General features: G+C 47.0%; 2 protein-coding genes and 1 non-coding gene across 3 annotated transcripts; 2 read left to right on the top strand and 1 right to left on the bottom strand.

Moving 5' to 3' along the window:
- The first annotated feature begins 46,812 nt into the window (after nucleotides 1-46,812).
- On the top strand, nucleotides 46,813-160,284 carry UNC5A (unc-5 netrin receptor A). Its single transcript, XM_056854561.1, has 15 exons — nucleotides 46,813-46,916; nucleotides 141,833-142,054; nucleotides 144,594-144,737; nucleotides 145,654-145,757; nucleotides 146,211-146,391; nucleotides 147,985-148,149; nucleotides 149,612-149,800; nucleotides 151,306-151,605; nucleotides 152,034-152,121; nucleotides 154,161-154,329; nucleotides 155,692-155,925; nucleotides 156,907-157,056; nucleotides 157,412-157,576; nucleotides 159,065-159,243; nucleotides 159,830-160,284. The coding sequence occupies exons 1-15, from the start codon at nucleotides 46,814-46,816 to the stop codon at nucleotides 159,993-159,995; spliced, it is 2,559 nt and encodes an 852-aa protein (XP_056710539.1). The 5' UTR covers nucleotide 46,813; the 3' UTR covers nucleotides 159,996-160,284.
- On the top strand, nucleotides 55,527-55,601 carry TRNAS-GGA (transfer RNA serine (anticodon GGA)). The gene has a single exon. It is a non-coding gene; the product is annotated as a tRNA-Ser (tRNA).
- Nucleotides 160,285-162,051: 1,767 nt separating the features above from the next.
- On the bottom strand, nucleotides 162,052-199,780 carry HK3 (hexokinase 3). The gene is made up of 18 exons (XM_056847427.1): nucleotides 199,246-199,780; nucleotides 196,395-196,534; nucleotides 190,614-190,622; nucleotides 185,705-185,824; nucleotides 185,209-185,307; nucleotides 184,346-184,445; nucleotides 182,853-183,036; nucleotides 178,971-179,126; nucleotides 170,736-170,969; nucleotides 169,556-169,857; nucleotides 168,197-168,345; nucleotides 167,576-167,695; nucleotides 167,037-167,132; nucleotides 165,813-165,912; nucleotides 164,965-165,148; nucleotides 164,696-164,851; nucleotides 163,864-164,097; nucleotides 162,052-162,196 (listed from the first exon to the last, which is right to left on the bottom strand). Exons 1-18 carry the CDS (start codon nucleotides 199,778-199,780, stop codon nucleotides 162,052-162,054), a joined length of 3,063 nt encoding a protein of 1,020 aa, XP_056703405.1.
- Between the last annotated feature and the right edge of the window lie 78,636 nt (nucleotides 199,781-278,416).

Below are 278,416 nucleotides of genomic sequence, written 5' to 3'. Positions count from 1 at the left end.
AGCGCAACGCTCATACCAGGAGAGGTGGTCCCAAAGATTTGAAGGTCCTAGACTGTAAAAGGCTCTAAAGGTCAAAACCAGGACCTTGAACCCGATCCAATACTCCAGCTGGAGCCAGTGCAATTGATGGTGCTCTGGCGTAATATGTTCCCACAGCTGGGTCCCCATAAGTAGTCTCATCATGGCATTTTGCCTCTGTAGAGCGAGTTACAGTAATCCAGCCTAAAGGTGACTGTTGTATGGATCACTGTGGCCAGATCAGGGCTGGACAGATAAGAGAGATAAGATAACCGCCTAGCCCAGCAGAGATGGAAAAAAGGCTGCCTTGAGCACGGCTCTGACCTGAGCCTCTATCATGAAGGAGGCATCAAGGATCACACCCAGGATTTGTACTGGTGTTCTCTCACATCTTTGTCTTTCTTTTATACCCATATCCTGCCAGATTATTGTTGATTCTTGATGACTTGAGCTTGAAGTTGTTTTTATGGTGCTGTTACTGAATGGTGATTTGATGACTGCTTAATTAGGATAGTTTTATTGCTCGTGGGGCTAGAGTACTGTTTTATTGTGGCATTGGGTTTTGAATCTGTTTTTACTTTGTTATTGTTAGCCACCTCCAGCAAATCTCTTTAAAGGCAGCATCTCTCTCTTCTAAATAAATAAATGTCACCTGGTGATGGGCATGCACCTGTGAACCAGCCATTAGTTTGCACTTTATCACTCAGTTCCTTGTACCCATTATTTGCTTTCCTGGGAGCCCCTAACTGCAAATAAAGGGGTATCTGTTATACTTATTCCTGGCATCTTCTGGCTCCACCCAGACCAATTGTACCGAGGTGGTATTTTCTTGCCAATTCCCCTGGCCCTGCCTCCAGCCCCAATCACCCAACCTCAATAAACTGAGGAGCAGGAGAAAAAAATGGAGTTCATAGGGACACTCTAAAAGAAGAAGAGTTGTTTTTATACCCCGCTTTTCTTGACCTTTAAGGAGTCTCAAAGAGGCTTACAATCACCTTCCCTTCCCCTCCCCACAACAGACACCTTGTGGGGTAGGTGGGGCTGAGAGAGTTCTGAGAGAAACTATGATTAGCCCAAGGTCACCCAGCAGGTGTCACGTGGAAGAGTAGAGAATCAAAGGGGGTTCTTCACTTTAGAATCCGCTGCTCTTAATCACTACACCATGCTGGCTTTCCCCTAGTCTCTATGGTCTTTACCATAGAATATAGAGTAAATTCTTAGAGCATCTCCTGGAAGCAACATTGTATCGTCCGCCAACTCCACCATTCCCAAGAACCACCGGCCCTCCAAGTCTAGGTTTACCTAGGGTTCTTCAGGAATTACAACTGATCTCCAGACTACAGAAATGAGTTTCCTGGAGGAAATGGCAGCTTTGGAGGGCGGACGCTATGGCTCCACATCCCTAATGAGCTCCCTCCTCAGACACCACCCCTAAATCTCCAGGAAATTATCAAGCCAGAGTTGGCAACCCTGTTGAGACCCCGATCACATTTCTGCATGCTCCACAGCACAGAAAGGTTCTACTCCAACTCCGTGTCTTTTTTTTACTGGGTAAGTTTTCTATTGGCAACAAGAAGCATTCGAATCCACCCCCTGCCATAAGTGGCGCAGGCCACCTTATAACCATAGCAACTGACCTCCAAAATTCTCCTGCCTGTGTAGATAGGGTCACCAACCTCTGGGCGGTGGCTGGAGATCTCCTGCTATTACAACTTGTTTCCAGCTGATAGAGATCAGTTCCCTTGGAGAAAATGGCCACTTTGGCACTTGGACTTGATGGCATTGAGGTCCCTCCCCTCTCCAAACCCCGCCCTCCTCAGGCCCCGCCCCCAAAATCACCAGGTATTTCCCAACCTGGAATTTGGCAACTACTTCTGCACATGCCAAATAATGCACTTTCAATCCGGTTTCAATGCACTTTGAAGCTGGATTTTACTGTGCGGAATACCAAAATCAACTTGAAAACTGTTGCTAAAGTGCACTGAAAGTGCATTGAAAGTGCATTATCCAGCATGTGCGGAAGTGCCCCCTATGTGTAGAGCAGGCAGGGCTATGGCGAGCTCGTTGCGAACTTGGAAACAAATGCCATTGCACTCAGTGGGCCTTACTTGTTGGTAAACTTGCTTCGGGAAGTCACAGGCTGAAGCCAGCATTCCAGCAAGTATGTTGGGTTGCCAACCTCCAAGTACTAGCTGGAGATCTCCTGCTATTACAACTGATCTCCAGCTGATAGAGATCAGTTCCCCTGGAGAAAATGGCCGCTTTGGCAATTGGACTCTATGGCATTGAAGTCCCTCCCCTCCCCAAACCCCGCCCTCCTCTGGCTCCACCCCACAAACCTCCCGCTGATGGCGAAGAGGGACCTAGCTGTGCGAGCTGTGATGGGCCGCTCTTCTCAGCCACTCTGGCCCCTCGAGGGGAGGGGAGGCTGTTTGGGCTAATTGGCTGGGAATCTGTTTGCCTCTGCACTCGACATCTCTCTTTTCTTTCTCCCCCTTCTCTGTGTCTCCGAAGCCACCTGGAGCCGGGCCCACATTTCCCCTTCCCTAAAGCAGGCCTCCTTCGCGGTTAGGGGTAGAGGCGGGCGGAGGAGCTTGAAACCACCGCCAGCAAAAGCAAAGCAAGCAATTGAATTTAGCGGTGGCTCCCCAAGAAGAGATAAACAAACGAGAAAGAACTCTGAGCCGGTGCGGCATGAAGCAAACTGCACAATGAGCCCGTACAAATGCTGACATCGCCCCGCCTGGCACCCAGCCACTTGCTGAGAAACTGTCCCAAACGGCAGAGGAGTAAATAGAGAGGGGGAGGAAGAGGGGCGGAGAGGGGTGAGGCGGATCTGGCCCATCACCTCGCGCCAGCCAGCCACGACCTCCTTTTGGAAGACCAGTGGAAACTGGGACAGATTATATGTTCATCTGGGGCAACTGCAGCTGGGGGGGGGGGATCTCTGCACCCAGTTTCGTGCCAAGCACCCTTTTGGCCAACTTGTTACGCCTTCCGTAGGCCCGAATTTTCTTTGTATTTAGACAGTGGATTTGGCGGGTGTGGGTCTGCGTGTCAAATCGTCAGGATCTGTGCCTGGATCGATGCTTTTTCGCCACAGACCGGTTCTGTGATGACTCAGCTACAAGTTGCCTTGGCAAATGCAGGTGGGGGCAGTTTCAAGTGAAAGGAGGGGTCTGGGCCCCTGCCCTTCCACCAGCCACTGCTTTCCCCTCTGCAGTCCCTCCCCTCTCCCTTTCTCCCAGCGGCACTTATTTCTGGTTTCAGACCCTGGATACGCGGAAAGTATATTGGGGGGGGGGAGTGATTGTATTCAGAATTCCCCACCACCTCCACATGCTTCTTATTCTTTTGAAATCACAGCCCAGCCTGATGTTTTACAGTTATTCAGTAGAAACCCAAGATCTGAGACGGCTCTCTGCCATTCAAGGTGTATCTCAGTGGTGGTTTTCACTGTGCAGTTCATGACCATAGATTCGAGCTGTGATTAGATACACTGGTTTTGCGGCTTCTGCATGTAAAAATCATGAGGATGCTGCAGCTGTCTGGCTCTCTCACAAAATCCTGCCACTTAAAAGTATGTGAGGACGGCAGGTTGCTGCGACATCAGGCAGGAGCCTTCCTTAATGGATCCTAGCTGTGTGGCAGGTGCACTGCGGGGGCAGGATGATAGTTTGCCCTGCTCTGGGTAGAAGGAACTTGGACTCCGGTGGTTGAACCTTCAAGAACTGAACCCAAAACAAGTCTAAAATGAAAAGATTAGCAAAACATGCCACTAGATGATTGCCTAACCAGCTGGGTATGTAGGGGGAAAGAATAAAAGTCGTATCTACAAGGATCTTTCTGATTTTTACACGGGGAGCCCAAAAATCCAGCACACCCATGCTTACTGAATGCACCCTGTGACTCCATTCTCAATGTGGCTGCTCATTGCAAGGGAGAACTAACAATGGTCAGATTTTGTTTCAGAGACTCTTGTCTACTATGGCTGAAGAGCTGATAAACTGGGTTTCTTTGGAACACCATAACTCCAGTTGCTGGCAGGCAAGACAACACCCAGGTGGGAGTTTCTGCAGGATCTGGCTCCAAGAGGCCGGTTAACAACAGAGGTTAATTTGGCCATCCAGGTTTAGTAAACATAGCTGGGGTGTGAAATCACTTCCTGCCTTCCCTAGACCTCATTTGGTGAGCACGCAGATTTAACTAACCATTAGTTCTCTCTTGCTCAGCATCTCCCCAACACCAACACCTCTTTACCCTTTCAGCTTTTGGAATGCTTGTGCTAGCCACATGGGCCCAACAGCTGTCAGATCCCGCACGAAATTTCAGGCCTGATTGATTTAAATAACAGGGGAAAAAATCCCTACCATGTTGACCAAATGACACAGCATCGATCGAGATGGAGGGAAAGTGGCCATCAATCACCATGCTGCGTGCCCATCCTGGGGGAGGGGTGCAGAAGGAGCAGCTCTTCCCCTCCTAAATGATAAAAAGACTAAACCACGGCAGGGAAAGGACAACGTTGTGCTACCTGTATCACAGAGGACATGCTGGATAGGACTGTGACCCTCCCTAGATTTAAATATAGAATTACCCCAGTCACGCACAAAGTGGGAGAGCAATTTGGAAACTAAAAGGGGGGAACAGATGAGGAATATCACCACAGCTTCTCACTGCAGCTGGATGCTTTCATCCTAAACCAAGCTGGAATGGCTGAGAGAAAAGTACTTGGGGAGAGAAACTTCAGGGTGGTAATCTGGGGGTAGGGTGGGGTTTCACATTCCTCATGAGTGTGCTCCTTTTGCATTTGATTAGGGCAGTTCAGCACTGCAACACAGGGAACTGCCCCAACACATCTAGTTTGACCTTTTCCCAAGGGCTTTTTGGCAGTCAAGTATATCTCAGCCCCTCCTCCCATCCTTCTCTTATACCTACAGTTTCTGAGTGTGTGCAGCCTCTGTTTGCATGGAAACCAATGCATGCAGCTTCCCTTATACTGAAATACACGTGAAGGCTTATGACTCCATTCCTTAAAACTAGCTGAATTCTTGCCTTGCTGTTTTGGGCTGTCGGACCTTGGCTGGAGCACTAGATTAAGGGAAAGGGACCGGCCTCACGCCAAATTGGTAGCACTGTGAATACAACTTTGATGAAGGGAATTCAGAGAGCTAGTTGCGATTCTCTGGATGCACTACAGCAGGGGTGGGGAACCTTTTTCCTGCCAAGGGCCATTTGCACATTTATAACGTCATTTGGGGCCATACCAGGTGTAGATCTCCTGGTGGGGGGGAAGAGGCTAGGGTTGCCAGGTCTTCGGCCACCACCTGGAGGTTGGCAACCCCATGCCGAGAAGGGGCCTGGAGGGCTCCCCCGGTTCTCTCCCCCCGTTCTCTCCCCTCCCCCGCAGGCAAAAGTGCAGCCAGCAGTGGGCCCAAGCAAATGAGGCGCCAGGAAGGCGCAGCCCGCAGTCGATCGGCAAGGGAGGAAGACAGGAAAACAGAGAAAGAGGAAAAGGGAGAGAGGGAGAAAGAAATGGAAAGGGGGAGAAAGAAAAGGACTGAGGGAGACAGACAAAGAGACAGAAAGAGAGGGAAAGAGAAAAGCCTTCCCCCCCCACACACACACACCCTCCGGCCCCACATGACCTGGCCCTGACTTCATGCCCTCCCCGCCCCAGAGTCCACAAAAGGCCCCCTGAAGCCCGATCTGCTCCTGCGTGCATGCTCTGCCACCGGGAGCTGCGGGCCTCTTCCCCCCCCCCTCTCGCTGCTCAACAGCCGACAGACAGCAAGAGGGGCTTACAGTGTGCCCCTGCGTTCCTGCACGCTGCGGCTATAGGGGGCAACCTTGGGGGAAGTGTCCATCCCCCTCCTCTCGCCAACTGACAGCCATCAGTCGGTGAGAGGAGGTCCAAAGGGCGCCATAGCAACCCTGCAAGCCGTGGCCTCAGGAACACCCTCAGGGAGGGCCGCCCTATGCTGCGCCTCCACGGCGGGGCCCCAGAGCTCCCGAGGGCCACAAAAAATGTCCTTGGGGGCCGCATACGGCCCCCGGGCCTGAGGTTCCCCATCCCTGCACTACAGGCAAGGGCCATTTCAGCTCACAGTCTTGTCTTCTTTGGGCTGCAGAGTGCAACCCTTGACTACAGTTTTCCCCACTGCACTCTCCAAGATCAGCTGCTGCCCTACACTTCCTTCTCCTTTGAGCATGTCCTTTTCCACCCTATCTCTCACGGCAAACTGAAGGTATTTCTGGCCCTCTGCCAGCAGCTGGCTTGTTTACCAGCATGACAACAGTAAATTAGTGTCCTTAACCAGCATTGCGTGTCTCCTGGCAGAGCCAACGGTGTGTACAGAGGGCAGAACGACTGGGCCCCACTGAGTGGCTGCCACAGTATTTGCTGCGTATTTTAATAGACGCTTTCCACCCCCAGCATTAAACGTATTTAATCTGCTCTTGCAAATGGCTAATTTTGAAAATCCTCTTATCAGCATTAGCTCCTCAGCACTGGTATTTATTTACTGTTCATTTTCATAATCGTTTTTTTTTTTAACACTCCTGTGACTGAGTTCTCTATTCAAATGGCTGGCTCCATTTCAGAGAATCCTGGCGGAGGAGAGAGGTGGGATAAGGAGGACAGGCTGATGGGGGGAAGGGGATGTCATCTCAGAGGCACAGAAAAAAAGGACAATGGACATGGAGAAGATACCTGTTTCTTTTGTCTTGGAACAAGCAGACAATCCAGTGTCTAATGACAATGCCGAATGGACTTAGACTGAATTGTCCACTGTGTAAACAGAAGAGTGAAAATACAACATGTTGTTGTTATATAGATTCCATCCTAAATTCTTTCAAATCCCCTGCATCTGTTTTCACACTTTTGTGTTTCATGACATTAAAGGATTAGAATGTATGGGCTTTGATTTATGTCTCTTCCAGCACTGAGGCTTCTGTGTCTGTGCCTATAGGAAAATGGCACGTCTTTAGTTGGTTCTCCACGGTGATTTCACACTTTCCCTGCAAGATAACTGTTCTACTCCTAATCTTGACTAAAGTTCAAGACAACCTTTTACAATCCAATGCTTGTTTATGGGAAGGGTCTCACAATCTGTGCCTTTTACTTTGGTCAGTTTTATCTAGAGCGTTCTCCTGACCGCTGTGATAGAGTAGAACAGGGGGGTCCCCAATGTGGTGCCCCATGCGTGCTGTGGCGCCCACGGACACCTTTCCTGACATCCACCAAGTGTTTTAGAAAGTGGGTGGGGCCAGGTGGGGTGTTTGCCCAGCAAATCTTCTGTTTGGCCATTGGAGATTTGATCGGCTGTACAGATTTTTAAATACATTGCTTTGGCAGCAGCTGCCACCATTGCACAAGGATCTTCACTGTGGGACTAAAGGTAAGCTGCAGTGGCCGTTGTGTGGCTGGCTCTGCCTCCTATAGCAGCCATTTTGTGGTTGTGCCCACCACGCTGTGTCAGAATTCCAAAGGTGCCCACAGGCTCAAAAAGGTTGAGGATCACTGTAATAGAATAACTTCCCCATGTCTATACTCTGTAGGTGGTTTTAGCTGGGTACTTGTGTTAGTACGTAGTAGCAGAACAAAATTCAAGACCAACAAAATTTCCCAGGGTATAAGCTCTCATGAGTCAAAGCTCTCTTTGGCAGATACTCTGTAGAAGAATGGGAAAGTTCTCCCCATTTTGCCTTTCTGCCACTACTTTTCCTTTACTGGGTGGACAAAGGAGTTATTGCTGCATGTAGGGGGTGACTAATATACACTAAAGTGATTTTGTGATTGCTTCCCATGTCTCCATCTCAGCTACTTTACACCCTCTTATTTGGGTTTTGAATTCTGAGTGGGACCCACCCATATATAACCCAGCCTAGTCTTGTGTTTCCATCCTTGATAGACAACCCTGGCTTGCTGAAGCTCTTTAGGTCCCCATCCCATTGTTTTTGTTAACAGAGAGAAATCTCTGCCCCATCAGCCTTCCTGACTGGCAGCCAGGAGTTACCCTTACTGAGACATGAGAGTCCATCCTGGGCCTGGCTTTTCTCTCCTGTCTTGCCGCAATTCTGGTATTCTGTCTGTGGAATTCAAATGAATGGCAGCACCCATTATTTATTAACTCTCACCCCATGCAGTCTCCTCTCTACTCCTCCCCGGAGTTAAAATAATGTACATGTTGGGTCTTCTGTTCCACACTGACTCCACTTGAAAGGATCACGTCTTCCCCTTGAGCAGCAGAGTTTGGTTTGAAATATTAACACACAAGAATCCTGGCAGGGGCAGATCACAGGCTGGTCAGTGGCAAAGCAAAGGCAGGCAAGACTTTGTAGAGGGGGGGGGGAAGGCACGTTCCTTAAGCACTCCCCTCTCTTTTGTCTTTCACATGCGTGCTCCCCCAAGTAGCACATGTTCGTTAATAATGAACATTGAAGTGGGAAGTATAGGCAGGTGGCTTGGGGAGCTAATTCCTCATACAGAGTGAGGGAGCCTTTTTCTTTCAGGAAAAGCACCTCGACCTTTGCACATCACTCTATTTTCCACTGTAGGATAACAAGTTGCATTTTTTTAAGCCCTTAAATGCTAGTTTTCAGAGAAGAGGAATGATGATCCCCCCAGCTGTGGATCTGGGATACCATTAACTTAAAGAGTAGGAGACAGATCTGACCCATAATCTATCAGAAATGTCTTCTGCACAAACTCCATTCAGCCCTATAGTTATGTTCGTGCAATTCCCATTGATTTCAGAGAGGCTAGTGCAGCCAGGAGAATTTTCCCAAAGGATGGTGTGTTGATTGGTGTGTATATATTTGAGAAACTGGTGGCGAAGGGAGGTGGCATTTGGGTTTTCTGCTCCAAGCCGCTAGAATATATCCTGGCCAGTCCTGCTAATGTAAAGCTATATCCTTTGTTATTACTCTAGGGCTTTATAACCCTACAGAATTCAAGGTATTTGATTTCTGAATACCTTTAAGCGCACACAGATTATTGCTTCCAAGAAAGCAGCGCCCCAAGTGCACAACTTTCTCCAATTCCACATTATCTTTCAAAAATGCACAGCTATTAGACATGTCTATAGTAAAGCCAAGTAGAGGCTTATTTAACAAGGTCTTTGATAAAGATTCAAACAGCAGCAAGTAGAAGGATTGGAAACAGATGGTTACAGAGAAAAGAAAAAAAACCCATAAAATGCATTTCAGAGCTTGTGGTTATTAACAAGATTCTTTCCTGACTAATAAGGTATGTCTCACCCAAATGGTCAACCCATACAGAGCTTATCCAGCCAAGTGAGCTGGAATTTCATTTTCTTGAGACAGTCATACTGGCAGTGTTCCCTCCATAATAAGTAAAAAATGCATATTTCTCAATCCACCAGCATGCAATTTCAGATATATGCAGTCTGATGCTGTTCATGTTTACTCGGAATTAAGTCCCACTGAGCTCAATGGAGCTTACTTTTAGATAAGTGTGTGCAGAATCGCAGCCTTTGTCTTGTTATGTAGGCAGAGAGTATTGGGTTCAAGCCAGATACACTCCCGCCCACACATTACCATCACCACCAGAGGCTTTCTTTCAAGTTCTTGCCCAGAACTCCTTTATGTTTTGTAACAGGAGAAGGTGTACCCTCTATTTACATAGTAACCCAAAGCAAGATTGTGTGCGTGTAAAGTGCCGTCAAGCAGACTTATGACGACCCTGGTGGGGTTTTCAAGGCAAGAAACATTCAGAGGTGGTTTGCCATTGCCTACGTGGACTGAGAGAGTTCGGAGAGAACTGTGACTGGCCCCAGGTCACCCAGCAAGCTTCAAGTGGAGGAGTGGGGAATCAAAACTGGTTCTCCAGATTAGAGTCTGCCCCTCTTAACCACTACACCACGTTGGCTCTAAAGCCAAGATACAACCTAGGAAACCTCAGAGGACAACCAAGGTGGACAGGAAGGGCAGATCCCTGTCCCCCAAAAATATAATAGTATTGTCGAAGGCTTTCACGGTCAGAGTTCATTGGTTCTTGTAGGTTATCTGGGCTGTGTAACCATGGTCTTGGAATTTTCTTTCCTGACGTTTCGCCAGCAACTGTGGCAGGCATCTTCAGAGTAGTAACACTGTCCACACTGTCCTTCAGTGTTACTACTCTGAAGATGCCTGCCACAGTTGCTGGCAAAACGTCAGGAAAGAAAATTCCAAGACCACGGTTACACAGCCCGGATAACCTACAAGAACCAATATAATAGTATTGCTTCACCCACATGGAGTATAGCCTCCCCTCCTTGACTGGTACCATTGACTGATTTGTAACAGAAGACATAATGTCTCTCTCGGAACACTTCAGGTGACCTTTCTCAGTTGCAGCTGTTTCAGAACACACCACTTTACACTTGACTCAGCTCTTAAAATATTACCATATCATCCCTGTCAAGTGTCATTGCGAGAAACTGCACATTTTCTTACGGCATATTTGTTTGTCTATCACATTTCATCCTGCACCTTCCTCTCAGGAACTCAGAGGCAACTCAGCATTCCCGAGTCTTCATTTCTCAATTTTGACCACGTAACAACCCTATGAGGTAAATTAGGTTAGGAAAATACACTTGGCCCACAGACACCCAGTGAACTTCATGATAAAGTAGGAATGTGAGCCCAGACCCCTGCTAGTCCTAGTCGAACACTCTAACCACTACACAATGCTGACTGTCAGAAGAAAGACTGTCACTTTGGGTGTGAGAAATCCTGGGTTCAATTCCCACACAAGTCTATTTTCTAAGGATAAACCTTTAAAAAGAAGTTCTGTAGTTTAATGTTAGTACATAGTTCATAAAGTCTCCGATTTACACCCCAGCATCTCAAAAATTGCAGAATTGGGAAGTTCTCTTCCTGAGCTGCTGCCAATCAGAGTTGGCAACATCAGACTTGTTCAGTATGAGGCAGCTTTTTGCATTCACATCTGACTCCACTTGCAAAAATCTCTGTGTTTAAACTACTGTAGTCTTTCGGTGCTTGGAAACCAAATCTTACCAAATGCAGCCCGCCCTTCAGTGAAGGGCATTTTATAGGGGCACTGTGGCGCCCCATGCAGTTAATACAGTTAATACAGCCAGCATGGCAGCAACCTTCAGCTGAAAAGATCCAGCCCCAGCTTCCATATCATGAAGGTGAATTAGGTGTCTGGAGCCGGGCAAGGGAACAAAGACTTATTCTCTCCCACACATCCTCAGGTGTCCCACCTGCCTGCTTGCAAGACCTGCCACCACCCATGCTCACAGCCGCCTGCACCACCCACCACCCTTTCCCCGGTGGCACCGGGAAGTATGGGCAGCTGGGAGTACAGGTGGTAGAGTGCTCGCAAGTGAATGGGGTATGTTGATGTCAGCTCCAAGAAGAGTCAATGGGCCTCCTGCTGCAGCTAGGGTCCCTTGCTTCTGACCTGGCCCTTTATTTTATTTATTTATTGTTGTTTAGTCACATCTAACGAATGGCGACTCTGGTGGAGTTTTCAAGGCAAGAGACATTCAGAGGTGGCTTGCCATTGCCTTCCTCTGTGTCACGACCCCAGTATTCCTTGGAGATCTCCCATCCAAATACTTGCCAGGGTCGATCCTGCTTAGCTTCCGAGATCTGACGAGATCAGGCTAGCCCAGGGCTGCCTAAGGGAAAAGGAAGGGTGCTACACTCAGGAAGAGAAGAGAGTGATGAAACAACCAGGCAACATATTTTAGCAGGCAGAGGTTTGTAAACTGTCCATTAGGGCCAGGGATGGGTGTCACGGGAGAGTGGTCTTGGCCCAGTGGGAGACAGGAGAGACAGCTCACAGTAGAGAGTATGGAAGAAGTGAGGAAACCCCACAAGTATTGGTTCTTCCTTAAGTGGTAGAGAAAGTCGGCATATAAAAACCAACTCTTCTTCTTCTCTCCTCCTGCCATGTGCAGTCCAATTTGCACATGATTCTGAGATGTAAGAATATATTTAAATTTACCATGCGGGGGCATGTGGGACTAGTGATATGAGAGGCTTATTTCGCTCATTGCCATTTACCCAGAAGACTAGTAATTTTGCCTTTGCATTGATCCCCATGTGACACAAAACTGAATCATCCTTAAACTTCAGTGCTTCTTCAAATAAATTAACAGACATATGAGGTGACATATGGGACATATATGTTTTTGTACTTAGTACATTTATGAATACACTCTGGGTAAACACGAATATTTATTGTGTTTCTCTTGAGGTTTGTTGCATCATGGGGAATGGGTTTATTCAAGGTCAGGGCAGAAACCTATATACCTTCTTCTTTGGATGCAGAGCTACCAGGCCTGAAAGCACTCTTGAACTAGGGGACAGCTTTGCAGCCCCCAGCGGCCATAAAGCGCTCCAGAACATTAGTAGCGGGGTATGTTGAGATAACCTCTGTGGTGATCTCAATCTACTGATGTCCTCAGCTTTCAGAAAGGAGACACGGGTGGTAAGGCGCAGGCCTGGTGAAGCCCAGGGACATGCTTGACATTTATGTGGCACCGAGCATGGCTTTGATTTGGGAATGTGAACTCTGCCCTATCGCTGTGCTGGGCAAATTAACCATCCACGACCGGATCCAGAGAACTGTTTAGCCGGAGGCGGCGGAAGAGGGTGACGTTATATCTGGGCTAGCCCTGCCGGGTTCTTTCCTCTAATTTAGGCAAGGAGTTTTTCGCGCAGCCAGCAGGGGGTGATCCGACTGGGCAGGTGGGAAGGTGGAACCTAGGGTTGCCAACCTCCAGGTAGTTACAATAAGTGAAAACAACTGTGCCAGAATTAACGAAGTTAAAGAAAATGGCAGCACGGAGGCTCAAAAATACAACACCACACTGGAGAATCACAAGTATCAATATATAATAATACCAGGCATTAATTCATGCCAAACCAAAAAGTATAAGCATCTTACAACCATAATAATATACACACATCTCAAATAGACCGAACAAATATTGCTGAATCGGGCGGGATACACCCGTCCCAGAGAATCAAATAGTCCCAAAATAATAAGGTCCAAAGGTACAAGGAAGAACAAAGGAGAACATGCTTATACTTTTTGGTTTGGCATGAATTAATGCCTGGTATTATTATATATTGATTCTTGTGATTCTCCAGTGTGGCGTTGTATTTTTGAGCCTCCGTGCTGCCAACCTCCAGGTAGTAGCTGGGGATCTCCAGCCGATAGAGATCAGTTCCCCTGGAGAACGTGGCAAACTGGACTCTATGACATTGGGCTCTATGGCACTGAAGTCCCCCCCCCCAAAAAAAAAAACTCCGCCCCAAAAACCTCCCGCCAGTGGCGAAGAGGGACCTGGCAACCCTAGTCGAACCCCCAAAGAGAATTTCCTCGTTTGACTAATCCCATAGGGAGGAGCGAGGAGCCCAGGCGGCGGCGGCGGCGGCGTATCCGCGGCGCCTTTTGGGCAAGAGCAGCTGGCCCTCGCCTCTGCTCGCCCGTCCGCTTGCCCTCCTGCTGCTCGCCAGCGGCCTCTGTGCACGCATCGTGCATTGTTTATTCGCCCGCGCCGTTCTCCGCTTGTAACTCAATTGGGCAGCCTGCAGTCGTTTGGTTAATACAATGGCGTTTAATCATCTCCCCACTTCCTTAAACACCACGAATGAGTGAAGGAGCGGGCGAGCGGGCGGGCAGGAGGCGCGGGGCTGAGCAATCCATTATACATGAGCTTAGATACCTAGTTCAATATTTGATGGGGGTTTATCAAAACCTTGCCGCTCCCGTCGTCCCTTTCCCGACGGCCGCTGCCGCTGCGAGGGGGCCCTGGAGGCCACCCGAGGGAGGGTACAGAGAGCGCCGCGAAGCCAAGGGACGGTCATGGGAGAGGGGCGGCCCAGCGGTGGGGAAGGGGCCTGTTTGCCGTTGCAGACCACGGGGATCGCTTCCCAGGCAAGGGCGGGGGAGCCCCGTCTCGGCGTCTGTGCTGCGGTTGCCAGCTTCCCGGGGGGGCCTGGGGTTCTGGACTCATAGCTAAACTCCAGACTACACAGATGAGTTTCCCTGGAGCAAATAGCAGTTTCGGCGGGTGGAGTCTATGGTAGTACATCTCGGCTGAGCTCCCTCCCCTCTCCATACTCCACCTTTCCCCGGCTCTGGCCCAAAGCCTCCAGGAATTTCCCAACCCAGAGTTGGCAACCCTAGGACACAGAACTTGTGTGATGGGGCTTCCTGGCTAGAATCCAAGGTGGGACTTTTTAACTTTCCACGTTGGTGCAAAGTGCTTTGAATCAAACAAGTTCCTTTCCCCTGAAATGCCAGAGTTGGCCGGGAAGGGAAAATACTAGGAAATGGAACGTTACTTCGCCTGGCAGCATGGGGTTGCCAACCTCCAGGTACTAGCTGGAGATCTCCTTCTATTACAACTGATCTCCAGCCGATAGAGATCAGTTCACCTGGAGAAAATGGCTGCTTTGGCAATTGGACTCTGTGGCATTGAAGTCCCTTCCCTCCCCAGACCCAACTCTCCTCAGGCTCCACCCCAAAAACCTCCTGCTGGTGATGAAGAGGGATCTGGCAACCCTATGGCAGCAGTCTCTGTACGCCCCCCCCCCCCCCCCGCACGTGCTATGGACTATCATAAATACAAAGCAAACCAAAGAGCCCATTTAGTTCAGCAGGCAATCAGCAAAATCCTCTGTATGTCTACTCAGAAGAAATTCACACTATGCTCAATGGTACTTGCTGCCAGATAAGTGTGCAAAGATGGCCCCCAAAGAGTGGGGCTTGAGACCCGAGCTCCAGTCCCAACTCTGCCACAGACTCTCCATGTAAGAATGGATAAGTTACTATTCATTTTTCCACTTACAAAATGGGAATAATATAAAGGCCTACATCCATAAGGTCTGTCTAACACTTTGCAAATTGGAGGTTCTGCATGCCTGATTATTAATAAAGGATGAACTAGTCAAAGAAAAGGCCAGAAGGAAAGGGCAGTACAAGATGTGCTAAGAAAAAAAGTAACCTTCCAGGTAGAAGGAATCAAAGGCAAACATTGCACTAGATTTAAATCTTCACGGTAGTCTGTAGGCTAAACCCACATTGGCCTTTCTAAATATTCAGCTGCCAATTTGAAATCTCAGTAGCTGTTCTTCATTAGGGTTACCAGTTCAGAGAATGGGTTCTGGGGTAACCAATGTACTCAGCCCCCCCCCCCCCGTTAGTTGAGAGGGCCTGTAGTGGAATAGTTGTCTGGGACTTCCAGAATAGCGTGTTTATCGTTTAAAATCCTCTGTAGCTGAGAACATAATAGTTGCCCCCTCATCACAGGACAGGAGAGAAATGGCCATGTCTAAAAGGTAAAGGTCCCCTGTGCAAGCACCGGGTCATTCCTGACCCATGGGGTGACGTCACATCCCGACGTTTGCTAGGCAGATTTTGTTTACGGGGTGGTTTGTCAGTGCCTTCCCCAGTCATCTTCCCTTTACCCCCAGCAAGCTGGGTACTCATTTTACCAACCTCGGAAGGATGGAAGGCTGAGTCAACCTTGAGCCGCCTACCTGAAACCAACTTCCGTTGGGCTTGAACTCAGGTCGTGAGCAGAACTTGGACTACAGTACTGCAACTTACCACACTGCACCACGGGGCTCTTCTACTAGGAGGAGCAGAATGTTTATGGAAGAGTTCAGATTTCAGGATGGGCATGGTTTGGTCCCTATGGAGCACCTGGAAAGTCTGAGCCTCCTTGACTCCTCAATGCAGCAGATGTAACTGATGAACACAGCTTGTGTGGGGGGCGTCTTCTTCCCAGTTCTTAGATTTTATTGCTCCAAGTGCTGATGTCTTCCTGTCTTTTTTGTGAGTGAAGAGTGGCTGAGATGTATGGCTCCCCATCATATGGATCAGCTGAGGCCTCCCTCTCGTTTCCATTCATTTGATTCATTGTGTCCTTTCAGTATCAAACCCCATGGCTAACTTATCAATGTTACAAGACCATCCCCCTGTGTTTGCATCTCTAAAGGGCAACAGTGGGTGCAAAGCCAGCATTACACTTAAAGCCCCATTTATGACTGCTGGTGAACCACTGGCAACCTGTTTCAAGATGTGCAGATGTATGCTGGCTGAGGACAGAGGTGACATCCCTCTTGGCCATTCTAATTGAATGGTTTTTGGAATGCGCCTGTGACCTTTTGGCAGGTTTGCAGCCTCTTTCCAGAAATAGGCAGAGTGGAGGGGATTACAGTTTACATTCCAGATTCTGTGAACCAATCCAGAGTGTGAGTGAAATGGGACTGGTATTTCCTCACTTTGCCCAGAGTTTTTAGAATGGAATTAGAAGATGCCCAAAATGCAGATCGATAAACAGCACTGTTTTGTGTTAAAGGGGATGGGGAAACCGTGCTAAGAAAAATCTGAAATTTTCCTCTTGAACCCACAGACACAATGGCATGTATTTGCTTATTTGAGATATTTTGTTCTGCTTCTGCTAGAGTTGAGAGCAGGCAAAGAGCCAAGCAGGCCATTGAAGATTTTCCCCCACCGACTGCTGGAAATCCTGTTCAGGCTTTGCCAGATGGTGGCTAAGTCAAAGGCCCAGGAACTCTGATGCTGCAGTCATTGCTTTGCCCACTGACTACTGGATTGCTGCTATCAGGAAGAACTGGGATCCTTGGAATCCCGATTGGTGGGATCTGCTAGAGGTGACACATGGCCAAGAAGAGAGGACACCGCTGCCACGCGGGCAAGGAAGAGGGGCTTGCTAGCCAAACAAAGATACTGAGTATCTCATCAAACCAAGACATCTCAGTCCGTGCTCATTTCTCATGCAAGTCATTTAACAGGCGGCTAATCCCCGTCCAATCTCCCCCGCCCGGCACAATCCAATTTAATTTAGAGAAAAATCACACAAAGGCTGTAACATCCAGCTTATCCCTTGAAATGCAATCACTCTGTAGAAAAGAATTAATTTTTAATTCCATCTTAATTACTCGGAGTAATAATCCATTTACACAGACCAACGCGGTCAGCCACATGCATTCCATCGCTCCGGAGGGCCAGAGCCACGTGACAAATGCCCTTGTCAGCTGACTGGCTGAACTAATCAATCAGAGGCGATTATTATGCCAGGAGCCCTGAGAGAGTCTGGAGCCATCGATTTGTCCCTTCAGAATGTGAGGTTGTGTCTTTCCCACTGCCTACATTTAATTAGTCATTATTTTGGCACTAAGCAGCATCACTAAGCTGCCTTTGCTGTACAGCCTCAGCCTTGTACGAATCGGCCGGTTGCTTTTGGCAGGAACTAGGATCAGGGCAGAACTGAGACTGCTTGTCTGCGATGGATCTCTGCCTTTGCCGTTCTGTTTTGCTCAGAATCTCTGTTAACGATTCTCAGTTCCCTGCCATCCCAGCCTCCTACTTCTGTGACATGGGACACTTAGAATCATAGAGTTGGAAGGGACCACCAGGGTCATCTAGTCCAACCCCCTGCACAATGCAGGAAATTCATAACTACCTCCCCCCCACACCCCCAGAGACCCCTACTCCATGCCCAAAAGATGGCCAAGATGCCCTCCCTCTCATCATCTGTTTAAGGTCATAGAATCAGCATTGCTGACAGATGGCCATCTAGCCTCTGCTTAAAAACCTCCAGGGAAGGAGAGCTTACCACCTCCCAAGGAAGCCTGTTGCACTGAGGAACCATTTTAACTTTTAAAAATTCTTCCTAATGTCCAGATGGAAACTCTTTTGATTTAATTTCAACCCGTTGGTTCTGGTCCAACCTTCTGGGGCAACCGAAAACAACTCTGCACCATCCTCTATACGACAGCCCTTCAAGTACTTGAAGATGGTTATCATATCACCCCTCAGTCTTCTCCTCTTCAGACTAAACATACCCAGCTCCTTCAAACTTTCCTCATAGGACTTGGTCTCCAGACCCCTCACCATCTTTGTTGCCCTCCTCTGGACACTTGGATCCCTCTGGCTTTCTGCAGACTGATTGATCATGTTCCGGCTTAGTAAATTGGGCAGTTGAGGGGGTGATATTTAGCCCTGAATTTGAGCTGGGTCTTGCTGGAGCAAATATAAGGATGGACTGGGAAGCTGAGTTAAGAAGCCCTGGGGTGCTAGAGAGGCCATTTGGTGGGGACCCAGGCCGTTGGCAAGCCTATTGTTGTTATCATCACCATGGCCCGGGTCCCAGCTGAACAGCCCCGCCAATACTGCAGGGGCCCCTTGGCTCAGCTTGCTTTTGCCCTGTCTCTCCTTTATTCTATACAGTTCCATAGAAGAGAGGAAACATGTAGGATGAATCATACCCTGGCCCTGCACCCCCCATGCATGCTTGTAAGTACTAGTGAGGATGTCTCTGCAGTTTTCCTTTTCTCCCTCCTTGTCCTGGTTTGAACTTCTGTATATTGTTAGTATCTTGGAACAATGACCAAGGATAAGGGGTTAAACCATCAACACGGTGGCACCCTAAGATACTGTGAGATAAATCCCATTGGCATGGATGGGATTTCTTCTGGAACAACATGTTTTAAGATCAGTGTGAAAGAGGGTAGAAGGAAACTCCTACTGACACAAAATCATCCAGTATGAAACTACTCAGTGAAAATGCCAGCCCAGTCCAGCCCTGTGCATTGGTTTCCCAAAACAATCTTTCTCCTTTCAAAAGAATAATCATAATAATGGTTGTTGTTGAAATTATTATTGTTACTATTAGTATTACTACTACTACTTATTATTATTATTCCTGCCTTTGATCTCCCATCCTTCAGTTTTCCCTTATAAGAGTCTTGTGAGACAGGTTAAGCTGAGATAAAATGATTGGCCCAAGTTCATCCAATTAGTTTCATGTCAAGCAAAGATGTGAATGTAGGTCTCCCTGGATGTGGTCCACCACTCTGAGCATTACATTGGCTGTCAATGCATGTGAAGCTCTGTTTCCCCAAGCGGTGAGGAGTCCAGGGACAATGCTGCAAGGTTTAGTTTCTGCAAGATGAAAGAACATTGGATAGTCATGGTGCCTTTGTGATATCTGTTTTATTTACAATAATACAAACAGAGCATAGCAGAAGCAAACTGACTCTTAAAGGAGGCAGCACAACTACTGAATTTGCATCAGGTTCCCAAAGCAACTTCCTGGATCACAACCTTTTCTGCACAAATGGTTTACAGTGTTTCATGTCGTCAAAATCTACTCTCTCTCTCTCTTTTTTTAAATTTCCACACAGTTTTTCCTCCGTTTGGTTTTGGAAACATTTCCCATCATTTCTCCTCCGTTGTTCTCCCAAGCACTTTTACTGCAATGTTTTTTCTCTGTTTTCGAGCCAGCTGTCCTCAAGTGTGCGAACATCTTAAAACGGTCTTTATTCTTCTGCCCCACCAAACACCCTTCCCTTGTTCACGTCCCACTGTTTTGCTAGTCTCACCTCCCTTCCCTCCACCCTTCCCCCCCAATTTTTTTTTTGAAATTGAGATTAGCAATATAACGCTGGATTGCATGGATGCTAAAGTAACCCTCTTTGCAACCCCCAAGGCCTTACTGGTAGATCACCTCTCACCGAGACCCTCAAGCCTGCCCCATCTCCTTTCCATTTCTCTGCTTGCTCTAAGGATATTGGAAATTGCAAAGGGCTGTTTTCAAAAGCACGTGTATGTCTCCCTGGCCTTGGAATGTGGGATTCCTGGTTAGTAATGCAATTCACAAATGGGACGGAGCGAAATTAATGGGACTGCATTGTCAAGTGTGTGATAGTTCTATAATTCAATAATTTGATGGTGCTTGAGTGCAAAGAAAACTGGATGGGCACACTGGGCCTCTAGTTGTTTTGGGGTGTATGTGCAGATGTGCCTAATGGTGGGTTGTGCTTTGGTATATGGTATCCATTTTGAGTACAAACTATTCTAAATTCAAAATGGCAGATGAGGCACATGTGCGTAAGAGAAGCGACCTTCCCAGAATGTTCCCAGAATCGCCTCGTGGGCACCCAGGGGCCAATCGCAGTGGGTTACAATGCTCTCGAATAATGGGAACGGGTTTCTGCGGCAGGACTTCGAACACAGAGGGTTTTACCACTTCTCAAATCATAATAGTTTTTCTTGTTCAATGTTAGTGTGCATCAGCGCTAGATGGCATGCGCAAAAACACACCAAAAATTAGGGGCAAGTGGTAATCATCTGTGACACCACGAATGATGTGACATCCCCCCACCAGAAAACATCACTTTTTGGGAAAAGTGTGGACAGGATAAAACTGATTTAGGAAAACAAAACAATGTTGCAAAAGGAGGTGTACAGACAAAAATTGTGGAGTGCAATTCCAAGCCTCACAGATCGACCACGTGGAAAATCTGGGGTAAACGATGCGTATGGAAAAGGCCCACCACAGCATCTTCCCTAGGCTGCTTTCAGCCCAGCTAAATTTGCCTCTCTCTCACCTTCCCCCCTCTTTTTCTCTCAAACACACACAACTATAAGTGGCCTTCTTTTCACGCACACCTCCTGCAGCACTCTATTCTTAGGTCCCACCCTGCAGGTAAATTGCTTATGCAGGAAAACATCTCCAATCATTTGCTCCCATTGAGGAAACATCAGCCAATCATCCCTGACTAATAACAAGCAATCAGCTTAACAAAGGATGATCACCTAGTGGCCATAACAGCAGTCGTCCAGGTACCTGTCTGTTGCTGGGAATGTCTCTTCCCGGTGAATAAATTGCCAGGCGCTTGCTAAGGCCCCAGCGATTACCATGTGCAGCCAGGAGCGGAGCCGATAAGGGCCATGAAGTTGTCACCTTTGGTGGCAGAACAAGCATGTTCTCCTCATCCCCCTCCATTCTGCTGCACAGAACCTGACCTTCTCGCACATCTCACAGATAAGGTGAATAAATTCTGTTTGGGCACAGACAAGCCCTGCTAGACAGGTACAGATTGGGGGGGGGGGCACAAGAGAGGCTTGGGTGGGTTAATTGGACAAGTGAAATGATAACAGGAAAGGCTCCGAGGAACAGTTTACAGCCTGGCCGCACCGCTCTCTGTTCCAAGACCCACAGCTTTGCTTCGCCACCCTGGAAGCATCCAAAGTTTTTTGAGATAGGGACTGTAGAAAAGGTTTACCTTTTCTCTGGAGCAAAGGTTAGGAGTAAATTCTGCATTAGTGTTATGATGATATTATCCCTGATCTTATATCAGCACCCTCATAACTACAAATGTCCGGGGGGAGCTTTGCTATGGGAATAAAAGTTGTTTCTACAAAGTGGGAGATGTGCTTTCTAGTGGTACAGAGGATGAGTGCACACACTTCAAAGAGAAATAGATGTAAACAATAATAAAAGGTTCTCGAAATGGCAGAGCATTACTGCAGGGCAGAGATAATCTTGCACTGTTTTTTTTTACCTTTTATAAAGGGCCACAAGAGTGCTTGTGGTACAGAAGACAAGGACTTGCCCTTTAAATAACCCTTTAAAAACAGTACTAGGTACGTGGGGGAGGGGGAGATGTGTTCCTCCCCCAGTGACCTTGAAGGCTGTGTCCAGTAGGTGCCTCCCATCAGTTACGCACAAGCTTTACAGTCTCGTATTCGATGCCATTGCCTGCACTTTGGAGGAGATGCTCCGCTTTTTCAAGGCACAAAATTTAGCAAAACAAGCTTGACTGTGATTGAAGGGCAGCAGAAAAACAACAACAACAGCCGCGTACTGCCAACTACGAAAGGAAGAAAAGGCTTTCACTGCTCTAGAAAGTTATCCTTCTGTGCTCCATTGAATGAAGACAACACATTGCAAAGTGTGGTGGGAGAATACATATGTGCTGCATTCTGGAGCATTTGCTTTCAGGGCCTAGACTGTGTATTCAAGCTACTTTCACCGCGCTAAGAATGTTTTCCTGTTGTCTATGCTACTTGTGACCCTGGAGTGCTGTGATTGCAACTCCCGATGTGTTATTTGGTGTACGAAGCAGCTGGGGGGGGGGGGAGAATAAGTGTTTCCCCTCTACCAATCAAAAATGTCTTCTCCTGTAGGCAAAATGGGCACCTGCTCCTTTCCCTAATACAGTTTAAAACAGTCTGGGAAGCATTTCCAGTTAGACGTACGACATGGGGGAAAGTTTCTTTTTTTAAATAAAAAAAACACCCTCTCCCAGCCCCACAGCCCCACCACATTTCCTCCTCCCCATGAAAATCACAGAATTCCAGCATCACCGCCGGTAATGAGAGTGTTCACCCCTATTTCCCTGAGTGGTAGGAAAAGACAGAGCAGCTTTCCCAAGGTCATTTTCCGCGTGATAAAACAGTGCTGGATATTTGTGTTTTTAAAACATCTCTATTCCTTTACAAGCTAAACTGGTGGGAAGTAAATATGCACAGTGACAGGCAATGCCACCTCCTAAGTGGTCCACTCTCCACACTCCCCAAACCCTAGACAGCTAGAAACCTCTCCGCACTCTTTCCCAGCCACCTCCAAACCCCCTTTATCTGGCCAAATTCACAACTGTTTCTTTTTGCCTTAATCCTGCAGGGAGGCCACCACTCTTCCGTCTGAGCTCCAACTAGCCTGAGGAGATCCACTAATATTAAAGGTTCCTGAGCCGGACTGAAGAGGTGGCATAGAAATCTCCTAAACAAATAAATCATGAATAACTTATCATAGATATGTTTTTGTTGCTTGTGTGGGAAAGCGGCACGGTAAAGTCTTTCATGCCCTGTCAACAAGTAGGCTAGGCAACAGCCTAGAAAGAGAAGGCTTTCTCTCCCTGGCATAACTGAACCGCATGACCCATAACAATATTGTCTATACAGGCCCTAAGTGACAGAGCCTTGAGTATTGACTACCATAATGTTCATAATGAGAATAAACTAACTGACTGTGGCAGGAGTTCAACAAGGACTCCCAAAGAAGCCACCAATTACACTTTATGGCTGCAGTGGGGACGGGGAGGAGAAGTTAGTAATGTTAGAGGAGAGGGAACTAGAAAGACTGCTGAACTGATGTGGTGGGGCTAGAGGTAGCTGCCAGAACTGGCGAATACGGGTTTTCATGTGTTAGGACACTAGATGATATGCTTGAATCCTGTTTGTTTCTGAGTAACAAGCAGAGAAGCAAAGGTAGATGACTACAGTGAACAGTACTGTATGTTTACCTGCCACTCTGCTCCATAGTTTCATGGTCATGTTCATTCCAGATGGGCAGCTGTGCTCATTTGTAGCAGCAAAATAAAACAGGAGTCCAGTGCCACTTTAAAGGATTAGTAGGGTTGCCAACCTCCAGGTACTAGCTGGAGATCTGCTATTACAACTGATCTCCAGCCGATAGAGATCAGTTCACCTGGAGAAAATGGCCGCTTTGGCATTGGACTCTATGGCATTGCAGTCCCTCCCCAAACCCTGCCCTCCTCAGGTTCCATCCCGAAAATCTCCTGCTGGTGGCGAAGAGGGACCTGGCAACCCTAAGGATTAGGGTTATTCCCATTTATGCTGGGATACATTTTGTAAATCTTTAAGGTGCTGCCAGACCCCTATTTTATTGTGGACACATTCAATGACCGAATAAACTGGAACCCTGCCATGGAGCTGTGCCATCTCAGGTCCACCTGGTTCTTGGTGCAGAGAAGGCAGCCTCCAGATCTTCCGCTACAGGGGATGCATCTCCAAGCTGCTAATCTTTGTCAAGGAAGTCTCATGGCAAGAAAAGGAGCAGAGAAAGGAATCCAACTGCTGTCTAATGAGGATGAACAAAATGCCAGCAGTGCGCCAGGAACAGCATAAAAATAGTATTTTTGTCCCAAAGGAACTTATGATCTAACACGAGCCCAAGAACAGATGATGGGTCCCCCCAACCACGTCTATTTGTTGCTCCTGGAGGAATGACAAATATCTCCTGTTTGTGCCCCTTTCCCTCTAGGCATGTGAAAAGTCAGAAGTGGGAAGGGGAGATTTCTTGCTTTGCTACACTGGCATTACTCTAACACTTTCTGAATCCAGGGAAACACAACAGGGTTGCTGCCAAGTTTTCCAGCCTATGGCAGCCAGTCTGCCACGCCACAGAGTCTGCCTGTGCTTGAGACTCTTGTTCACGCCTATTTCTTGCATTGCTGGGCCTTTGAAGAAGCTTACACCATAATTGATTTGTTAGTCTTTACAAAGCGCTGACAGATTTTGTTGTCTTTCTTGGGATGAATTTGCTGGGACAATCAAAGTCTTGTGTGCTGTTGCCACCAAAGTCAATAAGGAGGAGCAGAGCTGAGGGGTGGGGACTGAGACAGAATTTTAAAAATGGAAAGGGAAATGGGGATCAGAGAGATGAGGGTGTAAAGAAGAGCAAAAGAGCACTATGGGACAGCAGAGAGGAAAAGAGGTGATGGAGGACAGAGTGGTATATAGGGTAAAGGAAAGGGGGCAGCTGAGAGATGGAAGTGCAGAAAGACTTGTGGAGCGGAGAAAATATCTCTGGAGATGCTACCAGGAGATCACCATTGGATGCAGAGAGAAAACAGTAGGAGTTCTTAATGCGGAGCCACTGGGTGAAGTGCAAAAGGAAAAGAAGTTAACAGAGAATCTGGAGTTAGCATGAATACACAGGTTGAGTGATGTGAGTTGCACACCCCACAGAGGAAAGGGGAGTCCAGGGACAGTCAGTGATAAAAAAAACATGTAATTACAGTGGCAAAACCCTTGAAGGGCTTGGCTGCCTTGTTCAGTACAGCAGAAACCGAGAAAATCCAAGGGGAAGACGCTGCCTGGAGACATACCTCTACAGAGCAGAGGAGAGGATCTGGCTTCTGAAGTAGAATGGAAGTTTGTGTGTGTGTGTGTGTGTACGTGTGTATGTGTGTGTGTGTGAGCACGTGTTGAGGATTCTCACTGGAATTCTCAGGCTTCTAATTTGTTTGTGGATATCCCAAAATCTCAAAGCTGACTTTTAAACTCTGCTTTTGAGTGGATTTTCCATTTGGTAGACCCTTCTCTTCTGAGAGACTTGCATATCAGCAGATAAAATTTCGTTGACTTGGAGTAAAAAATGAAAATGTGGTTTGAAGAGATTCACACATCAACGTCCTCTGCATTCAAACACAAACGTTCCCAGAACGTACAATTGTTCAGTAGATAGAGCTTTACCCGACTATGAAGAGATGCCTCTGAGTTATCAATGCCATTTGCCCAGTTATCTAACATTCTGGCTTTGGGTGAAGTGAATTCTGTTAGAGAGATGTACATAATTTGCTGATATATACAAATGTGCTTGCATTAGATTTTTTAGCTTGCTTGGTTTGCACCGAATTAGTCAATGTATAGCCATAATTGAAGTCAGGGTCCATCATTGCCTGTTCAAGTTGCATAAAGATAAAGAAGAGGCTCAGCAGCAGAACTTCAACTTCTGTGGATGAAGAGTAGACCTGAAAGAGGGCTTTGAAAAAGACAGAAGAAGGCTTTCCTTTTGAACATCCATGGCTTGGTAACATTCTGGTCTCCCACAACTGTGCATAAATCTGCGTCATTCTTAGTCTTCAGCATTTAAACTAGGACAGGATGCTAGCGAGAATGCATTTTTAATATTTCCTTATATACCTGAATTTATGTCTGTTTTCCCTGAATAAATCTTTTTTTTCCTCATGGAAGATTATCCATTTCGCCCTTGGAAATTCAGAAACTCTGTCCTAAATCAACGGCATCCTTGCACTCCTTGGTTCTTTGTTATTTAAATAATAGAGTTTGAGAGGTTAGATTGTGAGAGTTATCTGTGTTAAATGAAAAAGAGGTGCTTAGCTATTAAATGTGCTCATCTCCACTTTTGCTCTTTCAGAACTTGGGAGACTAATAACGTGCTGAAGTAGGGGCCGAGACACAGAATGAGGGACCGGCCCTCCCGAGATGGATCAGCCTTATACGGAAACTGCTAAGAGGACCAAGGTTGAGAGGTGGGGTACAAATGTTTTCAGTAATGAAACAAATCGACTCCTAGTATGTATTTAATTTCCTTTCCACTTTAATTAGTTAATACTACATCAAGAAAGGTTAGGAGCCCGCATTTAGCAAGGACAGAAAGGTGCGCAACATTCAATATCCTCGTTTTAGAAAGTAAGGATTTTTCTCTTCCCATCACAGCTGCGGAAAAGACTCCAAATATTTCTCCCCCAACAACCTGGCATTGGGTCTGAGCACTTGTAGGCCATGCCACTAAGAGAATAACATCCAATCTCTTGACAAGGGCAGTGGCCCCAGGTGGCCAGAGTGAAGCACGAGGAGAATGACTCCTCTTTTGGCCCTTATGAAAGCCAGCAACACACAACGATGTTGTGCTGAGGGGGCCCTGGTTATATACTGAGCCGCGGCAGATACTACAGCCAACGTCCTCTGCGGCTCTTCAGTAAGAGGGAGAGCCAGGGAAATTGAAAGTGATCTCCCCAATCTGTATTAATTAGAGTCTATTAACTCATCAGAGCGCGCACAGTCGGCTACACGGGCCGCTTCCCCCAAGAAGGGAGCTGCCACCACCATGTCTTGGCAGAGAGGGGAGCCGAGACAGGAGAAGAGCTCTTGCTCCTGCGCTTAGGACACGATCTCGCACACAGATACACAAACACACACACACCAGGGCATGAGGCACCCATGTGGCTGGGATGGGGTGGGACAGGCAGTTCCCGCCACATGGGTACGGGGAGAATGAAAGACAGAAACAACTAAAGGAGAGCATGAGGGAGAGAACAGGAAAGAAATACAAGAGTTGTGTGGTCAGCATCTTTGTCCTTCAAATATGACCTAGACAAGGGCATTCCTGGGGAATGATGCATGATGAGAGGTGGCAAAAGTATAACTAATCTGCCTCTGAAACAGCAGATACAAGACCTGTATGCATGACTCCTCCATGTGTACCCTGAATGCAGAGAAGGAGAGTGGGCACAAGGGCATTGCCCACCCCTGCCTCCTCATGTAGGGTTGCTGGGTCCCTCTTTGCCAGCGGAGGGAGGTTTTTGGGGTAGAGCCTGAGGAGGGCAGGGTTTGGGGAGGGACTTCAATGCCACAGAGTCCAATGGCCAAAGTGGCGATTTTCTCCGGGTGAACTGATCTCTATCCGCTGGAGATCAATTGTAATAGCAGGAGATCTCCAGCTAGTACCTAGAATCATAGAATTGGAAGGGACCACCAGGGTCATCTGGTCCAACCCCCTGCACAATGCAGGAAATTCACAACTACCTCCCCCCCACACACACACACCCAGTGACCCCTACTCCATGCCCAGAAGATGGCCAAGTTGCCCTCCCTCTCATGATCTGCCTAAGGTCATAGAATCAGCACTGCTGACAGATGGCCATCAAGCCTCTGCTTAAAAACCTCCAGGGAAGGAATGCTTACCACCTCCAGAGGAAGCCTGTTCCACTGAGGAACCACTCTAATGGTTAGAAAATTCTTCCTAATGTCTAGATGGAAGGTTGGCAACCCTGGAGGTTGGCAACCCTACTCCTCATGATTGCCGGCTTGTGAGCACAGCATCTACACATGGAGGCAATGACCATGCATATCCTCTCTCCCACTGATAGGGGAATTCTGTTTTCTGAATATTGCTAGCCTTGGGCGGGGAGTGTGCTTCTGTTGGCACCGTTCTCATGAGGTGGCGATCACATGGAGATGGGGGGCAAGGCATGTTCAGGGCATGTTCAGGCTACCTGTGGAGGGGTCAAGTGTGCAGGGCAACAAAGGCAACGTCACGAGCAGCAGCGCACTGCATGTGGAATGCCCTTCCCTTTAAGGCTCACCCAGCACCTACACTGCCATCTTTTAGGTTTTGAGGCAAAAAAGTTTCTTTCTATCCAGACTTTTAACTAAGATTACTCCCCTCCCCCCAGTAATCTGCTTTTAGCCCGAGACCTGTCTGAGATTCATTTTAAGCTGCTCAATGTTTTATGTTCTTATACTGTGGCTGGGTTTTTAATGCTGGGTTTTAATTAATAACTTATGGTGTTTTATGTTTCAATTATGTTTCATTTTGTAAATGACTTCGGGCAGGTTCCCTGGAGAGGCGGTATTGAAATTTTCTAAATAAATAAAAAATATGCATGAATAAGGCAAGTGGCTCTCGCAGGAAAAACACCGCCCTCGAGTCTTGCCCTGAGGAGGCAATTTTTGTGTGATGGAGGCATGAGAACAGCAACAGCAGGAGGAGGGGCTTAAAGGAAACCTTCACACCCTGGGGGAAGAACCAGGTTAATTTAGGTCCCAGCTGTACTCCTCTAGGAAGAGCTGAGCTGTTCCTGTTAAATTCATCATCCTACACACCTCTTTTTTTTCTTAAGTGCAAAGGGCCCTCCTAGTGCAGTGGGAAGTAACTGAGGTGCCCTGTTCTGCCGCAAAGGGACAGTTGAAACATTGCTTCTAATCTTTCAAGCGGGTGCAGAGGAGAGTGGCAAGGATGATTGGGGCCTGGAGACCAAGCCCTATGAGGAAGTCTGAGGGAGTTGGGAATATTTAGTCTGGAGAAGAGGAGGTTGAGGGGGGACATGATTCCTCTCTTTAAGTATTTGAAGGGCTGTCACTTAGAGGAGGGCAGGGAACTGTTCCTGTTGGCAGCAGAGGAGAGGACTCGCAAGAATGGGTTTAAATTGCGAGCGGAAAGGTCCCAGCTGGATATTAGGGGGAAAACATTTACAGAATGAGTTGTTCGACAGTCGAACCAGCTACTAGGGAGGTGGTGAGCTCCCCCTCACTGGCAGTCTTTAAGCAGTGGCTGGTCAAGCACTTGTCAGGGATGCTCTAGATTGATCCTGCATTAAGCAGGGGGTTGGGCTAGATGGCCTGTATGGCCCCTTCCAACTCTATGATTCTATGATCCACTCCTGCTTTGCCGCTTTCCATCCAAGTGTTTATTCCCTTGCCTTTTCCAGCTTCCTGAAAGCCTTAGTGAAAAGTACCCCCCCCCAGTTTCTTCCCCCTCCCCCGTCCTTTCCTATTCTTCCACATGTGGAAGCATCTTGCAAAGAAGAAAACACAAGCCTTCTTCAGCAACTTGGGCTCTTTCCCCTCCTCCAGGTACAATGGCTCTTGAGAGTCGCTCACTCAGAATAGAAGCATCCCTGACTGCCTGGCTACACCCTTTACAAGTAATATTAGGGAGAAAGTAGGGAAGGATGGAGAGTGAACAATCCGCAGTTAGTTCACCCCTTCTTTGCAAGAAGAATTTATATTTATTTACATATTTATACCCCACTTTCCTCCCCAAAGCAGCTTACATCATTCTCCTTTCCTTTATTTTATCCTCACAACACTCCTGCTAGGGAGAAAAGTGCAAGAGTCTAGTAGCACCTTAAAAACAAAATTTCTGGCAGGGTATGAGCTTATGAGATATCTGAAGAAGTGAGCTGTGACTCACGAAAGCTCATACCTTGCCAGAAATTTTTGTCAGTCTTTAAGGTGCTGCTGGACTCTTGCTCTTTTTTACTGCTACAGAAAGACTGACAGGGCTAACCCATCGTGATCTATCTGCTAGGTAGTCTAGACTGAGAGAGACAGAGCGACTGGTCCAGTCACTCACCAAGCTTCCATGGCAGAGTAAGGTTTTGAACCTGAATCTCCCAGATCCTACTGACACTCCCAGATCCTACTGACTACACCACACTGGTTTTATGGGAAGCAGAGCAAGAGGCTATTTGGGAATCCACAAAGAGGAAGAAGGGACTGAACAATTCTACAATTCATGACAACTGGCTTGTCCACAAATGGAATATCCCCCCCCCCCAAAAAAGGCAATAGAACTATTTTCTATTAGTAAAGAAATACTCAACTCAAATACTCCCATGGCTTTTGTATTTGATGCTGATGGTTAGTTCCGCACCAATGTGAAGGCTTGCAAGCACCATTCAAAATTGATAATGAAGAATGTCATAACTGCCTGTCAAGTCAGACCAAAGAACCATCTAGCCGAGTGAGCGAGAGGGCCACCTGATGCGCCGGGGAAAGTGGCAAGGACAGCATATTTGTCATCATCATCTGGCTCTGAACAGGAAACATCTGTTTTGAAAAGCACGATCTCTAATAGCCATTGCTTGGCCCCTGAATTTGTCTAGTCCTCTTAAAGCCTGTTCAATATGTGGCCATCGTCACCATATCCTGTGGGCACAAAGTTAATTTTGCACCGCACAAAGAAGTGTTTTCTTTGGTTTCTCAAAAAAAAGAGATGTCATGCCTATTTTGTGTCTCTGATTCCACTGGACCGACACAGCAACAACTGACTACAATGAGCAAAAACCAGATGGGGAATGAAAGCAGCAGCCAAAGCCTTTGGCCCAGAGCTGGCATCTATTTAAAGCCTCAAGTCCCTTTCCCAAACCCACCCTGTGCTTTGGATAGGACTCATCCCTCACCCAGCTGTGTTGGGCCACCAAAACTGTGCTGCTCTCCAGGAGCTGAGCACAAAGGACTGGTAAAGAAGCTGTCAGCCTGTGGTGGTGTCTGGTAGTTAGGATTGCCAACCTCCAGGTACTAGCTGGAGATCTCCAGCTATTACAACTAATCTCCAGCCGATAGAGATCAGTTCACCTAAGGAAAATGGCCACTTTGGCATTTGGACTCTGGCATTGAAGTCCCTCCCCTCCCCAAACCCCGCCCTCCTCGGGATCCACCCCAAAAACCTCCTGCTGGTGGCGAAGAGGGACTTGGCAACCCAACTAATAGTGGAGAGCAGGCCCACCGCCCCGTTTGAGGGAGTGGATGAGCGTAAGGGCTCCGTTTTCTTGGTCAGACACGATGCCATCAGAAGAAAGCCTTGCTTTACTCTCTGTGAGCTGGCTTGCTGCCCAAGCCTGCCCTCTTGTTTTCCTTGAACGCTTTCAAATGGCTGCCCTTGTCTCCTGGGCCAGGGTCAGAGGAGAAAGCAGAGTGCCAGCTCCATATCAGGGGGCTAGATGCCGGATTCTCACAATGGTAATCCAGCTTGGCATGAGGAACCTCTCCCCAGAGGGACACCCACATGAAACTGGCGCTATTGTGGCACGTCTTTCAAAGAGGAACAATCATCAGCTTAGAGCCTAGCAGGACTGGGGATGGAAAGCTTGGGTTTTAAGAGTTGCCAAAGCAACAAGGACGGGCCAGACCGAACATGAAGCGCTGTCAAGGAACGCCTCACGTGTTGGCTGGGCTTTTGCTACCCCTGCCCTCGTAGGATCAGAGAGAGTGACCTGGGTTTAGTTCTGTGAGTGCTGCTGCTCACTGAGCATGAATATTGTGGGGGAGGGAGGTTAAACAAAGGGGAAACACGCATTCAGAATGCATTCAAATTTCCCCATAGAAATCTTTCTGGGTGAAAGTGCACAAGATTCAATTTGCAATGGTGTAATGGCAATTTATGGAAGGAAACTTGAAAATCTAGATCAGGGGTCCCCAACAGGCTGCCCGCCAACACCTTTTCTGGTGCCCACCAAGTGTTTTTTAGGAAGTGGGTGGGGCTAGCTTGCTTTTGCTCAGCAAGGCTTCTGATTGACTATTGGAAATTTGATGGGCTGTGCAAATTTTTTTTTAATGTTGCTTTGGCAGCAGCTGCCATCACAGCACAAGGATCTGCACTGTGTTACTGAAGTTCAGTCGCAGCAGACATTTTGTGGCTGGCTCCACCTCCTAGGGCTGCCCACCTCCAGGTACTAGCTGGAGATCTCCTGCTATTACAACTGATCTCCAGCCAATAGAGATCAGTTCACCTGGAGAAAATGGCCGCTTTGGCAATCGGACTCTATGGCATTGAAGTCCCTCCCATCCCCAAACCCCGTCCTCCTCAGGCTCCGCCCTAAAAAAATCTCCTGCCAGTGGAGAAGAGGGACCTGGCCTACCGCCTCCTGTGGCAGCCTTTTTGTGGAAGCCATTTTGTTGATGCGCCCACCTTGCCACATCTGAATTCCAAATACGCCCGCAGGCTGAAAAAGGTTGGGGGCCCCGATTTAGATTTTGTGTCACAAATTGTCCAGTTTCATGACACACAGAACAGTTTTGCACCCAAAACTCAGGGTTCTGTGAGAGTTGCGATCATTTGCAAGTGCTCAAAATTGAATCAAACACTTGCAAATGAGGGGGATCAGCTGCATTTTGAATCCCTGCAATGTTTTGTTTTAAGCACTAATAAAAGCCACATGCTTCTGAGGGGTAGGCAAGACTCTGCTCTTAGTGCCCCTCCCCTCATCCCAGCGTGGGGAGGCCAGCTTTATACTAAACTGGGTGTATTTTTCCTGGCATCCAATTGGCAGCACCAGAAGCCAGAACTGGAGACCATCCTGATCAGGGAAAAGATAGAATAATAACAGAGTGGGGAACAGATGGAGCGCGTGAGAGCTGGCCGCTTTGGCAAAGGAGAGAGATACCATGGTGCTCTGCCCTGAGATAGCCCCACTTTGCGGTTTATGTGCCTGTGTTGGGGGGAGGTATGTGCGCAGTGCCTCGGATGTTTGCATGCAAAATATGCACTTTGGGCATGTGTGTGCAAAAGCTTTGATGAGTGTATCTGCATGCGAAGCCTGCTTCCGTTTGTCCTTTTATGTCCGCATTTGATGTGTATGCATTTGCGAGGAAATCTGTCCCTTGCCGTGTTCCCTGGTGCCCCCTTGTGGAGGAAGAAAGCCATGGGATTGGGTTTGCCCTCTTCGGCACTTGTGTGCAGCTGGAGCCTAGTGTGGCTTGATCATTGCCGTGTGACAACTTGGGGTCCCCCCTGGATGACACTCTTGCTCAGTGCTGTTAGTACTGTATACGCGTCAAGTGCAGGCCAGGCTGTTCTGTTTTGGCTGCCACCTGTGAGCTCTTGTCCGGGAGCTCAGATGGTGAACAGCTGCATGCTTCCCTCGCCGCCTTTTTCTCCATCCAGTGGCCTTTGATGGTGCTATCTCAAAGGCCAGGCTCAGCTGCGCTTAGTAGGACCAGGCCCCGAGGCCAGCTGCCTCCTCCTGTGCACGTTCTGTGCGGGAAGATAGGGACGGGGTCATTCTGCACATTGCCCAGCCTCTTCTGTCTCAGCAGCCTCTCACGCCAAGTGTTCGAAAAACTTCCTTGAGCAGGGGCTGGAGAGACATCAGTAGGGTTGCCAGGTCCCTCTTCGCCACCGGCGGGAGGTTTTGGGGGCGGAGCCTGAGGAGAGTGGAGTTTGGGGAGGGACTTCAATGTCATAGAGTCCAATTGCCAAAGCGGCCATTTTTCTCCAGGTGAACTGATCTCTTATCAGCTGGAGATCAGTTGTAACAGCAGGTTATCTCCAGCTAGTACCTGGAGGTTGGCAACCCTAACATCAAAGCCAGGATGATGGGGATGGTGTCTTGCAACAAATAGGCAAGGGAAGGGACTCAGGATTTGTGAGCAAACCAAAAAGGGATCTCTGCTGCTGGTTTGCTGGTGGAGGAAGAAAACAAATGGGCCAGAAAAAGGCCAAGTCTCCCACGCATGAGGAAAATTGCACTTTGCAAAGGGGCAATTGCCTCTAGGTTCTGAACACAGAATCTGCTGCATCGCTGCTCCCCCCCCACACACACACACACTTTGCTGCGGCTCTAACCAACTACAGAACGATGACCCAGCATGCAATGCAGCCAGGAAAGAAAGCTGTGTGCCAAAAGCTGCCCATACACGGGGCGTTTTGAAGCCTTCGGCCAGGACTGTAATTTACGATGGAGAAACAGCAGCGTAGAGACAGGCAGCTTCAATGGTTGTAGACCAGTCTGTCTGAGCAAGGGGTTCAGAGCTGGTTCAGCGGCTTCTACCCGGCTGACTCTGGGGTCATTCCTGCCACTCTCCCTGCCGAAAAGTTGCACTCTTCCCTGTGTGAGATCACAGTTGTCTCCATAGTAACCTGCAGTGAGCTCATGTGCAGGGGCTGTGACTTCAGCAGGAACAGATGGAGGTAAGAGTAGCAAAACATCCTGTTTTTATGCAAATGCTGTTACTAATACTTTTAAAAAAATGGAGGGTGGCTTATGCCAAGAGAGGCTTTTTTCTCTCCTCTGTGTGCATATTGTGTGTGGCACAGGGGCTGCCACCCATATGGGGGAGGACTGTAAACTGCTCATCTTCCTCCTTGCAAAACAATTTCTGGGCAACAACAATCCCATCAGGTTGAAGCCTAGCAGGACTTCCTTGGCGGGACTGAGACCCGCAAGTCATATTGTGACCAGGAGCCCTTCGTTGCATCTTTTTGGTGGCAGTATTTTTGACAAGCGTGGACCTCTGCTGTATACCTCCCCCCCCCCCCCCGCCACTTTGGTCTTTAACTTGGTACAGGTTTCGTTCACATTCCAGTCTCACAGGTGCTGCTGATCAGATCATTTCAGGAGAGTTTAATAAGCTCCTGTTTATTAAAATCAGATACAAAATCTGTTGCTGACCTGATGTCAGAGATCCTATCCAGGTCTCTCAGAGGCAGCTTAGCTTCCCGGCGGTGCACATTTAATTGCCCTCTTTCGAGCAGTGTTGCATGTCATTTATTTAAAGAAGGTGTTGGGATTTGATTGCGATTTGAGTTTGTCTGTTAGTTGAGGCTGTTATGTTTTCATGTAGCTGGGAGAACGGTACGGGAGACCCAGCCGCTCATGGTGCCACTAGTAAAGGCAGAGAGAGAGAGAGAGAGAGAGCAAGAGATTGATTGATTGATTGATTGATTGATTCTAGGATTCCCTTGGGGCTAGAGATTGTGAGGAGATCTGACCTGGTCAGAGGAACATGAGGAAAGCCCACCCAAATGCAGAATGTATCACTGCTTTTGGAGTGCCCTCATCTAAAGCTGAAGTGGAATTTCACACACAATTGAAAAACAGGCAATTTTCAGAAGTGGACCTTGAGATTTTGAGGTGATGGTTTTAATATGCAAATTCAAAATTACAGAATTTGAGTGAGAGGTTTCTTTGTTTCCATTCTGGACTGAATATGGGAGGCCCTAATAGATCACAACCAAGAAGAGCTTGATGCTTTTTTAGAAAGAAGGAGGGTTAGAAACATTACAAATCTATGCTTTCTGGGAGCATTTGGTATTTTAAAGCAGAATAACTGGGTGTTTCCATTGCCAACGCTATCACAATAGACAAACTAAGCCTCTCAGAAATTTAAAAAAAAAAAATCAAATGTCAGCTTTTGACATTAAATTTTTTAAAAAATTATAATTTGATTTGGAACTATGGAAAATAGCTACAAATCCCCCCTGTGGTTTATTTCAGCTCTATCTTCTATTGAACTAAAGCATTGGGGAGAAGATAAATGGCTCTAACCACTCCTGGTTTTGTTACCCCATCCTGGTGATGAATAACGAGCAGCAAATCTTTCTCAACCCTCAGAGTCTGATAGGACCTGACTGTACAACTCATTCGCTGTGGCCGCAAGTTGCCAGAAATTTTGTTTCCAATGTACTCTCACTAACCCAGGCATGCTTAACAGCACAGACTTACAATGCCCCCAGGTGCCTGACACTTTCCTCCCCTCCCCTCCCCACAACATGAAGGGTTTGGGGGTCCTCCCATTGCAACATTAAGGAGCTAAGAGTTCATGCCCAACCCCCATAGTGATTGGACTAAATAAGACTTCCTCTCAACTGATGCATAATAAAGAGATGTCCAGACTGTTTGGTTTCACCCTAAATCTCTGGACAAGAATCAAGTGGTTAGGTGAAGGGGTGATAATAGGGTTGCCAGCTCCAGGTTGGGAAAGACCTGAAGATTTGGGGACGGAGCCTGAGGAGGGTGGGGTTTGGGAAGGGGAGGGGCTTCAATGCCATAGACTCCAATTGCCAAAGCGGCCATTTTCTCCAGGGAAACTGATCTTTATCGGCTGGAGATCTGTTGTAATAGCAGAAGATCTCCAGCTACTACCTGGAGGTTGGCCACCTTAGGTAATAGTGGGTTTCGCCCTGCGGAAGAGACAAGAGGAATTGTACAGGTAAAGCTGGTGAGGAGGAGCTGGAAAGTCCGAGTGTAACAACAAGTCACGGAAAGAAAACAAGGGCCTTTTTCATTTGAAATTAGGGTTGCCAGCCTCCAGGTGGGACCTGGAGATTCCCCCCCCCGAATTACAGCTCATTTCCAGACTATAGAGATCAGATCCCTTGGAGAGAATCAATGCTTTAGAGGGGGGGACTCTGTGGCATTGTACCCCACTGAAGTCCCTGTCCTCTCTAGGCTCCACCCCCAAATCTTCAGTAATTTTCCAACCCAGAGTCGGTAACCCCATTTGAAATAGTTGCTGTGCAGGAACCTTTAAAGCAAAAGAGGAATTCCATCTCCTCCCTTCAGAGAACTACTGTATTTTAAATCAAATATAGGCCACAACTGGATTCAGCTTGCTCTGCAATTATTCCACTTTTACTAAATCTTAATCAGTTGTTTCCTCCATCAGCATTGAACTATTTACATGTATGCCCCACTCTGCTTCCAGGGAAGTAAACTTGGCTCTAATTCCCCCCTCTCCCCCTTAAACTCACAATGGCCCTGTGAAGTACGCTAGAGTGAGAGATGGCAACTGGGCCAAGACCAGTCAATGAGCTTCATGGCTGAGCACAATTTGAACCTGGGTCTCCTCAGCCTACACTCGATAGTTTATCTGCTACTGCACTGTGATAGTAATTGGATGTGAAATGTGGAGCCATTACCAACCGGGAAGCTGAAATAAGACAATAAACTTTAGAGAGGTTTGGCACTATTGATCCTTTTCTAATTCTTCTTAAGTACTTTGCAAGGCTCTGGGTTGGAGGCAGACACAGATGTGGTTCCCCAGGCAGTGAAGGCCAGGCTGGTAAAGGCCTTGTGTGTTTAAAAAGTAAAATAAAAAGAGCATATGGCAGGGGGAGAGTAAATAAACAGAAACAGTGACTCACGAAGATCTGATCAGTAAACAACTTTTCACAAGCGCACAAGTGGTCAAGGCTGGCCTCCTTCTCTGATCACATTGCTCAGTTTTACCGCGTTAAGTAGGGTTGCCAGGTCCCTCTTCACCACTGGCGGGAGGTTTTTGGGGTGGAGCCTGAGGAGGGTGGAGTTTGGGGAGGGGAGGGACTTCAATGTCATAGAGTCCAATTGCCAAAGTGGCTATTTTCTCCAGGTGAGCTGATCTCTATCGGCTGGAGATCAGATGTAATAGCAGGAGATCTCTAGCTAGTACCTGGAGGTTGGCAACCCTAGCGTTAAGCCATACCACAAGTTATACCACACTAAGGAGCCTGCTTATGGGTCAAAGTAGCTGGGACTGGGGTTCAATGGCTACTAACCGTGGTGACTCAAGGGAACCTTCATATTCAGAGACAGAAAACCTCTGAGTACAACTACTGCTGAAAGTTAAAAGAGAAAGTGCCAAAGCAGGACTACAGCTGAACATCAAGAAAACAAAAGTAATGACTACAGGAGAATTACACAATTTAAGGTTGACAATGAGGAAATTGAAATTGTTCAAGACTTTCTATTCCTTGGCTCCACCATCAACCAAAACGGAGACTGCAGCCAAGAAATCAGAAGGAGATTGAGACTGGGCAGGGCAGCCATGAAGGAGCTAGAAAATATTTTGAAGTGTAAGGATGTGTCACTGGTCACCAAGACTAGATTAATTCATGCCATCGTATTCCCTATTACTATGTATGGGTGTGAAAGCTGGACAGTGAAGAAAGCTGATAGGAAGAAAATAGATTCCTTTGAAATGTGATGTTGGAGGAGAGTGTTACGGATTCCGTGGACTGCCAAAAAAACAAATCAGTGGGTTATAGATCAAATCAAGCCTGAACTGACCCTAGAAGCTAAAATGACTAAACTGAGGCTATCGTATTTTGGTCACGTCATGAGATGACAAGAGTCAATGGAAAAGACAGTCATGCTAGGAAAAGTTGAGGGCAGCAGGAAAAGAGGAAGACCCAACAAGAGATGGATTGACTCAATAAAGGAAGCCACAGCCTTCAATTTGCAAGATCTGAGCAAGGCTGTCAAAGATAGGACATTTTGGAGGACTTTCATTCATAGGGTCACCATGAGTCGGAAGCGACTTGACGGCACTTAACACACACACACTAGCTCCAGGAAGTAACATCAGGGGAAGGCCTCAGCCTCTATGCCCTGTTGTTGGCCCTCCAGACTAACTGGTTGGCCACTGTGTGAGACAGGATCCTGGACTAGGCGGACCGCTGGTCTGATCCAGCAGGGCTCATCTTATGTTCTTATTCTGCTTATGTTTTTCTTATGTCAGCTTCTTATGGAAGTGGTAATTTCTTCGTGTTGGTTTTGGGGAGCAGCAGTGCTCACCTGTTCCTGGAGTTACCAAACAAGCATATAACATAGTCTAACCCATAATCCTCAGGAGAAAGATCCAAAATTTTGTGCTGGAGATTAAGGGAACCTGTATCTAAGCACGTTAAGAGGGTAAAGGAAGGCTGCAGCTGGCCCATCTTTTCTCACCCACTTCAGATCTTGAAGTCATCAGAGCATCTTGCTAATTGTTCATTTCCTGGATTTACTGATGAAATTAGCTCTACAGAGCACAAAGGCACATGACAAGAAATAGACCCCCATCCCATCCCAGGTCTGCCTTTCCTTGCCTGTTCCTCATCTGCCCAAACCCCTTTTTCCTTGTCGTTGACCTCACCAGGTACATATTAAACTGGTATACAATTCTTTTGCATCTTTCTGTACTGCCAGCACACCTCTCCACCTAGACTAGTCCAGAGTTTCCCAAACTTTTTGAGTCATGGAGTACTTTTCAGGAGAGAAATTGGTCACGGAGCACTAATTTTCACCTAGCACCTCTATACTAAACGAAATGACAGTAGTGTTTTCCTTTCCAGTCTCTTCACGGAGCACTAAGAGATGTTTCGCAGAGCACCAAGTGCTCCTTGGAGCACAGTTTGGGAACCTCTACTCTAGATACTAGGGCATGATCAGACAAGAACACACTTGTAGACCTTTTGCTTGAAGAAGACAGTGCTAGAGCAGAATAGGGATATCAGTTTTAGTTGAAGAATGCAACTAGTTTGCTACGGGGTGGGGGAGGTCTCATAAAACCCTCCAGGGCAAGGGTTTTCAAACTGAGCTCCAGGAAACCTTGGGCTTTGTTAAAAGCTATCTAAGGGCTCCTCAATGAGACTGGTAATGGTCAGGTCTGCCAAAAAGGGGGACATAGAGGACAACGTTTTAGGGGCTCTCATCACTTGGGCGACACATGGAGCTGGCTAAGTTACAGGTCTTGTTGTCATATGATATCTGATTGGGTCTGGTTGGGGGGGACACAGGAACTACCTGTCTGGAGGCTAAAGGAGGTTCCCATTATCTTTGGTGGATACGCTGAGAGCTTTCCTCCCCCATGGATCTTCCTCTGCAGTATTTGTGGGCATAACCAAATGATACATTGCAAATTCTGTGTTAGGAGCTCCCAGAGTTTTCAAAATCTCTCACGTGGGGTACAGGGCCCTGATATTGATTGGGACCATGACACAAGTGAAGGTGGATTGCCAACCTCCAGGTACTAGCTGGAGATCTCTTGCTATTACAACTGATCTCCAGCCGATACAGATCAATTCCCCTGGAGAAAATGGCTGCTTTAGCAATTGGATTCTATGGCATTGAAGTCCCTCCCCTCCCCAAACCCCACCCTCCTCAGGCTCAACCCCAAAAGTCTCCCAGCGGTGACGAAGAGGGACCTGGCAACCCTAGTTTAACCCTCTCCTCGCCCCCCAGTGCCAGCACATACAAGTTTTCACACAATAGGACAAAAAGCACCCCCCAAGAGCCATTCTAGATTGAGAAAGCTTAGACCCCTCTGTTTTTGTGCTGTGGCGTTGGTCCAAGTTAGGCCTCCTGGTAAGAGACTGACAGGGCTTCCAGTGCATTGTCTAGTTATCTGAAGGGCTGTGCTGGGTGTGTTCTACGGTGCAGGCTAGGGTTGTCAGCTCCGGGTTGAGAAATACCTGGAGATTTTTTAGGGGGCGGAGCCTGAGGAGGGCGAGGCTTGGAGAGGGGAGGGACTTCAATGCCATAGAGTCCAATAGCCAAAGCGGCCATTTTCTCCAGGGGAACTGATCTCTGTCGTCTGGAGATCAGTTGTAATAGTGGGAGATCTCCTGCCACCACAAGGTTGGCAACCCTAGTGCAAGCCCACCTGGCCCAAGGCAGAGCAAACAGGCCTCAGTGAACCGGGAGGGAGCGCCTGATGCTGTTAAATTGCAGGTGTGTACCTGATTCATCCCTTGAGAAACAAAGCGCACACACTGTTGTTAGAACAGCATGGTTCTTGCTTATTTCCAGCATCTACAATGAATAGTAAAAGTGTGATATTTTGCCAGGACCAGCAGTGATGACCAGTGGGTTCTGTTGCTAGAGCCTCTACGCGATTTGATTCTTCTGCTGAGTTATTGCACCCAGAGTCAGCTAGTCTACTACATAGCACTTCAAATAGATTTTATAGTGTAACATCAATAAGCTTATTAAAGAAGATATGAGGTATGCCGGGGCCAGCATGAAGAAAGTGAGATGTGAAATGGCTATACAGAGATAAAATTGCCAAACAATTTCTAACTAAGACTGATTCCTAATTAATATTAATTTCTCACCAGCACGCTGAGAAACCTCCTTGCACAATACCTCTGCTGAGGAATTGGCTCCTTACACGAGAAGAAATTCAGTGTTCAAAATAAAGAAGGGCTCTTTGTGGACTCTAAGAATGAGCCCTTTCTACTCTGCTAAAAATGAGAGAAAATTCTAAAAACTGACTCCTACATTCTGTGCCTAGGGTTGCCAGGTCCCTCTTTACCACTGGCGGGAGGTTTTTGGAGCGGAGCCTGAGGAGGGTGGGGTTTGGGGAGGGGAGGAACTTCAATACCATAGAGTCCAATTGCCAAAGCAGCCATTTTCTCCAGGTGAACTGATCTCTATCGGCTGGAGATCAGTTGTAATAGCAGGAGATCTCTAGCTAGTACCTGGAGGTTGGCAACCCTATCTGTGCCCAACTTTACTCCCCATCCAGGACTGCTTTTAGGACAGAGAAATGTGTTGAGGAGAGGGTGGATTAGACTGCATTAGACTGCCAGCAAGTCACAATCATGCTAGGACCAGCAGTCGCTGATTTCCCCATTATACAGAGTTTTTTCCCTCCCTAAATGGGCAATCAGTGGGGGACTGAGAACCAGAGCGGGCTGGAGGAGCAAAAGAGAGCTTGATTCATAGGCTTGAGGTGGAAGGGTGCCATTCTAGCAAGCAGTACTTTGATGAGGGAAGGGCAGATGGAGAGACCCCGTTTCCCGAAGAACCAGGCCACTGCATCTGGCCTATTTGGTATATAGTGTGCCACAAAGAGAAAAAAAAGGAAATGGGGTGGTGAGACGGTGACTAGCAAGCTCCATCTTGGGGAGTGACCTCAGGGAGCCTGCCTGTCAAACCGCCGTGACAGGTCCTTCTTCAGCTGTATGGAATAAGGGTTGGCAGAATTATGGAAGAGAGAGAACAGCAGCGGGGACCCTGCCACTGCGTCTGCAGAAGCTTTCTGCATGGGTCACCTGTTCTGCAGGTTCGCTCTTGGTTCTGGCAGCTAAGACTTGTGTGTGTGTGTGTGTGTGTGTGTGTGCCGTCAAGTCACAGCTGACATATGGCGACCCTATAGGGTTTTTTCAAGGCAAGAGATGTTCGGAGGTGGTTTGCCACTGCCGGCCCCTGCGTGGGCTGAGAGAGTTCGGAGAGAACTGTGACTGGCCCCAGGTCACCCAGAAGGCTTCATGTGGAGGAGTGGGGAAACGAACCCTATTCACCAGATTAGCATCCGCCGCTCTTAACCACTACACTGCCAGTGGGGAGAGGACAGCCCTGTTCTTTGATAGGGCACTTTGACTGTCATACCAGCATCTGGGGAAGAGCTTGCGGAGGCAGCTACATGGCTGGTGTAAACGGAGTGCTTCTTGCCACTGCCCGGAAGGACAAGTGCTGCTGGGCAAGCCCAGATGTGCCACCAGCTATCTCCTTGAGGACTGTTTACCAGCTTCAGGCAAATTGAACAGGCTAATCAGTCCCCAGTTGCAGGCTGCCAAGTGGATGCGAATAAATATCCTCAGGAGGGGAGCAAAGGGAGCTGGGTTCCTCTCTTGTCAGCCACCAAAGAGTTCCAGAGCAGCAGGGAGCCGTGGCATGGCTTTGCCGTGCTACATGAGTTGCAAAAGTTGGTTCCGATACAAGACCCCTGAGAGACATTGGGGAACAGGAGTTAATTTGGGAGCTGGGCAAAGAGAGAGGGTTCTGGTCATGGTAAATGAATCCCCCCACACTGTGGAAAGCCCCTTGCCTGTTGCAGTTGTTGGCTAGAGAAATTTTCTTCTGCAGAAGGGGAAAGATGTGTGACTCCAGCATGTGTAAAAAGGTGTCAGTTCCTAGGATTATGAGCAGTGAAATTTGCCCCCCAGCATATAAAGGGAGGGCCGTTCACTTCTCTCAAATCAGCCTAGGGAACTCTTTGCAGTGTGACTATGCTGACAATGGTTCTTGTGAAGCACATTCTTGATATGTTTTGCTCTTGCAGCATACTTCTAGCATTCATTCTTAGTCCACTAGTAGGCATTTGCAAAATTTTGAATATTTTGGCTAGGACTCTGGTGGTAGAAGGCTAGGGAGAGGGTGTCTATCTGGGGATGAAAACAAAAGGGATTTGGGGGTCCATCTGGGAAGTGCAGCAAGATGTTCAGGGGCCCATTTCATTCTGACCAGCAGGAGTCCTCCTGACCAAGTTTCTTTTTGGTCATTCAGCTTTTAGGCCTCCATCTTAAACTTTTCTCAGTAACAATGAGAGCTAGTAACTTGCTCTACCTCCTCCTCCAAATCTCCTCCACCGAGATTGTTTGGAAGTCAAATTCCACACTGTATTCTGTGATACAAAGAATGGTGCATGCATACATGAGCTACCAGGGGAGTGCTTTACAGTGGAAAGAACAAGAAGAGTTGGTTTTTATATGCCGACTTTCTCTACCATTTAAGGAAGAATCAAACCGGCTTACAATCACCTTCCCTTCCCACAACAGACACCCTGTGAGGTAGGTGGGGCTGAGAGAGTTCTAAGAGAGCTGTGACTAGCCCAAGATCACTCAGCTGGCTTCATGTGGAGGAGTGGGGAAACAAATCTAGTTCACCAGATTAGTCTCCACTGCTCATGTGGAGGAGTGGGGAATCAAACCTGGTTCTCCAGATTAGAGTCCAACGCTCCAAACCACCACTCTTAACCACTACACCACGCTGGCTCTCCAGCTATGCAGAGTTACTCCAGCCTAAGTGCACAATGACCTTCATTCATGAGTCCCTCCCTAATGGGGCTAGGCTCAGGAACGCTGACCTTCATCCATTTTTCTTCCACAAACAAGCATTGGCCCAAATGAAAAAAAAAAATTTCCCCTGATGCTGGCTGCTTTTGCTAAACCTTGGCTTTCTGACTGCAAGCCAGCGTCTCATTACAATGAGCGCCAACCTGCCCCCTCTTTCAGAGGGCAATGTATTGTGTGTTTGTTGTGCCCCATGGCCCCAAGCTGCCTCCAAAGTTCTCTATCAGTGGTGCAAGAGGTGAGTGGTGGCCAGGGTTGCCAACCTCCAGGTGAGACCTGGAGATGTCCCAGAATTACAGCTGCTGTTCAGTTCCCCTGGAGAAAATGGCTGCTTTGGAGAATGGACTTTATGGCATCCTCCCTTTCCCAGGCTTCACCCCTCCCCCCAAAAAAAAATCTCCAGGAATGTCACAACCAGGAGGTGGCAACGCTAGTGGTTGTATCTCATTTATGGGCCAGTCAACTGCCACCTTTCACTGACATCAGGGAGCAACTTCCCCCCCAAGCAGGCATCAGCTGTGCATTCACATTTACTTTGCACAGCACAGTACCTGAAATCCCTCTCCCCAGTCAAAAACATTCAGGGGATGATGAACACCTGCTGGCACATAGCCCAGCATCACCCTCACCTCCCCATTAGCTCAAGTCAGTGTGTGCTGGAAATGGGGGTTTCTATGGAAACCCCAGTGCTGGACCGTGATGTCACTGTGCTCCATACCTCACGCAACTGGGGGGCTGTGGCTCCCACACTGGATCTCCCCTAGCAGAGCATCCACTCCCTTTTCTCTGGCATTTGAAGTGTGCCTGTGCATCACTTGATCTTTACAGGATGCTGAGACCTGAGGTGCCAGAGGTTTGGCAGCAAAACAAGGACACTCTCAGAGCCATTGGGGGGGGGGCAACCTCCCAGAAGAGCCTGAAGGCATGGGCATCCCGATCCAAAGAGAGGCAAGCTGCCAAAATGAGCACAGCAGAAGAAGATACTCTGTCAGAGAGTGTAGGGCAGATTTATTCAAAGTTCAAACACAGACAATTCAGATTTAAAAATAATAAAATCCCAGCACATATTGGGCCACAGGGGAATTGTGTTATATATATATATACACATGTCTTAAATAAGCAGAAGTTTTTGCAAAAAGAAAAAAAGAGAGAGTCATGAATTGCCTGGTTTTGAACTTTAAATAAATCTGTTCCTGCACTCAATTCCAGCTTGTATTTGTGCTGCAAATGGGCATTCCACCCTGCATGAGGAGCAGAGGTCGGGAAGAGAGGGTTGCCCCAGCCCTGCCTTCTTGCTTTTAGGATTGGTGTGCTCCTGGTGGCTACAGCTCTCTGGCACGTAACCCTGTAAAGGAGACAACTGTGGGAGAGTTTCCTTCTCTAGAAAGTTGGGGCAAAAGCCATAGGCGGGTAAACCCTTGTGGCAAGTTTAAGGGCTTCTTAATGTCAGATTTCCCTGTACCTCTTTCTTCCAAAGCACAGTGTCCATAGGTAGATTTGGCCCACCATCCCAGCACCTGCAACACATACAACTCTGACTGCCACAAGCATCAAACTCTACAGCCCACAGAGAAAAAGGACCAGGCGCCCGTTTGTGTGTGTGCAGCCAGCTTTGTGTGGCTCTGATTGTGCTGGTTCCATGTGGTGGTGTGTTGCGCTCTTGAATACGATTGTGCCCCAATGCAGCGCTGCATGTGAGGGTCTCACGCAACTGTGTCGAGAGTGTGCTTGTTCTGCACTAGGGTCTGGGGTCATTTGCGTGGCTTTGTTTTTTCTCCCCCCCCCCATGTTTGTCTGTACATTCATGTTCTGCCTGCTATTGTCTGTCTCTGTGTGTGTTTTGCGTGGCGTGTTTTCCTCCTTGTTCTGTGCGCCTGGTCTTTCGATGTGTGAGGCTCAGACCTGTATTGTTCTGTGTCTGTGCTGTCCCGTCTTTGTGTCTGCCTTCGTACATGCTGTGTGTCTCCGTGTTGGAGGAGGCACAGGTTCCTCCGAGCCAGCTCTGCCCAGCCTCCTTGTTTGACCCCAGCACAGCCTCTCCCACCCCATCCGTCCAGCATCTCCGGGTGCCCCCTGGGCTCATTCACACCCGCTGTCCTTCCTCCCCCCCCTTCTCCCCCTGCTGCGGCACCAGGAGAGCACGGGGGTCCCAGGCAGCTCCTCAGGGGACATTTGTCCAGAACATAAATGCTGATGATTGGCAGCCCCTGCTCCAGACAAGCCCAGGACTGGAGTAGGAACGAGACAGCGCAGCCAGACTGGGCTCCCGACCCTTGGGAATCCTTGCTCCCCGTGCAAGGTGACTGGGGAGGGGGGGCAGAGACTGGCCAGTCTTTTAAAGAGGTGGTTAAATCCTGATGGGGGCTTCCCCCTCCCCCTCCCCCTTTTGGAATGTGTGAATGATACCTAGGTTTCCTCTCAGGAGTTGATGGAGAGGTGTGATGTCTCTTAAAATACTAGAGATGGGGGGGGGGGCCGAGGGATGTGAATCGTGGCAGGGTGGCGTTAGCAAGCTAAAGGGCCATTACTCTGCCCCGGGGTTAGCTGGGGGGAGGGAGCAGGTGGGCTTTAACAACTGGCATTATATAGGAGGGCAGATTAGAAAGAGGGCTTTTTGGGGGGAGGGGGGTCTCCGAAACGCCTGTTGATTTGCCAGGGCTGTAATGCTCTGGGCCCGTTTCGGGGTGGGAAGGAAACCCCCCCCCCCTTGGTGGGAGTCTCTCGGCAGACCCCTAGAGCCGACGGGCTTGGACGCAACCTTATCTGTCCTAACCCCCCCCCCCCATCGGGCACCGTTTGTCCCTCGCACGCCCCTCCCCCCGCCGCCCCGCAGGCGGGCTTTCCCTACCCGGCGGTGCAGCAAGCCGAGGGAGGCAGGTAGGCAGGCAGGCAGGGGTGCGGGGCGGGAGTACATCCCGTGCGGGGCTCCGCCTGGCGGCGTCTCCTCCTCCCCTCCCAGCGGAGCGCTTGTTTGCGTCTCAGGAGCTCGTCGGCCTGGAACCAGCTGTTGCTCCGTCCCTTCCCGCGGCGGATTCCAGTCCGGGTTTTGCCGCCCCTCGCTGCCTCCTGCCTTTCTTCCTGGCTCTTCTGCATTGCCGCGGACGAGGTGCTCGCAGCAGCCAAGCCGGCGCTGCCTGCCAGGGGCACACGGACACGGACACGGACACGGAGACGGACACGCACAAACACCCGCGCCCTCGCGCGCACACGCACAGTCGCGCCGCGGCGACCGACCCACCGACCGACCCGCCGGCCGGCGAGGGGGTCTAGGCGGCTGCCCGGCGCGGCTCTCCCGAGCGGGCCGTCCAGGCGAGCCCCCCTCCCGCCGCCGCCGCCCCCCACACCGCTCCCCCTCGGAGCCCCGGCGGCGGGTCCGGCCGTGAGCATCAGATGGAGCGGGCCGGGAGCCCGAGGCGGGCCGGGGTGCTGAGTCCCTCCCGGGTGCCCTGAGTTGTGGCGGCGGCGGCGGCAGCGCGGAGCCGTCTCCAGCCGGCACCCTCGCCTCTCCCTCTCCCCTCCCCCGGCCGGCTCCCCGTCCCGTCCCCGCTGCGGTCCGAGGGATGGCTTTATGGCAGCGGCTCGGCGCCGGGGCCCGCGTGGGCACGGGGCTGTGGCATGTCCTGCTGGCTGGCACCCTCCTCACCAGCCACATCCAGCCCAACGGTGAGTCACGGCGATTTCCACGCGCGGCGGCGGTCTCCTTGGGCAGCGGCTCCGGCGCCCTGCTCTGCCGCCTTTTCCTTGACGGAGGGTGCGGGGAGGGGGCGACGGGGGGGGGGGACCGAGCCGGAGGTTGGACGGGGAGCGCGGCGCCCGGCGGGGGGTTCCTGGCCCTGGCAGAGGGCGCGCGCGCTTGGCCGGGGACGCGGAGGCTGGCACGGGTGGCAGGAGATACGGAGGTTCGGCAAAGGGCACGCGGTCTGGCAGGCGGCGTCGCAGTAGGACTGGGCACGAATGCGATCGGCGGAGGCCGGGGACTTGGCGAAGGGGCATCGAGCTCCACGGGGAGCACTCGGAGCAACAGCAAACTTTCCAGCTTGGTTGCACCCCCTGCTCTGTCTAAAGGCGCCGTTGGGCGGAATGCCAGGTGGAACTCTCCCCCGGCTACCCGGGCACTGCCAAGAGCTGTGTAGTTGCAGCAGGAACCTTTTCCGGGGCTGCGTCCTGAGCTGTCGCCTGCGTGTTGACCCATTGCTCCTGTTCCTCCACTGAGCCCCATACCAACTGCAGAGCTGGGGGGAGGGCTGCGCTTGTGCCCCCTCCCCACCCGTCCCTTGCCTCCTGCTGCTTCTCTCGGTTTCGGCAGATCTTTGGCTCCGGTTTCTCAGATCTGGCAGGCAGGATGGATGGAGGATTTTTGAAGCCAGGATACAGCATTGCACGACTTCGGGTCTCAGCAGGACAACTGGAATCGCTGCCCGTGGACAATGCCAGGGCGGGACTTTAGCAACTATTGTGTCCAGTGGTTGGCAAGGAAGCATCTGGCAGGGTGAGAGGCTGTGGGGTGTCGATGTCCAACCTAACTAGCCTGAATCTGTCATGGGCACCTCAAGGTGAGGACTGGAGGGAGGCCCAGGGCCTGTAGTGTGGCTGTGTCTGGTTATTGTACGCCAAGTAAAGAAATACCAACATGGGGAGAGGTGCTGCCAATCTGTGACTGTATTGTCGGAATGACAGTGTGTCTGTAGAGCATTGGCTAATCAGTGTTTTGTGTTCCTCACCAACAATGACACCCGCAGCCCATGGGATTGCTGGGCTCAAATTCACTCTCCACAGCAGCATGGAAGCCGTGAACAAACAAACAAACAATACGGTCCCCCAATCCCTGTGAGGCATGCCAGGTCTTTTATTCCTAGAGCAGAGGTGTGCAACGGAGGCCCAGAGCCATAGGGACGTTGCCCAAGGTCAACAGCAGGTCAGTAGCAGAGGAGGGAAGAGGGGACAAATGGCCTGCCTCGCTCCCACTCCTCCCTCATTTTCATCAAGGGCCCAGAGAAACACCCAGGTGTTTCTGGAATTGCTCTTAGAGCGACAGAAGCAGATTTCTAAGCGACAACCCCAGCCACTCCGTCATAATGCACCAAAGGCACACACATAACGTGTGCTCACACACACACACAATCATACATGGACTCATCATGCACGCGCAGTTTGTATGCTCTCTCAAGGATCGAATGGGTCTTTCGCAAAGGAAGGGGCTGCACGCACTCAGATTCAAACATGTCTGAGGAGCCCATGTACACACGATAACAGCACACATGCGAGAGATGACAGATGCACATGGTTGCGTGCATAACAAATGTTCGCACACATATTTATCCTGCAAATTGCCACGGTAATAATGAGTCCTCTCTCAGCAAGATGGCTTTGGTCCTTCATGGCCACACAGTTGTGTTCCACAGAGTCGCTCAGTTCTGTACCTGAGCAGAACATCTGGCAGTGAGGGATACTTACTCTCCACAAAACAACCATCACCAACTGCACAAAAAAAGGGCCCTGTTGTTCAGCCATTCTTTAAAAGGGCCCTCATGGCACAGGCAGCTTTAAAGGATGAAAGGTCCTGGTCCTGGCAACAGAGAGGCGCATGAGTGGATACCGTTTGCCTTTCATCTCTTTCCCACCCTTGTCTTTGCCAGCCCGCGGACAGACAGCCAACTTTCCAGCAAAGCTGAGGGCGGAGGGGGGGTTGAGCCTTTCAGCCTACAGACACAGTCGTGAAAAGGGGACCCACGTGGGGGGACATTGGGAGGAATAACATTGCAGATGGGGTATCCCACCTGAAGGAAGGCTGTAGATTGAATTCCCTGCCTCCTCAGGCTCTGGCTGGCCATGATGCCTGCCTTTCTGGGTGACGGCAGTTTGATTCCGCCTGGGGGCTGCGCAGTTCTCAAAGGCAGCCAGCTTGTGCCTTGTTGTTCCACATTCACAGGAGCCCAGGCCAATTGCACTCCCCCCCCCAACTTATTGTGCGATTCCGGGGAATAAGGAAGCCACAGTGCCAGACGTAGACAGGCTCCGTGTAGGAGTTGAAACAAGCTTTGCAGAACTGCTTGACTAACAGCGCAATCAAACCCATTGATACCAGTGGGTTTAGAGCCGAGTGACTCTGCAAAGGATTGTGCCGTAATGCCCCCCTCCATCCCAACTCCCACCAGTTCTCGCTTCTAACTTTCTCTAGCCCCCTCCTTTTGGATCCTATAACCAAAACTGGTTTTCTCCCCATATGTCCACCACCACCCTCTTCAAATCTCGGTGCTCCTCACTTGCTCCTTGATGTTACTATCCCTTTACCCAAATCTGTGACCCTCTGCTATTTCAGTGCCAGGTTCCCATCCCCTTTCTGCTAAGCAGGAGTGCACAATGGGTTGCTGCTGAGCTGCATGTCCCTGTCATCACCAGCAGACAATTCATACCCTTGTCCTGTACATTAATGAATCCAAAATAGCTACAAGTCTACTTGTGCACTGCTAATAACCGACCTGCACAAGCATGCACTGGAAGGGTGTGATATCTTTACCTGTTTGCTTGTATTTAAACTGCTCTGATTGTTAATAAAAAGGGAGGGGGGCTCAAAGGTGCTGAAGGAGAAGTGCTCTGCATTCATATGGATAAGGAGTGTTGTGGCCTTAGGGGACGGGTAGATATAGCCAAAGGAGAATCGCATTGGAAGTCTCACAGTGGACAGGAGAGTGTTGTGAAGCAACAACTGAAGACAAAGGATGCCTCTGAGCTGTGCCTGTGGTGGGATGCAGGAGGTCAGATGCTGTGGGAAAACATCTGGATCCTGTAATTCAATTGGCACACAACCAGAATGCTTCTCTGTTCAGCAGCCAGGCCTATGGTCTACATACCAGGGGTGGTTAAGATCATCTGCTCCCTTGGCACCCACATGCAGCCCCCAAGAGCAGCCCTCTGTCTCCCTTCCATAGTGTACTCTACAAATCAGGCAGTGGAAAGCAAAAATCTCACTTCTGCTAATGGTCAGGGGGCAAGGGGTAGGGTTGCCAGATCAAAATTCCAGAACTCAAATGATGCAAAATCAAAAAAAGACATTCTCAAGATGTGACTTTCCCACCCACAGAGTCCTGCAGGGGTGTGAGACTTAGGCTGCAATCCTAAGGGCACTTTCCTGGGAGTAAGTTCCATTGAATAACATGGGACTGACTTCTGGGTAGAGATACTTTGGATTGCTCCCTTTCCGTTCAGTGTCCTTGGTTTGCTCTGAACTAAATGACAATCGTTATAACTGATATTAAAAAAATAAGTGACATCTGGCAATTTTAGGGGAAATACTCTAGACTGTTCAGCATTTTCTTACTCTTATTCTGTGTTGTGTCCTACATGAGGTTCTCAACAGCGAGGAACTTTCTCATTCAAGGGGTGTGTGTGCTATAATCAGAAGGACGCTTGATTGAAGTCCTTTTGTTATCACAAGTGGGAAAGGGTAGATTTTTTAATTTACTATTTATAGTCCACCTTTCTCATTGGGACTCAAGATGGATTACAGCATTTAAAAACAGTGCAATAAAAAACAGGGTAAGATGTGCAATCAACAGTGCAATAAAACTGGATTACAAATGTTGGAAGTCAGTGCAGTAAAAATAAGATAATAGTACAATAAACAGTAATAAACCACAAGTCTTTATCCTTTATAAAAGTGCCTTCTTGAGCATTTCCAGGAAAGGCAAAAGGCTGAAGTTCTGAAAGGAGAGACCCCTTATGACACACAGCATGTCCCAAAATACTGGGATTATATTATAGTTAGAAATCATCCAAGAACCAAAGGCCTCCTACGGTACAAGCACACAACAAGCAATCAGATGTTAACCCTGAAAGCTCTTATAGACTAGCTAGAAAATATCCGATAAATACGGTGATGAGGGAATGAAGGCAGAGAGAGCCTAAGGAAAATTCCCAGTTTGCTGTCTGGTTTCAGCACACCAGATGCTCCTCACATACTTTATGTCAGCATCTCTGTACTGAAATGGTATATAGCATACCCAAGACTGGTATCTAAACAGGAGGCAGCATAACATGGGGAAGGGTGAAGCACGTACACTGCCCCAGTTGCCATAGAGGAGACCTTTTTTTTAATTGAGAGATTTCCAAATATGGCACAAAATCTCCATTCCCCATCTAGAGAAATATGAACAATCCGCTGAAGCTGAGATCTGTTTCTATCAACTAGGGATGTATTAACAGTAGGGTTGCCAGGTCCCTCTTCACAACCGGTGGGAAGTTTTTGGGGTGGAGCCTGGGGAGGGCAGGGTTTAGGGAGGGGAGGGACTTCAATGCCATAGAGTCCAATTGCCAAAGCAGCCATTTTCTCCAGGGGAACTAATCTCTATCAGCTGGAGATCAGTTGTAATAGCAGGAGATCTCCAGCTAGTACGTGGAGGCTGGCAACCCTAATTAACAGATTTCGAAAACTGCGTTATGACCATGCGTGCATTGCGGGTCTTGGGTAGGATGGGATTGAGATTACAATGGGAGATCTGTCAGTATGGGAGTAAAAAGGGGGAAAGCAGCTGAGCAGCATAATAGATTATATTGTCCTATTATACTGGCATTCTCTATCCTGGATGGGGCCCCTTATGTATTTCAGGATCTTGGCCCCTGCTTCTGGCAGGCAGAAAAAAAACATGAGTGTGGTGGTTCTCCTTTTAAAGTTGGAAAAGGAAAGGAGAATGCAGAGCCAGTGCATACTTTAGAGGTCTCCATGGGTCATAGAATCATAGAGTTGGAAGGGACCACCAGGGTAATCCAGGGTCATCTAGTCCAACCCCCTGCACAATGCAGGAAATTCACAACTACCTCCCCCCCACACCCCCAGTGAACCCTACTCCATGCCCAGAAGATGCCCAAGATGCCCTCCCTCTCATCATCTGTTTTAGGTCATAGAATCAGCATTGCTGACAGATGGACATCTAACCTCTTCTTTAAAACCTCCAGGGAAGGGTCTATGCAAAACATCCAGAGAGGATTCAGAGGAAGCCACATGATAGCACCCTTTTATCTCAGATTAATCACAATCACTGGCATGGATTAAAATCACCACTCCGCCTTTTATTCTGTGTTTCCAAGATTACTTAACATTTGCTAACCACCCTTTGTTTGCGTAATTAGAGTGGCTAAGACATAGTAACAGGATTGATTCCCTCCCTCCTCTTTTTCGATGCATGTTTAAAGGAGTGTTCTCACAATTCCGTGCTAATCTGTGTTTTTGATTTTCGACTAATTAACCCAAGTGCTCCTAACAATCATCAACAGGTATTACAATCACATTCCATTCTTGGAACACTCTTTGGAAGAGGAGGCGGTGGAATCTTCTTCATTTTGAGCATCCAGATTATAGAGCGGTTGAATGTGCGCAAAGTGTATGCAGGGTTATGTGACATCATCTAGTAAACATCCCCTTAAATAAGCAGAGGTCACTACAACAGGGATAGGCAGGTAGTGTTACCTTTGTGTGTACTGTTTATAGACATGCCATGCTGCATCCACAGCTATGCTCATACTGCAAAAAATGTGCTGGTAAAAAATGTGTTAATAACTCAGAAAGAATACAGCGGAACTGTAAGAATGGCTGGGAGCCCCTTCCTTACCAAAGCAGTTCGATCTGTTTAGTCTCTCCAAGAGAAGGGTAAAGGGTGACTTGATCACAATCTTTAAGTACCTACATGGTACAGAAAGAGATTTCTGACAGCAGACGGCTCTTTAATGCAGCAGACAAAGGCAGAACGAGAGCCCCTGGCTGAAAGCTGAAGGCAGACAAATTCAGACAAGAAATTAGGTGCAGATAAGCTGTACTCTCTTAGCACGGAAAAAGAAAGTAACCATTGGAACAATCTAGCTAGAGAATGGCCAGAATCACCACTGCTTGTTACAATAAAGCCCTCTTTCACAATAGCTTCTTATGGCGGAACCAGATATGGGCAAGATCTCTTACCCTTATGTTCCAAGCAATGTGAACACCAGATGGTGCTGAGTGTCTTTGGGGTGGTATCAGTTAAGTAATTTGCGCTAAACTGTTTTTTTTTAATGTTTTTGTTCCTTACTTGTTTATTATGGTGCCAGATACAGCACCCCTCAATAGCATAGGGAAGTAACATGGTGACAAAGGGGATAGTTTATTCTTGTACCAAAGAGGCATGGCTAAAAGTAAACTGGTAACATTTTTAGGAGCTGTGCCTAGTTTATGCAGGAACTCACAGTTGGCATATTTTTCTGATCTATAATGCTAGGGTTGGGTTTACCCATTTCCATCTAGCTCCAGTTCTTTGAGAGCTCAAGAAGGAGGTGCTTCAGGACTCTCCCTGCTATGCAGTCCACTCAAGCCCCTTCTGATACCCTATGCCAGTCAATCCCATGCCAATGGTTCTTTCCTACCCAGAAGCTTCTCTCCTGGTAGAGCGAGGAACAGGTGAGAAGGACCCATGCCTCTCAACCCTGCATCCACAACTGATATTCACACATATTCCCCAGAAGAAGTTTTTTGCCAGTTGGTGTGTATTTGAAGGGGCTTCAGACGACACTCCTCCAGATACAATGCTCTCTATTAGTATAGATTTGGCTTTTGTTCTCAGTATTTCCTTTGCTATGTGGAGCTGTCCTACATAATCTCCAACGCTCAGCCGCAGATCAGAGTAACTGTAACCACACAATAACAGTTACTTTGGGGTTGACCAAAGTATATAGTTCTGTAAGGCCATCATAGGGTCAGTGTTAGCAACAGAACTTCTCTTGGCCTTCTCCCACAGAACATCATTGCTAACTGTGGGAGGGGCTGTGGCTCAATGGTAGAGCATCTGCTTGGCACGCAGAAGGTCCCAGGTTCAATCCCCGGCATCTCCAGTTAAAGGGACCAGGCAAGTAGGTGATGTGAAAGACCTTCTCTAGAGACCCTGGAGAGCCATTGCTGGTCTGAGTAGACAATACTGGCTTGATGGACCAAGGGTCTGATTCAGGATAAGGCAGCTTCATGTTTTCAACTGTGCAATCTTAGGTCTCCAGGACTGGGGCCTTTCTGCTTCTCCCATCTTGATATGAGCGGCTAGACCCTACTTCTTCTACCCAGATCCTCAGCAACAGGGTCATTTTGATACTGATACCATTTTTTACACAGTGAGGCCCTGCACAGGTTGGCTAATTCTGCCATTTCATTTGTGCACCAACCTTCCCACCCTTTCAAATACTAAATCTCAGGATATCCGGATATCAACAGTTGGGAGGCAGCCACACTGGTTCAGACCAGATATCCAACATTAAAGGGTATTGGTTTCAAACAACTGTCTCGAGATTTGTTCACACAATCAGTTATTTTAGGAAAATAATCCCTTATCTTTTTTCCTTCCCTGATGTATCTTCAGGCGATGAATCAGAAGCCTGTTGAAAGAGATTCTGGGAGGGGGCCTTGCAAAATAAAGATCTCTCAGCTCATTTCTCTTTCATCTCCAAGATAAGTAATCATGTAAACAGTAGTGGAGTTTTATTTTATTTATGGCATTTTTAGCTCACTTTTCTTCCAAACAAGCTCAAGGCAGGTTATAGTATTATATGTTGTAACTTATTTGCAAAGGTAGATGGAGTGCAAAGTTCCCTGCAAACCTAAGTGACCTATGAATGACCTAAGACAGCAAACACAGGCTGTGGCTCCCACACCCTGGGATTCCTTGTCTGGATAGGCAGTGATGACTGATTTATGATAATAACACTGAATTAATAGCCTCTGAAACAACCAAGAGTATTCACATTCATGTAAGCAACAACCACATTAAGGATGATGTACTTAACAAGTAAGCATGTCTACAGAACTCTTTTAGTATCCTTCTGTTCACCTATATCTGTTGGGATCTCAGTCTGGGGTTCCTTCCATTAATGCTTTACTGATGTTCTCCAACCCTCCATTATTTCATCTCTTTATTCCTCCTGTACAGCATTAACAGCCCTGACCTGGATAGTCCAGTCTAGCCCAATCTCGTCAGCTAAGCAGGGTTGGCCTTGGTTAGTATTTGGATAGGAGACCATCAAAGAATACCAGGGTCTCCACAAAGAAGCAGGCAATGGCAAACCACCTCTGAATGTCACTTGACTTGAAAACTTTACAGGGTCACCATTAGTCAGCTGTGATTAAATGGCAAACAACAGCAACAAACACATTAACAGTCTATAGTTCCAGCCCATAATCTTGTGCTGCCCACTTCACCATCAGCTCCTTGAAAATATGACCCCTGAGGAATTTCACATCTTTGATGAGGGGCTGCGGCTCTTTGGGGAGGGGCCATGGCTCAGTGGTAGAGCATTTGCTTGGAATGCAGAAGGTCCCAGGTTCAATCCCTGGCATCTCCAGTTAAAGGGACTAGGCAGGTAGGTGATGTGAAAGACCTCTACCTGAGACCCTGGAGAGCCACAAATATTGATTGGGATTAATTTTACTCATTATTTCAACTATACACCTAGGTTCACGTGCATGCTTACCTAGATGCATGTGCAACAGATGCATGCACACATTCTTTCTGCTCAGGTTTATTATGTCCCAAGCCTTGGTATCTGATCATAGGTAAATCTTTCTTTTCTGCCATTCTGAAAAATCCCGTGGTACAGACCTCCTGCAATTGAACCACGGTTCAGAATGCAGAGGGTCAAAGGCATGTTTGAATGCTCCCCAGCATAAATATAAGAACAAAAGAAAGGCCATGCTGGATCAGACCAAGGTCCATCAAGATCAGCAGTCTGTTCACACAAAGGCCAACCAGGTGCCTCTAGGAAGCCCACAAACAAGACGACTGCAGCAGCACTATCCTGCCTGTGTTCCAAAGCACCTAATATAATAGACATACTTCTCTGATCCTGGAGAGAATAGGCATGCATCATGACTAGTATCCATTTTTACTAGTAGCCATGAATAGCCCTCTCCTCCATGAACATGTCCGCTCCCCTCTTAAAGCCTTCAAGTTAGCAGCCATCACCACATCCTGGGTCAGGGGGGTTCCACAATTTAACTAAAAATCTCTCTGCACACAGAAAACCTAGAGCACAAACACACAAAAGAAGAGTCTCAGTGGCTCAGACCAAAAGTTCCTTCTAGCCTAGAATTGGGTGTTCAACAGTGGTCAGCCAGACAGCTCTGGGGACCCTGTAAATAAGGTTGCCAACTCTGGCTTAGGAAATTCCTGGAGATTTAGGAGCAGTGTCTGGGGAGGGTGGAGTTGGGAGTGAGCTAAATGAGGATTTAATGTCATAGCATCCTCTCTCCGATCTGCCATTTCCTCCCAGGGAACTGATCTCTGTTGTCTGAAGAATAGTTGTAATTCTGGGAGAACTCTCAGCCCCACCTGGAGGTTAGCAACCCTACCTGTAGTACAACAGTCCTTCCACATTGTGAATTCCCCTGCCACTGGGATCCGGAGCTATGCTGCTTCAGAACACGAGGGAGAAAGTTAGTCCTTCTCCCTGACACGCTTTCTTTTCATTGGCATGGAGGGTTTCTTTTAAATGATGGGGACTGATTTGCCCATAAAATCCCACACACGCACCTGCCTTCTGAACTGGTACAATCCAAGGGAGTCGTGCCACAAGATATTCCTGATCATACAATTCAACTGTGAACTCTTCTCCTGTCTTCCTTGGTCTGAATCGATCCTACTGCCTGAAGGCCCTTTCAAGTGCTAATCCCCTCCTAGTCTAGGATTTTTCTTTGGTTGTCCCTGCATTAAATGACTACTCACATGGGGATTGTGCTTTGCATAATGGGTTGGGAGGGTGTGTGGCAAGATGGTATCGAAAATTCCCTGGCCTTCTGCTTGGGGGATGCTTGAGAACAGGCTGCTCAGACAAACTGGCAATCAATCCTCCTAATGGGATTCTAGACAGTGGCAAGTGCAGCCCCAGGTCAGGCTTGGCATCTGAGCAGGTTTCCATTGCCCACTAGGCCTCCTCTTGCTGATTTGAGTATGATTGGTGGTGTGAGAATCAGGGCAGGTGTGCCAGGACAAGTGTGTCTCGCACGGTAGATTGCTGTGTTTCCGTATGCGCTAGTATATCGGCAGAGCGGAATGAATCTCTGTGGGTATGTGTTGGGGAAGGGGGAGTCTGTGGTAGCAGCTTGTGTTTATATCTCTGATCTGGGCTTTGGATTAGCATGTGGTGTTTAGTGACAGCCAGGACACGGGGCTGGGAGTGACAAATGGATACAGCCAGGAAACGAGGGTGTCTGTTTTTTGTTTGTTTTTTAGCAGCATCTACATTCTCTGACCCGCATCACAGCAACTCAGACTGTCTTTATTCTGCCGTGTGTAGGGTAAATTTTCATTGGGTCGGACAGACTCAAGTAAAAGGGGCAGTTAGAACATCCCAGATTCATGCCTGTCCACAGGTTTGCCAAAGAAAGCTGTGTGCAGACAGGATCCTTTCTCTGTGTGCATGTATGAGGGGAGCAATGTATGAGGGAACCTGTGCCACCTGGCAAGATTCCCTAGGCTTGACAGGGTCCTGGCTGAAGGCCTATCCCCCCTGTCCGGCAAGGGCTAGAGCCAGGCAGCTCACCATTTCACACAATGGTGCACAGAGACCCCTACTGGACAAGTCTAGAATAGCATGTCATGGGGGCTCTTGTCTTCTTGAAGTGGGACCTACATCTAAACTCACTGTATTGTTCTGGACCCATTTGCAAAGTAACTCCATGCCACTTTCCTCCTTCCCCCAAAAAAAAGCAGGACTCTCACATCAGTTAATACTGAACACTGATGATTTATTTTTCCTATTCAGTATTTATAAATACATGGTATTACTGAATAACAGGTTGAATTTTATGAATATTTCACACCTTGCGCAGAGGCAAAATTTGCCATCAAGCCTCTTCTCCCAGCTCACTTTCTCCTTCCTCGTGGCCTCACAGTCCACCTGCCAGAGAGTCACAATCAATTTTGGATTCTGACCTACCATTTGAAAACCACTGTTTGAGGGTATAGTCACACATGACAAGAGATTAAAAACTGTTTCTGTGCACGTGCCTATGGCAGGATAGAAGGTGGATAAGAAGCAAGTAGGCATTCCATTTGAACTGCAGGAATCAGAAATACAAACAAGGCCTGTGCATGAAAGCGGCCTTCGAAGAGGGTGACTGGCGTTTGCTTTGGAATAGAGGGGGAGCGAGACACCGGCAGGCTGGGCCTGTTGCTGGTCATACCAGTGCCAGAGATTCATTCGTAAAGTTGCCAGGCACTTCTTCGCCACCTGTGGGAGGTTTTTGGGGCGAAGCCTGAGGAAGGCGGGGTTTGGGGAGGGACTTCATTGCCATAGAGTCCAATTGCCAAAGTGGCCATTTTCTCCAGGTGAACTGATCTCTATCGACTGGGGACCAGTTGTAATAGCAGGAGATATCCAGCTAGTACCTGGAGGTTGGCAACCCTATTCATTAGAGCTTGACCTATCCCAGTCGCACATAATATGTCTATATGATTCGGGCCATGACCATCACTGTGGATTATAAAACTGGGCTGGAGCAAACCAAGGAAATGAGGGAAAGTCAGGGAAGGTGCTAATTGCACAAGGACTTTTTCTGTCAACCTTTCCTTACTTCGTAAGTCTGCCGGCTGCTTGAATTCTCTGTTTTCACAGGATGAGTTTTGAGAAGCAGGCCAGGGGGGCAGGGAACAAAGAAAATGTATGAGGAGCTGGAAGATGACCTACCAGGGCATACAGATCTGAAGAGCCCTGAAACGAAGACAGGTTTGTGGGTTAAAAATTCACCCACATATGTTTCTTCACCCATTCCGGCCTATTCATGCCACGTACCTGGCATCACATATCATTTGGCTCCAGGGACAAACTGAGGCATACTGGGGTGAGAGAGCCCTCATCCTTCCTCATGGATGGGGGTGGGGGCTAGGCAGGGAGCCTGGTGCCTGCCCTGGCTGTGTGTAGAGGGAGCCTGCAAAGGCTGCCTCTGACTACTGCAGCAGCAACCCCCTCCTCCTCAAGGCCTGTGTCTCCTCCTCCTCCTCTCCACTGTGCAGCTGGAGGGACCAGGACTCAGGGTGACCTTGAGGCTCCAGCAGGAATGTTATTGAATCCAAGCGTTTGATCCTCAGCCGCAATTAAAGGAGAGGCAGAGAATTTGCTTGGCCTCCCAGAGACACGGCAGCACTCCCCGGTGGAGCAGCCCCTGTGTTGTGGGCGGCCTGGGAGAGTTTGCATGGGAGGAAGAGGAGACAGCCAGAGGAGGAGCCCTCAGCCAAGCAGCCCTTCCTGGCCAGAGCCTCGGTTTCCCTTTTCTCCTTCGGCCCTGCTAATACCCCTTAGCCCCCCAGGCAGCTCTTCCCTGCCACAGCCGCACCCGCTGTCTGCACAAAGTCTGGTTCCTTCATGCCTCTTGGGTCCGAACCCCCCCTCCCTTCTACCCCCTCCTCTCCGTGGTTTCAAATCTGAGCTCCATCCCTTCACCCTGGCCCGGCTACAACTCGGCTGCTGCCCCTAAATGTGGGACAGGTGGAAATGTGGGCCGTGGCAAGCGGTTGCTGAGGTGAGTGGTTGCCACGGCAGCGCGCCTGATGCCTGACGACCGGGAAGCATCTGCCATTAATCAGGGCAATAAGTGGGTCTCTCAAGGCAGGATGCATGGTGCAGATCAGCAATTAGCAAGGGCGGCCTCCCTGTAATGAGCAATTGTGGTAACAAGGGGGAATGCACAGAGAGGCAGGAGGACAGAATGCCCAACAGACCCTTCCTCCCCCCCCCCCCCCATTGCGGGCTAGTGTGCACGGAAGCTGCTAGCGGCTTCTCTGCGGAGCTTGTTCAAGCCCTGCTGCCTATTCCCCAATTAGCCCAATGCCCTTTCCAGGAGGTTGATGTTACCAATGTTGGTTTCAGCCTGGCCTTTTAAGAAGCAGCTTTTAATGTATTTAGTGGCATCTGGGGAGCTGAGTCCAGTTCTCACTGTCAGTGCTGGAGTACATATGCTGGGTCTCTTCACTCACACACACCATCGTGCACCCCTGGCAGAATGAAACAGGTGAATGGGTACGTGCACAAAGATTGTACGGGATAGTGGGGATTTATAGGTTCTCTGGCTATTCCTCCTCAGTGTCCAGGCTCCGGTTCTTCATGGCCCCATTCTTGCCGCTACATCCTCTCTGCCCTAGTGGTTGACCAAGCTTCTGCAGCGGCAAGCTCTGCTCCATGCTGCCACCTTCTGAATACCATCAGGTTGCTGGTACCATTTGGTTCATGCCATTTGTGCTGGGACTTGGGGATGCGAGGCAGTTAACCTGGGCATTAGATCATAGGTGGGGATTTATATAATAGACTGGTCCTCCATAACCCCCCCCCTCCAAAAGTGTTCTTGTTAGGAGATGACCTGTAGACCTCCTGGTGGTTTCTTCGTCTGATTGGTTTGGCTGGATGTTTAGACAGCCAGGCTGCAAGCGACAGAGTATCACTGGAACCGACAGGCCGCTCTGTTCCTGACCTTCGGGTTGGGGAGGGCGGGGTAAAAATGCAATAAAATAAATAAATCATGGGACACTCCCCCCCCCCAGGAGAAGCAGCATCTCCTTCCCTGCTGAAGAGAAAGGGAAGACAGTATGGAAAGAACGGTCGAGGAAAAGACATTCTCAAGGCTGAGAGGGGACAGGAAGGAGGTGTCCAAGCAGATTCCGTTCTTTCTTTGAAGGTAACCCAGTGCCAAGAGGAACGCCACAGCCAGCAGAGGGCAGGAGATCAATGTGAACCCAGGAGCTTAACTATGCAAAGACTATGATAAAGAGGTGAGCCCTTCCTCTCTGAGTCACCTAAGGTGAGTAGAGGAGTTCAGATAGATCCCAGGAGCCGCAGTGACTACTATTTTCAGTTCCAAGGACACAGGTGCTCACAACACCCCACATAAACAAGAGTCTTGTGGCATCTGAAAGACTAACAACATTTTATTTCTGCATGTGGTGTTGAGCAACAGCCAAAGAAGTGGCCTCCAGTCCACAAAAGGTGATGCTGGAATAAAAATGTGTTAATCTTTAAGGTGCCATAAGAAGAAGAAGAAGAGTTGGTTTTTATATGCCGACTTTCTCTACCACTTAAGGAAGAATCAAACCGTCTTACAATCGCCTTCCCTTCCCCATCCCACAACAGACACCCTAGGTGGGGCTGAGAGAATGTGACTAGCCCAAGGTCACCCAGCTGGCTTCCTGTGGAGGAGTGAGGAAATAAATCCAGTTCACCAGATTAGCCTCCACTGCTCATGTGGAGGAGTGGGGAATCAAACCCGGTTCTCCAGATCAGAGTCCACTGCTCTTAACCACTACACCATGCTGAATTTCTGTTTATTTCTGTTTATTTTCACTACAACAGACAAACATGACTACCTTTCTGGAACCCTCCAGAAAGATAGCTAAATACTAGGGAGATGGGATCTAGTTTCACCTTCTCCCTAATATTCTAGTGGAGCAGTCACTCATAATGAGCCCCCTACCCACATTCTGAAAGAGCACAGCACAGATACGGCTGTACCACTTCTGTAAGAACTAGGTCTAAGAAAATTCAGCAGGAAACTGGAGCTCAGTTCCTCATTAGGCATAAGCATCTGATGGACTGTTGAGATAGCTATGGGATTCATGGTCTCAGTCCTCACTATTATGATTTTGTTGAAAGCCACAGCCACTGGCTGTCCAAATAGCATGGGATGTCATAGATGGTGCTTGCATAATCTAGTTACCAGGAGTACAGCTTGGGGAGAATATGGGGGCACCTGGCCTCCTTCCTAAGATATTTGACATTTGTAGAAATCAGAAGATGAACTTTCATGGCAGGGAGCAAGCACAATAATCTGCTGGAAGGGGCTGTAGCTAGAGCATCTGATTGGCATGCAGAAGGTCCCTGGTTCAATCGCTGGCATCTCCATTTAAAGTGACTAGGCAAGCAGGTGATGTGAAAGACCCCTGCCTGAGACCCTGGAGAGCTACTGCCCATCTGAGTAGACAATACTGACTTCAATGGACCAAGGCTCTGATTCAGTATAAGGCAGTTTCATGTGTTCATGTGCTAACTAATAAGGCTGGGGTATCAAACATAAGGCTCGTGGGCTGGATCGAGCCCCTTGAGCGCTCTTGTTTGTGGCTTCCTAGAGGCACCTGGTTGGCCACTGTGTGAACAGACTGCTGGACTTGATGGGCCTTGGTCTGATCCAGCAGGGCCTTTCTTATGTTTTTATGTTCTTATGTTCTCTTATCCAGCCTGTGAGCCAGCCAAGGTGGCCACCACCACCCCACTCTTGATCTCAGCTGCCAAGGCACGGCCTGGCACCAACCAAGTGACATTTATGTCAAATTTGGCCCTCGTAACAATTGAGCTTGACACCCCTGGTTTAAGGGATAGCTACAAGGGTGGGTTCACAAGTTAATCATCTTTTGTTCAAACAAGCGCAAAGTGACTAGTTACTACAGGACATGAGCTCAATGGCCTCCTCAGTCAGTACCATGGAGGGACAGGTGGTGTTGTGGCTAGACTTTCATACTAGGATCTAGGAGACCCAGGTTTAAATCCTCACTCTGCCATAGAAGTCTGCTGGGTGATCTTAGGCCAGTTACACACACTTGGCCTACCCTACCTCATAGGGTTGTTGTGAGGATAAAATGGAGGAGGAGAGCATGATGTAAGCTGCCTTGGGTCCCTATTGGGAAGAGAGGAGAGATATAAATGAAGTAAAGAAATTTAAATGCCCAGCAGTATTTGTTCTCATGAAGTACATTTGCTCTGGCATTGTGGTGTGAGGTGGGATCTGATCATTTTAAGGAACAAGTCCCAGCAACTGCTACCATTACCTCCATTTTAGAATCAGAGTTGGAAGGGACCACGAGGGTCATCTAGTCCAACCCCCTGCACAATGCAGGAAATTCACAACTACCTCCCCCACACACACACCCAGTGACCCCCTACTCCATGCCCAGAAGATGGCCAAGATACCCTCCCTCTCATGATCTGCCTAAGGTCATAGAATCAGCATTGCTGACAAATGGCCATCTAACCTCTGCATAAAAACCTCCAGGGAAGGAGCACTTACCACCTCCCGAGGAAGCCTATTCCACTGAGGAATCGCTGTAACTGTTAGAAAATTCTTCCTAATGTCTCAACGGAAACTCTTTTGATTTAATTTCAACCTGTTGGTTCTGGTCCGACCTTCTGGGGCTACAGAAAACAACTCGGCACCCTCCTCTATGTGACAGCCCTTCAGGTACTTGAAGATGGTGATCATATCACCTCTCAGTCTTCTCCTCTTCAGGCTAAACATACCCAGCTCCTTCAACCTTTCCTCATAGGACTTGGTCTCCAGACCACTCACCATCTTTGTTGCCCTCCTCTGGACACTTACCAGCTTGTCTTGGGGGTTTCTGGGTGAGATTTTGTAGCCCAATCCAGCCATTCACTTGTGGCTGGAAGGGGGGGGGGGCTCACATAGATCTTTCCAGCCTCTGGTGCGCACTAATTGCATGTAATGGGAGAAGTGTTATCAGCTGAAATACTTAATTAGCTAAATTCCATTGTGATGCAAAACCGCCACTGACAAATTCATTTATAACAATCACTGACTTAATCAGCACTTGGCCCTGCCATTTATTGTGTGTACAACAGGAGGCTGGGAACCAACTTCAGCCTCATGAGTAGAACTCAGCTTGGCTCCCTCGGCCTACTGTCTGGCAGCGAGAAGCGTGGCATAAGCCATGAGAGAGGGGGAGAATAGCGCTGCCTGTGGAAAGAGACCCCCCAGCTCCTTCAAGTGGCCTCAGTGAGGAAATGGGGGGGGGGGAGAAAAGGCTGCTTTGGTTAGGCAACTGGGCAACATTTTATTTATTTAAAAAATTTATATGCTAAGTTTTTGTCTTTTGCTGAAGGTGGAATAGACATATTTTAGATAAATCATATGGGCAAAGAGTGTGACATAAAAATGACATGACACATTGTGCCTGAAAGCAGGGGAAATTTACTCTAATAGTTGATAAGATATTAGCAGTTCCATCCTAAAGAGTTTTGCCCCTTTTCATTGAAATCAGTGGGCGAAGAAGAGAAAGAGTTGGTTTTATATGCCGACTTCCTTTACCACTTTAGGGAGACTCAAACCAGCTTACAGTCACCTTCCCTTCCCCTCCCCACAACAGACACCCTGCGAGGTAGGTGGGGCTGAGAGAGTATGACTAGCCCAAGGTCACCTAGCTGGCTTCATGTGTAGGAGTGGGGAAACAAATCCAGTTCACCAGATTAGCCTACGCTGCTCGTGTGGAGGAGTGGGGAATCAAACCCCTGTTCTCCAGATCAGACTCCACCGCTCCAAACCACCGCACTTAACCACTATACCATGCTGGCTTTGTTTAAGGGTTTGTTTAAGATGGTACTATAAGTGGGATGAACAATGGGTTCAAGGTTTGAAGCCCAAACATGATTTCTGATCAGGGCTTCATTTCTGTCAGGGCTCAGTCAGTCCCCAAACCATTTTTGAATCTCAGAGCTGCCTTCTTTGAAGGAACAATGCAGAAAAAGCTTGTCCAAGCATATGCAGAGGGCCTTTCCTTCATCACTAAATATCTGTAGTTTGTTCCCAGGCACTAAGAAGGAAAGAGCAGAGCTTCCCAGGCATATGATGCATGGCATCCAAGGAGGCTTCGGCCTTGGCATCTCGCTTTTTAGAAATTAAGCACCTGGTCATATCTAATTCCATTCTGGGTGGGCCTGCTTCACCCCTGACAGGCAGCTCTTGGGGACTGTTTGGGCAGAAGCAATACATCATGTTCTATCAGTGAGATTTCTGACTTGAATTTGGCAGGTGTGTTATGTCTGGCCCAATTTATACATGACCTCTGTTATATGGATGTTGCTACAATATTGCTTCCCCGTGGTTAGTTCCCATTCTGAATTGGTGACATGTAAAAGAACCAGTTTCTTTTTTGGTCACCCACGCAATCCTCATGATTGTTGCTTTTTACATATTACTGATGCATTGAGGAGGCAGTAACTTAACCACCAGTAAGCCACCCAGAAGACGACCTGCTGTGGTCACTGTACCACAGAGAAAATGTGTCAGTTTGGGCCCCTGATGACTTTCTTACAGATGGAAATTGCAGCAGTGGGCGAATCTGAAGCAGTTAACCATGGGGTGGTTTGGCTCCACGTTCCAGAGGATTACTCTAAGCAGGAAGAAAAGAGGAAAGTGAGCAGCATTTTTGTAAACCTCTTCATGGCCGATGTGTCCTTCCACCCCTCTGCTGCTCCTGGCTTCAGACTGGCTGGTGGGCACCATCCCAGCGCTGCCAGCCAGGGCTTTCCGCCAGAGTGCCTTGGCCCAGGTGTGATGGATGTGAGCTGGGGCTTATGCAGAATCAATGCCATGAGGAGGGCACAGAGGATGTAACAGAAGCCTGTCCATGTTGTGAGAGGACGAGGGAAACCCACATGGGCAGGGAAATGCCCATCGTGATGGCCAGAAAACAGTTCTGAGCTGTCTAATCTTTTTAAAGAAGTCTCTGTGTGTATAATATTGTTTCACCCTCCACTCCATTGAGCCATAGGAAGTTCCAGAACAGCTTTGTGTTCTCTTGTGAGGAAAGACTACTGGAGATTTGTGATGATCTGTTTATTTACTAGCATACAGGTAGAAGAGGCGGGAAGCCAGCCAGCCAGGCACATAGGCAGTCCCAAAGCCCCATCTGCAACAGCAGCACCTGCAGTCTTTCCTTCAGCCTGCTTCTTGCCAGCATCCTCAGTCTATTTACTTTCCCCATGTTCAAGAATGACATCAGACTTCCCCTTAAACCCCATGCTTTTGTTTAAGCTCCCATCCAAGAAAGTGGCTGTGTGACATTCCTACCTGCCCCAGCCTTTCCACACGAAGGGCAATTCGATGGACCATCACAAAAGGTCAAAATGTGGACTTTTGCAAAATCAAGTAACATTTTTCAGTGCTACAGGAAAGAGAGCCAGAAAAGGTGTTCACTGCTTCTTTTTGTGAGGCACAGTTCTTCTGTTAGCAAGATAATTTCAGAATTAGGACGGTGCCGCAGTGGCTTGCCTTTTATCTGCCAATTTAAATGAGTTGAGCATATTTACAGAACAAATCCTAGGCAGAATTGTGCCAGTCTACACAGTTATACCGGACTAATTCTGCATAGGATTGCACTGTTAGAGCACACACTTTAGGCATCTCTTTGCCCCCCTCCCCCAATAATATTTTGATAATCTCATCTGGTATAGCCCCACTAGCATGCATGCAAAGAACTGTAGAGCTGCCATCTATATCCTCTGGGAGGGGACTCAGATGAGTGGGCTTGAGGTGGCAGGACTGTGACTCACGGACTCTATCTCTGGCTCTTGAATAGGCGTGGGGCCTAATGCACTGGAGGCTGACTCAGGATTCCTCCTGGGTTTTGTCTTAGTTCTGGGGGAGTGTGTTCTGCAAAGTTAGTTACTCAGCTTGTATCTGTTTTGTAAAACACTTGCAATGCCCTTGTATGTTGATGGACAAATGAGAAATAGCTCTAGAGGTAAGGGCAGTGGGGAGTGGCATCAGGGACTCCTCAACAGCAGGGTGGGATTAAAAATGCACTAGCTAGACATGGACACCTGGGCTCTTGTTCTGGACATGGGACTGATGAAAAAGGAGACGGAGGGAGTTCTGTTTTGGATTTTGGGGTGGGGGTTGTGGGATGGCCCTCCTAAATATGTGAAAAGGCCATTGGCTACATTGTAGGGGGAATAAAAACACTGCTGCATCCGTTCCCTCATATTTGGCTTAAAAGAGCCCTCCCTTTGTAGACAATTAAACCTGAAGGTCCGCCATACAGAAACCTGCTCAGTCTCTCCTCTGCCTTTTTCCTCCCCCCACCCCCCGGATCTTGCATTATTTATTTATATGCCACTTTTCTCTCCAGTTGGGACTCAAAGAGGCTTAGAACTTTGTTTTCCCCTCTTCCATTTCCTCATAAAAACAACAACGCGAGGAAGGCCAGGCTGAGAGCTTATGACCAGCCCAAGTCACCCAGAGATGTTTCCATGGTAGAAGTGGGGATTCAAACCTAGGTCTCCTAAGATCCAAGTCCAAAACTATCCAGCTCTGGGTTGGGAAATACCTGGAGATTTTGGGGGTGGAGCCTGAGAAGGGCAGGGTTTGTAGAGCGGAGGGACTTCAATGTCATAGAGTTAGGATTGCCAGATGCCCAGTGGAGCAGGCAAACCCCCACCAATCCACCCCCCTGCCCGCTGACCAGCTGAGGGTCAGCGGGCAAATGAGCACATGCCTACACACCATGGCACGTCCCTTCCGGTTTACTCCCGGAAGCGCCGCATCACGAGGCGTGAATTTGAGTGGTAAAGGGCCCCTTGTGATGCGGCACTTCTGGGTGTAAACGTATCGCAGGGGGCCTTTTACCACTCAAACTCCCCTCAGCTCTGCCCCAGAAGCCTCCTGCCAGAGGAGATGGGGTACCTGGCAACCCTTCATAGAGTCCAATTGCCAAAGCGGCCATTTTCTCCAGGGGAACTGATCTCTGCTACCTGGAGATTAGTTGTAATAATGGGAGATCTCCAGCCACTTCGTAAGACATAGTTTACAGTTGAACCCTTTGCGGTCTATTTACGGTTTATTTAACTAAAAAGGCTGATGAAGCTATTGTTTGCCGAAAACATGGAACCCAAATCCAGAAGGCACATTTCCTGCCTGCTCTCCCATCAGTTCGACAGAAGACAGACAATTCTGGGCAGTACATGGAAGTCTCTGGACACTGTTAAAGACTGTTGTTTGACGTTTACTACCGGATGTTTGATGGACTATCAGTTATCAGATATGTCATGACGGTGAGTGTATGATTTGTGTACTTTTTGTATAATTTTGTACATTATGATGTCATTTCTGTTTTGGTAGTCATCTAATAGACTTCACATTTATATTCATTGAGCCTCCGTGCTGCTTTTTGTATTTAGCACTACCTGTAGTCTGGCAACCCTACTTATGAGCCATACCTCAGGATGTTTTTGCTTCCTCTTGCACTCCACTATTAATAGGGTTGCCAGGTTCCTCTCTGTAACCGGCGGGATGGTTTTGGGGTAGACCCAGAGGAGGGTGGGGTTTGGGGAGGGATGTCAATGCCATAGAGTCCAATTGCCAAAGCGGCCATTTTCTCCAGGTGAACTGATCTCTATCGACTGGAGATCAGTTGTCACAGCAGGAGTTCTCCAGCTAGTACCTGGGGATCAAAGCAGCTTCAGGAGGGCATTTGACAATGTACTTCAACCTTGTGTGAGCGTAACGCCTTCTGGTAGCTGCTTAAAAGCACCCTCCTTCAGGTGTGTGTGGGGTATGTAGTAAGATGTTTTAGCCCTAGACAGGGGTGGTAAAACAGCTTCTGGAGTGTACCACTTCATACTGCAAGTACTGGGTACACATGATTGAATGCATGTTTTGCTAGTAAACCTACAAAACTAGCATGTCAGGCAGGCAGCCTCCAGATGGGGTGTTGGATACTCCTGAAATTGCAACTCATCTTCAACCTACACAGAACAGGTTCCTGGTGAAAATGCAGCTTTGGAAGGTGGACTGTATGGCATCACATCCCTGCTGGACTCCTTCCCTCCCAAAACTCCTCCCTCTCCAGACCCCCAATCTCCAGCAACTTCCCGAGTTGGAAGCCTTATGTCAGGAAGAATGTATAGATAGAACCCTTCCCCTTGACATCATTGTGTTTTCCACACAAGGACAGGTTATGGATGTCAACCTCCAGGTACTAGCTGGAGTTCTCCTGCTATTACAACTGATCTCCAGCCGATAGAGATCAGTTCCCCTGGAGAAAATGGCCGCGGCAGGAGGCTGAGTCAGCGTCCCAGGGCCGTGCGGCCGCAGTAGCACAGGGAGGCTGGCATGGCCAACGCCCATGCCAGTCTTGCCAGCGCAAGTGGCTTGAGCGCCGGCATGTCCATTTGCATGCCTCCTAACAACTTTTGGCCCTGAAGCTCAGGAATGGGCTGAAAGTTGACTACCCTAATGAAAATAAGCTGCTCAGATCAGACATTTCTGTGACAGGTGATGCCATTGCATGTCCGGTGGATTAGAACTCCCCCTTCCTTCTCTCCGGTCCTCCATTGATGCTCTCTCTCCCTATCTCATGCCAGTCTCCACCTGGTAGCTTGACATGAATATGCCACGAAACCATACTTCTCTTTTATTTGGGACATCTGGCTAACACCTTATGCCAGCCAACTGGGATAATGAATGACCTACACTACATTCCATCTACCAGTCAGACTCACCTCAAAATATTTATATGTCACTTTTCTATCTACAAAGGCACTCCCTAAGTGATTTACAAAGTCTCAGCAACCATAAACCCTGGAAAAAATACAACCACACTAAAAACCAACTATAAAACCCAACAATTTACCAGTAACAGGTCAAAACAAAACAGCAGCACAATTAAAATACCTTTACAACACACACGCACAAACAATCCAACAGTTTAGCTGTCAGCCAAATTAGCTGGAAAAGACAATTTTTTGGCCAGCCTCCTGAATGTTAAAAGACAAGAGGCCATGCAAATTCCACAGACAAAACCATTCTACAGTCTTGGTGTCACCACAGAGAAGGGGCTGTTGTGTGTCATTAAACACCCAAGTCCTGCAGCTGAAGACTAGGGTTGCCAACCTCCAGGTACCGGGGAGAAAAACGGCACCTCTGTACTCGTACCAAAAGGTTTAGAAAAACAGTACAGGAAACTGTATATACACAAAGTGCAAATATTTATAAGCTACTGAGGTGAAACATAGACCATATACGTGACATATACACAACACAATTATATACAATATGTACAGTTCACACAAAAAATGTCGAGAAATTTCCAAAGGTCTCAACTGAGTACCAAATGAATGCTAATATTGTAATCCTTGTGTAAAGTTCATATAGAGCCACAATCATCGATGGATACGGCCGTTTCAGATCCACAGCAGTGGAAATCTTTCTTCAGTCCTTAATACAAAAGTGCTGTTACATATTCATCATTCCTTCCCACACAGGGTAAGTATAAGCAATTACAATCAGACGTCAGTAAAGTACATCACATAGTGCAGCTAGTCACTCCAGGTACCAGCTGGAGATCTGCCACTATTACAACTGATCTCCAGCCGATAGAGATCAGTTCACCTGGAGAAAATGGCCTCTTTGGCTATTGGACTGTATGTCATTGAAGTCCCTCCCCTTCCCAAACTGTGCCCTCCTCAGGCTCCGCCCCCCAAAACCTCCCACTGGTGGTGAAGAGGGACCTGGCAACCCTACTGAAGACCCTGATAACTTCAGTAACTGGATAGGCACATATCAGAGAAGGTACCTAGACCACTTAGGCTTCAATGATCAAAGAAATAGGTGAGCAATAGGGTTGCCAACTCTGGCTTGGAGAAATTCCTGCAGATTTGGGGCAGTTGCCTGTGGAGGAAGCAGTTTGGGGAGGGGAAGGAGATCCGTGTAGATGTGATGCCATAGAGTCCACCATGCAGAGCTGCCATTTCCTCCAGGGGAACTGATCTGTGTAGTCTGGAGATCAGTTGTAATCCCAGGAGAACTGCAGGCCCACCTGGAACTATGAAGCTGGAACAAAGTAGAGCTGTGCTCCAGACAATAAATGAGTGACTATTATTTGGGGCTAATTAAAGTTGCTAAAGCTTTTCAAAGGCAGCCTTACATAGAGTGTGATGCAATAATCTAGTACAAGTGCCATCTGCAAGCATAATAACAGGCTGGGATTCATGCATCCTGTGGCTGGATGGCAGTGCCCACAGCCCCTGGGCAGCTCGTATACTGCTGCTAAGACACAGTTGACACTTGGGCCTCCCTTGAGAAAGTGCAGTCCTTCCCTTTCCCTAAGGCAGCCAAGGCAAACCCAATGAGGTACCTTGTTTGCATTTGTTCAAAGCCATGGGAAACATTAATCCTTGTGAGAACTTGGCTGGCCCAGCTCGCCTTTGCTCAGACCACTGCCCAGTGGTTGAGACACCAGCCACAGTGTGCCAGCCCTAGCCGGTCTTTGGCTGCTGACCCACTGGAGCGCTGCCCAGGTAGAATTGGTGCTTGACAACTCCAGCTGGCACATCCCAATCCTTTAGTGTTTGCCCAGCTGGATGCGGCATCCCAGAGCCATTAGCAATAATGAGCAGGACTTGCTGAGCATACATGCTTCAGCCCCCTGCTTGATGGCCATGTGGACACATGGACCGCGCATCACAGGTGTTGTCAGGCTGTTATCTCGGTTTAGATGTTTCCTTTCGTTTCTCTGCTGAACCGTCCAGACTTCAAGGACGGCTGCACATACCAAAGCCTGGGAACGCCACTCCTGGGAAATAATGCTCTGTTTATGCTTTGTAATCTCCCGCCGTTTCTCTGCCTTATATTTCCAAATAACGGGCAAGACAACCCATAGCTGTCATCTTATCCTCAATGCACTGTATTGCCTATTTGACCAGTAAAGCCATCTGCTTGCAATCTGATTGTCTCTGTGGTGATTTCTGGTTCGATGGGTCAAGAGCTTACATTATGACAGCTATCCCTACTCTTCTTCATCGATTCTTTAGTCAGGCTGGAGCCCCGGAGGGTTCGCCTGCCACTCGGATGGGAGCTAGGAGGGCGCTCTCCGAGTGAACCGTGACTACTGCTTCTTGGAACCCTGGAGTCCTCATCTGAGGATCCTACCCTTCTACAGGACATAGTAGCTGAACTCTTTAGGACTAATTCAGAGGTTTGCCGCTTGAGTGGACTGGTCCAGACACAGTGGCAATCTCTAGTGAGGGTTCTCTGGATGTTAACGTCGGAGGATACTAATGCTCGTTTAGACCTCCAGGATTTTGATCAGTTGCTGGATGATGCCCGGCTGGCAACTGAGGACTTACAAATACTAACCGATTTATTGGATAAGCTTATTGCCCGTGAGACTCTCTCATCCACGGCTCTAACACGTCCTGTCGCCTTGGGGGAAGGTACCATGGCGGGAGCCGCACCGGCAGGTTTTTCTTTGGTACCCAATGCAGCTGACTGTCAAGCGGAAGCCAAGAGGGTCGCTATCCAGACGGCCCTCCTCTTTGCGGATTGTACAAAGGATACCACAATAGCCACCTTGGCTCAACGTTTGGCCTCGACGTTCGGGGCCGATGCACCTGCGGTCGCGGTCCGAGTGCAACCATTGCTAGGTGGGGATCCCGACCCCCTACTCACGCTCCTGGAAACGGAACTTTTACCGCACATTACCGCAGCTGCCACTCTGAGACTTGAAAGCGCAAAAGCTCTCACGGATAGGGAAGCTGCTGAAGCGGCTAAGGCGGAAGCCGAGGCTCAAGCCGCAAGGGATAAAGAACTGCAGTTGGCTGCGGATCGGGCGCGGACAGGCGGCCGCCCCAAAGACTCCGGAAGGAGCGGTCCTCCATTGGGTCTGTCTTTTCCCCCGGTATTTGCCCCGTCGCGCACGACCCAACGCGCACGCCGCCTCGCGGAACGACGCCAAGACTCTGAGGAGTCTGAGGAAGAGGACTTGTATGGGGACAGTTCTCAATGGGCCACAAGTTTTAGGACAAGCAAACCTCATCGTACAGGTGGCCCGGGTGAGGACGTTCACCTGTTATGAGCTCAGAATCTAGAGCTATCTGGCCGTGTAGATCAACTCCAGGAGCTAATGGAACGCTTGCTTCAGGACAACAGGTAGTTACAGCAGGCCCTGACAACCCCGGCACAACCCGTTCCACAGGGAGCTGCAGTACCGGTTCAGGGAGTGCCAGCCCAGCCACCCGCTAATGTGCCTGTTCAACCTCCGGCTCCCGGAGGTCCCGTTTTACCTGCACCCAGGGCACCCGTGCAACCGGGCCAACCCATGCCCGGTCCTTGGAAACAACTCAAGTTGAAAACTACTTACGATGGATCTCTCGAAACCCTGCCCTGTTTCTTGCATCAGGTGGACAGCTATATGTGAGAACAAGGACAGTTCTTCCCTACAGAGGATGGCCGGGTTCGCTATGTGGCTTCCCTTTTGACAGATAAAGCAGCCGACTGGATGGTCCTCCAGTTCGACACCCGATCCCGCTCTATCCGTTCCCTCAACAATTTCATGACTGCCTTACGGAGGAGGTTTGAGGACCCCTTTCTGGGGGAACGAGCCAAAGCGGAGCTTCTACAACTAAGACAGGGCTCTACTCCAGTTCGAGAGTTTGCCGATGAATTTCAAAGACTAGCAAGCAAAATTGTGGGCTGGCCCGAAGCCACCCTAATTCACCATTTCAGGGAAGCCTTACACCCTGACATTCTGAACTGGTCGTATATGCGGGGTGATCCTGACACCCTCGAGGATTGGATTCTATTAGCCGAAGAGGTGGAAAGCCGCCGGCGCTTTATTTCCCTTGTCCGCCAAAGAAACAAGGAGAAAAGCATCCAAAAGCCCCAGCCCAAGGCACCGCCCCCCAATCCACGGAAACCCGCGCGTCCACCCCAGGATCACGAAACCCGATTTCAAAGAGGTGCTTGCCTCACTTGTGGGGAACTAGGCCACTTTGCAGCAGTCTGCCCACATCGCCCTGAACCCTTTCGTCCCAGCATGACAGCCCGAGCGAGAGGACGACCTCAACGCAGAGGCACCGCGGCCACCCGCAGCGCAGCGCCGGGAAGACCCACACCCTCTGCACTTCACGTTGAGGACTCATCTATCCTTCCTACATCGAATGACCCCGCCGGGTCCCGGATTACAAATGCCCCATTGGGGGACAACTTTCCTTCTTCTGACGAAGAGAACCCATGGAATTCTCCAGCTTTAAACCTGGAATCCCCCCTTGATTTGTCAAAAAACGGCTCCGGTCTGTGGTGAGTGGAGCGTCTCCACAGACCTCTGCAGATTCTCCTGCTAAACCGAAAGCTCCCACTAAAGTAAAGGAAGTAGAAACCACCGTTTATGTGGACGCAGTTTTACAACACTATGAAGGTGGTCCCCAACTACCCGTTAAGGCACTCATTGACTCCGGTTGCGGTCGCACTCTCATCAATGAGGCCACATTTGCAGCACTCAAAGTCAAGTCCGAGGCTTTACCAGCCCCCGTCCAATTTGCCCAAATGGATGGGAGCCATTTCAAGGGGGGCCCAGTTGATCATCGCACTATAGGGGTGGCGATGGGAATTGGCTCCCACTGGGAGCAAATAGACTTTACCATAGCCCCTATCCGATTTGAAGTGGTCCTGGGAATTAACTGGATTAAAGGTCATAGTCCCAGTATAGACTGGGAGACGAACACGATCTCCTTTGCCAACCCCAAATGCGACCAGCACCGACAGCAAGTTGCTGTGCTGTCTCCACCCGCTCCGGCATTAATCTCCGATGTCCCATCACCGCCGTCCCTACCTGATGTATACCAGGACTTTGCGGATGTCTTTAACATTAAAGAATGTGATGCCTTACCCCCCCCCCACCGGGCCACTGACTGTGCAATTGAGGTGGTGAAGGACTGCACATTAACCAAGAGTAAGATTTACCCTATGAGCACTTCCGAGCGCACTGTACTACGGGACTTTTTGGACAAAAACCTTGCCAGAGGGTTCATTCGCCCATCGAATGCTCCCAACTCAGCCCCCGCGTTTTTCGTCCGAAAAAAGGAGGGCGACCTACGCCTCTGCATTGACTTCCGAAAACTCAATGCAGTTACTCAAGCCAACGCCTATCCTATACCGCTAATTTCAGATATTTTGGGACAACTACAAGAGGGACGTATATTCTCCAAATTGGACCTAGTAGAAGCCTACTACCGCGTCCGTATCCGCGAGGGGGACGAACCCCTCACTGCCTTCTCTAGCTGTTTTGGAATGTTTGAATTCCTTGTGATGCCCTTCGGGTTAAAAGGTGCCCCAGGGGTCTTCATGCAACTCATCAACGAAATCCTCCATGATTTACTGTACCGCGGGATGGTGGTTTATTTGGATGACATTCTTATTTATTCAAAAACCATGGACGAGCACGTCACTTTGGTCCGAGAAGTTTTGCACCGCCTACGCAATCACCAACTCTTTGCAAAGCTGGCTAAATGCGAATTTCACCAGAGCAAAATAACTTTCTTGGGATATATAATCTCCCACCATGGCCTTAGCATGGACCCGGCCAAGGTCCAATCCGTCCTCGATTGGACTCCTCCCTCCAACCGCAAGCAAGTACAACAGTTTCTGGGCTTTGCTAATTTCTACCGCGGATTTATCCCTAACTTCGCCCAAATAGCGCTGCCCATCACCGACCTTCTGAAAACCAAGGGCAAAGGAAGCTCTGCTACATTACCCTCCGCTAAGATACTGTGGACTAATCAATGCCAGACCGCCTTTGTAGCCCTCAAACGCCTTTTCACGTCGGAACCTGTGCTACGGCACCCAGACCCAAATCGAATGTTCATTGTACAAGTCGATGCCTCCGATGTAGCTATGGGAGGGGCCCTGCTCCAAAGAGGACCAGATGGTCTCCTTCACCCCTGCGCTTACTTCTCAAAGAAATTTGCGCACTTGTCAGCCCTTGGCCCACAGAACCAGAAATCACCACAAAGTCATATAGAGTCCAAACAGATGGCTTTTACTGATCAAATAGGCATACAGTGCAAACGAATAAAATGACAGCTATGAGAGGCTCACTAGCTGGGAGATATTATAAGGCAGGAAAGGCGGGAGATTACACGCATGAATACAGTTTCCCAGGAGCTGAGTTCCCAGGCCTAGGTATGCGACCTTGGGGGGCAGACAATACAGCACAGAGACAGAGGCAATAACGAAACCGAGATAGCAGCCTGACATTCTGCTCCCCTCAAGGCCCCCTCCCAGTTCGCAAGGGGGCTGGCCTGTCCGGGTAAGCAATGTGAAAGGCGTCGACGAGGTCGGGGGCGGAGACATCCCGTGCGCGCACCCATTCGTCATAGGCAGGGGGGAAATGTTTCCAACGAACTAGATATTGCAGATTGCCATGGTGAATACGGGAGTCAAGGATCTTGGAGACTTCGAAGTGTTCTTCCCCCCCCACCATGATGGGTTGCGCAGGCGGTGGGTCCGGATGCCACCGTGGAGAAGCAACATGGGGTTTGAGGAGGCTTATGTGGAAAACAGGATGCACACGCCTCAAGGATTTGGGGAGAGCCAGTTCCACTGTGACAGGGTTTATGACCCGAGTAATGGGGAAAGGGCCAATGAATTTGGCGCTGAGCTTATGGCACGGTTGGGTGGAACGGAGATTTTTGGTGGAAAGGTAAACCAAAGCACCCACTTGCAGATCACCCCCGGGGGAGCGATGTTTGTCAGCTTGCGCTTTGTATTTACGTTTGGCCCGGTCGAGGTTGCTAACGAGCCAGGGCCAAGTGGTACGGAGGGCGTGTGCCCAGGAGGCAATGTCGGGGTTCCCCTCCCCCTCTACATCATCTGTAGGAGCGATGGGACTGAAATCTTGTCCATACACAGCAAAAAACGGGCTAAAACCTGTGGATTGATGCATGGCATTATTGTAGGCATATTCTGCTAAAGGTAACAGTTCCACCCAGTTATCCTGGTGGTAGTTAACATAACAACGCAAATAACATTCAAGTACAGCATTGACACGTTCAGTTTGACCATCAGTTTGAGGATGGTATGCACTAGACAATCCCTGTTCCACCCCCACCAACTTGAGGAAAGCTTTCCAAAACTTAGAAACGAAACCACTTCCGCGGTCACAAATTATTTTACGCGGAAACGAATGTAAACGAAAGATATGCGTCACGAAGAGGCGGGCCAGTTTCTGAGCAGAGGGGATCCCTGCGCATGGAATCAAATGTATTTGCTTAGAAAACAAATCAGTAACAACCCACAACACAGTTTTACCCCCACTGAGAGGGAGATCAGTCATGAAGTCCATAGCAATCACTTCCCAAGGTCTGCTGGGCGTTTCAAGAGGTTGTAGCAGTCCCGGGGGTTTGCCCTGCGATCGTTTCGCAGCGGCACAAACGGGACAGCTGCGGATGAAGGAGTCAATGTCGGAACGCATTCCCCCCCACCAGAACTGTCTGCGCAATAAGTGAAGGGTCTTCAGAAACCCAAAGTGCCCAGCTGTTTTGGCTCCATGAGCTAAATGTAAAACGTCCTTCGGGAGAGCTTTGGGTACATACAATTTTGAGTCTTTGTACCAGGACCCCCCTTGTTCCAAAACACCAGGAGGTAGGGTATGAGCGGAACGTTCTAAAAGGCACTGGTCCCGAAGGACAGTTAAAAAGGATTCGGAGATGGGGATTTTGGAGGGAGCCCCCCCGTCGGTCATGGAGATCTGAGAAACAGTTATAGGGCTAGTGCTTACGTGCGGCGGCGCGCAGACTGCAGGCGGCTGAGCGGTCGGAGGGGTAGGAGGGGCGGGAACTCCGGTCTGTTGCGGTGGCGGCTGGGCAGCCGGTTGGGCTGGCGGAGCTTGCGAGTTAGGGAAGGTGTGCTGATGCTGGGATCGGGTTTGCACAGCCAGCATAGGTAGGGCCCCACGTTGCATAGGGGTGAACAGAGAGTTGGTGGGTCTTTCGAGTTTTACCGGATATTGTGGTAAACGGGAGAGGGCATCCGCGAGAACGTTCTGCTTCCCAGGGACGTGCTTCAGGGTGAAACGGAACTGAGCAAAGAACTCCGCCCACCGTTGTTGTTTCGCCGATAGCTTATGGGACCCCGTGAGGGCAGCTAGATTTTTGTGATCGGTCCAAACTTCAAAGGGTACTTTAGACCCTTCCAAGAATTGCCACCATAAAGTCAGTGCATGATGAACTGCAGAGGCCTCTTTCTCCCAGATGGGCCAGTTTAATTGAGCGTGCGCAAATTTTTTTGAAAAGTAAGCGCAAGGGTGAAGAAGACCGTCCGGTCCTTGCTGGAGGAGAGCCCCTCCCATGGCTACATCTGAAGCATCGACTTGCACAATGAACATTTGATTTGGGTCTGGGTGCCGTAGCACCGGCTCCGAAGTGAAGAGGCGTTTGAGGGCCAGAAAGGCGGCTTGGCATTGCTCAGTCCATAGGATTTTTGCGGAGGGCAAGGCAGCCGAGCTTACTTTTCCCTTAGTTTTCAGCAGGTCCGTAATGGGTAGAGCCACTTGGGCGAAGTTAGGGATGAATCCCCGATAGAAGTTTGCAAATCCCAGAAATTGCTGTACTTGCTTACGGTTGGTGGGGGGAGTCCAATCGAGGACGGCTTGGACTTTGGCGGGGTCCATGCGAAGACCTTGGTGGGAGATGATGTATCCCAAAAACGTGAGTTTGCTTTGGTGAAATTCACACTTAGCTAGTTTAGCGAACAGTTGATGGTTACGCAGGCGTTGTAGAACTTCCCTGACCAGAGTCACATGCTCGTCCACAGTTTTCGAATAAATGAGAATGTCATCTAAGTAGACCACCACCCCACGATATAGGAGGTCATGTAGGATTTCATTGATGAGTTGCATGAAGACCCCCGGGGCCCCTTTTAATCCGAATGGCATTACAAGGAATTCATACATTCCGAAACAGCTAGAGAAGGCAGTGAGGTGTTCATCTCCTTCGCGGATACGGACTCGGTAGTAGGCTTCCACCAAGTCTAATTTAGAGAACACACGGCCTTCCTGTAATTGTCCCAAAATATCCGATATTAATGGGATAGGATAGGCGTTGGTCTGGGTAACCGCATTGAGCTTTCTGAAGTCAATGCACAGGCGAAGGTCGCCCTCTTTTTTCCGGACGAAAAACGCGGGGGCCGAGTTTGGGGCATTCGAAGGGCGAATGAACCCTCTGGCGAGGTTTTTGTCCAAAAAGTCCCGGAGGACAGTGCGCTCGGAAGCGCTCATAGGGTAAATCTTACTTTTGGTTAATGTGCAGTCCTTTACTACTTCAATCGCACAGTCTGAGGCCCGGTGGGGGGGTAAGGCATCACATTCCCTAAGGTCGAAGACATCTTCAAAGTCCCGGTATACAGCGGGTAGAGCCGGTGGTACTGGGGCAGTAGAGGTTAATGCTGGAACGGGCGGAAATGGCAGAGCAAAGTTTTGCCGATGCTGGTCGCAGGTGGGACTAGCGAAAGAGATAGTGTTTGTTTCCCAATCAATACTGGGACTATGTCCTTTAATCCAGTTAATTCCCAAGACCACTTCAAATCGGATAGGGGCTATAGTGAAGTCTATTTGTTCCCAGTGGGAACCAATTCCCATTGCCACCCCTATGGTGCGGTGATCAACTGGACCCCCCTGGAATTGGCTCCCGTCCATTTGAGCAAATTGGACGGGGGCGGGTAAAGCCTCTGAGTCGGCTCTGAGTGCAGCAAACGTGGCTTCGCTTATGAGAGTGCGACAGCAACCGGAGTCAATTAGTGCTTTGACGGGGATTTGTGGACCTCCGTTAAGTTGTTGTAAAACTGCATCCACGTAGACGGTGGAGTCCACTTCTTTGATTTTGGTAGGAGCATTCGGTTTGATAGGAAGATCCTGAGAGGTCTGTGGAGATGCTCCATTCACCACAGACCGGAGCCGTTTTTTGACAAGTCGAGGGGAGATTCCAGGTTTAAGGCTGGAGAAATCCAAGGGTTTTCCTCATCCGAAGAGGGAAAGCTGTCCCCCAATGGGGCACTTGTAATCCGAGACCCGGCGGGGTCGTTGGAAGCAGGCAGGGAGGCTGGGTCCCCGGCATGGAGTGCAGAGGGTGTGGGCCTTCCCGGAGCTGCGCTGCGGGTGGCCGCGGTGCCTCTGCGTGGTGGACGACCTCGGGCGCGGGTTGTCGTGCTGGGACGAAATAATTCCTGGCGGCGTGGGCAAACGGCTGCAAAGTGGCCCATTTCTCCGCATGTAAGACAGGCACCCCTCTGAAATCGGGCTTCACGTTCCTGGAGCGGACGTGGGGGATTTCGTGGGACGAGCAGTGGTGCCTTGGGTTGAGGCTTTTGGGTGCCCTTCTCCTTGTGCTTTTGACGGACGAGAGAAATAAAGCGGCGGCGGCTTTCCACTTCCTCGGCTAATAGGATCCAGCCTTCGAGGGTATCGGGATCGCCCCGCATGTAAGACCAGTTCAGAATGTCAGGATGCAAGGCTTCCCTGAAATGATGGATTAGGGTGGTCTCGGGCCAACCTACAATTTTACTTGCCAGTCGCTGAAATTCATCGGCAAATTCCCGAACTGTAGCAGAGCCTTGTTTTAATTGTAAGAGTTCCGTTTTGGCTCTTTCCCCCAGGAAGGGGTCCTCAAACCTCCTTCTCAGGGCAGTCATGAAGTTGTTGAGGGAACGAATCGCACGAGAGCGGGTGTCAAACTGGAGGACCATCCAGTCAGCCGCTTTGCCTGTCAGGAGGGAAGCTACGTACCGCACCCGGCTATCTTCCGTGGGGAAAAGTTGACCTTGTTCTCGCATATAACTGTCCACTTGATGCAAGAAACAAGGCAAAGTCTCAAGAGATCCGTCATACGTAGTCCTCAATTTGAGTTGCTTCCAAGGGCCGGGCGCGGGTTGACCCGGTTGCACGGGTGGTCCGGGCGGAGGAGCAACAGGAGCTCCAGGAGGCAAGGGTGGAGCAGGCACATTAGCAGGTGGTTGCACGGGTGGTCCGGGCGGAGGAGCAACAGGAGCTCCAGGAGGTAAGGGTGGAGCAGGCACATTAGCGGGTGGTTGTACGGGTACCCCCTGACCCGGTATCGGAACGGGCTGTCTCTGAGCTATCAGGGTTTGTTGTAATTGCCTGTTCTCTTGAAGCATAAGTTCCATTACTTCCTGGAGTTGATCAACACGGTCGGAGAGCTCCCGATTCTGGGCTCGTAAAAGATGAACCTCCTCACTTGGGCCACCAGTAAGATGAGGCTTACTGGTTCGGAAGCTCGTGGCCCATTGAGAGCTATCCCCATATAAATCCTCGTCTTCAGACTCATCTGAGTCTCGACGTCGGTCAGCCAAACGGCGTGCGCGTTGGGTCGCACGCGACGGGACAAACGCCGGGGAAAAAGTTAGACCTGATAGTCCCAGTACATAGTCCTTGGGGCGCGTGTCCACGTTCGCCTGATTCCTAATCCTTGCTGCAGCCGCCCTGGCTGCTTCCGCCGCCTCTCTCTCTCTTGCGACCCTAGTCGCTTCGGCGGCTTGCTGATCCGCAAGAACTTTGGCGTTCTCAAGTCTTAGGGCAGTCTCTGCCGTAATGCGCGGCAAAAGTTCTGTCTCGAGGAGCAAGAGTATGGGGCCAGGTTCCCCGCCCAGCAGAGGTTGTACTCGAACCGCCAGTGCGGATGCCTCGGCTCCAAACGTCGGGGTCAAAACTTGAGCCAAGGTGGCTACCGGGGTGTCCTTTGTACATTCCACAAGGAGAAGAGCGGTGCTAATAGCGACTCGCTTGGCCTCAGCCTGACAGCTGGCCGCATCCGGGATCAGGGAAAAACCCTCCGGCGGGGCTCCCGCCATGGTAGAAAGAGTTTGTCGAGAAATAAGATTATCCAAAAGTCCAGTTAATATTTGTAAATCCTCAGTCGCCAATCGGGCATCGTCCAGTAATTGATCCAAGTCCTGAAGATCTAAACGAGCATCAGTATCCTCCGATGTTAACATCCAGAGACGTCCTGTAAGAGATTGCCACTGCGCCTGTACCAGTCCCCTCAAGCGGCAAACCTCTCGGGTCGTCCGGAAAAGTTCAGCGATTAAGTCTTGTAACAGAGTAGGGTCCTCTGAGAAGGGCTCCAGGGTAGTAGATCACCTGGAGAGCTGCACAGCTCCCATCCAAGTGGCAGGCGAACCCCCCTGGGCTCCAGCCTGGCTAGGAGAACGGTGAAGATGAGGGATAGCTGTCATAATGTCAGCCCTTGGCCCACAGAACCAGAAATCACCACAAAGTCATATAGAGTCCAAACAGATGGCTTTTACTGATCAAATAGGCATACAGTGCAAACGAATAAAATGACAGCTATGAGAGGCTCACTAGCTGGGAGATATTATAAGGCAGGAAAGGCGGGAGATTACACGCATGAATACAGTTTCCCAGGAGCTGAGTTCCCAGGCCTAGGTATGCGACCTTGGGGGGCAGACAATACAGCACAGAGACAGAGGCAATAACGAAACCGAGATAGCAGCCTGATAGCACTCCCAATTGAACTGGCCCATTTGGGAGAAAGAAGCCTCAGCCGTTCACCATGCACTTACTCTATGGCGACAATTCCTGGAAGGGTCTAAAGTCCCCTTCGAAGTTTGGACCGATCACAAGAATCTAGCCGCCCTCACAGGAACCCATAAGTTATCCACGAAACAACAGCGTTGGGCGGAATTCTTTGCTCAGTTTCGTTTTGTCCTGAAGCATGTCCCAGGAAAACAAAACGTTCTCGCAGATGCTCTCTCCCGGTTGCCTCAATACCCGGCGAAACTCGATCGACCAACAGACTCTTTATTTACGCCCGCGCAAAGAGAAGCCCTGCCCGTACTGGCTGTACAAACTCGATCCCAGACGCTGCCCCAGCGGAAACACACAGTAGCCGGTGCGCAAGCACCTCCAACCCAACCGGCCTCCCAGCCGCCTGCAGTCTGCGCACCACCGCACGTAAGCGCTTCCCCCTCGTCAACCCCCATAACTGCTCCTACTACCACCGTAAACAAGGGGGGGTTCCCGTCTCCGAATCTTTCTTAAATTCCCTTCGGGAACAATGCCTTATGGAACGCTCTGATCAAACCCTGCCTCCTGGTGTAATCGAACAAGGAGGCTCTTGGTACAAAGACTCGAAATTATATGTGCCCAAAGCGCTCCGAAAAGACGTCTTACACTTGGCTCATGGAGTAAAAACAGCTGGACACTTTGGGTTCCTAAAGACCCTTCACCTGTTGCGCAGACAATTTTGGTGGGGGGGAATGCGTTCTGACATTGACTCTTTTATTCGCAGCTGTCCTGTTTGCGCCACAGTCAAACGATCTCAAGGCAAGCCCCCAGGACTACTGCAACCACTTGAAATACCCAGCAAACCCTGGGAAGTGATTGCTATGGATTTTATGACGGATCTCCCTCTCAGAGGGGGAAAAACTGTGTTATGGGTTATCACTGACTTATTTTCTAAGCAAATACATTTGGTTCCATGTGCGGGGATCCCCTCCGCTCAGAAGTTGGCCCGCCTCTTCGTGTCACATGTCTTTAGACTACATTCGTTTCCGCGCAAGATAATCTGCGACCGCGGAAGTAGTTTCGTTGCTAAGTTTTGGAAAGCTTTTCTCAAATTGGTGGGGGTGGAGCAGGGGTTGTCTAGTGCATACCATCCCCAAACGGATGGTCAAACCGAACGTGTCAATGCTGTACTTGAATGCTATTTGCGTTGTTATGTCAATTACCACCAAGATGACTGGGTGGAACTGTTGCCTTTTGCAGAATATGCCTACAATAATGCTGTACATCAGTCCACAGGTTTCAGCCCGTTTTATGCGGTGTATGGACAGGACTTCGGTCCTATCACCCCAATAGAAGGATTAGAGGGGGAGGGGATGCCGACATTGCCTCTTGGGCACACACCCTCCGTACAACATGGCCCTGGCTGGTTAGCAACCTAGACCGAGCCAAGCGCAAATACAAGGCGCAGGCCGACAAGCATCGTTCCCCTGGTAGGGACCTGCAAGTGGGTAACTTGGTATACCTTTCCAAGAACCTGCGCTCCACCCATCCGTGCCATAAGCTCAATGCTAAATACATTGGCCCGTTTCCCATCATCCGCCTCATAAATCCTGTCACAGTGGAACTGTCTCTCCCCAAAACTCTGAGGCGTGTACACCCCGTTTTCCATATCAGCCTTCTAAAGCCCCATGTTGCTTCCCCACAATGGCACCCGGAGCCGCCTCCTGAACAGCCCATAATGGTGGGGGGGGAGGAACATTTCGAAGTCTCCAAAATCCTCGATTCCCACATACACCACGGGGCCTTGCAATACCTGATCCGCTGGAAACACTTCCCCCCTGCCTATGACGAATGGGTTCGCGCACGGGATGTCTCCGCCCCCAAACTCGTCAACGCCTTTCACAATACCTACCCAGACAGGCCAGCCCCCTTGCCGGATGGGAGGGGGCCTTAAGGGGAGCAGGATGTCAGGCTGTTATCTCGGTTTAGATGTTTCCTTTCGTTTCTCTGCTGAACCGTCCAGACTTCAAGGACGGCTGCACATACCAAAGCCTGGGAACGCCACTCCTGGGAAATAATGCTCTGTTTATGCTTTGTAATCTCCCGCCGTTTCTCTGCCTTATATTTCCAAATAACGGGCAAGACAACCCATAGCTGTCATCTTATCCTCAATGCACTGTATTGCCTATTTGACCAGTAAAGCCATCTGCTTGGAATCTGATTGTCTCTGTGGTGATTTCTGGTTTGATGGGTCAAGAGCTTACAGGTGTTCTGTCCTGGACTGGTATCATTATGAATGCACTGTGGAAGGTGACTCTGCAGTTGCACATGTTTGCTAGTGCGCATGACAAAATGCATTACTAGTGAAACTGGTCAAGAGTTTTGTTTTGTTTTAAAAAATACTTGTAAGCACATCCTTTAGAGCAAAAATATTCACCATTGCACAACTGCAGTGGGAAGCAGTCATCTAGCAATTTAGATATGGCACACACCACACGGCTACCCTTTACCCCACTATTACACTATTACACAACACAATTTGTCCTCCGTGCCCTTTCCCATTTAGTTTTGCATGCTCCCCCTGGAGAAAATGCTGGAGCGCATTTCCCACTGACCTAGAGAATGGCAGTCACTTCCCCCAATCCATTACATTTGCATAGGACAGTGTATTGCTGGCCCTGGAACAGCACCGATCTCTCACTAACAGTAAAACGCAAAACTGGTCCTTGCCTGGGAAGCCTTGAAATTCAGCACAGGACAATTTAGGGTACTTAATATCTTCCTCTCCGTTTGTGGCACACCCTGTTCTGGATTATATTGATCAATGAGGAAGGGAGGGACCTGTGCATGCAGGATACTTGGGAGGGGGCAGATTTCTTGTGTCTCCCAGTACTATGATTCTTGGCTTAACACTTATTATGCAAACCAATATATTTATGCAAATATCCTTAATTAGCATCACTTGCTCAATTGGCTTACTTTATTCTTAACCAAATATTTGAGTATTAGGAGAATTTGCAGGGGTTTTTGGTAAAGAACTGGGACGATGGCAGGGAGAGGCATGGGTAGGTGGCAGCAGGGAACCACAGTGGAGGCTACCAAGGAGGGACAGATGACCAGGCAGAGAGCAGAAGTCAGGAAAAGGGCAGTGGAGTCCCCCCCCCCAGTCACATGCTCTGATCCAGAAATGTGTTATGGGTGAGAAACCCTGGCACATTAAGAGGTTGGCATGTTCCTCTGAGCATGTGCACAGCTCTCCCCCTAGCAGGGCAGCATTCACTTATGTGAATCCTCTTGCATGCATCGGAATGCACAAAAGTCTTTGTCTGAAGGTGCTTCCTGCCCATTTTCAAATATGCTCTCCACTAGGAGGGCTAGGCATGCCTCTGTAAAAACAGCTGAATGTATCAGAAACCCACATTATGCGCCAGACACCACAGAACTCTATGCGCAAAACCTAATAAGAGGAGAAATTGGTTCTACTTACAGCGGATCACAAAATGAATGGGAGCCGGGAAGTGTCATTTGGGATTGTGCTAACCAAAGAATCAAGATAGAGATATAATAATATCACTCTGCTTGGCACTGGATAGATTGCAGCCAAAGCTCTCCGAGTCCAGTTTCAGCTACCGTGATGCAGACAAACTAGGGAAAGTTCAAAGGAGGGCAGCTAAGATGATAAACGGTTTAGAATGCAAGACATATGGGGAAAGGCTGAAGGAATGGAGGATACGCAGCTCAGAGAAAAGGAGATTAGGAACACGATAACGGTCTTCAAATATGTAAAAGGCTGCTACAAAGAAGAAGGGGAAACAGTTGTTTTCTCTCACCAGTGAGAGCAGGACAACAGAAAATGGTTTTAAGATGCAGCAAGGTTGATTTTAAGTCAAACGTTAAGGGAAAGGCCTGACCGCAAGAAATATTGGGCACTGGAAAAGGTGAAGGGAATCAAGGAGTCCTTCTCAGGGAAGTCATGGAACTGCCATCAATTGTGAGCTGGCAAGAGAAGCACCAATCAAAGACAGCTTATTGATTGAGGGTTGCCAAATGTGCATCATTCTGTTTTTTTGTTTTTAAAAAACCCTTTACCCTAAAATATCCTGGCTACCGTAAACTTAATGAATGGCCCTTATTCCAAAACACCTCCTCTCTGCAGAACTTTGAGGAAGAAGCCCCATTGCTCCAGAGGCTCCCTGCTTTTCTAGACTGGGATCTGACACTTCTATTCTCCTTCAGCATGGATGGCTGGTAGCTAGTTGTGGTGGGTCAGATGCTAGTTGTGGTGAATTCTGCCACAGAATTCAGTTTAATGACTCTGTTTATCTCTATGCTATGTGCCCTGCCCTGGAGGGCCCAGGCTAGCCTGATCTCGTCAGATCTCAGAAGCTAAGCAGGGTCGGCCCTGGTTAGTATTTGGATGGGAGACCACCAAGGAAGTCCAGGGTTGCTGTGCAGAGGAAGGCACTGGCAAACCACCTCTGTTAGTCTCTTGCCATGAAAACCCCCAACAGGGGTCGCCATAAGTCGGCTGCGACTTGACGGCACTTTACACACACACACGTGCAGTGAGGAGGGGAAGGAGGAATATTTCTTGTCTGCTGTAGTAGAGTGGCTGAGAGGCTAATAGCCAAGCTACAGATGAAGTTGGGGACCTGTGAATGGATCACCAGATGTGTGTTTTAGTGCCCAAAAAAACCACTGGGGACAGTGTTGTATAGTGGTTAAAGTGTCAGACTAGGAGCTGGCAACCCCAGGGTCGAATCCCCTCTCCGCCACAGAAGCTTGCTGTGTGACCTTGGACCTCTCTCCTCCTTTCTCGCTCTCTTTCAGCCTAACCTTCCTCACAGGGTTGTTGTGATGATAAAATGGAGGAGAGGAGCCACTTCGGGTCCTCTTTAGAGAGAAAGAGAAAGACATGGTATAAATGAAGGAAATAAATAAATATTTGGGGCTACGGCATTGAGAAATTGGGGGGGGGGGCTTGTCATCCTATTTTACCATTTCCTGATCAAAAATATCCCTCTGCCTCTTTTTAGCCATGGGAGGTGGGGGAGGGGGGTGACAAAAAGAACTGGTATTATTCTCATATGGGCCGTTTTCGGATGGGCAAACAATGCATGGTGTTTTCAAAGCAGCTGTTAATCATTTCATTTTAAACATAATGACAAAACACATTAAAAGTACTACAAAATCAACTATTTAAAAAAACCTGAATGCAGCAGTTAAAACAACAATATATAAAACTTTAAAACAGAAGGAAATCTTTAGCACTGAGAAAGCAGCAGCACTTGGCGTAAACCGATCGAAGGAAGTAGGGCCAAACCGAAAGACAAAACAACCAAAAGCACGGAAACAATAAAAAACCAGCAAACTCAAACAAAAGTAGCACAAAATAATAAGATTTCTCCTAATGCCTAAATTAGGCAGAAAATGACATTCAAGAAGGTGAAAATGCCAGTCATGATGTCACCGCTAAGAAGGCCTTAACCCGCTAGAAAGCCAAGGCACCCAGACAAGTGTTCAAATCCCACCTTGGCCACTTACTAGTCTTAGGGCAAGCCACTCACTCTCACATTTCATCCCCCATCTGCAATGCCTGGAGATAATAATGCCGACCTATTCTATAAAAGCTCTGACCTAGCTAGCCCAGGCTAGCCCAATCTCATCAGATCTTAGAAGCTGGAAGTCCAGGATAGTTACACAGAGGCAATGGCAAACCACCTCTGAACATCTTTTGCCTTGAGAATCCTTTGGAGGTCACCATGAATTGGCTGTTTCTTGACAGCCAAAAAAAAACATTGAATTGGATTGTTGTAGAGATTACAAAATAACATGCTAACCACTTTGAGCACTCAACAGCACGGGTGCTATATAAATGCTTACTGTTCTACTAGTTCAGGTCTTGAGAGGAACCCAGCAGACAAAAACTACCCCTCCGCCTACCATTTAATGGGCTACGTCAAAGGAAAGGCAGTGTGTTAAGAAAAGAAACGAAGGGTCCAAGACTTAGAAGAGCTACCGCTGGGTTGAAGGTAGATGGGTCAATGGACCAATTGCTGGAGAGTGTAAAACAACTTGATGTTCCTACATTGTCTTCCTCAGGGCCCAAAACATCTCACAAGAGACTTGTCCTTAAGCAGGAAGCAAGTTAAGGAACAGAAGAGCTGGGTCATATAGTAGCTCTGGGTATGAATGCATGCCTACAGGAGCAGCCTGGGAAGTGAAAATGGCCCTGAAGCCAGCTAAGCTGAATTGGCTTCTGCAGAGCCACAAGCAAGCTCTGCAGAGGGCACTCAGCTCAGTGGTGCAAACAATGACTAGTATTAACTTCCCCATTGCGTCCTTGAACACATGAAGCTGCCTTACACTGAATCAGACCCTTGGTCCATCAAAGTCAGTATTGTCTACTCAGTCTGGCAATGGCTCTCCAGGGTCTCAGGCAAGGGTCTTTCACATCGTCTACCTGCGTAGTCCCTTTAACTGGAGATGCCAGGGATTGAACCTGGGACCTTCTGCATGCCAAGCAGATGCTCCACCACTGAGCCACAGCCCCTCTCCTTCTGACAGCCAGCAGCAGTGCGGGAAAGGCAACTTGTGAACTGATACAGGGTCTGATCCAAGCGGCCCCTGAGACTCTGGCAGAGTTGCTAGAGCTTGGTTCCGCTTGCTCCTGGCCACCCAATGGGAAATATCCCTGTAAGTTAAATAGCCAGTGTGCCCCTGTGTGTATGCAATTTGCCATAGGTGTCTTGTGGTTGATGAATCTCTCCTGCTGATTCCCCCTGCCCCACTGGACAAAGGCACCCTTCTCTGGAAAGTCCTCATTGAACCAACTGTTCCTCAGAGGGCTGGAGAAACCCCAGCCACCCCACTCCTCCCTTCTTGCTAATGACTCCAGCGCATTGGACAGAACCCTGCCAGCCGTCACGGATGGCTGCGTGTGTTTGATTCTGGCAGAGATGAAAGGTTCTCAGAAAGTCCAGCCCAACTACAGAGCTAGCCGCACTCTGCACTCACCCTCAAGCTTTCAAGGTGAAGCCGCAGCAAGAGGGAATAGAGAATCGCCTCTTGCTGTACAGCCTGTTTACTCCCAGAGTTGCCTTTTCATCTTTCCACCTATCTGAGGCCTTCTGCCCAGGCCAGGATCCAGAGGGGTTTCTCTCTCTCTGAGTCTACATACAGCACATTCCTTTGGAGCAGGGAGGGCTACAGAGCTGCATGTTGATCTTCACCCAGATTCTGCAGCCAGCAGTTGCCCAGTTACCCCCCCCCCTCATCAGTCACAGATAACTCCTAGCTTGTTGCTGCATTTCAGGTGTGATTTAGCCTGCCATGGACAAGCAGGAATTAAATCCATGTAGCCACCCCTGGAATTTGGAATTTTCTATAGCTCCTCTCATAAAGCTGTGGGAAAGCTTCCTGACAAAAGTTAAAACATGAGGACAAAAATCCAGATTTAATCCTCTATTCAGCTGTCAGGTCATGTGTGGTGAAGGGTGCCTGTCCTGCTTCTTCCCCTCCAGTAGCCAACTGGCCATTATAAGTCACCAGGCTGCTCTTGTGACTTTAAAAGCACCTTGATCCTCTGGAGAACCAGTGTGGAGTTGTTGATTAAGAGTGTGAGGAGGACTAAGCTTGCCAACACCCAGGTGGGGTTTGGAGATCTCCTGGAATGACAACTGATCTCCACACTTCAGAGATCAGTTCTCCAGAAGGAAATGGCTGCTTTTGGAGGGTGGACTGAACGCATGAACACCTTATACTGAATCAGACCCTCGGTCCAGACCAGCAGTGGCTCTCCAGGGTCTCAGGCAGGGGTCTTTCACATCATCTACTTGCCTAGTCCCTTTAACAAGAGATGCCGGGGATTGAGCCTGGGACCTTCTGCATGCCAAGCAGATGCTCTGCCACTGAGCCATGGCCCCTCCCCATTATGTATGGCATTATACCCGGCTGACGTCCCTCCCCTCCCCTCTCATCAATATTACACTCCAATAACACACCAAACAATAAAGACTATTTGGTATGGAGAAGAGAACCACAAGACCTTTGGGCAAGGGATAACACCCTTCTTTGAAAAGACCTCATTCATCTTGAAACTGGCAACAGTGGAAAGAGGCCTGGCTAGCAACAACAGCAGAGGAAGCCCTGCAACGCAGCAGCCAAATTTTATTGCCTTAAGTAAACTACATTGTAGACATCCCCCAAACACACTTCTGGGGCTTTTTAACCCTGACCTCTGGCACGTACAGACAGTACCAAGAGCTAACCTGGTCTGAGGTTTTTCCTCCTTGATCTCTTTAATGAGGTCAAACTGCCCATCAGGATGAAAGAATATCGGGAATCATTTTGCATCATGATTAACTAAGAAACAAAGGGCGACAACGCACAGGAGGTTTTGCCTTGGATTTGCTGCTCTCTAGTTGCACATTTCCCCCATCCGAATTCTCAGAACTCTGCACGGGGGGCTTATCGTTGAGTTTTGAGAATTTGGCTGGGGAAAATGTGCATTTAGAGAGCGGCAAAACCTCCCCTGCGTTTTCGCCCAAATAAAGCCACCGGCAGCACCTATCTCACGCGATCGCTCTACGAGGGAGGGTCTCCACCAACCCCCAGGCCTCTCGTATACGCACGAATTTATTCTGTGCAGCACGTGCTCACACGTTCGCGTAAGGAAAAACGCCCGCGCCGGTCACAGACGCATGTTCAGAACTACAGCCATAGGCGCTCAGAAGCTCTGAAAGCACCCAGCCTTACAGCGGGGAGGGGAGGGAAGGGGGGTCTGCCTTTCCAAGCTCCGCCCCCCCCAGCGACTCCACCCCCCCCCATACACACACACACACTTCTTCCCTGCAGGGTTAACACCAAAGTTTCCTCGTTTAGGAAGCGCCATCAGAAGCAATTATTGCTTTAATTACCTGCTGTCGGCGCGGGCCGGGGAGGTTGTAAAGTGCACTAAAATCTTTCATTGTAATGGAGTGCCAGCCCCGCGGCGGGGACTCGATTTATACGGCTCCAGATGGTCTCTTTAACTCCGCCGTGAAAACCCGCTGACTCTAAAGGGGGCCCCCGGGAGCGGGGAGCGCTGTGGGCGAGGGGTGGCCCCGGCAGACGGCAGAGTCCGGGCGCCCAATCGGAAGGCCCCAAAGTTGTAGTGAAGGGGTTACTAGGAGGAATTGAAACTAAATCAAAACTTTCCGTCTAGACATTAGGAAGGATTTTCTAACAGAGCGGTTCCTCAGTGGAACAGGCTTCCTGGGGAGATGGTGAGCTCTCCTTCCCTGGAGGTTTTTAAGCAGAGGCTAGATGGCCATCTGTCAGCAATGCTGATTCTATGACCTTAGGCAGATCATGAGAGGGAGGGCATCTTCTGGGCATGGAGTAGAGGTCACTGGGGGTGTGGGGGAAGTAGTTGTGAATTTCCTGCATTGTGCAGGGGGTTGGACTAGATGACCCTGGTGGTTCTTTCCAGCTCTATGATTCTAGGAGAGGAGGAGCGGACCCTAGAGACTGGGTTGAACGAGGAGGAAGAACTCAGATCTCTTTTCATGGCCGGTGCTGGCTTTCCAGCTCCTTCCTTTTTCTTTAATCCTAGATACATGAATCCTGCCTCAACAGTAGTTAATCATTGCAGAGCAAAATGCACTTTTCATATGCTCAGAATTATTCCTTTATTAGTCAGTCGCCAGGTTGAGTCCTGCACTACTGGGGTTATCCTTTGCCATTATTGCTGTAACAGTAATCTGAAAACTTAAAGAGAGGGAATAGTTAAACAGGGAATTTTGATGCACAAAAGTCTCTGGCAGTGTAAAGAACACTTTCCCATAAGTGCCACTCAAGAGTTTGTCTTCAGCACCTGCTGAACAGGTGCATTGGTGCAACATCTGCAAACAGGTGCACTGGTTCTGTTGGTGGATACCAGAAATCTGGTCAGAGCAAGGTTGTCTATGGGATCAGTTACCAGGATGTGTCCTAGCAGGCAAGTTCCCTATGCATGGGTCTCTTTGCATACTTTAGTTTCATACCCCCCCCCTTGTACAGGTTGCTGTCTAGATTCAAAAAGCGCATGCATGCACAAATCCTGATCTTCCTAGAATGCTGTAGAATGGCAGGAGTTGTAGCTGTGAGTCCAGAACTATACGGCTGGTCCACCAGAATACGCTCCCTTCCTTCTAGTGATCCTGGCAACCTTTTAAGTCGTATGAGCCAAGTTCCCCTTACTATTATGCAAGATATGCAGGACAAACTGCTTCACAAAAAGACCAAGTGTATTTTGCTAGATAGGTATGCATTAGAACATTTCTGGCTTTATTAAAAATAACCTTTGCAAATATGAATGGGAAAGCTACAGATCTTGCTAAACTTCAAATCTAAATGTGGACTCTCTCTCATGATGGATTCTTCACTCCCTTGAGACTTAGACAAAAGTGATAAATCAGTAAAGTGCTTCATTTTCATCGATCAACTTCTGTTGATGTAAGAACATGCAGCTTCTTAGGTTACACAGAACTTTTCCTCAGATGGATCGTTTGCCTGGCACATTTTAGCAATCTGATGGTGAGATCTGTGTAGTTCAGAAACTTATATACATTAACATGTTTAAATGATGTTTAGAGGGTTGGTTTTATTTGATCGACTGCTTGATGATTTGCCAATAAAGGTATTGAAATTGAACATTAACATGTTAAGCATATTAAAACAGGCCATTTTATGTATTCAGTAATCTGTGGGGGGGGGGAGGAGCAGGGCACACAAGTAACTATTTAAAAAACCCTACCTCACTAGCAGGATAAGCAACCACCTTACCTAGTGCTGTCAGTCATCATCTATGCATTTTAAAGCTGTCCCCCCCCCCCTGCAGTGCTGGCCCAATACCTTCCTCCTAGGAAGTCCAGCTCTTGGCAGCTTGGATCCATTCTCTTGATTTATTATTTGTGAATTGCTATTGTCAAGGAACAGTGGCATCTTATTTAATCCATTCTTTATAAATAGGTTTCCACAGATCTTTTTTAGTTTTAAGATGAAGTTACTGAGACTTCATAGATTACCCTTTGAAGAAAATGGCTATGTTATCTTTGTACCTTCAGATTCAGTTAAAACTATCAGGCAATGCAAATTTCCACATAACTGTGTCCCAGCTTTAGCAACTGCAGCAAATGCCATTCAATAAACAATTTTCCTATCAATAAACAGCTATCCATTTTTTTTGTTTCTGCCAGATGCTGCTATTTTCCAAAATCCCCCTTCAACTAAAATGTGTGCAGTTGCTTTTGGAGAGCTGTTAGTTCTGTGTCAGGCTCATGTCTGACTGTTTTGACATTGCTTGGAAAAAATGAATCTACAAAGATTCTTCTACCTGTCATTATTCCCCCCACCCCACTACATACCAGGTGCAAGTGGAGAAACCTGATACAGAAACATTACAACAGATTCAGAAACCCAGGTGTAATGCTAAACAAAGTTTCACCCTACCGAGCCCACTGGATGCAGGTGACTTAGAAGAGTATAACTCTGTTGAGGATTGCACTGTCAATATTTTTGGACAGACTGCCCCCAAAAAGCCCTTCCTCCCCCACTTCCCAGAATAGAAAACCTTCACCTTTACTTTGTGATAGAAAACCTTCACATTTATGCATGGGAGGTTTGGCGTTGGATTCGCCCCTGTCTAGATGCACATTTTCCCCATCCAAATTCTGAAAACTCAACAATAAGCCTCCATGCAGAGTTTTGAGAATTCAGATGGGGGAAATCCCAAGGCAAAACCTCCCATACATAAATGGCCTCAGTCCCAGAATCTTACTTCAATGCCTGGACTGGTGGATACGGAAGGAAATTAGAAATCAAAGTGCCCCTCAGCATGTGCAGAGTGCCTTTCTCTTCCCTGGCGCCGCATGATTTACATTGCTCAGGTGATTGACTTCCAGGGAGGGATTAGAGGGGAGGGAGAGCGACTGTCTTTTCAGAAATTAAGCGCCAATCACATGAAGCTGCCTTATACTGAATCAGACCCTCAGTCCATCAGAGTCAGTATTGTCTACTGAGACTGGCAGCTGCTCTCCAGGGTCTCAGGCAGGGGTCTTTCACATCACCTACCTTCCTAGTCTCTTAACTGGAGATGCCAGGAATTGGAATCTGGTAACTTCTGCATGCCAAGCAGATGCTCTGCCACTGAGCTACAGCCACTTCTCTGCATTCATTAATCTGATTAGCAGTCATATATAAAGTCCGCTGCTTAAAGTTAGGCCATAAGGAAATAATCTCAGTACACAGCCACTAATTTTCTTTAACATATGCACCTTTACTGATATACTGCTGCAATATGCACACTGTATATGCTTAACACTATATAACTGAGTTCTAAACTATATAACTTTACTCGCATAAAGTTAGGCCATGGCAACTCGATTTTTAAAAAAAATTCTTTTAATATTTAGTGAATTTTTAGTTTCTTAAATATTAGTCAAGAATTTTAGCCAGGTATTGTCTTTTTAAAATCAATGTAATCTTTTATCTCATGGATAGATGATGTTTTACTGGCATATGCCGTACTAATAAATCTGATTCTGGGCTGCAGCCCCCACCCCACCCCCAAATTCTCCTCCAGGAACATCCTTTAAAAAGAAAAACAGCCACGGGGCTGCTGCTCCCTCCCGTCTCTACAGGGCTTCCAAAGTCAAACGCTCACCCCCGCCCGGCTTTTAAAGCCGGCTAGGCCACGCGGGCTCGAACCCGCCTCTCCCCCCGCTGGCAGAGGGATGGCCCTGGCTTCCCGGCCGGAGCTCGGTGGCGCTTCCCTTCCCCACTCCCCCCCCCCCCATCACTCTCCCGCCGCCTGCCACTCCGGCGCGCTAATAGATTCCCCGGTGCTTGTTAGGGGACAATTAATTAAAGGGGCTGTCCCCGCGAGGGTGCCGGCGGCGCTGGGAAGCGCGCCCGGAGATCTGGGACGGGGAGAGGGAGGGGAAGGGAAGGGCCGGGCCTTGATTGGCAGCCTTCGCTTCTCCCCCCCACCCACCAACCACCCCCTCGCGCCCTGGTCCCCGGGGAGGCTGTGGCTGCGCTAATGGGCTTCCCAGCTCCAGTGTCGCGGCTTCCTTCTACCTGTCTGTGCGCATCGCATCAGGGGGGGGGGGGGTCGCGTTGGCTGCTGCTGGGGTTTTTTTGTTGTTGTTCGCAAGTGGCATCGGAATCTTGCTGAGTCTCCAGTTCCCAGCGAACTGCGAGACTCTCCCGCCGACTTCACATATTTTGGGAAATCGACCTGGCAAGGAGCGACCTGCTCAATAATTCAGTAAGGGGGGTGGGGAGAGAGAGAAGCATCTTTCATGGTGTGCTAGTCGCTCCTCCGTGGGTGCCTTCCCCCACCCCACCCCCAGGGATGTCAGGACGCGTTTGGGCGGCCCGGCTGAACTGAACGGGAGGCGAGGAAAGCAAAGTGGAGAAAGAGCGACTGCCGGGCTTGGGCACCAGCAGGGTTTCGTGCCTGCTCTTCCGATCTCCCGCAAAAGCTCCTCCTCGAGCTGCAGGCTTTCTCCGCTCAAAGTCTCCGAACAGCAGGAGGCGGGGCGAAGTAGCGTCAGCCAAGGATCGCCAAGCCCACCCTTCCCCTTCCCCTTTCCCCCCTTCCCGCTTTCAGTACAGAGCCATGTGCGAGCATGGCGCAGTGCAGCCACGTGCACGTCTAGACAGAGGGCCATTTTTTCTCAGTGATGGGGGGGAGGGGGGAGCCCGTCAGGAATGTGCACAGTGGCGCTTGCACAAGGGAACAAATGGAGGAGGTGCTCACCCAGGACAAGTGAGAAGGCAACCGAACATGCCCCCAATTAGGGTTGCCAGCTCCGGGTTGGGAATACCTGGAGATTTGGGGGGTGGAGCCTGAGTTGGGCGGGGTTTGGAGAGGGGAAGGACTTCAATGCCATAGAGTCCAGTTGCCAAAGTGGCCATTTTCTCCTGGGGAACTGATCTCTGTGGCCTGGAGATCAGTTGTAATAGAGGGAGATCTCCAGCCACCACCTGGAGGCTGGCAACCCTACCCCCAATGGAAACAGGGCCCATTGTTATAGGTGAAAGTGGTTAGGGGAGCACATTGCTCTAGGGGAGTGGAAACTCCACATAGAACTTGGGGGGGGGGTTGAATTATTTATCCCGATTTTCCTCCAAGGAGTTCATGGTAGTAATATGAAGTTTATTCCATCACAACAATTCTATGGCCATTTATGTTTGTTAATTAGCAGCACGTTCCAGGCTGAATTGCCTTGCATATTTTTTCCAGTTTTTCACGGTGAACCATCGTTCAGGAAGTAACTGCGAAGCCGGCACATACCTGCTTCACATTACTTAAGAGCCTCTTTAACATGATCTTTTGTGTTTGCTCCTCCGCAGCTGCGAAGAATCCCCTCAAGGAAACATACAAAATCACAGCTGCGCATTATCTATGCAACCGGTGATAGCTAATGGCTATGCAAATAAGGAGCAGGCGAGTGGGGGGGTGGAATTTCTTCTTTTGCATTGGGACCGTGAATAGTCATTTGAAAGGTCGCGTTTTAAAAAAAGAGCTTTGAGCGAGCTTCAAAATTGATCCTGCATAAATGGCCTATGAGACAAGCTGGATTGAGAGACTTCTAACTGAGTGGGGATTTGAACCTAGACCCCCCCTCCTCCTCCTGACACAACTCAAACAGTGTTATGTCATATTTCATCCACAGCCATGGGAGGGCCAGTGACAGCAGAAGGTAGTGAATAGGAATTCGGTAGACCTGGAGTTAAGAGCAGGCGGATGGCCAGGGCTGGGGCCCACTGAGAACTGTAAAAGGAAAGGAATGAGCTGGGGATTCTAGCAAAAGATGGCCGCCTGGATGAGTCTGGGGAATACTGAAAAGAGTTCATCGGGGCTCAGCAAACCAACCAGAGAAGATTGAAATAGCAAGGAGATGAGGAATTCGAGGAACTGATATTGGGTGGTGGTCAGCAAGGCCACAAAACTCTTAGAGGTTGGCTTCCTACAGGTATAAAGAATCATCCAGTGCTGAGATTCTGAGCATGTGCAATAATATCGTTCCAGGGATCTCAAAGTGTTTGCACAGACCAAGAAGTACATATTTTTGTGCATGACAGGGCAATAGTAAAGATTATCACACCAGAGGTATACACAGGATAAAGTATATGTTTAGTTTACCCCCCCACACCTGCTCACTCTGGGTAAGTGCCTAATGCATTTGCTTTCTTGAGAGTGGCTGGCATTAGGACAGTCGCATGTAACTCATGCTTCAGTTGGTGGTTAGCCTGAATGTATTTGCCTGTTTTCTGTCTCTTGGAGTGTCTTTTATTATATATTCACTTATTCTTTGTCTCCCCTTGTGTACACTCTATGGCTTTTCCCTTTGGCGTGTGTTTTAATGGCCTCTTCCATCTGCAGTACCCTATTTCCTGCTTTTTAAGCTGGCACTACCCAGCAGGATCTGGGTGACTAGGTCTACACTGTGTTACATTCATTTCTGGGAACCCTTGTGGATTTCCACAATTCTCGTCCTTGAAAATTTGGTGGTGTTAGCAGGGGGGGCGGACTTTGAGAGTATTTTCCAATTTATTAATTTGTGTTCCACATCATCGCAAAAATACTCCTTAATGAATCCTGGTAGGTTCCTTTCTTTCACTTAGGTGGCTCATGCCTGCAGTTTTCCAGAGTTTTCTGATGATTCAAATGCCACATGACATCCCACATGGTTTTAGGGTCTTACTTCCTTACTTGCTGCCTGGCTTTGTCAGCTCATGGGCCATTGCACCAGGGGCAGTCAATTTCAAGAGATCAATATAGATTGTGAACTTCAGCTGGGAGCAGCTCCCTTCATCCGTCCACAGTTGGCTCCTAGAAACCGGTGCCTGCACAGTTCTCTACATCCTCAATCGTGCTTTAATGATGAACTGCAAACAGATTGAACCGAGCACCACCGAGGGATGGCTTGGAAGCCTCTTTGCCTGGTGCTCAGCCAGCATGCCTGAGCCATAACCTAAAGGGACATCCCCTCTGTGTGCTCTTGGCTGGACTCGCTGTGTGTGTCCAGTTGGCTGCTTCCACTGACACTGGAGCTGTTGTGTGCTGGGGATCTGGAAGGCTCAGCAAGCCACTTAGTGGACAATAGCCCAATCATGCAGATACAGTGCGGAGATGCGTGCTGCCAGCCCCAATGAGCCTGTTGGGGACAATAGCCCTCCGTGCCAGGCAGGCCTCTTCTCTCAGTGAAAATGTTTTCTCTTCCTTTGTCAACAGGCTCCAGGCAGCTTCAGAGCACAACAGAAAGGGCTGGAGTCTTAAATAAAGATTGCACCAGATAGCACACTTGGAACATGGAAGTAGCTAATTCACTAGCTTAAACCTCAGTTATGTAGACTGAGGCCAAGAGTTCTGTAGGAGTAGGCATGGGGCGATCTCAGCACCATGGACAGCTCAGAGTGCAATTAATACTACAAACAAGCACAAGGCGGTTCTGTATCGGCTGACTGTATAGGTGGCTGTATTAGATAGCACCCTGACAGGGATAGGCCAGGCTAGCCCGATCTCATCAGATCTCGGAAGCTAAGCAGGGTCGGCCCCGGCTAGTATTTGAATGGGAGACCACCAAGGAATATATAAGATAGCACCGAAGGTGGTTTAGGTGAACGAGGAGGCTGTAAAAGTTCGAATCTGTTGTAGCTTGGAATCCATTGAAACATTGTAGGCAGTTCAGTGTGGCAGCCTAGAAACCTTACAGAGCTCTTCAAAAGTCAGCGAACCCTTTCACACTCTGCTATCCATGCTCAGCACAGGTGCCACCCCTGCCCTGACTAGAGAAATCATAAATTCCAAGCAGTCAAGGATGATTCTAGGAGATTGAACTGAGCGTTGCTAGATGTGTCATGAATGAGGAATAGTGCGAACAAGCTGTTTATAGGAAGGATTCTGGAAACTGGTTTTGGGAAAGCAGCTTTAGGACAGATCAATGGGAATTCAGCATCTACGTGATCCCGTTGCACAAGCACAGACATCGGTACTAGACATCCTGAGAACCTAAGCTTTATTTTTTAAAGTATCAAGTTTCTAGCTCTTAAGCCTGCCAGGATAGTTTTAAAAGTGTATGGATGATGCTTTGTGAACTTTGAGAAATTAGAGGAGGATTTCCTGTCATCAGAGAGTAAAGTTTAATTGCCCTGCATAGCTACTTGCCTCTCCTCGTGACCAGAATCAGCAGAATAAATGATGCAAAATAAGCAAATAGGTCCAAATTTGTGGATACACTGACATACATTGCAAAATCCAGCATTTACGGGTACAGAGGTAGGGGCTACCAGGGCCTAGACTTCTGAATGCTTCCACAGAGATGCAGCCTCCATTTTTTAAAATATGTGGACAGTATGCATAGCTTTGCCACATGGTGGGATGATGAACAGGTTTTTTTGCTGCCATGACAATGTGTTACTACTTGGAAAGTCTCTCCTGGGAAATTAAAAAAAAAGATACTATTTTGCTTATGTGGCCTTGTGACACCAACAACATCCCCTCTCTCCGGACCTGTGTGATGGCAACTTAGGCATTAGGGAATAACAGGATCCATCTGCTGGCAAATGCTCTACTCCTCCCCCTCCATTCAGACCAACCCCCTGCTGGCTCCTAGGTCAGGGATGATTGCTAGTATCCCCTTATATCCGGCTCATCAAAAGTAGTGTACGAGGAAGTGTCTGTCCATTCATAAACGGAACATTCCCGCAGTGTTTAATTAGGCTCAGAAGCCGAGGCTAGCAGCGTGTTCCAGGCCTGATCTTTTGTTAACAAAGTCTGAGGGGACAGTAACTGTGGAGTGAGTGATGGCCACATGCCTTCGGGTTATGAAATTTAGACATGCTGATGCTGCCACCATCATCAGGGACAGGCTTTAGAGGAGCCAGAGAACCAGTTCTCCTTTGAACAAGTAAAACACCGCATCTGGAACGTTGCCCTCCTCTCCTGCCACATTGCTGTGGACAGATGAAGCGGCCCCACTGAACATTACCGAGGCTGGAGGAAAGTGGAGGAAAGGAGCTTTTGCTATGCAGTGGATCTTGTTATTCCTTCTTGTTATTCCAGCATGGTGTAGTGGTTAAGAGCGGTGGTTTGGAGCGGGGGAGTCTGATCTGGAGAACCGGGTTTGATTCCCCTCTCCTCCACATGAGCAGCGGAGGCTAATCTGGAGAACTGGATCTGTTTCCCCACTCCTACACATGAACCCAGCTGGGTGACCTTGGGCTAGTCACAGCTCTGTTAGAGCTCTCTCAGCCCCACCTACCTCACAGGGTGTCTGTTGTGGGGAGGGGAAGGGAAGGGAAGGTGATGCAAGTGGTAGAGAAAGTCAGCAATATAAAAACCAACTCTTCTTCTTCTTCATGCTCAAATTACCATCACTTCATTCCAGAGAGAAAGGAAGCACGCTAACGATTTGGAAAAGGGAGGAAGGTGGGACATGCGGTGGCTGAACTAATTTTTTTCTTACCCATGCTGCCATTTTCCTATGAAAGGGTGTGCTATGTGCCCACATTGCAGCACACTGGTGTGCATATATGCCAATAGCCCCATAGTGTTATGGCAAAAACGGGGGGAAGCTTCCTCTGCTATCTAGGCCAGAGCGGAGTTCCATGCAGAGTAGCATTACCAGGGTGTCATTTGCTGCAGAAAGGGCTTGATAAATGGCCTGTGTCAGAGTCACTCAGCTCCATGTGCTAACATTGTCACCAAAGTGGACATGTTAGCCCAGGATGCTAATCTCACCCATCGGAATAAAGCCCAGCACACTGCCGGGGCCTGTCTGCTTCCAGCAGTCTCACATGTCAGGATCTTTAGGCTGCAAACTTCATCTTTCCTTCTTCTGGAGAAAGATGAAGCTTATTAGAGCTTGCTTAGGAAAGATCCCAGAAGGCTGTTCTTGGTGAGCTCTGACCACACATACTCACAGCCCTTGGTGTTCTCAGGCCAAAGGTGGCTGGCAACCAGTGTGTGCAAAGCTTGCTTTGTTGACAACTGTGTATGTGTTTGGGATTTCAGGTCTAGCTTCTACCTGGGTCACTCAGCAGTGCCAGAGATCTGTGCTTTCTGGGAGAGGGAGGCTGTATGTTAAGAACTCCCCTCTGGAGCACTAGCCTGGTCTGCTCATGTTCCTTTATTTCAACTTATGTGAATGGATAAGTCCATGAACTCATCCACTCCTTCTCCAACTGTGGGAGAGTGTCAGTCCTGGCTCATCATGGAGGTTGCACTTCTTTAGATGGTACTTGGCTCCAAACTAACAGTATTCTCTACCTTATACTTATTATGGGAAGGAGGAGAGAAAAGTAAGTCAGTCTAACTCAATGCCGACTTTGGAACATGAACAGCTAGATTTTCAAGCCCGGTTTTCTCAAAAGAGACCTGTTGGCATATTTGGATGATGGTTTAGAGTAATATGAGAAAGGTATTTCAGTTCTGCCCTGACCTGGATGGCCCAGGCTAGCCTGATCTCGTCAGATCTCGGAAGCTATAGGGTAAAGATTGATCACACCAGAGTATATGCAGGACAAAGAATATGTTTAGTAGCTCCCACTCTGGGTAAGGCCCTGACCTGGGTAGTGCAGGCTAGCTCGATCTCATCAGAACTCAGAAGCTAAGTAGGGTCTGCCCTGGTTAGTACTTGGATGGGAGACCAACAAGGCATTCCAGGCCGACATGCAGAGGAAGGTAATGACAAAGCACCTCAGTAAGTCTCTTGCTGAGAGCCAGTGTGGTGTAGTGGTTAAGAGTGGTGGACTCTAATCTGGAGAACCAGGTTTGATTCCCAACTCCTACACATGAAGCCAGCTGGGTGACCCTGGGCTAATCACAGTTCTCTTAGAGCTCTCTCAGCCCCACCTACCTCATAATGTGTCTGTTGTGGGGAGAGGAAAGGAAGGTGATTGTAAGCCAGTGTAAGACTCCTGAAAGGTAGAGAAAATCAAGGTATAAAAACCTCTTCTTCTTCCTCTTCCTCTTCCTTCTCCTCCTCCTCCTCCCCCCCTCCTCCCCCCCCCCCCTTGAACACACTATGGGCTCACCATGAGCTGGCTGCAATATCTGGAGTTCCCAGGAATCTTGGTCTAGAGTTTGGTATAATGTAATGGTTAATGGCCTAACTACACATTACATTGTCCCCAGAGATGTTCATGGGTTGGGTGGAGTGATGTGTTCTGAAGCTCTGTGCTTCTCAAGTGTGAGCAGGCCCAGTGTGGATCAGAAGCATGGCACATGGAGAAAGGGGGGCTTAGGCCAACCCCACACATACAATTTTCCTGACCCTGGAGGATGACCCCAGAGGGTGCGGTTTGCCCAGCTGGAGGCTGCTTGTGTATTGTTGATGCAACTGTTATGTTTCCCCAGCAGCACTGAACTTCATAACGTGCCTCCCCACCCAACCCAGGGCCATCTCTGGGGAAAACATAACATATAGTTAGGCCTGGGAATCTGAGCAGTGAGCCTGGAAATCCTAGGTCCAGATCTTGTCCCCTGGTATGAACTTACTAGGAGGCCTTTGGCAGCTTGCTGTGGGGATTATAAAGAGAATGATACTGGCCCATATATATTACATTGTTGCTGTTAAGGCTATTGACATCATCCCTGACAAATGCCTTGAACTCTCCAAACGCTAGTTAGTGGGGGAAGAATTGGCTCTGCAGTGCTGTGGATGGGAGCTTCTAATGTCTGAAGGGGGGGGGCGTACAAAAGGAAGGGTGAAGATGTGTGCCCTGTTCTGCAGAGGGAAAAATTGTCACGGGGGTCATGCAGGCACCAGTGGGCAGCGGGGACCTTTTGTCAGGGCAGAGGGGGCATCACTTTTGGGCTAGTGTGACAGCTGCATTAGATGAATGTGCTTCTGGTTTGTTAACTCTCACGGATGCAGCTCAGTGGGGCCCAGCTGGTGTAAAGTAATAAGCCAAAGGCAGCCTCTGGGTCTGGAGCACATCCATCCATCACCCCCTTGCTCTACCTCACCCCCCTCCCCTTCCAAATGCTTAAGGTTGGCTCTCTGAGAACTGGCTGTCGTTGGCGGCTGGCGACGTCAAGAGGGGTTGTTTCCGAGGTTCTGCAGTGACACCAGTGGCATTGTGTTCCCTGTCTGAACTGTTGCTATGCACGACCCCTCAGTTCCATTAGCTCGGTCATTCACTGTGGCTTGGTGAGTCGTTTGACCTTGCCCGTCTTTCACTTGCCCTTTGGAGAAAGGGGACAGGAGCACTCCCATAAAGAGAACAGCAGCCCCTCTTCAGCAGCCAGGGGGAGCTCGTTCCAGAGGCTCTCACTGACACCGTACCCTCCCCCCGCCCCCCCGCCCCCATCAGAGGGACAATCTCTTTCCTTTGCTAGCCAAAGCATCTGAATTTCTATCAGAAGAGCTCTCTCTCTCTCTGTGTATCTTTGTGTGTATCCTTGTGTGTATGTTTGCATGCACGTGTGCACGCCTGGCAGTGCCCTCCTACAGTGTGCAACTGCACATCATATTCATGCCTCTCACAATGCATCCATTTCCCTAAATGAGCTCGCACTCTAGTTGGCAGTTCCCTCCCCTGTCAGAGCTGCAATAACTAACCAGGCTGAGAAGAGGTGAGCTTTCTGATACATGTCTCCCTTGCGCAGATATATAACATTACCATAGACAGAAATAACCATGCTAAGCAGTACCTGAAGTCTCTGGCAGGCACTGGGCCGGCCGTTCCTGTGCCATCAGGAGGGCACACGCTGAGTCTTTGGATCCTGGACAACCCTCTCTCCATTGATCTGAAAACCCGACTTGTACCCAGGTTCAGAATAGTACCCACAATACTTACGGCTTGTCTACGTTTCCATAGAATTAGTGGGTGGAAAGTTCTTATTAACACCATGACATTCAGGTGAGCTGATTCAGAGGAGCACAGGCATTCAGAGCATGGGGAGGAAGGTGAGCAGTGAGTCATCCTTCCCCATGTACCTGGTCTGTCCCTCTGCAATGCAGCCGCCTCCCTTGTGAGCCACCCAGGGAGGCAAGCCAAGTGCACAAGTGTCGTCCTTCTGGTTTGCTTTCCCTGGCAAGATGCACAGGAGGAGAAGGGGCAGTGCCAGCTGCACCCTGAGGTGGTGGCTCAGTGACAGCTGCCTCATCAGGGTGGCAGACAAAACCACACTCCAGCTCCAATCAAGCTGCCGCCAACCCAGATTTCATTCCAGAGTGAAACGATAGGCCCACCAGTCTGCCAGCTCAAGAAGAGGCAGAAGGCCAGGCTGGCTGCGCAGACCATTACTACAGAAGTAGAGGCACATAAGAAAGGAGGAGATGGGCAAGCTGGAGAGGCAAGCTAGAAGAAGGAGAAGAAGAAGAGTTGGTTTTTATATGCCAACTTTCTCTACCACTTAAGGAAGAATCAAACTGGCTTACAATCACCTTCCCTTCTCCTCCCCACAACGGACACACTGTGAGGTAGGTGGGGCTGAGAGAGCTGTGACTAGCCCAAGGTCATCCAGCAGGCTTCATGTGTAGGAGTGGGGACTCAAACCTGGTTCTCCAGATCAGAGTCCAACGCTCCAAGCCACCACTCTTAACCACTACACCACGCTGGCTCTCTTGGAGAGAGAGCTGCTGGCTCCCCAGAGCAACCTGCTGGTTTTTATATTTAGGGAGTTACTTTGAACCCAGGAAAGGCCTCCATGTGCAACAGAGATGGGACTGGGTTTAGTGGTGATCCTGCCCTGCGAGGTCTGTCCTGTGAGCCAATAAATGACCCTTTGGGAGAGCGGAAGGGACACGAGTTCAGAACAAGAATGTACAAAGGCACAGGTGGTGTAGAGAGACTGGGTGAGAAGCAGGGAGTAAATGGACATTGCATGATGGACAAGGGGGAGCAGAGTCTGGGCTACAGAATGGCTGGGAGCTAACATTCACCACTACCTTTATTCACTGTGATTTTAGAACACATCAAAAACACCCCCAATAATTACTACAGAGTTCCTTTTCCTCCTTGGACTTAGAGGAAGTGCTCAAATGATCTTTTCTGTTTTCCTCCTAAGCAGCGGGGGTCTAGCAACCTCTTTTCTGCTTGAAGTGCAGACCAAACTCAGGGGATGCCTGGCACAGGCGCCCAATAAATAATCTCAAGAAAAACCTCAGTGTCTCTATGAAGTTGGCAGGAGCAGCAGCTGTGAGCCTCCCAAGCATGTGTGCATGCACACACATGCACACACTTCACTCTCCTCGTCTCCTGGCTCATGTCGAAAGAAGCGCACACATAAAAGTGGCTTTGTACAGAGTTAAGAGCAGCGCCTGCTTCATGCTCAGGGTGATGACCCAAGACAATAGGTGGGCTATTGTTTTAGCACTAGGTGAAATAATTCACTCTCATGAAGAGGGAGAAGGGGCAAGCATGGTGGATCTGGGGAGCAAATTTATTTTAAAGCTGCTGTTATACACTTGCAAGATAATAATTCACTCTCATGAAGAGGGAGAAGGGGCAAGCATGGTGGATCTGGGGAGCAAATTTATTTTAAAGCTGCTGTTATACACTTGCAAGATACTTCGTCCACAAGTACAGATTTATTTATTTATTTGCCAACAAGTCATATCTGATTTATGGTGACCCCATAGGGATTGCAAGGCTAGAGACATTTCAGAAGTGGTTTACCGAAAGTTGGCAAAAACAAATTAACCGATTTGTTTGGAATGGGAAAAAACCGAGAATCAGATTCAAGGTGTTACAAGACGAAAAGAAAAGAGGAGGACCAGCACTACCCAATCTTAAATTATATTATCACGCTGCTTGTCTAACTTGGATTACAGAATGGATAAAATATCCCGATGCCAGGCATGTTATTCTAGAACGAGCGGATCTCAGACAAGGTTTCCACAAAGTCTTGTGGGACTCCACAACAAAAATTCAAAAGGACAAAGTACCAGAAGATTGCGACGTTAAAATAGCGCTTATGAAAATATGGAAAAAATACAAAAAGAGAATAAGTCCTTCTCCACCATCTATAATGTCGCCAGTTGAGGCTTATCATGACAATGTCAAATTGAAACCGGGTGTTCATCTTACCTACAATCAAATGATAGAGCCTACAGGAGAAATCAAGACTTTGACTAAACTTCAAGAAAAATTCCAAAAACTGAATTGGCTGACCTACCTACAACTGAGGTCTAACTTACAAAAAGACTGTCTTTATCCCCAGCCATTTCGTGAACTAACAGAATTTGAGCAGATAATATCTAAAGATGATTCACATTTATTAGGTAAAATCTACAAGCTCTTTTTGAAATACGAAACAGAAGAACAAGTGAAAACTAATATGATAAAATGGATGCAAAACTTTGGAGAAATGATTAATATGGATAAATGGGAAAAACTCTGTACTCATGAATTGAAATATACTGTGTCCCAAGAAGTGAAAGAAAACTGGTATAAAACATTCTACAGATGGTACCTGACTCCCAACATGCTCTCTCAGATGACCACTCCAGGTAAAAGGGGCGCCTGTTGGAAATGTCAAGACACGGACGGTTCCTATTTTCATGTTTGGTGGACATGTCCAAAGATACAAACATATTGGAAAAGAATTCATCAAGAACTGCAGTTGATGTTAAATATCAAGTTCACATTTGACCCAAAATTCTATTTACTCAGTATAACGCCACAAAACTTGCCTTTAAAGTATCACGATGTTTTTAAGTATGCTACAACTGCAGCCAGAACGGTTTTGGCAAGAACTTGGAAACAAAATCATATCCCCGAAATAGAAAACTGGAAAGAAAAACTGTTGGAATATGCCAGCATGGCTAAGATGACTCACGAGATAAACCCAAAACCCAGCGAATCTAAAGAGCAATTTGATGACAAGTGGGCGTTATTTTATATTTATATGACTTGCAACTAACTATGAAATATGCTGGCATTGTATTATATAATTCTGTTTTTAAATAATTGCTAAGTTAATAATAAATTCTTATATTATAGAATAGTAATATAAATAGAATAACACAATGACATACTGTATCAATTTCCTTTTTTTATTACTATTACTATTTTTTGGCATAGAAAACGTTCTATAATATACAATTTACAATATATCATTGAGCTTACTTTTTTATATCTATATAATATCTATATTTACTGTTTTTATATTTACAATGCTTACCCCTCCCCCTTTTTTCCCCTGTACCCCTTCAATTATATAAATAAATAAAAAAGAAGTGGTTTACCATTTCCTGCCTCTGTGTCATGACCCTGGTATTCCTTGGAGGTCTCCCATCCAAATACTTGCCAGGTAGGGTGGCCAGGTTCCTCTTTGCCTGGAGAGGGCGGGGTTTTGTGAGGGGAGGGACTTCAATGCCATAGAGTTCAATTGCCAAAGCGGCCATTTTTCTCCAGGTCATCTGATCTCTATCAGCTGGAGATCAGTTGAATTAGCAGATCTCCTGCTACTACCTGGCAGTTGGCAACCCTATTGCCAGGGTCGATCCTGCTTAACTTCTGAGACTGAAAGAACAGGCTAGCCTGGGCTGCCAGCTTGGAAGAGGGGAGTAGACATGGTCATGGAGGAGAGGGCTATTCACGGCTACTAGTCAAAATGGATACTAGATATGATGCATACCTATCCTCTCCAGGATCAGAGGAGCATGCCTATTATCTTAGGTGCTGTGGAACACAGGCAGGATAATGCTGCTGCAGTCGTCTTGTTTGGGGGCTTCCTAGAAGCACCTGGTTGGCCACTGTGTGAACAGTCTGCTGGTCTTGATGGGCCTTGGTCTGATCTAGCATGGCTTTTCTTATGTTTCGGCACAAGTACAGATAGCAAAGTACAAAATCCCTGTCTATCCAGGGCTAGCTGAAGAATTTGGGGGCATCAGAGAAAGAATGTTAGCATTGAAGATGGCCTTTGGCAGCTCTTTGATCCACTGTTGTCATTCATTTATCCATGTTATGCCTGCTGTTGAACTGTGTAATCCAATCCCTTGCTTTTGAAATAATACAATTAAATTAAGTTGACCAAAGTGCAACAAAAAAATGGAAGGCTGCTTAAAATGGCTGCTGTGGTTAGGGCATGAGTGACGGGACAGGGCACACGGCAGCGTGGAAGGTAGAGCGCAGACAAGGGGTATCCTGCTTGTTATTTGGGAATCTGGCCAGGCTAGCTGTGGTTAAATTGTGGTAAAGATTTTCTGGGCCTTGCTATTTGGAGATTTTGTAAAAGATTGTTGCGGTTTTGCTATAAAAGACAGGCCCTGCTACTAAGGCAGGGCTGAAACAATGGGCACTTCAATAAAAAAAAAATAAGGTTTTCTCTTTTCCAGGCAGTAGGATCCTGTCAAGATAAGCTAGCATTAAGATGGATTGGCTGTATGATTATTGTTGTATTTTATTCTCATCCTCTTGTCTAAAAGAACCATATATTTGTATAGCTAGGCTAAAGCAATTTTGTTGTCTGGTAACCAGAGCTGGCTCAAAAGGTGATGAATTTATACCATGGAGATGAAGTTTGGGAGATGCGCTTTCCCCAAATTTGCATGTTAATTGAGCCTCACTGCAATGGAATGTGTAAGATGAACGGGTGCCATCAATTGCAGAGGGAGGAGCAATCCCCAGCCTGAATGAATTCCAAGAGCGACAGACAGTCGTGGGATGCCTTTTTATTAGGACCAATCAAAATATCACAAAATAGCAAGCATTCCTGCGCTCCAGAACTCTTCATCAGGACGGATTTCGGTACAAAAAAAGGAGTAGGGAAGGGAGAGAAAAATGTGTTTGGAGTAGCCTCTCCTCCATCATGCCCTAAATGTCTCTCCCCCCTCTTTTTAGGAGGGGGTGGTGGTTGTACTGCACTTCTAGCCTGATGTAGAGATATGGGAAACTCACTGTGATGCTCCTGTGATATTTTTGGTTGCTCCTAAAACAAAGGCATTCAACCATGGTTGTTTTCGGAATGTTTTTATGCACCAGCATGGCTACCTAAAATCTGAGCACAGTGAAGCCTCTTTACAAGTTGTAGAGCACATTTAATGGGAAAATTAGCCCATCTCTGCCCTTTCTGTGCTTTCCTTGATCCCCCCTCTGATACCCACTTATGAAAATATGTGACATTTTGGCAAATGCGCTTACCTAAAATTTACATATTAATTTAAGTTTGAAATCATGAGGTAATTGGTTTTAATATCCACCTGGCCCGATGCCAAGAGTGGATGCAGACAAAGCATGGACTGCGATGTTACCAGCCCAAGCCCTGCATGTATTGCTATTAAAAAAAAAAAAATGTTTTCTTAGTATTATTGCCTGAGCTTTGCAATGAACTTTGTCCTCTGACCGTTTTTGTCTGATGCTGTTTATATCACAAGTCTCTCGTGCCTATCTTAGCATCCAGCGATGATGTGTTTAGTCAGTGGATTGGTCTTTGGTTTCTCTGCCTCTCGTTTGTGAACTATTGTCTATTGTGTTTGCATCTGGAAAATCCGTGCGTTCTGACCTCATTTTCTGAAGTCTTGTTTAATTGCTGACTTCTGTGAGAGTGTGATCCAGAGTACGAGTGGAGGGGGAGCGAGAGAAAACACAAAGATTTTCTCAGGCTCTGAAGAAAAGGTTTGCCTACGTTTTTCTCAGGTTATATACACACTCCCTCACTCATTCCTCAAACTGGGTTTCACAGGCCTCTTATAGAAAAGAAAAGGTAAGTGGTGGCAGCAAGGCCATTTCTCACCACATGCAAAAACAAATTTGCTTTGCTTTACACTCATGGGGGAGCTGCAGTCAGCCCTGGCCCTTTGATAAGTGCAGCTGGCTGATATTTGCATTTGCAAACCCTGTGTTTGTTACATTCACAATATACATTTTTACATTTACGCCTAAGACATCTCAGTATGCACCGAAACAATGTAATGTATTAAAGGGGTCTCAGCCTCTGGTAAGTTAGTTCCTCAGTTACACTTTCCTTTTGCAAGCAACCTTCTTCCATCAGGATGAAGTGTGATTGAGCTGGCTTGGTAACACTCTTACATCTTTTTCAGCCTGGAAGCTTTACTGAAAGGGAGATTTCTGAGTTAGCCAAACGATTTTAATCTCTCTAATACAGATTTGTTCACTGATAAATTTTGAATTACAACACACATATATCTCTGTCACCCATTATCAACGTATTCTTGCTCCTGCTATCTTTAGAGTGAATACTTCTACGTGGGTACTCGACCTGACCACAAACCTTCTCTGAAGAAATGGAGCTGGGTTTCAAAGCCTGTCATCAGTGCCAGAGTGAAACTTTAGGAACATATGGAAGTAATAATAAATGAGCTGTCTTGGAGCACATGCAGATCACTTGTTCCTTATCACTAAGTAGGGCAGCCTTGCAAATAAGTCCACACAAGCTGGCTAGCCTACCTGCCCAAACAAAGTTATATTAGTAATTTATGACACTTAAACAGCATGAATAGGGTTGCTAGCTCTGAGTTGGGAGATACCGGGAGATTTTGGGGGTGGAGCCTGAGGAGGATAAGGTTTGGAGAGGGGAGGGACTTCAATGCCATAGAGTCCAATTGCCAAAGCGGCCATTTTCTCCAGGGGAACTGATCTCGGACACCTGGAGATCAGTTGTAATAGTGGGAGATCTCCAGCCACCACCTGGAGGCTGGCAATCCTAAGCATGAAGAGTGTGTGTCACGCAAACCAACCATTTTTTATTTTATAGAAGTTTCTTTGGTTGTCTGGAAGCAATCCTCACTCACCACAGATAAGTAAGTGGTTGTTCAAATGCATAACCAACTTTCCTGTAGATCTGGGCTCAATTATGCTAGCCTAAACAGTTACAGCCTTCTAAACCCATTTGACTTCAAGGGTGTAACTTTGCTGAGGATTGTACCATGATGCTTCCAGGGCAAAGGGCCTGAGTGCTGCACCTCACCTTTTAGAAATGAAGTTCTGGCTATAACCCTTATTGCTAGCTCCATGACAAGGCACACATTTTACTCCTGGCTCAAAATTCAGCACCTGGCACCCCCCTCTATACCTGCCCCCCTCGTCCTCCTTCACTTCATTGGCACCATGCTGCTAGGGAACACATGCCTGACACCTTAGGGATTTAGCAACAGGGCAGAGTGCCAGGGAGAAGACAGACCTCACTTATGCCAGCCTAGAAAGGAAAGAAGCAGATATGCCATCTGGTCAAAAACAGGGGGAGACATCCTTTAAACACCACCAGATGTATTTGGTGCTTCCTCAGTTTTTTGCCTGTCTGGAGCAACTGTCTCGGTGGGGTTGTGGGACAGCACTTCTGCCCAAGTCATTACGGTGGCGGACAGCCTCCCTCTCTCCTCGGTCTTCTGGGCTGTGTCTTGGGCCTTTCATTCATTTCAGGGTTCACAGTAACCTAACTTGGAGGTTCTTTCTCCATCTTCCTTCTTCACCCAAGTACGTAGGTGTCACTCAGGACCAACTAGAGAGTAAGATGAAACCCTCCTACATCTAAATTATTAGGGCAAGAAATTGTTATGTCCCAAGAGGAGTGGGGTGATGTTCCTCTAGAAAGATAGTTTCAGATGGCTAGCCATGTCAGTCTGCAGTAGAACAGCGAGATGAAGGGAGCTTTGACTCTTGAAAGTGTATACCCTGCAAATCGTGTTGATCTTTTAGGTGCTACTGGACTCAGAACTCGCCCCTCTACAAATAGAGACCTGGGGCTTGGGTTAGCCTAATCTATTATTCCCTGGAAATAGGGTCAAAGTGTGTGTGGTTGTGGTATACACCAGCATTGTGCTGGCCAGCAGGAGAAGAGTGAGTGGAAAGGCCCTCAGATAAGGGCTGGTGTTGCTTCACAAATTAGTTCTTTGATGATATAGCTTGACTTCCAGGCCCAGATTTGGATATGATGCAGAGACACAGCAAATTGAAACTCAGCAGTAGTGTCTAATTTTCACAATATTTGCAGCCCCTGAGAGGACTGGATTGCATTTATGTGCCTTATAGAGCACAGTTTAATTTCTAACCGGAGAGCCTGAAGCCTCTTTAGATATTGCATCTCCTGACCGTGAAGTCCTCTGTTCTAATCTGCAACCTGTGGGGTGGGGGTGGGGGCTGGGGGTGGGTATGCACTGGTGATGGACGGGTATTTTGCACATTTCACAGGCACTCATTCCTGTATCATGGCTCATGTTTGTATGTTACTGCTGTAAGTGTATCGGATTGTCCAAAATCCAGTGCATTTCCAGCTTCTTCCACTCCCAGCAAATCTGATTCGTTTGTACATTTGTAGCCCTGACCGTTCTTTAACTTTCACCCCCTGTGACCCTCCTGTCCCATAGCAATAATGTTGTCCCACAGTCTTGGAGACCCTTTTTGCTTTATGACTTTTGCTTGGTGTTCGGGGCAGGGGCGGCTGGAGCCCCCTGCAATGCTTAAAGACATCGCTTTCTCCATTCAACACTGCGGGGAGGGATAATTGATACTAAAGCCCTGGTTAATGCACTGGCTTTGCTGGGGGATTTATCGCCTCCGATAGTGTCTCCTGCTCCCAATTACCCATTTAGCTGCCGAGATAACAGGCTGCTCAATCAGCCCCATCCCCATGGTTATATACTGCAGCTCGATGCTCATAAATACTGTCCGGGCACAGCTGCAGGCATCTCCTTGCGGGGTCTTGGTGGGAGCTGCTGGCATCTTTTCCATGGGGTTATGCCTGCCTGCCTGCCTGCCTGCCTGCTGACTGGCTGCTGCCTCCCTTCTGCCTGCCTCAAACCTTGTCCTCCGGCAAGCCCCACCTCTACTCCCCCTTTCTGCCTCTTGCCTGGGAAATATAGCTCCGATCCATCACCTAGGTGACTTCAAAAGCATTGAGCCTGTTTCCATGACGATCCTGAAGCAGGTGAATGGGGCAGCAAAGGCAAGAGGGTGGCCGCATGGCAATCTGAGCTGTCTGTCTCCCCCCTCTCCATCCCACAATTTCTGCTATTGTGTGGGCCACCCTCGAGGGTTCCAGCCTTTTAGTATTGGGAAGCCTGGAGTATTATGCACCCTCCCAGCATATATTGCTTGGGTTTCTTCAAGGCAACTGCGCTGGAGTAAGCCTGCCTCCATATATATAGGTCCCTATTCCCATTTCCCTGCCTCCTGGAGTCACTAGGCAGCATCACCTCCATCGTATGTAATACAGGAATAATAATATGGACCCATATTTCAGGGTTGTGGTAAGGGTTACCATACTCATAAATACTCTAAGGGTACTATGTGAATGCTCTCTATCTATCAAATAGATTTCTAGCCCACACTTCCTCCAAGGAGCTCAGAGCAGTGTACCACAGCTCTCACCTCTTCATTTTATCCTCACAACAACCCTGTGAGGCAGGTGAGGCTTATAGAAAGTGGCTGACCTGGAATAGTAGTGTGGTGTAGTGGTTAAGAGCAGTGGTTAGGTGTGGTGGACTCTAATATGGAGAACCGGGTTTGATTCCCCACTCCTCCACATGAGCGACGGATGCTAATCTGGTGAACCGGGTTGGTTTCCCCACTCCTCCACATGAAGCCAGCTGGGTGACTTTGGGCTAGTCACCGCTCTCTCAGGCAATTTCCCAGGAAAGTGGGTAATTCCATCCTATTTCTACATTAGGGGCGACTGGATCACATCTGATGCAAAGAAGGAATAATCCACCTGAGTGGTGGCTGATTGGCAGGACTGGACACCAGGTCAAACCTCGTGAGGAGATGGATTGGCAACCACCAGGTGGGACCTGGAGGTCTCCCAAAATTACAACTGATCTCCAGATTGCAGAGATCAATTCTCCTGGAGTGAAGGCTACTCTGGAGGGTAGACTCTATGGCATTATACCCTGCTGAGGTCCCTCTTCTCCCCAAACCCTGCCCTCCTTAAGGAATTTCTATCTCCAGGAATTTCCAAACCCAGAGTTGGCAACCCCATGGGAGACAATAATGTTAGGATTAATTTATTTTTTCATGAGGATTACTATCCTGAATATAAGTATTATAGGTACTCCTGTGTAACGTTTCACAGGGCTACTTCAGTGGTCACTTTGCCACTTACCAACTTAGCTTTCTTCCTTCCCCAGCAAACACCAGATAGACAACAGACTCCTTTGCGGAAGAAGGGGCCAAATTGTGTGCCATATGTTCCTTTCCATACTGGCACTGAGTGATACAAATGGACTGGTTCACTATTACAGCCATTAGGGTAATGAAAGGTGGCAGCTCCTTCATGTTGCTGCAACCTGGCATGAGGAAGGGATTTGCTTTTCTCCCAGCCTCCGCCTCCATGCGCTCCCCCCCCCCTTCTCCCACCCCCAGCCACATCCCCAGCTATTAAAGGGGTTGGGAAGATAATGAGCTGACAGGGAAACACAAAATCAAGGCAGCCCCCAAGCTCCCGTTGTGCTCATTGAGAGAAACAAGATGGTAATTACAAGGACAGTGGGCAATTAAATGGGCTGAGGGCTAATTAGTACCATCAGGTGGGGGCCTGCCACAAGGGACTTCCCTCATCAGCCCCGTGGGGATGGATACTATCAGGCCAGTTTGTTAGTGGAATGGCAGGGGGAAGGGGTGTTTCAAGTACAGTCCAGATCCAGGGGAACCCCCAACCTTAGTGGTATTGCTGCTGGGATAACCTTAGGCCATGATCATCTTTTGCCAGGTTAATCTTGGGGTGCACATATCGACCTGGACCTTACCATGTATCTGGTTAGGAGTGGTGGGCATACACATGCAACCATGAGTTTATGAACTCACAAAACATGCATGGGGAGGTTCTGTTTGGTTTGATCTGTGTGCAATAAATGGGATATAATAGGGTCTTGTGTGCATGGGGGTATTATAAGTCTCTGAGTAGAAGAGCCATTCACTAGATCCAGTGTAGCATAGCGGTTAGCATTCTGGACTAGAACCAGGGGGAACTGAGTTCAAATCCACGCTGTCATGTAAACTTGCTGGGTGACCTTGGGCCAGTCCCCCCTCTCTCAACTTAACCTATCTCATAGGAATGTTGTGAGGATAGAGTGAGGAGGGGAGAGCCATGTGTCCCTGCGGTATTCGGAGGAAGGTCAGGCTAAAAACTTATTAGAGGGATCAATTGGTGTTGTTGGGTTGTGGGGATCTGCTTATGTGAAATTAACTGAAGCATTCACTGAATTCTGGGGGAGATCCTGCCAGGTGCAATAGAGCACTGGGACTGGCCCCAGAAGGAAAAAGGTTACTAGGCTCAAGCATCCCAGATTTAATTCTGCTTGTCAATTCCATGGGTTCAGCTTGGATGTCAAGTATGGACTGAGACACGTGCCAGATATCACCCTGCCACTGATCAAGGGTTTAAGGGCAATCCCATTCCCCAATAAATGCGGGGAGAGGTGTTGCTGAAATTAAACTGACAGGTGTGCATGCTGCAGTTATTTACTGCATAAGTACCAGAAAGTAAGTAAATCTACCCATGATAATATGAAACATTATCAGCTATGAATTCAGTGTATTATCGCCTAGGGGTTCCCTAATTTTGGACTAAATTCTTTAATGGGAATAAATTGTGCTAATTATGCTTCATTTATAAGATTTATTTCATTTGGATGCTTTGCACAATATGTATCTTTGTGGTTCTAGCTTTGGAGCTGCTCTGAAAAAGCAGGAGATTACAAAGTCCACACCCCACCACCCTAGTGCCATGATTCTCTTTTCCTGTTCAAAGGGCATATGAGGAATCCACCTGGGCTGTCAGGGTCCACTTGATCCCTTTGCACCTCCCTAGTTTCTATATTAAAGTGTTTTCATAAAGAATCATAGAATTGGGGCTATACAGGCCACCTAGTCCAACCCTCTGCTTAATGCAGGATCAGCCTAGAGCATCCCTGACAAGTGTTTGTCCAGCCTCAATTTAAAGACTGCCAGTGAGGGGGAGCTCACCACCTCCCTAGGTAGCTGATTATACTGTTGAACATCTCTTACTGTAAAAAAATGTTTCCTAATATCCAGCCAGTACCTTTCTGCCCGCAATTTAAACCCATTATTGCAAGTCCTATCCTCTGCTGCCATCAGGAATAGCTCCCTGCCTTCCTCTGACAGCCCTTCAGTCATGTCCCCCCTCACCCTCTTCTTCTCCAGACTAAACATTCCCATCTCCCTCAGCCTTTCCTCATAGGGCTTGGTCTCCCTGATCATCCTTGTTGCTCTCCTTTGCACCCACTCCATTCTGTCCACATCTTTTTTGAAGTGTGAGCTGCACCCAATACTCCAGGTGCAGCCTGACCAATGCAGTGTACAGCGGAACTGTGACATCTTGCAATTTGGATGTTATGCCTCTGTTGATACACCCCAAGATCGCATTAGCTTTAGGCTGCATACATATGTGAGAAATAAGCAAGAGTGAGAACTACATGGTATATGTAGCAACCCTAGGCTATAGGACCCATGCCCAGGTCCTGGGTAATATTTCAAAAAGGAAATGTGGTGACACAAGCCCAGATTTTGTCCCAAATTCTACTTTGCTCAGAATTTAGTAGTCACCCTAAAATCAACCACTGTTGCCTAGAAAATTCATATCCCAAACCTCTAGGCATGTGTAGCAGGCTATAAGTGGGATCGGCTGGTAAATTGGAGTGGAATCCTAAAGAGGGTTACACTCTTTCTAGTCCACATTGAAGTCAATGGATTTACAAGAGTGTAACGCTGGTTAGGACTGCACTTACAGTGGCAGTTACTGTTCATTGCAGTCCTAAGAACACTTTCCTGGAAATGAGCCCCACTGAATAGACCTGAGGTTTCTGAGTAGACCTGCTTAGGGTTGCTCACTCAGAATCCTACTCTGGTTTATTCAATGGGGCTTACTCTCAGGGAAAAGGTTTGGGGAAGGGGCGTAGTTCGGTGGTGGAGCATCTGCTTGGCATGCAGAAGGTCCCAGGTTCAATCCCCGGCATCTCCAGTTAAAGGGACTAGGCAAGTAGATGATGTGAAAGACCTCTCTGCCTGAGACCCTGGAGAGCTGCTGCTGGTTTGAGTAGACAATACTGACTTCTATGGACCAAGGGTCTGATTCAGTATAAGGCAGCTTCATGTGTTCATGTGTCCTTAGAATAGTACTGCTACTAGTCACTGAACCTTTGAACTGACTGTGATGTTAGGAAACAATTTGATGTTCTGTTTCTATAACAGCCAAGGAAGGAGAATCTAGGAGATTCTCAACTTGTGAGTGAAAAAGGATTGGTGTGTGGACACTTCTGTGGCACTGTGAAAACCCAGAGCCTTTCCATAAACAAGAGGTTTATCCCTAGCACTATGTAGTTGCATCAGTCCTGATCCAGCACCCGTAGCATGATAATTCATCCCCACATAATAGATCAGGGCAGTATTCTTGCTGCAGTTTGCCTCTTGTTTTTGTTCAGGAGCACTCCAGAGCAGGCTTTGCACAGCAGGGGGGCACACAGGCAGCAAGGAGACTAGAAAAAATAGCTCAGTGTAACGGTTCCTGAAATGGCAGTGAAGGGGGGGGAGCCCAAGGGGCAGCATTCTTCCTTTTGAATGTTTTTACTTAAAAAAACAAAAACGAGCGTCGGATGAGCACAGCAGCGCTTCGGCAGCACATCGGGGGAACACACCACCAACAAAAACATAAAATGATGCGTTTAAAATAGAAGTTGACAAACCGATGCCACCGTGGTAAGGGCTGGGGCTTGTATCGCTTAGCACTTGTGCTATCAGAGGCACTCTACAATGAAGGAGAGGGGCCGTGGCTCAGTGGTAGAGCATCTGCTTGGCATGCAGAAGGTCCCAGGTTCAATCCCCGGCATCTCCAGTTAAAGGGACTAGGCAAGTAGGTGATGTGAAAGACCGCTGCCTGAGACCCTGGAGAGCCGCTGCCGGTCGGAGTAGACAATACTGACTTTGATGGACCAAGGATCTGATTCAGTATATGGCAGCTTCATGTGAAAGGCCTGGATGTAAAGGGCCACCTTCTCCCATACAAACCTGTTGGAGAATGGAGACCTTCTTCAGGTGCCTCCGGAGGCAGGAAGGGAAGCTGCTGTAGCGATGGTCTTTTCTTTGGGGGTATCCCAGCTTCAGAAATCTCTCCCCAGGCAGATTTGCGAGGTACCATTGCTAGTATCACTGAGGTACCAAGCGGGCAGCACAATCCTGGGGCGGGGGGTACTTGTGCCGTGGACAGTGCAGCAACAGTGCAGCTGAATGGCCTCCTACGAGATTTGCTGCGCCACAGCCAGCTCAGCAAATTTGGCATTTTAAACAAAATAACAGTGAGGCACACACCAGCGTGGGTGCGCCAGAGAGGAGGGGGCGGAGCTGGGGACCGGGCTGCCGTGGAGGCATGCAGCCACCAGGGGGTCGCAGAGAGGCCTCAGCAGGGAGGGGTGGGGAGGAGGGCAGGACTAGGCAAAGCATCTGGCAGGGTGGGCATGCCCCCCCCATAACCACTAGGGCCAGAGGTAAAGCACTGGAGGCTAAGGGAGGGGCGGAAGAGGGGCAGGACTAGGCAAAGGAGGATGAAGGATGGCTTTGCCCCCAACAGGGTTCAAAGGAGTGCAGCAGAGGTTGGGGGAGGGGCAGGAGAGTGGGTGGGTTGCCCTGGCCACGCACCAGGGGACTGTGGCAATCCAACACCAGTAGCCTGGAGACTCTGGCAGCCTCAGGAGGTCGACTCAATGGTGCAATGCCCCATTGAAGCCCCTCCCCCAACCCTGCCCTCCTCAGGCCCTAGCCCCTCAATCTCCTGGTATTCCCCAGCCATCGGTTGAGGGCCAGGGAGCCAAGGGAAAGGCCATATGCCACCTCGGAACCTTCAATGGGGGGGGGAGAACCTGGTAGACAGCCCACAGCTCCTCATGTTGGCAGTGGCCTTTGAGAATCCCGTCTCCAACTTGTATCCCATTTGGGAACGTGGAAACTGTAAATTTGTCTGTGCAACCTTGTTTCAATGGATATCCTGATGTTGGCATAGATAAGCTAAAAAATACACATGGTTGCTATTTTGTCCCTAAAAGGGTGACGCTTAAAAGTCTATGAGAATTTTGAAGCTACAGAAGCTTATATTGAAATGAGTACATTTTGAAATCAATATATCTAAGTATATCTATATTTATATTGTTTAAGTCACTTGAGAGAACATTTATAAGAGATTGTTTATTGTAATATATACGTATTTGTACAGAAACGGGACTGAGGAAGAATTGAAACGATCGTATCCCTTTCTACCCTTCTTCACTTGAAGACATCGACCTCGGATTGATTGTTACTGTACCAGGACTGAGAAATACTTTGTTGTACATATACAATTGGCTTGTTAGCACATTGTTATACACCCAGAACTGGGAAATACTTTGTTGTATATATGCAATTGGCTTGGTAGCACATTGTTACATTCAATATACTTTTGTCATTACATATTGTTATCAGCCTGTTCCTGTACTAATTTTCTAAGCTTAGGTAATGGTGCAGAGGTGTTGATTTTTTATTGCGTAGCCTCCAGGTAGTAGCTGGAGATCTCCTGCTATTACAACTGATCTCCAGCCAATAGAGATCAGTTCACCTGGAGAAAATGGCTGTTTTGGCCATTGGACTCTATGGCATTGAAGTCCTTCCCCTCCCTCCTCAGGCTCCGCCCCCAAAACCTCCCGCTGGTTGTGAAGGGGGACCTGGCAACCCTACCCACCGGCCCATCCACCCTGACATAGATGCACACACGTGGTTGGCAAAGCTGAGAAAACCTTATTTGGAAAGGGGGATGTGCATGGGGGGGGCATCCAGCCACTGCATCCCCCACGGGGTCTGCTGGGAGCTCCCATTCCACCCACATGTGCTGCGGCTTTTCACGTAGGCTGATCTCCAGCAAGAGAACCGTCTGATGGGGCCATATCCATCATGAAAGGAGGCTGATCCAATGGGAAAGACTGTGGGTGGAGCAACAGGTTGCCAGTCATATGCAGGGGTGCACCTGTTGGATGGCTTCCTGCAGCAGTCTTTGAGGAAAAACAGCATGCTTGGCCATAGAAGGACACCAAAGGCTTCATGGTGGGCAAATAAGGGATCCTCCTGGATGTTCAACCGGTCCGGTCATGGGCCTTTGGGGATGGAGGGGGGGGTCAGTGGTATTAGCGGCATTGGCCCCGCCCCCTCAGGCTTCACCATTGTGATGTTGGGCCCTCCATCTCCTGCCTGGTGCTGTTGCAAACGCCAGCACTCATTGGTGGGTCCTGCTTGCCATACTCTCAAGGGAAAGGGGGCTGTGCTCCTCTGAAACGTAAAGGGTGCGAGTTGTCTTTGGGGATACATAGACCTGTGAGTTTTGGGGCACTGTCGTTTACCCAAATGGCCTCATTTCATGATCATCAGGTGAGGCCCACTACTGCAGGGGATGGGAAACACTTGCTCATCTGTCTCATCCCCCCCTTCTGCTCTCGCCCCAGAAAATCGCACCCCCTCATTGGCGGGGACGGCGGTGGCAAAGGCAACAGGTGGCCTCCAGATCCCTCACTGGCACTGATGACCACAAGAGCCACCTGGCCCATGAGGGCTGCCAACCCCAGGAGAGGGAAAGAGGGCCAAGGTAGTTTGGGGGTGCACTGCCCAGTTTACCTGAAATGATGTGGGCGCTCCGTCAGGTCCTGCCTGTCACACCTGAAATGAAACTTGAGTGGGAGAGGTCAGGCCCAGAGTATGTGGACTTTGCTCTCCCGGGTGGGTTTTCGTGCAAAGTGCCACAGCCCTGTTGTGCACAGTGCTCTCCCCTTGCTCTTGCTGCCACCATGAATGCCGTGCTGGTCACGCAAAGTCCCTATGGCTGGGAGCTGACAGTCAGCATCCTGAGTAGGGTTGCCAACCTCCAGGTGCTGGAGAAGAAAAAGGCACATTTGACTTTTCAACCTTGTATGCTGCATTATGTGATGTACTTTGCTGACATCTTTTGGTAACCTGATTTATGCTTACCCTACATGGGATGGTATCAAGTTTGTGTATGACAGCACACTTTTTGGAAGCAATATTTGAAGAACTGAAGAAGGATTCCATATTATTGTGAATCTGAAATGGCCGTATCCTATGGAAGATTGTGGCTTCTTATGAAATTTTGTACACAGAAACTGGATTGCTACTGTTACTCTGTTGAGACTCCTGAAAATTATTGCGGCTCCTTGCTGTATATATTGTACATATTGATTGTTAGTTTGTTGTGTGGTTACCTTGTTGAGTACAATATTGTACATGTTTTCACTTCAGTAGCTTATATAAATTGCACCTTTTGTACATGACTGTTGCCCCTGTACTGTTTTCCTAACCTCCAGGTACTAGCTGGAGATCTCCTGCTAATACAACTGATCTCTAGCCGACAGAGATCAGTTCACCTTCAGAAAATGGCTGCTTTGGCAACTAGACTCTATGGCATTGAAGTCCCTTCCCTCCCCAAACCCCACCCTCCTGAGGTTCTGCCCCAAAAACCTCCCACTGGTGGTGAAGAGGGACCTGTCAGTGATAATCCTGAGCTGTTTGCGCCTTACCTGTCAAAAGGTCTCAGTGGGGGGACCGGTGCTTATGAGGGGGTTGGTGCTCCGCCATTGGGCGCTGCTGTGAGGGCTTGGCCCCCTTCTACCCTCAGCTTATTGGCTGGCCACTTAGTCAACATCCTCAGCCACCTGGGCCCTGGGGTCATTGCTGCGCCAAAGGGAGGGAACTGTCATGTGAGGTTTCACACTCCCAGCTAACCTGACAACTTTCCATTCCCTTACTGGAACTGGACTGGGAACCGTTTAGTTTCCTGCGGAACTAATTGAACATTCCAAGTCATCTCATATCACCAATTCATCTCACCGGTTCAAACCGGATCTACACAGTGCCGCACCATGACATGCGAATGAGGTGGTAAAATCCTGAGGTGGCAGAGAGGCCTGTACATCTTCAGACTGCTGATGAGGGATCGCTTTTTGAAAGCTTCCCTGCATAAAATCACTCCCTGAAAGTAGAACTAGAGCAGCAGGATGAAAGCTGCACTATGCTAAAAAAAAAATTCTCTGATGTGCCGGTTTCCCCCTCCCCTTGCATCGAATGTTCAAAACTAGGGGGGGCATTTAAAAATGTGGGCCCCTCCACCTACAGTCTGAAATGATACATTCACCACCTTTAGATTTTACCATTTTATTCCACTGCAGGTATTGAACCGACCTTCGTCAATGAGGGTCACAGGTATGACCATCAAAAGCATAATTCAACAGAGATGAGCTGGCAGAGGAGAAAAGGCCATTTTTTTCTGGTGACAAAATACATATTCTGCAATCTGCCATTTGACCACGGCAATGCAGTTTCCCAGCACATCATTCCTGACTTGTCCAGCACCTGATTGTCCTCCCTCCCTCTCGCCCTATGAATGCTGCCAATATCTCTCAATCCTGACCTTTCAGCACCTTTCCAGAAGTCCAGCTGTGTGCTCCCATACACAAAGCACTGCAAATATTCCTCATCCCATAATCCTTTTTCTGTTCCACACCAGTTTACATACAACACTCGGTCTTGCCAGAACACCCGGTATCACACCACCCTGAAGCTTCCTGGCCTTGTATTTCACACTGTCTCCCAGCCCCCTCTGGGTTGTTTTCTCCCCCCCCCCGCTACCCCCAATTCTCAACTCCCGCAGAGCCTCCTGCTCCAGAATGTCTCCCGCCAGGGACTATTGCTTGTGCTTCTGTGCTAGATTGTGTACATTCGTTTTTGTGACAAAGCTGAATGCCCAATTTTAGAGGCTGCTAAATTCACTTCGCATGGCGGGATTAAAAGCGCCGGGCTCTGCAGACGCACTCTTGCATTGCCAGGTGCTGTTTCCCTGTGCCAGACACAAGAAGCCTTTGGCTGGTGAGTGGAAGGGAAAGGACATATTGCGCTTTATAGCCATAATGAGTTGGGGAGGGGAGTAAATGGAATAAATAAAGCTGTTTCCAATAAGATGATGTTTCTGCCCGTAGGTAAGTAGCCCAGCAGTAGGAGGATCAGGCAGATGCACAGGATATGTTTGTGTAGGACCAGAGGAGGCTGCGTAATTCAGGATTACTGTCATGGTGTTCGAGGTATGAATGGAGTGGCTATGGGCAAAAAGCTGTGTGCACACTTCAAGCAGGTTTTTGGATCCCGCATGCACATTTCGTGGAATGACTGCAATGTACTTGGATTTTTATCTCCCTTTCGATGGCTGGCCTACACAGCACCATGTGTGTTCAAATGTGCCTAAGTGCTCCGTGGCTTATTCTTAATGTGCACCTTTTGGTATGCTACAACTCAGTGGGTACGGGTGAAGAATACAGCGTGGGTTTCCAACATATAGTTTATGTGGATTCTGTGTTTGTGTGTTGGGGTGTGCATGTACAAAAAGAAGCATGCTTGCCCCCAGTGGATATTTTATTGCAGGATTGTCTGATAGGCAGGTATACAGACTTTGCTTTGCGTGCAAAGCCTTGTGTGCTCGGGTTTTGTTGGATCCAGATGCCCCTGGCTGAGCTGCAGGCAGCAGAGCTGGGGGCTGGAATGGGGGGTGGGGAGTGAGAGTTGTTAAATCAGTGAATTATGAAATGCCTTTATATCCAGGACAGGGGTTTTAATTAAATTAATTGCCAGCAACGCTGTAAAAGTGCTGAGGGGTAATAACCGGAGCGTTATGGTGCCGTTTATCTTCCCCACGTAAATTAGCTGCAGCACCTTACTACACTAGGCAGCCAGACGTGAGCGGGGTGCAATGCCTGGCAGGTTGGCTCCCCGGGAGCATCTGAGAGTAAGGAAAGTCCTCCGGTTCCTGCCTTCTCCTCTCATGCAGCTGCAGTGAGCGGTCTGTGTCAGCGCACATCTGGCTGACATGGGACCAGTGGGTGGAGGGCTGACTCAGCAAGGGAGTGATGCATAGTGCCCTCTTCTGGCCATCCGATAAACCGCAGGGCAGAGATCATTCTGTGGGCTTCCTGTTTGGGGAAAGGGGATGAGGTGGGTGGTCAGATAGGGCCCCGTAAGTGGCTGTAAGGACTTGGTGTGGAAGTGCGTGGAAACAACCTTATGCCGCAGTGGACCTGGACCCTGTGCAGGGCAAAGTGGCCTGTCCAAGTAGGGCAGGAAAAGGCAGGCTAGGCCAAGGCCAGGGGCTGAAGGGGCGGTAGGCCTGGAATCATGTATGCATGAATAAGAATCTCATTTTGGCCCTGGCCAAGGATAGAGAAAATTATTATTGGAAATAGAGACAGTCCATGTAAGCGGGGGGAGGGGGGCAGTCTGTCTGTTAAGGGTTTCCAGGTTCCTCTTCACCACTGGTGGGAGGTTTTTGGGGCAGAGCCTGAGGAGGGTGGGGTTTGGGGAGGGGAGGGACTTCAATGCCATAGAGCCCAATTGCCAAAGCGGCCATTTTCTCTAGGTGAATTGATCTTTATTGGCTAGAGAGCAGTTGTAATAGCGGGAGATCTCCAGCTAGAACCTGGAGGTTGGCAACCCTATGTCTGGTCTCAGAGTTCAGAAGTGGGACCTTCCCCAGTTGTGGCATCACGAACATACCAGGCGGGGGTGATGTGAAGATGGTGGAAGTGCCTGGCCTTGGTCTTCTAGCTGCCTTCAGCAATAGCCTTGTGGTCTTCCCACTCTGTTCTGACCCTGCTTAGAACAGAGGACACCACATGGGTGGAAGCCAACTAAGACGTTGGTTGGAAAAACAAGCCCCCTTCCTATATTCTGCCCCCTTACAAAAGCCTCCCGTGACCCCTGAGACCAACTGGACACTGTCAACTGGGGACTATCTTAAGGCTGCATGGACAAAACTGCATCAAGGGTCACCCACCCGTTGGCCTCCCTTGATCAAAAAACAAAGCTAAGCCACGGTTGGAGACTGGATCTGCCCCTTTTACATTATCCAAGCAGTTCAAAAATAATTTCCACTTACTCACAAATGATTCTATATTTAATATCTTCTCTCTCAGATGAACATAAAATGCCAGTTTCTACATCTCTGCAATTTCTCACAGTTTAGCGAGCCAATCTTTCAGCAGACGTCTATGCCTTAGCAATGATGATTTTTGCCGCTGTCAAAAGGTTTAATAAACAATTCTTATACTCTTGGCGTGCGTCACTCAAATAACCCACAGCTTTTGCACTTTTAGAAAGGGGGCTTTGTTGTTATTTTTGTCATGGATCAAACCTTCCCTCACCACCACAATTCCCAACATCTCCTTAATGCGTACAGCCTGGTTTGGGTTTCTTTCTTTTTTTTTCTTCATCAGACCTGGAAGGATACAGAATTGAGGATGAATCAGAGATAGATCCGTAGCGCTTGATTGCAGGTTTTTTGTTTTGTTTTTTTGCCTCTGAGGAATAATGCTTGCTGGGGCCACAGTTAAACCGTGTTGTCCTATTAAAATTAAAACAGGGTGTCAGACTGGGATCTGGGAGACCCAGGTTCGAATCACAGCTCTGGCGTGGAAGTTGCTGGATGACCTTGGGCCAGTGACTCCCAGCCTGCCTTGCAGGGGTTTCTATGTGAGCATAAATGGAAAAAACAATACACACTGCCCCTGAGCTCCTTGGAGAAAGGGCGAGATTTAAATGAGTGAAATAAATAATTAATTAAGAGTAAATATATCCAAATTTAGCCCCTCTCCCAAGGAACCACACAATTTTTAAAAACCCAAATAAATGTAAACATGTTTCCATGTATCCCCTAGTTTCTGCATCATTGATTTTGCCCTTGAGCTGATTTTCACTTTTTGGAAGGGATTTTCTTTTCCCCAGAATGGAATGGTAATAGGAAAAGGGATGCTGGTGACTGGGGACAGGAGGCCTGTAGAGGTATTGCTGAGAGCTGTGCTGTTCGGTTATGAAAAACTGAGAAGCAGCTGTCTCTTTTAGGCTCTAATGTGGTCTGCCTTTGATGGAAAGCAACTAGGAACGAATGGGCAATTGTCTAGAATCCAGCTGTCTGGAACGTCTCTGAAGATAGCCCTTCTTACTGAAGTGGCATGGCTGTTTTCTGTTTTGCCTGGCAGAGTTTTTGTAAGAACAGCTGAAAGGAGCGGGTTGGCATTTGGCTGGCAGAGAGTTTGCATTTTAGCAGTGATACTTTTGGACTGTCAATGCATGCCTGTGTGCTAGCTTCTGCACCAGTGTGATACCTGCTTAACCTATAGAGTCATGGAGTGCTGGGGGGGGGGGACCTTGCTGGCAGTCTAATCCAACCCCACCTGCTCAAATCAGGAATATGCAACTGTAGCATCCCTGACAGATCCCTGGTTACTGCCTAAAGACCTCAATTGCAGGAGAGTCTACTGCAGGGGTGGGGAACCTCAGGCCCGGGGGCCGTATGCGGCCCCCGAGGACATTTTTTGTGGCCCTCAGGAGCTCCGGGAATCCTGCCGCGGAGGCGGGGCGCAGGGCGGCCCTCCCCAAGGGTGTTCCTGGGGCCACGGCTTACAGCGCCCTTATAGCGTCCTTTGGACCTCCTCTCACCGACTGTTGGTTGTTGGTCAGCGAGAGGGGAGGGGGAGGGACTCTTCCCCCAAGGCTGCCCCCTACAGCTGCGGCGTGCAGGAACGCTGCGGCACATTGTAAGCCCCTATCGCTGCCTGTCGACTGTTGAGCAGCGGGAGGGGGGGAGAGGCCAGCGGCTCCCGGCAGCAGAGCATGCATGCGGGAGCCGATGGGCTTGGGGGGGGGGCTTTTATGGACTTGGGGGGGGGAGTGCACGGAGACTGGGGCCCGGTTGCTTGGTGCTCTGTGCACCGCCGGGTGTGTGTGTGTGGGTGGGGGAGGTGGGGTGGCTGGGGCCCGGTCGCGCAGGCTGGCATGCGTGGGTGTGTGTGGGGGGGGGAGGGAGGCTTTTCTCTCTTCCTCTTTTTCTGTCACTCTTTCTCCTTTCTCTCCTTCTCTTCCTCCCTCTTTTTCTGTCTCTTTCTTTGTCTCCCTCTGTCCTTTTTTTTCTTTTCCTCCGTCCTTTTCTTTCTTTCTTCCCCTCTCTCCATTTCTTTCTCCCTTTCTCTCTCTTTCTCCCTCCCTCCCTTTTCCTCTTTCTCTGTTTTCCTTCCTCCCTTTCTCCCTTGCCAATCGGCTGTGGGCTGCGCCCCCCTGTCGCCTCGTTTTTTGGGGCCCACCGCTGGCTGCCCTCCCACCTGGGAGGGGGGAGTGGGGGCGCCCTGCAGGCCTTCTCTGGGTGGCCTCCCCTGGGGTTGCCAACCTCCAGGTGGTGGCTGGAGACCTGGCAACCCTAGCCTCTCCCCCCCCCACGGGAGATCTACACCTGGTATGGCCCCTGAAAGATGTTATAAATGTGCGAATGGTCCTTGGCAGGAAAAAGGTTCCCCACCCCTGGTCTACTGCTTCCTGAGGTAGTCTGTTCCAATGTTGAACAACTCTTACCATTAGGAAGTTTCTTCTAATATTTAACTGAAATCTACTTCTATATAATTTTCACCCCTTGATCCTGCCCTCTGGAACACAAGATCACCATGCACTCATCTCCTGCATGACAGCCTTTCAGATGCATGAAGGCAGAAATCATGTCTCCCCTTCAGTCTTCTCCAAGCTCTTTCCCCCTTTCCTCATAGAGCTTGGTTTTCAGACATCTCACCATCTTGATTGCCCTTCTCTGGATGTATGGAAGCAATCAGATTATTGCATTGCAACTCACCCTCCCCCCCCCCAAAGAAACTTGCTCTGTAAAGGCTGCTTTGAACTTCCCAGTGCTGGGGAAGAGAAGTATTGCATAATGCTGCCTTCAGACATGTTCTCCCTCCCCAGATGCACATACTATGCTCCCCTATAGTCTTCTCTGTGAGATTTTCCAGAGATTGCTTTACAAGTGTTCAAGATTTTATCCAAAACCATGAGGACAAGAAACCTGATGTTTAAAGCCCAATTTTGCCCCAGATACCCACCCCAGTGAAGTCAAGGATATGCACAGGACATAGCTTTAGACCCCATGCTGCAGTTTTGAATGAATCATGAACCCTAGGGTGCATGTCAGAACACCAACAAAGTTACTACAAAGAGAGCTTGCCTGAGCATCCAAAACATGTACCCACTGGAAAAACCTATGGTGGTGGTGGAAAGTGCCGTCAAGTCACAGCTGACTTGTGACGACCCTGTAGGGTTCAAGGAAAGAGATGTTTGGAGGTGGTTTGCTATTGCCGGCCTCTGCGTGGGCTGAGAGAGTTCGTAGAGACCTGTGATTGGCCCAAGGTCACCAGCAGGTTTCATGTCGAGGAGTGGGGAATCAAACCTGATTCTCCAAATTAGAGTCCGCCACTCTTAACCACTACACCATGCCGGATCTCCATAAAACCCATATCTGAGACAATATTACCAGTTTCCAATCAGCCAGATCACAGGTATGAACATCCATAAGATAGAATCAAGAATATGTCTTGTGTCTCTCCGCATACATGCAGATGTGCGAGGGATATAGAACAAGGTCAACTGATTGCTAGGTGTCAGGCGAGTAGGATACAGTGTGGTGTAGTGGTTAAGAGTGGTGAATTCTAATCTGGAGAACCGGGTTTGATTCCCCACTCCTCCACATGAGTGGCGGACTCTAATCTGGTGAACCAGGTTGGTTTCCCCACTCCTACAAATGAAGCCTGTTGGGTGACCCTGGGCTAGTCACAGTTTTCTTAGAGCTCTCTCAGCCCCACCTATCTCATAAGGTGTCTGTTGTGGGGAGAGGAAGGGAAGGAGATTGTAAGCTTGTTTGATTCTCCTTAAACGGTAGAGCAAATAGGCATATAAAAACTAACTGTTCTTCTACATCCCTAAACCACTGAATTACAGAAAAAGATACAGCCAATGCTGAAATAGAATCTTGCTATTTCCAGAGAAAAAACACTGAAAGACAAAAAGCTCAGTGGACTTGGTTTTTCAGCTTTTGTGATAACTTTCAAATCTAGGACACCGAATCATAGATGACGATAGGATCTTGTGGACCATCTCCGCTATAGCAGAATATCCCATCCCTACAGCCTGTTATCTAGCCTTTCCTTGAAATCTCCAAAGAAAGAGATTTCACAACCAGCCTATGTATCCAGTTCCTAGGCACGTGCAATATGGTGATGGATTTTGTGACCTGCCCAGCTAGATGGGACCTGTATATATCTCTGGAACTTCTTGGGGGAATGTAAATTAACTTAGAAAAGAAAGACTTGTTTCTGGTGTTTGTGTTATGTGCAGAAGACCACTATTATCAGAGTCTCTGCTTATATTCAGAGACAGAGATACTGAGAGTGCCAGATGCTGGGGACAGACAGACAACCAGGGAGGACTACAATAGAAGGAGGAGGAGGAGGAGGAGTTGGTTTTTATCTGCCACCTTTCTCTGCCACTTAAGGGAGAATCAAACCAGTTTACAATCACCTTTTCCTCCCCTCCCCACAACAGACACCCTGTGAGGTAGGTGGGGCTGAGAGAGTGTGACTAGCCCGAGGTCACCCAGCTGGCTTCATGTGTAGGAGTGGGGAAACCAACCCAGTTCATCAGATTAGCATCCGCTGCTCATGTGGAGGAGCGGGGAATCAAACCCAGTTCTCCACTCCAAACCACCACTGTTAACCACTACAACATTAAAGAAGCCAAAGCTGCTGGACTAGAAAGACATTTGGCCAGATACGGCCGGGCTTTTCTGATGTCCATAAGACCCTGAGGGAATGTGCATTATATTTGGGTGGCATTTATTAATTGCCATAGGTCTCCTGATTGCATTAGAGGGAGATTCCTGTTGATTTCTACTCAATTGCCTCTAGCCACTGTTCATCTCAATGTTAATGTAGCAGTTGCTTCTTGGGGCAGCAGCCAAGGTACAGTCAAGTGATCATTAAAAGGGCCCATGCAGTGCCAGGGGTAATGTGTAAGGTATGCAAGAACTGGGAGGTGCATGTCAGAGTCATACGAAAGCATGCATTGAGTGTATGCAGAATCTGGGATGAGAAGAAAATGCAGGAATCGTGCAGGAGGGAATGGAACAAACGAGAGATGCAGTTCCAGAGGTTGTGCCTGAGGAGGATGCCGGCGGTTGAAGAGCACGAGGGATTGTCCAGAGTGGAAAGAGGGAGAGAAGAACATATGAGCAGGCTGGTAGGAGAGGAGCGCTGAGAAGCATGCAGGTGAGTCAGGGATGTTTGCATTGCACATGGAAGGAGTCTGGCATGGGGAACATGTAGGAAGGAAGCCTGTAGGTGGATCGAAGGTATTGGAAGCCTGTCAGGAGTGTGAGGGAAATCACTCCGCTGTCAGGCTTCCAATACCTTCTGGAGCATGCGGCGATTTTGGCAGGAGGGAAGCATGTAGGAAGCTTACAGGTGAAGGCAGTATATGAGGGGAACTAGCAGGAAACAAGCTGGTGGGTGTGGAGCATGTGGGGAGCAGGGGATGTGGGGAGCAGGTGGAAAGTGTGCAGGTGGGTGGGGGGCAGGCGGGGAGCATGCTCAGCGTTAATTCCCCGGCATTCCATTCTGTTTAATTGCTTATTAAATTCTAAGCAGCCAATTATCAGCAGCAATTACAGCTCCACGCAGTGACACAATCGCCGCTTTAGCATTTGTTAATCAAATGCTTATTTAGGACTCAGCTTTATTAGCTGTTGCTGGAGGGAGAGCCCAGTCCCAGAGGCTGGGGGAAGGGAACTTCAGCGCGCGCCCCCCTGCCCACATCTTCGACTCCTTTGCCCTCTCTGATGTGGCCAGACTCCCCCATCCTCTCTCTCTCTCTCTCTCTCTCTCTCTCTCTCTTGTGCTGCAGCAGCGTGGCAAAAGGGTCCAGCAACCAGGAATGGGAGGATTCACACATGGGTTGGCTGCATGCTCCCTGCAACTCAGATTCTCATAGCCTCCAGGCTCTTGTCAGAGAAGAGCAGCCTCTGCCCTCAGCCTAGCCAATGGCAGGGTTGAACCTTCACCTTGAATGCTGCAGCCTCTTTGCCTGGAGGCATGGACGTCTCTCCTTTCGATCTGCATTCAGGGAGGCTACAGGAGAAGGCAGGGAAATTGCTCCAGCTAAGAGGCAGGAGGAGGAAAGCACAAATGTTGTTGTCGACTAACTGGCTCACTTCTCACAATAAAGGGTTCAATAAGGGGTCCAGTGATTACACCTGCTTCATCTAGTTGAGCATGTGAAGAACCATTCTGGATGTGCACAAGAGATGGACAAGTGTGTGATGGATGTGTCTGAGCACAGAGTGTGTCTGGGTGCAAGCTTGCTACGGGAGAAGTGCATTGAGTGTGCAGTACGATTGTGTAAGTATTATTAGCAGACCTGACAGCAGATGTGTGCAGGGTTTGCTGTGTTCCTGAGCCTTTTATGGTCTGGGACCATCATATCTGCCCGACTGTTTCTCCTGGCATAACCCCCGCCCCCGAGAGCTTTATGCTCCAATAACAATTTACTGGTGGTCCCCAGCCCAAAGAGTGTCCGGCTGTCCTCAACTAGGGCCAGGGCTTTCTCTGCCCTGGCCCCAGCCTGATGGAACTCCCTTTCTAGTGTGACCAGGGCCCTGCAGGACCGTAAAGATTCCCGTAGGACAGGGGTGGGGAACCTCTGGCCCGCGGGTCGGATCCGGCCCGCAAGATCATTTTGTCCGGCTCCCGGCCCACCTGCCGAGGCCGGGAGCTCCACGGAGCTAGCTGTCGCTAGCCAGGCCCTCATCTCAGCACTTCGGGCTTCACTGGGAAGCCGGAGCGCGTTCACACAAAGCTGAAGGTTGATTGGGTGATTGTGGGGGCGTTTCCTCCAAGTCTCCCTGCTTCCTGTTCCTTGCGAGAGAGAGAAAACACGTGCCTGGCCAGCTCTCTCGGCAGCCCAACTTTGTTTCCTTGGCCCCTTCCCCTTCACCAGTGCCCTACCGGCTTTTTCCAGGTGAGTGAGTGGCTTACCTTGAGTTCTTGCTGTGGCGAAGCCCCTGCCTCCATCCCCCCGCACTGCCTGCACGCTTGCCCCACCACGGCCTCGAGTTCTTGGGGCGGCAGAGGCCCCTGCCTCCATCCCCCCCCACCGCCTGCGTGCTTGCCGTTTCACTTGCTGAGGGTCCCTGCCCAGCCCTCCCTCTGCTTGAGCCCCTGGCCCGCGCACTTGCTGCGCCGCCACCGAAGGGTCCCCCGCCAGCCCTCCCCATGCTCCATTCCCCCGGCCTGCGCGCTTGTGTATGTGCGTGTGTGCGCGAGATCCCCGGGCCGCTGGTGAGTGCGTGGGTGTGTGGGGGGGAAGCCTCCCACCCTCCCTTTTCTTTCTTTCTTTCTTTTCTTTCTTTCTTTCTTTCTTTCTTTCTTTCTTTCTTTCTTTCTTTCTTTCTTTCTTCCCTTCCCTTCCCTTCCCTTCCCTTCCCTTCCCTTCCCTTCCCTTCCCTTCCCTTGCTGCGCCGCCGCCGCCAAAGGGCCCAGCCCTCCCTGTGCTCCATTCCCCTGGCCTGCGCGCTTGCTGCGCTGCCGCCGGAGGGTCCTCCCCCAGCCCTCCCCGTGTATGTGCGTGTGTGCGGAGATTCCCGGGCTGCTGTTGAGTGCTTGTGTGTTTGTGGGGGGGGGGGGAGAAGCCTCCCACCCTCTCTTTCCTTCCTTCCTTTTTTTCTTTCTTTCCTTCCTTCCTTCCCTTCTTACTTTCCTCCCTTCCCTCCTTCCTTCCTTCCTTCTTCCCTTCTTTCTTCCCTTCCCTTCTTACTTTCCTTCCTTCCCTCCTCTCCCCCGTCTTTCTTTCTTTCTTTCTTTCTTTCTTTCTTTCTTTCTTTCTTTCTTTCTTTCTTTCTTTCTTTCTTTCTTTCTTTCTTTCTTCCTTCCTTCCTTCCTTCCTTCCTTCCTTCCTTCCTTCCTTCCTTCCTTCCTTCCTTCTTTTCTTCGCTTCCTTCCTTCCTTCCTTCCTCCCCTCCCCTCCCCTCCCCGTTTCTTTCTTTCTTTCTTTCTTTCTTTCTTTCTTTCTTTCTTTCTTTCTTTCTTTCTTTCTTTCTTTCTTTCTTTCCCTTCCCTTCCCTTCCCTTCCCTTCCCTTCCCTTCCCTTCCCTTCCTGCGCCGCTGCCGCCGCCAAAGGGCCCAGCCCTCCCTGTGCTCCATTCCCCCGGCCTGCGCGCTTGCTGCGCTGCTGCGGGAGATCCCCGGGCTGCTGTTGAGTGCTTGTGTGTTTGTGGGGGAGGGGGGAGAAGCTTCCCACCCTCTCTTTCCTTCCTTCCTTTTTTTCTTTCTTTCCTTCCTTCCCTTCTTACTTTCCTCCCTTCCCTCCTTCCTTCCTTCTTCCCTTCTTTCATCCCTTCCCTTCTTACTTTCCTTCCTTCCCTTCTTTTCTTTCCTTTCTTCCGTTCTTTCTTTCTTTCTTTCTTTCTTTCTTTCTTTCTTTCTTTCTTTCTTTCTTTCTTTCTTTCTTTCTTTCTTTCTTTCTTTCTTTCTTTCTTGCAAACCTCCAGGTGGTGGCTGGAGATCTTGCAACCCTAGCCTCTTACTCCCCCTCCCCCACACCGGGAGATCTATGCCTGGTATGGCCCCCGAACGATGTTATAAATGTGAAAATGGCCCTCGGCAGGAAAAAGGTTCCCCACCCCTGCCGTAGGACCTGTAAGATGGAGTTATTCCGCCAGGCCTATAGTTGAGGGCAGCAACAGTTTTATCATCAAAGCTGGCTTCCCTACCCCACATTGAAGGGGGAAGGGCTGACTGCTTCTTCAGGCCAGCACGGCTTTATGCAATTATGATCAGAGCCACTTGTTTTTAAATGTGGGGTGTGGAACGTCTGGCCCGTGGGCCATTTAAGGCCCGCGAAATCATTTGGTCTGGCCCTTCGTGGGTCCTGGCAGATCTCTAGATTCCAAAGAGGGAGGAAAGGGGTGGATCAAATCTGATGGGAGTAGAGAGGAAATCCAGGTGGTCAGTCAGTCTGCTGGCTGAAGTGGCTCCGGCCTGGGAAGGGCTAACGGTGGTGGCAGAAGCGGCAGCAGCAGTTCATCTTCGGTTCTCCCTGCAGAGCGTGTTGTGGCCTTTGAGGAGATGCTGCTAATGCACCCAGCAGCAGCCGCCCTTCCTTGCTCGCTATCACTGTCACCAGTGCCACAGGCACAGGGTAGGCAGAGCATAGGAGCCTTCCCCACTTCTTTCTTTCAGAGCTGCCTGCGAAGTCGTGGCTGGTGGGCAGACAGAGCCCGCCCACCTCAGTTGCTGCCCGCTTTGCCACCCGCCCTCGCCGGCTCCTCAGGTGCTGTGCTTGGGCTCGCTCCAGAGCTTGCAGACAACAGGCATGGAGAGCTGCTACTGCCACTACCACCGCGGCGGGGAAGGGGCGGGCTGCCCTTGCCGGCTTAATGAATGAGGCTGCGGGGGCACGAGAGGCATGTGCAAGCCCCGCTGGAGCGCAAGCCCTGGATTCCACTTGAGCTGTGCTCTTTGCCAAGATGGGGTGGTGGACTGGGTGGGAATCGGGGGTGCGCTGCCAGGCGCAGGAGGCTAACCTGCCTGGCACCGGGGGGGGGGGGCTGTGGACAAAGGAGGGGTAGGCAAACTGTTGGCTCGGAGCAACCCCAGAGTAAAGGGTGTGGGGGTGAAGGTAGGGCCTACAGGAGCAAAAGCTTCTCGCTCTGTACTCCCCTCTACCTTTCTTCATGGTTATGGATGCCTCCCCCTCTTTACTCTCAGTCGTGGTCCTAGGCTGGAATAGAAAAAAAAGGGCAGGGGGAATACTCTCATATGTGAGGGATGGGCGCCTTGGAAACTACAGTTATTGGAGAGGATTTCGTTTTCTTTCTCTTCCCTTCCCCCCCCCCTCAATTCCTGAGAACAGGCAAAACTTTTTTTAAGTTGATAATTTTGTATGGCTCGCAAATGATGTTGTAAATATCCAAATGGCCCTTGGCAGAAAAAAGGTTCCCCACCCCCTGGATTAGATACTGGGAACTGTTTTAACAGTTTACAGTTATATTTATGGTTTGGTTATTTATATGTTTTGTTGATGTTAGCTGCACTGAGCCCAGCCTCGGCCAGGGTATAAACTGAAATATAAATAAAATAAAGAAGGCTTCTTAGGCAGAAGGAAGGTGTTCCTCCTTTGCTGAGCATGGTAGCAGGACAAAGGGGAGTGTTTCTGGGTCTACCTCACAACCACCTCTAACCAGACGTGCCCTGGGAGTTCCAGGTCCAAAGCTCCCAGCAATTTTTGAAACTCAATTTGATTTATGTGAGGCCTGATTTGGATGAGGACTGAGACATGCAAAGACAGGGGGGGTTAGCCTGCACTGTTTACCTGACCTGTAACAGCCCCAGGGAGCTGCCAGTTACTCTGGCGGTGAAGCTTTAGGGTTGCCAGGTCCCCCTTCGCCACCTGCGGGAGGTTTTTGGGGTGGAGCCTGAGGAGGGCAGGGTTTGGGGAGGGACTTCAATGCCATAGAGTCCAATTGCCAAAGCGGCCATTTTCTCCAGGTGAACTGATCTCTATTGGCTGGAGATCAGTTGTAATAGCAGGAGATCTCCAGCTAGTACCTGGAGGTTGGCAACCCTAGCTGGAGATCAGTCATAATAGCAGGAGATCTCCAGCTAGTACCTGGAGGTTGGCAATTCTATGAAGCTTACAGATGGGCAACATGTAAGTTTTTCTCAACAAAGCAAATGGTGGCTCCCCAGGGCCATTTCTGGTTGGGAAAATGGTGCAGAGGGGGGGCTTTGAAGCCCCCTGTCCCAATGCACTATCGTTTTGATCCGAATTAGCCTCTGCATTCCTGAGAACAAAGGAACTCCAAAAACAAAGCTCTAGTTTGACAAGACCCCCAGGGCAAACTTAGGAACAGTATAAAGTGGTTATGCACTGTAACTGTGATTGTAACTCTCTACCTGATTGTCACCAGTTCATGTATGCTGTGCTGTCTCGGTGTGATGTTTGTCTGAAGCCCTGCCATGGATATTGTATATGCCCTGTGAGCTATGTATTCTCACCATCCAGAAAGCCCTACTGCCTACCAATCCTGGCTGCTGCAATGCAGATGTGATAAAGAAGCAAATGGATCCACTAAGGGGTGACTTTACTGAAGCATTGGTAACAGGGGGCTTCTGATGAAGGGGAAGGGAGCTCCCAAGTGCCTGCAAGATTAGGCCTCCTTCACATAGGGTTGCCAGGTCCCTCTTTGCTACCAGCAGGAGGTTTTGGGGGCAGAGCCTGAGGAGGGCAGGGTTTGGGGAGGGGAGGGACTTTAATGCCATAGACTCCAATTGCCAAAGAGATCATTTTCTCCAGGTGAACTGATCTCTGTCAGCTGGAGATCAGTCGTAATAGCAGGAGATCTCCAGATAGTACCTGGAGGTTGGCAACCCTACCTTCACATATTCATCTAGGGGGAGCCAGAGTGCTGTAGTGGTTAAGAGCAGTGGTTTGGAGCGGTGGACTCTGATCTGGAGAACCAGGTTTGATTCCAACTCCTACACATGAGTGGCGGATGCTGATCTGGTGAACTGGATTGGTTTCCCCACTCCTACACATGAAGCCAGCTGGGTCACCTCGGGCTAGTCACAGCTCTCTTAGAGCTCTCTCAGCCACACCTACCTCACAGGGGTGCCTGTTGTGGGAAGGAGGGGGGAAGGAGATTTTAAGCCGGTTTGATTCTTCCTTTAGTGGTAGAGAAAGTCAGCATATAAAAACCAACTCTTCTTCTTCTTCTTCTTCCCTAAATATAGGGTTGCCAACCTCCAGGTACTAGTTGGAGGTCTCCTGCTATTACAACTGATCTCCAGCCAATAGAGATCACTTCCCCTGGAGAAAATGGCTGCTTTGGCCACAGAACACTATGGCATTGAAGTCCCTCCCCTCCCCAAACCCCACCCTCCTCAGGCTCCACCCCAAAAACCTCCAGCCAGTGGTGAAGAGGACCTGGTAACCCTACCTGAGGAGGGTGTAGGAATAATAATCCAGTCTCATGGGCCTCAGTCCACCTGATCGATACCTTCCCTCCCATCAGGATAGTGTCAGCTTCATGAACATAGTTGGAGTGTTCCCACACACTCTCATCTGCCATGGGATCACCCCTCAAGCAAGTGGCTCTGATGCTACTGAGTATGTGTGTATAAAAGTGGGCCAGAGACTCCAGGCCAAAAATAGCTCAACAGAGACTTGGAAACTGCACGCATGTCATGAGCTATTCTCTGTCTGGCACACAGTAGGAAGCTTGGAAGGTGGTGGCAGAAGCTGATCCTACAGCTGCAGCAGCTGTGGGGCTCAAGGGCCCTTGGGGATTAAGCCTGAGCTGGGAGTGAAAGGGAGAAAAAACTAGGAGGCAGGCCCAATGCCATCAAGTTGGGTGGAGCAGCTACAGCAAGGAGAGAGGCTAGTAGGTAGGGTCGCCAGGTGCAGCAGAGGGCAAGTTTCCCGCATCTTTCACTGTTATGTACAAATGGGAATTGCTGCAGGTGCCCTGGGTGACTGTAATGCTGCAGGAGTTACGAAAGCCGGCAACTTCAGAAAATCTCCTCTTCTATACATGTATTCCAAAGTAAGGGAGAACTAGGGGAGGGGCCATGGCTCAGTGGCAGAGCATCTGCTTGGCATGCAGAAGGTCCCAGGTTCAATCCCTGTCATCTCCAGTTAAAGGAACTAGGCAAGCAGGTGATGCGAAAGACCTCTACCTGAGACCCCGGAGAGCCGCTGCTGGTCTGAGTAGACAATACTGACTTTGATGGACCGAGGGTTGGGTTCAGTATAAGGCAGCTTCATGTGTTCATGTGTACCCTCTGTGCCATCTCGCCTTTGCAGAAAGGAAAAGTGGCGATTCCAGCAGAGGCTGGGTTGAAATGGGAGGCAGCGCCGGTGAGTGATGCCGATGGTGAGAAGCACCAGCTGTCAGGGTTAAGCAGACAGGTGTGGGTGTGCATGTGCGCACATCGTGGCTAGAGAAACAGCAGGAACTTTGGCACTTGGCCGAAGCTCCTGTGTGCTGCTCAGGTTTTGAAATACTGTCCTCCCTGTCTCTAGGCTCAGTAGGCAAGCAGTCATTGCCGCTGGCAGCAGCGTTGCTGTTTTCCCCGGTTTCAGTGGCCAGACCCTGCCCTCTGCCAGGGGAAAGCCGGGGCGCGAGGAGGTGCGGTGGGGCCGCCCTGCAGATGCACCAGGCCCAGCAGGCTGCTGCGAGGGAGAGGAGGGGGCAGAGGGGAGGGAGCAGGACCGGCTCAGTGTGGCATGACGAGCCGAGGCCCCCGGAGAAGTGAGCGATGCCCCTTATTGGTCACACTACATTTCTTTTTCATTAGCAGTTAAATGCAGACATGAGGGATCGGCACAGGTTCACTGGGCGCATGCTGTGCAGCATTTCCTGCCGTGATGGATTAGACCCAGCGGAGGCTGGGAGGGGGGAGCCTGTCGGCGGAGGCCCCAGCTGTGCACGCCTGTCACAAGGGGGCACCGTTTGATGTATCAGGAACAAGACAGGAGGAGCCGTCCTGGGAGATGGGGAGGGTGGGAGGACGACCACTTCGCTGCAGGCTTCGGGACGAGGGCGCAGAAGATGATCATGTATCTTGCGAGGGGGGTGGGATAGATATCCCATATAACTGTACCTATAATATGAGTCTGGTTTTCCTATTTTTCCGTTACTTTTGCCAGTTAGTGGCAAATTTTTCCATATGGTAACATTTGGATGGGTAAAATGCCAATTTTCTTATTTTGATATAGATCCTTTAAAAATTTCAGTATCTGCTGAAATTTCAAAATTTGGAAATTACAGTCCTGAGGAAAGTACTTTCCACAAAACATGGGGAAATGGACCAATGGCGGGGGCTACCTAGAATGATCAGTGGGTGGGCTCCCACAGATGATTTCTGTTAACAGAAAGGAGGGGCAGCATTCACCGATTCTTCCCTACTTGCTCTGACTCTCCCTTCATGCTGTTCCTGTGGGTTCCCAGTTCCCCAGGACCAGCATTGGGGAGGCCACTTGGGCTGCAGCAGGAGGGGGGGAGAAGGTCACACTCCTTCCATTGGTGGAAATTTTCCGCAGGATCCAAGCCATCATTTTGAAGCTAGCAGCCCGTTCCTGAGACCAAATACCAACCAGGGCTGACCCTGCTTAGCTTCTGAGATCTGACGAGATCAGGCTAGCCTGGGCCATCCAGGTCAGGGCAACCTGCATATTACTGTATAATATTGTACATATTTTTGTCACACTGTACTGTTTGTTGATGTTTTGCACATGTCTTAACTTTAAATACACAAAATATTGTCGAAGGCTTTCACGGTCAGAGTTCATTGGTTCTTGTAGGTTATCTGGGCTGTGTAACCTGGTCTTGGAATTTTCTTTCCTGACGTTTCGCCAGCAGCTGTGGCCGGCATCTTCAGAGGAGTAACACTGAAGGACAGTGTCTCTCAGTGTCAAGTGTGTAGGAAGAGTCAGAGTAGGAAGAGTCATCTCTGACTCTTCCTACACACTTGACACTGAGAGACACTGTCCTTCAGTGTTACTCCTCTGAAGATGCCTGCCAAAGCTGCTGGCGAAATGTCAGGAAAGAAAATTCCAAGACCACGGTTACACAGCCCGGATAACCTACAAGAACCAATTTAAATACACGTTTTGATATTGTTGACCTTTGTGAGCCTACCCTGTTTAGTTCTTACAATATTATATTAACAGTGGATTTGAGTCCTTTTGTTGATTAACCCCAAATTCTAGCATATCTTGGAATAGAAAATGTCCCGCAATACCCAAAATGTTTGTGGTGGTGAAAGTCATTGAACTTGAAAATGCCAAAACATCCAGAGTCTGAAAACACACTTTCACATGAGGCAGGCTGTTTTCTTTTTTGGGGAGTGCTCACTCCCCTTTTGGATATTAAATAATTCACACCTGTTCTCCTTTTTAAAGCTTAAATTTTTATTTGCATTTTTAAAGAAACAAACCATACCTTTTGGACCTAAGATGTTATAAAACTAACACAAACTGTCTTAAATGTTTAAATAGCTTTAGCGAAGCTATGGTATGGGATAGGAGGTGATGACAGCTGTGGGGTACGCTGTCATACTAATGGCTGTTACCATTAGGAGACCTTATAGACATAACCATATTTTTGTAGGAATGGTATGCACCAATAGTATGTTGTTAATTCCAGTTGGGATTATGTTTGCAACCAAGATTTTGGTCCAGTAGTTCCCTAGAGACCAAAAAGATTTGGAAGGGTATCAGCTTTCAAGCGTTAGATTGTTCTGAAAAGATACATCTGACAAAGGGAGTTTGACTCAAAAGCTGATACCCTAAAAAATCTTTGTTGGTCTGTAAGGTGCTACTGGACTGGAATCTAGCTGTTCTACTTCTGACCAACACGGCTACCCTCTGAAACTATTTGCAGCCAAGTATCACATAACTTATTGTGTGTGTGTATATAAACAGCTGTCAAGTCACAGCTGACTTATGGCAACCCCCTCATGGGGTTTTCAAGGCAAGTGTTTAAGGAGAGGTGGTTTGCCATTGCCTTCCTCTGCAAAGTCTTCCTTGGGGGTCTCACGTCCAAGTACTGACCCAGCTTGGCTTCTGAGATCTGAAGAGATCAGGTTACATTATACCATTCCACATCCCTCACAGAAATTATTAGCAGTAGCAATAACCAATTGTGGCACACTGGAGAGCAGTTCTACAACCAAAGTTAATCACATGCCCTCTGTAGTAAGAGAGAAATACACACAACCAATTACCACCTGTTCCACCACCTGTGCTATTCACTTCTTGTGATGGGCTACAGCTATTGCCTAAGATCCTGGTAGGTACACTGCCGTGGCTGATCTTAAAATAGTGTTGAGTTGTAATTCTCGTCATTTGTGCGACTGAAAGTGTTGCTGAAATTTCCCACTCATCTCCTAACATCTTAAGAATTGCCAGTAAATGGCAACGATCATGAGTTTTTGACACTCACCATGACATATAATGCAACCTAAGAGGAAGTGCATCTGGTGCTTTTCATTGGCCCTTACTGTGGGTAGGATTTAGAATCATAGAATCATAGAGTTGGAAGGGACCACCAGGGTCATCAAGTCCAACCCCCTGCACAATGCAGGAAATTCAAAATTACCTCCCCCCACACACACCTAGTGACCAGAAGATGGCCAAGATGCCCTCCCTCTCATCATCTGCCTAAGGTCACAGAATCAGCATTTGGTTGCGTCTATGAGGCTTGAGGACAAGATGTTCAGGCAGTCGGCGCGACCATCACGGGTTGGCTGTGGAGGCAACAGCATGGCTGAGAGCTCTTGCTTCGGTTGCTTTCATTAACGTTACGGGCCAATTAACTGTGTAATTAGCCAAATATCCCCGAAGAGTAGAAGCTGTTCAAATTACAGGAAAGCAGAGCCAAATCTTTTTAACTTCGAAAGATTGGTTTTAGAGAACTCTGGGCCTGGCCAGTGGAGCAAAAGCACCATCTGACCTTGAGGGGTTGAACAGAGACTACTGTGCAGATCTCTCATCCAGTAGTGGAAATCCCCATTTCTTCGAGGCCTGGGGTTTTTTGTTTTTTTTTGGTCATTGTTGCCTCTTTCTAATCATATCCTTTTTGTCCACCCTGCCCAGGTGCCCAGCAAAGTGCCACAGTGCCCATCCCTGCGCCAGGCTCCACTTCAGACCTGCTCCCTCATTTCCTCCTGGAACCTGACGATGTTTATATTGTCAAGAACAAACCGGTGACACTGGCTTGCAAGGCCACGCCTGCCACTCAGATCTACTTCAAGTGCAATGGCGAGTGGGTGCACCAGGGCGATCACATCATACAGCGGAGCATGGAGAAAAGCACAGGTGAGCGCTGGGACTGGGGATGGAACATGTGGAGCTGCTTTAGACTGAACCAGACCCTTGGTCCATCAAAGTCAGTACTGTCTACTCCAACTGGCAGTGGCACTCCAGGGTCTCAGGTGGAGGTCTTTCACTAGGGTTGCCAACCTCCAGGTACTAGCTGGAGATCTCCTGCTATTACAACTGATCTCCAGCCGATAGAGATCAGTTCACCTGGAGAAAATGGCCGCTTTGGCAATTGGACTCTATGGCATTGAAGTCCCCCCACCCCAAACCCCTCCCTCCTCAAGTTCCACCCCAAAAACCTCCCGCCCGTGGCAAAGAGGGACCTGGCAACCCTATCTTTCACATCACCTACCTGCCTAGTCCCTTTAACTGGAGATGCCAGGGATTGAACCTGGGACCTTCTGCTTGCCAAGCTAATGCTCTACCACTGAGCCACAGCCCCTTCCCGGATCTTAGGCAGGAGAGAGATTGGTCTCCTTACAGCCCGAGTGACTGATAGACGGTATCTGCCTCAGCGCCAATGTAGCCTGACAGTGCAGCCTTAAGCAAAGATACACCCTCCTAAACCCATGGATCTCAAGGGCAGGACTCTGATTAGGACTCCACTGTGAGTTAGGAGGGTCTCACAGGACGTACCAACACTACAGATCAGTATTGTATTTATACTGGTGTAACTCTCATAGCTTTTGCTAAAGTCTGCTAGGAATTTCAGCTATCGGAGTTCCCTGTTAGCGTAAGCTAGCCCTGCCGATAGAACCGCAGCTCCCAGGAGAGAGGGAATTAGTATTAAACCAGCTGAAGCCTGCAGTGAAGATATGCCTGTAGAGTTCGGATCATTCCATTCACACCCGCTGAGGGGCTCACCAGACCATTCAACAACTTCTTCTTGCAACTTCAGTAAAGTGTCCCCCTCCCCAGCTCTCACTGGCCAAGTGCCTATTCTTTCCGTAGACATTTTATTACCACTTAGGCAACCAGAACATGATCGTAGCCTGAATCAGATCTAAACCGTAAATAGAAGATGAGGCCAAAACAAAAGGAAAGGAAGACTTCCATGGAACTGAGCTGGTACCAACCTGGTTAGAAACCTTATGAGACATTCTGTGAAAAAGACCAGGACAAAGCCAGGGGCAGAGGTGGGCCTGTGCTCCAGGGCCCTGAGAAACAGCTGCTTCAGGAGGCCCTGTCCTTGGGTAGTTGGAGGGATGCTGCTGTTGGTGCTGTACTGTGTCCTTCAAAACAATAAAAGTCACAAATTCTGGACCAAGAAAAGTCGGGTTCTGCAGCCTGAATAGATTATGCTTTGTGATCAGGTTTGCACAATTTCTTCTGCAATTTGTACACATTCTGCATAATTTATTTTGATTTTGGTTGGCAAGAAGGAGGGGGAAGGAGGCATGCAGAGTACTGAAGCCCCCACCTTCTAGTGGCTGGAAATCAAGCCACCGCTCCAGCTTCTTCCCCAGGCATTGCCCACACACTTCCAACACACCTTCATAACCACAAGGGCCAGAAACAATTTTTAAAAAAAAATGTGAACTGAGATTCTCCAGAAGCTGAATTCTGCACCCTCTACCATGGGGGTGTCAAACATTGGATTGCCAACCTCCAGGTACTAGCTGGAGATCTCCTGCTATTACAACTGATCTCCAGCCGATAGAGATCAGTTCGCCTGGAGAAAATGGCCACTTGGGCAATTGGACTCGATGGCATTGAAGTCCCTCCCCTCCCCAAACCCCACCCTCTTCAGGCTCCACCCCAAAAACCTCCCACCAGTGGCAAAGAGGGACCTGGCAACCCTAGAGAAACGGGGTCATATTCGGTTTCTTGAGATCTCTTATCCAGCCCACGAGCCAGCCAAGGCAGCCCCCCCGCCCTCAATCTGGGCTGGCGGCCCTTGTAACAAATGAGTTCAGCACCCCTGCTCTACCTCTGCCTCCTTTCCTCAAAATTGCATCCTGTCCTCTGCCCTGTGGAGAGTGCCTCCACTCACTGATCTCCCCACCCACTTTTGTCTGGAATCTAATTATAGCAGCTTGGGTGACATTAGCTCAGGTATAGAAACAACAAATAACTCCAGCACAAAAAAAAAATGGTTAGGCAGAGTTTGGTTTGTGGTGACTATGAATAAGATCACAATCTATAAATATTGGTGGTCACGAAAAACATGGGCATATGACAAATGATTAAGGTCCTCCTGGTCTCCATTTGTCAAGTTTGGGAATTATTGTGATCCATTGATTATGGTAAAGAAGGAGGTGTTAAGACTATTAAATTTTATGCTATATTTTTTGTCCTCTCTTTTTTTTTCTCTTCCCCTTCTTGAATAGTATTATACTGCTATTTATGTATGTTGGCAGAATTTTCTCCGAGTTTCAGGTGTTGTTTGCGGTTAATGTATACTGTATGTAATGCATGGTATTTGTGTGTTTGTTAGGGCTTTTTTTGTAGTGAGAATAAAAATCAATCCCAAAAATCCTTACCTTCCCCCCACCTCCTCCTCCTTTGCTTCTTTGTCCCCCTGGTTTTTCGGTAGGCCTGCCCCTCATGGAGGTGCGGATTGACATCTCACGGCAGCAGGTGGAGAAGATCTTTGGCCTGGAGGAGTACTGGTGCCAGTGCGTGGCCTGGAGCTCTTCTGGCACCACCAAAAGCCAGAAGGCCTACGTGCGCATTGCTTGTGAGTGACTCTCTTTCCACCTGGGGTACTGCGGCTGTGCCAGTGACCCATTTAGGATTGTTCCCAGATCATCCATCGTCCCTCTTCTCCAGCCTCTTCTTCGTTTTCTCCCTCACCTACCATCTTGCCCAATACCACTTTAGCTCTTGGTGTCTTTGATGGGTTTGAGGAAATGCCCATAACCCACATTCTGCAGCTGAAAATCAGAGCCCAGCAACAGGCCTTTTTTTTGTCCAGATTAAGTATGACCCATTGGGTACTGGTACTGGTATTGGCAGGGAGCAGGCAAGGCTTTCTCAACAGTGAATCATAGAATCATAGAGTTGGAAGGTACCACTCGGGTCATCTAGTCCACCCCCTGCATAATGCAGGAAATTCACAACTACCTCCCCCTCCAGACCCTCAGTGACCCCCCTTACTCCATACCCAGAAGATGGCCAAGATGCCCTCCCTCTCATCATCTGCCTAAGGACATAGAATCAGCATTGCTAATAGATGGCCATATAGCCTCTGCTTAAAAACCTCCAGGGAAGGAGAGCTCACCACCTCCCGATAAAGCTTGTTCCACTGAGGAACCGCTCTAACTGTTAGAAAGTTCTTCCTAATGTCTAGACGGAAACTCTTTTGATTTAATTTCAACCCGTGGGTTGTGGTCCGACCTTCTGGGGCAGCAGAAAACAACTTGGCACCCTTCTCTATATGACAGCTCTTCAAGTACTTGAAGATGGTTATCATATCCCCTCTCAGTCTTCTCCTCTGCAGGCTAAACATACCCAGCTCCTTCAACCTTTCCTCATAGGACTTGGTCTCCAGACCCCTCTGGAGTGTTGCTGGCCAAGCATTATGTGTGTGGGGGTGGGGTGGGGGAGGGGTCTTGGGAGTCATTAATACCACAGTGAGTCTCTCTTCTTTTTAGATCTGCGGAAGAACTTTGAACAAGAGCCAGTGGCCAAAGAGGTTTCTATTGAGCAGGGGATTGTGCTGCCTTGTCGCCCTCCCGAGGGGATCCCACCAGCTGAAGTGAGTACCAGCCTGATATGCTTATCCCTGGGTAACATGAGGAGGCCAAGAGGTAGCCATTCAACGGAATGGCCCGTGAACACCATCCCTTGCAGTATACCCCAGGAAGTTTGAAGGGACCGTCCAACACGGAACCACATCCCACCGCCACCCTTAACTTTGCCACCCCACAGCGCTTGCTTCTGATCTCGACTGGGTTCGTGTTATCCCTTTACCCCTCCATACTCCCCGCCGCTTGATTGACTCCAGCTCATCTCTGCAGAGCTCATTAACTCACATTCTGGAGCTTCCCTAGCCTACCCTGGTGCTGACTGGCCTGTCAATCTCTGTCCCTCACTAGGTCAGTACCAGAATGGGTTTCCCACTGAGGCACATTGCAGCTGCACAGTCCCCACAGGCTCCTGTGCAGCCTGACCCACTCCTGCCCCATGTGTGGCTTTGTTTCTCCCCAAGGTCGAGTGGCTGCGCAACGAAGAGCTCCTGGACCCCGCGCTGGACCCGAATTTCTACATCACCCTGGAGCACAGCCTGGTGGTGAAGCAGGCCCGCCTCGCTGACACAGGCAACTACACCTGCGTAGCCAAGAATATCGTGGCCCGGCGTCGCAGCTCCCCTGCTGCTGTCACTGTCTACGGTAGGGCCCCACCAGGGCATAGGGCGAGCTGCTCTGAGGAAAGAGGGTCCGGTGGGAAGTGGGGCTCTTGCCAATAGTGCCCTGGGAAGGGGGGGAGTAAGGATCTGGTGGTTTTGATGTATTAAACCCTGCCCATCCAGAGAGAGCTCCAGAACCCTGCATTCAGCAGTAGATCAGGGGAAAGAAAAGTTGTGTATCAAAGTTAGTAACCCGGCTGCATTTGGGATATGAACCAGCACAGATATATTCCCCATCCTGAAGTGAAATCTGATCTCAGATGGGCTCATGGATTGAAGGAGAAATAGGAATGGGGGAGGGAACTTTGGCCGCTGATGTTACTAGGGAGTGAATGATGCTTCTGCAGAATCCCACTGGGGAAAAGCTGCATGACCCTCCCCCTTCCTCCAAGTGTTTGCCCCTCTGCTTGTGACTCCTGCTGCATACCCCCATGTTTTCCTGTGTATTTTCCCCTCCCAACTGTGCATAAACACAAACCCACAGCTGCCATTTGCTTAGGACCAGCAGTGTCGCCCCGAGGCACCCAAAGGGCTGGGGTTCTCCTCCCAGACTCAGGAAGCACGGCGCTCCCAGAGGGGGTGCCTGCCCTTTTCAGCCATTGCCCCCACGTACGGCACAGGCGTTGGGAGCTCGAGTTGATGCTGTCCCTTCCCCCCAGTGAATGGCGGCTGGTCGACGTGGACGGACTGGTCAGCCTGCAGTACCAGCTGCGGACGGGGCTGGCAGAAGCGGAGCCGGAGCTGCACCAACCCGACGCCACTCAACGGGGGGGCCTCCTGTGAGGGCCAGAATGTGCAGAAAAGTTCCTGCGCCACCCTGTGCCCAGGTACTGCCCTGCCACTGCTGTGCACTTGCTCCCGTGGGCTCTGTTTGCTGTGGTTACACCCTAAGCACTTAAGCAGCACAGGCCCCCTAACAGTTGAGGAATGCTTAGCAGACCCGCTCGGAGGCTGAGCAAGGCCGCTGTCCTTCACCCCAAGTGCGTAGCCCCCTTTACTGTTTCAGCCCTTCACACAGCTCTGCCTGAGCATTCTTCTGCAATCCACCCCCTCCCCCAACCATCCCAGTCGTTGCCTTTCCCCAAAGCAATCCTGCTGACTTTACAGGGAGTCCGGAAAGGTGTCGCGAATGCTAGAGGCTTCTTGTTCTGTTTCTCCAGCCCTGTTTGAACCCACAGCCCCGAGGGCAACTGGACAATGCCTAGCCCTCCCCTCCCCCTTGGCTCTACCTGTCTTCCCTAACCCATCCATGTGTCTGTTGTTCATCCTTTTCCACCTCTAAGCCCTTTGTCCTTCTGAGGCATGTTACAAATGTGGGAAGGATTCCCCCCTTCTTGTCCTGTTAGGAGGGTTTTGATGCTCCAGTGTGGGTCAGCCATAAATTCTGGGGGCCTAGTCCCTCCTTTTCAACATAGCCCAGCATCCTCCTGGCCCTTGAGGCTGCTACTAGTATTTGGATAGAAAGATGTCTGCTTGGGGCTTGTGTGGGGGGTAGAATTCACTGTGGGGGTAAGAATAGATTGGAGGTAGCCTTTTGGTTACTAAGCCTCTGTACCGCCCTCCTCCTGTCCGGCAGTGCCTGGTGGTTGGTCAGCCTGGAGCCTGTGGTCAGAGTGTGGTGCAGACTGTACACATTGGCGTAGCCGCGAATGCTCTGATCCAGCACCCCGGAATGGCGGGGAAGAGTGCCAGGGGCCAGAACTGGAGACCCGCAACTGCACCAGTGAGCTGTGTACTCATGGTGAGTCCCTGCCGCTTCTGCCATTTTGGAGGACAGAGGGTGTTGTGGTCGGAGGTGGTGGGGAATGTCCTGAATCCTTTCTTTGCTGTCACAAAGCGCTTCTCGTCGAGTTCCTTTTGGGCTGCGTTACGTTCCAGGCTGATTGAGATGTGTGAGGGCAGTGAGGCCTGTCAGCTTTGCTTTGCCCATCCATCTGCACAAGACTAGCCGCCGTCTGCCCAGCGCAGATGGAAAAGCTGTTGCCTGGTTTGACATCTCGTAGTCACAGGCCGCAAACCGAGCACCCACCTTGCAAGGACACCCGTATGCCCCGTGTGTCCTTCCACAGGCTGCGTTCCTACGAGGAGGTGCCCAGAATTCTCCCCCAAAACATGAGCTTTCTGCACCTGAGACTCATGGCTGGTGCAGGTCAGCCTGGCGAGGTCTGCTGCCCTCCAGGCAGGAGAGTGCTTGGCAAGCCTGACAGTGTGGGAGAATGAGTGACAGGTCCCATCCTGGCTCATTATCGAGCTTAGGCTTGTTCTGTCTCCTACGGGTTTTCTCTTCCTTTTACATCAAATTAACCATTCATGCAGCTGAAGCGAGGCGATGTCCCCCCTGCCCTCCCGAAGCCTGACAGGTTGGCCCAGCTGGCAGTGAGTGGGGGTGGGAAAGGGATCCAGAGGAACAGCAGGGCAAAATGCTGTTTCACGTAACGCATGCGCTTCCATTTTTATCTCTCGTGCAAACGCCTGCCCTGTACGTGTGCTGCTGCATAAAGCAAGCTGCCATGTGTACTCACCAGTTTAACAGACACAACAAATGTGCTCCCTGACACATAGCACCCCTGAAATGCTCTCACACACCCCCATAACACAACCTGCTCTATACCTATAGTTCCCAACCTCCAGGTACTAGCTGGAGATCTCCTGCTATTACAACTGATCTCCAGCTGACAGAGATCACTTCACCTTGCAACTCTACCTATACATCAGCCTGCTGTCTATACTATTAATTTGAGGATACCCATGCCAAATGCCAGCACACATGCCCTCTCCTGTGTTATGGTGATTTGGGTCAAGGAGTTTTCAGTATTTCTACTTGCTAAACATGCATGGACACAAGGTGGTGGGTGGGGAGTGGCTACTAGCCCCTCCTCCTAATTAAAGATGGCCTGGCTTTGCTAAGAAGGTTTCAAGTGGACAATGATCATTATTTATAGGGTTGCCAGCTCCGGGTTGGGAAATACCTGGAGATTGGGGGGGGGGCTGAGAAGGGGGGGTTTGGGGAAGGGAGGAACTTCAATGCCATAGAGTCCAACTGCCAAAGCAGCCATTTTCTCCAAGGGAAATTATCTCTGTCACCTGGAGATCAGTTGTAATAGCGGGAGATCTCCAGCCACCTCCTGGAGGTTGGCAACCCTAATTATTCAAGGCAGTGGGTGCCCTAGCCGACACCTGTTTTCTCCTGATCCCCTTCTTAGGAACTGGTGGCTCTGAGGATGTGGCTTTATATGTGGGCCTGATCGCTGTGGCTGTCTGCCTAGTGCTGCTGCTCCTAGTGGTGACCCTCGTCTATTGCCGCAAGAAGGAAGGCCTGGATTCAGATGTGGCCGACTCTTCTATTCTCACTGCTGGCTTTCAGCCGGTCAGCATCAAGCCCACCAAAGCAGGTGAGCATCACCCTGGCCTTGGCAGATCACAGCAATTTTTTTTCAGTGTTGGTTCTAGGATTTCTGTGCCGTCACATGTGAGTGTGGGAAGCAGTGGGGCAAGCAGTCTTCTTGGAACCACTTTTGGTCTTGGGCAGGGTTGCCAGCTCTCTTGGCTGAAGTTGCCTGCTCTCAGCCTCCAGATGGTGCTTGTCTCTTTCAGAATTTCACCACGCTAACAAAGACTGAGCCCACTGTTCCTTCCTCCCTACTGGAAAGTAGGACTTCCCAAGTCAGAACTCTCAAATATGCTGCCCGTTGCTCCATCACTACTTAACCTCTGTCCTGTTGCTCCTCATGTCCCATGGTTCCTGCAACCCACTCATGAACCAAAACAGGACACCCACCAGTAAGAGCAGCCCAACACTGAAGCGTAGAAGAAAGAGAGATTCCCTAACCACTGCACCCCCACCACCTACAGACAGACACACACACGCATATTGGAGGCTTTTAAATCATTCTGAATTCATTCACGAAACAAAGTTTCCATCAATCAGGAAACATCTCACCTCGGGGAAAGTAGTCCATGCTGGAATGGTAGGCAGAAGATCTTATGGAACATCCATACTACAGTGACTATTAGTAGCTGCCAGGGAGTGACACTTAGAAAAAAGGGAGCCAATGACATAATGTAGTGGATGTCAGTAAAACCAACTGTTCCACGGGCCTTTGAAATAGCCAAAGAAATTGTATCGTAAAATGCCACTTGTGAGAAATCACATCTCCCAATATGGCCGCTCCATTTCTGGCTTTGTGGAACCAATTCACGAGACCCTCTGCGTGTTTCTAGGGACAGCCTGAATAGGCATCGTTTGATCACTCCATCAGTCACTCAGCTGCCTCATTACCTCAGGATGTGATACCTTAAACTCATCTCTGGGGGCATCTGAGTAGCCACTGTGTGAAAAGGAATGCTGGACTAGGCAGATAGCTGATGTGATCCAGCAGGGCCGCTCCTCTTTTCTTTGCTCGCTGACCTGCGGACAGCACAAGGGACAAGGTGGTAGAATGACAGCAAGTGCGATGGAGCTGCATTCAGGTCGTACAACTGGGTTGCGTGAGCGGGCTCGGCATCCCAGCATCCTTACTCTAAAAGGCAGATTACGCTACCCCTTTAAAAGATGTCCCTGGGAAATAAAATGCATAACCTTATTAATACACAAAGTGATGGTTTGAGCAGAGATCTTTATTTCTTGGGTCATTGCAGCAGTCTGTTACCCCTGCTGGTTAACGTATTTTATGCAACACCGTCTGATGAGATAATGTTTTGTGATTAGGCTGCTACCTACCTGAAGTGACTCAAAAGAGCCGCATTTGCATCCATAAAGTAATTGAGCTCTGAATGTAGAACTCGGAATGAATGAGCTCCCTTTTCCAGCCTGGAGAAGAATTTTTTTTACAGCTTGAAACAGTATGTACAATTTCATCGGCACAGTTGTTAAGGTGTCGTCTCTCCATCCTCACAGATAACTCCCACTTGCTCACTATCCAGCCTGACTTGAGCACCACCACTATGACCTACCAGGGCTCACTGTGTCCCCGTCAAGACGGACCCAGCAAGTTCCAGCTCGGCAACGGGCACCTGCTGAGCCCCCTAGGTAGCGGACGCCACACCTTGCACCATAGCTCTCCCAGTGCGGATCCAGTGGACTTTGTCTCACGATTCTCTACCCAGAGCTTCTTCCGCTCCTTGCCCAGGGGTGGGGCCAACATGGCATATGGAACCTTCAACTTCCTGGGTGGACGCCTTATGATACCTAACACAGGTGAGGTTGGAAGGCAGGGGAAGAGCAGAGCCAGGGATTTGGGAAGGTGGCCCAATGAAGAAAATGCAAAGCTGCTTCATGAGTCCCTTCTGAACTGGCACACATGTCCACACATCCATGGGGAAGAGGTTCCTTGTGATCTTGGGACGGGGTGTGTGTGTAGGGATTACTTTGTGACTAAACTACAGCTACCAAGCGCTTCCCTTTAGAGAAGCTTCTACCTCCCAGATGAGAGTTAGGGCTTTTAAGGATCAATCATCCAAGACTTCCTTAATCTTCCTTAATCCTTTACTACAGCCTCTATCTCAGCAGTCAACTTGCCTCAGAGAACATGGGGTGTTCCTTTCAAACCTGGGGCAGGAAGGAGGCCTGCCTCCAGACGATGTATCCCGTGGCCCCTGGGCAGCAACAATATCTCTGTCTCTTAGGTGTCAGCCTGCTCATCCCACCTGATGCCATCCCACGAGGGAAGATCTATGAAATCTACCTGACGCTGCACAAGCAGGAGGATGTGAGGTATCTCTCCCAATCCCCCAAAATCTCCATGCATACTAATAGGGGCCTAGTTCAAGGCCACTACATTCACACACATTGCCTCATTCTACTGTAACATATAACAGCTCACTGGGAATCTCACAGATATCTGTACCTGACACCTCTGACCCTATAGGCAATACATAGGCTGTCCTTGCTGGTCTGCCCCTAGAGAGGCAAGTGCCAAAATTGGCTTGTGCTCTTGAAACAGATGTGACTGAATGTCTCCAAAACAATCATTTCATCATGTTTGCTGTTAACTGTAGTCACAAACTTCATTATATGGTAAACTTCTACCTGGCATCTTTATAGGATGGAAACAACCTTGTCTTGGCATACATACTTTTCCTCATTGGGAAACATTCTTGGCATATACCATTGAGATACATATCTCTAGACTTCCTCCAAAGAGTATGAAACCAGAAACACTCTTACCAGGAACACTCTTGATTGGATTGAATTAACTTGATCTAAGCAATAGGATTCCTTTGCTAGTTCACAAGCTCAGAGACTACAATGCCAGCATCCTACCCCTGAGCACATTATGTGAAAAGTCATATTATTTTCAGCAGGAAACACTTTCATATAATAATCAGGGCCAAAATGTTTTTTGGGGGGAGGATGAGTATACTTTGGTGCCCTGGGGGCCCCCAGTCTGGGCTATAACTTCACTTCCATGATATGGTCTACTTGCTCCATTTCAGAAATTAAAATGGACTTTTTGAAATTATATATGTGTGTTGGAATGTGGGAGGGGGCCTCATGTTACAAGTTTGTACCAAGCCCAGGGAAATTATCCTCTGGCCCTGCACAGGATTGAGGTACCCAGCAAATAAAGACCCGTAGACAATTCCTAGGCAACTTTCACAGAACCATCAATAAATTCTAAGGCCATTTATGCAGAGTCAATTTTGATGCTTGCTCAAAGCTCTTTTTTTAAATGTGACCTTTAAAATACCTATTCACGGTCCTGATGAAAAGGAGAAATTCCACCACCACCCCACTCGCCTGCTTCTTTGTTCCTTCCATTAGCAACCACCATTTGCATAGCTAACTCGTGGCTGTGATTTTGCATGCTTCCTTGAGGGGATTCTTCGAGGCAGGGGCAGAGCAAACACAAAAGGTTGCTGTAAAGGGGCTCTTAAGAAATGCAAAGCAGGTATGTGCCGACGTTGCAGTCACTTCCTGAATGACAGTTCAGCATGAAAAACTCAAAAAAAATATGCAGGGCACTTCAGCCTGGAACGTGCCGCTAATTACCAAGCATAAATAGTCTACGAGTTTAACAAACACTTTTCTCTGATGAATGTCTGTGTCCTGGCCCTTGACAACCTGCTCTTGTTTCAATACCACTGCTCAGGACTGCATGAACTAACCAATGGAGAAAGCATGCTTCCATCATGGCACTGTCTGTGTCCAGAATCCCTTTGGTGCTGGATGAGTACTGAGGTGGTAGATTTGATTAGTATGCCTGAAAGACAGGGCTGGCCCGATCACCATGGACAGCAGCCTTTCTAGCGATACTGGCAGGATTGTCATCCAGGAAGGATATTGCCAGACTACCCCAGTCAGTCTCACAGGAAAAGAACTCGGTCAGACAACTGTCTAGTAATCCTCTGAGGAACTCCCATGCTGGGCACGCTGAGAAGCTTTCTATTTTTCTCCAGGGAAAGGAAAATGTGCTCTGTGCCAGCTGTTTCTCTGGCTGTATTCTCAGAAATGTTTCCCGAGTTGCCACCTTGAAGAAGTCATTAGATCTACATCAAATGCTGAGACATTTGCTGAAGTTTACTAGCTACTGATTTCTGAGTCCAAGCAAACCTCTTTGTTTGGGTTGTGAGCCCCTACGTGCTGACCCTACTGCCACCTTCTTCCCCATGGCGAAAGACAGCAATTTTGTTACCTCTCGGTGCCCAGTGGAATGGAAATCAAGGCAAAACAGCCGATGACAACAGAGAAACTCATCCCGCTGCTTTGTATACAGCTTCTCCACCAGCTCTTTCTTCCCCTCTCCCATCAAGGTTGCCCCTGGCTGGCTGCCAGACCCTGCTGAGCCCCATTGTCAGCTGTGGGCCCCCTGGGGTGCTGCTCACCCGGCCAGTCATCTTAGCCATGGATCACTGTGTGGAGCCAAACCCTGAGACTTGGAGCCTGCACCTCAAGAAGCAGTCCTGTGAGGGCACGTGGGAGGTGAGTGTTTGGCTTTGGGTGACCAGGCAGCCACTCAAGGACTTGAGCAGGGTGGGCAGGGTGAACTCTGGGCCCCTCCACCTATTGTTCACGAAGGCGGCCCAAATCCTGTGACCTAGATACATGATCTTAATTTACATATTTTGCACAATATGTTGTTTCTGCTAATCAGGAGGAAGGCCGCTCAAGTCCTGTTCCTCTGAAGCACTGGACATTTGATTCAGCTAGCGTGGTGTGGTGGTTAAGAGCGGTGGTTTGGAGCAGTGGACTCTAATCTGGAGAGCCAAGTTTGATTCCCCACTCCCCCATGTGAGCAGCGGAGGCTAATCTGGTGAACCAGGTTGGTTTCCCCACTCCTACTCACAAAGCCAGCTGGGTGACCCCTGGGCTAGTCACAGCTCTCTTAGAGCTCTCTCAGCCTAACCTACCTCACAGGGTGTCTGTTGTGGGGAGGGGAAGGGAAGGTGGTTGTAAGCTGGTTTGATTCTTCCTTAAGTGGTAGAGAAAGTTGACATATAAAAAACAACTCTTCTTCTTCTGTCCCTCTGACTACTAAGATTTCCCCAAGTGTTGGTCACACACATGTAAGCCTACCTTTGCTGTTTTAAGCAGTGAAACCTGGAAGTTCTGAAAGCCAAATCATCCACCAATACTACTCTCTGGGCTGTTTTCTGCAATTTTGGAGTAACACAAAGCCCTTCTTTAGCATTAGTGGGATCTAGAGAATTTTTTTACTGCTACTGCAGGCAAGCACATTTGAGATCCTGGAAGGAAGAGGCGTCGGGGCTGCGGCTACAAGCAAGAGCCTGGTGCAAACATTGTTGGAGGCACGTAGTGACCACCAGCTCATCTACTGTCCATCCCTAAGCTTTATCCGTGTCCACATATATCAACTGTGCTGACCTTACACCACCCATGCCAGTTCATGTACCTTGGGTACCAGAATGGTATAGTGGTTAGAATGTTAGACTAAGATCTGGGAGACCCCCGCTCAAATCCCCATTCTACTGTGCAGCTGGCTGAGTGACCTTGGCTTGGTCACGGTCAGCATCATCTACCTCACAGGGTTTTTGTGAAGCTAAAATGGGGAGGGAAGTACCATGTATGCCACCCTGAGTTCCTTGAGGGAAGCACAGGATAAGAATGGCTGCCATTCTCGATGACAGCATACCAATCCAAACAGATCAATCAACCTTCGTCCTCTGCCACCTCTGTGCCTGCCGTACTAATTCACCCTGAATCTGTCTCATCCATTTGGTCCTGGCACTATCTTGCCAATTCTGCATGGTCAAACTAGTTCTGTGCTCACCGTTCCAACATGTGCTGATTAGAGCTATTTTTGTCCCCTTTCCATTCTCTCAGGATGTGTTGCACCTGGGTGAGCCAGTACCCTCAGAACTCTACCACTGCCAGCTGGAACCTCAGGCTTGCTTCATCTTCACAGAGCAACTAGGCCGCTTCGCCTTGGTGGGGGAATCCCTCAGCATGGCTGCCTCAAAACGCCTCAAATTGGTCCTCTTTGCACCCACTACTTGTAGCGGACTGGAGTACGATGTCCGTGTATATTGCCTCAGTGACACCCGGGATGCACTCAAGGTATTAGTTCCAAGGCTGAAATGCCATCCCCACAAAAATACTAATCCACTTTTGGGAATCCCAAACCCTTCTTCTGCAAATTTCACAGATATACCTGCATAGTGCACTCTCTGCTGTTCTAATAAGGCACTATTTGTTCAAAAAAAAGGTCTCAGGAGCTGCTGAATGCCAGACAATGCCTGAGTAAGGCATTTGTGCATCTGCCACTTCAGCAACACTGACCATGTATCCAATACTTTGCCCTTTATAGCTCCAAACTACACAATGGGTTTGGACACAAGTCAGATTTGGATGCCCCCCATAAGGCATCTAATGCCCCCTGGGGATATTTTGGGTAGGAAAATGGTGCAGTGGGGGGCTGAAGTCTCAAATCAGCCTTTGCAGCACTTGGAAAATAAGTTTCCCACAGTTGTCATCTGGCTGCGGGATATGTGAAATGTATGGTATAGTTTGGACCTTAAGAACTATCGAATCACAGTGACAGGATCCCTAGCATCACCTTACAGAGGCCTCCTGCCTTCCCCACCATGACCTGACAGTCTTATTCCGCTATGTCACATGAACACACATGAATTCATGCAGCTGCCTTCTACTGAATCAGACCCTTGGCCCATCAAAGTCAGTATTGTTTACTGAGACCGGCAGTGGCTCTCCAGGGTCTCAGGCAGGGGAGTTTCACATCACCTGCTTGCCTAGTCCCTTGAACTGGAGATGCCAGGGATTGAACCTGGGACCTTCTGCATGCCAAACAGATGCTCTACCACTGAGCTACAGCCCTTGCCCTCAATGTCAATATTTGCCATGCAGGAATTTTGCCACAGCAACACAGGCCAGACCCTTGCATTTCCAGAGTTCCCACCTCATACAATGGCGTAACAGCAGTTGGACCCATAGTAGCTAGTGGCCCACTGGGCACAGGCATTAATGGTTGTGGGAGCTCAGTCTTTTCCCTCTTTGCCCCGTATGTTCACGTCACCACAGGAAGTGGTACAAATAGAGAAGCAGATGGGAGGACAGCTGATCGGTGCCCCACGGATCCTGCACTTCAAAGACAGTTACCACAATTTGCGCCTCTCCATCCATGATGTGCCCAGCTCACTGTGGAAGAGCAAGCTCCTTGTCAGTTATCAGGCAAGTGCGCTCACTAGTTCTGGGAAGGCTCTGCAATTGGGGCAGGACGAGGCAGGATTTGGACTCTTTGCTGGCAAGAGATCTTGCCAGTCTGTGCCCACTCCATTTTGTGCTTTGTGGAGCCACAAGGCGCCCTTTGTCTCAGGACCAAGAATACAACACCTGAGTGTTGCCGAGTCCTTCACTTGCCAAACACCAGTCTGTACACTGGGGGGGTGGCAGGTAATCTGCCTGACGCTGTTTGGTCTCCTTCCTGACTCCACTGGCACGGGTTCATCTGGCAGAAGCCTAGTTCCGCATCACCCTTTCGCAAAGCAGCACAGCCTTCCCTGAGCCTGTGGATATCTCTTCACAGGAGATCCCCTTCTACCACCTTTGGAGCGGGCTGCAACCCTATCTGCACTGCACCTTCACACTGGTGCGACTCAGCACCAGCACTTGCCAGCTGGCTTGCAAAATCTGGATCTGGCAGGTTGAGGGCGACGGGCAGAGCTTCAATATTGACTTCAACATCGCGAAGGTGAGGGCAAGGACTTTGCAATGGGGCGGTTGGTGAGATTACTGCTGTGGGGTGCCTTTTTAATCTGGGAGGGAACTCTGTGCTGGGTAGAGTGTCCATGAAGGGTACAGTTTCACACAGGACCCTCTAAGCTGGGGAGTAAGATATTGGGCACAGTTCCAAACACATAATTTGAGCCTGCAGTTAGCAGGGTGGCCACTGTCCCATGAGGATCCTAATGAGACGCAAGAGCTGAAGAGGAGGGCTTGGCTGCGTCAGGAGGGCTTTCCTTGACCTTGTTCAGGGCTTCCCTTTCAGCACACAGGCCCTGCTCCTACTCCTCCATCTGGCCGTGTCATCCAGTACAGATGTCTGCTCCTCCCCTCAATCCCAACAGTATGTAGCTGGAGTGGGATGTATATTCTGCTTCTGCAGGTGCTCAGACATGTGCTTCAAAACCATGTGGACGCCTGCTGAAATCTGAGAAGCCAGAGGGGTGGCTGAATGAGGTTTTCAGTGGTTGGCAAGGAGGTTTCAGTGTGGTGTGTAGCCTCTTGTCCCCTTGATGATGAATGAAACTAGAATAAACTATGGGAAATAGTTTATAAATTGCACAATGAATTATGAGTAAAATAAGCCATTTTTCTCCATGTGCAGAATGTATACACGTCACAGTGTTCTGTTTCTCTTGACACCCTATTTTCATCTTTTTAGTGCTGAGTTCCTCTAAAGCCCTACACTGTGCTTCTCTTTAAGCAAAAGGTCCCACGTCTTCACACCACAGTGGCTGCCCTCTTCCCCACCCACCTCTCTTTCCTTTTCCTTCCCATGTCTCTGTGCTCCTCTTCCCTCGGCCTATCAGCAGGACATCGGCACTATCTTTTTACACTTCACTGCAATATATAAGAAAAATCAATGAAAGCAACTCTTAGATAAAAAGCAACCAAAGAGAAAGCGAGTAGCTCTAGGGAGGGAAGGGCAGAGTTTGAGATTTGAATCACACATGGCTTTTCATATGTGTCCCCACCCTGTCCAGGAAGCATAAAACATCATTATAAAGATGTAGTGTCCGGAATATTGACTTTTGTCAAGCTCCTTAGCCGTCCCATACATATTATCTTAGGAAAGGAAAAGAAAACCTATTCTATCTCTGTAATGATACAGACCATATCATGGAAATAGGCTCATAGTCCATGCTGGACTCCCTGGACTCCATTAAAGGGTCCGCATTCTTGCTTGATCCCGATCTAACAGGATATATTCTTTGTGATCTTCAGCTCTCTTTCCCTAAACCTGTCGAAGAAATATATAGATAGAGATACCCTCTTGAGAAATCTCTTTCAAGAAACCACTTTGTCCTCAAGGGGCATCCACACCACTTCGAAAGAACAGTCTTAGCTCTGGGTCGCAGGCACCCTCCCCAGATAACTCAGCCCTCTCACCCCAGCGCTTCCATCGTGAGGCCTCCACTTGCCCCATTGATTCCAGTCACTGCTGTCCTCCTTCCAGGATGCACGGTTCTCGGACTGGCTGCCCCCAGACCATGAGGCTGGCTCCCCTGCCCTGGTGGGCCCCAGTGCCTTCAAGATCCCCTTCCTCATCCGCCAGAAGATCATAACTAGCCTGGATGCACCAGGAGCCCGTGGAGCTGACTGGAGAGCATTAGCTCAGAAGCTGCACCTCGACAGGTAAAAAGGTTCTCTGGGTAAAACAACCAATGTTAACTACAAGCTGCAGCTAGCCCAGCCTTTAGGGTGGGAGCCAGCATGGTGTAGTGGTTAAGAGTGGTGGTTTGGAGCGGTGGAGTCTGATCTGGAGAACCAGGTTTGATTCCCCACTCCTCCACATGAGCAGCAGATGCTAATCTGGTGAACTGGGTTGGTTTCCCCACTCCTACACATGAAGCCAGCTGGGTGACCTTGGGCTAGTCACTCTCTCTCAGCCCTACCTAGGAAGGGAAGGGAAGGGAAGGTGATTGTAAGCCGGTTTGAGCCTGCCTTAAGTGGTAGAGAAAGTCGGCACATAAAAACCAACTCTTCTTCTCCTTCTTCTGAAATTTACTTCAGCAGAAATAGGAGAGGAGGTGGAAGTCTGGGCTGAGTGAAGTAGGAGTTTATGCATGACAAAATGGGGCCACATTCTTTCCCCTGTGACACACCCAAACGCCACAAGGGGGTAGGGATAAGGAAGGGGCCACTTCAGCTGGAATTGAGGATTTAGTGACTATTCGGGTTGTCTTCGGCTGCTGACAACAACCTCTCTCTCTCTCCACAGCCACCTCAGCTTCTTTGCTTCGAAACCCAGCCCAACAGCCATGATCTTGAACTTATGGGAGGCATGTCATTTTCCCAACGGGAACCTCAACCAGCTGGCTGCTGCTGTGGCCGAGGTGGGCAAGCAGGACAGCTCCCTCTTCATGGTTTCAGAGGCCGAGTGCTAAGGCACTCAGTGGGGACAGCTCAGGCCTGAGCCAGGAGGTGACAGGGGGCGTCATCATTTGAAGGGGGCAGTGCTCCTGCTTTGAACATGCCTGCACCCCCCCTGTCTGAGGCATCCTGGCCTCGTGCCCTCTATTCCTTGTGCCAAATACAGCCAGAAGGCAAGCACACTGGCTCCGTCTCCAGCAGCCGTGGCAAAGGCTACTGAACGCTTACCCTGCTGCAACTAAGAAAGCTTTGGGACTGGCTGAGGGAGGCCTGCCCCGACTGCCTGAAGAGGCTCGCAATGGATTTTGAGATGCGAGCGTCTGGACTTGGTCGTGTGTTCAGAATCCTCTTCTTCCTTAGTGGGGGGGGGGAGGGCAAGGGGAGATGGCTGGCCTAGCACCCATTCTGAGCGACCAGGAGGAAAAAGGTAAGCTTGCTTCTGGAGCTGACGTGTCTGTACCCTTCCCATTACTGCCACCCAGGACGTCCCATGCTACAATACAGGAAGGGGGGGATGGGCCAGGGCATTTCCAGAGCCATCTCTGTATACTTTTGTTCCAGCCCACGAAGTACTCAAGACTCAGCCATAGAGGGCAGCCCGGGAGGGGGGGTTAGTGGTCGGCAAACACTGGGAACCCCAAGGGGGCAAGGGAGGGGCAGGGAAGGCAGCAGAGGGCAGCCCAGGGACAAGGGCAGTGCTGTACTGGGCAACTGGGTCTGTGCCTCCTTAGTCCTTGGCCCAGTGTATATGCAAAGGGAATTGTGCGTGTGCGTGGCAGTCCAATCCGTGCAGTGAACGTGTGCTGGACCAGGCCGGTCCATGCCGTATTGTGTAAAGATCGTTTTTTATTCTGTATTCAAGTGCATTCGAGTATTTACACTTGGCCTTATGTACATATAAGCGTCCCGCACAGGGTTTTAGCGGGCATGAATGTAAATAAATTATATATATATATTGCTACATGGGGCTTCTTGCATCTATGCCTATATCAAGCCAAAGGAAAGGTCGTCAGATCGGCTGCCAGTCAGATGCCTTCCCGAGAGCCCTGTGGCCATAGAAATGCCCGGAGTGAGGAGGGCACCTCTGTTTTAGCCCTCTTGGACAGGCCTGCCTTTGGCTCTTTGGGAAAAGACAGCTTGAGGATCTAAGTGGCAGCAGGACTTTGCTTTACTGTTTTCTATTATATTTGTGAAGCTTGAGCGTAACACAGAGACATTAAGAGGAACTTGTAGGCCATTTATGCAGGGGCATTTAGTTCGCAGTCCCTGCTGGACTGCTTCGAGGCTTCCTTTGCATTATTCATGATTTTACCGACCTTCAGACATGACTTTGCTCTGGCCTCATTCTTCCCCCGCAGTTCTAGAATCCTGTTTTAGAACTAATTTAAATACTGCTTCGCAGCAGGAGTGGCGCAAATTCCCCCCATTTCCATGTATATCTCTTAACTTCAAATTTCTCTCCCCACGCCCATTTTGACTTCTCCCTCCCACGTGTCTGTCCCTCCCATCCAACCTCTTCCCTCAAAGCAAAGCACAAAAGAGGGAGTTAAACCTTCACGAAATGTGCAGGAAGACACCCGAAGAGAGGCTGCAAAGATTGGAAGGCAGCTCCCAGCAGGGGTTAAAGAAAGGTTGAAGAAAGGTGGGGAGGAATACCCAGCAAAAGCCCACGCAGTCCCTTTAAGAGCTGCCCCGCCCCCTCCAAGTAAAGTGCAACAAGGCTGCGTTCTCAGGGGGAGGGACTCAGAAGCTCCGTGATTCACTGGGGATGCCTAAGTAACCCCAAGGTACTTCTGGAATTGGGGGGGGGGGTGTTCATGCATATGATGTTTGAGAATTCGGAGCAGAAAACTGTGCAGCAAACCAAATGCAAATTTCCCCTGCATAAATGACCGTAGAGTCAAAATGCTACTACCATCATTGCTTGCCTTTTTGTGTGCATGATTTTTATGCAATAACCCCAAAAAAAGGATGAAACTCTGAGTCAGGGTTTGGACCTGACAGGGAACAATGCATGATCCTGTTTATTGGGAGGTGTTTATAAAGCACACACACACAGGAAAGCCTCGGCTAAGTGGGGTGTTGTGCATTTTTGAAGTTGGCCACAGCAGCAATCAGTGCAGCTCCCTTTCCCGAGCCGTCTTCTGACTGCAGGAATTTGACTTGGCATTTTGGAGCCAGAAGAGCCACTGTCTCCTGAAGCTGTCTTGCAAAGCTGGGGGGAGAAAGGGAGAATGTCTTTGAGATGGAGAAATCCACTTGCAGCCCAGCATTGCACGTCCCACAGCAACAGAGGCCCTGGCTATATGCCTCCCGGATAGAGATGTTCTTGCCACCAGTTCTTCTTTTCCATCCGCAAACCAGAGATAACATTTGTCTCAGGTCCAATTCCTCTTAGGTCCCCAGACTACACAAATTACACCCAACCTGATTCACATCCCCTGCAGCTAGATGACAGCTGCTGGGAGCTTATTTCTCAAGTGCCAGGGGCCCCAATTCGGATCAGGGCTGTGGCATGGAGGGAGAAGGGGCTTCCATCACCCCCCTCCCATCTCCATACTGATTTCTTTATCCAAACCTCCTGTTTTGTGGGTGGAATGCAAATTGGGAACCCGGACCCAACTCATGTCTGAACATATGTAGTTTGGACCTTAATGATCTAGAGTGGTATTGCAAGAACCAGGCTGCATCCACATGACAAGAATTTTCTGTGTCCCTTTTATTACTATTGCAAATCTGTAGCAGCAATGACAATCCACATAGTAGCTTTCCTTGCCCTAGCTCAGGGGTGGGGAACCTTTTTTCCGCCAAGGGCCATTTGGATATTTATAACATCATTCACGGGCCATACAAAATTATCAACTTAAAAATTAGCCAACCAGTACGTTTCTCCATGGCCCAGGTGGGAAAGGGTTAACACAGTTTCTTGGGCAGTCCTAGCAGCTCCATAGCTAACGACACTTCTGCAAGGGGAAAAAAAGGTTCCTTTTCTTGGCAAAAGAAACACACATCTGCCTTGAAGAGAGGCTATTCTTTTCCGCGAACAGGGGCGGATCGCCAGTCCTAGATCCTTATGAGCTAGAGATCTGCCAGGACCCACGAAGGACCAGATCAAATGATTTCGCGGGCCTTAAACGGCTCCCGGGCCTGACGTTCCCCACCCCTGCCCTAGCTCCTTGCAATCATCATTCTCCCCACCCCATGGCACCAGTTGGCTTTTTCAGAATTTTAAAAATATGCCAATCATCAATTTTAAAAAAAAACCCTGAAGAGGCTCTTTGATAGCGTGGGGAAGGAGAGGAATGGTGGCATGAGGTGAGGGTGAGGGGCGGGGAGGAGGAAAATGGGGCTGATGTGGATGGGACCTGCAAAAATGTGCATCCATACAGCATGCAAAAAAGCTGCAGTCTTTCCAAAAAGATCTAAGCAAAACAGGTTTTGGAATTATTGCAGCAGCAAAGTGAGATAAAACACAGATAGTGGATTATTAGGGGATAACAGTTTGTGGATGTTCCCCCCCCCAAAAAAAAACAACAACAACCCTGCTTCAGTTTAGACACAAAACTGGATCAAAACCTCTGTGTGTAAGCAGCCCCAATCCCTACAGAAAAGCATTCTCAAATGCCATGGGCCTCAATTTGAACTATATCTGTTGATGGATTATATCTCACACTACAACATAGTGCTAACTTTTGTGCTAGCTCTCATGGTAGCTCCAGCAACTGAAAACCATCCCACACACCACAAATCCATTGCTGCCCTCTCTGCCTATCTTGGACATGTCACCCAATGGGCAACCCAGGTTTCCATCTCCCTCAGTGCAGCGGGTTGGCCTAAATCCCTCATTTGCCCTACAGACTTAATGCAGCAAAACCAACTCACTTAGGGTGCATCTTGTAAAGAGTCCCATCCACTCCGATGGTCACCTCCAGCTTCTCCAGCTGCCGATTCTCTCGGATCTTCTCCACAACAGCAGCCAGTCCAGCTCCACATACTTTAGCAGCACGGGTGGACACAGTGTGGCACACCTCCTTCACCAGTTGGGCATCATCTGCAGATATCAGAAGTCCCTTCTCTTCCAAAGCAGCACGCGTCTCCTGCAGGCCTTGGCTACCACTGTCAGGACATCTGAATTAGTCACATAGGCCTTTTCCTTCCTTACCGTCAGCACAAGCAAGGGGCCTCTGGCTTGCTATTTACAAAGTCTTTCAGATGCACTTGACTTGAAAGAGCCCGAGCTTCCCAACATGGGTTGGTATGACTGAATGTGACCCAGTGACAACATTTGCACAGACCAACAGGAAAGTTCACACTTTGTGTCCAAAACAAAACTCAAACCTAATGCTAAGGAAATCAACGTTCTGTGTCATAACAAATGATCACATTCTATAAGATCAACAACATACATGCAAATATCCATTTTCTATAAAGTGGCTCAATTTGCGTGCTTGTAATGCTAATGATACCAATACAGTGCTAGGTGAGACAAAGTGAGGAGATGAGGAAGAGACCTCAGACCAAGGAAAGGGATTGACAGATAACCGAGCAGGGTAGAGAGGTACCACACCCTGGACAATGGAGTCTTTTTGCACTCTAAGTAATTCAGGAGATCTTATATCTTAAATCGCTAAGTTCTGCACCAGAACCTGGATTCCTATGGATTCCACAAGTGATATTAAGATTTTTACTACAAGCCCAATAGAAGCACACTTACTTCTCAATGGCTGTTATCAATTTGGTGGGGAAGAGGTCTTTGGTCTTAAGCACAGATGGCTGTTGGCCTTGAAATAAGATCTTGCGGGATGTTAGATCCAGCAGAATATAGCGCACAATTTCACCCAAGTACATGCCACTGATGAGCTTCTCATACCTTTGGGGAAGATGTTGATTAGTACCAGACAGGGAGACCCTGGAGATGATACCCTGGCCAAGTCAGCCAATATCACAGATGCCACCCACCAATAAAAAAATACCTAGTTTTACCTCTGTTGGCCAGGGTTGATGGATGCTGTATCCACTTTCTTGTCATAGGATGTCATCACATATTCAAGGCAGCCATTATCCCCAAATGCCCCCCATTCCATGTTGATACACATTCTTCCCTCGTCACCCTCCACAGTGCCCACATTCTGCATTTCCTCCATATAGCAAGTATTGGTACCTGTTCCTGAGATAAAATGGAGGGTAGCATTGAGTCAGTGCTGAAAACGGACCATCCTACTAGGCTCCCCTACTCTGAGCAAGTAACCTCTTGGGGCCAAGACTTGAGGAAGGCCCTTCAGCCCACTTAGATTTCTCTTCTAAATTTCACATTGCAGAGTAAGGTGTATCTTTTGGGAAGCAGTGCCCTGCAAGAACCCAGCCTCTGGCCATAAATCCCAAAAGGAAGCCTTAGACTGGAAAAAAAGAGTGAAAGAAGGGTATCTGCACTTGGGGAAAATTTCCCTAGGATTTAAAAGAGGGTGTCACATATATTAAGGAGCCCCGTGGCACAGAGTGGTAAGCTGCAGTATTGCAGTCCAAGCTCTGCTCACGACCTGAGTTTGATCCCAACAGAAGTTGGTTTCAGGTAGCTGGCTCAAGGCTAACTCAGCCTTCTCTCCTTCCAAGGATGGTAAAATGAGTACCCAGCTTGCTGGGAGTAAAGGGAAGATGGCAAGGGAAGGCACTGGCAAACCACCCCGCAAACAAAGTCTGCTTAGTAAACGTCGGGATGTGACGTCACCCCATGGGTCAGGAATGACCTGGTGATTGCACAGGGGACCTTTACCTTTTACACATATATTATTTCAATGTCCACCCAAAGCTGCCCCCACCCCACTCCACCTTACCAACAATGAGGCCAATCTCGCACTTGGGATCCTCATAGGCACATGACATCATGGTTCCCACAGTGTCATTCACTATGGCAACCACGTTTAGATCAAAGTGCTGGGAAGAGAGAGGGAGGGAGAGACAGAGAGCAGCAAGATGTGTTACCAGGCAACACAATTCCCTATCACCACAGCAACCAACATAGACCCATAGGCCCTGTCTCCTGGGAAATGGCACCTCCCACCATCTGCGTATCCCTGGGGCTATCAGCCTGGACAGAACTCTCAAGCTCTGTCCTGTTACCCTGGTATGGTCAAAGGACACCATGGCTATTGTTCTGCTTTCCATCCTCCCACTGGGATAGGTAGCGGCCCATCAGATACTAGCCTGAAAAAAATATCTGAGAAAATGGGGAAAGCTTGGCATTAAACAAGCTGCCAAGGATCTAAAGAACAGCATTGAGTGAACAACACAAATGCAGCATAATCTTTCCAAGCTTGCTAAACATGCAAGTTCTTTCAACTATAGTTGCCAACAGGCCTGGAGGGGAAAAAATGTTCTGTCCTGTTCAGTGTGTGGAAGTGGGCAGCTGAACCTTGTCAGGACATGGAGGTAGATAATATTTACCTGGTAAATAACATCCCATGAAGTCTGTTAAAGGGAGAGGACATTTTTTTCCTCCAGGTAGTGGAACCCCTGCTTCCAACCTAAACTCAATCTTCAGTTCCAAGTTTCCTTTTTCCTACCCTTTACTCTATATACAAGACACACGATCTCTACCAGACAAGGTAGATGAGTCTAGCTCCATTCCTATCTAGTACATATCAACACACCCACACACCCTGTCCATTAAACGTACTAGAAACCATTATACTAAGTAGACCATGTTATGAAAGTGGAGTTACACCTTGTGCATATACATTGGTAACTGAAGCCAGATGGCAGCTTTTTCTAGGGAAAAGCTATCCTTTGGGAAAAGGCAATTTGGGGCAGACGAGCCACACAGAGGGAAGGAGAAGTAATCCTCCATTTCCCCATCCAGTGTTATAAATGCTGCCTGAAGAGTTGCTTTGCCTTCGAAATGTGTGTTTGCCTTTGCAAGCATGCCTTGGAGCCCATTGTGGTGGGAAGCAGGGGAAGAAGCAGAATCAGATCAGGTTTGTACAGCTTAGACCAAACCCTAACCTCTGCCAAAACTATCCACATCTTTGCAGAGCCCCTTGTTTGGCTCCCACCCATACCTGTTTACGTTTTACGGCCTCCCGCAGCAACTCCACGACATCTTTCCCTACACAGCCCATGGCACTGAAGCCCTTGGTCCATCTCAATAAGATGCCCTGTGAGATCAAGAGAAAAAGGGAATCTCCTCTCATAAGAATATCAAAATCATGCACACCCTATAGCTTCTGAGTTTTCCACAGGCATTATTCACATACTTTCAAGGGTTAATAATGCGCCAAAACTAAATTCTGCAGTTTTTCTGTCCTTGCTTAGAACTTCAGCCTATGTATTCACAGCCTATGTATAGGATGCAGGCTGGAATCGGTGGAGTGATGCCCTGATCGTTCATTGTCAATAGTGACATTGTCAACGTTCATTGGATGTCACAGTTTAGAGGTTATGCAGTTGCCTCAGCCAATTCCCTGAAGTTGGAGTTTCCTATTTCCTTTTTGGAAGTGGGGTTCCAAACTAAATTGGGTTCATTCTTCTCCCTTTCTCCCTTACACCCCTACAAATGAAATTTCCTACCACTAAGAACACATCCTTTGTTGTTACATACCTTGTCCAGGCCTAACTGACTGCAAGGAAAGGAGAAAGTGAAGCCCAGTGGCAGTACGCGATCTTGCATGCCATGCTTGGCCTGGAAATCCACAATACAGCCAATAATGTGATCAAAGAGCTGCAAAAATGAAAGGGGGTGATGGGGTAGAAACAAATCTGAGAAGATATGGCTCCATGAGTAAGAAGAAGAAGAGTTGGTTTTTATATGCCAACTTTCTCTACCACTTAAGGAAGAATCAAACCAGATTACAATCACCTTCCCTTCCCCTTTCCACAATAGGCACCCTGTGAGGTAGGTGGGGCTGAGAGAGCTGTGACTAGCCCAAGGTCACCCAGCTGGCTTCATGTGTAGGAGTGCGGAAACCAACCCGGTTCACCAGATTAGCATCTGCCATTCATGTGGAGGAGTGGGGAATCAAACCTGGTTCTCGAGATCAGAGTCCACCACTCCAAACCACCACTCTTAACCACTACACCATGCTGGCTCCATAAGTGGGATGGTTCCAACTTGTGCAGAATCATCCATCCCACAGCTAACAACATTATATGAAAGGGGCAGATATGACAACAAGACAGAGGTTCATTCAACCCAATCATAAAATCCCTTCCCTTCACCTACCTCTACATCAGTACTCTGGGCCACTTTAGTTGGAATGGTATAACTCTCACTGGTTATGGAGACACCACCCTCCGCTGGGCTTCTCACTTGCACCATCAGCACTCGGAAATTGGTTCCACCCAGATCCAGGGCCAGGAATTCCCCTCTCTCTACAAAATGTAGGAATCAGAACTTAAGTAACTCTTACCCACATTAAATACTAGCTTCAAATCAAGGCAATTTTGTCTTCTTTTGGCCTCTTCTCAGCTCAACATCTTGCCAATCCATGATAGCATTCAAAGAAAAGAACCCCATATACCCTTTAGTGGCTAATGTGATGCCCTTTTCAATGAGAGGAACAAGTACAGCAGCAACCATAGATCAAATCAGACCTGGCAGCTGGAAAGTTCTCTCCTGACACAAATTCTCTAAGACAGCATAGTCCACCTGAGCTGTTCAAAGCTCTTCCACCTTGGTCTAAAAGGTAAAGGTCCCCTGTGCAAGCACCGGGTCATTCCTGACCCATGGGGTGACGTCACATCCCGACATTTACTAGGCAGACTTTATTACGGGGTGGTTTGCCAGTGCCTTCCCTTGTCATCTTCCCTTTACCCCCAGCAAGCTGGGTACTCATTTTACCAACCTTGGAAGGATGGAAGGCTGAGTCAACCTTGAGCCGGCTACCTGAAACCAACTTCCGTCGGGATTGAACTCAGGTCATGTGCAGAGCTTGGACTGCAGTACTGCAGCTTACCACTCTGTGCCACGGGGCTCCTTCTAGGGCTGTTGAAAAAAAATTCAGTATAGTTTGGCTTCGGCAAAATTCGGCCCTTTTTAATTCGGGATGTGCCGAAGTCCGAACTCCCCCGCTTCAGATCCGTGAAATTCGGCGTGAGATCCGGAGTTCGGGGAAAAATTCGGCCGGGTCTTTGAAGTGCTGGGCGCCACCTGCCCAGGCGGCGCCCACCACTTCAAACCGAGAGTCGGGAAGGGGGCGAGGGTCTTTAAAGAGCCCCCCCGCAGGCCTTCACAGGGCTTCCATGAAGGCGCGCGGGGGGCTCTTTACACAGATCTGCGCCTTCCAGCTGGAAGGTGCAGATCTGTTTAAAGCGCCCCCTGCCCGGCTTCAGGGAAAGTGGGTGGTGGGTCTTTAAAGGCGGGAAAAGGCAGGTTCGGGAACGCCGAACCTGCCGAATTTATTCAGTGATCGCCCTGAATTTGCTTTTTTTCCCGCCTTTTTTGAGTTCGGTTCCATCCGAACTGAAACCCCCCGAATTGCAGAAAATTCAGCTGTTTTTTCGGTTCGGACGAACCGAATCGACAGCCCTAGCTCCTTCCACCATGGTCTAGGGCCCCACAATTCTGTACCCTGACCCTCACCAGTGCCATCAGGCAAATGACGGACAAAAGTAGGCAACATGCGGACAGTGGCTACACTGTGTGTCTCCTTTGACAAGCCCCTTTCCATCTCCAATCTCATCTGGCTCTGCATTTTCTCAAGGTCCCCTGTAGAAAGATGCAAGGGTGCCAGGATTCCAGACATCTGCTCCTGCCGGCTTCTAAGCCTCAAGGCTGCAGCTGCCACCAGGGCAGCCCCTGTAGCACTGCCTTCGGATGAGACAAAGGCGAGGGTACACTCAGGAGCGAGGGATTTCAATTTCTCTTGCATTATCTCACGATACCTGGAGAAGGAAAAAAATATCAGAGACACTGAAGGAGTCCAGTTGGAAGGAGACTGTGCCTTTGGCCCATTGCATCTTCTGGCTTGTCCCCCTCCCTAGGTCTATCACAGTTTCAAGAGGATTAAAAAGATATGTAGTACAAATGAACTTTTCCCTCATATCTATATTGTTAATCAATTTCTTTTTAAGCTGAGCCAACTTCCTGAAATCCCAGCCTCCCAAACTGGATTGTGTAAACAGACCTCCTATCTAGACAGAGCCCAACAACCTTGAGAATTGACTAGATTCGGGAGACATCCATTGGGATTGATACATTTGTTGGACTGGTATGCATGAATTGTGTGTGTGTAAAGTGCCTTCAAGTCACAGCCGACTTATGGCGACCCCTTTTGGGGTTTTCATGGCAAGAGACTAACAGAGGTGGTTTGCCAGTGCCTTCCTCTGCACAGCAACCCTGGTATTCCTTGGTGGTCTCCCATCCAAATACTAACCAGGGCCGACCCTGCTTAGCTTCTGAGATCTGACAAGATCAGGCTAGCCTGGGACATCCAGGTCAGGGCATGCATGCATTACTCTTCTAGAAATGGACATAGAGAAATAGAAGGGTAAGACAGGCCCACTGAGTTTATAGAAAATAAGCTATACTGGCTTAATGGTCTAGGATGGAATATTTGAATAGGTAAGACACCAAACAAGAGAACACTAGGCAGGGTTGGCCACCTAATCTAAATACGGATAAAGTTTGGTGCATTGATCAGCCCAGGGAAAGAAAGTCACCACCGCTGGAACTGTTGGCCCAGTGGTCTGAGAGACAGTAGGGTAGGTGAGTCTCTTGGATGGATGAATTTCACATTCCTATGCCTAGTGCAAATCCTTACTGAGTCTGGCCCCTGTACATGCCCCCAGACACAGCTACACTGATATTCAGATGTGACAGTTTTCGAGAAATTCGAATGTGAGTAATGATGGCAGCCAGTCCAGCAGCAGCAAGGTTGGCAGAGCGGACAAACACAGTTTGACAGATGTGCTGCACAAGGGTACAATCTTGGTTGCTTGGCACCAGTCCCTGGCGAGTCAGGAAGTTCTTGGTTTTGGCCAGGCCGACCTTTTCACTGCAATTTAAAAAGACACATATTAGAGTGGAGAGGCCTGGAACAACGGCCACCCAAAGACACAGAAAACACCCCCTCCGTCCTCCGGGATGGCTTCAACATCTACCATTCTGTAAGAAGCTCTCATGAGATGCTCACAATTTCATGAGAATACAATACAGCTCCCTCAAAATCCCATATGTTTAGTGGGTCTGGAGTAAAACAAAGTGCATTGGTATGCAGTAATGGAAACATTACATCTAGGGTCTGACAGAATGCAAGCATTTAGGGCCAGCCTTTAATGTCCTGCAGCAAAGATTGTCATGGGTCAAGTGTGCACCTTATAAAAATACACGGTTGCTGTTGTTGTTTTTTGTTAATTTTACATTGTAATGGCTTTCCTTTCAATTGTAGAATTACGTAAAAGAGTAAACATTTTCCCCTGTTCACCTCATCTAATTATTTCATTAGATACTTCCACCATATCCCTTCAATGCTATTAACCATCAAAACTTTTCCTTTCATATCTGTTCAGCTGGGTTGCTTTTATTTATCTCATTTATCCATTTACATCGTTTATATCCCACTCTTCTCTTCAATGGGAAATTCAAAGCAGCTTACATCTTTTTCTTTCTTTCTTTCTTTCTTTCTTTCTTTCTTTCTTTCTTTCTTTCTTTCTTTCTTTCTTTCTTTCTTTCTCCATTTTATCCTCACAACAACTCTGTGAGATTGGTATGGCTGAGAATGGGTGACTGGCCCAAGGTCACCCAGTGAACTTCCTCGGCAGAGTGGGGATTCGAACCTGGGTCTCCCATGTCCTAGCCTTTTTTTTTTTACCCACTCAAGCCAATTTATTGATTTAAAAACATACAAACAGGAGCTTCCTTTTTTATAAAAACAGATGGAAGTCTTTCAAATCGGGTTCTGGATTAAAATGATCCGGATTAAAATGTTCAAAACAGGTATGAGATCATTTAAAACCATTTAGGTGCTTGGAAAGGTTGAGGGGCCATTGTCGCTTCCAGCAGATCCTCACATAGACCCTTTGGAAGTAGAAGTTCCCCTCAAGTTGGTGGCTGGTTCCAAACACAAAAGGAGGGGCAGGAGCCTCAACAGCATCTGCTTCCCAATCTTCCTGTGACGGGGGACTCTGAAAGGCAGTGACCTCTCTCGTTCTGGCCGTAGAAGCAGAGGCTGCTCCCTCCAACTCCTGAGAAACTTGGTTTTCACAAGTGGCTACGCGCAAGCTGAGCTCCTGCCTGGGGACTCTGTGACAGGCATTGCAAGGACACGTTGCCAATTCCTTGGCAATTTTCTTATTGTTCTCTCTGACTTCACCAAATGGTAGGGGAACCTGCAGGCTCTGATCTGGTGGTTCTTGTCATAGGGACACTGGATGAGCCGTTCAGGATCCATGGAAGACCACTCCCATGTCCTAGCCTGACACTCTAGCTACTATACCACACTGGCTTTTCTTCTTATTTTCCCAGTTCCACAATGTTCTTTTTGCAGCCAAGTTTCTAGGGCTGTGCAAATGCATCACTAATTTATGCAGGAGCACAGGTATCTGTCATCACATTTTTGAACTCTTTTAAAAACAGTCCTTCCATCTTGGTTTTCCCTTCCTCTACCATTGTGGCCTGATATAATGCTGGATCCTGGTAAATAGAGAATCAGGAACCAATCTCTGGAATGCATGTTCCCTCCCCCACCATCCTCCTTGGTTCACCAATACAAATTCTGACCTCCCACCCCTCTTTGGCCTTGATCCTGGTTCAGTTTTACATCTGACTCACCGCCAACCATGTAAATATTAATCAGGATTTGAAACCACTGATGTAAATCCTAGTTAGGAGGTGTCCATGAAGATGTAGGCTTGTCTTCTATGCAGCACGAGCAGAGCTCATGTGACTTTCATGCCTCCCACCTCCCTCTGCATTCCCTCCCCCCTTCACAATTGTGCATCCATGGGTCAGTCAGCACTAGAGTTGCCAGGTCCCTCTTCACTACCAGTGGGAGGTTCTGGGGGCAGAGCCTGAGGAGGGCGAGGTTTGGGGAGGGGAGGGACTTCAATGCCATAGAGTCCAATTGCCAAAGCAGCCATTTTTCTCCAGGTGAACTGATCTCTATCAGCTGGAGATCAGTTGTAATAGCAGGAGATGTCAAGCTAGTACCTGGAGGTTGGCATCCCTAGTCAGCACCCACGGACACATTAATAGCTAAACATACCCATGAACACCAGGGAGGTCAAAATGGGGGGGTGCAGAGAGAGAAGGGAAAGTACCTTCCACCTCTTCCATAAGCAGAAATGCCTTCTGAGAGAAGTACTTAGGACCCAAGTAGGGTTGCCAGGTCCCTCTTTGCCACCAGTGGTAGATTTTGGGGGCGGAGTCTGAGGAGGGTGGGGTTTGGGGAGGGGAGGGACTCCAATGACATAGAGTCCAATTGCCAAAGCGGCCATTTTTCTCCAGGTGATCTGATCTCTATCAGCAGGAGATCAGTTGTAATAGCAGGGATCTCCTGCTACAAATGTAATGCCCAGATATAAGGGCTGGTTTAGAACATTATGTATTCATACGCACACACATGGAAGCTTTGGGAAGTTGGCGTCCGGGAGCCATGAACCAACAAATCATGCTCTCTGTGCTTGGTACGGCCTTTCACCAGTAGAGAGCTCTGCATTACCTTCATCTTTAGGTATGTGGTTTCTAGTTACTAAGATCACAAGACCTAGAACTTGCTTTGAGACAGCCTTTGGCCAATATCTATAGGTTATGCTAATTAGAGTGAAGTAGACACCTAATGTGCATTGGTGCTTTTGTGTATCAATCGCTTGTCAGCAGCCATGGGCCTGCCCAATGCGAATGCATAAATGATACTGACTTTCCTTTGTTTCTCTGGTGAGTAACTCTGCACATCTTATTTGTGGGTTATTTCACCCCCAGCTCTGTGTTTAGCTAAATAAAGAACGGTTGCTCTTTTTAACCTCCTCCTAGTTGTCTTCATTGGACTCTATAAGACAACCAGGGCACTTCACTACCTGGCAGTTGGCAACCCTAGACCTAAGCCATTATCTCAAATTATTATTATGACAACAAGGGAAAGAAGGGAGGAATTAGGGCCTCACGTGCAGGAAGGGGAAAGTGCCCGTTTTTCACGTTGGTTCTTGATTTGCAAGCCACAATCTGTGGGAAGCCATTATTGCTAAAGTCTGAGTACAGTATGGTTTTTCCCATATGCTTTAGAATAACACTTGAAAGGTATGTATTTATACACAAAACTGCTTTCTGCCCCATCCCCCACCAGTGGCCTGGGGTGGGGTGGGGAACTAGAGTTGCCAGATCCCTTTTCACCACTGGCAGAAGATTTTTGGGGCAGAGCCTGAGGAGGGGGGGTTTGGGAGGAGAGGGACTCCAATGCCACAGAGTCCAACTGCCAAAATGGCCATTTTCTCCTGGCAAACTGATGTCTGTCGGCTGGAGATCAGTTGTAATAGCAGGAGATCTCCATCTAGTACCTGGAGGTTGGCAACCCTAGCTCACATGCAGGCAGAGGAAGGACACACAGGCATGTGGGAGGCATGGGGGTGAGGGGAAGAGAAGGAAAGCATGTATTCATGCCTGGTAGAAGGGTGGAGGGGGACCCTGGGAACTCTCTGCCCAGGGCCCCTCAAAACTTGGAACTGGCCCTGTCAGGTAGACAAGAGAAAAAAGGTGAAACCAGAACTCAATGAAGTAACACATGGAAGGGGGTAACATTTAGTTCCCTTCACTTGGAGACTTGGTTTTGCTTGAGGATTCTGGGAAAGGATGAAAAACTCACACTGATTCACGCCTGTCTGTGCCTTGTGCAACTAAGAATGTTAAGATGGGAATGCTTTCTCCTTTCTGCCTCAAATTTGGCAGGATCCCTTAGGTGAGGAATACATTCCCTGAGAATGTCATCCCAACTGGGAAGCTAAAGATATTTTCCCGGTTGATACCAATGAAAAAGAATAAAGAATCCAAACAGTTATAACAAAGAAAATAAATAAAAATATGAAAGAGCAAACACACACACACAAACCAAATAACATTTCTGTACATGTTCCTATCATTTGTATATGTCAGATTGGAATCACTACATAATGATTTCATTCTTTTTTTTTAACATGGGAAATATTTCTATATAGAAAATACCTAACATTTGAAGCACAGTAGGCAGTTTTGCTGAACTCTATGGAATAATTTGGTATCACCTACACATTTTTCTAGTTCACAGGCCATGCTGCTTTTCAAGTGACTGATAAGTTTTAAAAGAACGAACACCACAATATTAATGGTTATCCATAAAGAAACTAATCCTGCATGCTTTTAAAAAAATTTAGGCTACCAATCATCCACAAAAGGAGATGTCAGCAATTATTATTGCTATGCAATTATGGCTATGGTATCATCACTGTGTCACATTTAAATTTTTCTTTAACCTCTCCTTTTGTCACAATTTGTCATTCTAGTCAAGATGCACACACCCCCAAAAAGTATGTCACACATACCATGACACCCCTATTGTGTAGTCATAGAGGTGTCTGTGTTTCTGTGCGAGTATTTAGAAATTATCACACTATGCAGAGAAGTAGGGTGCTCAAGAAGGTGAGAGAGAGAGGCCTGAGAAAAGATGGAAGCAAAGAGGAACTGAAAATAACCAGGACTTGGAGACAGCAAAGAGGAGAGATGGAATAGAACCACAAACAGGTCCAAAGGGGTTATGTGACACAGGGCAAAGAAGAGAAAACAAAGGAGTGTACCTACTGGCAGTGAGTAAGAAATACTAAGTGATTGTTCAGATGAAGCAAACAGACATAAGAACATAAGAAAGGTCCTGCTGGATCAGACCAAGGCCCATCAAGTCCAGCAGTCTGTTCACACAGTGGCCAACCAGGTGCCTTTAGGAAGCCACAAACAAGACGACTGCAGCAGCACCATCCTGCCTGTGTTCCACCGCACCCAAAATAATAGGCATGCTCCTCTGATACTAGAGAGAATAGGTATGCAGCATGACCAGTATCCATTCTAACTAATAGCCATGAATACCCCTCTCCTCCATGAATATGTCCACTCCCCTCTTAAAGCCCTCCAAGCTGGCAGCCATCACCACATCCTGGGGCAGGGAGTTCCACAATTTAACTATGTGTTGTGTGAAAAAATATTTCCTTTTATCTGTTTTGAATCTCTCGCTCTCCAGCTTTAGCAGATGACCCCGTGTTCTAGTATTATGGGAGAGGGAGAAAAACTTCTCCCTGTCCACTCTCTCCAAACCATGCATAATTTTATAGACCTCTATCATGTCTCCCCTTAGCCACCTTCTTTCCAAAGCTAAACAGCCCTAAGCGTCCTAACCGCTCCCCATAGGACAGTTGCTCTAGTCCCCTAATCATTTTGGTTGCTCTTTTCTGCACCTTCTCAAGCTCTGTAATATCCTTTTTTAGGTGTGGTGATCAGAACTGTACACAGTATTCCAAGTGTGGTCTCACCATAGATTTGTACAAGGGCAGTATGATATCAGCAGTTTTATTCTCTATTCCTCGTCTAATTATGGCCAGCATGGAATTTGCCTTTTTTACAGCAGCCGCACACTGGGTTGACATCTTCATTGAGCTATCCACTACCACCCCAAGATGCCTTTCTTGGTCTGTTGCTGCCAGCACAGATCCCATCAGTGTATATGTGAAGTTTGGATTTTTTGCCCCAATATGCATCACTTTACACTTGCTCACATTGAATCTCATTTGCCATTTTAATGCCCATTCTTCCAGTACGCAGAGATCCTTCTGGAGCTCTTCACAGTCCGATTTTGTTTTAACCACCCTAAATAATTTGGTATCATCTGCAAACTTGGCTACTTCACTGTTTAACCCCAACTCCAGGTCATTGATGAACAGGTTGAAAAGCACTGGTCCCAACACAGATCCCTGAGGCACCCCACTGCTCACATCCCACCATTGTGAGAACTGACCATTGATTCCTACTTCCTATTTTTCAGCCAGCTCTCAATCCATAAGAGGACTTGTCCTCTTATCCCATGACTATGAAGTTTGCTTAGCACTCTTTGGTGGGGGACTTTGTCAAAAGCTTTTTGGAAATCCAAATACACAATATCCACAGGCTCATTCCTGTCCACATGCTTATTGACGCTATCAAAAAACTCTAATAGGTTAGTGAGACAGGACCTACCCTTACAGAAGCCATGTGGGGTTTTGCCCAGCAGACCTTGCCATTCTATATGCTTGACAATTCTATCTTTAATAATGCTTTCCACTAATTTACCAGGAACAGAAGTTAAGCTAACTGGCCTGTAATTTCCTGGGTCCCTCCTGGAACCTTTTTTATAAGTGGGTGTTACATTGGCCATTCTCCAGTCCTCTGGTACAGAGGCTGATCTAAGGGACATATTACATTATCTTTGTTAGAAGTTCAGCAATTTCCCATCTGAGTTCTTGAAGAACTCTAGGATGAATACCGTCTGGTCCCTGTGACTTGTTAGTTTGCAGTTTGTCTAGACGCTCTAGGACTTCCTGCCTTGTTACCACTATTTGCCTCAGTTCCTCATTTTTCCCTCTCCAAAATCTCTGTTCAGGAGAAGGAATCTGCCCTATATCTTCAACAATGAAGACAGATGAGAAAAATTCATTTAGTTTTTCAGCAATCACTTTATCCTCCCTTAGAGTTCCTTTACTCCCATTGTCATCCAACGGTCCAACCGCTTCCCTAGCTGGTTTCCTACTCCTAATATACTTAAAGAATTTCTTATTGTTTGTTTTGATGTGTTTAGCAATAAGCCCCTCAAAAATTTTTTTTGCATCTCTAATTATCTGCTTGCATTTCCTTTGTGCAAGTTTGTGTTTGCTTCTGTTAGCCTCATTTGGGCAAACCTTCCAGTCTCTGAAGGAAGACTTTTTTTTTCTCTAATTGCTTCCTTCACCTTACCCGTTAGCCATGGGGGTGACCTCTTGGACTTATTACTACCTTTCCTGACCTGCGGTATACAAGCTAGCTGAGCTTGATATTACATTTCAGCCTGCCACCCCTTCATTCTCCTTTCCACACACCTGATGGGAGTTACACCAAATGCCTATCTCTTTTATTCAGACATCCTTTTCTCACATATTTGGCAGTGTTTATAGCCTTGTTCACATGTTACAGTAAACACATGTACACCCTTCATATTTGTGCATACTCCTGTTTATGAGAAAGAGCCAACATGTGTTCCCTTTACAGATGAAAGTAGTGACCAGTAACTGGATAAATGTGTGGTTTGCGTCACACATTCAGCTATACATGCGTTGAATGTAGCATGAAAATTGCTCAATGCATGTATAAAGAACAATCAAGTGTACACTGTACACAGTGTGTTCACCGTAACTTGTGAACAGGGCTTGTGTGTGTATGAGTGGTCTAGATTATAGTTGGTCATGCAAGTTAACTCTTAAAGGCTGTTTCACACACTACAAAGTCCTCACTGCTTCCACAAGGATTTTGGATCACACATGTGCTGGGAGTCCCATGCTCTCCAGATGCATTCAAGCTTTCCTCTCCATTCTGTTTTCCTGACTTGAAGTGGCCCTGGGGAGCTACTATTTGTCCCACCAAGAAACTTATGTGTAATGATAGCTACACATAAGTTTCCCCAGTGGGGCAAACAATGGCTCCCCCAGGCTGTTTTGAGTTGGAAAAACAGTGCTGGGGCAGGGGCTGAAGAGCCTTTTTCACACACACTGTGGAACTGATCTGGATTGGGTCCATGTATGCCATGAAATTTCTAGCACGGATGTGAGCTAAAATTCTTGTAGAAGCCACAAGGACCTTCTAATATGTGAACTGTCCCTAATTCATCTGCTTCAGTATTTCATCATGGGCCACAAGCATTCCTCCTAGTTATTATATCTAGGTCTAATCTAAGAAGGAATGCCAAGCCCCACCCTAGTAGTGCTGAGGATAGCAAAGCAGTCCAATATTCTAAGACTAGCTTAAATGACTCACTTACTCTATGATATCCAAGATATCTTGGAGCTTCATTATCCCTTTGGTCATCAGGCTGGGAGTCAAGATCCCACTGAAGAGCTCACCCTTCTCGGACAGAGTAGCCAGAATAAGGCGGACAGTCTCACACAAGTACAAACTACTGATCAGCTTCTCATATCTGGTGGCAATAAGAAAGAGGACAATCAGTGCACAAAGAGATGGAGCTAGAACAAGAGCAGTGAAAATTCCTCCTGGGTGACTGGAAGGTAACTGTATCAAAGCCATTCTGTTCAAAGAGGAAGTGTGGCTGCTTCACAGGTCATTTATGCATGGGTACTTGGACTTGCATTTGCCCCCGTCTGACTCGGTTGTTGCTTGGAGTTCTGCATGAGTTTTCCATCCATTTGAATGACCTTGCTGCCAGCCCTCGCAATGTCCGGGTCTTCCCATTCCTCTGTTAACCCGACTCTTCCCTCCCCCCCCGAAACTCAGCCCAGCTGAAATCTCTGTGCAGAAGGCAAAGTGCGGGACCCAGAAGCTTGCTTTCTCACAGCCAATCACAAAGTAACATGTAAAGAGGTGGGGATTCAAATGCTTTCTGCTTCCTCAGGGCTCTTTCTGAGCAAAAGAAAGGCTTTTTAAAACCAAGGGTTGGATTTCTCCTCCCCCTTTCAGATGGCTCCTTTTGTTGTTTTTCTTCTTAAAATGCTTTTTAATGTGGCAATTGGGTTGGGGGGATTTTCTCTCATAGTCTACAAGTAAGCCAATTACAAAGCAGCATTTAAAGGGGCAGGATTTGATTTGAATTTGGAGACTGCTGATGCAGAGATTCCCAACAGGAAAGTGTGGATCCAGGCCAACCAACAGTGAACCTCGGGTAAAACTCCCATGCATAAATGACCACACAGTACTGCTGCTAGAAAAGACAAAAGACTGCAAGCCATAGATGAAGCCAAAATGACACTCTAGCAGGGACTGATATGAGGAACATTCTGGTACTTGCACAGGATCCTGAAACTAGCCACAATTTTATGGCTCCAGGGTGCCAAATATCCTGAACATTGTCAGAACTTAGACATTACTCAGAATGGATTATGAATGACTATTGGACATAAGAAATCACAACATTCAGAAACCAGAGGGAACATTTTAATCTCCCAGGACATACTATTACAGACCTAAAAGTCACTGCTCAAAAAAAAAAAAAAAAAACCCACGTCAAAAGGTATACACAGCATGAAAGAGCTAAATTAGAACTCACCCCAAAATTAAATACCACATATCATCCTGGTTTAAACAGAAACTAGGAATTCCTCAATCACTACAATCTCTAATAGGTCTACAGGACACAGTTTTTGGCAATTTTAATCAGCTGTTCTTAACATATTTAATCAGACTACAACTTTGTACCAATATCAATTACTTTTTCATTTAAACCAGTTGCATATCTGTTTGAACCCCTGACCTCCCTTACCATCAACTATGTGTAATTGCTTATTCTTTTGATTTATGATGGGACTCAGGGTACTCACCCTTTATATATCAAGTCCTCCCTTTTCCCCTTACACTGAGATTTACACTTCAAAGGATCATACTGTAATTTGTACCAAGCTGGCTCCCCACTCCCCATCACCAACCTGCCGCATAAAAATGCCCCAGCATGGTTTTCTATCACATAATAATCTGTCAAAGTGTACTGAGCACGAAAACTCATATTAAAATAACTGTTGTTAGTCTTAAAGTGCCACTGTCTTTTTGCTTTATTAAGAATACTAAGCAGAGATCTAACTGATCAATAACAAAAACAAAATTTGAACATCCTTCGTAGAGAAACTGCATTTCGGAGAGCAACTGTGCCTAACCCAGATTATTCCAACATCCTGTCCATCAAACAGGGAGATGATGGTTCCTTTTCCTTGTCCCAGAAGCAGATTCTCTTTCAAGGCACAGGTAGGGTTTCCAGGTCCCTCTTCACAACCAGTGGGAGATTTTGGGGGCGGAGCCTGAAGAGGGCGGGAGTTTGGAGATGGGAGGGACTTCAATGCCATAGCATTCAATTGCCGAAGCGGCCATTTTTCTCCAGGTGATCTGATCTCTATCGGCTGGAGATCAGTACTACCTGGCAGTTTATGAAAATCTCAGCACGTGGGCTCTGCTAAATAAATGAATGAATGAATAAATAAAGATACTTAATGTAATCACAATGCTTGGGTGTTCATTTACAGATGGATTGTTCTATAAGCACAAACAAAAAGGCATATGAAAATAAAAACTTTACACTGTTAATTCACACGACAATACAGTATTGAATGCACTCCCTCTTCAAACAAAGGAAATTTCAAAATAAAAGTCGCCAAGCAACCACCTTTCCACAGCATGAAATAAACAGTTCAGAACAGGCTGTGAGTCGAGGAGAGAAGGAGAGGGAGGAGTAGAACGCCCCGTGGAGACTTCCGAGTAGTGGTGAAGCGGCTGTCAGCGCGTCTCCTGGCAGGCGGGAGGTCCCGGAAATCTCCCAATAAGGAACACCACAATGGACCATAAATAATATAAATCGACGTTTAAAGTCCAACTTAAACGACACCCTAGGTTGGTGTTCGTTTAAATGTTTCATCAGTAAGTTGGTCTTCCTTTTTTATAACTCTTTAGCTTCTTTAGCTTGAAATTTTGAGTTATTAAATGTTAGGCTTGTCAGCCTATTTTACTTTTTGCTTTCCGCTTACAGCTCCTAACTTCACAGGTTAGTCACCTACTTGTAATTGCTCAAATGAGTCTATAAAATATTGCATTGTAGAGATGCATCCTCCCACGCATACCTTAGGAATGCTTCTGTCGACCTCACATGGTTCCAGCAGTGTGAAAGGTCAAAATCATAAATAATTAAATAGCTTCTCATGCTTGATGTTCATCAGCTGTTGCTGTTTTAAAGTGACATGGTCATTTCAATAAATTTTAACATCTCCTAATGTAATCTGAGACAAGCACAATAAAATAATTACATCATAAAGAAGTAAATTGTTGTTCAAAGAAAACAGGAAAGATCAGCTGACAAGCCTAAAATTTAATAACTCAAAATTTCAAATTCAAACTTAAAATTTAGAATTTAAAATACATACAGAATTGCTCAAGTAACAATTCTGTAAGTGATTGAGGGACATTGCTTTCTGGTTGAAAACATGGTTTGAATATATGTTTTTTGTTGCAGAGGTCACATACTCGAATACATGCTGTGGGCAATTTCCCACTTAGAAGCTAAAGAGTTATAAAAAAGGAAGACCAACTTACTGATGAAACATTGAAACGAACATCAACCTAGGGTGTCGTTTAAGTTGGACTTTAAACGCCGATTTATATTATTTATGGTCCATTGTGGTGTTCCCTATCGGGAGATTTCCGGGACCTCCCGCCTGCCGGGAGACGCGCTGACAGCCGCTTCACCACTACTCGGAAGTCTCCACGGGGCATTCTACTCCTCCCTCTCCTTCTCTCCTCGACACACAGCCTGTTCTGAACTGTTTATTTCATGCTGTGGAAAGGTGGTTGCTTGGCGACTTTTATTTTGAAATTTCCTTTGTTTGAAGAGGGAGTGCATTCGATACTGTATTGTCGTGTGAATTAACACAGTGTAAAGTTTTTATTTTCATATGCCTTTTTGTTTGTGCTTATAGAACAATCCATCAGTAAATGAACACCCAAGCATTGTGATTACATTAAGTATCTTTATTTATTCATTCATTCATTTATTTAGCAGAGCCCACGTGCTGAGATTTTCATACAACTGCGTTAATACAGCATAGATGTCGTTCATACCTATTAAACTACCTGGCAGTTGGCAAACCTAGGCACAGGACAAACAGGGCAGTGCACTGCGCGCACCAGAAATACTTCCTGCACCATGACACACCTGCAAAGGCCTTGATTAAGAGACGCTTTATCCATTAACTGGTCAAACTCTGTCACTATGTCATCCACTTCTCCAGTTTGTCCAAAAGAGCCCCATTGGGTGTTTATACACATGCGCCCCACTTGGCTCTCCATGCCTGCTATGTTCTCAGTCTGTTCCATGTAGCAACAGTTAGTGCCATCACCTATCGCATACAGGAAGACAAAAAGCAGGAAAAGAACCCCACAACAGAAGAAATAGACATTTTAGTAAAATATTGACTATCCCCATAGTACTCTGCTTCTCTCTAAAACTTACCAGCTTCTGTGGTATATCAGGAAGGGGAGGGCAGACTTTATGTTTCTGGGAGCAATTTGATATTTTTCAAGAGCTTGGCAGCTACCAGTCACAAATGGTGGCTCAGTGGGTGGAGCCGGCCACAAAATGGCAGCTTCTACAAACATTACGCTGTGTCAGAGCACTTCTGCAGTGCTCAAGTAGGGAAACCTTTCCACTGCTGTTTTCCCAAAGCAAAGCACCACCACCGCCCTAAATTGCAACCTGCCCGGCGTGGGGGAAATATGCAGTAACTTCTGGGTTTTCCCTGGAAGAGGGAAATAGCAGCTTTGAACGGAGAGTGAAAGAGTCAAGAGCATGCACCTTTCCCTCAGAGCAAGGGTAAGCATGTGCACTTTTAAAGGAGGAGAAGGAAAAGCAGAGGTGGATGGGAAAGGGTGCTGGTGCTGCCGTTTTTGCTTCCAGAGAAAGAGTGTGTATGCTTGTGCCTTCCTTCTACATGCGAGAAAGAGAAAAGAAGATGCTTTAAAGGGAAGGATAAAAAGGTAATTACAGCAACAATGGAAAAGGAGTGGAGAAAGGGTTGCCAGGCCACACCAGTGCCACTCCAGCACAGTGACATCCATGTGATACTTGGGTACTTTGCCTTGTGTTCTCCACCAGATTGCTTTGGGGATCTGTTGGAGTTATTCATGGTTTTTCCGACCTTCAGAAGTCACTTTGCAGCAGCCGCATACTTGCCCTGCATTTTCAGGAACCAGTGAGGCCACGAATTTAAAGTCTGCACCAAACCCTAAGTTGGTTACCAGTTTTATTTGATTGGAGAGTGACTGGTCACTGCCAAGTTACCTTCTAGCTAAGTCTGCATGGTCTATCTATGCCACAATCCTATTTTTGTCAATGGCTAGTAATTGCCATTTAGATGAAATGGAAGATCTTATGGTATACCTGTACAAAATAATCCACCACCCCCAATCTTAATAACCAGGAGATGGGTTGTTAGTCCTGTGACATGGCTATATGCAACCTCAAAATTAGCAATGGCTTGATGCCTAAGCTGCCTTCATGGGCACAATCCAATATTCTTCTAGCCTAGCAAGATCTCAGAAAAAGAAGCCAGCTTCCTGGCAAAAAAAACCCCATAATGTACAGCACCCATAAACCTTCCAACTCAACAGCACAATATGCATCCAGCTCCGTGCAAATGTCTTGCTCACCTATGATCAGCCCAATCTCACAGGGCTGCTCTTCACAAACACAGCTCACCATGACTCCCACAGTGTCATTCAGCACAGCAAAGACCTCAATGCAGTAGTTCTGGGTAATCAAAGAGAAAGAAAGATCAAAGTGACCCTGCTTCTGCTTCTCTCTGCAGCCATTTCCATACTAACTATTCGTCCTGGGGCTCTATGCTGTTGGGAAGCATTTTTTTTCCTGCTTCCCTACAGCATTGGGGTGCAACCTCCGGGGTTCTCTCCAGATTTTCTAAAATCCTTCACACATCTGCTTTGCTGTGAAGTTTTGGGAAGGATCACAGCCAAGCCTGTATGGTTGCTGTACTGGTGAAAAAGTTTAGATTTTCCTGGTCATGCTTTTTTTCCAAATCAGCAACTGAATTTCATTATAACGTTATATCAGTCTGTGTACCAGGGTCTTTGAACTCCCAACTTTCATTTTTTTAAACGGAAGTCTCCAGCCCCTTTCATTGTGTAGACATAAGGGGAAAGGTGTATTTCTGCGATAAAAGGGGCTAGATGTTTACTTTTTTAATGAAAAATGGGGATTCCGAGACTTGATGCACACATTGTTATATCATTGTAATGATAGAAGGATAATCAATTGCTAATTTTTAAAAAAACTGGAAAAGACCTGGCTGCACTGGGAGGGGGGGTTGAGATGGCTGCTTTCACAGGCCTGGAACAGAGAAGCTGTGAGAAAACCTGTGATATGGAAACCCTGTTGCCATTGTACTCAGGGAAACGGAATGAGACAGTCCCTGTTTGGAAAACGTCTCTCTTTTTCTCTCTCTCTCTCACTCACTCATTCTCTCAAACACACTTCAGTTACAGCTATTCCTCACCTTGCAGTGTTCTTTTAAGGCTGTTTGGAGCAGTTGTGCCACATCCTCACCCACCACACCTGTACAGTGGAAATCCTTTGTCCATGCAACCAGCTTACACTAATGGAAAGCAAGAGAGGTAGGTATTAGAGAGCACTGCAGCATCTCCAGTGAGCCCTGTGAAACCCAGCCTTTCTTCCTGCAAGCATCGCCTTCCGAGGGCAAAGCACTGTAGGGAGAGAGGCCAGCACTGAATTATACCATCCCTTTCCTCAGTTCCACTTTTTCAATTGGCAGCTTTTTCAGACCAGTCATTACATTTACTGCAAATCTTGGAGTCAGTCCCTTCCCTCCTTCCCACGAAGCCAGTGTGATCATTCTGTATCATTCCATGTTTGCACTGGATCTGCCTTACTGTATTATTGGGATTTCCCTCTTAAGAAATGCACAGCATCACTATCCCATCCCCATACACATGCACAATTTGATGTACAATCTGATGTATTGCAGTATTTACCTGGTTCAGTGAATTATGTTCACACTGAAAGGGAAAAGAGAAGCCCAGTGGAAAGTATTTCTCATTGGTGTCAATGTCATCCAAAAATCTGGCCAGGCATTGGGCCAAGTATTCAAAAAGCTGAAAAAGCGAACAGGGAATTATGAATATGACACATCATCTTCACCTCCTTTCACACTTCAGTCTGCTCACCTCAGGGCATGCAGCCAGATTTTCAGATCTCTCCCTGCTACCAATACAAAACCAGCCATATTACCAGTAGTGAACCTTCACAAATCAGCTAGCATGGATTTTTGTGTTGTCTTGCCCCTCCATTATTACTTATTTATTAAAATCCCATTGTACATAAAACAAAACAGGGCCCGATCCAGAAGATGTTCCTCACACTTAAGTTCTATTGAAGTATGGACTTGCTAGTCACATCTAAGACCCTTTCCACATTTTTGAGTTACTCCTGATTTTCTTTGGAGTCAATCCACAAGCTGTGGAGTTGCCAACCTCCAGGTACTAAACAATTGTTACGTATGCTGAAAAACGTTAGTTAGGGAGAATAAACAGCACCACAGCTCATATAATTAATAGTATGCAATACAATTCTTACAGTTTTTAGAATTAAACTAATAAACAACCAAATGCAGAGAGACAGGTTCTATAACTAATTTAATGCAAAAACAATATATATATGGCTTGAAGTAAATATCAGCCTAAAATAAATTGAGGAGTCCAACAGAAAACTGGTTGAAATTCACCAAATAACTGTCCAAAAAAGCTGGTTAACATTCACCAACAGTTCCTCCTGGCAACACAGTTGCTTTTCCAGTTCTTCAATCTAAATAATCAGATTCCAAGGCTCCAAAAACAATCATAGAAGGTCCATATGAAATAAATATGAATGTGAAGAGTAACGAACAACAAAACGCCACTTCCGGAGTCTGTGTACGTTTCGCAAACTTGCTTCATCAGTTGTGCATTTGTTTGTTAAGGAACAATATTTCTACGGGTGCAAAGACCTCTGAAAGAAAAACATTACATGAAGGAAACAACAATCGCGGAAAGAGCTCAGCATTTATACTTAAAATACAAAAAAATGGCATCAGTTCTAGCTTACCAATAAGCTGACCAGCGACCCTCACGGGTATCACACTTAACTCTGAAGGCTGGTAAAGCAGTAAATCTGCTTCTTAGTTTTAAAAGGTATTCTAGCCCTGCCAGCTGTGGAGAATCTTATACTTTACAAAAAGCTAGATAGGTCGAACTCATTGTTCAATCCTGAGGGGGACAAGGTCTTAAAGAGATAGATGTACCTTAATTCTTGCTGGTGTAATATTTTCATAATATTCTCCTGGTAGTATCGTCTGGATCGATACTGCCATAGTGCAAAAAAGCGAATGTCATTTTCAGAATGACCGAGTTTAAGATAATGTTCAGTGAGCGGAGCCTCCATTATCTTAGAGCGGATCCTCGTACGGTGTTCATTAATACGTATTTTTAATTGGCGTGACGTTGAGCCAATGTACATTTTTGAACACGGGCAAAGGACCGCGTAGACGACGTTTTTAGACAAGCAATTTGTAAAATTTTGGAGAGTAAACTTGAAATTATACTGTGAGGCACTCAGTTCTTTAATAGGAAGACTCAATGGACATAAGGCGCATGCGCCACATCTGAAATGGCCCCGGATGTTAATTCTAGGTTTCTCCACTAGCCTATCCGTCCTAACTAGATAATTACGTAAAGACTTAGTTTTTCTTAGGCCAAATGTTGGTAAAGCTGTACAGCCCGGAACACCGTCCAAGATATGCCAATGACGGCGAACTATTCGTTGTATCTCATGCGTAAGATGGTTAAACTGTAAGGACGCAAAAATGCCAGTAGATCTCGGGTTTTCTTTTGCAGATGGCCGAAGTAATAATTCTCTCTGTTGGCTGTCAACTTTATCAATGGCCATAGAGATAGTGGCCTCATCATATCCTCTCTGCATAAGATTAGAACACAAGTCCTGTGCAGCTACACGGAAGTCGTGCGGGTCAGTCGAATTCCTTTTTAGCCTCAATAGTTGGCTGTATGGTAAATTGCGCCGCAAGTGCAGCGGATGACAGGAAGTAAAGTGGAGGCCAGCTCCAACATCAGTTGGCTTCCTATATGGCTTTACGGCAATGGTATCTGAGTCGGTCCTAAAGACCATCAGATCTAAAAAAGAAATCGTCCGTGCATGGTAGTTCCCCGTGAATTTGAGGTTAGGGTCCATTGAGTTCAGATGAAGCAGCAAAGTATTATAGGCTTCCACGGAGTCAATCACACAAAATAAATCATCAATAAACCTGAAAAAATATATTACATGATCCTGAAAGATCGAATCATGGAACAAAAAATCCTTTTCAAAAGAAATCATGTAAGTATTAGCCACAGACGGGGCGCAGGCGGCGCCCATGGCTACCCCCCGTGTCTGAAGATAGAACTGATCACGATATCTAAAAAAGTTGTTCTCGAAAATGATATCAACTAAACTTAACAAAAAATGTGTGGGCACATTCTGGTCCGGTCTCTTGTGGAGGAGTTCCTCAATGATATTCCGAGCCTGCTCTAGGGGAATGTGGGTATAAAGAGAAGTAACATCAAAGGTGGCAAAGATAGCTTCTGCTGGAATTTCTTTGTGTTCAATTTTATTGATAAAATCTCGTGAATCCTTAATATAGGAACTAGTATCCTTGCTAAAGGGTTGCAGGAAGTAATCAACAAATCTGGAGATAGGTTCCAACATACTATCAATTGCCGAAATAATTGGGCGACCCGGTGGGTTAGTCAAAGACTTATGCACTTTTGGTAGTGAATAAAAAATGGGAACCCTGGGATACTGTACTATAAGAAAATCGGCCAGAGCTTTGTCAATGTAATTAAGAGATAATCCCTCAAAGATCACAGTCTTAATTATCTTCATGACCCTACTGGAGGGATCCATAGGCAAAGGTTTATAAAAATTACTATCTCCCAATTGTCTCAAATTTTCTAAGTCATAGGACGACGAGTCCAAAATCACCAGGGCTCCGCCTTTATCAGCCGGCATATAAACAATAGAAGGATCCACAGAGATTGTTTCCAATATTTTAAGTTGCTGTGCAGTTAGATTCAATTTATCATTGTGCCACCTCCTTCTTTTCTCAAGCTTATCGACGTCTCTCAGCACAAGGGACTGAAAGGTGTTAACCAAATGCCCAGGATTTTTTGGTAAAAAGGTGGACTTATTCCGAAATGAACTGAACTCCTTAGAACCTCTGTCTTGCCCCTTAAAAAATTCCCTAATCTTAATATTGCGAAATAATTTGTATAGGTCAACCCGCGTCTGAAAACCTGAATAAATGGGTGTAGGGACAAACCCTAACCCTAAATTGAGAATCTTCATTTCGTCAGTGGAAAAATCGGCAATTGGTAGTATGTTGGAACCTATCTCCAGATTTGTTGATTACTTCCTGCAACCCTTTAGCAAGGATACTAGTTCCTATATTAAGGATTCACGAGATTTTATCAATAAAATTGAACACAAAGAAATTCCAGCAGAAGCTATCTTTGCCACCTTTGATGTTACTTCTCTTTATACCCACATTCCCCTAGAGCAGGCTCGGAATATCATTGAGGAACTCCTCCACAAGAGACCGGACCAGAGTGTGCCCACACATTTTTTGTTAAGTTTAGTTGATATCATTTTCGAGAACAACTTTTTTAGATATCGTGATCAGTTCTATCTTCAGACACGGGGGGTAGCCATGGGCGCCGCCTGCGCCCCGTCTGTGGCTAATACTTACATGATTTCTTTTGAAAAGGATTTTTTGTTCCATGATTCGATCTTTCAGGATCATGTAATATATTTTTTCAGGTTTATTGATGATTTATTTTGTGTGATTGACTCCGTGGAAGCCTATAATACTTTGCTGCTTCATCTGAACTCAATGGACCCTAACCTCAAATTCACGGGGAACTACCATGCACGGACGATTTCTTTTTTAGATCTGATGGTCTTTAGGACCGACTCAGATACCATTGCCGTAAAGCCATATAGGAAGCCAACTGATGTTGGAGCTGGCCTCCACTTTACTTCCTGTCATCCGCTGCACTTGCGGCGCAATTTACCATACAGCCAACTATTGAGGCTAAAAAGGAATTCGACTGACCCGCACGACTTCCGTGTAGCTGCACAGGACTTGTGTTCTAATCTTATGCAGAGAGGATATGATGAGGCCACTATCTCTATGGCCATTGATAAAGTTGACAGCCAACAGAGAGAATTATTACTTCGGCCATCTGCAAAAGAAAACCCGAGATCTACTGGCATTTTTGCGTCCTTACAGTTTAACCATCTTACGCATGAGATACAACGAATAGTTCGCCGTCATTGGCATATCTTGGACGGTGTTCCGGGCTGTACAGCTTTACCAACATTTGGCCTAAGAAATACTAAGTCTTTACGTAATTATCTAGTTAGGACGGATAGGCTAGTGGAGAAACCTAGAATTAACATCCGGGGCCATTTCAGATGTGGCGCATGCGCCTTATGTCCATTGAGTCTTCCTATTAAAGAACTGAGTGCCTCACAGTATAATTTCAAGTTTACTCTCCAAAATTTTACAAATTGCTTGTCTAAAAACGTCGTCTACGCGGTCCTTTGCCCGTGTTCAAAAATGTACATTGGCTCAACGTCACGCCAATTAAAAATACGTATTAATGAACACCGTACGAGGATCCGCTCTAAGATAATGGAGGCTCCGCTCACTGAACATTATCTTAAACTCGGTCATTCTGAAAATGACATTCGCTTTTTTGCACTATGGCAGTATCGATCCAGACGATACTACCAGGAGAATATTATGAAAATATTACACCAGCAAGAATTAAGGTACATCTATCTCTTTAAGACCTTGTCCCCCTCAGGATTGAACAATGAGTTCGACCTATCTAGCTTTTTGTAAAGTATAAGATTCTCCACAGCTGGCAGGGCTAGAATACCTTTTAAAACTAAGAAGCAGATTTACTGCTTTACCAGCCTTCAGAGTTAAGTGTGATACCCGTGAGGGTCGCTGGTCAGCTTATTGGTAAGCTAGAACTGATGCCATTTTTTTGTATTTTAAGTATAAATGCTGAGCTCTTTCCGCGATTGTTGTTTCCTTCATGTAATGTTTTTCTTTCAGAGGTCTTTGCACCCGTAGAAATATTGTTCCTTAACAAACAAATGCACAACTGATGAAGCAAGTTTGCGAAACGTACACAGACTCCGGAAGTGGCGTTTTGTTGTTCGTTACTCTTCACATTCATATTTATTTCATATGGACCTTCTATGATTGTTTTTGGAGCCTTGGAATCTGATTATTTAGATTGAAGAACTGGAAAAGCAACTGTGTTGCCAGGAGGAACTGTTGGTGAATGTTAACCAGCTTTTTTGGACAGTTATTTGGTGAATTTCAACCAGTTTTCTGTTGGACTCCTCAATTTATTTTAGGCTGATATTTACTTCAAGCCATATATATATTGTTTTTGCATTAAATTAGTTATAGAACCTGTCTCTCTGCATTTGGTTGTTTATTAGTTTAATTCTAAAAACTGTAAGAATTGTATTGCATACTATTAATTATATGAGCTGTGGTGCTGTTTATTCTCCCTAACTAACGTTTTTCAGCATACGTAACAATTGTTTAGTATATCTATACTTTGGCTCTTTAATATGGAAATGTTTAGTTATTCAGATGCTGATAAAGATAGAATCTTTAAAATGTTACCTAAAAAAAGCATGGCACAAAAAACTGCAAATGTAGATATGACCAAAGTTTGGAATTCTTTGAAACGCAAAATCCGATCTGAATCACATGCTGTAACACTCTCTGAATATGTTGAAAATAAGATTATACCTAGAGGTTTAAGAGTTCAAAAATCACCGGCATTATACCGTGGGGATAAGGAGTTCAATAGTAAATGGATGGCAATTTTAAACAAATGTTCTTATGATCTAATGATGTTAATTATCGAAAGGTCTATTAAAGAAGCTGACATTGCTGGAATGGAGGCTGAGAAATTTAAAAACGAATTAAAGACCTCTGTCACTGAGGAGGTTTTTACTGAGCAAATAGAACAGATAGAAAAGGATTTGGGTAAATATAGTTCAGATATTGAAATGTACAAAAAACGGAAACTACTTAGGGACAAGGATGACTACTTGAAGGATAGGGTCTACTTTTGGACCAATAAGGAGAACAGACCCCGTCCCTTTAAGGGTGGGGTCCAGGATAGACAGTCTGACTCAGAAGGTTCCTCTGGAGAAAGAGGCGGATCAAGTATTTCGAGTGGCGGATCCTTTGGCTCCTCCTCGTACCATTTAAGGTCTGGCCGACGGGATTTTTCTTATGCCCCGGGACCGCAACGGGGTCCGCGAAGGAAACAGCAAATAACTTCGTGATTAATCTATCTTCACGTGATTTTTCCACTGACGAAATGAAGATTCTCAATTTAGGGTTAGGGTTTGTCCCTACACCCATTTATTCAGGTTTTCAGACGCGGGTTGACCTATACAAATTATTTCGCAATATTAAGATTAGGGAATTTTTTAAGGGGCAAGACAGAGGTTCTAAGGAGTTCAGTTCATTTCGGAATAAGTCCACCTTTTTACCAAAAAATCCTGGGCATTTGGTTAACACCTTTCAGTCCCTTGTGCTGAGAGACGTCGATAAGCTTGAGAAAAGAAGGAGGTGGCACAATGATAAATTGAATCTAACTGCACAGCAACTTAAAATATTGGAAACAATCTCTGTGGATCCTTCTATTGTTTATATGCCGGCTGATAAAGGCGGAGCCCTGGTGATTTTGGACTCGTCGTCCTATGACTTAGAAAATTTGAGACAATTGGGAGATAGTAATTTTTATAAACCTTTGCCTATGGATCCCTCCAGTAGGGTCATGAAGATAATTAAGACTGTGATCTTTGAGGGATTATCTCTTAATTACATTGACAAAGCTCTGGCCGATTTTCTTATAGTACAGTATCCCAGGGTTCCCATTTTTTATTCACTACCAAAAGTGCATAAGTCTTTGACTAACCCACCGGGTCGCCCAATTATTTCGGCAATTGGTAGTATGTTGGAACCTATCTCCAGATTTGTTGATTACTTCCTGCAACCCTTTAGCAAGGATACTAGTTCCTATATTAAGGATTCACGAGATTTTATCAATAAAATTGAACACAAAGAAATTCCAGCAGAAGCTATCTTTGCCACCTTTGATGTTACTTCTCTTTATACCCACATTCCCCTAGAGCAGGCTCGGAATATCATTGAGGAACTCCTCCACAAGAGACCGGACCAGAGTGTGCCCACACATTTTTTGTTAAGTTTAGTTGATATCATTTTCGAGAACAACTTTTTTAGATATCGTGATCAGTTCTATCTTCAGACACGGGGGGTAGCCATGGGCGCCGCCTGCGCCCCGTCTGTGGCTAATACTTACATGATTTCTTTTGAAAAGGATTTTTTGTTCCATGATTCGATCTTTCAGGATCATGTAATATATTTTTTCAGGTTTATTGATGATTTATTTTGTGTGATTGACTCCGTGGAAGCCTATAATACTTTGCTGCTTCATCTGAACTCAATGGACCCTAACCTCAAATTCACGGGGAACTACCATGCACGGACGATTTCTTTTTTAGATCTGATGGTCTTTAGGACCGACTCAGATACCATTGCCGTAAAGCCATATAGGAAGCCAACTGATGTTGGAGCTGGCCTCCACTTTACTTCCTGTCATCCGCTGCACTTGCGGCGCAATTTACCATACAGCCAACTATTGAGGCTAAAAAGGAATTCGACTGACCCGCACGACTTCCGTGTAGCTGCACAGGACTTGTGTTCTAATCTTATGCAGAGAGGATATGATGAGGCCACTATCTCTATGGCCATTGATAAAGTTGACAGCCAACAGAGAGAATTATTACTTCGGCCATCTGCAAAAGAAAACCCGAGATCTACTGGCATTTTTGCGTCCTTACAGTTTAACCATCTTACGCATGAGATACAACAAATAGTTCGCCGTCATTGGCATATCTTGGACGGTGTTCCGGGCTGTACAGCTTTACCAACATTTGGCCTAAGAAAAACTAAGTCTTTACGTAATTATCTAGTTAGGACGGATAGGCTAGTGGAGAAACCTAGAATTAACATCCGGGGCCATTTCAGATGTGGCGCATGCGCCTTATGTCCATTGAGTCTTCCTATTAAAGAACTGAGTGCCTCACAGTATAATTTCAAGTTTACTCTCCAAAATTTTACAAATTGCTTGTCTAAAAACGTCGTCTACGCGGTCCTTTGCCCGTGTTCAAAAATGTACATTGGCTCAACGTCACGCCAATTAAAAATACGTATTAATGAACACCGTACGAGGATCCGCTCTAAGATAATGGAGGCTCCGCTCACTGAACATTATCTTAAACTCGGTCATTCTGAAAATGACATTCGCTTTTTTGCACTATGGCAGTATCGATCCAGACGATACTACCAGGAGAATATTATGAAAATATTACACCAGCAAGAATTAAGGTACATCTATCTCTTTAAGACGTTGTCCCCCTCAGGATTGAACAATGAGTTCGACCTATCTAGCTTTTTGTAAAGTATAAGATTCTCCACAGCTGGCAGGGCTAGAATACCTTTTAAAACTAAGAAGCAGATTTACTGCTTTACCAGCCTTCAGAGTTAAGTGTGATACCCGTGAGGGTCGCTGGTCAGCTTATTGGTAAGCTAGAACTGATGCCATTTTTTTGTATTTTAAGTATAAATGCTGAGCTCTTTCCGCGATTGTTGTTTCCTTCATGTAATGTTTTTCTTTCAGAGGTCTTTGCACCCGTAGAAATATTGTTCCTTAACAAACAAATGCACAACTGATGAAGCAAGTTTGCGAAACGTACACAGACTCCGGAAGTGGCGTTTTGTTGTTCGTTACTCTTCACATTCATATTTATTTCATATGGACCTTCTATGATTGTTTTTGGAGCCTTGGAATCTGATTATTTAGATTGAAGAACTGGAAAAGCAACTGTGTTGCCAGGAGGAACTGTTGGTGAATGTTAACCAGCTTTTTTGGACAGTTATTTGGTGAATTTCAACCAGTTTTCTGTTGGACTCCTCAATTTATTTTAGGCTGATATTTACTTCAAGCCATATATATATTGTTTTTGCATTAAATTAGTTATAGAACCTGTCTCTCTGCATTTGGTTGTTTATTAGTTTAATTCTAAAAACTGTAAGAATTGTATTGCATACTATTAATTATATGAGCTGTGGTGCTGTTTATTCTCCCTAACCTCCAGGTACTAGCTGGAGATCTGCTATTACAACTGATCTCCAGCCAATAGAGATCAGTTCACCAGGAGAAAATGGCCACTTTGGCAATTGGACTCTATGGCATTGAAGTCCCTCCCCTCCCCAAAATCCACCCTCCTCAGGTTTCATCCCAAAAACCTCCCACCAGTTTCGAAGAGGGACCTGGCAACCCTAGGAATCAATTTGGGCATCGTTTTTCCACACATCTGCCCTCCATCTGCATTTTCACAGTTGTGGAGTCATATTTTTTTCTTCCTCTTATGCCTTCAATAATGAGGATGGTGCTGTCGTCATCAGTGATGTTATTGATGACATCACAGCAGCCCCCCCTTTTTTTGCAAAAAACACTAAGATATTGATGCATAGCTAAAGCATTGCGACAATAACCTTAGCAGGTTCTCTAAATCCCTAGCTTTCATTTTTTTAAAAAAAAGTCTCTATCCCTTTCCCTTGCAGAGATATAAGGAAAAAAGGACATATCTGTGAGGAAAAGTACTAGAGACTTCCTTTTAAAAGGAAAGAAAGCTGGGAAGACAGAGAACCTGCTAAGCTTACTGTTACAAAACTAGCAATATATTGATATTTTAGTGACTTTTTTTAAAAAAAGAAAGAAAACAAAACCACTCGTCTTCCCCCCTCGTGGGGTGGGGGAGGGAGTGGTTTCACCAACACAGTCCAATCATGCAAAAGTGGCCTGGAGGTTAATGGGAGTGGGTGTGACAAAGACAACTTGCAGAAACATATGTGAGGGAAAAGGCAACTCAAAATCAGCTTCTAGAAAAAGGTCAGGATAAAAATGCTCTTTAAAGAACTAGAAAAACCTGGGATGGGGGAGGGACAAAAAAATCCAAAGTGAAAATTAAAGGCACAAAAATGCATGTGGAAATCGGGGAATAAACTGAAGCAGCACCTACGAAACCCACCTAAAAAAAAAAAAAAAAACATGCAGAAAAGGTCTAAGTTACAACCCACTGATTTCGTTGAGAGTTCAGCAGAGCTGACCTAACTGACTTTGAATTGGCTCCGCAGGCCTTATTCACAAGGTTATGGCAAGGGATTCCCAATATGCAACAGCTCCAGGGGCTGATTTTGCTGGAACAGGGTAGAGCAGGTGGGGTGTCGGATGTGGGGGGTCAAAGGGTGCCAGAAGAGCAAAGAGAGCAAGAAGGAGCAGGGAGGGAGATAAAAGTGTAAATTGATAAGTGGGTGCAAAAGAAAAGAAAATATTTGTAAATGTATTTAAACAGAATAATAAAAGGGAACAGAGGGAGAACAGAGGAACAGCATGATTGTAAAAACAAATGGAATATATTGAGTGAGCTGAAGGGTAGCTGTACCTTATTAGTAATGACCTCTGCTGGGATCGGAAAGGACTGCGTTTTCAGCTTGGCCTTCTGCTTCTCTTCACCCATCAGGTGCAACAGCAAGACTTCCACCTGAGTCTGGGTCAGTTCTAGAGCCAGAAAATATCCTCTCTCTGTGAAAGAGACTTGAATATAAGGATAGCAGGAAACCAAGATACGGCTGCCAATCTCCGGATGGGTCCTGGAGTTCTCCCAGAATTACAACTGATCTCCATACTACAGAGATCAATCCCCTTGGAGAAAATGGGTGCTTTGGAGGATGGGCTCTATGGCATTATACTCCACTGGGGTCCGTCCCCTCCCCAAGCCCCCTCAGGATCCATTCCCAAACCTCCAGGAATTTTCCAACCAGGAGCTGGCAACTTTAGAACAAAAGCACCATATGTCAATAGTACCTAGGGTTGCCACATACCCTAGTAAAAAATGATGAACTTACTGTCTTCCAGGATTTGTTTGTTCATTTAACATAGCCTCTTTGCTAATCAATGGGATAATTTTAACTTTGAATATATTACATTATTATGCACACAAAATTGTTTTTCTTACCTGCAGTAAGTATCAAAACTACCTATCATCCAGGAGTTCAGTACAAACCAATGATAATTAGATAAAGCATCTCATAATCATAAGGTTCAGCTGTTTCCCCCCCAAGAAAAACTTTGTAACCTTTGTAAAAGGAACTCCACACATGCTCAGACACAGAGACTTAACTCCTAGTACTAGAATTTTTGGCAGCAAATGTGTAGGGTTGCCAGGTCCCTTTTCTACAGCGGCGGGAGGTTTTTGGGGTGAAGCCCGTGGAGGGCAGGTTTGGGGGAGGGAAGAGACTTCAATGCCATAGAGTCCAGTTGCCAAAGTGGCCATTTTCTCCAGGTGAACTGATCTCTATCGGCTGGAGATCAGTTGTAATAGCAGGAGAACTCCAGCTTGTACCTGGAGGTTGGCAACCCTAGCAAATGTGGCAACCCTAAAAACGGGAGAGAGAGCAGAACAGGAAGTAGAATTGAAAACAATGCCTTATGCCTTTAAGCATAGCTTGATAACAGACATCAGAAACAGACACTTTCACCTCAGGGAGCTAAACATAAACTCCCACTCCTGTCTGCACATCAAGCTAGTGTGAAAGGGACAGCTATAGAGGTCTTTCAAAAGTTGGCAACCCTAGAGTGGTGGACTTGCAAAAGCTATAAAAGAGCCTAGACAACAGTTATACAGTGAGGGAAAAACGTATTTGATCCCCTGCTAAATTTGCCCGTTTGCCCTCTGACGAAGAAATGACCGGTCCATAATTTTAATGGTAGGTTTATTGTAGCTGTGAGAGACAGAATAACAACAGGAAAAACTCCAGAAATCCAGAAGACAAAAGTCAGAGATTGATGTGCATTTTAATGAGTGAAATAAGTATTTGATCCCCTATCAACCAGCCAGATTAGGGTTAGGGTTAGGGTTCTGCTGTCGACAGAAGCAATCAATCCATCAGATTCCAAACTAGCCACCATGACCAAGACCAAAGAGCTGTCCAAGGATGTCAGGGACAAGATTGTAGACCTGCACAAGGCTGGACTGGGCTACAAGACTATTGCCAAGCAGCTTGGTGAGAAGGTGACAACCCTAACCCTAACTGTCCACCTCCCTCGGTCTGGGGCTCCATGCAAGATCTCATCTCGTGGAGTTGCAATGATCATGAGAACAGTGATGAAGCAGCCCAGAACTACACGGGGGGAACTTGTCAATGATCTCAGGGCAGCTGGGACCATAGTCACCATGAAAACAGTTGGTAACACACTACGCCATGAAGGACTGACATCTTGCAGAGCCCGCAAGGTCCCCTTGCTCAAGGCAGCACATGTACAGGCCTGTCTGCAGTTTTCCAATGCACATCTGAATGACCCAGAGGAGTACTGGGTGAAAGTGTTGTAGTCAGATGAGACCCAAATTGAGCTCTTTGGCATCAACTCAACTCGCCGTGTTTGGAGGAGGAGGAATGCTGCCTACGACCCCAAGAACACCATCCCCACCGTCAAACATGGAGGGGGACATATTATGCTTTGGGGGTGTTTTTCTGCTAAGGGGACAGGACACCTTCACCGCATCGAAGGGACGATGGACGGGACCATGTATCGTCAAATCTTGGGTGTGCACCTCCTTCCCTCAGCCAGGACATTGAAAATGGGTCGAGGATGGGTATTCCAGCATGACAATGACCCAAAACACACAGCTAAGGCAACAAAGGAGTGGCTCAAGAAGAAGCACATTAAGGTCCTGGAGTGGCCTAGCCAGTCTCCAGACCTTAATCCCATTGAAAATCTGTGGAGGGAGCTGAAGGTTCGAGTAGCTACACATCAGCCTCAAAATCTTACTGACTTGGAGAGGATCTGCAAAGAGGAGTGGGACAAAATACCTCCTGAGATGTGTGCAAACCTGGTGGCCACCTACAAGAAACGTCTGACCTCTGTAATTGCCAACAAGGGTTTTGCCACCAAGTACTGTCATCTTTTGCAAAGGGATCAAATACTTATTTCACTCATTATAATGCACATCAATCTCTGACTTTTGTCTTCTGGGTTTCTGGGGTTTTTCCTGTTGTTATTCTGTCTCTCACAGCTACAATAGACCTACCATTAAAATTATGGACTGGTCATTTCTTCGTCAGAGGGCAAACGGGCAAATTCAGCAGGAGATCAAATACTTTTTCCCCTCACTGTATGTAGGGTTCCCAACATAGATATGTAGGGTTGATAACACAGATCAATTCCCCTACCTAGATTTGGCAACCCAAGTTGTGGGAACCAATGTCAGGATGACTCCTATAAAACATACTTACCAGTGCCATCAGGCAAGGAACAAACATAAGTGGGCACCATGGGTAAAGCACCTGCTTCATCTCGAGGCTGTTTTTTTAGGCCTTTCTCCAAGGCTGCCAGCATGGAGTCTTTTATTCTCAGGAGCTGCTTCGTGGATAGCTGAAAGTTCTGGAGATATTTCTGGAGTTGCTGAGGAAGAGACCCACATGAAGAACGGTGAGGGACTAGCCTCTGAGAAGTAAACAAGTCCCTGGATGGTGAGCTTAGACTTGAAACGGACAGAAATGAAGTGGTGAGATGGCTCTTTGGCTTGGGAACCTGAAGTACCTCCCTAGAGGCTGGTGATGAACTTGACACGGAGAAACTCAGAAACGAACTGGTGATGTCACATTCATCTGGACTCAATGCCTGGCCTTGACCACTTGTCTCAAAGGAAAGAGTAGAAGAGGCCTCGACATCTGGGCCTGAACATGACGTGGTATGTATCATAAAGGAAATTTTCGGACAGTCCTCCTGGGAAGAACTGGACCCTGGCTCGGAAAAAGGGTCTGACATGTTGTCAATCACAAAAAGGCCTTGTTTGTCATGTCACCTAAGCAATGAAGGGTATGAGATGGCAGGTAATGAAGTGTGTGGTATTCAAATAGAAGTCCGTCTAGAGGTGGGCCGAATATGGGGACACAGTCAGGTGGGAGTTTGAAGGAACAAGGTAATGAGCAGCAAGGAGAGCTGAAAGGAGAAAAGCAAAGGAGGAAGGAAAGAGTGTGGACAGGACAGGGAGAGAGCGAAGGGTAGTGGGGGAGGGGCAGAGAAGAGTTTAGCTTGGAAGGCAGTTGGAAGGGCAGTGCGGTTAGAGTAGAATGGAAGGAGAGGCTGAGAACCTGGTCTTCGGGGCGGGGGGGGGGAGAGACTGGTGTATGGGGCCAAGTGAGTGTAGCTAAGGCACAGGGAATGATAACAGTTGTAGGTAAAAGTATCATGGGGCTTTCTAATCAATTTTAATAAACTCTCCAATAAATTCCCTTTCACCACCAAAGAAACAAGGTATATTCTAGATTTTCCATTTCCAAATTGTTCTCACATTTCTAAAAATCATGTATTTCTGACTGGTCGGGTGGTCTGAATTAAATACTAGCTGTTTCAAAAAAAAAAAAAACAAATCAATCATTTTGGATTTTAAAAAATAATAATGAACATGAACAATAATGAACATTGACAATAATGAACAATAATGAACTTTTTCAATTAGGGTTGCCAACCTCCAGGTGGTAGCTGGAGATCTCGTAGGATTACTACTGATCTCCAGGTGACAGAGATCAGTTCACCTGAAAAAATGGCTGCTTTGGAAGGTGGACTGTGTGTCATGATACCCTATTGAAGTCCCTCCTCTCTCCAAACCCTGCCCTCTGCAGGCTCCACCCCAAAATTTCCAGATATTTCCCAACCCAGAGCTGGCAACCCTATTTTAGGTAAAGGTAAAGGTCCCCTGTGCAAGCACCGGGTCATTCCTGACCCATGGGGTGACGTCACATCCCGATGTTTACTAGGCAGACTTTGTTTACGGGGTGGTTTGCCAGTGCCTTCCCCAGTCATCTTCCCTTTACCCCCAGCAAGCTGGGTACTCATTTCACCGACCTCGGAAGGATGGAAGGCTGAGTGAACCTTGAGCCGGCTATCAGAAACCAACTTTCGTTGGGATCGAATTCAGGTCGTGAGCAGAGCTTTTGACTGCAGTACTGCAGCTTACCACTCTGCGCCACGGGGCTCCTTAACCCTATTTTAGTTGCCCATAAATACATTCAGGAATAGTACGACGTTCTCCACCCACCCATTTTGTACAGTCTGCTCTGTTGCCCTGCCAGCATCCTAAGCATAGGCCTTATTATGTGATAGGACAGTAAAGAATGTGTCCAGCTGTGTGGAGACCACAGGACTTATGGAAATGAGGACAAGTGCAGAGCTTTTCTTGCTAAACAGGTCAAAGTTTTCAAACATGGATCGCACACAGGTTTTGGTAGGTCTCGACTGGCTAGGAGGACATGATCTCACCGCTACCCCATGTTGATGGCCCTGAGGAAGAGATTTCTGCTTGGAGGCATTCTTCGAGGAGATCATCAGAGCTGAAGCACTGGCAGCGGAGTCTGTAAGGAAACAAGAGATTGGATGGAGTTGCTCTGTGTTAGAAAAGTTATTTTATAGAAACAGTCAGCATAACAATTCTAGATGCAGGCGGCCAATTCAGACAAACCCGATATGAATCTTGTAATGCATGATCATGTCATATGCCAGATCCTAGGCTCATGAGTGTCGGGGCTGAAACCCACAATGACATTTATCATCTTTGGGGATGTGAGCTGAGGCTGACAAATCAAATTGTCGAAGACAATGCTACTTGTAGCCATTCCTGGGCTCCTGTCCTTTTAAATATAGGAGGCCTGATATCGTTTTTTATGGACGGCCATTGGTGTCAGCCTGTATCTCATCCCCATGACTCGCACCCAGCAGGAGTGCAAAGCTTCACACCTGAATGAAGCACAGGGAAGCTGCAATTATCCACTGCTCTATCCACATGCTGCAATTAGCAGCAAACGCAAAACACAGCGAGATAGAGTCATATTGCTATGCACACCCCAGGATACAGATAGTGCATAGCCTGGCAGAATTATCCAGTTGCACTGTTGAAGGGTGATCTGGCTCATTACAGACTGTTATTAGGCAGTTTTCTATCATAACTGGCCAATTATGAGGGGACGATATATAAAAAAGCTGCAGGTATGTGTGTATGTGTTATCTCTTATCTTGCCCCTCCCCAAGGGTAATAATTGCTTGTGCTACATATTTGTTGTAGGTTAGCACAGATTAGTTATCTCCTACTTGGATGGGATACCACCAAGGAAGATTCTGCAGAGGAAAGCAATGGCAAACCACCTCTGCTTAATCATTTGCAATGAAAACCCCTTGCCGCAGTTGCCATAACTTGACAACATTTTACACGTGCACAGTTATCTCCTAATATATTTGACCCTTTTGTAAAAACAGTGAATTTGTGTGGATGTTGGCATACTTTCCATTGATGTTTGCGTGTGAAATGGCAGTTCTAACACACATTGTGAACAAACAAAAGAAGAGCCCTGTGGCACCTTAAAGTCTAATAAATTTCTTGCTTGATCCCACTTCATCAGATGCAGCAAAGGGAGGTCTCAGTCAGCAAGATATGCCTTCCAACATTCGCAAGCCAGGTAACCCCAGATGGCCAGTCGTTTTTTGGTAGAGACACTACAATAGTAGGGATATCTGGTTACATGGAGTTGACACTCTGCCACGAGTACCCTCAGTTATTGCAGGACACTACTAACTTCCTGAGGAAGCCACAATCTTTTGACAGTTTACCAGAGAATACCATCATGACTACCACGGATGTTGATACTATCATGGTGTACGGATGCTCTGTATACCCATATTCTCCACAGAGACGGATCTCAAGCCTTCAGGAATACTAATGCAACCGCAGCACACTTGGCCAACAAGCTAGCCACTTCAGGTTTGGGAACAGCTTATATCTTCAAGTTAATAGCACTGCTACGGATACTTGCATGGCTCCACAATATGCCGATATATTTGTGTCTGATTTAGAGCAATACTTCATCAACTCCTGTTTCCTCATGGCATTACTCTGCTTGAGATTAATTGATGACACTTTATTATCTGGAGTCATGGGAAGGAGGCACTCAAGAAATGTAATCAAGAATTCAACAACTTCCATCCCACCATCCACATGAACCTGAACCAGTCCACACAGCAGTTTCACTTTCTAGGACTCACTGTGAAATTATATGATAGCACCATCTTAATGACTTAATGAGGCGTAAGGACTGCTACATGCATCTCCACACTGACAGCGACCATTCATAACACACCGCAACATCCATTGTTTATAACTAAGCCCTACAATATTAATGCATTCGGTCCACTTCCTTGGACAGAAACTCACACCTAACGTATTAACAGCAGGCATTCCTAAAACAATAATATCCACCCAATGAAAAGTGGGGGGGGGGGAATTGACTAAGGTCAAACTGGCTCTCAGGAACAGACTACTACAGGATAGGTCCCAGAGAGTAAGTGCCACAATACTACTTCTTGTCATCTGCAGTTCCTAACTAGCCACTCCAACATAGCATCAGTAGTCTGTTCTCAACAATAGTACTCTCTCACATGGTTTTAGGTGGTAATCCTCTGTTTGCTTACAGACAGCCCTTTCATTTTAACCAGTTACTCATTAAGAACAATATACCACCCAGTAGAGATAATAGCTCCAGGACTAGATCCTGCAATTAACCCATTTGCTATCTCTGTCCTCATATCTACACAGGTAGCATTATTACAGGAACTAATAATGTCAGCCATACCCTCAGGGGCTCATTCATGCATTCATCCTCCCATGTGATACATCCAGTCATCTGTCAACAATGCCTTTCTACTGTTGACATAGGACAAAAAAGTGAAGTGACTATTGAAAATAATAAATGTACTATAAGTTGGACAAAAACAGTGGCACCATTCAAAAAACCTGTGGGAGAACGGGGCAGTCTTCCAGAACACTCTGCTGCTGAATAGAAAGTCAGCATTCTCCAACAAAGGAATTCCAAAGGAAGACTACAACTGGAAATTGCTGAATTAGAATTCATCAATAGGTTTGATAGTATTAGCCAGGAGCTCAACAAGTCTGATAATTTTCTCCTTCTCACTATAGGTGTTAAATTACTTAACATAACTAAGTAATCTGTGTTATCATCACTTACAGCTGTTGCTAATGATCACTGTGGTTACCTGCACACTTTTTAGGCTTGCATATAAATGTCACAGGCCATTTACCCCCATTGTTCGCCTTTTTTCCCACTCTACAGTGTATAAAAATCCTGCTGATTGAGAATTCACTGAATCAACAAGTTGGGCTCAAACTCATTAAATGCTACGATAAATGCATTAGTCTTCAAGATGCGAAAGCTCTCCTTTTTCCCCACAATACACCAACCTGGTATTTATGAATTAATTTATGAATTGACAAACAGAGTATTAGTTATTCTGGATTAAGTAATCCAGGCTAAAAAGGCATCCGGATATACAAATGGGTACCAGAAAGGACTTATGAGGGGTATCTCATTTTGCTAAGCATCCCCTTCCCCCACTATTTCCTCTTTCCCTTTCCTGGTAACCCCCATACCTTCTCCTCTTTTCCTGATTCCTTCTCTTAATCCCACCCACCAGCCAACCTACCTTTGCCTGCTCCCCTCTCTTCAGTTTTCCCTCCTTTCCTCCCTATGGCAGCCTCTCCTCAGGAAAACTCCAGTTGTTGTTTGATGGCCAGTGTTTGACCTGGACCACTTGTGAAGTGGCTACCACTGGGGCTGGGGCTGGCCCAGTTGTGCAGTGGCTGCCACCAGGTACAGACCTGGTGCATGGTTGCAACCGCCCAACCAAGTGGTATAGGTAGTGGCCCCAGCGAGTGCTTCACTATTAGAAAACATGATAGGGGGGAATAGGACCTTTTCTAAGGCTATTTTGGTCTCCAAGTGCCCCCCTGGGCTTTGCTTTACAGAAGGTAAGGCTTTGAAGGCTCAGGAATACTGTTGTGGCAGCTCAGAGCTCAGTGGGCATTCTTTTCTTAAAGCTATAGGCATTGTTTCTATTATTTTGGGGAGTTTTCATCCTCCAGTTGTGCAGTTTTTTAGATTTCAGATTTTTCTTCAAATTTGAGACTTCCTCCAGGTTTATACAGAAATTCAGAGAGGAACAAACTAATCCTAAGAGAAGCACACACAAATGTACACACAATATAGGTATGTGTCTTTTTTCTCTGCTTCAGCTAGAAGAAGCTGGAGAGAGCCACTTCTGATTGGAAAAATGGAACAGGTGGAGTTAAACCACTCTGACACTTCAATCGAGATAGGTGTTTTTGGCAACTCAGTGTCATGTCTGGGGACCAGAATACCAGTCTCCAACAACATTTCTGTTTGGGCCGAGATTGATCCAAGTAGAAATTCTTAGGCAGGAATCTCTAACAGGAGACAGGCAATAGTTTGTTTCCAAGAGCTGAAGGTCATTTGAAGGAGAGATTGCTGGTCCCAATGTGTGTACTCATTCCATTTTCCTTTCTGGTAAACAAATCCGGCAGGTTTTTGTCTTGTTTCAAATCTTTGTGTAACCAGAGTCAGTAGAGGAATAAAATAAAAGTTATAAATCGGATTTAGACTACATTTAACAATGGGCATTTACATCATGAAAATTTAAGAAGTATTGAAATTTGTCACAAAAAACTTAATTTAGAATTGAGGTTGCTTGTGGCACTAGGGAAACTGAACATTTACCACATTACCTTTTTGATTGTCCTATTTTCCAGAATTTAAGAGAAAAGGATAATACCTATCATGAATATATATTATAACTCCTTTGTGTTTTAAACTATTGTAATTTGGATGAGAGGAAAGTGGAAAGATTTAAATATTACTCAATTATATAGCTAATTTTGCTTGGTGGTAGAAAGTGCCATCAAGTGACAGGTGACATGGTGACTCCATAGGGTTTTCAAGGCAAGAGATGTTCAGAGGTGGTTTGCCATTGCCTACCTCTGCATGGGCTAAGAGAGTTCTGAAAGAACTATGACTGTCCCAAGGTCACCCAAGGTCATCCAATAGGCTTCATGTAAAGGAGTAGGGAATTAGAGTCTGCCGCTCTTAACCACAACACCATGCTGACTTACACTACTGTAAAAGTGAGATCTCATAGAAATGAAACCTACAGTATTTATTTTTAGTAATCTTATTTTTTTCTAATCAGAATAGACACATCAAGTTCTTATATTCTTGATGTATTTGCTGGGGATTATGGCATGAACAATAAAAATCTGGAAGCCAATCTTTCTCAAACAACTTTCAACTCCAATTACAGTATTTACTCAAATGCAAGACTAGATTTTTCCACCAGTATGCGGTGACGGCAACCAAGAAATCAGAAGGAGATTGTGACTTAGAAGGGCAACCATGAAGAAGCTAGAAAAGGTCTTCAAGTGTAAGGAAATGTCACTGGAGACCAAAATCAAGATAATTCATGCTGCAGTATTCCCCATTACTATGTATGGGTGTAAACGTTGGACAGTGAAGAAAGTTGGCATGAATAAAGTTGATTCATTTGAAATGTAGTGTTGGATGAGAGTTTTATGGATACTATGGACCACCAAAAAGACAAAAACATGGGTTCTAAATCAAATCAAACTTGAATTCTCCCTAGAAGTTGAAATGACTAAACTGAGGCTATTGTACTTCGATCATATCATGAGAAGAAAAGACTCAATGGAAAAGACAATAATGCTAAAAAAAGTTGAAAGTAGCAAAAAGAGGAAGACCCAAAATTAGATGGATTGACTCAATAAAGGAAGCCACAGCCCTCAGTTTGCAAGACCTGAGCAAAGCTGTTAATGATGGGACGTTTTGGAGGTCCTTAACTCATACGGTCACCATAAGTCGGAAATGACTTAATGGCACACGCATGCCATTAAAAAAAAGGGAATTGTCTTGCATGTGCATAGTAGTTACAGTTATATCCAATAATATATTTTTGTGTATTACATATTTAAAGGGGTTGTGTTACATTCAGGATCATCTTCCTTTCGAGTAAATACACTATTGTCTGCCTTCCTCTACAAGCATATAAGGATGTCTAATGTTGAGATTAAACAACAATGTGTTGCAGAATTTCCAAGTAGTCTATTGTCAGGTTATTGGAAATCATTGATCACAAAATGTCAGCCATCTAAGGCGGGGGGGGGGGGAGGTTATATAAGGGTTTTTCATCTGCTTTACAATTGTTACCTTTACATATTACATCTGAAGGCTTTACAAATGCTACCTTTACATGTGAACACCTACTCTTGTAACTCTTACTGAATTATAATGGAATCCTGTATTTATACCGAGCTAGGTTATTCTGTCCCAAGAAAACAATTCTCAACCATTGGCCAAGCCATTTTCTTCCACCAGTCTTTCAGTAATGGTTTGGTTTGTTGTCATTTCTGTAGAAACTTATCTTTTACACATTTAAAAAAGGTCTCATGGAAAAGTATGCAGCTGCATAAAATTAATGGAGAAATGTTACACTAAAAATCCAAGCAAATACTGAGAACACGAACCAAGCGCAAAAGAGCTTTGGCCGGTGTGCCTGATGGCAGACAGCAGAAGAAAGAACAACATATGACAAATGTTGACCTACTAATCTATCTCTTCCTCCAAGGAGCCTGTGGCAGTGTACATGGTTCTCCCCTCTTCTATTTTATCCTCACAACAATCCTATGACAAGGATTAGACTGAGAGAGAGTGACCGACCCAAGGTCACCCAATGAGCCTCATGACTAAGTGAGAATTTGAAGCTATGTTTCCCAGTACTCCTCTCACACTAACCAGTATACCACATAGGACCCAAATTCATGGTCAAGAGTTATGGCTTCTGTCTGCACACATTTGTATACCTTGTTTTAATTGTATACCTTGTTGAACCCTTCTGCCAAGTAATACAGGCTGAACTGTGCAAACATTTGTCAATAGCTCTTCAGCCAGTTTCCAGATGTTTTCAGTATGATGAAGTGGCTTATATCTGCCATGATTTCAGACAGTTTACATTGTCCAAGTAGGATTCTTACTATGCAATCCTAAACAGAGTTACGGCTTTCTAAAGCACTGAAGTCAATGGGATTAGAATTATTTTATTTATTTGTTTATTTATAACCTGCCTTTCTCACTGAGACTCAAGGCAGATTACACGGTGTAAAACAATTCAGTCAAATGGCACGAGACATCTAATAAGCAATGCATTAGGACTAGGATTACAAAAATTAGAAATAATGTAAAAAAGTATCAGGCATGATATGTCAAACAATGCTGAACATGGAATTACAAAAGTAGAAAACAATGCAGTAAAAGCAGGATAATATATATACCATCCACAGCAACATAGGCTGCAGTTCTGCTCCATTTATAAAGTCCCTTCCTGAACTTTTCAATTATAGTAGTGCCTTTATTAAAATGCTATCCTGAACAATTCTGTTTACATAGTTCATGAAATGACAGAAGTTGGGGGGGTGTCTTTGTGACCTCCTCAGGTATGCCATTCCACAACATAGGTGCCACAACAGATAGATGCCACATGCATGGGCAGCTATTGATCTTACCCATTTCCAGGGTGGCACCTTCAGAAGGCTTTGTTCAGATGAGCAAAGTTGTCATGGCCCATCACAGCAGGAGAGGCAGTCCTGCAGATACGAGGGTCCAAGGCCAGGAAGGGCTTTGTGTAAACCGGTACTTTTTTGAATTGAACCCAGTACAGTGTCTAGTGGAGTGGCAGCAGAATGGGTTCAAAGGGAATTCTGCAAAGATAAATCCTTCCTCACCAACCTCTTTTAGTTCTTGAGAAAGTATACAAACATGTAGATACTGCTGATCGGCAAACATTACATACTTGGACTTTCAAAAGGCTTTTGACAAGTTACCTCACCAAAGATTCCTGAGTCAACTTAGCCTTCATGGGATAAGAGGACAGGTTCTCTTGTGTATTTAAAATTGGTTAAATGACAGGAAGTAAAGAGTGGGAATAAATGGACAGTTCTCACAATGGAGGGAAGTAAGCAGTAGAGTCCCACAAGGATTGGTATTGGGGCTGGTACTATTTAGTTAGTTCATACATTATCTAGAACTAGGAGTGAGCAGCGTACTGGCCAAGTCTGAAGATGACACAAAATTATTCAGGATAGTGAAAACCAAAGATGACTGTGAAGAGCTCCAGCAGGATCTCCACAAATTCGGTGAGTGGGTGACAATGTGGTAACTGAAGTTCAATTTTGATAAGTGTAAGGTGATGCACATTGGGACAAAAAATCCTTCATTTATAGGCTAATAAGATCTGAACTTGTTGAGACTGAGAGGGGAAAAGATCTTGGGGTCATAGTAGGTAGCTTAATGAAAGTGTCAACCCAGTATGCTGCAGTGGTGACAAAGGAAAACTCTATGTTAGGGATTTTTAGGAAAGAGATTGAAAATAAAATGCCCAATATTATAATGCCCCTGTATAGACCAATGGCCCTGACCTGGATGGCCCAGGCTAGCCTGATCTCGTCAGATCTCAGAAGCTAAGCAGGGTCAGCCATGGTTAGTATTTGGATGGGAGACCACCAAGGAATACCAGGGTTGCTGTGCAGAGGAAGGCACTGGCAAACCACCTCTGTTAGTCTCTTGCCATGAAAACCCCAAAAGGGGTCGCCATAAGTCGGCTGCGACTTGAAGGCACTTTACACGCACACACATAGACAATGGTGCGGCCTCGTTTGGAAACCTGGGTGCTGATCTGGTCACTGCATCTCAGAAAGGACATTGCAGAACTGGAAAAAGTACAGAAGGGGGCAATCAAGTTGATCAAGGGGCTGGAGCACCTTTCCTGTAAGGAAAGGCTGAAGAGTCTGGGACTGTTCCGTTTCAAAAAGAGACAACAAAGGATTCAATTTCAACTTTTCCACTCTTAGCTATTAAACTACAGCAGTCAGGGAGTGTCTAAAGGCCTCTACCACATCACTAGGGCTGTCAAAAAAAAAAATTCGGTACAGTTCGGATTCGGCCGAATTTGGCCCTTGTGGGTTCGGTACGTGCCGAAGTCTGAACTCCCCCACTTCGGATCCGTTCAATTCGGCGGGAATTCAAAGTTCGGGGAAAAATTCAGCCGAATAAAGCCATTAAAAACACAATCGCACCTTTCCGCGGCTCGGGGGGGGGCATTTTTGGGGTTAGAGGTCCCAAACTTTCGGCAGAGCTTCAAAGGACGTTTATTGAAAGACTCCCCAAGTTTTGTAAAGATTGGGTCGGGGGGGGCTGAGATATGGGCCCTGAAAGGGGTCCCCCCCCACCCTTAATGTGCATCTCTCAGCAGAGCTTGCCGCCCACGCACAAAGCTCCCAGCCCCGACAACAGCTGAGAAATTTGCAAAACAACACAACCTTGTTAAACAACACCTTTGCAACACACAACTGAAACCTCCCCCCTCAAACCAGGGAGCGAGAGACTCGAGGGGGAACACACACCCCAGGCAGAACCGACAAAAGCCCCCTTTGGCTTCCCGCCCACCCACAGAAACTGCTCCCTCCCCACACACACACAGACTCTGCTTTCCCCCACACACACACACATACACAGGAGAAAAATTATAGATTAAAGCCCCCAAAGGGGTCTTACTGTGGCTGTCTTCTGTTCCATCAAGAGGGGCTGAAGAGGACTTGTAAATAATCCAAGATGATTCCAATTAGGCACAGAACGTTTTGCTCTGGAGATGCACAGGATCGGCTGATCCATTCATCCCAATAGGGAAAAGGGGAAAGGGGAAAGCCCATATCTCGGGACCCCCTGACCCAATGTTCACAAAACTTGGGGGTATCTTAAGAACACTGGTCTGAAACTCCGCTCAAAGTTTGGGATCTTCACCCCCAAAAATGCGCCCCCTGCAGCCATGGAAAGAGAAAAGGGGGGAGGCGATATTTCTGCCCCCACTGAACCCATCTTTACAAAACTTGGTTAGTATCTTAAGAATAATTGACTGAAGCTATGCTAAAAGTTTGGGGGCTATATCCCCAAAAAAGCGCCCCCTGCAGCCACATAAATGGAAAAAGGGGGGAGGGAAAAGGGGGAGAGCCCATATCTCGAGACCCCCTGACCCAATGTTTACAAAACTTGGGGGGTATCTTAAGAACACTGGTCTGAAACTCCGCTCAAAGTTTGGGATCTTTACCCCCAAAAATGCGCCCCCTGCAGCCATGGAAAGAAAAAGGGGGGAGCCCATATCTCGGGACCCCCTGACCCAATGTTTACAAAACTTGAGGGGTACCTTAAGAAGCTTCATCTGAAGCTCCAGTGAAAGTTTTGTGTCTGTACCCCAAAAAATACGCCCCCTGCAGCCACAGAAAGGAGCGAATGTGCACAAGCACCCCACACACACGAGGATTTCGCTCTCTCTCTCTCTCTCCCTGGCCGGGCCGCACATCAGCTGATTCCTCCAGTACTCAATCCTGACTGATTGGCCAGAAGAAGACCCAGCTTGCCCACCGATTGGCCGGGGGAGGAGAATGCTGCTTACTGACGGTTATGCTGCTTACTGACGGCCGAATTTGCCGAATTTATTCGCGAACTCCTGAACTCGCTGAATTCGGCCCCCCCGGTTGCCCGCCAGTTTTGAGTTCGGTTCCTCCCGAACTAAAAACCACCGAATCAGGGGAAATTCGGCTGATTTTCAGTTCGGGCCGAACCGAATTGACAGCCCTACACATCACCAGGTAATTTGGATAAAGATTAGGGTTGCTGTCACAATGGGAGGAAAAAAACAGCATCACTGACACTGTAACATCATTTCTGGGCAAAACCCAGAAGCGATGTCACATCCCCTCCATGATGGTCTAGGAAACACATAAATCTCTGTGATCTGTATGTTCATGGTGTCAACAGCTCTGTTTTTTCGTTCTACCATTGCATTGATCAGAAGTGGGCAACTGGGTGTGGCAGCCAGACAGTGTCTGCCACCTGGAAACTGGAAAGCCTGGCCAACTCCCAAACCACAAATGACTTATTCTAAAGGCTTTACATAGAAATTAAATAGCATAGGGGATAGGACTGCACCGTGCGGAATCCCACAGAACAAATCCCACACTGATGACAACTGGTGTCCAACAGCAGCTGTCTTCAGTTTAGCCCATAAGTAGGTTTGCCAGGTGGATGGTTTTGGTGGGCAATTGCCTGCCAATCTACCCAGCCGCTCCGGAGCAGCGATCGTGTTCTCAAGGCAGCTTGTAATATGAATAAAATAGTTATTATGATAAATACATAAAAGACCACAATTTAAAACCTCCAATTAGGACCACCAAATAAATAAAAGCTGAATTAGTGAAATGGGGTCCTAAATAAACTGTCTTCAACTGCCTCCTGAAGATCAAAAGTGTGGGGGCCAGGCTCACCTCCCTGAAAAGGTTGTTCCATAATTGTGGGGCTGCCACTGAAAAGGCCCTCTCTCATGTCCCCACCAGATGAACTTCTTTGAGTAGTGAGACAGTCAGGAGATCTTGAGATCTTAATTCCCAAGCAGAAACATATACGCAAAGATGGCCCTTGAGATACCCTGGAAGTGAGGTAAGGTTTTAAAGGACAAAACCAGCACCTTGAATTGGGCTTGTGAGCAGATCAATAGCCAGTGTAATTACTGTAGTATTGTAGGGTTGCCAGCTCTGGGTTGAGATTTTGGGGAAGGAGCCTCGGGAGGGGAAGGTTTGGGGAGGGGAAGGACTTCAGCAGCATATAATGCCATAGAGTCCACCCTCCAAAGCAGCCATTTTCTCCAGAGTAACTGAACTTGGTCATCTGGAGATCAATTGTAACAGTGGAAGATCTCCAGGTGCCACCTGTAGGGTGGCAACCCTAAGTATCAGGGTCATATGCACCCAACAGCTGGTCCTGACCAGCAGTCCAGCCTCAGTATTCTGCATTAGCTGCAGCTTCCAAATACTCTTCAAGGGCAGCCCCAAGTAGAGCAATAGTCCAATCTAGATGCAATTAAGGCATGGATCACGGTGGTTAGATTGGACGTAACTGATGTACCAGCCGAAGATGGGTAAAAGTATTCTGAGGCATTTTATGTATGACTGTTTCCCTCGCCGTCACTCCTCCAACAACTTCGGGTCTTTGTTTTGATTATGCATGCTGTTTCCGACCGTCAGAGGTTTCCTTGCTCTCCCCCTGTGTTTCTCCACGTTTTGCCCACGTTTAAAGAGACCTGATTTATTTCGAATTTGAAAATGCGGGGGAAATGCAGGGGGAGAGCGAGGCGACCTCTGATGATCAGAAATGGCATGCATAATCAAAACAAAAACCCAAAGCCATCATAGGGGTGACCGCGAAGGAAACAGCCATGCATAAAAGGCCTGAGTTTAGTTTCATATAAGCACTGAAGGTAGAGTTGCCAACCTCCAGATGGTGACAAAACAAGGTTAGCCTGCTATGCCAGATAGTCTGCTGTTTATTCTTTTAACCTCCAGGTGGTGGCTGGTGATCTCCCACTATTACAACTGATCTCCAGCCAACAGAGATCAGTCCCCCTGGAGAAAATGGCTGCTTTGGCAATTGGACTCTGTGGAATTGAAGTCCCTCCCCTATCCAAACCCCATCCTCCTCAGGCTCCACCCCCCAAAAAAATCTCCAGGTTTTCCCAACCCAGAGCCGGCAACCCTAACTGAAGCCCTCCCAAGATGCCTGTGGGGTTAAAGGAAGGCCTGTTTAGCATGGTGGTTGCTGATGGACTACACATTTTTTCTCCATTATAACTGGAGAGCATCTGAAGGTCCAAGTTGAAAAGCAGAAACCCCTGCTGAACCCTAGGGTCTTCCACATTTAAAGTGCAATCCTAAACAGAGTTGCACCCTTCTAAGACTATTAACTTCCCTGTCAGTATAGAAATTAGGTTCCAGTTTAGGAAATAATTGCACAGCTTAGTGAAAGTACATTCTTTTACAAGCCGAAGGCCCTAATGTTCAATACCTGGCATCTTCAGTTAAGAAGCATCTAAAATATCAATCTGCAAAATGCCTTTGCCAGGCAACTGCTGCCAGACAGAATACTTGACTAGATGAACCAGTGGTCTGCACTGATATAAAACAGCTTCAGATGTGCATAAATCAACTGCAGACCTGCAAAGGTCCATCGTACACTTATAATGTATAATAGACCCAAATATCAAAAGGCCTAACACAAAATATATTTTTCAAAGATAATTATGATGCTGCTGCAACTGTCCTCATATTGATTGGACACGTTATACTGAAAAGAGAAACTTCTTGAAATAATAATAATAGTAGTAAAGCTTCCTAGAATTCCTAGTTCCAGGACCCATGCAAGGAGCATCCGTTCTTGATTTAGTTCTATGTGATGTGCAGAGACTAGATCAATAAATAAATATAGCTGAGCTGCTGGGAAATAGCTATCAGAACACTGTCAAATTGAAGATCTTGGTGAGAGAGAAAAATACACCACTGCAAAATGAAAGAATTAGAAACTTTGCAAACCTTGGACCATTTAATAAAGCAAAAACCCTCAAGAATGTGTTTGCACTATTTTCAAAAAGCCCCATATCCAAGGTACAAAAATAGATGAGAAAAGTTGCCCCAATTCAGAGAGAACCAAAAGAAATCCAGTTGTATGAAAGGAATAAGGTGCCAAAGATAGTTCACTGAGCACGCAGGTGAACATCTGGATGGTCTGACGATCTGTACTGGGACCTGGTTTTTCCAACTTGTCTGTCATTGACCTGGCAAAGGGAGTGAATGATGAACTAGCGAAATGTGTACATGAGACAAGACTGTGAAATCAAAGACAGACTGTGTAGAGATTTCATAATGCTTGGAGTGTGGACAATGAGCTGGCAGCATTGTTTTACAAATGCTGACGCATCCTTCATTGATAAATATAAAAAAGAGAGTCACCTGTCTTTTCTAAGACCCCACCTTTCCTTAACACCCTGCTGGCTTCTGAATGAGTTAACGTCACTAGAAAACAAAATCTTAAAATCGTTGTGGGCAGCGTGTGGAATACATCAGCACAATGTGCTGCTGTTGTTAAGAAGGCAAACAGAATAATATGAAATGTTAATAAAGGCCAAGGAAATAACATGGAAAATGCCATTACACCTTATGTAAAAATCAATGGAACGAACTTATGAAGCTGTCAGATTTTTAGACTACCATCTACTCTGAAACTTAGCAATTCTTGAAGGTCTTAGATAAGGGTCTTTAATAGTCTTGCTACTTCCGTTGCTTTTTGCTGTATATGCCAGAGATTGAACCCGAGACCTTCCCCATCAAAAAAATGTGCTCTTTCTACTGAGCTGTGGCCCTTCCCAACACTGCGAAATAGGTTCATATCTTGAGAGTAATGTATAAATATGATTACATCATCTCAAAATGTAGCAAAGCTTTAAAAGGCACAGAAAAATCAATCAAAATTAAAGCAAGACAAATGGCCTGAAGACTGCACACAGTTCTATAGGCTTGTCCCACAGAAATCAATGGGACTTGAAGCATGTGTAACTGTTCTGGATTGTGGCCAAAGACTTCACATGAGAAATGGATTGAAAAAAGAGATTTAGACCATTCAATTCAAAGATGGCTAAAGGGACAAATATTAGAGGTATATAAAACCTGAATGGTTTTGAAAAAAAGTGAATTGCGAATGTACTTAAACTCAAAAGCATTCAATTTAATTAGAATGCAAGAAGTTTAAAGCAAAAGGAAATATTCTTTCATGCAGTACAAATTGATCTTTCGGAGTCACTGTCACAGGATGTGGTAATAGAGGCAAAAACATTAATGGAAAATAGGAATAGGAAACATTATACTGTCAGTAACAGAACACTTAAAAGGGACTGGAGCACTATATTAGCATCTTGTGGGCTGTTCATGCTCTTGAAAGCAGTTGGAATTGACCATTGAAACTGGGAACGAAACAGACTTTGTTCTCAACATCTATAAGGGCAAGGTGGAATCCCAAAAAGTCATGCACATGAATTATGTTTTTAGATACTATCCAGAGATTCAGGGTCATTCTGGAAATGCACTGCAAGGTGCATTTGTGCATCTTGCACATGCAAGTTTGGCAGCACACAACCTAGCCAAAGTAGAGTTAAAAAAAAAAATTCTGGTCTTTTCCACTTCATAGAAGAGAGGACAACTTTTTTCAGTCTAGCTTTTAGCTAATGGGAAGATGTAGCATCACCAAACCACACAATGATGATACCATTTACAATGCAGTATCTCTAATTAGGGCTGAAGACAGACAACAGTATACTCAAGAGTACTGCAAGTGGTGTGTGTTGCTTGAAGTGTGTACACTCATTCCACTTTCACCTTTGCTAAAACACTGGCCAGAGCTCATAACTCCCATCCCACAAAACCAACTCTGTGATGTATGTACGCATGTACGTATGTGTGCATACCTTAAAGTAAGCCCTAAAAAAATAGTTTCTGTTTCCCCTTTTAAGGACTGTGTAGGACCCCTCACTTGTTCTTAGGCTTGCCAGCTCTGGGTTGGGAAATACCTGGAGATTTTTGGGGTAGAGCCTTAGGAGGGTGGGGTTTGGGGAGGGGAGAGACTTCAGTGGGGTACAGTGCTATAGAGTCCACCATCCAAAGCATCCATTTTCTCCAGGTGAACTGAACTATGTCACTTGGAGATCAGTTGTAATAGCAGGAGATCTCCAGCCACCACCTGGAGGTTGGCAACCTTGCTTGTTTTTATGAGGTTTCAATCTCCCACTGTATTTCTTTTAGTGTTTTCTCCCAGTTGGAAGTAGTAAAGAGACCTGTAGTTGAAACTACCAGAGTCTCCTGTGTGTTTGTTACAGAGCAGGACTATTGTTACCAAACCTCCTGGTAGGGCCTGGAGATCTCCCGGAATTACAACTGATCTCCAGACTACATAGATCAGGAGAAAATGGCTTCTTGGAGGGTAGGGTTGCCAACCTCCAGGTACTAGCTGGAGATCTCCTGCTATTACAACTGATCTACTGCCGATAGAGATCAGATCACCTGGAGAAAATGGCTGCTTTGGCAATTTGACTCTATGGCATTGAAGTCCCTCCCCTCCCCAAACCCCACCCTTCTCAGGTGTCGCCCCAAAAACCTCCCTCCAGTGGTGAAGATGACCTTACAACCCTATTGGAAGGTGGACTGTATGACATTATACCGGATGTGGCCCTCTCCTTCCCGAATCCCACCCTTCCCAGGCACCATCCCCAAATCTCCAGGAATTTCCCAATCCTGAGTGGGCAACCCTAAACAGGATCCAAGAGTGATCTGAAGCAGGATAGGTAAGCTTGTCCCTACCCACCACACCTCAGAGAATATTAATCTGAGGAAGTAAGGCTCTAGAGGTGTTTAGGAGGCACTGCAAGGCTATCTTATTTGCTAGGGCTTTTAACAGGGAGTAGGCTGTAGGTACTGTTTAGGGCAAGGGGGTGTTATTTGGAGGTTTATTGTGTATTTTAAATTTATTTACTTCTTATTTACACCTTACTTTCCCCCTTCAACAGGGACCCAAAGCTGCTTACATCATTCCCCTTTGCCCCATTTTATCTTCACAACCACCCTGTGAAGTAGGTTAGGCAGAGTGTGTGACTGATCCAAAGTCACCTATCAATCTTCCATGATAGAATGGGGATTTCAACCTGAGTCTCTAGATCCTAGTCCAAAACTACACCACCCCGACTCTCAAATTTTAGTTTGTAAGCCACCATGGCCCTGACCTGGATGGTCCAGGCTAGCCTGATCTCGTCAAATCTCAGAAGCTAAGCAGGGTCACCCATGGTTAGTATTTGGATGGGAGACCACCAAGGAATACCAGGGTTGCTGTGCAGAGGAAGGCACTGGTAAACCACCTCTGTTAGTCTCTTGCCTTGAAAACCCCATAAGGGGTCGCCATAAGTCGGCTGCGACTTGACGGCACTTTATACACACACACAAGCCACCTTGAGCTAGGGTGACCTAATAATTTTTTTTACGGATTTTACATTGATTAAAAATTAGTAGAACACCTTTGTGAAGAGCTATTCCTCTATCATATCATGTTCAACTCTTTTAAAACTGCTATGTATCTCCAGCCTTGCTGTTCTGCTCTTTGCCTTGCACTGGGGGAACAGAACACAGGATGAGATACAACTTTTAAGATTAACTTCTACCCTCAGTGCCGCCTGCTCAATTGACTTACAATAGGCTGTTTCACTTTCTAGGAAACAGGATTTGACTTCTCAGAAAAAGAGGAAGCTTCCATTGTTTCACTGGTCTTTCTGACTCGGACCTCACTCCTTAGCTGTTTTCTCATGTCTCCCGATTCAACCTGGTGCAAACTGAGAATTTCATCCCAAGCAGCTAACTTGCATCAGAAACTTGGGCTAGCTCTATGGCCCCTTACATCTGCATGTAATGTGGGTTAGTCTCTGCTATGATCTACTCTTACTGCATATTTATTATATATTTATAGAGTTGCCAACGCTGGCTTAGCACATTCCTGCAGCTTTGGGGGCGGTGCCTGGGAGGGCGGAGTTTGGGGAGGAGCAGTTGCTCAGCAGGGATGGAATTCCAACAAATCCATCCTCACAGGCTGCCATTTCTTCTAGGGGACTTGATCTCTGTATTCTGGAGATCAGCTGTAATTCTGGGGAAACTCCTGGCCCCACCTGGAGACTGGCATCCCTGCATTTTAGTTAGCATCAGTAGTGTGCTAATCTTACAGCACAATCTTGTGCAGGTTGACTAAAAAGCAAACATTCATTGTATTGTTTGGAGATTACTCACAGGTAAATGTGGATAGGATTGCACTGCTAACCTACCAGAAGCCTACTGCTGGCCTACTAGTAATATATTGGTGGTAAGAAGTATTGTCAAGCTGCAGCTGGTTTATGGCAACCCTGTAGGGCTTTCAAGATAAGAGACAATCAAAGGTGGTTTGCCATTGCCTGCCTCTGCATAGCAACCAGGACTACTTTGGTGGTTTCCCATCCAAGTACTAACCAGGGCTGACCCTATTTAGCTTCCAAGATCTGACAAAAGCAGGCTAATCTGGGCCATCCAGGTCAGGGCAGTAACATACTGAGGAGGTGAGAAAATATTAAAGGCTCCTTCCTCAGCACTTCTGGTGTCACAGAGTGAGTTACCTCACATAGTTGCAGACTGCATTGAGCACAGATTGTTTATCCAGGGTGACCCTTGCATTCTAGACAGCCTCATTTCCTTTCTGACACACAGAAGGCAAGGTGGGAGACAGCTGGTGAAACTCCATTTGCATAGATCTGGTTCAGATGAACAGAAAGGACAATGACAGTGATATTACCCCGAAATGACAGTGATATTACCCCAAAGAGTAGGAGCCAAGAGGGTTAGGACCACTTTTCATGTTAAGAAGTCTGAATTATACACTGTCAGGAGCCCAGTTTCAGGGTCAGGAAAAAATATTTCAGTAAAGGGGCAAGATTCAGGGGCCTCTCCTTGGATATATTCAAGATTGAGTTGCAAGAAAAACTATGTACTTGTTGCATGGGCTTTTTATATCTCATAATAACCAGCAATACAAGTACTTCCGAGAAATCCATCCTGTGGGGCAAGCACCCCCTTCTACTTTTTAAATAGCGTCCTGTTATTTGCCGACCTGATTAACACCATAATGTGTGGAGGGGGAGATGTATGATTGAAAATATGGAATAAACATGTTGCTGGAGTTTGAGGAAATTGCAGCTCCTGTGCACCTTTTTTGACCACACATTATTACTTGTATCAATCACTTCTCTACACATGATATTTTTCCCCAGGGAGCTGTGCACTGGATATCTGAGAATTTATCTTTCCCAGAATATGTGATGCAGCTTTGATCGGGAGAACTTCCCAAGACTTTTGGGAAAGAAGGAAACATGAGACAATTCAAGAAGACATCAAAAAGAGAACCTTGTAAAGGGTTATCGTGGGATGCCTTGGTCCTTTCCAAAGGAGGCAGTTTCTTCAGCAGGTGCTATGCAAGAAAGTCTCCAGGAGAGGCATATCTTGGTATGGTGGTAAGACATCAACATTAAGACACAGTTGTCTTAATCTAACTTAGTGGATCTTTTTTCTCCAAACAGAAGAATACATTTAAAAAGCATGAGTCTGAATGGACAATCCATGTGGAATTTTAACTTATGAACAGAAATGATCACAAACGAGGGTGGGGGCAAGTATCATTCCTTCAGAATCTACATAGACATTGCATTCCAGTGTTAATGGTTGTAAGCCATTGTGATGTAAAAGCCAACTCCTATGTGATGGAGGGGATTTGTGTGTATTTATTCATATGTATGCTGGCTGTATGTAAAGCAGGAAGGTAAATTTTGTAATTTTGTGTTTTAAGTTTTAATTGGGATTTTATTATTTTAAATTTAGATTTTTATATGGATGCAGTAATGCTTTTATATGATGTTACCCGCTATGAGCCGGCTTCGGCTGGGGAGGCCGGGTTATAAATCACAAAACAAACAAACAAACAAATAAATATTTTGCTTTTCTCAGCTCCTGGTTTAGTTCAAGTTCAAGACCCATTCTAGTATAATCTCTAGTTTGCCTTAATAACCCTCTTTCTTGTTTTACCATAAATTGTCCTCTTTGGTTGGAGGGACTGTTGAATTTAACTGAGTAAAACTACAAGTATCAAAGCTGGGGAGTCAATAAATATTTTATATTTCTGATGGGCCCCAATAGGTTCAGTAAGCAGGACGCACATTCTATTGGCTCTAGCAAAGCTAATGTACAAATAGATAATCTAATAGACTACATTGGTAGCCACTTCAAAGTAAACCATGTAATGACGATAGCTATATGAATAATCTAGACCTGTTCACAAGTTACAGTGAATGCATGTACAGCCTGTGTTCACCTAATTTTTCTTTATATGTGTGCTGAGTAATTCTCACATTACATTCAGTACATGTATAGTAGAATACATGACTGAAACCTCACATTTATGTAGGTACTGGTTGGTCCCTGATTTCTTTGTGAAGTGAATGCGAGTTAGAACTTTCTTACAAACTGATGTATACATGTACTTGCTGCAGGATGTACATGCATTCATTGTAAAATGTGGACATGGCTTCTGTAACCTTTGGTCATGTGATAAGGTCCATACTATGCCCTCCGTCCCATAGCTGCTTAAAAATCCAGGATTGATGGCATACAACTTATTTAATGATATAGTTGCAATCCCATTCAATATGTAACAATATACAGAAAAATCAATAAGTCCCAAAAAGGTTGGTAAGATTTTTACAGAAAGTATGATGTTGCGCTAAATGGCGAAGCGGCTCCAGTCGAAGTGGAGACAAGGCGGCGCTCCAAGAAGGTACGTGGAAAACCCGGACAGGAGTTCCGTGGCGCAAGACACCAGAGGCGTGTGTCAGCGCATTCAATGAAACAAAGTTCATCTAAGTGAGCCGCAATTATGGTGTAATATTACTTCATCCCGAGATGGGAGACCGGAAAAACCCAATTCGCCATGGCTTTGTCCATCGGGGAAGCATGATATAGCGAGAGATGACTATCTGTCTCAGACGCTGGAAAGCATGTAGCTTACAGATCCTCCGATCCTCTGGTGTCTTGCGCCACGGAACTCCTGTCCAGAGTTTACAACATAGTTTACAACTATGTTTACATAGAATGTCTGTAAAATTTTCCTGGTTTAGCTCAAGGCCAGTTCTCACTTTACATTTTCTGCTTGGGAACAGATGCTAGAGTACAAAACATGCACATATTTCATCAAACATGAAGAGAACACTCATATTGCAAATAGATGCATGTGACTGGGAAAGGATCATTTTCACCCCATCCTCACATAGTAACTGTGTATTTCACTCTTGGGTACCTGTTTTTGAAAAAGTGAGTATTAACCTCTTTACTGAAGTTTTCCAACATCATCTGCACCACTTTTAGGGTCTTCATATGTAACCGCACAGTTGCATAAACTATAGGATTGCCAACCTCCAGGTTAGTAAGTTTTGTTCCCTACGTGGTGGTGGGGGTGGTGAGCTTCCATTATTTGAAACCAGAATAATTGCTCAATTTATTTTATTTTCTGTTATTGCAGTCTCACAGTTGTGATCTAAAACACAGTAAAAATTAATGGGCAACTGGTCTGTCTGCAAAGAGGTAATCAGTAATGGTAAAATGAATACCCAGCTTGCTGGGGGTAAAGGGGAGATGACTGGGGAAGGCACTGGCAAACCACCCCGTAAACAAAGTCTGCCTAGGAAACGTCGGGATCTGATGATACCCCATGGGTCAGGAATGACCCAGTGCTTGCACAGGGGACCTTTACCTTTTAAAAGGAATTGACTAATGAAGAACAGCTTCAGACAAGCCATGGCCACAAGTGAAAAAGAAAGACTGATTAAAGTGTCAGAAGCCAATTTAAAAGAAGGGGGAGGCTAGGGTTGTGTTTTAAATCAAAATAATTGTCACATACTAGGAATGTGGGGGGAGATAAAAACAAAATGTAGCAATGCAACAGGCTGACGATGATGCAGTTTAGATCCTCCATAAAAACAGAGCGAGTTAACCATGTCCATTTATGTCTAAATGACTTCTATTGACCCTGCAGAAAGGTCTTCCTTCAATGTGAAGCATGTTAGGGGACTCCACTATGCATCTTGGATGTTTCTCCTTTTCCTTGTCAAAAGAAAAACGAAGGGGGAAAAGACCCAACCCAAAATGAAATAAGTAACCAAAGAGGTTGAGGAAAAACAAACAAAAAAGAACAAAATACAAAAGTAAAGGCTGAAAATTAAAAATTCCAAAAAATTTAAATAGAATATAAAACAATTAAAACATGGAATTAAAACAATGACTATATATATAGCACCTTGGATAGCACCTTGCCCTTGTGTACGACACATCATGAATAATATATAATAATACCTACAAGGATGTCATATAGATAACCTAGTTATCTATTAGTTTTTCATTGTCTGCCTTTAGTTTTGTATTTTGTTCATTTTGGGTTGTTGCTCTCTTTTTCCTTGTTCCAGGTGTTTTCATGAAGAAGAACCTACTTCAACATATAATTGACTGTTCACTGTCCTTCATTTCATGAATCTGATAAAATAAGCTGTTGTCTGCAAGAGACCCCCTCATTGTATAGAGAACGTAGATTGGTATGCACTGTGCTGCATTCTCCGCAAGACTGAAATCAGTGTTGACTGTTAGGAAAATGAATGTTGTAAATGTGCTTTTAGGGATGTTCTTCAGCTTCTTTAAAAAATGAAAAGAAAAAGCATTAGCTATGACTATGGAACTGGAACAATGTTTATTTGTTATAACATACATCTAGGCCCAGAGGGCTCTGACCAGTACAGCACAGACAATCATCTGAGAGATGTTATAAAAAATCTACTTCCCAAATAATGATAGGAAACAGGCAGCTCTTCAAAAATATTAACTCTTAAATAGCTGGACAATTCTGTACACACTTTGCTAAAATAAAAGCCCTTACTGGGTCCGACCAATAGTCATCTAGTCTAGCATCCTGTTATCAACTGTGGCCAGTAGAGTTGCCAGGTCCCTCTTTGCTACCGGTGGGAGGTTTCTGGGGCGGAGCCTGAGGAGGGCGGGGTTTGGGGAGGGGAGGGTCTTCAATGCCATAGAGTCCAATTGCCAAAGCAGCCATTTTCTCCAGGTGAACTGATCTCTATCGGCTGGAGATCAGCTGTAATAGCAGGGGATCTCCAGCTAGTACCTGGAGGTTGGCAACCCTAGTGGCCAGCCAGATGATCTTAGGAAGCACGGGCATAAACAATGGGGGCAGCGGGGCTCAAGCCTTCCCCAGGATTTCCAAGCAGGGGCAATATGTCCCCCCCCCCCGTCCTCTGCTGCCAGGTAACATCATGAAGCTGCTTAGGCTATCAGGTTCTCAAGTTCAGTCAGTCCTGTTTGTCTTTGTAGCAACTTAACAAGTTCCTAGGAGGCACAGGGCTGGTTTTGTTTGTTTGGTTTTGTAAAGATAAGAGGGGGAGGGGGCCTTAAGTGGATAACACTGTCTGTGAAGAAGCAATAGAAAGAGAGAAAGAGCATGGAAGGGGGAAGAGAAAGATCAATCCATCTAGCAACCAGGAGGCCTCAGGGGTTGGACTGAAGAATGTATTTCCTGTAGCCTGCAACACATACTCTGATGTAAGTACAGCTAGATTCAAGTCCAGCAGCACTTTAGAGACCAACAGAATTTGGGAGGGGGGAAGGGTATAAGCTTTCAAGAATCAAAGCTGACTCAAAAGCTGAGTCAAAGCTGATGAAGAGGGGGAACATTGACTCTCAAAATCTTATGCCCCCAAAATCTTGTTAGTTTCTAAGGTACTACTGGACTCAAAACTAGCTGTTGTAGTATAGGCCAGCACTGCTACCCTTTGAAACTATCTGATGTAAGTAATGGATCGAAAGAATTATGGTTTGCCTTCATAGATGGGATACTAACAATTGCATTATTACTAGGAACTGGTGGCCCTGCCTTAGAGAAAGAAATGGTCCCATATCCATTTTATATTTAGCTATGGGTGTGGGGGAGTGTTACCAAGCACCTGCTTATCTACCTAGATGTGTGCCGTCTGCTTTGATTCCATCCTGGCTAAATTTTGACTTGCATCCAGGTTAAGAGCTAGAAATGCCTTGCTTTGGAGAAAGTGAAGTCAAGGCTCTAATGAGGCCATGCTAAAGAGTGGCCAAAACCTTGGGTGGGAGACTGATTCATTGATGAGACATCTGCATGCCTACCCATTGCGACAGGGGTTTGCAAAGTAGGGTTGCCAACCTCCAGGTACTAGCTGGAGATCTCCTACTATTAGAACTGATAGCCAGCTGATAGAGATCAGTTCACCTGGAGAAAATGGCCACTTTGGCCATTGGACTCTATGGCATTGAAGTCCCTCTCCTCCCCAAACCCCGCCCTCCTCAGGCTCTGCCCCCAAACCTCCTGCCGGTGGTGAAGACGGACCTGGCAACCCTATTGCAAAGCTAGGCACCCACCTTGGTCTATCAAGGTATTTCATCGGCAAATGCAAGTCTTCCTCTGAGTGTAAAATCTAATTACTATTGAGCAGCCAGGTGAGCTGATTACTTTTTTCTGACCTTGCCTGAATGTCTCCAAGCCTACTAGCTTGCTCCAGCCCTGCCAGCCCTTTTGTCCACCCTGCCTGGATGCAATGAATCTGCTTTTGTCACCTTTCTGGGAAGCCCCTTCCCCCTATAATTCAGTCAGAGCCAGGAAATTCGTAGATTCTCATCCTTGGCTCACCCTGAATGCCTGGACCTTATTTCTTGAAATTCTTCTGTGTTGGCTCCTATAACTATTGCTGCTCTGCCAGCCAAAACTGTGCAGTCTCTCTACTACTTGCACAGAGGCTGCCAACTCCACTTTTCTTTCTCTGGGACTTTGGGACATTTACTTACCACACATAAGTATCTCTCCACTGCCTTACCTTATTATTTCCTTGGGATCTTAGGAAGTTCAGCCTACAGCCCCTACTCTCAAACCGTTAATCATTGAAACAGATGATGTACTGGAAGTTAAGGTGATTTTGGTATCCTAGGATTTGCAGCTTTAGAGAAAAAGAAATGGAAGAGATTGGAATATTTGTCTTTAGCCATGTGTGTTGTGGGGGGAGAGCAGAAGCCTTTGGCTCAAATGCTAAATGTTGAAATGATTTTGGTATCCTGGGACTTGTAGCTTTAGAGAAAAAGAAATGGAAGAGAGAGGAATATTTATCTCTTTAGCCATTTTTGTTTGTTTGTTTCTATGCATCTGTGTATGGGGAGGGGAGGAGATAAAGCTAGTTTCCCAAATATGGAAAGTGGGGCAATTCTGCTGTCCTGGACCGTACTTCCACCAAACAGGGTATCTGAGTAGCCAGTATTTACTCTAGATTGTGTGGTGCATTTGGAGATTTGTACTGACTATCCAGTATGTGAGTGGTGTAGTTGTTAGAGCATTGGTCTAAGATTAGGGAGACCAGAGTTCAAATCTCCACTTAGCCACGAAGCACACTATCAGCGCATTCCTGAGCCTGAAGGGCGAAAGCCCTTAGGAGGCCAGGAAGCACTTCAGGCCCCCTGGCTGAATAGCATCTAGACATAGCTTGGACTTCCATCAGTTATAAGGCTTTGAGTTTCAGTGTGGCTCTCACAGGAGACTTCTCCATGTAAGGGGCAGAACCAGATATTGAAATAGTTTCCAGTAGAATATGGGGAACGATTAAGAAATGGACTCCACTTCCTCACTAACCCTTTTCTTGACAGTGGCCTCTTATTTATGGCAGGCTGGGAGCAAAAGGTAACATTTTGCTCATTCTGCAATAGTGTCCAGGCATATAGGCATATTTGACTATATATATTTCTGAGTGAGATTGAGAGAGATCCATCAGTGTGTGTGTAAGAGAGGATGTAAATGTTGATGGTATATGACTGTTAGGGTTGCCAATCTCCAGGTACTAGATGGAGATCTCTCGCTATTACAACTGATCTCCAGCTGATAGAGATCAGTTCACCTGGAGAAAATGGCTACTTTGGCAATTGGACTCTATGCCACTGAAGTCCCTTCCCTCCCCAAACCCCGCCCTCCTCAGGCTCCGCCCCAAAAACCTTCTGCAGTTTGCAAAGAGGGACCTGGCAACCCTAATGACTGTGCAGAATCCAGTACTTGGGTTCCCTTTACAAATAACTGTTTTGGGTGAATTGCTAAAATACTACATTTGGGAGACAGAGAAAACCACTGGACTGAAATGTGGGATGGAGGTTTGCTCAACCTCCCTGCCTTTTGTTGTGCTGTGTTAACAAATGTCTCTCTTCCACCAAGTGTGAGAGATCCCCTCTCTCTGAGTTTACTCCTCCAAATCAATTGTTCAGACGTAGGTACAGAAACAAAGGATTTATTGAAGACATCAGGAGATGAGACAGGCACAGGTAGAAAGTTGCAAGTGAGGGGCTTATCGGGTTTACAGAATATATTGACTCCAGGGCACCGGGGCTCTGGGGTTCACACTTATTGTTATGGGAAGTTACAAGCTTGGCATAATACAAAACATCAAACGAGTCCCAGGAAGTCTACTGGAGCTATCACACTTCCAAGGCCGCACCGGCCTGAGGGAGTATTGACAGGAAGCACAGCGGGGAGAGATACTTGGGGCAATCAGGTCAGGCGCCTGAGACCAGAAAGTGTGAACTGCTTTTATGAGTTCAAAGATAACAAAGCAGGTGATGGGAAGCAGAGACACAGAGACCCTCACATTCTGCCCCCCTTAAGGCCCCCCTCCCGCGGTCCCGAGAGGACGAGGCTTATCGGGATAAGCGAGGTGGAATTCTCGAACCAAGCGAGGGGCCGCCATGTGGGGTGCGGCCACCCACTCGTCGTGTGCGGGTCCAAGGTTTTTCCAACGAACAAAGTAAAACAGTTTCCCTTTCTTCCATTTGGAATCTAAAACCTTGGATACTTCCAAATGGACATCCCCTCCTACCACGGTAGGAATTTCGGGTTCGGGAGGGGGGTGGAACTGGGGAGCTGCCACATAGGGTTTGAGGAGACTTATATGAAAGACTGGATGGACTCCCTTGAGGGTCTTTGGGAGTTCTAGTTCCACAGTAACCTCGTTGATCACCCTGGTAATGGGGAAAGGTCCCACATAACGGTCACTCAGTTTTTTGCAGGGACGAAGAGAGCGGAGGTTTTTGGTGGACAGATAGACTTGCTCCCCCACCTTAAGCTCCCATCCCGGAGACCGGTGTTTGTCCGCCTGTTCCTTGTACTTGCTTTTAGCCCTCTCAAGATTTTTGAGCAGCCACGGCCAGGTAGATTGAACTACCTGTATCCACTCCTGAATTTCGGGAGTGGACTGGAGATCTGGCGTGACGGGGGCGGAACCGAAAGGACCAAACTCCGTCCCGTAAACTACTCGGAAGGGACTAAAGCCGGTAGAGGAATGGGGCGCATTGTTGTACGCATATTCGGCAAATGGCAGCAGGTCGACCCAGTCGTCTTGGTGGTAATTTACGTAGCAACGCAAATAACATTCTACCACCGCGTTTACACGTTCAGTTTGACCATCAGTTTGGGGGTGATAGGCGGAAGAGAGACCCTGTTCCTCCACCCCCATCAATTTTAAGAACGCTCGCCAGAATTTGGCGACAAACTGGACCCCCCGGTCGGAGAGGACCTTCCTCGGGATCGAGTGTAGCCTGAGGACGTGCGTGACAAATAATTTGGCCAAGCCCTGAGCTGAAGGAAGACCCGCACACGGAACGAAATGGACTTGTTTGGAAAAAAGGTCCGTGATTACCCAGAGAACCGTCTTTCCCCGACTAGGAGGTAGGTCGGTGATAAAATCCATGGCTATAACTTCCCAGGGACGGGAGGGGTTTTCTAGAGGTTTGAGAAGCCCAGGGGGTTTTCCCATCCGCTTCTTAGCTGTGGCGCAGGTGGGGCAACTGCGCACATACAGCTCCACATCGGACCTCATACCGGGCCACCAGAATTGCCTCCTTACCAGGTGAAGTGTTTTTATGAAGCCAAAATGACCCGCCAACTTGGCACCATGTACAAGTCCCAATACATCTTTGCGAAGGGAAGATGGGACATATAGTTTTCCACCTTGTACCCACCAGGTGTTCGTTCGTTCCATGCCAGTGGGGAGGAGATGGTGCTCCTCCTCCTGCAAGGAGGCGTTTCGAAGCCGTTGCTGGAAGGCTTCCGGAATACCTTTGAGCATAGGGGGGGTCCCTGGTTGACAGGCTTGGGACCGGGTTGTGACGGCTAAACCTGGAACCTCCCCTCGCTGCTCGGGCGTGAACAGGGAGTCGACCGGACGGTCGAAATCATTACGATACTGGGGGAGTCGAGACAGAGCATCGGCTAGGGCATTTTCTTTGCCAGGGACGTGTTTGAGGGTGAACCGGAATTTGGCGAAAAATTGGGCCCACCGAATTTGCTTAGCGTTGAGCTTTCTAGCTCCCTTGAGAGCCTCGAGATTTTTGTGATCGGTACACACCTCAAATGGCAGTTCGGCCCCTTCTAAGAAGTGCCTCCAAATGGTAAGGGCATGTTTGACCGCTGCCGCTTCCTTCTCCCAAATAGCCCAGTTGATTTCGGACTGGGAAAACTTTTTGGAGAAGTAGGCGCACGGCCGCAACCGCCCCCCTTCATCCCTCTGCAATAGCGCCCCGCCCATTGCCACATCTGAGGCATCCACTTGCACCACAAAAGGCTTAGTGCAATCCGGGTGAGCTAAAACGGGTTCGGACGAAAAAAGTAGCTTTAAATGTTCAAAAGCCTGCTGGCAGGGGGGGGGACCATTGCAAACGGGCCGAGGGAAGAGCGGCGCTAGCCCCCTTGTCCTTGGTACGCAACAGGGCAGTGAGGGGGAGCGCTACTTGGGCGAAGTTAGGAATGAAGTTGCGGTAAAAGTTGGCAAACCCCAAAAACTGCTGAAGTTGGCGGCGGGTAGTGGGGGTTTCCCAATCCCGTACCGCCTGGACCTTATCGGGGTCCATTTCCAAACCCTGGTGGGAGATCACGTATCCCAGGAAAGTGATAGAAGGTTGGTGGAATTCACACTTAGATACTTTAGCATACAATTTGTGCTCCCGCAGCCGCTGGAGCACGTCCCGAACCAAACGAACATGTTCTTCCATAGTTTCGGAGTAAATAAGGATGTCATCTAGAAATACCACCACCCCCCGAAATAGCAAATCATGCAAAACCTCATTAATCAATTGCATAAAGACACTCGGAGCCCCCGAAAGTCCGAACGGCATGACTAAGTATTCAAACATTCCAAAACAGCTGGAAAAGGCCGTTTTGGGTTCGTCTCCATCTTTAATGCGAATGCGGTGGTAGGCTTCCACCAAGTCCAGTTTGGTGAAGATTCGGCCCTCCTTTAATTGTGCTAGAAGGTCGGGAATAAGAGGGAGAGGGTAAGCGTTAGACTGGGTGACTGCGTTCAGCCTGCGAAAGTCAATACACAGTCTTAGATCTCCTGTCTTTTTCTTCACAAAAAAGGCTGGGGCCGAATAAGGAGCCTTGGAGGGGCGTATGAAACCCCTCGCCAAGTTGACATCCAGATAGTCCTGTAACACTGCCTTTTCACTGGGGCTCATGGGATAGACCTTCCCTTTAGACAATTTGCCTTCCCCCACAATTTCGATAGCACAGTCCGTCTCTCTGTGGGGAGGTAGTTCGTCACATTCTCTAACGTCAAACACATCCGCAAATTGCGAGTATTCGGTAGGCAATTGGGGAGAAACTGAGACTGGGGCGGGGGGCCCTACCAGTGCGGCGGCCGGAGCACCGAGCGCCCGTTCCTGATCGTGTAACCCACAGGGGCTTTCGGGAAACGTGAGCACCCGCTTAACCCAGTCGATGGAGGGGTTGTGCCCCCGTAACCAGTTCATCCCCAACACCACCGGGGTTACAATAGGGGCAATGGTAAAGTGCAAGCGTTCCCAATGCTCCCCCACGGTCATAATCACAGCTGCAGTTCTGTGGGTCACCGGGCCCCGTTTAAAATCACTGCCGTCCATTTGGGAAAAGCGGAGGGGTCCCGGAAGCCGCTTGCGCCGGACGCCCAGCTTCTTGGCTGCCTCCTCACTAATCATGGTGCGGGCACATCCCGAGTCAACCAAAGCGGGGAATTCTAAACTGGGACCCCCTTTGGGTAGGGACAGGTGAACCCTCACATACACATTGTCCTCTTGGGCGCTTACCATCGGTGGAGCTCCTTGCACAACGACAGGGACGGTCTGCTGCGGAGCCCCCTCTACAGCAGACCGACGGCGTTTTTTGCCGTTGCTCCCACTCCTCCTCCTCGCTGGAAGAGGGGGACGGGGTGGTGGCGATTGGAGACTCGTCGGAATCAAAAGTGGTACTTATAATCCGGGACCCCGTTGGGACCATGGAGGTGGAAGCTCCATCCTGGGGGCGCGCATGGAGAGCGGAGGGTGCGCCGGAGCGTCGGCCCGGTGGTCCGCTCCTGCGGCGGGGCTGGTCTTCGGCGGATGTCTTCTCCGGTTCGGTCTGGGCCTGGCGAGGAGGGGTTGGACGACCCGAGCGAGAGGGGCATTGCGACGCAAAGTGTCCTTTTCCCCCGCAGGTCAGGCAGACACCGGTCTCGAAGCGTTTGCGGCGTTCAGCGGCCGAGGGCCCCCCGCTCCCCCCCGGTCGGAAGTCCCGGCCACGGTCACTCCGGGGTCTCGGGTCCCGTCCGATGCGCTGCTTGGACAAAGTTAGCAGTTGTTTACGGTTCTCAATGTCCGCAGCGTGGCGGACCCAGCCTTCCACGTCTGGGGGGTTCCCTTGCATGAAGGCCCAATGTTGGAGGTCCGGGTTGAGACCCTCCCTGAAGCATTGTACCAAAGTGGCCTCACTCCAGTCCAGGATTCGGCTGGCCAGGGACTGGAACTCACTTGCATACTGCGCCACCGACTTGGTCCCTTGGCGCAATTGCATCAGGGAGGCCTTAGCCCGCTCGCCCAGAGTCGGGTCCTCGAAACGGTTTCGGAGTGCAACCATAAACTCGTCTAGGCTCCGCAGCACCGGCGAGCGGAGCTCGTACTGCAACACCATCCAAGCGGCCGCCTCCCCTTGCAGTAAAGAAGCCACGTACTGCACTCGGGACTCCTCGGAGGTAAAGGTCCGGCCTTGTTCTCGCATAAAAATGTCCACTTGGACCATGAAAAAGGTCAATTGGTCTCCTGAACCGTCATACGTGACTTTCAGGTCCCGACGGGTCGGGAGGCTAGGAGGTGCGGGAGGAGCTGCCGGTGCCCCATCCGGGGGGTTACCGGTGGGTGGTTGCACTTTTAGCGCGTCTAGGGCAGCGGCCATCTCACCCATCACGCGCTGCATGGTCTCCATCCGATCCTGCATAGCTTGGCGGTCCTCCTGCCACTGCCTCCGTTCCTCATCCATCACGGCTTCCCTGCGTGCAGGGTCCCCCTCGAGCCCCGTACTGGGGAAGGCCAACCGGCGCCCTTTCGCCGCGGTCCGGGAGAGAGACCAACCCTTGGGAGAGTCCAGCCAATTGTTGAGAAAGTCCCGAGGGCGTCCTTCCCGGCCTTGGTCGGGGGCAGGAGCCCTAGGTGCCTTCGGCTTGGCGCCCTCCTCCTTGGGGTCCGGTTTGTCCGGCCCCTCAGGTCTCTCCGGTACATCAGGGTTAGGGGTAGTGTCCTCGTCGCCTGGCATTCTGTCCCAAAAGGTACAGCTGCAGTCCGAGAGGCAAGGACTTGCAACTTAATGTGAGAGATCCCCTCTCTCTGAGTTTACTCCTCCAAATCAATTGTTCAGACGTAGGTACAGAAACAAAGGATTTATTGAAGACATCAGGAGATGAGACAGGCACAGGTAGAAAGTTGCAAGTGAGGGGCTTATCGGGTTTACAGAATATATTGACTCCAGGGCACCGGGGCTCTGGGGTTCACACTTATTGTTATGGGAAGTTACAAGCTTGGCATAATACAAAACATCAAACGAGTCCCAGGAAGTCTACTGGAGCTATCACACTTCCAAGGCCGCACCGGCCTGAGGGAGTATTGACAGGAAGCACAGCGGGGAGAGATACTTGGGGCAATCAGGTCAGGCGCCTGAGACCAGAAAGTGTGAACTGCTTTTATGAGTTCAAAGATAACAAAGCAGGTGATGGGAAGCAGAGACACAGAGACCCTCACACCAAGTAAGTCAGATTTCTCCATATTCTGCTATAACCTTAGCAAAGACACAAGTCCAATAAGGGTAGATTGATGTTCTTCCACTCTTTCTAATTCCTGAGGTGCTCATAACGAAATGAAGCCTAGATTCAGCTCCCTAGTTGAGCCAAATGCTACCCCCTAGGCTCAACTACCCAAGTATTTTCCCAGTTTAGTTCTTTCCCCTCTAGCATAGTTCTGTCACTCACAAGTTCTTCTTCAGCAGGAGAAAGGCAAATTTCCTGTATAAACAGGAGCACTATTTCTGTCAAAAAAAAAAAAAAAAAGGCTTGAAACCTTTGTTGCCTTGAATAGCATCTGTTCCCTAAAGCAACAGCAACTATTTGCAGCTCCCAAAGTCTTCTTAGAACATAAAAACTGTCCTGCGGGATCATATCAAGGGTCCACCTAGTTCAACATCATATTTCTAATTTTAACAAGCCAGCCTGATATCTCTAGAAGCCCATAAGTAGGCCTCCTCAGAATCTGGTACTCAGAGGTATGCTGCCTCTGGACTTGGAGGTTCCCTGTAGCTATCACAGCTATTATGAACTTTCCTACCACCCTTTTTTAACAAATCATCAAAATGAGAGGAAAATACCATATCTTGTGGCAGTCAGTTCTATTGCCTGAAACAGGACCTTGTCAGTGAGTTCCAAAACTCAAACTGTAAAACTCCCTGTTCAGATTCAAAACTGCCCTTTCCCCCTCTCTTGATTCACAATCGCCCACTCAAAATGCCACTGTCAACCCCTACCTTGGCAAAAAGACGTAGCCTGCATTTCTGGCCAAGCTAAAATGCAGGGCCCCCACTCTGTTATATAATCCTACTTCATTGGAATAATTTGTTCAAAGGGAGGGTGAAAAGAAAGAGAAATTAACGACGAGGGTTTTTTTGTTTTATTTTGCAAAATCCAGATCATTTTTCCCATTTGAGTTCATTCAGTGGCTAAAAATAACTTGTAGCAGCTCTTGGAAATGACTGTCTGCAAAGAACATCTCTTTCAGAGGAAGGAAGCTTTTCAGTGGGCACTTACATAAATATATCTTTATACATACCCCCAATTAACGTTTGCACAATTACTAAAAGGGTGAATATAGACCCTACCTATATATCTCTTCCAAGACAAATAAAGAGAAATGCCATAGCATCCATTTTTGTTATTAATTCAAATCAATACATTCATTTTAAAGACTTATACACCTTTCATGTTGTTCATCTTAACAACAGCCTTCAGAGGCAGGCCAGTATTACAGAGGCCATGATATCAAAAAACTATGGTTTGTTATACGTTTCCCAGCATGAGTAGGGATTTGAACTCAAAGCCATGTTACCATCACCGGACCATATCATTCCAAACACCTTTTACAAGCTTTTGCCAACAAAAGTATCAGCACATATAATTTGGAAACCTCTGCTTACTTTAGCGGCAGCAACTTAAGCAGACTTCCCAGACACTGCTGTAGACTCTCTAGGAACCATTCATCCCTCAATTAATTTCTTTAGTCAGACATGGCCACCAGAGAGTCAGAAATATGTGCTTTGATACTTGCTTTGGGTCCCTAAAGTCCTGGGTGTCTTATGGGCTGCCTCCACTCATATAAACTTACTGGCATGCTCAGGTCATCATTAGAGGCCTTACTGTGTCATCTGAGACACCGTGGGTCAACACTGAGACAGGATCAGGTCCAGGGCTGGCCTCAGATTCTGAACAAGATGCCTTCTAGTGCCCCCCACACACACATACATACACACAAGGGCACTGCTGTTTCTCTCTTGTGTGCATCCACACAGGTACACACACACATCCTCACTTTCCCTCTTGCAGAAGGAAGTGGATCATGAGTCTTTCATGCTCCTATGTGCCCCTTTGGTACCTGTAGAGTACCCAGACTTTGGAAACTGTCAGCCTTGGGAGATCCAGCTGGTTCTTTTTCATTGGTTTCAAACATCAGGTCAAGATGCTGCTAATCTACTGTGCCTTTGACCAGAGTTATGTTAAATTCTCTCTATCTTTTGATATTGATTCTGTTTTAATTATGCTTTTGCTCTGATGGTCTGCCTGTTGGATTTGATGTATATAAATAAGAATATAAGAAGGGTTCTTGTTTGTGGGCTTCCTAAAGGCACATGGTTGGCCACTGTGTGGACAGACTGCTGGACTTGATGGGCCTGGGTCTGATCCAGCATGGCTATTTCTTATGTTCTTATGTCCTGCTGGATCAGACCAGTGGTCCATCTAGACCAGCATCCAGTCTCATACAGTGGCAAAACCATTATTCTAGAGGGCCAGCAACAGGGCACAGAGGCTGAGGCTTTCCTTTGACCTTGCCTCCTGGCACTGGCATTCACAGGATTACTGCCTCTGAACCCCTTTAATCTCCATGGCTCATAGCCACTGATAGATCTCTCCTCCATGAATCTGTCTAATCCCCCTTTAAAGTTGTCTATGCCTATGGCCATCACTACATCTTCTGGCAGAGAATTCCACATTTTAAGCACTCATTGAGTAAAGAAGTATTTCCTTTTGTCCATCCTGAATCTACTCCCCATCCACTTCACTGGTTGCGCAGGAGTTCTAGTATTTTGGGAGAGGAAGAAAATGTTCTCTCTGTCCACTCTCTGTACCCTGTGTATAATTTCATAAATACTAAGTGGCCTGTTATTTCCTGGTTCCCCTCTGGAACCCTTTTTAAAAATTGTTGTGACACATGCTACTCGCCACTCTTTTGGTACAGCAGCTGATTATAGTGACATATACTCATTAGTAGATCAACAATTTCACATTTGCATTCCCTAAGAACTCCTGGGTGTATGCCCTCAGGACCCAGAGATTTATTGTTTTTTAATTTCCCCAGTAGATCTAGAACTTCATCTCTCGTCACCTCAATTTGATTCAGTTATCCATTCATGAAAATGGTTGCTCTGATCTGAGTTCATGCCCCACACTTTCCACAGAGAACACAGATGCAAAGGATTCATTTAGTTTCTCTATCTCCCCAGCTCCATTCCTTGGTCATCCAAAGGCCGGTTCCCACTCTGGCCTAGAGTTGCCAGTTCTCCCACTGTGGCAGGAGACCTCATGCTGACAACCACCATTTCCTGCTGCTGCTCTGTCAGCCAGTGGGGGAAAATTAATTAAAAAAATCATAATGGCATGATATCACATCTGGGGAAAACCTGGAAGTGATGTCAAACCACTCTAGGCATTGCCAGAAACTCTGTGATTTTGCCCTAGTTTCCAGCAGTTCCTAGAGAGGCATGATATCACTTCCAGGTTTCCCCCTGAAGTGACAATACACCATGTCCCTGCCCCCCAGTTGCCACCAGGTACCAGCTGTTGGCTGGCAACCCTACTCTGGTCAGTTTCTTTCTTTGGATATATTTAAAGAAATGCTTATTGTTTGTCTTGATGCTTTTAGCAATCTGCTCCTCAAATTCTCTTTTCACTTGCCTAATTGTTAACTTACACTTCTCTTGCCAGGGCCTGTGCTCCTTTCTGTTCACATCACTGGGGCAGACTTTCCACTTTTTAAATGCCTTTTCAGCTTTTATGGCTTACTTACACAACTGATTGTTTCACCTTCTGGTCTTCTATTTTAATTGTGGTTTGATATGATGTTCTGCCTACCTGACATTATATTCCTACAAATGATGATTTTAATGGTTTATGGTTTTAGTTTTTATTTGATTGATAGATTTCAGGGGTCTTATTAAGATGGAAAGGCATAGTAAAGTACTTATATAAATATACATGTTTAGAAAACTAGTAAACTTTCCCCAAAAATTGACATAAAAGAAAACACTTTTACAGCCTCCCTGTTCCCAGAAGGGCAGGACTTAAGTCTTTTGCTTTCATGATCCATCTCAGTCTATTTATATTTCTGTTGCAAATGGTTACATAGTGCAATGCTTCTTGTGGGATGAGGTGTCATTTTTCAGCATCACTGATAGGAAATTATGTACAGTCATAAATAAGTTGCATTTCTTTACACTGAAAACACTGGAACAAAAAATGCCTTTTAGATTCAACATCTGACTGGCCATCTGATTCATCCTGAATGCTCTTGTGTTGAAGTGAACTTTATGTGCTCCAGTTTCAACATCCAGTGTTGATTTAATTTTCCACTGTTTACTCTTTTCAGATGATCAGCATGCTATAATAAGGTAGTCTGTAGCAATTCATCTTGTGTTTAAACTTGGATCTTTCCTGCCAGTGGTGGATGTGCTTTATTCATGTTTTTTTTTTTTAGCAGTTTCTTAACTTTCTTCAATGCTGGTTAGGAATGCATTTAAACAACATCCCTGGCAACTTTGGCGCTTACTGAATTGGTATGGTCAGGCCTCACACATTCATAATGCTGTACATTTTCCTTGTGAGATCTGGGCACCTATAGGGTCCATTCCCACCCACCCCCAATTCCCACTCCCTAGCATGTACTGGAGGAATCAGTCTTTCCCATAAGCATTAACAAGGGCTATATGTTTTGTTCCCCTAACCAGGCAAGCCCGATCTCATCAGCTCTTGGAAGCTAAGCAGGGTTGGCCCTGGTTAGTACTTGGATGGGAAACCACCAGGGAGCCCAAGGTTGCTACTCAGAGGCAGGCAATGGCAAAACATCTTGGAACATCTCTGGCCTTGAAAACCCTAAAGGGCCTCCATAATTCGGCTGTGACCTGACGGCACTTTCAACCACCACCACAACCACCACCATTTATTTTGTAATGCAACAAAATGTTGCTAAATTCAATTCGGTTGTGCTGGGCCATGGCCACCTCCTTTTTGCCCCTTAGAGAGAGGTCTCAGGTCTGACTGAAACATTATGTTAGTCCAGAGATTAGGACGGCAGGAGGTGAGGACTTCAATCCCTAATTTCCTTCCAGAAGTGCAGCAGAGGAACAAGCCCTGAGTTTCTGGGAAATGCTGTAAAAGCATTTTCCCATTTTGGGGGTGAACGTTTGGGCCACTAACCCTTTCAACAATCAGCCAGCAGGGCACCACCAGTGCCACCACCAGATGGGCACATTCAGGGAGTGTGCATGTGACTCTTCCCTTTGCTTCATTTGACCACAACAATGCCAAGGCCACTACATTCTACCCATGTATGTGTAATTTGAGCTATTATTAAGATTAAAGCTATTTACCATTCATATTTCTGGAACAGTCAGTCTTGTGGAAGTATCGATGATACTGAATAAGAGAAATCCCATCACATTGTTCAGTCCCTAAATAACAATGGCCTGGATTCTGTGCACATTTTCCTCATGTTCCCCTCCCCCTAGCAGAAAGAAGTTATGGGGCCCATGTGGACAAAAGGCCACAATGGTCATATGGCTATGGTATTGTTTATTCAATGTATTATATACACAACATCACTGTTCCCTAATTTTGTGTGTGTAAAGTGCCGTCAAGTCGCAGCCGATTTATGGCGACCCCTTTTGGGGGTTTTCATGGCAAGAGACTAACAGAGGTGGTTTGCCAGTGCCTTCCTCTGCACAGCAACCCTGGTATTCCTTGGTGGTCTCCCATCCAAATACTGACCAGGGCTGACCCTGCTTAGCTTCTGAGATCTGACAAGATCTCTAATTTTATAATCCAATTTTATTGCACTGTTTCTTATATATATTAAACTAGTCTATATGGCATTGTGCCCTGACCTGGATGGCCCAGGCTAGCCTGAATTCATCAGATCTCAGAGGTAGGGTTCCCAAGTGTCCACTAATGGTGGGCAGTCTCCCGGGGATTCCTGCTGCTAACTGCCAACACTCTGATATTCGGTGGGTGGAAGCAGGCTGGCAGAAAGGAGTGGAATGATCTGTGTCCTCGCATGATGACGTCACTTTTGGCACGATATGGAAGTGCTGGCATTGCATGGTGGGCACTCTGTCTTTCTCCTCAAAACTCCATGGAAACCTTAGAGTTTGGGGGCAAAGTGCTAGAGCGCGCCCCCAGTGCGATGCCAGCACCTCCCCTGGAAGTGATGTCATCACACGCCGCAGATTGCCACCCATGTACCCGCCTCCCAACAGCTCTCACCGGTTGCCTGGCAACCCTTCTCAGAGGCTAAGCAGGGTGTGCTCTGGTTAGTATCTGGATGGGAGGCCACCAAGGAATGCCAGGGTTGCTGTGCAGAGGAAGGCACTGGCAAACCACCTCTGTTAGTTTCTTGCCTTGAAAAACCTACGGGGTCACCGTGAGTTGAATGTGACTTGGCAGCACTTTACAGATCCACACACGCAAACAGTGCATTGTTTTCCAATTCTGTAATCTGCCTTGAGTCTCAGTAAGAAAGGTAGATTATAAATGAAATAAATTTACATTAATGACAAAATAATTTTGGTACAAATTAGCTACATAACATGAATGTAATATACAGATGGGACTATTCATAACTCACGAAATAATTATAATTCTTACATGGAAGAAGATTAATTGAGCGTTTGCATCAAAAAGAATGATGACGGAAATAAGGGAAAATTTTGAGTGGAGAATGCAAAATTAAGAGGGGTGAAAGAAAAAGAAAACATTGACTGTGCAATCCTGAAGAGGGTGGAGCCACTTAGGAGCCAGCGTGACCCCAGCATCGGCATCCATGCCACTTGCACAGTCCAAAATGGCACTACCGCTGGCACAGAGTGACTTATGCCAGCTCTGGGGAGCGACATGGCAACACGAGCCAGGGGCGGAGCTGCCTTTAGACAGCTTCCAAAGCCCTTTCACCCTGGGAACATGCCATTTTGCATGTGTCGAGTTTCGCCTGCAAAATAGATGATGAAGAAGAAGAGTTGGTTTTTATATGCTGACTTTCTCTACCACTTAAGGTCTAAGAGAGCTGTGACTGGCCCAAGGTCACCCAGCCGGCTTCATGTGTAGGAGTGGGGAAACAAATCCAGTTCACCAGATTAGCATCCGCCACTCATGTGGAGGAGTGGGGAATCAAACCCGGTTCTCCAGATCACAGTCCACCACTCCAAGCTGCTCTTAACCACTACACCACACTGGTGTAGCCCTGTGAAACTCAATGGGGGAGTTTCATGGGAAGTTTTAAAAAGTGGAGTTTTAAATTTTATTTATGGCCCAGGAAGCCTCTCAGGAGGCTGTGCGGCTGCGTCGTCCTTGGCCATCAACTAACTACCTTTAGGATTGTGCTACCTGCTTAAAAAAACCCTTTATTCTTTGTGAATATTAACAGAAGAAATGGACAAGCTAAATGTTGTATTTATCAATGTAGAAGGTATGGATTAAGTTGTTTAAAAGATTTTTAAGTTAGCAAAGATAAAACAAATACAATTTTCCAACAGGAAAAAAAATTGCCAAATATTTTGGTGAAGTAATGGTAAATTACAAACAGGCTCATATTAACAGAAAGCCAAGAGGGATTGGTCTTCATGAGAAAAATGTTGATCTTGCTTTGTGAAAACTGAATGTGGAATGAAAGGAAGATATCTATTATTTCAGAGAAGAGGTCCAGAGAAGAGCCAACACATTCTGGAAGTTATTTTGAAGGCAATTTTGCAAATCTGAGAGCAAGTGTGCAGAGTTTTAAAGTCTGCGCTGAATTGGTCTTTTGACCGCAATAAATGATGATTGATTGACAGCAAGTGTGGTGTAGTGGTTAAGAGCAGTGGACTCTAATCTCGAGAACTGGGTTTTATTCCCCACTCCTCCACATGAGCAGCAGACTCTAACCAGGTGAACCAGGTTGGTTTCCCCATTCCTCCACATGAAGCCTGCTGGGTGACCTTGGGCCAATCACAGTTCTCTCCGAATTCTCTCTCAGCCCCACCTACCTCACAAGGTGTCTGTTGTGGGGAGAGGAAGGGAAGGTGACTGTAAGCCAGTTTTGATTCTCCTTAAAAGGTAGAGAAAGTCAGCATATAAAAACCAATTCTTATTTTTCTAATTGTGGTAGGGATATAAACTGAATTTTTACCTTGAAAGAATGAATAAAATTAAAAATCTAAGAGATTTCCCATTTAAAATAAACACATTTACTGAACTTACAAGATATATGGAGAGAAAGAAATCCACAAGACAGAAATTATACATGTTTCTTAAGCCTCTTATAGCATGTATTTCAAAATGGAGCTGTTTCTAATATCTGAAATATTATTGTTGCAGCTGACAGGCCCGCCTGGAAAGGCTCAAGAGAGATGGCGATCAGCCAGACTGGAGGGGGAAACAATCAGGCTGAAAGTGATTCCCCGTTGCTGATGAAGAGGCGGTGAAGGGACGGCCAGCGGAGGGCTTTTAAAGCCAACACAGGGAACAGCTGGAGGCCAGCTGGAGGTGGAGAAACTGGTGGAGAGAAGGAAGACGGAGGCCAGATGGAAAAAAGGAAGGAGGCCGCCACAGCTGGAGAGAGGCAAGCAGGAGGCTGTGCCTAAAAGGAGAGAGCCATGGAGGGTAGCTGGGAGAGAAGGAAAGAGGGCTGCCGCAGAGAGGACTCCGAGGTGGTTCTAAGGAGGGAGACCCCAGGAGAACTGACTTATCAAGACCCAGGAGGGCCGACTCCCTTCCCCAGAGGGAATGCCAGAGAAGCGAAGAAGCCAGTCAGAAGCAGAGCAGGAGGGCAGATAAAAGGCGCCTCTGCCCCCCACTCCCATTAGGGAAGTACTCAGAACTCCTGGAGGCTTTGCTGACAGGAGAAACTGATAGACCAGGGGAAGACTGTAGGGCATGGGCTAAAGGAACGACACAAGGGAATGGACTCTAGATAATAGACTTATAAGGAGCTTTGGGGTGAGAGGAAAACTTTATACGAAAAAGGGGAAGGGCGGGATAGAACTAAGGGGCACTGGTGTTGCACTAAGGTTGCCAATGCTGATGTGGTGAGGGTTTCCCTGGTCTGAGGCCACCGTAAACACCACAATTGTATTAAACAGTTGAGGATAAGACTGACTTTATACTGTTCTGGGAGTTTGGGGACAAGGCCCTGTACCTAGTAGTCACCACCTCATTTCAGAAATTGAAGCGAACAGGTACTTCATTGAAGATTTTAATTACTAGGCAGGTTAATATGGGAACAGACACCATGATCCTAAATCATTTAGGATTCTGCAGTAAGGACCAGCAATTTGAATTGTGCCTGGAAACAAAATGGAAGCCAATGAAGTTCTTCCAAAAGGCCATTTATTCATGGAAGGTTTTGCATTGGATTTGCCACTCTTTAGATGCACTTTTTCCCCATCCATATTCTCAAAACTCAACAATAAGCTGCCATGCACAGTTTTGAGAATTCAGATGTGGAAAATGTGCATCTAGAGAGTGACAAATCCAATGCAAAACCTTCCATGAATAAATGGCCAAAGACTTTAGGGACCTAAATAGTTGCTGAATTACAGTTATAAAATATTTAGATATTTTCTAACTGCAACACTGATTAAACATTCAATTGAAAGATCATATCAAGAAAAAATATATTAATAAATATGCAAAAGTACATAATCTAGAAGTATTAGTAGTGTTTTAGATACAGAAAAGGCTTCTGACAATATAGAATGGCCATTTTTGTTTGCTACTTTAAGAGCAAAAATTTCCACCAAAGACTTAAACTATTTATAGAAAACATAAAGTGAAAATTTTGATGAGCAGATCTATGTGGCTAGAAAATTTGAGTTCGTTGTGCATGGCCCTCTCTGCCTGCCTTTTACCAAAGTAGAGTCAGAGGATGTAATAGGGAAACACAAACCATGTGCTTATGACAGTTTCAGACCACACACATATAGCAGTAAAGCATATAGGTTTATTAAACTTACAAAAGGTTGTAAGGCAAAGAGAAGAATAATATTTAAACATATTTAACAACACCCCACATAGAGACTGATACACAGACAGACAGACAATCAGAGCTGCTCTGGGTCATTCCAAAGGAGAGACAGAATGGTTTCTCCCTGGGAAGGACAAAGGACTGGACATTTGGACTGCCTTTTTATAGGCTGGACCGTGAGGAGATGGTCTCAAATGGCCCCCTCCTTTCAAATTAGTCAGGAGATGAGTTTTCACAAATCATGACTAAAATTGTTTAGAAATATCTTGTTCCGTAATAATTCTTTCAGTGTCCAGGTCTGATAACTGATCTGTCAGTCAGTCAATGTACCAAAACAATCTCCCCCTAATGGCCTTGCTCCTCTGAACATTGGAGCACTTAATGTGCTGTGGGTGACTAGCTCTAAGCAATGCAATTTCCTATGACCCTTTAGGTCAGAGTCCTAATTGGAACTAGGGTCAACTAAAAGTCAGGTCTTCCTAAGCTATAGGTTAATGTAAGCTATAGATTAATAAAATTGGTTTTTCTTAACACAAACTTATAAAATATTTTCACCACAATCTACTCAGAAGTAATTCTCATTTTATTAAATGGGTCTTACTCCCATGAAAGCATTCTTAGGATTGCAGCTATAACTGCATTTCAAAGGATTTTGTTATATGAGATTTTTTTCAAACTCATCTTCCAAATGTATAAAGTAATTTTAGAGTGGAACAATCTTGGAAAGCATGTACATTTTGAAATATGAAAATGCTCCAAAGTGAAAGAATTTTGTTTAAAGTCTGTTATAAGGGTATATAACATTAAAATAAATCTGTACTATAATTGACACACACACACACACACACACACACACACACACACACACACATATATATATATATATATATATATATATATATATATATATATATATATATATATATATATATATATCCTATTTGTTGGAAATGTGAAACAAAACAGGCAACTTTTATCATATGTGGTGGACATGTCTAACAGCTAGGAAATTTTGGAATAAAATAGACATAGAGCTGATTATATCTGGAACTGCTATTAGATCATTTGGAATACCAAAGAAATACCAGTAAATTTTTGTGAACTTGTTTCTTATATATTGAGTACCACAGTAATATGTTATGACAAATGCTAGGACAGTAATACTCACTGGCTTCGGAGTCTTTGTCATGCCACCTGTGGCTCTTTTGAGCACCATTTCCCCATTTGGCACTAGTCCTGTGTTCCAGAAAAGTAGACAAGGCTATTGCCCAGTGGGGCATGTGGTTGGCAGGTTGTTTCCATTGTGAAACAGCTGTCACCAGAGGGAATGAAGAGTGGATAAGCTGCAGTCCTCTCTGAGGCATGCGCTTCATTGCAGGGTAGGGTTGCCATTTCCCAACCGGTGGCGGGGGATTCCCTGCTCTGAGCCCCTCCGAGCCCCCTCTCCGCAGCGCTGTTCAGCCAGTCAGCGGGGAACTTGCTAGGTGCAAAGGGAAGCCAAAGGGAGGCCAGCGCCGACACACTGACATCACTTCTGGAAGTGACATCATCATGTCACTGAAAATTGCAGGGACACTCTGGTATTTGGGAAAAACTCTATGGTTAAAACCGCCTTCTACCATAGAGTGTTTGCCAAAATATCAGAGCATACCCACAATTGTCGGTGACGTGATGATGTCACTTCCGGAGGTGACTTCAGTGCTGGCCTCCCTTTGCAGCTACTAAGTCCCCCCCACCACACTCTACCATCTACCTGGCAACCCTATTCCAGGGACAAAAATAAAGGACATGTCCTCTTCAACAAACTCCTACCTTTCTCCAGCAGCTGAGCAGATGCCAGGAGAATAGCAAGCTGATGTCAGAACTTTCCTGGTACTACCTCACCAGCCTGGGTGATTTTAATTCCCCTGTCCCGTATCTGGACCTTGGAATTCAATCTTTCTTTAAGGTAGCCATTGCCAAGTCTGGGTTGGACCCTTGCAAACAGCAAAACCACACCTGTAAAAGCTTTAGATTTTATTTCAGTGTAAATTAAAAGGTTCAGGTACAAGCAGTATTCAACTAAGTTGGTGCAGTAAATGACATCTACTGTAACTCCTAATACTCACATACATGAAGATAAGCATAAGTAAAGTCACAGAAGGTTCCATGGCTTCAGCACATGTTTGTGTGTGTGCATACATGTGTGTCTGTGAGAGAGAGCAAGAGCTGTCTTCTTTGTTCACTCTGCCTGTCTTATAGAAATGGGCTTTCCTCCCCCCACCCCCGCTTTGCCATTTGGTCCAGTATGTTAACCCTCAGGACAGATCTTTTTGTTGTGCAAAGGGATCTCCCAGGCTTTGAAGTAGATTGAGGCTCTCCTCGCATTCAACTGGATGTTTACTCAAGTTTTATGATTTGACCAAATGTTCAGTGTAACCTTTGAACTGTTTAGATTGATTCATGTGAAGATGTCTATCTCTTGACAGCTGGTTGCAGAGAAGAGAGAGTAAAGCTGAAAGGAGAGCTGAGCCCTTGCACAGTGGAATTCTATATTTTGGCTGCTTGAGGAATCAGTTCACCCTTAGGCTTGTTACTTAGAAAAGAAATAGAAGATCTTTATTGGAAGAGAACTCCTTATGGGATAGGAAAGGCAGATTAAAGGCTTCTAGCTATCTAAGCTAGGATGGAGAGAAATTGTAACACACATGTCCAGCCCTCGTGATGGACAAAGGGAGAGAGAAGAGAGGATGACCGGAAGGAAGGAGCCCCTAAGTGTAGCATTCTGGGTAAAAAAAGGGACAGCAGCAAGAGTGGACAAAGGAAAGGTCAGAGAGCATCCAATGTACCCCTATACTAACTCTCTACTGCCCTCCCCTGTAGCTCCACAGCCTGTGCTAGCATTAAGCCACATTGCACAGTCCATTCCTTTCAACAAATCCATCACCGCTATAGCAGCTGCCCAGAAAAAGAGCAAGCTGGCCGCAGAGGGGTTATGGTGGTTTTATTCCCAGTTCTCCACACACAGTTTGCTGTCCTCGGGGCACCTTGGCAATCTTGCTATCTCACCTGAGCTGCTGTGCCTCCTGCTGGACAGAGAATGAGAGGGCAGACGGGGAATTAAAGGGTGCATCGTCTTCTTGGGAAGAGAGGCATCAAAATGCTGCTGGCTGGCTCAGAGCAGACTTCTACAGTGGGAAGCCTTTACTTCTCTCTCTAGTTTCTTGTGCTCTCTCTGGCATGAGGCAGAATAACCTTGGCCCTCTCATTCTCACCTCAACTGTGAGCCTCATGCTAAAGAAAGAGCAAGACAGCTAAGGAGGCAAAGGGCACATAGGCAGTGGCGGACCTACATTTTTGGGACCCTGAAGCTTGAACTGTTATGGGGGCCCCTTTGCAACCAGCAATGAGCTCTGGGTAACTGCTGTTAACTTCTTCAGTGGGGTTGTTCTATGGCAGATGTATTGGTTCATTCTCTGGCCATAATAGAGAGGTAGAAGGTCATCAGAGGGGGCTCGTTAGGATAAAGAGGTGAAAATCTGATTTTTGGTGTTAAAATGCACAAGCGAGAAAAGTGCAGCCTGAATTGAGAATTCAGATGTCTTTTTATGGTTCTGAGTAGCTCTAACCTAGACAAAGGCTGAGCTATAGAACTATTAAGGATCCAGCTGCCCAAATGTAGGCTATGTATAGATTCTGGCGAGCTCAGTGAGCCCATACAGCTGGGGGTTCGGGCTAGGGCTGTTGATTCGGTAAAATGAACCTAAAAAATACCAAATAAATGCCAGTTCAGTAAATTTCTGATTCAGGTATACCAAATCAGCAAAATCTGGGAGGTTGGCAAAGCCGAATTTGCCATTCTTGAATATCCAGTTTTCTGCGGCTCCTGCAGGGGCATTTTTGCAGATAGAGATCCCACATTTTTCGGGTAGCTAGAAGGGACTCTCCTTGCAAGAACCCCCAAGTTTAGTAAAGATTGGGTCAGGGGGTCCAAAGTTATGGGGTCTGTAAGGGGTCGCCCCCATCTTCCTCTATTGCAATGCATTGGAAAAGTGGTTGTGTTCGGACTCTTTAATGTGACCTTAGCAATGTATCTCAATGGGGAAGCTGGGCTTTAAATGGTGGGAAAGTTCACCCTGCACCTCCATAGAGACAAAATGTATCACATAGTATCTCTATGGAGGCACCGGGCAAACTTTCCCACCCACTGTTTAAAGCCCGGCTTCCCCATTGAGATACATTAGATCAAATTAAAGAGTCACACAGCCACTTTGCCAATGCATTTCCATGGGGGAGGATTGGGCAACCCCTTCCAGACCCCATAACTTTGAACCCCCTGACCCAATCTTCACAAAACTTGGGGGTTCTTGCAAAGAGAGTCCCTTCAAGCTACCCTGAAAATCTGGGACCTTTACCTGCAAAAATGCCCCCCCAGAGCAGCAGAAAGCCGCAAATGTGTTTTAATGGCTTTAAATGGCCAAATTATTTGGGAATCCCGAATTTAAACCCAAATTCCTACCTATACCGGTATAGGGGAATTCAGGATTTCCACGGGGGGGGAGGCTATTTAAACCCAAATCCGAATTATACCGAATTTTTTTAAATTCAACAGCCCTAGTTTGGGCACTGCAAGCCCCTGAGAAAATTTTGAAATTTGACCAATTACAGGGACATTTTGAGGCCATATGAAATGGGTATTAGAGCATATTCTAAGGTCAATATTAAGTACTTCAACCCATTGGCTTATGATTCTATCACTAAAATAGCCTTATTTTAATAACTAACACTTTAAGAAACTCCATCGATTTTGTTGAAAAATTCACTCATTAAAAAAACAGTTGTTTCATGGCCCCTCCGGGATTAGGGGCCCTGAAGCTAAAGCTTCATGAGTTTCACAGTAGATCCGCCACTGCACACAGGCTTTCCGTTGTAGAAGTGTGCTCCGAGCCAGGCTGCAGCATTGATTAGGAGTCTCCCGCTGGAGCACTCATGCCTGACTCAAGCAGACTCCTGCAGTGGGAAGCCGGAGAACCCTTTACTTCCATCTCTGCCTTCTTGCTGTCTCCACAGCATGAGGAAGAGCAGCCTCCTGCAGCTGCTGGCTAGATCCAAGGGAGCTGGCTCTGCAGAGATGGGTACTTCAACTATCCTTCTACTGCAAATCCTGCTGTGCATTTAGGTGCCCAGTAATCCTGTGAGTTTCATATGTTTTCTAAACCTCCACACGTGCAAGGAGCTTTGCTGAGTCTTCAGTCATATAAATGATTTCATCTTTAATATGTAGGGTTGCCAACCTCCAGGTACTCAGTACAGACAATTGCTACTACTAGTTGGTGATAACAATGATATATTCAGTGTAACAATCTGCTACAGTTATAACAATGTGCTACAAAGTCAATAGGATATCCAAGCTTTGGAATTTTGATTGTTAAGAAAAGTGGTTGCTTTTTGTATCCTATGAAAGGTGTATTTAAGAGAAGTATAAGAGAAATGAAGCTATGGAAAGCTAAAATCAATTCTAAACGAACAAATGTAAGTAACAAATTTTATTAACATGTATTTTAAATATAATTGTTAAGAAGTATATGAGGTATTTTGTATTATTGTCCATATGTAGTACAGAAACGGAACTGAGGAAGAACTACAAGAATTGAAACGATCGTCTTCCTGTTTACCACACTGCAATTGAAGGCTTCAACCTCGGAGTGATTGTGACTGTACTTTCAATAGTACATTTTTTACTCTATTGACTTTGTAGCACATTGTTATAACTGTAGCAGATTGTTACACTGAATATATCATTGTTATCACCAACTAGTAGTAGCAGTTGTCTGTACTGAGTTTCTAACCTTAGGTAGAGGTACAGAGGTGTGTAATTGGGTTGCTCAACCTCCAGGTACTAGCTGGAGATCTCCTGCTATTACAACTGATCTCCAGCCAATAGAGATCAGTCTCCCCTGGAGAAAATGGCCGCTTTGGCCATTGGACTCTATGGTATTGAAGTCCCTCCCTTCCCCAAACCCCACCCTCCTCAGGCTCCACCCCAAAAACCTCCTGCCGGTAGCGAAGAGAGACCTGGCAACCCTATTAATATAGGCTCAAGATAAAAAATTAAGGGCATAATTTTAAAAACACAACACAGCTTGTCCACGATGGTTCAGTCAAGGCTGTGGAAATGTATGAGTACACAAATATATAAATACACAAGGGATAGGTATCAGATCTAGTGTGATAATGCAAGAAGTGTCAGTTGTAATGTGTTAGAATGGCAGTGAAGGGCTTCTTGTTTGGCATACATTGGTTGTCCAAATGTGTATTCAAACACACAAAGCTGTACATCTGCTGAACATATGCACCATTGTAACTGTTGTAGTGATACATACATTGCACGAGCAAAAGAAATTAGCCCCACCAGCTCCAAACCTAACCAGCCGCCACTGCTGAGCCTGTGTAAATTCCAGCACACCCATGAGCTCTTATTTATTTCATTCAACTGTTTAAACCATTTTTATCTCCCCTTATCTCCTCAGACTTAAGGCAGAGAGAACACGGCTAAACCAGGAGGCTGCATCCTATATCTAATACTCTGTACCAAATTTGCATTATCTTCTTTGAGTTAGCACATGTAGGCTTTAATTAGCAGAGATAGTATGTGCTGTTCATTAGGCATGCACTATAATTGTCCTTCCATCTCTTTATGAGGAGATTTAGTGCTAAAGAGATGGTGGATTGGAAGTTCCAGCGCTTTGGGGGGGGGGTAAAAAAAAATTCCGGTACTCATAAGGAAGGTTGCGGCGATTGCCGTCGATTCCCCCTTCCCTCTGCAGTTCCCAACTGAGAATCCACTCTCTCTTTCTCTGGCTGAATGGAGCAGGCTGGCACATGAGGACTGAGACGTGGGAAAGCCCTGAAAAGGTGCCGGTACTCAGTACCAGTTCATACTGGGGTATTTTTCACGGTGGATTTTTTTCGGTTTCGAATCGGAGCAAACAATAAACCGATTTAAATAGCTTTTTCATGGCAGCGCAGATTCTCCCCCATCCCGAGGCATTTTCAATTTTTCATGGGAGAAACAGCGCACTTCTCTGCGCTGCTTACGTCTGCTGCCGCTCATGACTCACCACTCCAAATCCGCCTAATCCCGCCCACTCTTCCCATGATCCTGTGTGTGTGTGTTTGAGGGGAGGGCATCCTGAGAGCGGCAAATCCAAGCCAAAACTCTCATCACCCTTCTGAAGAGGGGCAGCCAGTCTGCTCTGGGTCTCCCTCCAGCCGGTGCGATCCTGTGTGTGTGTTGGGGGGGCATCCTGAGAGCGGCAAATCCAAGCCAAAACCCCCATCACCCTTCTGAAGAGGGGCAGCCAGTCTGCTTTGGGTCTCCTTCCTGCCGGTGCGATGCTGTTAGAGTGGCAACTCCCCCAGCTAATCACCGTTCTTGGGGGAGGAGAAAGGAGACGTCCCGGGGAGTGAAGCAAACATTTTTTCATGGGCATCCGAGCAACAAAATGCTCTTCTACTGGAAAGTACGGCTCAGAAGTTGTTTGGATTGTCTCTCTTTTAACCCGGCTTATTTTGCTCAGTGGGGGAAAACACGGATCTGCAGTGAATAACCAAAATTTGCCTCCGACGCAAATCAGCATCGAAACAGCAGCAAATCTCCGTGAAGAATACCCCACTGTCACAAAAACAGCCCTGGGAGGTTTCCCAACAGTTGCTATGGTGCAGAGGGAACACACCAATCCTCTGCCCTGAACTCAGTCACATGATGCAGCTTAGGGTCATCTAGATCAGACGAGCAGGCTCAGTTAGGGTTGCCAACCTCCAGGTACTAGCTGGAGATCTCTCGCTATTACAACTGATCTCCAGCTGATAGAGGTCGGCTTTGGCAACTGGACACTGTGGCATTGAAGTCCCTCCCCTCTCCAAACCCTGCCCTTGCCAGGCTCTGCCCAAAAAACCTCCCGCCGGTGGCAAATAGGGACCTGGCAACCCTAGGCTCAGTCATAGTACCAACGGAAATTAAGACATGACAAATATCATAGACAGAGAGGGTTTGGTCAGCAAAGGTGTTAGTAATAGATCACTTGTGAGAAGCTGCTAAACTGGGAATCAGAACTAGACTGGTTCTTAACTGCTTGGCTTCCTTAGTGGGGAAGCCATTCTGTCAGGGCCTAAATACCTCAATTTCTAGGGTTGCCAACCCCCTGGTAGTAGCTGAAAAATCTCCCGCTATTATAACTAATCTCCAGGCAACAGAGATCAGTTCACCTGGAGAAAATGGCAGCTTTAGAAGGTGGACTCTATGGCATTATACCCCATTGAAGTCCCCACCCTCCCCAAACTTTGCCCTCCTCAGGTTCCACCCATAAAATCTCCAGGTATTTCCCAGCCCAGAGCTGGCAACTCTATCCATTTCCCTATTACTTCTTAATATTTGGGTAGCAAAATCAATAAAATCCTTAGAATAGTTTTCCCCCCTCCAAGATATGGTAACTTACTGTGTTGCTTTATTGAGGGGAGGGCACTTCACAAGATCATCTCAACGTATGGGTATGTTAAATTCACCACCCTGTGATTCTAAGTAAAAAAATTGTGTGACTCAATCAGCCCTGAATCTAGGCTAATTAATGCTCTGGGTGGCGGGGATGCTGAAACAATTAACATTGCCATTTCTTGTCACTTTATCTTGAGTCTTAAGAAGTTTGCGGCTTCCTTAAAGATCAGCTTCTAGTCATTTTGAGATCTGGGTTTCATTAGGACTACTTCGCATACTCTGTTTCCCTGTAAATTCCAGATATGTTTTAAGGGCACACCAAAAATGCAAAGCATGAACAGTTGGCAAATATGTATTATGCAGAGTCATTCATCAATTAACTGAGATTTAGCAGTGGTTCCTCTGTCCCTGATAAGTGTGCTCATAGGGCAAACCACAACACTGATGTTGGTTGTTCCCAGTTTGCAATGCACACTTCCTAGTTCCTTATTCATGAATACAAGCACAAATATTGATAATACTTAAAAAGCTCTGCATTCCAAAATAAGCTATGGACAAAATGGCAGCTTTGGACGTCAGCCACTATGGCATGGCATCCCTGCTAAGTTCTTTCCTCTCCCCCAACTGGCTTTCCCTGGCACCACCCCAAATCTCCAGGAATTTCCCAAGCCAGAGTTGGCAATCCTATCTGATGACATGGTTGCAATTGGATAGAAGGGATGCAATTGGGCGAATGGGTGCCAGTATATTAAAAAGTTGCCTAGCAGAAAGCTGATAAACTATACCTCTGCTGCCTTTTCTGCACCATTGGCCTAGTGTCTTCAACCCTGCTCTTCTCAGGCTGCTTTCTCATGACCTGAAGACCCTCTAGTGCCCCTGCAGCCACACATCCCACTTGCTGGGTCAGCTGCCTTTCAGCCATGGCCACTGATCAGCAGGTTGCCAGGCTGGGTGATGGCTGAAGGCTTCCACTGGCCTCGCCAGCATATTTATTTATTTATTTGTTTGTTTATTAAACCTTTTAAGGAGCATCAAACCAGTTTACAATCTCCTTCCCTTCCTCTCCCCACAGCAGACAACTTATGAGGTAAGTGGGGCTGTGTCAGATCTCAGTACCTGGTTCCGTTCCTTGCATAAGGGACTTCACTCCAGACGTAGTCGCGAGTTTAAAGTTTTATTAAGAAAGCCAGCGAGTTCAGCAAGTCATAGAAACTTAAGGCTAGAATACAGGCATGGGAAAATACATGGTACATATATAGCAGGGATGGGGAACGTCAGGCCCGGGGGCCGTTTAAGGCCCGCGAAATCATTTGGTCTGGCCCTTCATGGGTCCTGGCAGATCTCTAGCTCAGAAGGATCTAAGACTGGCGATCCACCCCCTCCCACGGACAGGAATAGCCTCTATTCAAGGCAGATGTAAATTTGTTTTGCCGAGAAAAGGAACCTTCCCCCCCACCTTACAGAAGAGTTGTGAGCTATGGAGCTGCTAGGACCGCTCAAGAAACTGTGTTAACCCTTTCCCACCTGGGCCATGGAGAAACGTATCGGTTGGCTAATTTTTAAGTTGATAATTTTGTATGGCCTGCGAATGATGTTATAAATATCCAAATGGCCCTTGGCAGAAAAAAGGTTCCCCACCCTTGATATATAGGGTACATACAATGAGGTTAAGTTTAGATACAAAGAAACAATACAGAAGTTAACTGCTGGTAACGACTTAAGAAAACGCATACAAGAAATTAACGCTTGCAATAGCTAGGTGATCTTCCAGAGCTCCCCGGCATTGTTCCGCGGGACCTGGTATCATACTAGCGATTACTCGGGCGCGTCTCCATTGTGGTGCAGATGCCGGGCGGGAGACAGAGTGCAAACGGGGGGGGGGGGGAACGGAGCGAACTAAACTCCATTTAGTTTCTGTGAGGAACCATTTTGTTTTATCCGGGGACGACAGGAAGCCTTAGCTGACAGGCTGAGAGAGTTCTGAGAGATCTGTGACTAGCCCAAGGTCCCCCAGCTGGCTTCATGTGTAGGAGTGAGGAAACCAACCTGGTTCACCAGAATAGAGTCCACCGCTCATGTGGAGGAGTGGGGAATCAAACCCGGTTTTACAGATTAGAGTCCAGCTAAGATGGAAACCGTTGCTGTCCTCAACCATAGGCCTGATGTAACATCTCAGTCTTGCAGGCCCTATGGAATTGCATCAGATCCCGCAGGGCCCTGGTCTCATAAGAGAGAGGCTGGGGCCAGAGCTGAGGCCAGAGCTGGGGCCAGAGGTGAGAAGGCTCTGTTTGAGGACAGCTAGACACTCTTTGGGCTGGGGACCACCAGTAAGTCGATTCCCATTGAACGTAATGTTCTTCCAGCTCCCAAGTAAGGCTGGTCATGTGGTGCTGCCTGTGCAGTTGGGTTGCCAGCTTCGGGTTGAGTAATACCTGGAGATTTTTGGGGTGGAGCCTGAGGAGGGCAGGATTTGAGGAGGGGAGGGACTTCAATGGGGTATAATGCCATAGATTCCACATTCCAAAGTGGCCATTTTCTCCAGGTGAACTGATCTGGAGATCAGTTGTAATAACACGAGAGCGCCAGCTACCACCTGGAGGTTGGTAACCCTACTGTGCAGGGCTGCCACAGACCACTACAAATCAGACATCTCCACATTCAAGGTTCTTGGCCCTATAATGGAAACTATTCTTTTCTTTGGTCCAGAGCCACGTTTTTGCATTAATAGACACTGATTAACTGCTCCAAAGTGGGCTGCCTCCAGAAGAAATGTAGATAAAGAACCAGGGAATATTTATGTCCTCAAAAAGCTTTGGACCACCCTGATTTATACACCCCCACATTCTGGGGACTGTGCCCTGCAGGGATCCACGCGCTGGTACCCAGTCCAAACGTTGGTTCTGGCACCAATGGAGACATCCCACTTTGGCAAAGCTACAGCAAAACCTAGGCTCTAGACCAGGCATAGGTCCCCTTGTAAGGCCAAGTCTCCTGAACACGGGGACATATGATTTGTAGTGGTCCAGAGTGTATTTTGGGGTGCAGAGTTTTTAAAGTATCATCAGTAATTATGGATGGATTAATGACTAAGGAACTAGAAAGTACAAATAAGGAACTGGGAACTAGGAACCAACTTGAGCCTCTTTAGCAAACGTGGTTTGACTACTACATAATCAGAGATGCTGTCAGGGCTAGAAGTCCTGGGCCCTGACTCATGGGCTCAGAAGAGGCCCTGTCCCCAGCAGGCTGTAGGTAAACTTTGCCATATAAAGGGGTGGGGGCATAAGACCATTTAGTGCATAGTCTAAAATTACCTAACTGCACTAATGTGTGAAACAGCACACAGGGGTTCCTTTTTTCTGCTGGTTTCGACTTAATGCAAGTTGAAAATGTCTTCAAAATTATTCAAATGCACAGAAAGTAACACTGCAAAGGAACTGAGCTGAATTGTTCATGAGAACTGCAGAAATATGAAGCCAACCATTCATGATTAATGATGTTTTGAACCTCCTGACTACTCTCTCTCAAACACAACGGTGACATCCAGCTTAGAGCTGGCACAAGCAAGGAAGCGGGGTGGGGCGGGGTTCAACTGCCCCTTCCAGCATATTTACTGCCTCCTGGAGTCCTAGCAGGCCTTGGCTCTTTGCTTTCAAGCTGTTTCTGTAGCTGACAGCAAGCCCTCTGTGGTGATTGATATTCACTAGTTGTATAATGGACATCATAAGGCTGCAGGGATTTTCTAGGAAAAATGAATCAGTCAAATGCAATAGCCCACATGAGACAGGCTCTGGAATGTGCCCTGATGTCTCTGGGTTTGCATTGGTTTCTGTGAGGTCAAACAAGCTGTAGCCCAAGAGCTTGAATGAATTTGTGTGAGGGGGTGTGAGAGAAGAAAATGTTACAGAAGGCTATACAGGAATGCAGTCCTAGGATAAATCGGTTCTATTATGAAGGAAAATTGTGCGTCCTCACCGCCCGTATATTAATCCGTTTAGGAAATTCCTCCCTGCACTTCCCCCTGCTGATGCTTTCAGCACTGGGTCCAAGACGTAACATTGTCCCTACGCACCAGGTCTTGTATAACGTGTTTTTCGAAGAGTGAGGAGCGGGAGAGTGCCGCATCATTGAAACTTTGCGGTGCTTTACCGTGCCCCCCTTTTTTATTCCTGCATAGGGCCAAAGAGCCATTGGGCCAAATAGTCATTGGGCCAAAGAAATTGATTTATGGAGCTGGACTGTTTGAATCAAAGGCCCTGTGTCCTTTTGTCCTTTTGTCCCAACATTCCTTCCTCCCAACGCTAGACTAAAATAACTAGGTTAAAAAAAAAAAAGAGGAAGTGGAAGGAGGTGAAATGGCCGCCAGGAAACACGAACTGGAAAGGGGGGGATGGAGTCATGGGAAAAGTGGGTGTTGAGATTGAGGTTCGCAACAAAGCTCTGAACCCTTCGCACCTACGGAGATGTCATGGAGTCAGAGGGGGGAAAATTCGCGGGAAAAGGGTTTCCGTAAAGTACAACTTTTTTGCACTTTGGAAATGGCTCCACAACCAAACGGGGAGAAAAGGTGTGTTGAGTCTTGAAAATATGGCTTTTATACAGCCCAGAAAACGTTTTGGACACTTGGTGCATTAACCCCCCCAGTCAGTGGCGTAACAACAAGCTAAGGTATAAAGAGGTGTGACATCACCCATTTCTGATCCCAACAAATTCACTTCCCTGGGATCTGGGATTACATTCAAATTTGTTGAGGAATCCTACCGAGTCTACTTTCTCAAACCTTCTAACCAAATATGCAAACAAAAACAAATTAAGGAACAGTCCTCCTCTCCTTGAATCACATCAATGCCCCTGGTCAGACAGTCTACTCAGAACTGAACTGAACCTTTGGGTTCTCTTAGGGTCCCAAGGGTAAAGCTTTAAAATTATGTGTTAGCATGTAAACATGGTAATTGCCCTACTTTGCAATCCTCTGCCATTTGTCACACTTCTGTTACTAAGATCGGATTTGTTGGCAAACCTTACTTACTGATGCCTACAGGTCTGGCACTCCTCAGTCCTGAGCCACACATGATCAGACTTCAATAAGCTATAGCCCTGAGACTGCTATTAGTTTCCTGTGTCCCTTCTTCTTCTCCATACTCTTTCACCAGATATCACATCCTCCACAGGATTACAGCTCAATCAATCTCCCTCTCCCCCTTCAAGAACCTCTGCGAGAAGAGTAAAACAGAGATCAAGTGGCACCTTAAAGACTAACAAAAGTTTATTCCAGCATAAGCTTTTATGAGTAGGGCTTCCCTTCTTCAGATGCATATGAAGTGGATGATTATTTTACAGAGAGTTTTACGATCAAATTCAAAAATTAGTGAGAAAAGGGCGAGATGTCCAGTATACACCTGGATGAAGCCGGAGTTCTCTGGTTACCTCTGCTCTGCCGTGTCATTTCCTTCCTTCTCTGTCTCAGTTTACCCCATTGTTATAATGTCGCCACACAAAGGGAGATGGGGAGGAGGATGCTGGAGAGACTGTTCTCACCACATCAGCCAGCTGGATTCTGCTGGATGCCACCATCACATAGTACGGTATTTAACAACAATCACAAATATTGTCTTACACATGTTGATAATAGCACTGCTAAGGGCTGAGTGGAGCTGAGCACTAGAAATCCAGGCAGCTTGCTGGCAGTGGCCCCACACGCGCTGGCATGGTTACAATCTCGCAGAGGCTTTATCAAGCCAGTCAAACACCACAGGAGTTGATAGAGCCTTGGAAATGCCACTTACCAGTGAAAAGATGGGCACTAAGTTACAGGCTCCCAGTTCAGCTTGGAAGATTTGTTCTGCTGATTGCTGGAAACGGTGTTTCAGGGTCCATGCAGATGGGACACTAAGAATGAAAGTAGCCTGCAGTCAAGTTATAAGGTTTCCCTCTCTCCGCCCTCTTTCTGGACACCTGCCAGCAAGCAACTCTCTGAGAGAGAGAGAAGAGCCAGCATCTAACAAGCACCAGAGCTGCAGACTCTTGCTTCCAGCAGGAATTAGGGTGGTATCTCTTCAACCCAAGTGAGATGGGAAGCCACAGAAGTTGCATGCTAAGCTTTCTCCAAAGGCTAATCAAACCACTGAGCATCATAGTGGTCCAGATCAGAGTTTCCCAAACTTTTTGAGTCATGAAGCACTTTTCAGGAGAGAAATTCATCAGGGAGCATGACTTTTCACCTAGCACCAATATACTAAACCGAATGACAGTAGTATTTTTCTTTCCAATCTCTTAATGGAATACTAGGAGATGTTTCGCGAAGCACCAAGTGCTCCTTGGAGCACAGTTTGGGAACCTCTGCTCTAGATGAAGGCTGGACCCGGGTCTGCACCCACTTTGGTATGAATGCTGCACACGTTTCTCCAAGAGGATACAACACAATGCCTGAGATGACACGATGGCTTGTTCTCATTCTGGAGAGCATCAGATACATTTGCGTAGACTCCTAGACCATGTCCCTCCACCGTACATACAGTGGTAGACAGAAGGGAGAGGTACTTGTGCCTTTGCAAACTGAGCTCATAATCCTCTGTCCAGACTATCCACATCCATCCCCCTGGAAATCACACTCTCCTGTAACAACTACCTTTTGTCTTTTATACAGCACCATCAATGAGCATGGCACTTTACTGAGCAAAGTAAGAAAGGGATTGCTGTTAGGAGTTTACAAGCTAAAGGTAAACTGGGTAAAAAAAAGAGAAAAGAGGGAAGGAAGAGGTGGGTCTGCACCACTTTATGTATCTGCACAGACTTATACAAACACTTGGAATAGAACAACGTCTGAGTCCAGCAGTACCTTAGAGACCAACAAACTTTTGTAAGGTATAAGCTTTCATGAGGGAAAGTTCCATCGTCAGATATCTGACAAAGTGAGCTTTGACTCACAACACCTCATACCCTGGAAAATGTTGTTGGCCTTTAAGATACAACTGGTCTCAGATTTGTTCTACTGCTATAGACTAACAAAGCTCCCCACCTGACACTTAGAATGGTGGCTATTGTTATGAAAATTGGAGGGAGAAACATTAACTATTTGAGATATGCTGATGACACTACATTACTGGCAGAAAATAGCGAAGACTTGAAACAACTACTGCTGAAAGTTAAAAGAGAACGTGCCAAAGCAGGACTACAGCTGAACATCAAGAAGACAAAAGTAATGACTACAGGAGCATTACTCAACTTTAAGGTTGACAATGCGGAAATTGAAATTGTTGAAGACTTTCTATTCCTTGGCTCCATCATCAACCAAAAGGGAGACTGCAGCCAAGAAATCAGAAGGAGATTGAGACTGCAAGGGCAGCCATGAAGGAGCTAGAAAAGATTCTGAAGTGTAAGGATGTGTCACTGGCCACCAAGACTAGATTAATTCATGCCATCGTATTCCCTATTACTATGTATGGGTGTGAAAGCTGGACATTGAAGAAAGCTGATAGGAAGAAAGTAGATTCCTTTGAAATGTGGTGTTGGAGGAGATCATTACTGATTCCGTGGACTGCCAAAAAAACAAATCAGTGGGATACAGATCAAATCAAGCCTAAACTGACCCTAGAAGTTAGAACGACTAAACTGAGGTTATCGTATTTTGGTCACATTATGAGAAGACGAGAGTCACTGGAAAAGACAGTCATGCTAGGGAAAGGGGGAGGGCATTCTAAAGGTCAGGTGCCAACCCAGAAAATGTTCTGTCTCTCATCGTCACTTACCTTGCCTCAGGCCATGGGATGATATAAGAGCATAAGAAAAGCCCTGCAGGATCAGAGTAGAATCCCATCTAGGTAGGGTTGCCAACCTCCAGGTACTAGCTGTAGATCTCCTGCTATTACAACTGATCTCCAGCTGATAGAGAAAATGGCCACTTTGGCAATTGGACTCTATGGCACTGAAGTCCCTCCCCAAACCCCGCCCTCCTCAGGCTCCGCCCCAAAAACCTCCCGCCAGTGGTGAAGGACCCAGCAATGCTACATCTAGGCCAGCTTCCTGTTGCACACTTGATGCCCTGGGAAGTAAACAAGTAGGATATGAAGGCAACAGCCCTCCCCTTTCCCCATGAATACGAAAGTTCCATTTTGCCAATAGCCATCGACGAACCTATCCTCCACGAATTTTCCCAATCTTCCTCAAAAGCTATCATCTAACCTAGCAGCCAGCATCATATTTTGAGGTAGTGACATAGCTTGGCCTTCTGTTAGCCTGCATCAAGAGAGAAATATGGCAAAGGCAGGAACATTAGCCAAGGGTCCACTAAGTGTGACTGAAGTCATATCTCAGATTAATTCTTTATTCTATTAATTCACCATTTTGGTGTGGCTGGCAGATCCTGACCCCATCATCACCCGGTTTGTGCAGAACAGAACACCCAAGCGTGGAAAGAGGGTGGCAGTAAACCAGCATTTCTGCAATAGAGAATGGTGCTTGCTAATAATGCCTATTATTTGTAGTACAGCAACAGATGGGCATCCAGCAGTTACCTGATTTGTATCTGGGATAGATTACTCTCTTGGTACAGGCCACAGGAAGACTGAGCTACATCCTGTGCTGAGTTAAGAGATGATCCATGTAAGGGCAGAGGGAAGGATACCATTGTGAATCTCCTGCAAAGATGCTTTCGTTTGTGAATTTCCTTAGTGTGAAGGACAGTCCAGCCAACGTGCTGGGGGTGGGGGAGGGCTTGCTGTCTGTGCAAATCTGTTGTATGCAGAAGAATGAGGGAAGGGAGATAGTTTAATGAATAATAAAACATATTTGAGGCATCCATGACAGCTGGGCAGAGGTTCAACAGCAAAGACTGCCACAAGCTGTCTCTGGGCAGCAGCCTCTCAGTGACCGACAAGGGCAACCACAGGACCTGACAACAGCTTTTCTGGAAATGCACTTGCTTTCAGCCTGTGTTTCTAGTGACACTGAGTGAAGGGACGTGCTCTGCTATCTCTTTCCCTGTCTGGCCAGCCTCAGGAAACCTGCTTTCTCCCACCCTGTCAATGAGCATCAACTCTCTGCTACTTCAGCATTCCTTAGACAAAAGGATTGGTGGGCCAACAAGAAATCTTGACGAGACGGTCTGTCACCTGACCATCCCCAACTCTCAGATATTCTGCTTTAGAATAAATGTGAAATTTCACAGGCATTTGAAATTGGGTAAAAACTGAGAAGTAATATTTGTTTTCTGTTTCAAACGTGATCAAACTTCACTTTTGAAACTCAGTGTAACAGTTTAAACAGCTATTCAGTTTTGTTGATGAATTTTAAGAGGATGTTCAAAGAAACAAAAAGTGCTGAGGCACCTTAAAGATATAAACTTCTGTGAGCTTGAGCCCTGTATCAAATCAGTACATTCAATGCTATTATCCCCTCCAAATCCTTCAAAATCAAAACAAAAACTTTGACGTTGTTTTGAAGCCTTTTTTCCCCCTTTTCCACTGCATTGTGATATCAACATTCATGCACACGCTGGATTTCTATCGTTTTTCTCCTGTCTTTCCAAAATTGGCTCTGATGTTAAGTTTTGGGAAAGATTGCAGCAAAAGCCTGGGTGGCTTCTGTGTATGGGGGAAAATTTAGATTTTCCCAGTCCTGCTCACAGGGTAACAACTTTATTTATTATATTTCCTTATTCATAAAATTTATATCCTGACTTTCTGACCGCATAAGAGCAGCCAAGGCAGCTAACAATTGAATACATGCATGATAAACTTACAGTGTAAGACTATTAAAATCAACTCCCAAACATACATCTTTAAAACAATTTAAAAATGAGCTTTAAAAAGCAGTTAAAATACATACAAAACAATTATATACATTCAAAACATAAAAATGTTGGATAGGAAGGAGGGATCATTGAGGGAATGCCAAAAAAAAACAAATAAAATCTTTACCCACTGGTGGATGGCCCAGGCTAGCCTGATCTCGTCAGATCTCAGAAGCTAAGCAGGGTCGGCCCTGGTTAGTATTTGGATGGGAGACCACCAAGGAATACCAGGGTTGCTCTGCAGAGGAAGGCACTGGCAAACCACCTCTGTTAGTCTCTTGCCATGTAAACCCCAAAAAGGGGTCGCCATAAGTCGGCTGCAACTTGAAGGCACTTTACACAGAGAGAGAGAAGATGACAACAGAAGGGGGCCATCGACTCGGCCAGCATCATGCTGGCGATCAAGGGGACGGCCGTGGGCACCTCCACTGCTGCCACCTCCAAAATGGCTCTCCACCCGGGCACTGCGCTCTTTGTCTCCACCAACGAGAGCATCTTCTTGCACCTCTCCGCCCCCCGAGGGGATGCTGCTCTTCTGGGCCTGTTGTCTCTTATAACATGGGATGCTTTTGTAATGCCCAGATATAAGGGCTGGAAGATGGGACCCCCAGGTCGGATGGCACTCAATCTGCTACTGGGGTAGAGCAGAGGACAAGTATGAGTAGCGCTGTTCTTAATGATGCGATTGGACAAAAGCCGAAAGGACGTTTAGTGGTTGACATGATTAGATGCAAAAGGAAAGTCCGAAGCTGTTCGACGTATATAATGGGAACGTGGAATGTGAGAAGCATGAATCAGGGTAAGCTTGAAATTGTTAAACAAGAAATGGAACGTATGGACATTTCAGTCCTGGGAGTAAGTGAATTAAAGTGGACTGGATTAGAACATTTTCAATCAGAAAATTACAAAGTGTTTTATTCAGAGAATGACAAAAAGAGAAGAAACGGAGTTGCTTTAATAGTGAGGCAAGATGTAGCAAAGGCAGTCAGGAGCTATAATGCAAAGTCTGACCGAATAATATCAATCAGACTTCAAGGAAAGCCTATCAACATAAGCATCATTCAAGTTTATGCCCCAACTACAGATGCTGATGAGGAAGAAATTGAAAGCTTTTATGCCAGGAAGAAATTGATCACACACCTAAACAAGATATGCTGATAATCATAGGTGATTGGAACGCAAAAGTAGGAAACAAAGCAGAATCAAATGTTGTTGGCAGATTTGGGCTAGGAGCACAGAATGAAGCAGGAGAACGCCTCGTAGAATTCTGTGAAGACAACAATCTGTTGTTTCAGGCAACCAAATAGACGATTGTATACATGGACATCACCAGACGGCCAGTATAGAAATCAAATAGATTATATAATTGGAAGCAGAAGATGGAGAAGCTCTATTCTCTCGGCCAAAACAAGACCAGGAGCTGACTGCGGTACAGGTCATGAATTGTTAATATCGAAAATCAAGATAAAGCTTAAGAAAAACACCAAAACATTCATAGCACCAAAATACAATCTAAGCAATATTCCGGAAGAGTTTAAAGACCATGTAAGGAACAGATTTGCATTACTGAGTTCAAGTGAATGTAAACCTGAAGAACTATGGGAGGAAACTAGAGATATTATCAAGGAAGAATGTGCAAAGACTATTCCTGTAGCCAAAAGAAAAGAAAAACCTCGATGGATGTCTGAGGAAACTCTTAAAATTGCCAGAGATAGACGAGAAGCAAAAGTAGAAGGTAACAGAAATAGAATCAAAAGTCTAAGTGCAACGTTCCAGCGACTCGCACGTAGAGACAAAGAGACCTATTATAATAACCAGTGTAAAGAAATAGAAGAGAACAACAAAAAAGGAAGAACAAGAGATCTGTTCCACAAGATCCAAGAAATCAAAGGGAAATTTAAAGCACAGTTAGGCATGATGAAAGATCAGCATGGAAATACATTAACTGAACAGGACAAAATAAAGAAAAGGTGGGAACAATACACTGAAGAACTATACAGAAGAGATGAAAGGATAAAAGATTATTTCCAAGAAGAATTTTTTGAAGAAGAACCTACAGTTTTAGAAAGTGAAGAGGAAGCTACATTGAGAGCAATCGGAAGAAACAAATCACCAGGAGCAGATGGGATATCAATCGAGTTATTCCAAGCCACAGAAACAGAGTCCATCAAAATCTTGACAAGAATATGCCAACAGATATGGAAAACAAAACAATGGCCCACAGACTGGAACCGATCCATTTACATTCCAATTCCCAAGAAAGGAGACATCAAAGATTGCAGCAACTATGGGACCATCACATTAATTTCTCATGCAAGTAAAGTGATGCTCAAAATCTTACAGCAAAGGCTGTTACCATATATGGAACGAGAAATGCCTGATGTTCGAGCTGGTTTCAGAAAAGGAAGAGGCACTAGAGATCATATTGCAAATATACGCTGGTTACTGGAGCATACGAGAGAATTACAGAAAAAAATCAGCTTGTGTTTCATAGATTACAGCAAAGCTTTTGACTGTGTGGATCATGAAAAACTATGGCTGGTTTTAAAGGAAACGGGTGTGCCACTACATCTGATCGTTTTGTTGCGCAACCTGTACTCTGGGCAAGAAGCCACAGTTAGAACAGAATATGGAGAAACAGAATGGTTTCCAATTGGCAAAGGTGTCAGACAAGGATGTATTTTATCTCCCTATCTCTTCAATCTATATGCAGAACATATAATTAGGAAAGCTGGATTAGATTTAGATGAAGGTGGAGTGAAAATTGGAGGGAGGAACATTAATAATTTGAGATGCTGATGACACTACATTATTGGCAGAAAATAGTGAAGATTTGAAACAACTACTGCTGAAAGTTAAAAGAGAAAGTGCCAAAGCAGGACTACAGCTGAACATCAAGAAAACAAAAGTAATGACTACAGGAGAATTACACAGCTTTAAGGTTGACAATGAAGAAATTGAAATTGTTGAAGACTTTCTATTCCTTGGCTCCACCATCAACCAAAAGGGAGACTGCAGCCAAGAAATCAGAAGGAGATTGAGACTGGGAAGGGCAGCCATGAAGGAGCTAGAAAATATTTTGAAGTGTAAGGATGTGTCACTGGCCACCAAGACTAGATTAATTCATGCCATCGTATTCCCTATTACTATGTATGGGTGTGAAAGCTGGACAGTGAAGAAAGCTGATAGGAAGAAAATAGATTCCTTTGAAATGTGGTGTTGGAGGAGAGTGTTACAGATTCCGTGGACTGCCAAAAAAACAAATCAGTGGGTTATAGATCAAATCAAGCCTGAACTGATCCTAGAAGCTAAAATGACTATTTTGTATTTTGGCCACATCATGAGATGACAAGAATAACTGGAAAAGACAGTCATGCTAGGAAATGTTGAGGGCATCAGGAAAAGAGGAAGACCCAACAAGAGATGGATTGACTCAATAAAGGAAGCCACAGCCTTCAATTTGCAAGATCTGAGCAAGGCTGTCAAAGATAGGACATTTTGGAGGACTTTCATTCATAGGGTCGCCATGAGTTGGAAGCGACTGGACGGCACTTAACACACACACACACACAAAATACTATGTACTCATATGCACACACATGGAAGCTTTGGGGAAGTTGGCATCCGGGAGCCATGAACCAACAAATCATGTTCACTGTGCTTGGTACTGCCAGTCACCAGTACAGAAAGCTGTTTCTGAATTACCTCTATCCTTAGGAATGTGTTTTCTACTGCCTAACTCATGAGATCAAGCATTCGCTCAGTGAACGCCTTTGGGCAATATCTGTAGGCTATGCTAATTAGAGTGGAGTAGACCCCTAACGTGTATTGGTGCTTTTGTGTATCAATCTGCTTGTCAGCAGCTATGGGCCTGCCCCATTCGAATGAATAAATAATACTGACTTTCCTTTGTTCTCTGGTGAGTAACCCTGCATCTTATCTGTGGTTATTTCACCCCAGGTCTGTGTTTAGCTAAATAAAGAACTGTTGCTTTTAACTTAACCTCCTCCTTGTTGTCTATCATTGGACTATAAGACAACCAGGCATTTCACTTTAACCCTCTGATCTGGTGTGACTTGACAACAGAAGGGGACAGACAACTCTCCCTGCAGGTGCAAAGTTCCTCAACATGGTGCCATGCTAGGGCTGCCTGCTCTGGCCTAGGAAATTCCTGCAGATTTATTTGATGGAACCTGGGAAAGGCTGGGTTTAGGGAAAGGAGGGACTTCAGCAGAGTAAAATGCCATGGAGTCCCCCCTCCAGCAGCCATTTTCTCCAGGGGAACTGATTTCAGTGGTCTGGAGATGTTGTAATTCCAGGAGATCTCCAGGCCCCACCTGGAGGTTGGCATCCCCAGTGAATATCAAGGCAATCTGATCAGGAGCTCACCTTGCATGTAATGGGAGAAAGTGAGCAAAGCAAATTCACTGAGCTGTTACATTCGCATTTATGTTCTCAGCATGCCTAACTGCAAACAGGTAAAGTATGTACTTCCGGACATGTGCAGGGTGCCATTCCCTCACTACACAGAAACCATACACACTTGCCTGATTAATACTGGGGATGAATTTATAGCTTGGAAGGAGTGCCTTGCGCAGACTGAACGCTACCATCTCTGTTTGATTCATGTACTGGTTGATAGCCATCTCCCTCAGTCCCTAGCTGAGGGAGATGGCTATCAGTTTTGAATCCTATCTCACATAATGCCGTAGGCTAGGGTTGCCAGCTCTGGTTGGGAAATACCTGGAGATTTTGGGGGTGGAGTCTGAGGAGGTGAGGTTTGGAGAGGGGAGGGATTTCAATGTCATAGAGTCCAATTGCCAGAGTGGCCATTTTCTCCAAGGGAACTGATTTCTGTCGCCTGGACATCAGTTGTAAAGTGGGAGATCTCCAGCCACCACCTGGAGGCTGGCAACCCTACCGTAGGCCCTCCCATGTATCTTAGGTGAAGAATGTAAGTATACAAATTAAATCAACAAAGGGCTCGAATGGTAAGAAGAAATAAAAAAAACTGATGTGTATATTTGTATGCCCTGACCTGGATGGCCCAGGCTAGCCTGATCTCGTCAGATCTCAGAAGCTAAACAGGGTCAGCCCTAGTTAGTATTTGGATGGGAGACCACCAAGGAATACCAGGGTTGCTGTGCAGAGGAAGGCACTGGCAAACCACCTCTGTTAGTCTCTTGCCATGAAAACCCCAAAAAGGGGTCGCCATAAGTCGGCTGCGACTTGACGACACTTTACACACACACACATATATTTGTATATGTATAATTGTAAACAGAAAATTATATGTATTAGAATGAATTTAAGGTCTTTATGTGTTTTAGAAAGCTGAGCAATCATGCAAATTGAGGGTTTGTAAAGCTAACCAACTAGAGAAGGAGAGAAAATAGAGCTGTCACATTGGTCCTTTAGCCTGGTTAGAGAAGAACCAATCAGACTGCAGGGACAACGTAGCAATCCTATTGGCCCCCTTTAGCAAACTTTGATAAGAGCCAATCAACAGTTAGATGTTGCAACCCCCCCTTCAACCTATAAGTAGAACCAGCCTAGTCAGCAAGAGGGGAGACAGAGCAAGACATCTGAAGCCCATGAGTAAACAGGGATCAGAGCTGAAATCTAGATACCTGAAGCAGAGAATTCCCTCAAGAATTAGAAGGAACCTGAGAGCTGAGGAAGCTGTAGACCAGGGAGGGCTGAACAGCTGTGGAGACAGCTAGGCCGCAGCAGCAGCAGCAGCCTGAGTACAGCCAAGGCAGTCTATGAAGGGAGCTGCTACATTGATGTTCAGGGAAGAGGAGATTCCCTTCTCCATGAGATTGCTGGCTGAAAAGCCTCAGACAATTGTGAATTTGAATTAACATATAGAGCAAGGACAGTTCTCCTGTACCCAGTTCTGCATTTTTCTATTGTTATCAAGTTGGCGTTATATATTAAAGAATTCCATTTGGATCTGAAGAGAAACTAGTTGTTCTTTTACTTGGGAAGCAAGTGCCTCAGGCCTAACTCCATTAACCAATCCTGAGTATTCTGACAAATGGTTATAAGAAAATCACTTTGCCCCAGAGAGTTGAGGGCATTGCATGTTATAGATTTTAAATTGTACAAAGTAGTTTCACAAACCTTAAAAGCACACATTTTCTTAAACGTTGTTTTCCTTATTGTCTTTAGCTTGTTCTCTTTATAGTATCTATACTAATTTTTTTGATAAATTAAAAATCACTGGCAACTGAGATTCTGTTCTCAAGAAAGGCGAACAGCATTTTACAGATAGGATATAGTTGGATGATGTGTTCTAGCACAATGTTCACCTCTGGCCCTGCCATCCTTCGTCTATCCTCATTATTGTAAACCCAAATTCTTGTGTAAATCTGAATTCCAGTTTTGAGGAGAAAATTCAGAATGACTTATTTCCATGTCTCCTGTGATTTAGAGACCTTTCAGTTACCTGTCACATAGCTGGATGAAACATTGTTAGTGACATTTATGTTTATGAATTATAACCTTGTTTATTCTGATAATCTACACTGGGTAAATGTGAATAGAATATCAGTCAGTGGTCACTCTCTAGGGCCTAAATGAGCATATGGCAGTTGGTCATATGGCAGTTTTAATTCAATTTAAGTTAAAAAAATAAATATCTTTAAGGATACTAGATACTTCAAGCATATTCACACATCATATTTAGGCTTTTGTTATGTCTAGTTCGCGTGATGCCGCCTTCTCAGTATTCTCTTACGACCTCTTCACTATAGCACTTTTGGCTGTGGGCAAACATGCTCAAATTTACAGGCGAGTGCTGAGACATAACTTAAGCCTTGTTAATGTGTATATAAAGGAAGACCGGGTGGATTAACATGTTCCTGGCATATCTCTTTAACTGTATCCAGCCATTCTCTAAGGAACCTTCCTCCAATTTAAGTGGCTCTTCCATTGAAGAAAGAGCCTCTTAAGTTAGAGGAACACTCCTTACACTGGAAGAACAGTTTAAACTTTGCTCTGTGGAGTGGTAAGATCCACCCCAATATTTCTAGCTGTACTCTTAAAACATCTTAACCATACACCTGAAACTATAATGTGTGAAGAGGCCAGACAGGAGTTTGCATGGTTAATAGCTTATACATTTAAGCAAAATGGGTCTTGATTTAAGACGTTTTGGCAATGAAACTAACAGGACAATCCTATCCATTTTTACTTGAAAGTGCATCCCACTATGTTCAGTAGGGATTGCTCCTAGGTAAGTGTACATGACGCCCTGACCTGGATGGCCCAGGCTAGCCTGATCTCCTCAGATCTCAGAAGCTAAGCAGGGTCAGCCCTGGTTAGTATTTGGAAGGGAGACCACCAAGGAATACCAGGTTGCTGTGCAGAGGAAGGCACTGGCTAACCACCTCTGTTAGTCTCTTGCCTTGAAAACCCCATGAGGGGTGACCATAAATCGGCTGTGACTTGACAGCACTTTACACACACACACAAGTGTGCATGACATTACAGCATGGATTGTTTTAAAACCAAACAGTCTTGTTGACTGAACTATAGAGACCTTGTTAAACTATTGCCACCAAATTTGCAGTGCAAACCTGGGCAGTTATTCCGGTCTAAGCACACATAAACCAAAGAACTTAGACTGGTGCAGTTCTGTATAGGATTGCATTTTTAATCCATCACCGGTGTCTTGAGTTGGAATTAGAGTTTGAATATGGCCTTCAGCATTTACTTAATCTCTTTAAGAAAGCTCTACCCTTTAATGGAAGCCAGAGCAGCAATGCCCAAAGCCAGATTTTATCTAGTAACATCAATTTCTCCGCCATCTCCTAGCTATTCCTACCTTTGCCCCTTAATAACCAGCCATTAACTTGAGAACTACCCTCTGCTTCTTTAGTTACTGACCACCCAGTGTTTGGGCTGCTATATCTCATACAGCAGCATTCATTACATAACCCACCAGTTATAAACACTTCTATTGCTCTCTGTATTATACACAGGCAGTGAATAGGACTGATATAATGCAAGCAAAACTTTCTCCGTTTCCCTCGTCCTTTGCCAGGCTTCTAATACAGTGACATGGAAATCCTGTTGTAGACTCTGATGAGAATACTCCGGGTGTGATAGGATATCTTCTGGATTAGATGTTGCATCCTGTTATGCTCTAGTCTGCTCCTAATCAAAGGGAAACCATGACGGCTGCATTCTGAGTCATTCCCAGTAGGCAAAGGATTGTCAGTTAAAAGGCTAATTTCACAAACAGCCACTTCCTGACATAAACCCTCCTTTGTTCAAGACCTTTCAGATAAAATGCAGGTAAAGCCTCAAAATACTTTCTCCTTGGTCAGTTACAGGCACTTATCCCATTTACTTGTAATTTATGTATTAATTTGCAATTCCGCACATATAGCTTCTGCTGTGAGCAGTGCTTAATGCTTATCATTACCTCCTGTCCTGTTGTTGTCCTAATCTTCATAGTTAATTATACCTCAATACCCAGATGATCACCATGAAGGGGGGGGGGTTGTTACATGGGCTTAGTGTAGCCAAACTTTTCAAGGCTTCCAGCTGAATACCTTTCAGCTTTTCTGTCCAAGATCATGCAACACACTGAGTTTCTGACCAAAAAACTAGCTTTACTCTATGACCTTGGAATTTATGTAAGCTTTAGTTGCTGTGTAGATTGATACCTCTAGTATCAAAGCTATAGAACTGCTACCCCGTTTCTCCATTAAGATTGGTGTTGGGGCAGTTTTATGATTTTATGATTAAATGGTGCCTTGTGTTAAGGATGTGCCCCAAGTGATTATGTAGGATTGCTGAAATGGCCTACGTACACCCTGCTGTCTTGGTCAGATGCCATGGTGGGTTGCAGTCCCCCAACAAGATACAGTTGGTGAATCCAGGAATGCCCAGATAAAGAACAAGAAGGATGCTTAAAATGTCACATCATTTCTAGTTAGGAAGAAGTCAGGGCCACACCAGCAGAGGCAAGCAGAAGAAAAAAATAAAAGTGCAGAATAAATCCTTTATTGTTACTTCCTGATCTCAGATCAAGAAGACCAGGAAGTAACAATAAAGGATTTATTCAACACCTTGATTCGTTTTTTCTGCTTGCTACATCATTTCTAGTTACACATAGCTGGCACCCACCCCCCAGTAGCTGGAGGTAGGAAAGCTCCACTAGGACTGAGGTACCAGCATCGCTGCTGGTGTATTTAGTCCAATGCTGTTTTGGGTTTTTTTTAATCACACCCAGGACTAGGCCAGGATGCAGGAAGGAACCTTAGCTCCATGACACCTGATACCAGGATACTCAGGCAGCCACTCTTCTCTGCTCAGTTTGTCTGAAGCGAGTCCACAACACAAAAGAAGAGAGGTGGCTGCAAAAGAGGTGCAGCCAGGCTTGCAAAGTACAGGTTACTGCTGCCTAGGCTACTGAACAGCCTTTCCTTTGTTTGCTCACTCACTCTTATTAAGTACACTGAGCAAAAATGCTCCAGCTGAGTGGCAGTACAGGCTGCGGTGATGGCGGTACAGGATGTGGTGATGGCTTTAAGAGGGGAGTGGACATATTCATGGAGGAGAGGGGTATTCATGGCTATTAGTTAGAATGGATACTAGTCATGCTGCATACCTATTCTCTCTAGTATCAGAGGAGCATGCCTATTATTTTGGGTGCGGTGGAACACAGGCAGGATAGTGCTGCTGCAGTCGTCTTGTTTGTGGCTTCCTGGAGGCACTTGGTTGGCCACTGTGTGAACAGACTGCTGGACTTGATGGACCTTGGTCTGATCCAGCAGGGCTTTTCTTATGTTCTTATGTTCTTATGTTCTGACACAGAAGAGATGAGCTGCTCCATCCCAAGGTGACACTCTTGGCTCCATGTTCTGGGCAGCCTTGCTCAGAAGGAGGTTGGGGGGGGGGAGTAGCTGGTGGTGGGGTTCCCTGCCTGCCCTGCTTGCTTTCATGGCATCTCCTTGAGCTGACCCTGGGCTTTGGTGACAACGGAGCTTTGGGAAAGCCATTCAGCTCTTTGCTTTCCTTATCATCAAGTGAATAGATAAACAAGGGGCTTTGCTTCCAGAGACAGACCTGCAATAGATTGACAGTGAATGAGAAAGAAACCAGGAGGGTGGAATTAACGTGACCACATTGAGAATGCACCTCCATGCAACAGAAGAAAGATCTTGCTTGTGCTGAAACCTGATATGCTAACTGGGAAAAGAGCACCATGGCAAAAATCCATCTTTGAAAAATAATATATTTTTACCATATATTTTCTGTAAAGTTAATATGGTATACATTGAGATTATAAGCATGATTACTCAGTGATATGTCTCATCATGTTTAATGTAAATTACTTTGTAGTAGGTGTCCTTCGCATTTGTCATGATCCTAAGCCTAGACCTTGAGTGCGGCCTATAGGCCCTAGGGAGGCCTACATTAAAGTAGCTACTAGGCCTACATTTTCCAGGCACCCTCTGAGCCTTGCAATTGGTAAAAGAGGATTTGGAGGGAAAACTAGGGCCAATAAGGGATTGGGGGGGGGGGGATTTGCCTGGAAAGAAGGAATCAAAGGCCTTGCCCCAAAAGGGAGGTTGATTCACTCCTAGGGAGCAGGGCTGAGGCTGCTGCAGACGGAGAGCTCCCTCATCCAGGAAGAGGTGAGTTGGCCTGAGGCCTAGTACCAGGAGACAACTAGAGAGTGTAAAGATAGACGTGTTCAATTTTTATTAGTTTGTTTACTGGCCTTTACTGATCTCATCATCCTATATGTAGCTTAGGGTTGCCAGTAGGGTTACCAGGTCCCTCTTCGCCACCGGCGGGAAATTTTGGGGGCGGAGCCTGAGGAAGGCGGGGTTTGAGGAGGGGAGGGACTTCAATGCCATAGAGTTCAATTGCCAAAGCGGCCATTTTTCTCCAGGTGATCTGATCTCTATCAGCTGAGAATCGGTTGAATTAGCAGATCGCCTGCTACTACCTGGCAGTTGGCAACCGTAGTTGCCAGGTCCCCCCTCTCCTCCGGCGGGAGCTTTTGGGGCAGGAGAGTGGCGTGCCTGCATGTGCGCGCGTGCACATTTGCCCGCCGACCCTCAGGTGGTCAGCGGGCAGAGGGGCAAATTACTGGGGGTTTGTCCGCCACCACCGGGTACCTGGCAACCCTGATGTAGCCTGAATTATTGGTGTTATTAGACCTCTTTAATAAACTGTTACTCTGCCTGAGTCCTCAAGTCTCATTTGGTCACCTAGAAGGTATTACCTGTTGGGAGAAGCAGCAGCCAGGGGCAGGGAGGGTGCTCTGGGTCCTCCTGAGTTAGACCACACCAGAATAGTGGCAGCTAATAGAGATTCACTATTCCCCCACTTGTGAGTAGGGATGCCAGGTCCCTCTTTGCCACCAGTGGGAGGTTTTTTGGGGTGGAAATTGTTAATCTTTAAGGTGCTACTGGACTCTTGTTCTTTTCTACTGCTACAGACAGACTAACATGGCTACCCATTGTGATCTATCTGCAGAGAGAAGAGAAAGAGAATGTGGCCAGGATGGAGCTGGAAAGAGAGAAAATAAAGCTGGCGCATGAGACAAAACTTTCAAGAATCGGAAAGGGCCTGCTTCCTTTGGATGCTGCTGTGAAGGGGACTAGCTGGAAATATCCTTTATACAAGATAGGGGAGGACATTGAAGCATTCTTGCAAAATTTTGAGCAATTTTGTATTGATTATAAGGTCTCCCCAGAGTTGTATTTGGAGAAATGGAGGCCTCAGCTGAGTGGAGTGCTAGTCTCAGTGTCTGGACAAATGGAAGGCAAAGAAAGGATGGATTACAGGCTGTTTAAACAGAGAGTATGTAAGAGAGTGGGTTTTTCCAAAGAAGGCGCTCACAAGAGATTCAAGGAAGTTAAACCAGAAACAGAGAATCCTACCCACAGTTAATGTATAGACTGGAGAAAGCCTATGACCTATGGGTTGAAGTAGCTCCAGTGAAGACACTAACTGATGTAAAGGCTCTAATGCACATTGATCGGTTCCTCACTCTCATCCCTGAGTACATTAGGCACCCCCTTATTCACAAGAGCCCTTCCACCCTCCAGGAAGCTGGACAGTGGGCAGAACGTCTGGCTAAGGCTTATGGAGATCCATTGCCCATTGTGACTGGCATCAGAGGGAACCCCTGAAGCTCCCACCATGGCCCAAAGAGCAGCCAGCAATTCCTCAGGCATTAGTGTGCAATTGCTGACAGGGGACTTCTCCTGATTTTGACCCTGAGTATATTCCCTGGCGCCAATGTAAGAAAGTCATCATGGATGGATGTGGTATTGCAGCTTGGCAAGACACTGCCTCCCTTTTGACCACCGTCCATCATTCTCATGTTGATTCTAAGTATTTCATCTTGGATGAAGAGAGATGCGTGTGATGCCTCCATGAAGGAATTACTTTACCAGTGGCCAGGATGCCTATCCAATATGAGGGGTGGAGTGGACAGTGGAAGGTTGCTGTGCATGAATATACCCCTGTAGGGGAGGATTTGGCTGAACATATATTTCAAAGGCAGAAAGGACAAATGGATTAGGTAGCTCAGAGGCTGAGACCAATACAGAGGAAAATGTATATGTACAATTCATTAAGGACTTTGGGGCTGCACAGGATGATCTTGGCCCAGGGAATGAGGAATTTGTGGGGGTGTTAATCTGCACCCAATAGAAAAAACAACTTGGAGGAAAAGTAGCCTTGTCAACCCCACTGGATCCTATTGCAGACCTGGATGATGCGGGGTCTACTCCAGTGACCACAGCGTCTTTGCAGAAGGAGCAGGATTAAGATGTGGGCCTTGATGAAGCTCATCAACAGGCTCTGAGGAACTGTCCTCTCAGTGAAACCCTTTGCTCCACATTTGTGTAAGACAATGGCCTGTTGTATTGAGAGTCCCTTTGGTTCGTAAGAGTGAATGGCAACCATACTGGCAGCTAGTGGTACCCAGCAGGTATCGCCTTCAGCTTATGAGCCTGGCCTTTGATCACCCCAGTAGTCATGCCGGAGTGAAGACAACCCAGGACTGTCTGAGACAACAGTTTTATTGGGAAGGGATATTGGGTATTTGCCAAGTTTATCAAGTCCTGTGATATGTGTCAAACTGGGGAAAGCCCAAGATAAAAGAAAGGCCCTCCTCCAGCCTTTACCTGTTATTGGTATTCCCTTCAACTGTGTAGCTATTGATGTATTGGGTCCGCTTCTAAACAAGACCCCAAGAGGGAAACAGTACACTCTAACTGTGGTTGATTACGCCACCAGCTGGCCTGAAGCAGTAGCACTCAATATGTTAGATGCCAACACTATTTGTCAAGCTCTCACAGATGTTTTGCCAGAGTGGGCTGGCCGTTAGACATCATCACGGATGCTGGAACTAATTTTCTTTCAGAGGTGATGGAGAAACTGTGGAGCACTCACAGTGTTCAACACCTGGTGACTCTCCCTTATCACCACCAATCAAATGGTTTAGTAGAAAAATTCAATGGGACATTAAGAGCAATGATCAAGAAGTTTGTTAATGCCCATTCCAATAACTTGGATTTAGCCCTGCAACAGCTACTTTTTGCATATCGGGCTGTCCCACATCCTGGTCTAGGATTCTCCCCCTTTGAACTGGTCTCGATACCCACTCCAGGGGCGAATGTTTTAAACTTCGTTGATAAACTTCAAAACCATTTAAGAGAGGATTTAACTCTAGCTCGTGAACAATTGGGTAAAACCCAACAATAACAGAAAGCCTGGTATGGTATGAATGCCAGGGATCTGGTCTACAGCACAGATTATTTGGTAATAGTTTTAAAGCCCGTGAAAGCTAATAAAATTGAAGTTGCCTGGAAGAGGCCTTTCAAAATCAAGTGCCGCCTGGGAGAAGTAAATTATTTGGTTGAGTTCCTAGACATGGATCTCCCACCCTGAGTTTACCATGCCAACTCCTTAAAGCCCTACCATTCTTGAGAAACTAAAGCTTGATACCTTATCCTGGAGCTGGCTGAGAGCTTTGGGAATTTGGAAGATATGTGTGTGGGAAGTCATGGTGAGGGGGGGTGGAGGAAATTACTTTCTCAACATTGTTGTCCAGCAAATAGCAGGGAGAAGTCAAACAACTATGTATAGAATTTGCAGAATAGTTATCTGCCCAACCTGGATGTTCCTAGATTGCTACCCATTCTATGCATACAGGAGATGAGCCACCTGTGGCAGAACAGGCCCACTGAGTCCCCTATACCCAGAGGCAGGCCACTGAGAAGGAGTTGAGTGAAATGTTGAAGATAGGGATAATTAGGCCATCTGAGAGGACTTGGGCCTCACCAGTTGAGTTGGTGAACAAACCCAATGGAAAGGTCTGCTTTTGTGTGGATTGGCATCCCAACAAGATAACACAGCCTGATCGATATCCAATGCCCTGTATAGACGATTTGTTGGACCAGCTAGCCCAGCCAGGTATATCTCCATCTTTGACCTCACCGAGGCTACTGGCAGCTAGAGCTCAATGAACAGGCTAAAGAGCTATCTATCTTTGTGACACGAAAAGGACTTTATGAATTCAGTGTCTTGTCATTAGGGCTTTGGAATGTACCTGCCATCTTTCAGAGAGCAATCAACAAGCTTTTGAAAGGACTAGAGGATTTCACAGTCACATACTTGGACGCTGTATTTTCACCAACATGGGAGCAACACCTGGTACACCTGCAAATGGTTTTGTAGAGGATAAAAAGATGGATTCGCTCTGAGAGCCAAGAAATGTCAAATTGGCCTAACTAGATTACATACCTTGGACATAAAATAGGGCAAAGGACTGTCTCCTCAGAACAGACCAAAATTGAGGCTATTCTGGACTGGCCTGTACCCAGAACAAAAACACAAGTGTAATCCTTCCTAGGGCTGGCTGGATACTACAAGAAGTTTGTGCACAATTACAGTCAGCTAGTGCTGCCCTTATCTGATCTCATTGGGAGGAAAAGACCTGATAAGTTGCAGTGGATGGTACAGTGTCAGCAGGCTTTTAAGAGTTAAAAAAAAACTCCCTCAAGACTGTCCTGTTCTGAGGGTTCCAGACTTTACTAAACCCTTTATTCTCACTATTGATTCCTCGGATCTTGAAGTGGGAGCCATGTTATCCCAAGAGGGGCTGGATCAAGAACAACACACAGTTGCTTTCCTTAGCAAAAAACGTACGGAACAGGAAGCAGGTTGGGAAATCCCAGAAAAGGAATGTTATGCCATCATATATGCTCTGGGAAAGTTCCGGACCTACTTGTGGGGCCAATGGTTTCTGCTCTAAATTGACCATTCCCCTCTCAAGTTGCTCGAGGCAGCCAAGTTTAGCAATCCTATACTCCTGCGACGGAGCTTAGCCCTGCAGGATTTTGACTTTGAGATCGAGCATATATCCCAGGATCTGTGAACAAAGTAGCTGATGCTCGGTCTTCCAGGGTTTGTGTTGATTAGCCATAATGCTGTATATGTTTACTATTTGATGATTTGTCGTTGTAGTGTTTAACTGTGTTTTCCACTTGATATTATACGATATTATACATCATTTACACAGAGTTCCATGTGAATGGTTTAAGGAATTTTGCACATTGGGTTAGATGTGATTTCATTGTCCGTAGTATGTAGACCTCATCAATAAGGATCCAGATGGCCAGACCCAAAGAGTTGGCCTGGGAGGGAGGGGTTGTTGTCATGATCTAAGTCTGGAGTAAGTGCAGCCTATAGGCTCTAGGGACGACTATATTAAAGTAGCTGCCAGGCCTACATTTTCCAGGCATCCTCTAGGCCTTGTGATTGGTAAAAGAGGATTTGGAGGGAAATCTAGGACCAATCAGGGGTGAGGGGATGGTGCCTGGGAAGAAGGAATAAAAGGCCTTGCCCCAAAAGGGCGGGTGGCTCACTCCTAGGGAGCAGGGTTTAGGAGTGGCTGCTGCAGGTGGAGGGATCTCTCATCCAGGAAGGGGTGAGTTGGCCTGAGGCTTAGTCCCATGAGACAGCTCGGGAGAGTAAAGATAGAAGCGTTAGGGTTTTTATTAGTTTGTTTACTGGCCTTTATTGATCTCGTCATCCTATATGTGGCTTGAATTGTTGTTTTTAGACCTCTTTAATAAACTGCTTGTTACTTTGCCTGAATTTTCATGCCTCATTGGATCACCTAGAAGGTATACCTTGATGGAAGAAGCAGCAGCCATCTACCATCCTAAGCCCCATTTCTTTTGCTCGTCCATCTTTTCTCCACCAAAGTACCCCACCCATGCTGCTCTCCCCACCTTCCCCCCACTCTTGGCACTCCACTCACTCCCACCCTTGCTACTCTGCCTACCTACTCTCCACTCTTGGCACTCGACTCACCCTCCCCTTGCTGCTCTCCCCTCCTACCTTCCAGCAGGAGGGTGGGTAGGCTTGCTGGCTTAGTGGAAGGGACCTGCTACACTCACAGGAGGGGGGAATCCCATCTCCCACACACGCACGTTCTTGCTGGATCTAGGGTGACTCCTGGGCTGCACAGCTGCCACAGCCGAGCCTACTTTGGACCCATTTCAGTCTGGTTTCCAAACTGGCCATGGGATGGAGACTGCTCTGGTCACCTCACAATCTCCGCAGGCAGCTGGATTGAGGCAGGTCAGCGCTGCTGTTATTGCTAGTTCTTACAATAGTGTTCGACAGTCGACTTATGTCCTGTTGATCCACCGCCTCGCTGATATTGGGATACATGGGACAGCCTTTCAATGGCTGCTCTCATTTCTCCAAGATTGGGGACAGAGGGTGGTGCTAGGGAGGAGAGTTTCACCCCTACACTCTTTGGTGTGTGGGGCCAAGGGAGTGATTGTCTCCTCAATGTTGTTTAACATCTGCATGCGCCCCCTTGGCCAGGTGTCTGGAGCCTGTGGTGAGATGGTTGAAGCAAAGTCAGCTGAAATTAAACTCATGGAAGACGGATGTTCTGTGGCTGGACCAGGGAGGGTCGGAGGTGGGGCACCTGCTCCCGGCTCTTGATGGGGAGCAATTAACACCTGCTCCGACCGTTAAGAGTCTGGGTATGATGCTGGATGCTTCCTTGTCAATGGAGGCACAGGTCACTAATGTAGCCAGAATGGCATTTTTCCACCTCCACCAGGCTAAGCAGCTAAAGCCGTACTTGTCCCGCCCCGACCTAGCCGCAGTGATCCATGCAATGGTCACCTCCAGGCTGGATTACTGCAACTCGCTCTACACAGGGCTACCCTTGAGACTGCTCCGGAAACTCCAACTGGTCCAGAATGCAGTGGGGAGGGTCCTTATGGGGACCTCTTGGAGAGCTCATATTCAACATGTGCTCCACCAGCTGTACTGGTTCCAGGTTTAGTACTGGATCAGGATCAAGGTTTTGGTACTGACCTTCAAAGCCCTAAATCAGGGATGGGGAACCTCAGGCCCGGGGGCCGCATACAGCCCCCGAGGACATTTTTTGTGGCCCTCAGGAGCTCTGGGGTCCTGCTGTGGAGGTGGGGAGCAGGGCGGCCCTCCCTGAGGGTGTTCCTGGGGCTTACAGGGGTGCTGCGGTGCCTTTTGGACCTTCTCTTGCCGACTGTTGGCTGTTGGTCGGTGAGAGGGGAGGGGGAGGGACGCTTCCCCCAAGGCTACCTCCTACAGCCGTGGCATGCAGGAACGCTGCAGCACATTGTGAGCCCCTCTTGCTGCCTGTTGGCTGTTGAGCAGCGAGGGAGGGGAGAAGAGGCCGGCGGCTCCCGGCGGCAGAGCATGCATGCGGGAGCCAATCGGGCTTCGGGGGGGGGGGCTTTTGTGGACTCTGGGGGGAAG

Source organism: Euleptes europaea, chromosome 1 (assembly GCF_029931775.1).
Source record: "Euleptes europaea isolate rEulEur1 chromosome 1, rEulEur1.hap1, whole genome shotgun sequence".
NCBI classification, from domain to species: domain Eukaryota; kingdom Metazoa; phylum Chordata; class Lepidosauria; order Squamata; family Sphaerodactylidae; genus Euleptes; species Euleptes europaea.
The sequence above is the reverse complement of the archived record's forward strand: the minus strand, read 5'-3'. Positions and strand labels throughout refer to the sequence as shown.

Coding starts and splice junctions, on each gene's coding strand:
- UNC5A (XM_056854561.1), top strand. CDS start 46,814: ATGGCTTTATGGCAGCGGCTCGGCGCCGGGGCCCGCGTGGGCACGGGG. Junction 149,801..151,305: donor CATCAAGCCCACCAAAGCAG/GTGAGCATCACC, acceptor CCATCCTCACAG/ATAACTCCCACTTGCTCACT. Junction 151,606..152,033: donor CCTTATGATACCTAACACAG/GTGAGGTTGGAA, acceptor TCTGTCTCTTAG/GTGTCAGCCTGCTCATCCCA.
- HK3 (XM_056847427.1), bottom strand. CDS start 199,780: ATGTCAGACCCTTTTTCCGAGCCAGGGTCCAGTTCTTCCCAGGAGGAC. Junction 165,149..165,812: donor CGAGATTGGCCTCATTGTTG/GTAAGGTGGAGT, acceptor ATTTTATCTCAG/GAACAGGTACCAATACTTGC. Junction 164,098..164,695: donor TTGATAACAGCCATTGAGAA/GTAAGTGTGCTT, acceptor ATGTCCTGACAG/TGGTAGCCAAGGCCTGCAGG.